This window comes from Agelaius tricolor, unplaced genomic scaffold (assembly GCF_023055355.1).
Source record: "Agelaius tricolor isolate 1412-34295 unplaced genomic scaffold, bAgeTri1.0.p SCAF_42, whole genome shotgun sequence".
Lineage (NCBI taxonomy): Eukaryota > Metazoa > Chordata > Aves > Passeriformes > Icteridae > Agelaius > Agelaius tricolor.
Genome location: NW_027269302.1, coordinates 1,596,360 through 1,854,644, shown reverse-complemented (window position 1 = coordinate 1,854,644; position 258,285 = coordinate 1,596,360). Strand labels below are relative to the sequence as shown.

At 52.7% G+C, this 258,285-nt stretch overlaps 2 protein-coding genes, 1 long non-coding RNA gene and 1 pseudogene across 3 annotated transcripts; 3 read left to right on the top strand and 1 right to left on the bottom strand.

Annotated features, from left to right (window-relative positions):
* Positions 1 to 43,032: 43,032 nt before the first annotated feature.
* LOC139603921 (uncharacterized) lies at positions 43,033 to 50,213 on the top strand. Its single transcript, XR_011683850.1, has 2 exons — positions 43,033 to 43,149; positions 48,072 to 50,213. It is a non-coding gene; the product is annotated as an uncharacterized lncRNA (long non-coding RNA).
* An 11,807-nt stretch (positions 50,214 to 62,020) lies between these two features.
* On the top strand, positions 62,021 to 180,414 carry LOC139603948 (zinc finger protein 850-like; annotated as a pseudogene).
* On the top strand, positions 123,167 to 244,953 carry LOC139603881 (zinc finger protein 436-like). Its single transcript, XM_071454887.1, has 2 exons — positions 123,167 to 123,359; positions 242,689 to 244,953. The coding sequence occupies exon 2, from the start codon at positions 243,329 to 243,331 to the stop codon at positions 244,472 to 244,474; it is 1,146 nt and encodes a 381-aa protein (XP_071310988.1). The 5' UTR covers positions 123,167 to 123,359; positions 242,689 to 243,328; the 3' UTR covers positions 244,475 to 244,953.
* LOC139603902 (zinc finger protein 3-like) lies at positions 168,659 to 169,886 on the bottom strand. The gene has a single exon (XM_071454907.1). The coding sequence runs from the start codon at positions 169,873 to 169,875 to the stop codon at positions 168,967 to 168,969; it is 909 nt and encodes a 302-aa protein (XP_071311008.1). The 5' UTR covers positions 169,876 to 169,886; the 3' UTR covers positions 168,659 to 168,966.
* Positions 244,954 to 258,285: the final 13,332 nt, after the last annotated feature.

The following is a 258,285-nucleotide window of genomic DNA, read 5'->3' as shown; positions in this document are numbered from 1 at the left end:
TAAGAGGTGTTAGATTGCTTGGTAGTTTCTTTAGATATTTTTATCTAAAGTACATTAGTCATCGAGTTAAAATTTTCAAAAGGTATTTCTTGATATATAATTTGTTTATTTATATGCATTGGTAATATTATAGTAATATTTATTGTTGGTTTGAGTTGAATCATTGTTGGAGTTGAATCATTGTAAAGAAGAGTTGAGATTTTTATATTTTATTTTTATTATAATTTATTTAATTTCAATTATTATTTCTTTGCTTATAGTTTTATTGCAATTTGTTGAGGGGATAGGAAGGAAGTTCAAGGGCAGGAACATTTTTTCCTTGCTGGGAACTGGAATTCCAGACCCAGGGAGTGTGTGCAGGACCCCACAGACTGGGATCAAAGATGGGCTGGGATCAAAGATGGGCTTGGATCAAATACGGACTGGGATCACATGGATGGGGATCCTGTGGATCAGAACCCTCCAGACCAGGATAGCCTGAAGTGGGATCAAATATGGACTGGGACTGTATGGACTGGGATCCCAGGGACTGGGACCATATGGATCAGGACCACACAGACTGGGATCGAATATGGGCTGGGACTGTTTTTTAAAGTAACTTTGTTCTATAGTTTTTATTTCTGTTGTTAATTAGGCTCAGTGAAATAGCTGCTTGTGTTAAACTGCCTGCTTGGATGGGATAACATCCAATGCACACGGGATGAGGACACCTGTACAGATCTGCCAACTATCAGCACTCCCTGTCTGAAGGCAGAGTGCACCAAGGCCCAAAACCTGGAGGTGATAAAGAGAATGGACTAAAACCACAGCCAAGGAATCTGCATGCTCTAAAAAGGCAGATCCAGAGCAGAGCCATGCTAAACAGTTCTTGGAAGATGTAAACTGGGTGCATGTTGGCACTCAGCCAGGAGCACCCTGTTACCTTCAGGGATCCCCTGAAATACCTTTCCCCTTACATCAGCCTGGTGCATATTCATAGAGCCTCATGCACAGCAGCTGGGAAGGGTTTAACACTTTACTGGGTATATTAGCGTTCAGAAACACATAATCACCAGAATGATTATATGCAGGTGCTTTTATTGAAGAGCTCTGGGTGTCAGGGGTACCAACCCAAATCTGACTCCAACATGGGTTTTGGATGAACATGTTTTTATATTCTATCCTTATATAACTTTCATGTTAATGACTGAACTTCAATTGTTCTATTGTATACATAGATTTCAGCCAAGCATGGGCTCCTTGTGGCCCCCCTCAAACTTCTAACATAGTTTCTCATGATTCTTCTTATGATTAAACAATAATTATATTTAATTACTAAACAATCATCACATCTAACAAGTATATCATTTATCATGTTCTGCTTACGCAGGTGCGATTTCACATGATCTGGCAAGCACAAAGCCTAACATTTTCAGAGTCTATTTTTGACATTTTTCCAGCGCCCCACTATCATTCTCCCTCCTTTGAAAGCATTTTCACTTCACTATAGGTGTAAATGTTTTCACTTGATACAGTCCCTTATTTCTCAATTTATTCTTGATGTTCTTCAAGTCCATGGTTGATGTAAACGTTGTCGTGGATGCTGTCACGCACTGGAGAACCAGAAGATGGTGGGCGTGGATCTCGTGTCAGTGCCTTTATTATCTTCTGGTTCCAGGATGTTTTCTTCTGTATCTCTCCTTTTAAGATGCTGTGAACTAACCAAATTGCTAAGAATACAGTTAGTAAGATTATCACACTCTCAATGATAGATTTAATCCATGAACTCACATTCCACCCTAACCCTTTAAAGATTTTGCCTAGCCAGGTCGTAGTCAAATCCTTTTGCTCTTCTTGTGCTTCATGCTCTCTTTGTTTCAACTGATTGATGTCATATTCTACATCTGCAGTTACATTTGGGATGTGAATGCAGCAATGACCAACCCGTCCCTTTAAAAATCCACATACTCCATGCTCTTTCAGGAGTAACAAATCTAAGGCTAATCGATTTTGTAAAGTCATTTTTGTGCTGGCTTGTAATTGTACGTTTAATTCTTTAAATCCTTCCCGGGTGACTCTTGCCAGTCTATCTACCTGACCTGTAAGTTTGTACAGCATCTCCCTACTCTGATAGTTTGCTGTAGGACCAAGCAAAGACTCTCGGGCCCACCCAAATTTCACTCCACCAGAGGGTTCTTGCCAAGTGTCATCTGGATTTTCATTGTCTAGAACTTCTCATCTTGCTCTTATCTGCACAAGTTCATGTTTTCCGTTAAATGGGGACTTTTTCCAAATTGGACATGAGGTTGGGAGGCCTAAAGTAATTTCCTTTACTTTCCCATCTACAGGCAGATGTGTTGTCCAGGTGCCATTGCTTGCTGCCCATACAAATTGTCCTGGACCTCGGACTGTACTCCTGGTACATCCTACAACTGCTTTATAATTCACTCTGCCTTGTTTATGTTTGATCCCTCTGCAAGCACAGCCAGTGTTTAGGGCTATTGCCAGGGGTGGCATCTGCTTTATCTCTGCATCATCAGAAGTGCAGTCATAAGTTTTATTACATGCCCACCAACTTACTTTGTCTGCCCTCGTTCTGCTGCTGGTGGCAGTGTTTGTTACTGCTGGATCTGTTTCATTCTCGGGGCCTTCCCACTTAATGCACCAAGGGGTGTTTGCCATACATTGGAATCTTTGTAGGATACTCACAGACCATGCACTGTCCCAAGGCTCTATCTGATCTTTCTGATCCTTGGCCTCACACTTCCATACCAGAGTGGTTTCTGTAACATTTTCTGTAATATTTTATAGTGTGACAAATAGCATTGCCATTGTGTGATGCCTCCTGATTCTCCCATAGGGGTTCCTAGTGTGCCAGCACTTAGAATACAGTCTTTCTGGCCCATGGGTTTCATCCATGTTCCTATTTTCTCCCAAGTTTCCTTGACTACTTGCCTCGACTCAGGTACCTGTTTGCATGCAATTGTTTTGTTGTTTTGTATTTCAGGTAGTTTTGCTGTTATGATTCCCCAATTCACTGGATCTCCTGCTGCCCTTTGGTATTGGTATACAGGCAGTTATTCTACAGGTGTTTTGCATTTTGGCAAAGTCTTTGATTAATCCAATCATTACATTCTCAGCCCAAACTGCATTAGAAACCTTTATCACCTGTGTTTCTGTTTGTACCTCTCTCTTCATTCTAGAATGAAGAGTGTTTAGTTGATCTTTTTGCATTTCACATCCCAAAGACATTAATGACCATAACGTTAGCACAATTACTGATAGCATTCTGAAGCAATTAAACACATCTTATCTGCAGCCTTGTTGGTTCCAGAGTTTACACAGTCCGTGATCCAGGATGGATTTTCTTCACTCGGGTGTAGTGAATCCAGGGGTCCACGCCGGCTACTTTGGCTGCTGTAAAGGTGGTCAGCAGTACCTGGTGGGGCCCACTCCACTTTTCTTTCAGCAGTTCTTCGTTCCAGTTCTTGATGTACACCTCGTCTCCTGGATGTATCTTATGAACTGGGTTCTCGAGAGTCAGCGGTCTATTCCACACGAGGATGCTCCGGAGCCGAGCTAAAGTTTTCCCGAGAGACAGAACATAATTATACACTTCCTGCTTTCCTGTGACGTGCACATTAGGGTTAGGCTCAGGAGATTCATATGGTTTCCCATGCAATATCTCATAAGGGCTGACTGACATCCCACTCCTAGGCTTTATCCGAATCCTCAACAGTGCTATTGGCAAAGCCTGGGGCCACTGCAATTTGGCTTCTTGGCATATTTTACTGATTTGCCTCTCTAGTGTCTGATTCATCCTCTCTACCTGTCCACTTGACTGGGGTCTCCATGCTGTGTGGAGATCCCAAGTTATCCCCAGCAATCTACTTACCTCTCTTACTACTGTAGCTATGAAATGGGGCCCCCTATCTGATGATACCCTAGGGGCACCCCGAACCTGGGAATAATCTCCTGTAGTAACCACTTTACTGTTTCCTTTGCTTGGTTGGTGCGACAGGGAAGGGCTTCTGGCCAGCCAGAGAATGTGTCAACCCCCACTAACAGGTATTTGTATCCTCGAGTTCTTGGCAGTTCTACAAAATCTGCCTGCCAATAGTCTCCAGGCTCTATTCCTATCCAAATTCTTCCTAGCTGTGCCTGTCGCCTAGCCACTGGGTTGTTTTTCAAGCAGATATCACATTTTGACATTACTGATTTTGCCATTGTTAACATCCGTACCGAAATTAAACTCTGCTTTAGCAATTTTACCAATGCCTTTGCTCCCCAGTGACATTCGTTATGTTTAATTTGTAGAACTTCCTCATTATCAAGGGGGTACCACTATCTGTCCTTGTGCAGTCACATACCATCCCCCTGAATTCTTTTGTGCATGTAGCAAACGTGCCAGTCTCTCATCTTCTACTGAATATTTTGGTTCTGGAGGCAAATTGAATTGGGATACATTAAGCTTTAAAGGTATCAATGCCATTGTTGTTTGCACCTCTCGAGCAACCTGTCGGGCTGCCCAGTCTGCCTTTCGATTTCCCTCACAGATTTTGGAGTTTCCTGCTTGCTGTGCTTTACAGTGTATGATTGCCACTTGTTCAGGTTTTTGTACTGCTTTTATCAATTGCAGGACTGCATCCTGATGTTTAATGTGCATACCCAGAGAAGGACAATAGTCCCCTTTCTTTCCATAGTGCTCCATGTACATGCACCACTCCAAAAGCATATTTTGAGTCAGTCCAGATATTTCCCTTTTTCCCTTCACTTAATTCTAGTGCCCTGGTTAAAGCAACCAGTTCTGCCTTCTGGGCAGATGTATTTGGTGGTAATGCCTTTGCCTCCACTGCTGTACTGACTGTTGTTACCGCATACCCAGCGTATCTGGTTCCGTTTTCCACGAAGCTGCTCCCATCTGTAAACAGCTCCCACTCTGGCTGCTCTAGTGGGACGTCTTTCAGGTCTTCTCTTGCTGAGTAGGTGTACTCTATTACCTCCACACAGTCATGCTCTAATGGGCCTTCTTCAGTTGTGGTACCCGGGAACAAAGCTGGATTCAAAAGGTTAGTTGTTTTTAATGTGACATCATCCTGCTCAGTCAGGACTACCTGGAATTTCATCATCCTGCTTGGGGATAGCCAATGGCCCCCTTCTGCTCTAAGACAGTGGTTACCATGTGTGGTACATTGACATCTATGTGCCTTCCCATCGTGAGCTTCCTGGCTTCTTGTATCAGCATCACAGTGGCTGCGACTGCCCGCAGACATGGAGGCCACCCGGCACTTATGCTGTCAAGTTGTTTGGAAAAGTAGCCCAGCGGCCTTTTCCAGCTTCCCAGACCTTGGGTCAGGACTCCGAGTGCTAGGCACAGCCTTTCATGGACAAACAGCTGAAAATCTTTAGACAGATCAGGTAAGCCTAATGCTGGAGCAGTTGTCAGTGCTTCCTTTAATTTTAGGAAGGCTTCTTTCTGTGGCTTGCCCCAGGTGAATGGCTGCATCTTCTGAGCTTCACACAGGGGTTTCACAATCAGTCCATAGTCCATGATCCACAGGCAACACCATCCTGCCATCCCGAGGAAGACTCGCAGCTCATGTAGATTCTGGGGCTCTGGAATAGCACAAATGGCTTGGATACGGTTAGTGCCTAGTTTTCATTGCCCTTGTGAAATTTCACATCCCAGGTAGATCACAGTCTGTTGGGCAATTTGTGCCTTTCCTCTGGATACTTTATAACCTCCCATTCCCAGGGAATTTAAAATCTCAATGGTTACCTTTATACAGGTTGCTTTTCTTCTGTAGCTATTAGTATATCATCAACATACTGCAACAACAGGTATTGGTCTCATGGTACTTGCCCACTCTCGGTCCAAATCTCCAGCTCCTTTGCCAGTTGGTTTCCAAATAGGGTCGGCGAGTTCTTATATCGTGTCCAGGTGAGCTGGGTCTTTCTCCCACTCCCTGGGTTTTCCCACTCACAGGCAAACAGTTTCCTACTTTCTTTGTCAAGGGGGATGCAGAAAAAGGCATCTTTTAAATCAATTACCGTAAACCATTTATATATCTCTTTTATGGATGTTAGCAATGTGTAAGGATTTGTTACCACTGGATAAATGTCCTTTGTTATTTTATTTATTGCTCTCAAATCCTGCACTAATCTATATTCACCATTTGGCTTCTTTACTGGAAATATTGGTGTATTAAATTCTGATTCACATTCTTCTAGAATTTGGTATTTCAAGAACTTATCAATAATCATTACTTATTCCTTGCCATGCTTCTGGTTTTATGGAATAGTGTTTGACTTTTAGAGCCCTCGCCCCTTCTTTTAACTCTACATGCACTGGTTGTGCCAATTTAGATTTCCCTGGTATATCTGTCTCCCATACAGAGGGAATCACTGCATCTTCTACCTCCCTAGGGGTAGAGGGAATAGGTTTTTCTTTGATCATTAAAATCTGTCCCATCTTTGATTCAGATATTTTTATTATAAGCTCCCCATTTTCAAAGGTTATTACCGCATCAAGTTTCGCTAGCAAATCTCTCCCTAAAAGCGGAATTGGACACTCAGGTACGTATAGGAATTTGTGTGTTATAACTTTGTTCCCAAAACACAAATCTAGGGGTTGCAAGAATGGCCGTTTTTCCTCTTTCCCTGTAGCGCCGACTATTGTTGTTTCCTTGTCCCCAATTTGTCCTTGCAAATCATTCAATACCGAGTAAGTAGCTCCTGTATCTATTAGAAATTTGACCTCTTTATGTCCTAATTTTATATTTATAACAGGTTCCTTAACTTGTTCTACTGGCTCTATGTCTAGTCAGCTGGTATACTCCCCCAAAACCATCCCCTTGGTAACCTGCTGGCACTGATTGCCCTGGTGAAACTGGTTGTTCAAGTCTGGACATTGTCTTTTCCTGCTGAACTTCATATAGTTTAGACCAATTTATAGTTTTGGGAACAGCATTCTGAACTCCTATTTGGATCCACTCTTGATATTTCTGTAGTCTTCCCATATCGCAAAATAAATTAGGGTCCCAATTTGGATCCTCAATTGGGAAATTCTCATCTAAATTCCCTGTTACGAGTCTGTTTCTGATGTCCTCTCTTGCCCTTTCTTTGTCTGCCTTAAGTACCATCTGTTTCTCAGTAGAATCCATCAAGGTATCTAATATTAATATATTAGATATATTAATATACTATATATAAATATATATTAAATATATTAATATAATATGATATTATATATATATAATTGTATGTCATCCCAGTCAGGATTTTGAGGTTTTTATAACCATTTTTAATACTCATGCCATTTTATCAGGATTTTCTCTATGAATTCTGGCTGATTGTTTCCAAATAACTAAATCTGCAGGAGAGAAAGGCACTTTTATAAATACTGGCCCTTCCACTCCTACACTTTGTCGCAAGGGGGCAATTACAATCCGTTTTTGTCTGCCTATGTCTTTTCTATCCATAACTGGGGCAAGGTTAGACCAACTCCTGGTTCTGTGGGCTACCCCATCGCTGATTCTCTCTCTCTCCTTTCTAGCCACAGTTAGGTTTTGCTCATCTTCCGAGGAAGAGGGATCAGGTGACGATGGGAGAGGAGAATAAAGAGGGAAGGGTGTACTAGACGAGACCGGTTCAGGACTAGGTGGGGTAGGAGCAGGCAGTGGGATAGGGACAGATGGAACAGGTGGGATAGGGTTAGGTTCTCTTGTTCCTATTGGAGCTACCTGTAAATCAATATCTGTATAATTTTCCCTACTCAGGCTTTCTTTCAACGCCAAGTGTTCCAAACAACGTTCCTCACAAACCCCACACTTATTGCTTGCAGATGTTTTAATCATTAATCCACATTCATCCTGCCATTCTGGCTTTCCCCATAAAGAGAAAAACAAATCAACATACGGAACCTCATCCCATTTTCCTTCTTGTTTACACAATGACAGTAACTGCGAAATAGTGTTATATGGCAGAGTACCGTATTTTGGCCATTTGTCACCATTCTCCAAGGCATATCCTGGCCACCATGTATTACAATAATCAATCAACTTAGCTTTACGTAATTCTTCCCCAAAATTACCCTGTTTCCAATGTGCTAATAAGCACCCCAAAGGAGAACTTTGCGGGATAGAGGTGTTGCCGCCCAAAATCCCTTTCAGTTTCTCCATTCCAAATATACCACAAATTGCCGAACCCACAATGCTTTCGCGATTGTCTTATGGAACGGCGCCTGGGCTTGTACCAGCAGGAATTCCTTTAGCCCAACCAAGCGTAGCTTTCGCTGCGTCTCATTGGCAGGCACCCAAACCAAAGTAAAAAGCACCTTACCTTTCTCCCGGGGACGTGGCGAGCGGCAGAAGCGGTCGCGGCCGATCGAGCTCCCCGAGAATCCCTCGGTGCCGGCTGGAGCGCGGTCGAGTCGCGAAACTCGCTCAGCAGCACCCGCAGGGTCCCATCCGGGGTCGCCAAAATGTTAGCGTTCAGAAACACATAATGACATCAGCGATTATATGCGGTGCTTTTTATTCAAGAGCTCTGGGAATCGGGGAATTTTCCACCCAAATCTGATTCTGACCATACATTCGAGGTGAACCTGTTTTATACTCTACCATTACATAACTTTCATGTAATTATTAAACTTATATTGTTGTATTGTATGCACAGATTTCAGCTAAACATAGCCCCCTTTAAATTTCCAACATAGTTTCTCACGATTCTTCTTATGGTTATATAATAATTCTATTTAATTACGAAACAATCACCACATCTATACAATTATATCTTTTATCATACTGCTTACACATATGCAGTGACCTAAAAAAACACAAAGCCCAATATTTTCAAAGACTATTTTTAACATTTTCCAGGGCTTCACTATCACTTTTATTTCTTGTGGGAAAAAACCCTCCATCTGAACCAGGCACTCATGGCCAAAACTGGGCGACTGCCTCTGGAATTCCTTATATCCAAGGATAGCTCCCAGACAAAAGCTGCCAGCACTGACAAGTCTGGCTGGCCTTGGCTTCCTGAGGGCTGGCCCTCATCTGCCTCTGAAACACTGGGGCTGGGTGCTTTCCTTCCTTATGAAAAGAACTCTTCTTCCTGTCCAGGCACCCACAGCCAAAACTGAGATTGCACCTCCAAAATGCCCAATGTCCAAGGAAAGCCCCTAGACAAAAGATGCCAGGAGAGACAGGGCTGGCTGGCTTGGCCTGAGGGTGGCCACCTCTCATCTTCTTCCTAAACACTTGGACTTTGTGCTTTACTTTCCTATGGGCAAAACCACCCATCTTGACCATGGCCAAAACTGGGATTCCCCCTCCAAAACTCCGTACATCCAAGGATTGCTCCCAGGTGAAAGCTGCCAGGACAGACAGGTCTGGCTGCCCTTGGCCTCCTGGGGGTGCCTCTCCCCTGCTGTCCAAACACTGGGGCTGGGTGCTTTCCTTCCTATGGAAAAGAACCGTCCTTCTTATCCATGCAGAAACGGCTGAAATTGGGGTTCCACCTCCCAAATTCCCGATATCCAAGGGTTGCTTTCAGACAAAAGCTGCCAGGACAGAGAGGTCTGGCTGGCCTTGGCCTCTGATGGCCGCCTTTCATCTTCCCCTGAGACACCACCAGTGTTCTGTGCTTTCCTTCCTATGGAAAAGAACCATCCTTCTTCTCTCAGTGTCCATGTCTGAAATTGGGATTCCACCTCTGAAATTCTCAATATCCAAGGGTTGCTCCCAGGCAAAATCTGCCAGTACTGTCAAGGCTGGCTGGCCTTGGCCTCTGGTGGCTGTGCCTGCAACAGTGGGGCTGGGTTCTTTCCTTCCCATGGAGATCCCTGGGACACTGTGGGGACCTCATGGAACCAAGGGGATCATTGTGGCACCACTGGAGCCCATGGAACCAAGGGGATCATTGTGGCACCACTGGAGCCCATGGAACCAAGGGGATCATTGTGGCCCCACTGGAGCCCAGGGAACCAAGGGGATCATTGTGGCACCACTGGAGCCCAGGGAACCAAGGGGATCATTGTGGCACCACTGGAGCCCAGGGAACCAAGGGGATCATTGTGGCACCACTGGAGCCCAGGGAACCAAGGGGCCATGGTGACACAGAGGGGCTCCATGGACCCAGAGACCATTGTGGCTCTGTGGGGCCTGATGGAACCATGGAGACCATTCCAACCTTCAGGGCCTGGTGTCACCAAGGGGGCATTATGACACCTCAGGGCCCCATGGAAGCAAGGGACCATTGGGACACTGTGGGGCCCCATGGAACCCAGGGAACATGGAACAGCTCTGGCTGGCTTGGTCTCCCAGGGGCCACCTGACAGCTCTGACTGATCTTGGGATGTCAAGGGCTGCCTCTCATCAGCTCCTGGAGCACTGGGGCTCTCTGCTTTCCTTGCTATGGAAAAGAGCTGTCTGACTTTTCAGATGGTCATTGCCAAAATGGGTACTGTCCCTAAAATAATTTCCTCTATGCAAGGGTATCTCACAAAACAAAACCTGCCAGCTCTGGCTGGCCTTGGCCTCTGGTGGTCACCTCTCATCTGCCCCTGAAACACTGGGGCTCTGTTCCTTCATTCCTATGGAAAAGAACCAGCCTTCTTGTCCAGGGACCATGGCCAAAATTAGAATTTGGCCTCCCAAATTCTGTATATCCAAGGATTGCCTCCCAGACAAAAGTAGCCAGGACAGACAGGTTGAGCTGGCCCTGTCCTCTGGTGATTTCTTTACACTCTGAGCTGAATGTTTTCATTTGGAAACACCTTGGAGAGGGCCCAGAGATGTCCCAAGGAGGGGTTTGGAGGACTTGGGCCCATGAGCACTGTATAGGGACAAAGGAGCTCTGTGCTCAGTGGGGTGGAGACTAAGGAGAGTGGAGCAGAGCCATGAGAGTGTTTAAAGAGCGATTTCAGGGATGGTGGATCCTTTTGACATAGTGGAAAACATCCAGAGAGAGAAAGAATTAAGGCCAAGGGCAGCTGGGGAGGCCCAGAGTGGCTCCAGGAGAAAGGAATTTCCCTGTCAGGGCAGGGCTGTGGTGCAGCACGTCCCCAGCAGGAGCCTGGAGCAGCCCCAGGCTCTGTGTGGGCAGGCAGGGGCAGGCAGGAGGCAGAGCTGTCAGCAAAGGAAGGGCCCAGCCAGGTGGGGCAGCCGGGGGATGCCCAGAGCCTGCAGGGACAGAGGCCAGGGCAGGGACACCGTGGGACAGCCTGGGCTGCACAGGGCACAGGGATGGGCAGCAGCTGCAAGACAGCCCTGACAGAGCCAACCTGGGCAGCACTTTGGCCATGGCTGCTGGGCCTGGGCCTGAGCCAGGAGGGGACAAGTGACCCTTGCAGGCCTGGGGCCTCATTGCCTCCTTGTCCCTGCTCAGCAGCCTGGCAGGGGCCGCCCCACGCTCCTGCCCTTGGCATTGCCCATCCCCACATGCCAGTGCCCATCCCGGGAAGAGCCCTGAGCAAGGAGGGAGGGACAGGATCTGCCTGGCCAGGCCCTGGGGCTCAGGCCTTGGCCCTTTACATTCCTGAAACAAATCCAGGTTTGCTCAGCACCAGAGACACCTTTGCCTTGTTTGTCCCCAGCTGCCATCAGTGCCTCCAATGTTCTGCTCTCCCTGGAACCTGGGGACACTTTCTCAGTGCTGTCCCTCACAGGGATCTCTGTAAAGTACAGGAAACTTCAGTCTTTCAATCTCACTTGGAGCTCTTGAGAAGTTCTTTGAGCCCACTCTGAGGGACTGGGTGTGATGCAAAGAGCAGCAAAGGCCCAGAGGGTGATTAAAGTCCTTGTGCTGTGTCTGTGCTGCTGAGCTGGGCCGGGCTCCTGGCCCAGAGGCAGCTCCTGGCAAGGGCAGCAGAGCTGCAGAGAGACAGCTCTGGCCAGGAGCAGCTCCTGTGCACAGCCCAGCAGGGCTGGGGCACTGCCAGGGCCCCTCAGGGACACGAGCAGGGCACAGACAGAGCTCCCAGGGGCTCAGCACTGGCCGGGGCTGTGGGATGTCCCCGCGGGGGCTGTGTCACAGCAGCACCGCTGGGGCTGTGTCCCAGAGCCACAGAGCAGCTGGGATGGCCGCAAGGGGCTGTGGGACAGCACAGAGTGGGCTGTGTGACAGCACTGAGGGGGTTGTGACATCACAGAGCGAGCTGTGACATCACAGAAGGCGGCTCTGTGACATCACAATATGGGTTGTGACACAGAGTCACAGAGCAGCTGTGTGATGTCACAAAGAAGGTTATGACATCACAGGGTGACTGTGACATCACAAATCTGCTGTGTGACATCACATAGCAGCTGAATGATATCATATGGAGGTTGTGTGACATCACAGAGTGATTGTGTGACATCACATGGGGCTGTGTGACATCACAGGGGCTGTGTGACATCACGGGGGCTGTGGGACGTCCCTGGGGAGGTCACTCTGCCCCGGCCCCCTCACACCTCCCCCCAGAGCAGTCCAACCCTGCTCGTGCACAGCAGGGTCCCCTGTCCCCCCAGGTCCCCCCGGGTCCCCCGGCCCGGCAGCCTCCCCCAGAGGATGTTCCACGAGATCGACCCCAGAGCCTGACACAGGGACGGGGGCCGGGGCCCTGGGGGTGGCACAGGGGGACAGGGACCCCCCGGCAGCGTCCCCGTGTGCCCCAGGGCCAGAGCCTGGGCCAGGGCTCCTTCACCCTGTTATAGATAAATATCATAATATTGGCTTTTTGCAAATATGAAAATGGATTTTATATGTGTGGTGTTAAAGTAACTTTGTTCTAAAGACATAGTTTTTATTTCTGTTGTTAATTGAGCTTAGACATAGTAGTGAAATAGCTGATAGAAGTGTGCTTGTGTTAAACTGCCTGCTTGTATGGGATAACATCCAATGCACCCAGGATGAGGACACCTGTACAGATCTGCCAACTATCAGCACTCCCCGTCTGAAGGCAGAGTGCACCAAGGCCCAAAACCTGGAGGTGATAAAGAGAAGGAGCCAAAACCACAGCCAAGAAACACACATGCTCTGAAAAGGCAGACCCAAGGAGGGGCCATGTAAAATCATTCCTGGAATTTGTAAATAAGTTTATGGATATGCATGAGGCTCTATGAATATGCACCAGGCTGATGTAAGGGGAAAGGTATTTCAGGGGGTCCCCGAAGGTAACAGGGTGCTCCTGGCTGAGTGCCAAGAGGCACCCGGCCGTAATAACCTTTGCTCCATGGTCCTGGTCTCCCATTGTCCTTTATTAAACTTTGTACATTTTCACAGGAGAGTGAACGTGTTTTTCACAGATGGAATCTCAAGGAAACAAGGGTCAGTTGTTAAGCCAAGGCTCTGCTTTGACCAAGTGGGGCCTCATGGGACACAGGTGCCACTGGGACATTGCCAGGTCTGCTAGGAACAAGGCTCCATTATTGCACAGTGTTACAGATGAGTAATGTCATAGTTGGGTCTCACAGTGAGGAGATAGATCCTATGTGTGTGTTAAGATGTGTAGTGATGTTATTGTCATCTGTCCCCCATAGTCCTCTTCCCCTGCCCTTGTAATGGCCTTGGTGGTTGGGGCATTTGGGGAGGGCAGGTTTGTCACTGGAAGGCAGGCATGGCAACACCTGCTCTCCAGTCAGGGTGCAAGAAAGCATTCTCCACCAATGGACGGCCACAAAGAGTTACCTGACAGACTTTGGGTGGGGCTAGGATTACCTGATGCAACACCAAAGTCTAAAAGGAGGAGCAGCCAATTTGTGAAGGAGCCATGTGGCTGATAGCCACGGGGTGGGGAAGGGCTCCCAGTGCTGTGATTTCTCCTGTTTCAGTCCTTTGTTGTCATTTTTTTCAAGGTTGAGTCAACCTTAAAATTTTAAAAGTAGCGGTCATTTCTCACACACAGCAAGGCCTCAGGGCGCCCAGGAGAGCGGCGTGACAATGACACCTTGGGGAACCAAGTGTCACCTGCCAACACAACGGGGCCTCATGGAAGCCAGGGGCCACTTGGATATTGCCAGGGCAGGTGGAACTCAGTGTCCATTGTGACACAGCACAGCCTCGTGGAACTCAGCAGAGCATTGGGACAGCCTGGAATCTCATGGAGCCAAGGCTCTGCTTTGGCAAAGTGGGGCCCACAGGACACAGGTGCCACTGGGACATTGCCAGCTCTTGTGGAACCCAGTGTCCACTGTGACACAGCAGAACCTCATGGAAACATGGGGGCCACTGTGACGCAATGGAATCCCATGGAAGCAAGTGTCAGTTGTGAACGCAGCAGGGCCTCACAGAACCCAGGGGCAATGGGGACCGTGCTGTGGCTCGTGGGAGCAAGGGGCCATTGTGACCCAGCGGGGCCTCCTGGAACCCAGGAGAACATTGTGGGCCCATGGATCCTCATAGAAGCACGGCCCCATTGTGACAAAGTGCAGCATCACAATGGTCTCCTGGGTTCCATGAGTCCTCACTGTGTTTAGAATTGACACTTGGTTCCCCAAGATTCCATGGCATCCCTCTGCTCTCCTGTGATTTGAGGCTGTGCTGTGTCACAATGGACACTTGCTTCCTCCAAGGCTGGAGATGTCCCAGTGGCACTGGGCTTCCATGAGGCCGCGCTTTGTCACAATGGGGCCTTGCTTCCATGAGATTCCATTGTCCCACAATGGTCTCCTGGGTGCCACAAGGCCTGCCTTTGTCACAGTGGAACCTTGCTTGCACCAGCCCTGGCAATGTCCCAGTGGCACAGGGGTTCCATGAGACCCTGCCGTGTCACAATGGGCCCTTGGTTCCATCAGGTTCCATTGTGTCCCAGGGCTCTCCTAGGTCCCATGAGGCCTTGGTCTGCCATAGTGGTGTCTTGCTCCTACCAGGCCTGACAATGTCCCAGTGGCACCTGTGTCCCATGAGGCCCCACTTGATCAAAGCAGAGCCTTGCTCCCATGAGATTCCCCTGTGTCACAATGTTCTGCTTGGTTTCATGAGAACCTGATGTGTTGACAATTGATCCTTGGATCCTAGAGATTCCATTGCATCACGGCTGTGTCCTTGGTTCCATGAGGCCCAGCTTTGCCACAACTGGACCTTGGTTCCATGAGATTCTATGGTGTTACCATGGTCTCTTGGGTCCTGCAACAATTCACAGTTGGTTCCATGAGATCCCACCACGGTGTCACCATGGTCTCCTGGGTCCCATGAGGGCCCCTCTCTGTGCCACAGTGTTTGCCTTTGTTTCCTGAGAAGCTGATGTGTTGACAGTTGACCCTTGGTTCTATGAGATTCCATTGCATCCCAGCGGTGTCCTTGGTTTCATAAAGCCCAGGTTTGTAACAAGGGAGCCCTGGTTTCAGGATATTCCATGGTGACACAAGGGTCTCACCACTCTCTGAGGCTGCACCGTGAAACAGTGGACACCTGGTTCCACGAGATTCCGTGGGGTAACAGTCAATTCTTTTGCTTCTTTTCTGCCAAGGTCGGGATGAAATCCCAAGACAGCATTTCTTGTTTGGACTCAGGTGTTCATTAGCTCTTGTCTCTAGAACAGTCTCACAAGCTGTGAGTTCTGCAGCACTTCGCTAACAAGGTAAAAATGGAGCCCCGTCTCTCTCTCTGCAAGGTCTTTTGAGGATAAACTGTCCAATTAAGAAATGACACCTAAATTGTTTTTACTTTTAACCCAATAACCAATCACCCATGCCCAACATAAGGGACGAGGAGGAGGAGGAGGAGGAGGAGGAGAAGGAGAAGGAGGAGAAGGAGAAGAAGGAGAAGGAGAAGGAGAAGGAGAAGAAGAAGAAGAAGAAGAAGAAGAAGAAGAAGAAGAAGAAGAAGAAGAAGAAGAAGAAGAAGAAGGCGGCAAAGAAGAAGGATCAGCCTCCACCCTAAAACCTCCATCTTGCTTTATATATATTACTATATTCTAAAACCTTAAACTCCAAGTTGTCCACCGTGTGATATTGCACCCTTCTATTCAAACGCCACACCCCTAATCCCAGTTCCATCATTCCATTTTGGAAGCCTTCTCCACAGCCTCAGGTCAAATGCAGTGTTCTCTTGGGGGTCAGTGTCTGCCAGCTCAGAAAGTCCAAAATTCTCAGCAGCCCAGGTTCCAACAGGTAACAATGTTCTCCTCTGTTCCAGTAGATTCCATTGGTCCCGGCTCTGTCACCATGGACACCTGGTTCCATGGGATTCCATTGGGTGACAATGTTCTCCAGTGTCACCATGGACACCTGGTTCCATGGATTCCATTGGGTGACAATGTTCTCCAGTGTCACCATGGACACCTGGTTCCATGGATTCCATGGGGTGACAATGTTCTCCAGTGTTCCATCAGGCCCGGCTCTGTCCCCATGGACACTCGGTTCCATGGGCAGTATCCGTGTCCCAGTGGCACCTGTGTTCCATGGCACCCCTGTCTGACCAGGGACAGTTTGTTCCAGGACATTCCATGGAGTCCCAGCGGTCACTTGGGTTCCATGCAGGTGCCTGGGCAGCGGGAGCCCAGCCCAAATATCCTGGGGGTCCCTGGGCTGGGGTTTTTTGGGGGGAACCTTTGGATCTTGCAGGGCTCCAAAGCTGAGCCGCGGATGCCCCTTGGGACAGAGTGGAGCATCATGGAAGCCAGGAGAGCCTGATGGAAGCCAGGAGAGCCTGATGGAGACGAGGAGACCCTGATGGAAGCCAGGAGATCCTGATGGAAGCCAGGAGACCCTGATGGAGACCAGGAGACCCTGATGGGAGCCAGGAGACCCTGATGGAGACCAGGAGACCCTGATGGAGCCAGGAGACCCTGATGGAGCCAAGGCTGTAGCGGGACCCAGAGGGACCTCACGGGAGCCAGGAGAGCGTTGTGAGGCTGTGGAACAATGTGGCACCGAGGTTTCACTGGGGCTTGGCAGAAGCTCCTGGAGACAAGGAAGCGCTGGGAGCCTCCGGAATCAGCGTCTGCAGGAGGATTTTCTGCTCCCTCCTGGGATGCTGGTGGACAATAAAGCCTGAGGCAGCCTCCCAAGGGTCCGGCTGTGCCACCAGCGGGGGCCACATCTGGGGGGACGCCCGGCCAGCCCTGGCCCTGCTGCTCCTCCTGGCCGGGCCTGGAGCTGCTGGGAGCCCGGGCTGGGGGAATCCTCAGGGCTGTGCAAGGAAAGGTTCAGCACAAGCAGCCCTGGAGCGAGATGTGCAGTGTGAAACACGCCAATCACTTGTTTTTAAAATTGTAAAAGTTCATTAGTAATAAAATGGTTATAAAAATAGCAATGCAATTAGAGAAATAATAATTTGGACAATTTGAATTAGGACAATATGAGACAATAGAGAGAAAGGGTTATGGAGGTCCGGGTACCTTTTCTGGGCACCACGAGCCTGAAAAAGGAACCCGTTAACAAAGGATTAACCCTTAAAAACAACAGCCCGTTGCATATTCATACACTTCATCCATGATGCATAAATTGCATTCAAACACAGGATTCTGTCTGGGCAGTGCCACCTTCTTCCTCCAAATCCTAAGAGCGCCTTAGAGGCAGGAAGAAGTTCATTTCTTCTGAGAAGAGGGAAATAAATTCTTTTTTTCTGAAAGATTTAGGTGTCCTGTGGCTGCTATCTCACTGTGAGTCCTTTCTTTAAAAAAAGAATCCTACATTGCATCGTTTCTATTTTAACAATTTTTATAACCTAAAACTATATTTAACACACTGCTTAAGAAAATTAATACACCAGACATATAATAAATATATATATATATATAATAATATATAATATAGTATATATATTATATATATTATATATAATAAATAAATAATATCTGATGATATAATATATATTATATATAATATATATTATATATAATATATATTATATATAAAATAATTATATAATATATTATATATAATATATAATATATATATTATATATTATATATTATATATTTTATATATTATATGTATAATATATAATATATTATATATATTATATATATTATATGATATATTATATATGTAATATTATGTTATATATATTATATATAATATAATATCATATATTATATATGTTATATATATAATATATTATATACAATCATATATAATATATAACCCTTTTATATATATATATAATATATATTATATATATATATATATTTAAAAAAATATATATAATATTCTAACACCAGACAAATAATATTCATTTTAATATTTGTGAAAAGCCAATCATAAAATACATGCATTTTTCACATGCAGGCAAAGCCAGCGAGGCAGCAGAGCAAGAGAGAGAGCAGAGCCAGCGACACAACAAACGCAGCGAGAGCGAGAGAGCAAGTTTGAACAGAGCTTGCAAAGGGCAAAATCAGCTCAGACCAGGTTAGACTGAAGAACAAGGAGCACCAGGCATGGGCTGATGGTCCAGGTAAAAAGTTCCAACGTGAGGAGGACGACAGAAGCCTTCATCAAAAGAGCACCAGAAGACTGAGGGCCGCCACAGGAGGAACGGACGCAGGCGCTGAAGCCACACACGGCTGTAAAACCGGGACACAGCTTTATGCAAATGTGACTATGCTAATGAAGTGTTGTAATTGTGACTTTTAAAATGGAGCTGAAGGCTAAAGGAGACCGAGTGGGTTTTTGCCAGAGAGATCCCCCTCGCTCCCAGCGCTGGATACACAAATCCCTGCTCTGTCTGACTGCAGAGTTTGATTTCCTCGCCCAGTTTTTCCCACTCCCCCTTTCCCTGCCCTCTCCTCCCCTCTCCCAATCCCATTTATGGGATTTGGGGTCATTTATGGGATTTGGGGTCATTTGGGGGATTTGGGGTCATTTGGGGGATTTGGGGTTCTTTGTGTGCCTTTGGGATTATTTGGGGTTTTTTGGGGGATTATTCAGGGTAAATTTGGGATCATTTGGGGTAACTTTTCACATTGTTGGGTTTTTAGGGCTGTGTGGGGTAAATCAGGGCCAATTCTGTGTGGGTTTGGGATCATTTTATGGGATTGGAGGGGATTTTATTGGATTTTTAATAGGAATTTAGTAGGATTTTAATGGGATTTAATGGGATTTAATAGGAATTTAATAGGATTTAATGGGATTTTAATGGGATTTTATGGATTTTTAATGGAATTTGATGGGATTGTAATGGAGTTTTATGGGATTTTAATGAGATGTCATGTGATTTTAATGGGATTTTAATGGAATTTAATAGGATTTTAATACGATCTTAATGGTGTTTAATGGGAATTGAGTGGAATTTAATGGGATTTCTATGGGGTTTTAATGGGATTTGATGGGGGTTTCCCCCAGTCCACAGCTCCCTCCCACCTCAATTTGGGGGTCCCATTCCCCTCTTTCCTCCGCTCTCCCGCCCCTTCCCCATCGTTCCCCCAGTCCCCAATCCCCTCCCCCGTGCTTGGTTTTGGGGGTTCCAGGCCCCTCCTGCTCCCTTTGGGGGTCCCGACCCCCCTTTGGTTGAATTTGGGGCCCCCCCGCCCCCCTTCTCCCCGCGCCCCCCGCTCCCCCCGCGGCCGGGGGGGCTCCCAGCGCCCCCAGTGCCACCAGTGCGGCCCCAGCTGCCCCCGCACGCCCCATCCCCATCGCCGGGGTCACCGCCCCCCGCCCCAAATTCCGCTCCTGGACACTGAGAGCCATCAGCGACAAACGCTCTGATTGGCTGGGAATGGCCCCGCGCAGTCTCTGATTGGCCAGCGCTGTGAGAGGCGCTGGGTTCTGCCCGGCACCCGATGAGTCACAGCCGAGCCGGGCGCTGATTCGCTGGAAATCGCCGGGCGGGGCCAGTGCGCCGAGTTTCTGCCCGGCAACAGGATCGTCATCAGCGCTCCGCGCTCTGATTGGCCAGGGTCTGTTTCGGGCTGGGGACGGGAGGAACTGGGCACCCCCAGGAGCCCCTCGGGTCTGGGCTTTCGATCCCCCCTCGGCCCTCGGGGCGGCCCTGGGGCCACCCCAACACCCCCAAAATGGGGAGGGTCCGCGGGTCCCTTTGGAACCCCCAGAAATGGGCGGGGAGCGGCAGGAGCCGCCCCAAAAAGGGATGGAAGGGTCCGGGCCGGGAATGGGGGAGGCTCTGGGGATGGCTCCGGCCCGGATCGGGGCGGGCTGGGATTGAGGGAGGCTCCGTTCAGCGGCCGGGGAGGGGCTGGGCCTGGGGAGGGCTCCGGGATTGTGGGGATGGGGCCATTCCGGGACTGCGGCGGGGCCTCTCCCTGGGGTTGGGGTCCGGCATTGGCTCAGGGACCCTCCCCGTTCCTGTTCCGCTTCCCGATCCCGTTCCCGATCCCGATCCCGATCCCGCCGCTGGCTCCAGGGAATGTCCCTGATCTCAACCCCGACCCCAAACCCGAGGTGAGGTCAAACATTGGGGTCAAACACCCCAAATCCTGGGGTCAACTCCCCGGACCCCAAATCCTGGGGTTCAAACACTGGGGGGGGCCAAACACCCCCAGACCCAAACTCTGGGATCTCAACCTCCCCCCCTGCCCCTCAGCCCGAACCCCAAATTTTAGGCCTTAAACCCCCCAAATCCCAGATCCTGGGGTGTCAAACACTCTCCAATTTGCAAATGTTGGGGTTAAATCCCCCTGACCCCAAATCCTGGGGTTTGAAACATTTGGGGTGTCCAACACCCCCTGTTCCCAAAGTCTGGGGTCAAACACCCCCAAATCCCAAATCCTGAGGTGTCAAACACCCCCAGCCCCCAAAGTTTGGGGTCTAAACCCCCAATCCCCAACTCTAGGGTTTGAAATATCTGGGGTGTCCAACTGCCCTGATCCCAAAGTTTGGGGCTCAAACCCCCTGATCCCCAAATTCTGAGGAAAAAACTCCCAAACCCCAAATACTGGGAACAAAAACCCCCAAATCCCAAAGCCAGGGGTGTCAAACATGCCCAATTCCCAAATTTTGGGGTCAATAATCCCCAAACCCTGAGGTGTCAAAATCCCCTAAACCCCAAATTTTAGGATCAACCCCACCCAACCCCCAAATTTTAGGATCAAACCCCCCAATTCCCAACGTTTGGGGTCAAACACCCCCACACCCTAAATTTTAGTGTCAGCCACCCGCAGTGCCAAAATTTTGGGTTATTTGGGGTTTATTTGGGGAAGGTCCAGGTGCAATGTCTGCAGAGAGACCCTGGGGACAATGCTGGGAAAAACCCCAAAAACCCCTCAGGAGCCCCAAAATCCCTGGGGGCTGGGAAAGGGGATTTAGGGTGGGGATCTGGGGTGGCAGAAGGGGATTTGGGGTGAGGAGATTTGGGGTGGAAAAAGAAGGATTTAGGATTGGAAAAGGAGATTTTGGGGTGAAAGGAGAAGGATTTGGGGTGGGAAAAGGGGATTTGGGGTGGGAAATTGGGGTGGAAAAGGGAGATTTTGGGATGGGAAAAGGGATTTGGGCACACACAAAGGATTTGGGGTGGAAAAAGGAGAATTTGGGATGGGAAAAGGAAATTTGGGGTGCACAAAGAAGGATTTGGGGTCAAAAAAAAGGAGATTTGGGGTGAAGAGAAATTTTGGGGTTGAAAAAGGGAGGATTTGGGGTAAAATGAGGATTTGGGATAAAAAAAGGAGGATTTGCGCAGAGCTGAGCTTACCTGGGGGAGTGGGGGCACGTGGGGAGTTTGGGGTAGGGTCAGGACTGGTTTTTTGGGCAGTTTTCTGGGATTTTGGGGTGTTTCTATGGGATTTTGGGGTGCTTCTATGGGATTTTGTGGCAGCTTAAAGGCATTTGAGGTGATTTAGGTATTCAGGGGAAGTTTTGAATAATGTTGGGGTCTTTCTGAGGGATTTTGGGGTGTTTCTATGGGATTTTGGGGTGGTTTGGAGGGATTTGGGGTGTTTGGGGGCAGTTTTTGGGTATTTGGGGGCAGGTTTGAGGCGTTTTTTGGGATTTTTGGGGTACTTCAGGCCCGTTGTTTGGGGTTTGGGGGTGTTTTGGTGGAGTTTGGGGTGTTGTGGGTCCCTTTTTGGCGCAGGAGATCTTCCTGGCGCTGCTCTGGGTGATGCTGAAGCCCTGCAGGGCCTCGCGGGCGGCGCCCGCCTGCACCTCGGGCTCCAAGTGCACCCAGGCGATGTCGCGGGGCCCGGGCACCAGGGCAGCTCCTGAACCCCGAGAACCTGGGCTGGGAACGGGGCCAGGAGAGCCCCAGACACCCGGGGGTGTTCCCCAGACACCCGGGAATGTTCCCCAGACACCCGGGAGTGTGCCCCAGACACCCGGGAATGTTCCCCAGAAACCTGGGAATGTTCCCCAGACACCCGGGAGTGTTCCCCAGACACCCGGGAGTGTTCCCCAGACACCCGGGAGTGTTCCCCAGACACCTGGGAATGTTCCACAGAAACCCGGGAGTGTTCCCCAGACACCCGGGAATGTTCCCCAGAAACCCAGGAATGTTCCCCAGACACCCGGGAGTGTTCCCCAGAAACCTGGGAATATTTCCCTCCAAAAATCCAGAAATGTTCCCCCCCAAATGGAGAAATGTTCCCCAAAAAATCCAGAAATGTTCTCAAAAGAACGCCTGAAACTTTTCCCCCAAAAATCCAGAAACATTCCCATAGAAATCCAGAAATGTTCCTCCAAAAATCCTGGAACATTCCCAAAAAAATGAGGAACTTTCCCCAGAAAATCCAGAAACATTCCTCCCCAAACTATACAAAACCAACCCCATTCCCCATGCAGAAACTTTCCCAAAAACTCCAGAAACATTCCCAAAAATCCAGAAACCCCTCCCCAAAAAATCCAGAAGACCTCGGCAGAAAATTCAGAAATTCCTCCCTAAAAAATCGAGAAATTTCCACCAAAATTCAAGAAATTTCCTCCCTAAAATATCCAGAATTTCCTCCCCCCAAACCCTGCTCTTTCCCAAAAATGCAGACATCCCCCCAAAATCCCGATCCTTTCCCCAGACAATCCAGCCCCAAGCCCCCCTCACCCCTCTCGCCCCCCAAGCCCCAGAATCCCCCAGTGCCCAAAGGGCCCGGAATGCCCGGGATGCCCGGGATGCCGGGATTGCCCCAGATCTCCCTGGGTGCAGAGCATGGGGAGCAGCAGCTCCTTGGGCTCCTCAGGGAGCGGGGCAGGAACAGGATGTGCTTCGGGGCTCTGCCCACAGCTGGGGAAACGGGAGAAAAACCCCAACAGCAGCAACAAATCTGCCCCAAACCTGCCCCAAGCAGGCCCCAAATCTGCCCAAAGTCACTCTGGATACACACCAAACCATCTGCCCAAAATCCCACCAAAATCCTCCATGCTTTGACCCAGGGCTGTCTCGTCATTTTTAAGTCTTTTTCACAGTTCCAAGAAATGATATCTCAGCTTGGTGGGAAGCCTCCTCTAAACTGATGGCATTGTGACATCTACTCTCAGCAATCAGATGCAGCCCCAATGATTATTACAGAACCACTCCCACAGTTTGCTGGGTTTAAAGCATCTCTGTGCTGAGGGGATTTTGGAGGAGACAGCTCTTGCATGGTTCATTAGTCTGTCGCCCCCAGACCTTTACTCCTCAGCGCTGTTCTCAAGAGCCTTGTTTTAAATGACGTTCAGGGAATTCTCTCCCACTTAGAGCTTGGGTGGCAGCCAGGCCTTGGCTCTGCCTGGACGGGAATTTGCCAACAGACCCAGATGTTTTCTGCATCAAAACCGGATTTGAGTTGCTTTGACTTGGCCATCTGACCCTCTAGACATGACAGTTGAACTCTTTTTAAAGGCAGCTTGGGAATTATTATCTGGAAATAATGATCCAAGTCCCCCCTGAATCGAGGTTTGTCAGCTGTTTGCAGACTCTGAGATGATGGTACATTATTGCAGAGATTGCTATTTACCTCATTCCACCTACGTTTTTAGCTTTGTCTGCTATTTGAAATGTTCCTGATTGTTGTATCCAAATTCTTCCTAATTGCTCTAAGTTTCTTGTCCACTGCATGTATTATTTTACTTTGATGTTGCTTCATGCTCATAACAAAAGACATGCATCTCATTCTTAAAAAACAAAAAAGAAGAGGAATGAATGCCTTAAGAATGTTCAAATAATGCAATATGAACATGAGACATTTGGACAAGGAATCATTTTGAATAATGCAATATTTACATGAGGAATTTGGAAAAGAGATCATCCCATCTAAATCCCAATGGAGTGTACCACAGTGCAGCCTGATTGATTCATCACCTTCAGGAGAAGATGTGCCTGTGTTTCATCATCAGCAGCTCAAAGCAGTCACCTGTTCATTGCATCAGATACTGATCAGCTCTGAAGAAATGAGGCCCAGTGCAGAGAGAAATAACCTCATCACCTTGCAGCCTTTGTGGCCAGAGCAGGAGCAGGAGGAGGCCTGGCCAGACACGGCTGTGTCTGGGCACTGACAGAGGCAATTTGCCAGCAAAAGCCTCCTGGCATCCTCATGGTACAGAGCTCCTACGAACCTTCTCCAGTTATTCCCTGTTCCAGCTGCCAGGGGACATTCAGTGGTGTCAAAGATCAACATTTCCAGCTCAAAGACTTTCTCACACTTCTCAACTCATTGGAAACAATGGCCATTTCTTTCCATTTCCCTAAGTGACATTGGACATTATTCTTTTGCCTTCTCATGCTGCAATACCCTGTGTCAATGACTTGATGGAATTTGGGAAGTTTTGTGGATTGTAAGTGGTCTTTTATCCATCTTATCCCATATCTAACAGATAACCAGTGATAACCTTGATGAGATAATGCCCTGACAAGAGTGAGCTGTTTCAGCATCAGAACATAGGAGCCTTTTTTAAATGAACGAGAAGGGGGAGATGTCACAGGCAGGTGGGATAATGATAAAAGAAAGGCCTTATGAAATCAGGCCTTGTTCTGCCACATTAACAGCTGGCCTGCCATCTCTTCTGAGTGCAGCTAAGCAGTTACAAGTTCCCATGGGAAGCTCTTGTGAGAATGAGACTTTGTGAACAATCTGTTCTGAGGGTGAAAAACAAATGTACCTGCAACAACAAGGAATTTGTCCATGAGAATCAGTGAAGAGAACAGGTAAACAATACAACAGAGAGATTTGATGCACAAGTAAAATCTATTTTATTAACCAATATTAGAATAACCTGCAAGAAATCTATGAACTAACTAAAGTTGCACATGAGGTCTGTCAAACTGTGTAAAATGAGTTCTGTGAATAAAGAGTAAAGAGTTCTTCTCCAGCTCAGCTGTGTCCTCTGGGATTTGAGTTCCCCCCTTCTTTGGGGCTTTGGGTTCCCCCTTCTTTGAGGCTTTGGTTTTCTTCTTCTCTGGGATTTTGGTTTCCTTCTTCTCTGGGGCCTTGGCTTCCTTCTTCTGTGGTTGTTTGCTTTTCCCCTTCTCTGGTTTTGGGGGTTGCTTCCCCACAGAGACACCCTTCTTTTCCTTCTTCTGCCTCTCTTCCTCCTTCCCCCTCTCTCCCTCCTCTAAGGCTTTTGCCTCCTCCTCAAGCTTTTGAGCCGGCTGCTTCAGCTCCCTTGTGCAGACAAAACAGAAGCCATGGCTGAGAGTCCCCACCAGAAACTTGGGCTCCCCAGTCCTGGCTGGCCCTGCACTTCATTCCTTGACCCTGAGGCCATTCCCGTGAATTCTCCTCAACCCACAGGGGCTGGGAACATCCCAAGGGAGGGCATTGGTGGAAGGGGACCTCCAGGCCCAGCCAAACCTCAGCTTTGCCATCAGAGGCTCTTGACTGTGCCAGCTCCCTCTGAAGGCACAGCCAGACCCCTCCAGGCCCTGCCCAAGGCTGATCCAGCAGCTCTCTGTGCTGCTGCCTGAAAACGCCCTTTGTCTCTTGGCTTCCCAGTTTAGAGCAGAGCACAGATTGCTGACAGCTGCTCATCTCCCCTACAATTCTTACTCAGCTCATTCAGCCCCCTTCCCCCTGGGCATGGCTGAAGCATGATTGTAAAGAGTTCAGATTTCAGCTGAGGCTTAGAAGCAATTCCCACTGATCAGGATGTAAGTTAGACAGGCAGACCATAGGTTAATGATTGTGAGATGCTTAAGCTGGAGCTGATTGTTCTATTGTTTACCATGAGGAGCTTCTTTCCAGAAGGAAGTGGAGTCAGTGAACTGTTAGAAGAACATCTTGAAACCAGGAGAACAATGGTTTAGCACCTGGGCTTGATGTCAATCAGTCACTAAGCAGGGGACCTTGGATGGTGCCAGAGGGTCACAGAGACCTGATGAAGACATTCCTGACTTCATCCCTTAAGACCACGGACCCAATTCGAGACCACGGACCCAATTCAAGGGAGGAATTGCACAGGTGTGAAGGACCAATGAGCTCATTTGAATACAGAGCAGGGATGGGAGGTGCTGGGCTTGTGCAGATGTGTTGTATGCAAGATCTTGGGCAATAAAGAGAGGGCAAAGAACCTTGGGCAGCGCGGTCTCGCCTTTTAGGGACGGCTCTGGTGCCGCCCGCCGGTGTTAATAAACACAGCACTGTCTAACTCTAATTAGTTAGAGAGTCTCTGCCCGTGATCTTGGGCTTTAACGACCCATAGCCTGCTCCTTCATGAGAACAATGCTATCAGTCAGAAAGCAGAGGCTGCAGGAACTCCTCTCCTGCAAGGCAGGCTCCTGTCAGGCAGATTTCCTGCTGGAGCCCAGCTGGGACCAAGCAAACCAGTGCTGGCTGCCACGGAAACCATTGGAAGCAGCCTGGTCCCTCTCCTCCCCATGAAACCAACTCCAGCCTGGCCTGAAGAAGTCCTGATGCACAGGCTGGCTTGGAGCACCTCCACTCCCAGCTCCAGCCTGGGCCTGTGTGTCCTGGGCTGGGCTGCCTTGCTGGAGCTGAGCTTCTCCTGTGCTTGCCCACGGCTGCAGCTGCAGGGGAGCCTAAAGGACAGGAGCTTTTCTGGCTGCTGTCCCAGCATAAGGAGAGCCCTGGCAGATCAGCAGTGCAAGGGCTTCATCTGGGGCAGGAGCAGGGCCCAAAGCAAGGTTTGCTCTGTGCCCCACGCCTGCCCATAGCACAATCCCAGTGCTTTGGTGAAGAAGGGAGATGATGGAGAAGATGCCACTCAACACCATGGACTTCCAGACCCCTCTAGAGGCAGTGCCAAGGCAAGCCCAGAGCCCAGCTCCCTGCAGGCAGCAGCTAAGCCAGGAGGGCTCAGCACTCAGATAGAGAAGAAGATGTTGTGTCTCAACAGGAGAAGGTCCTTCCTCTCTTGGCAGCCAGGGAGCTCAGAGTGGCCATGCCTGTGTTGCTGCTGCCTTTGCTGTGCAGCACCTCTGAGCTCAGAGTCCTTGGAGCAGGGGAGCCCTGCAGGGACAATAACCCATGGCAGAGCAGGAGCCCATGGAAGGCTGACTCACCTGTCCCTGAGAGGGGCCTGGGAGCCACAGTTGATCTCGGGGGGCTCAGGGAGGAGCTGACACGTGAGGCCTCCCCGGGCACCAGCCCCTCGTAGCTGGGGCCTCCCTCCACGTGGCACAGCTCCGGGACACTGCAGGTGCTGCTGAGGTGGCCAGAGAAGGTGGAGGAGACCTGCTGGCTCTCTCCTGGCTGCAGCACACCTGGCAGGGGCAGGATACTGAAAGCCTGGGGGGAAGACAGGAGAGATTGAGGTGCTGAGCATGGGAATGGATGCAGAAGAGCATCTTGGAGAAAAGGGCAGCTGCAGCCAGAGGGGCCTATTCCCCAAACACTGCCAGAATCACCCTCACCTCATCCTGCATCCATGCCACTGACCAGGGCAGGGACCATGGGCAAAATCTTCTCCCACACTCACGGGCCAATGCATTAATTAGTACATGACATGAAAGGGAACTGGGATGTCTCCTGGCAGTAGAAATTCTCTCTGATGCACAACTTGCCTTTAAAAAGTTTAAAAGCTTCCTGCTTTTAGAAAATAGGAGACTCAGAGTGAGAGCTCCTGGAGCTGAGGGAAGGAGTCCAGCCCAGCCCATCTGACTCCTGAGGCTCTTGCCCTCTCTCTCTGATTTAAATGCTGCTTTCTCAAGGCGCTGCAGCAAAAGCTCCTGCCAAAATTTCCTGTGGAGCACCTGAGGAGTTCCAGGGGGAGCAGTGCCCTGCACAGGTGCTGCACAGCGTCCTTGGGCAGCCCTGCAACGTGTCCTGCACGGCCTCTCCAACAAGCAGCTGCTCCAGCAGCCCTTTGTGATGGGCCTGCAGGGATGGGAGGCCCCTCTGTGGCCAGTGCTGAGGGCCCCCAGCGGCACTGGCAGCTCCAGCCCTGCTGGCCACGCTGACAATGGGCAGGGAGACAGATTCCCTCCTGCCTTCTCCGCTCCCAGGGGAGCGTGCGCCACGTCCAGGGAGCACCTGAACCCCTCCGAGCCTCGTGGCAGGTGAGGGTGCTCAGGAGTTGGTGCTGGCACCTGGAAAACAAGCCATTTTCTGTGCTGGGAGGCAGAGACAGCCACTTTGCAAAGTCTCCCTTTGTCAGACAGCTCCAGGGCCAGCAGGGCAGCAGCAGCTCTGGGGGAAAGCAGAGCCCTGCAAACAGGGAGTCTGGCTGCCTTGGGAAGAGGCTCCATGGAGATCAGGATCATCCCAGCTGGCTCTGGGAGGGAAGCTGGAGATCTGACCAGGATGATGCAGGGAAAAGCCTCATCTTACACTGGGAAGGAAACAAGGCACAAAATCCCACACTCAGCACAGGCCTGTAGGATCTGAGTCAGCTTCTCCAAGGAAAACTCTCCTGTTTCTCCCTCCCCCTCAGCCCATGTCCAGCCACTGGCCCTGCTGCCCAGCCCACTGTCAGGGCACAGCCCAGCAGGGCAGCAAAAAGGGAGCTCAGCCTGAGCAGGACTTGGTGCTGGCAGGCTGGGGAGGAACACAAGCACGGCATGGACAAGAAAATCCACCTCTGCTCCTGAAGAGTGGGGAAAATCCTGCACTTCTTTCAGGGCTGTGACTGGCTCCTCCACATTTCTGACCTTGAAATGCCTCCATTGAGATGCCAAGGAACCCAAACTGCTTCTCTTCCCCTTTGGTGGGTGGGGTTTGACTTTAGGAGGGTAAAGCTCATCTCTGGAAAATAAGATAACCATGAACAGGGACCTGCAGTGGGAGGGAGGGACACCTGCACCAGCAGGAGCTGTTTGTGCCTCCCATCCCTCCTGTCCTTCTCCGCAGCAGCCTGTGCCTGTTTTCCCTGGCAGAATCCCTGTCCCTGTGCACCCTGCCAGGAGCAGCTGCACACAAAAAATCCAGGGGGGTCTGAGTGGGATTTTTTGGGATTTTTGGGGGGATCTCACCTGTTTTTTGTTTTATTTTTGGGGGTTTCTCCTGGATTTTTTGGGGTGGGTTTGGGATTTATTTGAGGTTTTTTGGGAGAAGAGTCTCACCTGGATTTTTTGGCATTTTTGGGGGATCTCACCTAGATTTTTGATGGATTTTTTGGAGGGGTCTCACCTGGATTTTTTTGGGGAGGTCTCACTTGTTTTCTGGGATTTTTTGGGGGGGCCTCACTGAGATTTTTGGGGGAGGTCTCACCTGAATTTTTAAAAATTTTTTTGGGGAGGTGTCTCACCTGGACTTTGGGATTTTTTTGGGGATTTTTTGGGGAGGATCTCACTTGGTTTTTAGGAGATTTTTTCTGGAGGATCTCACCTGGATTTTTTTGGCCTTTTTGAGGGAATCTCACCCAGATTGTTTGAGATTTTTCAGGGGGGTCTGACTGGGATTTTTTGGGATTTTGAGGGGTCTCCCCTGGATTTTTTGGGATATTTTTGGGGTGTCTCACCTGTTTTTTGGGGATATTTTGGGGTCTCAGCAGCCGCAGCTCTGCCGGGCAGGGGCCGGAGCCCTCCGGGGCTGCCGGGGCTGCCGGAGCGACGCGTCCCCGTATTGGATCCCCGAGCCACCCGCTCGGGACCCAGCTCATCCCCGAACACGCCGATGACAGCGCTGGGGCCGTGAGTGCCCAGGGCCTGCACTGCCACCACAGCTGGGATCTCTGCTGAGCTCTGGGGCTGCACAATCCCACAGGGCTTGGGGCTGGAGTCAAGCACAGCAGAGTCCTCCTTGCGTTTCTGGCAGGGACAGAATGAAATGCAGCTTCAGAGGCACCTCTGGAGAAACTTTAGACTCCTTAACATGCACCGCAACAGCAACTTACACACACGTTTACAACTGCCCAGGACAAAGGTAAAAGGCACAAACAAGATGCAAGAATTGTAGGCTCAGCACTCCCAGGGGATCCTGCAAGGAGGCTGCCAGCACAGGCACTGGTGTCTGTGGATGCAGCAGCTTTTCACAGCCCTCTCAGATCTCCCACAAGAAAAGCCCCTGAAGACCAGAACATCAACTGTTTCCTCAGGAGCTTCAACTGCCTCCTAAAGTTTACATTCGGGTAGGATCCTGTTCTCAGCAGATCTTTAAGGCTGAATAGAAACCAGAAAGGTCTTATCCAAACCCTTTTTTCCCCTAACAATCTCCTCAGTAATATTTGACAGGAGGAGGTGGATGTGATGCCAAACTTGGGGAATGAGCCCGTAGCAGCCAGGAAGGTGGCTGGGATTCCTCATGAGGATCTTCCTCTCCTAGGGCACCTTCAGGTGGCACTCACCGTACAGCAGCACTTGGGGGGACACTTGGAGCTCAGGAACGAGACATCTGGGCAGAGAGATGACCCCAGGGCAATCAGAGATCCTGAGAGAATGGAGAACGTTTCCCCCCAGAGATTGTGCAATGGAGCAGAACACATTGGTCACTGTCCAATGCACATTGAACAGCCCTACAGGGATAAATTGCCTTCTACCTCTGCCCACTCCAACACGTCTTGTCAAGGAGGCCCAAACCCTGAGAGGCAGCACCCAGAGGCTGCCCAGTGCCCCAGGCAGAGCCCTTTGCCCCACAGCTGCCTCAGCCCCTCCTGTACCCCAGAAGGCTTGCAAGGACTCCTGGAACAGTCCCAGTGAGCCACGAGCTCTGGGGGAGCCTTCCCAACAAGGATCAGGGCTCCCCAAGGCCCAAGGAACACACAGCCCCAGTGTCTCAGTACAAATGACTCCCTTCTCTGCCATGGTGCTGCTGCCCTGCCTGAGAACTCAGCTCTTTGCCCCAGCCCTGGAGGGCACGAGACAGCAGCTGCCCCACAGAGGGGCTGATCAGCCCCTGCCAGGTCCTGCAGCTCCCTGGCTCCTTCACTGCACAGCTCCAGGCCCTGCCTGGCCCCAGCTCCACCTGCTTTACAGAATGGCAGCCCAGGCACTGCCTGCATGGCTCTGCCTGGGACAGGGAACAGCCCCAGGGAGCTGCGTCCCTCTGGGCATCACACTGACACCCACAGCAGCACAGCAGCATGGAATTCTGCTGCAGCAACCACGACTTTTGGGCTCAGCTCTGACAACATTAAAGCTCAAAATGGGAAGCAGAGGGAAGGAGAAAATCTGGAGCTGACCTGCCACACCAAGGGCTGCTTTCCCCTCGTCAGACCTTGCCCTCCCCACTCTTGCTGGGAGCCACTTCCCCCCTGCCATGGGCCCTCATGGACAGAGCCAGACCCTGACTCTCAGCAGCTGCTTGGTGTGGCCCAAACCCGTGCACGGTGCTCACCACCAGCACAACTCCACCTCTTGCAGGAAGAAGGAGAGGAGGCCCTCGGGAAATTTGTTCCCCCTCACGCACCAAAACCCAGGCCAAGAAATGATATCATTGCTGGTGCCTTTAGAAGAGGGCCCAGGCCCGTGCTGGGCTGTGAGCAGGGGTGCTTTTCACCACAGGCTGCTGCCCAAGCACTGCTGTTCTCATGTCCAGCTGGCACAACATGAGGGCATCCAGCAGCACTTCTCCTTGGCAGCTGCAGCCAGCAAAGCCTGGGCAAGGCAGTGCCTGGGGGAGCCAGGCAAGGGCTGGGACCTGGCTGTGATGATCAGGGTTGCCCCTCCCTTGCCAACACCCTCCAGGCCCACCAGCATTCTCTGGTAGAACTCCATCACCGTGTTGGAGCACAGGGTCACCTGGTGGGAGAGAAGAACAGTCAATTCTTCCTTACAAAAGCTCCTTACCCAAATGTGATATCCTCCAGTTCCTGAGGGAGGATTTGGCCTTAATTCTTCTGCTGCTCCATGTGCAGAGCACAGTCTGAGAGTAACAAAAGCCTTCTGGCAATACCAGATTTGTTAAACACCCCTTGCTATCAGGGCACAGGTCAGCTACATTAAAACAGTAGACTAAAGCTCTATGCACCACTGCATTCAAATTAAGGGGCCAGTTTCTCATCTGACTACAATGACATCCGTGCAGAGGAAATCTGATTGAACACAATGAGTTCAGCTGCACAGCAGGAACCAGCTCACCTTGCTGTTCATTCAAATCAGCCTGGCCATTCTCTTCTTGATCATCTTCATGGTCTTCCACATCACCTTCAAGTCTTTTTGCATGTCCTCTTGAAGCGAAGCCTTCTGTGCTCCATTTCCATCCTGCGCCTTCTGGCCTCTTCTTTGGCTCTCCAGGCCGCTGCTCTCTGCTTCATGGCCGCCCTTCTGGGCCTGAGGCAGAGGAAGAAAGGCAGGAAGAGCAGCTCAGCAGCAGCCCAGGAGGGCCCCTGCTGCACGGCTGCCCAGAGCAGGGGTCCCCAGGCAGGCTCGGGTGGCTCTGGGGTAGCCTGCTCCAGGCCCTCTTTGCCCAGCTCTGCATCCTCATCCCAACTGATCACCACGGGCCGTGGGAAGTGGAAGAGGAGCAGCACCAGCAGGGCAGGGACTGATTTGGACACCATGGTCTGCAGGAGGAGAGAGACAATTTGTGTTGCTTTGCACAAGAGTTGCAAACCCGTGTGTTATTAGGGAATGGCCGCTCCTGCTGTGCCAGAGCGCTCGAGCAGGGCTGAGAATCTGGTGTCAAAGTGCATTCATGTGCTCCATGTTGCATGGGGCACCCGTGTGCAGGAATAGAGAACACCTTCCCTCAGATGGGATCTGCTGTGGCAAGGCCCCTCTGGTTTTCTCCTCCACACAGCAGTTTGCATGCAGAATGTGGGCAGATGTAACTTGGAGGTCCTCCTGCTCACCCTTGGGTTCCCCTTGCAGAGCCTCAGCCCCTGCGTTCTGTCAGGGCCCCTGGGCAGGTGGGATATTCCCAGAGGAGAGGGGCCGGCTGTGTCCCCATTGCCCCTGTCCCTTATGTGCCTGTGCTCAGGAGGGCACAGAGAGGATGGGGACTCCTGCCTGCCCCGTGTCCTGTCTGCCTGCCGGGCCTGTCCCAGGGCAGCCGGGCTGTGATTGCTGTGCTGTGTCCCCCTGTCCCTGCTGTCCCTGCTGTCCCTGCTGTCATGGCCCACTGCAGGTTCCACACCTACACAGCCATGGTGGCTCCTGAGCTCTGCGGGGACCCGAGTGACAGTCTGAGTGGTGGCACTCCTGGTTTTCTTGCATTTGGCATCGTGCAGAGCAGAGGCTGGATCACAGCACCAAAGGAGCAGCTGCTGCAGGGGAGGAAAGGAGCCTCTGCATGGCCAAGGGCTGCTGTGGTGCCCCTGTGTCAGGAATTCCCCACAGCTGACACCTGAGTCCAGCATGGACACTCACAGACACAGCATTTGTTCAGGCATTGCCTTTATTGCATCTTGACAGGGACTGCAGCTGCCTGAGGGAAGTCACCCTCCCGAGACAGGAGGGCAGAGAGTGTAATTTAAATTAACCAATTGTGATTATAGGCATTCGTAGCGACAGCCTATATACTGTATATATGAATATTAAACAAGACACAAAATAATTATTGGATCATGAAGATTAAGCAACATTTGCTGGTTTAGATAAAAATAAAGTATACCTCAGTTTTGGTTAGCTGCAATAATTCTTGGTAATTTTGAAGAATTATATAATTAATACAATTAATTATAAATTAATTATAATATATTATTATATGTAATCAAAAGAAAAGTGCCATTATTTAATTCCTACTTACTATTAAAATATTTATGATCTCTTACAAGAGTATTAATCTACATTATAATAATAAAAAGTTTGGAAAATATTTCTAAAGACAATTTTTTTTAAATAAGATATTTTAAATATTTCAAAACTATTTAAGATCTGAATCAATCTCCAATCATTGGGCCCGATGCCTTCAGATGGTGCTTTCCTCTGTGCAGATGCAAAGGCTCTGTATGGGAAAGGGTTAAAATAGATGCAGTTACTACAGATCCCGTGAGGAGAGAGAGGGCAGAGGGGCAGGGTGTGTCAGGAGCCCGGAGCCTGTGCCCCGGCGCAGGGCTGTGCTGGGCAGCAAGCGCAGCTCTGTGCGCCGGCTGCTCACAAAGATGTGCGGCTCGCCTTGGCCGGCCCAGAGAGCATCTCCAGCAGGAAGCTTTTCTTCACACAGCCACTGCCTGTGCTCCTCCAAGAGCCTGCCCTGCCTACCTTCAGCATCCTGTTTGTATCCCTATTCATTCCAATCAGCCTGGCCATTTGCTTATCTATTTCTTTCGTGGCCTGGCGCATTTGCTCCATGTCTTTGAATCTCTTCCTAAGGAGCCGCCTTCTCCGCTCGCTTTCCACCTTCCTCCTTCTGGCCTTTTCCTCAGCTCTCTGGGCCGCTGCTCTCTGCCTCGTGGCTGCCCTTCTGCGCCTGAGCCACCAGCCCAAAAGCAGGAGCAGCGGCTGAGCAATTTGCCAGAGCTGGTGCAGGTAGCGCAAGGCAGCCAGGAGCCAGGGTCCCCAGCCAGGCTCAGCTGGCTCTGGGGGGGCCGCTTTCATCTCCTCTGCACGGGGCTGCCCATCCCCGTGAAATCTGTCCACCACGGAAAGTGGGAACAGGAAGAGGAGCAGCACAAGCCCAGCCAGGACTGCTCTGTGCGCCATGGTCTGCAGGAGGAGAGAGACAAGGCTTTCACTGGGGCTGCCAAGGGAGCTTGTGGGGGCTGAAGTGAGGCCCGGAGGCGCAGGGATGTGAGGGCAGAAGCAGAGGGCCCCGGGCAGCTGGCAGGCAGCAGGGCCTGTGCCAGTGGGCCAGCAGCAGCAGCCCCGTGCCCCGGCCAAGGCGCCGGCCCCAGGGGCTGGCCCTGGGTGCAGGGGGACAATGCAGGCCCGGGTGCGGCGCTTGTGGCCCGGCCCTGGCCCGGCCCAGCCCCGCCACGTGCGCACTCACCGCTTGCCCAGGCTGTGCTGGGCCAGCGTTACCTGCGGGGGCCTTTTCCAGCTGCCCCCATTGTGACACGCTGCCCCTGGTGTCACAGGGGCCAGAGGCATCACAGCCGGGCCAGCCCTGCCCTTGGTGCCCAGCCCAGCTCAGGGGCTCCCAGTGGGCCCAGCAATGAAAGCCCCGGCAGGCAGCAAGTGCAGCCCCTCTGGGAGGGAATGGGCCCCAGGGGCTCCCTTCACAAAGCAGGCAAAAGTTGCCACTGATAAGTTTCCAAAGGGAAAAGATTATAATCACTAATGTTGAGTAGGATACATATTATCAACTATGAAAACAGCTGAGGTGCTTTTCCTAATGGGACTTGTTCTTCTGTGAGTGGGGTTGGGTGATGGTTGCTCAGTTTTTCTTGCTTGACTCTTCCCTGATCCAGTCCATCCAAGACTTCTCTGAAACCTTCCCATTATCAGACAGCAGAAATAAAGAACTGCAGTGAAACCACTTCTAGTCCCCTTCAGATCAAGAAGGTGCAGGGGGGTGGTTCTGGCAGAGAATTTGAGCTGCTCTGGACAGAGTCGCACTGCTGTGTTAGCAGGGACTGGCTGCTTGTGTTTTTCTTTGGATGAACAATCTTCCTTGTGTCCCCAGTGACCACATGGAGGTCACACCAGCAGTGCCTCTTGCCTGTTCCCTGCCCAGCCAGACCTTCTAGCCCAGCTGAAATGCCCAGCGTGGCCTTTGAGCACAAAGGGATTGCAGAGCCAAAAGCATCTGTGTAGCCACCATGGTGTTCAGCGGCTGCTGCTCGGGGAAGGGCACTGAGAGGAGGCCACTGCTGCTCTTGTCAGAGCGCTGCTGTGCAGGGATGTCCCTCGCCCTGCTCAGTCCCACATCTGCCCATCTTTTGGCCTGCTCTGAGCTCAGGTGGATGCCATCTGCTCCCAGCAGACCCAGCTGCTCCACGGTAGATGCACAGGCATGGAATCCAAAACCTTGAGTATCCCCTGAGTAGCCAGGCATTCAGCTGTTCAGTTTGTCACGGCCCACAGCAGGGGTTAGAACAAGATGGTTTTTCAGATTCCTTGTGACCCGAACCATTCCAGGCTTCTAGGACTTCTCCATGACTGACTTTGGTCCCCTCAAAAGACCTCCTCTCTCCTCTCTTCCCTCCACCTGTGGAGAACGCATTCTGATGCTGCTGCTGCTGTTGGGACAGGTTGGTGGATACTCTTCCTGCCATCCCATGGGAGTAAGCATGACTCCTCTCTGAAGTCTTTGTCCCTGAATCAGTGCCTTCAAAGAACAGTTATCTCCCCTCCTTCCTTTTCCATTCAGCGCTTGAGCACACACAGCATTTCTCATCGTTTTCCACAGAACAGTACAGGTGCCAGTTCCCATCTTGTGGAGCCCTCTGCCATAAATCAGCCTGACAGGTTTATTCTCTACGTAATGGGAAATGATGACAAATGCAGCTGCATAATCTAGTTAGTAACTCAGCATAATGACTGCTTCTGGGGTGATTTATGGGTTTTGTCACATGTGAGCTTTCAGAACTTTAGAGGTTACATTTTTCACACTTTTTTGTTGGAATCTCAGTTTATCAGACTTTACTGCAGCATTAATCACTTGCAGTACAACCCTGGACTTCACAAATGTATCACATCAGCATGAAAAAGGCAGAGAAAACAAGAACTGTTGTGAATTAATGAGCCGGGTAACACATGTCTCACAACAGCGATGAAACAACCTGTGTTCTTCTTCAAGCCACAACAGAAAGTCCCAAAGTCTGGTTATTTTTTTTTTTTTTTTTTCACAAAACACAGGCAGCAGCAAAGAACTGAAACAACACAGCCAGGCTTGAAACCTGAAAGATCTGCAAGGCTGAGTCTATCCTAGTTAATGGTGAAATGATGTGTGAATCTGTCCTAGATGTTCAAATGAAGATGATTGATTCCCAGTTATAATATGGCTTCTAAGCAAAACACTGGGATTATATAGGAGAAATGCACGTGTCATGAAACAACCAATAAATCAGAGAGACACTTCCAAGCTCTGCTGTGAAGGTCTGGGAAATGTTCAGATTTACCATCTGTGGAGTTTGGTGCAGGATAAACTGGAACAAAAGGCCATCATTACCCAAATTGATTTCGTTTGGGCTGGTCTGTTGGTTTTTGGTTTGCTTTTTCTTTTTTTTTTTTTTTTTTTTGTTTGTTTGCTTTTTGTCAGATAATGTTTTTTAATACTCCAAGAAATATGTTGAAAAGGTCAGCATGATCCATCAGACACAAGCAGGGGGTCTGGGGTAGATGCAACATGTTCCTTGCACTGGAGGGTAGACAGAGGCAAGATCTGGTTTGGGGTCAATCACACCTGGATCAGGGAGGTGGCTGAAACCTGGGCTGGCCAAAGCCTTAGAATCACAAAATATCCTGGGCTGGAAAGGACCCCCAAGCATCACCAAGTCCAGCTCCTGGCCCTGCAGAGGACACCTCCCCAAGAATCCCACGCTGTGCCTTGGCATGTGCTGGTGGGCAGGAGCACACAGCTGGCTGTGGCTTTGGGTGCATGGGTAAGATGAGATGGTGAGGAGCATCCCTGCTCCCTGAGCTCCTGGAGAGCTGCAGACACTGATCACTGGTAAGGACAGCACCAGGACCATGGCCTGGGGCTGGTGATCTGGTGCCTCCTTCCTGCTGCTGCTTTTTCTGCTACAGATAACAGCCTGGTACCAAGGTCTTGTTGCTGAGGTGATAAACGGCTGGGGAGATTCCCCCCCTGCTCTTGTCTGCACGAGTTCTTATGCTCAGCACCAGGAAGGATTGGGCCAGAATGGAGGCATTTGGGGTCTCAGGGCTGAGGATGAGACAGACAGGCAGGCAGAGCAGTTCCTCCTGGCTGATGCAAACATTAGCCCTGTGCTGGCCAGGCCAGTGATCCATAGCTATGGGTCCACAGTGATGGTGGTGCTGGGTATTCACTGGGAGAAGAGGAGGTGTAAAATGAAGCTTCTGAAGCTGCTTGGGATCCTGGAAGCTGCTCAGCCCCCACTTGACCACAGTGGTTGTTTGGCCAGCTGAAGTGATGGAATTTATTGGGCTGTGCAGGGACAGTTTTCTGTGCAAACATGAAGGACTTTCAGGGGGGATGAAATACGGCCTCACAGTAGAAACAGCTGGGCTGAACACTCTTTATTCCAGCTATGAATCTTTGCTCTTAAGAGCAACAGATTCCACCTTTCATTAAACCAGAACTTGTTGTTGTTGTTGTTGTAGTTGTTGTTATTTTGAGGAACAAAAATGATCTTTCTTGTTTATTTTATTAGCATTTTAAATCATCTGGTCACCCACTGCATGCATGAAACATGAGATGTTCCCAAAGTGTAGCTCACTTCAGACAGGGAGTGCTGATAGTTGGCAGATCTGTACAGGTGTCCTCATCCTGGGTTCATTGGATGTTATCCCATCCAAGCAGGCAGTTTAACACAAGCAGCTATTTCACTGAGCTTAATTAACAACAGAAATAAAAACTATATCTTTAGAACAAAGTTGCTTTGACATCTACCATCACTCAGCGAGAGGTTTATTGTTATGGACACATAATATTGGCTTTTTGCAGAGATTAAAATGGATTTTCTATCTGTGGTGTTAAAGTAACTTTGTTATTGTCTTGGTTTGAAAAGCCAGGTGTCTGCTAAGGAAGGCAGGAGCCTCCCCTGGAATGGGAAATGTAAACCCCCTCCCTCTGAATTGTTATAATTTTGAAATTAAGGAGCTTTCAGGCAAAGATATGGGAATAGGAATAACAGTTCTTTTTTAGGAAAAATTAAAAATATAAATGCAGTAGTACAAACGAAAAAAACCCCACTGACAGAGTCAGAACAGGGCCTGACCCCCTGTGGGTCAGGGTGCTGGCAGCAGTCCCATTCAGTGGTGGCTGCAGCCCTCCTGCAGTGCCAGGTGTGGCTCTGTTGGAGCAGGGATCCTGGAGAAGGGTGGAGTTTTCCTCTGAAGGTCCAGGGCTGCTGTAGATGGGTCTGGGAATCTTCCTTCCTCTGGGAATCCAGTTGGAAAAGGCTGATCCTCTGGGAATCCCGTGGAGAAGAAAGACAGCTGCTCCTCTGGGAATCCAGTTGGAAAAGGCTGATCCTCTGGGAATCCCGTGGAGAAGAAAGACAGCTGCTCCTCTGGGAATCCAGGAGGAAAAGGCTGCCTACAGTGTTCCAAATCTCAGATTCTGTCCAGGTAGGAATGCTTGGCTCCTCCCCCTGGGCGGAGCATCTCCCAATGGGATGATGTCATTTAATCAGCCATGCAGTGACACTCAGTGGCCCATTACCAGAAGATTAATAATTAATAATCAATGGCCTATTAATGGAACACACCTCCCCACAGGGAGGATTGGTTGTGGAAGAGAGAAACTGCCCAATGAACAGAAGATAACTGCCCCACCACTGACAGATGGCAAACAGAACACACACTTATCTTGCAGTCCAGGACCTGTCCCCACTGGCTGTCCCCATTCTCCAGAGTTCATGGTGTCCAGGGAGGCTGCAGCTGCCGGTGCCGGGAACAAACAAGATGGGTCTGGGTTTCAGTAAAGCTCCAGAGTCCATTTCTGACCTCCGAAAGACAGGGCAAAGGCAGGGCCGTGGGGCTTTTATAGGGTATCCCAGGGCTGGAGTTTGGGTTTGTGTTGGATCGGCAGGAGAAATGTGGCATGCAATATGACTGATCAGCAAGTCTCGAACTTTATTGAGAGTCACACATATTTATATTGGTGTTAATAAAGCTCATACATATTGCAAAGAAGAGCTCATTATTGGTTAGTTACTTATCGGCCAACTACGCCTCCTTCTGCATTCTTGTGGTTATTCTGTTGAAACTATTCTTCATATTTTTGGCAAAAGAGCCTCTTCCCTATCCTGTTGTTGCATCAAGGGCGTAATGTCCTTGCCTTATATGGACACTGACTGCTGACTCCTAGACTTGTCTCCTTCTTGCTTAAACAGGGGTATTATGTCGACGTGACCTTTCTCAGCCAGCCAACTGTCTACAAAGCTCAGCGGGACAAGGCTCCTGTCCATGCTCTCCCACATTCCACAGTGCCCAGGCCACACCAGGAGTGCTCAGAGCTGCAGCCAAAAGCTTCCTATCGATCCTCTCTTGCAGAGGACACCAGCACAGAGGCACAGGTGCCACCTCGTCCAGCTAAGCCCAGGAGATCCACCTCCTCACCAGCTGCAAGAGCAGGACGCTTATGTGCCAGCCGCCCCTCCCAACCCCGTTCTTCCCCTCGTGCCTTGAAGGCGCATCCCCACCTTGAGACACCTGGGGCAGGAAGAAGAGCTGGCCCCGGACGATGTCCTAGTTGGTATGGAAAGGAAGGTGCCCACAGAGTAGCTCATAGAGCAGGATGCCCAGGGACCAGATGGTGGCTGGCTGGCCATGGTAGCAGCCAAAGAGGATCCACTCCGGTGGGCTGTACTCTGGCATTCCTATGGGACACGGGCGCAGCTCATCAGGCCCATGCTGCTCCCTCCCTCCCAGCCAGCTCCCGTTCCACAACAGCCAGCCCCTGCCCTGCCAAAAAGCAACTTGGCTGCAGCTGGCTGAAGAAGGATTCCCCCTCCTTCCTTCCCTCCTTCCTTCCCTCCCTCTTCCCCCTCTGCCAGCCAAGGGAGGAACTCCACTGCCCAGCTGGGCACTGGCTTTGGGCTCACCTGACATCTGGGTGTAGAACGTGTCCTGGAGGATTGTGCCGCAGCCGAAGTCGATGAGCTTTGCCTCGCCCGTGGCCAGGTCGACGAGGACGTTCTCGGCCTGGATGTGGGGGTGCAGGACGCCGCGGCTGCTGCAGTGCCCCATGGCCTCCAGCACCTGGCGGAACAGCCCCCGCGCCACGGGCTCCGTCAGGAACCGCCGCTCGTGCAGGAAGTACCAGAGGTGCTGACAGCGCTGCGGACGCTCCATGAGCAGCGCGAAGCCCTCAGGCACCTCGAACCAGTCCAGGAGCCACACGAAGCCAGGCCGCGACACCTTCCACAGCAGCGCCAGCTCCAGGGGCACAAGGGCGCCCTTGCGCTGCGGGGGGACCGCGATGCCGTCAGCGGGGCCGATGCTGCGCCGCGCCTCGGGCAGCCCCTGCCCGGCCCCGCCGCGGCTCGCCATGGCCCGGCCCGGGGCGCTGCGCAGCCCCCGCTCACTCCACGCTCGCTGCCCTCGCAGCGTTCCGGCTGCCGCCCTGCCGGGCCTAGCCTCAGCCCTGCCCGGCACGCCCCGCCGGCTCCTCCCGCTGGCCCCGCTCACTCCCCAGCCGCGCCCACTCCGAGATGCGCTCCCGGGACACTCGCTTGATGGCCGCCTGCGAGCCAAGGCCAGCGGCGGGCTGAGCTCATCGCCCGCCGCCCGCCGCCACCCTCCGAGCCGGCCCCGTCTCTTCCCGGGGCGCCGTCGGCGAGGCGGGGACTGGAGTAAACGCTGCCGCAGCCGCCGCTGCCCAGCAGCGGGCCCTGCCGCTAGAGCTGCTCCAGGGGAGGCCTCTCCTCCCGTGCAGGCGGCACCGCGCTGCCGCTCTTCTGCCCGGGGCACCCGCCCGCCCGGCGCGCTGCTGCTTGCCGAGCCGCCCCGGGCTGCGGCGGCTCGGGGCCGGCGGCCGAGCTGGCGAGCGGCGGAGCTCGGAGCGGGGCAGCTGCCGGCCACGCTGTCGGCCACGGGGCGGGAGCTGGGCGGCAGCGGGGCGGCTGCAGGCGGAACCGCGGCAGGGGCTTCGTTCGGGGCCGGGGCCTCGGCCGGGGCTTGGCCAGAGCCCGCGCCAGGCGCGGCCAAAAGACCGCACTGCTCCGCCAGCACCAGAGCGAGCGGCTCTTCCAGCGGCGCCACAGCCAGGACGGAGAGAGCCCGGCCGAGGCGGAACCACGGCGGGCCGGGCAGGGGCGGGCACGGGGCGGCCCCACGGAGGGGCGCCTTGCGGGACGCGGCATCAGCCGGGCTGGGAGAGGCGGAACACGGACGGGACAGGACGGAACGGGACGGGAGTAGAGTGAGTGTGAGAGGGAGAAGGGGATGCGGAGCGAGTGAAAAGTCAAGCGGAAAACCAATCAAGAGAAGCGCTGCTGCTGCTTTACTATACTATAAATAAATGGGGGGGAATTGAGATGAGGGACTACATTTTGTTCGTCACGAAAAAGAGACCAGTGTGTTACAAGAGTTGTCTGCTGACTATTTCTGTACTACTTCATGAGATAGGAGTTACAAGGATACCAGGGAAGGAGTTGCAGGAGCCCACACATAGTCCCACCCAGCAAATGGTACAAACAGATAACTCACAGAAATAACGACCAGGGAAAGGCTGGGGAAAGGGCAGGGGCAGATTAACACCCAGCAGGGAAACCTTTCCCGCTGACAAATGGTACAAGCAGATAACTCACAGAGATAACGACCAGGGAAAAGCTGGGGAAGGGGCAGGGGCAGATAAACAGTCTGCAAGGCAGGATATTTGCTTGCTTAAGCTTGATAGGACACAGTTTGCAAGGCAGGACATTTGCTTGCTTAAGCTTGATAGGGCACATATTGCGTTAATCATAAGATTTTGGTAATTTTCCACGGAGAAGTCACCAAATAAAGACATAGGGTGAAGAAGACGCAGCTGAGGAAGACTCCGCAGCCTTTATCACCGACCACCAGGAGACAGAAGGATGACCCCCTAGCAACAACCAGCGCAGGCGCAGAGAACTCCAAGATAACATGGACTCCTGAAGGATGGAGAGGATAAAAGGACTGAATCAGAAACTAGTTGGGGCGGCAGTAGGTGGAGCGGAGACTCCCCTGTCGCCCAGCGCTGAGCCTTTGCTTACGTAGTATAACTGCTTCAATAATTAATAAATTCTTTGATTGGAAATTGCTCGTTTTGAGTCAATTTTATAACAATTTGGTGCCGTGACTCGGATGAGAGTTTGGATCGGGTAAGATCTACCCAGAGTGGGGGGCGCCTCATCCAGTGCTTTCCGGGTGGCCCCTCTGGGGAAGACCTCCGCCACTCTCACCGACGACCCTAAAATATATACTAGTAAGCAAACGGGACAAATTATACCGGTGAACCCCTTAATAATCTGTGCACGGAGTCCGGACGAAGACGCAGGACGCGTAAGTATAAAAGGGAATCCGTTCGGGTGGGGTTGGGATCCTGGAGTGTGGCGGTGGACAAGTGTGAATGAGAGGAGGGCCGGCAGCCGGACTCTCCAAGTGAGTGCGGACCCTTGAGTAGTGCGGTTCCCGTAGACCCGCAAGGGCTCGGGCCACGAAAAAGGGGAAGTGAAAGGAATTTGAGAGTGAAAGAAGGCACTCCGGACGAATGGGGCAGGGGAAAAGCAAGACCCCAACCCAAGTCAAACTCCCCCCCATTCCAAGGGACAGTCCCCTAGGATTTATGCTTAGTAATTGGAAGCATTACCCGGGGACCGAGACTAAGGATAGGGCCAGAATGATACATTATTGCATGGAAGTATGGGGTGGGAAAGAGATTTCAAAAAAAGTTTTTTGGCCCGTGTTTGGATCATCTGAAGACTGGGTTCAACAGGACTTGAACCTATGGGTAAATTCTAAAGAGCCCTTCTCGTAAGAGGAGAGTGATTATGCCAAAATATGGGTAGCAAGACCTGAAGTGTATGTTTTCCAATTAAGAGAAGGGAAAGGGGATCCGGACAAAAAGGGGAAGAGGGACAATCATTTGGGCGACTTAATTATAGCACCGCCCCCATATGTCCCACCGCCAGCACCCAATGCCCCACCACCTCCACAACCACCTGCACCGAACAATGATGAAGAGGGTAACCAAGGGGAGGTTAACCAAACCGGTTACCAAGGCCCGATTACAAGGAGCCGCAGTAGGGTTGAGACGGGGCTATTCCCTCTACGGGAGATGCCCATGGGTGGACCACAGGCGGGTATAGGATTTATTACTGTCCCCTTGAGTTCGGCAGATGTACGAGATTTTAAGAAGGACATGGGACATTTATTAGAGGACCCTTTTGGGGTAGCCGAGAGGGTCGACCAGTTCTTAGGACCAAACATCTATACCTGGGAAGAAATGCAGTCCATTTTGGGCATTCTGTTCTCTACTGAAGAACGGAATATGATAAGAAGGGAAGGAATGCGTATTTGGGACACGCAGCATGTCCAAGGCCCGGCTGCGGACACTAAATGGCCCCTACAGAGCCCCCATTGGGACCACCAAAATGCGGCACATAGAACACATATGCAGGATTTAAGGACCATAATTATTCAAGGGATTAGGGACTCAGTCCCGAGGGGGCAAAATATAGATCGGGCATTCAATGATAGGCAAAAGAAGGACGAGTCGCCTACGGAATGGCTCGAGAGATTACGGCGGAACTTACAATTGTACTCCAGAATGGACCCCGATAGCCAAACTTCACAGTCAATGCTGAAAGTTCATTTCGTTTTAAAATCGTGGGACGACATAAAGAAGAAAATCCAGAAGTTAGAGGACTGGCAGGACAGGGGGCTGGATGAACTGCTTAGGGAGGCACAGAAAGTATATGTCCGTAGGGACGACGAAAGGGACCGCAGACAAGTAAGGTTGATGGTCGCAGCAACAGGTGGGGGGAGGTACCAAAGAGAAGGGCGAAAGGGAGGTTCGAATGAACAAAAAGAGAAAAGTATAGGGGAGTCAGAAGGGGTGAAGGTGTGTTTTTATTGCGGAAAAAAAGGGCATTTTAAGCGAGAATGTAGAGTCCGAATCAGAGACGAGAAGCAGTTCCAAATGGACTAGGGGGGTCAGGGGCTCTATTTGGTGGGGACCCGGAAAAATCATAAAGAGCCCTTGATAAAACTTAAAGTGGGTCCCCACAACCAAGAAATGGAATTTTTGGTAGATACGGGGGCAGAAAGATCCACGGTACAGAACCTACCAAAAGGATGTACCATCTCTAAAGAAACTGCCACTGTCATAGGGGCGAAAGGGGAACCTTTTGAAGTACGAATCATAAAAAATGTGACTATAGAATCAGGATCCAAAATAAGGATGGGAAATCTATTATTGGTACCCGAGTCAGATTATAATCTGCTCGGGCGAGACATGATTATAGAATTAGGGATTAGTATAGGTGTAGATAATAAGGAATTAAAAATTAAATTATGCCCTTTAAGGGTAGAAGATGAAAAGCAAATTAACCCCGAAGTCTGGTACACACCTGAGAGCGTGGGACAGCTAAAAATCACTCCATTTTCGGTAACTATCAAAAATCCGGATGTCCCCGTCCGAATTAAGCAATACCCATTATCCCCAGAAGGGAGATGAGGATTAAAACCAGAAATAGAAAGGTTGTTGAATAATGGATTGTTAGAACCCTGCATGTCTCCCTTCAATACTCCCATCCTACCAGTTAAAAAGCCAAACGGCACCTATCGATTGGTACATGATTTAAGGGAAATAAACAAGCGAACTGTAGCCCAGTTCCCGGTGGTGGCAAATCCTTATACCCTCTTGACTAAACTGGGGCCTGAGAATTTATGGTACAGTGTTATAGATCTCAAAGATGCCTTTTGGGCATGCCCTTTGGCTAAAGAAAGCCGGGATTATTTTGCATTTGAATGGGAAGACCCCGATACAGGAAGGAGACAACAATTAAGATGGACGGTACTCCCTCAAGGATTCACTGAGTCCCCTAATCTCTTCGGGCAGGCTTTAGAGCAAATTTTACAGGATTACCAAGTGGGGCCAGGGGTTACATTAATCCAATACGTAGATGATCTACTCCTGGCGGGGCAGCAGGAAGAGAATGTACGGAAAGAAAGTATTAAGTTATTGAACTTTTTAGGCTTAAAGGGATTGAAAGTCTCCAAGGCAAAACTACAATTTGTCGAAGAAGAAGTAAAATACCTAGGCCATTATCTAAAGAAAGGAGAGAAGAGAATAGACCCCGAACGAATACAGGCGATTTTAGCATTACCAATTCCAAGAAATAAGAGACAAATCAGGCAAATACTTGGACTAACTGGTTATTGTCAACAATGGATTGAAAACTACAGTAGTAAGGCGACTTTCTTGTATCAGAAACTTACTCAAGAGGGACTCCTAAAATGGGATCAGGAGGACACCGAAAGGCTGAAAGAGCTTAAAGAGAGCCTAATCCATGCCCCGGTATTAAGTTTACCTAATACTAATAGACCCTTCTTTTTGTTCATAAACGTAGACAAGGGGGTCGCATATGGGGTCCTTACTCAAGAATGGGCAGAGAAAAGGAAACCGGTGGCTTATCTATCAAAGATCTTGGACCCAGTAAGCAGAGGATGGCCTACGTGCTTACAAGCAATTGTAGGATGTGCTCTTTTGGTAGAAGAAGCCCGGAAAATTACATTTAATAGCAGCCTGAAAGTGCTGTCCCCCCATAACATACGGGGAGTCTTACAGCAAAAGGCTGAAAAATGGATCTCAGACGCAAGGCTTCTAAAATATGAAGGAATATTAATTGAGGCTCCAAATTTAACTCTAGAAACTACTAATATCCAAAATCCAGCTTCCTTCTTATATGGAGGACCAGAAGAAGCACTAACACATGATTGTATAGTGACTATAGAAGAACAGACAAAAATCAGACCAGATTTGGAAGAAGAAGAATTGGAAAAAGGAGGAAGACTGTTTGTGGATGGATCCTCCAGAGTAGTTGAGAGAAGGAGAAAATCAGGATATGCTATCATAAGGGGACCCAACCTGGAAGTGATAGAATCGGGACCCCTTAGTGGATCCTGGTCCGCCCAAGCATGTGAACTATATGCTGTACTACGAGCCCTGGAATGGTTAACAGGAAAAGATGGGACTATTTTTACGGACTCGAAATATAGCTATGGGGTAGTCCATACATTTGGCAAAATATGGGAGGAAAGAGGACTAATAAATTCACAAGGGAAAGATTTAGTTCACCATAAATTAATATTAGACGTGCTCAGTGCCCTACAAAAACCCCGAAAAATAGCTATAGTTCACCTGAAAGGTCACCAGAAAGGACTGGATTTGAGAAGTAGGGGAAATAATGCAGCTGACCAGGAGGCTAAACGGGCTGCCCTGAGACTCCTCACCTTGCAGGAAAACATAGAACACTCCCAAACGCCAGAACCTGACCCCGACATCAAGTTTAATAAAGAGGAAGAGAATAAAATACAAAAACTAGGAGCTAAAAGGGATGCACAAGGAGCATGGAAATTAGCAGATGGCAGAGAAATAATACCTAGAGCATTGGCACGTAGATTACTGACTAAGATACATCAAAAAACACATTGGGGATCACAGGGACTGGTAGATTATTTTGCTGCAAAGTATGTGAGTGTGGGAATCTGGGACATTGCCAAACAAGTAACCAGAGGATGCCTAATTTGCTTACAAGTAAATAGAAAAAATTTGAGAAAATTACCGGAGGGAGGCCGACCGCTAGCGAAAAGGCCTTTCTCCCACATTCAGATAGATTTCACCGAGCTCCCCAAAGTAGGGAGAACCAAATATTTATTGGTCTTGGTGGACCACCTAACACATTTTGTGGAAGCCTTCCCAACCGTAAGAGAAACAGCCAAAGTAGTTACGAAAATATTGATGGAAGAGATAATCCCGAGATACGGGGTCCCAGAAGTCATTGACTCAGATAGAGGGCCGCATTTTATTTCCCAAGTTACCCAAAACTTAGCAACAGCTCTGGGCATACGGTGGGAACAACATGCCCCCTGGCATCCCCAGAGCTCTGGACGAGTTGAACGAATGAATGGGGAAATAAAAAAGCAATTGACCAAACTGGTAGCAGAAACCAATTTGACCTGGGTTAAATGTATTCCTCTAGCATTGCTAAATATAAGAACAAGACCTAGAGCTGATTTAGGGGTATCACCCTTTGAAATGATGTATGGGATGCCGTATAACCTAGAAAATCCTAACGAACATCCTGTCATTAATGACACATGTACGCAAAAATATTTGGTGGAATTGACAAAGTACAGAAAGGCATTATGGGAAAAAGGTATGTTAGCACAACGGCCCTTTAGATTTTATCTTACACCAGGTACAGCCAGGAGATTGGGTGCTCGTGAAAAGCTGGAAAGAAAACCCCTTGACTCCAAGGTGGGAAGGACCGTTCCAAGTACTCCTCACCACAGAAGCAGCCATACGAACCGCTGAAAAAGGATGGACTCATGCTAGTCGCATAAAAGGACCGGTAAAACCCCCTCACAGCTGGGAGGTTTGCAGTCTCCCAGGAGAAACCAAATTAAAGCTGAAACGAACTGATAAATGATTTGGATAGTAATCTGGGTTGGAGATAACCATTATCTCCAAACCCACCTAATAGGGAATCGGGAGGCTCTTGGATATTGCAAACTCTTAGAGGACGAGTTGAGAAAGCCCTACTTTAAGTCCCCAAGATTAGAACATAAAGGGCACACATGGGAGGGGGAAAAAGCACAAAACAAAGATATTAGGTTAAAGTGTAACTGGTTAGATTGTGACTGTCACCCCCTTGTATGCTTTTCCTGTAAATTGTGTCACGAACCTTGGTGGTCTCATTGTTGGAGTGGTAGAACACCTAGGGGAATTTGCACGCCATGCTATGAGAAAGAGAGGAGACTAACTTCTATCATTCTTAGTAGCAGAGTTGGTACGGGGGAGGTAAAGCTTGGATCTGACGAGTGGTGGGAAACCTTTTCCAAAGGGGTAAATCCTGATCGGTTCTGCTACCACCCTAACGAACCGATCCCCTTTCTCCTGGACATCCTGGAAGTGGTGTGTCGGAAGAAAGCCCCCAATTTGCGGCGTGACCTCTCATTAATAAAAGCTGATAACTGGGCCGCCAGTGCTAAAAAGTGGAAACGGGAGGTTTATCCGGCTCCTGAAGAATACCTCTGCTGCCGAGAAGATGGCAAACCCCGAGGCTCGCAGCAACCGAGTCGTCGGGCGAGGCAGAGAGGTAATAACCAGTGGAGTCTGTCGGAAGCCCCGACCCCCATATGGGATGTCCAGGAAATGTTGGCCGTCCTGCCCCAGGATTGGTAACCCACCACTGGGGAAACCAAAGGTAAAATTCAACCTGAGCTCCGACAATGACAGCCCCAAATTACAAACCTTAATTCTTTTCTGGTGCATCGTAACAAGTTCAGGGGCAGAAGGGTATTCACATCAACCCTTCAAATGGTCACTGATTAGATGGGAAGACCAGTATGTTATCCAGACCAAAATCACGTCTGGCGCACCCAGCTTTTTATGTACTTTGTGTGATTTAATACCTGTAAATCCATGTTTAAATCAGTTTGGATATTATTTTTGTCCAAGCTCAAACCCGGGAAAAGGGTATTGTAACTATCCAGGACACTTTTACTGTGCTTATTGGGACTGTGTATCAGTAAGCTCCTTTGGGGGGAACGAGGACGGGTTTATCAGAACTGGATGGGGTCCATACGGGTGTACACAGCCCACTTCCACATATACCCAGAAAGAAGGAGGGTTAGATGGAACCTGCAATATGATTTACATTAATGTGACAAAACCACATGACCAAGTCTGGTTATTAGGGAAAATGTGGGGAGCCCGATTATGGGAACCAGGGACAGACAGAGGGGGGCACTTTATAATCCAAAAGACAACTGTGCCACACGACCCCGAACCAATTGGACCAAACCAGGTGATAGCTGGAGAACTAACGCTAGGAGAAAATAATGGAAATGAATCAGAAACAGCCCCAACCACTAGTCTTCCAGAAATGTATAAGCAAAACTTTACTGATTCGACCCGAGGACCTGAAAACCCGGGAGAAGGGGACTTGTGGAAAATATTACAGGCCACTTTCCTAGTCCTGAATGACACCCATCCAAATCTAACTGAGGAATGTTGGCTGTGTTACACCGTAAACCCCCCGTTCTATGAAGCCATAGGGGTAACAGCAAAAAGCAGACGAGTAAATGGGACCAACCCAGCTAGGTGCCTATGGAAAAAAGAAGGAGAAGAATCGAGAGGGATAACCTTGGCAAGGGTAACGGGGAGGGGAAGATGTATAGGACGAGTACCAGTGGAAAAACGACATCTATGTCAGGTTATGGGGAATCTGAGTGACCCTAAGAAACCTGCCAGCTGGATACTGCCAGCAGCAAATACTAAATGGGTCTGTAACACTCTCGGAGTCACCCCATGTATAAATATAGACCGATTTAATGAATCCAGTGACTTTTGTATTCAAGTATTGATAGTACCCAGAGTCCTTTACCACCCCGTAGAGTACGTTTATGAACAATATCAAAATATAGGACCCCACATAGTGAAACGGGAAATATTCACAACCTTCACTATAGCAATGTTACTAGGAATAGGTGCAGCCGGGACAGGAACAGGAATAGCCTCACTCATACAGCAACACCGAGGATTCCAAGAACTAAGAGCCTCTGTAGATGAAGACCTCAGGAGGATCGAAACCTCCATCAAAGACCTCACAGAATCATTAGATTCCCTAGCAGAGGTAGCCTTACAAAATCGAAGGGGGTTAAATCTATTATTCCTGCAACAAGGAGGACTATGTGCTGCTTTAAGAGAAGAATGCTGCACATATGTAAACAAGAGCGGAATTATACGGGACTCAATGGCAAAACTAAGGGAGGGGCTAGAAAGAAGACAAAGAGAAAGGGAAAAACACCAAAGCTGGTATGAATCTTGGTTTAACTATTCTCCTTGGCTTACAACGTTATTATCAACGATAGCGGGTCCACTACTTCTCTTACTATTGGGACTCACGTTTGGCCCTTGTATTTTTAATAAATTGATTAGCATTGTAAAAGGCAGATTAGAAGCTGCTCACCTTATGCTCACACGAGCAAAATACGGAACCTTGAAGATGGATGATCCAGAAGAATCTCTGGAGCTCAGCAAAAGGGAATTAGAGTGTTTTGACGAACAAAATTGAGTATCAAAACAAAGGGGGGATTGAGATGAGGGACTACATTTTGTTCGTCACGAAAAAGAGACCAGTGTGTTACAAGAGTTGTCTGCTGACTATTTCTGTACTACTTCATGAGATATGAGCCACAAGGATACCAGGGAAGGGGTTGCAGGAGCCCACACATAGTCCCACCCAGCAAATGGTACAAACAGATAACTCACAGAAATAACGACCAGGGAAAGGCTGGGGAAAGGGCAGGGGCAGATAAACACCCAGCAGGGAAACCTTTCCCGCTGACAAATGGTACAAGCAGATAACTCACAGAGATAACAACCAGGGAAAAGCTGGGGAAGGGGCAGGGGCAGATAAACAGTCTGCAAGGCAGGATATTTGCTTGCTTAAGCTTGATAGGGCACAGTTTGCAAGGCAGGACATTTGCTTGCTTAAGCTTGATAGGGCACATATTGCGTTAATCATAAGATTTTGGTAATTTTCCACGGAGAAGTCACCAAATAAAGACATAGGGTGAAGAAGACGCGGCTGAGGAAGACTCCGCAGCCTTTATCACCGACCACCAGGAGACAGAAGGATGACCCCCTAGCAACAACCAGCGCAGGCGCAGAGAACTCCGAGATAACATGGACTCCTGAAGGATGGAGAGGATAAAAGGACTGAATCAGAAACTAGTTGGGGCGGCAGTAGTGGAGCGGAGACTCCCCTGTCGCCCAGCGCTGAGCCTTTGCTTACGTAGTATAACTGCTTCAATAATTAATAAATTCTTTGATTGGAAATTACTCGTTTTGAGTCAATTTTATAACAATGGGGTGTCCAGGGGGTCCCTGTGCCCAGGAAAGGGGGTGCATGGGCCCCGGTGTTGAGGAAGGTGGTGGGTGGGGGCTGTGGAAGGCAGGAGTGGGGGCCCAGGGGGTGCTGGGGTCAAGGAAAAGCGGGGGCTGGGGTGTCTGAGAGGGGGAGGGCCGGGAAAGGGGGTGCGGGGGGGCATTGGTGCTGCATGAGGGGGTGCAGGAGGGTCCCCGTGCTGGATAAGGGGGTGCAGGGGGGGGTCCCTGTGCCTGAGAACGGAGGGTTTGGGAGGGTTCCAGTCTCAGATATGGGGGTGCACGGGGGTCCTGGTGCAGTGGAATGGGGGTTCAGGGGGTCCTGGTGCTGTGTAAGGGGATGCAGTGGGGTCCCGGTGCCCAGGAATGGGGGTTCAGGGGTGCCGGTGCCAGATAATGGCCTGGCTGGGATCTGGTGCTGGGAAAAGGGGTGCAGGGGGTCCCAGGGCCAGATAACGGGATGCACTGGGGTCCCGGTGCCCAGGAATGGGGTTCCGGGGGGTTCCGTTCCCGAGTTCCAGGGTTCAAGGGGTCCTGGTGCCTGAAAATTGAGGTTCAGGGGGTCCCGGTGCCGGGTAAGGGGATGTAGTGGATCCCGGTGCCCAGAAATTGGGGTTCAGGGCGGTTTCCCTGCCCGGGAATGGGGGCTCAGGGGGTTCCAGGCTGCAGATAAGGGGGTGCAGGGGTTATCGGGGCTGAGGAAGGGGGTACAGGGGGGGGTCCCAGTGCCCCGAAATGAACGTTCAAGGGGGGTCTCTTGACCCCCTGGAACCCCAGGGGACCCTCCGGGATCCCCTGGAACCCCTTCCAGGAAGCGCCGGGAATGAAGAACTGGGGGGACGCCGAAATTTGGGAGATCTGGGGGTCCAAAAGCCGAGGAAAAGGGCGGGTCTGGGGTCTGGGAAGGACGAGGTGGCCGGGAATGGGCGTGCAGGGCGTCCCAGAGCACTGACGGGGGTGTGGGGGGATCCTAGGCCCGGATTAGGGGCGGCAGGAGGGTCCCAGTGCCCAAAAATTGGGGTTCAGGGGGTTCCCGTGCTGGGGAATGCGGGTTCGGGGGGAGTTTCCTTCCAGGAATTTGGGATTCAAGGGGGTTCCGGTGGCCAGGAATTGCGGTTCCGGGGGCGTCGGTGACCAGAAATGGGGATTCAGGGGGGTCCTGGGGCCACATGAGGGGGTACGGGGCGGTGCCAATGCTGGGCAAGGGGGTACAGGGGGGTCCCTGTGCCCAGAAATGGGCGCTCAAGGGGGTCCGCGTGCTCAGGAATGGGGGTTCAGGGGGGTCCCGGTGCTGAAAAAGGGTGCTGAGGGGGTCACAGGACCGAAAATGGGGGTTCAGGGGAGTCCCGGTACCCGGGAATGGAGGTTTAGGGAGTTCCCGGGGCCCAGGAATTGCGGTTCAGGGGGGTCCCGGTGAACAGAAATGGGGGTTCAGGGGATCTCGGTGCCAGATGAGGGGGTACAGGGGGGTCCCGGTGCTGGGGAAGTTGAGTGAGGGGGGGTGACATGACCCAAAATGGGGGTTCAGGAGGGTTCCCCTGCCCGGGAATGGAAGATCAAGGGGGTCCCGGTGCCCGGGAATTGCGGTTCAGGGGGGTCCCGGTTTCGGGGGGTCCCACTCACCTTTGGTCGCGGCCCCCGGGTCCCCCAGGAGCCCCAGGAGCCCCCGGAGCACCCCCAGCCCCAGCGCTGGGGCCATCGCAGCCGTCCCCGATCGCGGCTGCAGAGACGCGAAAGCGAAAGTGCCCGAGGGAGCGCGGGGGGAGGGGGAAAGGGCGAATTCCAGGGAATTCACCTGGATCCCCTCCTGGCACCCCTCTGGATCCCTCGGGGATCCGTCTGGGACCCTCCAGGGCCGCGCCCTGCGGGACCCCCGGGCCGGGCTCTGCTGAACTCCCGGCCCTGCGCTCAAACTCTGCCCGGACCCCGCTGGGCTCGGCCCAAAGCCGGGCAAGCAGCGGGAGCAGCGGAGCCAATTTTTGCTGCGGGTGCGGGTCCCACCCCCGGCGGAGCAGGGCTGGGCGCTGGGACCCGATCCCTGATTCCCAATCTCCTTCTCTCTCTCGCTCTCTCTCTGCTGTTCTCTCCCTTTCCTTTAGGGGATCATAAATCCCAGAGCGGCCGCAGAGCCCCGTGCCCAGGCCGGGTTTCCCAGCAAAGGGAGGCTGGGGCTGAGGTGCCCCGGGCTGGCCGGGAATGGGGGCCCCGGGCTCCCTGGGCTCACGGAAATGGGGGATCCAGGGGCTGGGAGAGGAGGATACCCGGGAAAGGGGGTGCAGGGGGGTGTTGGTGCAGGATAAGGGGGTGCAGGGGGGGGTCCCAGTGCCCGGGAATGGGGTTGGGAGGGGGGGTGGGCAGCAGCTGCTGGAGAGAGACTGGGACAGACTGGAATGGACTGGGACAGACTGGGAAAAGAACCCACTGGGAGCAGAACTGAGGCAGCAGAGATCATACTGGGATATACTGGGACCACACTGAGGGCTACTGGGAACATGCAGGGGACAATTGAGATTGGACTGGGAGGGACTGGGAATGGTTTGGATCATCCTGGGACTGACTGGAATCATACTGGGAGTGATCAGATCTGTAGTAGGGGTGAAGAAGAGAAACTGGAATAATGCAGGGAGCAACTGGGATCATACTGGGAGCAGCTGCCCCATGCTGGGGTCATACTGGGATCATACTGGGACTGATGGGGTGACACTTGGAGTGACTGGCATAGTACTGGGAGTGTCTGGGAGTAACTGGGATCAAACTGGAGGTGACTGGACTTATACTGGCAGCAACTGGGACCACAGCGGGGGCAAATGGCATCGGGTAAGGTGTGACCGGGCTCATACTGGAAGTGCCTGGGGCCACACTGGGCTCTTACTGAGAGGGACTGAGAGCGAAAGGAACCATACGGGGCATGACTGGGAGCCGCTGGGACCGTGTCGGGGGCAACTGGGATCCTACCGGGAGAGATTTGGACCATACTGGGAGTGACCGGGAGCCACCGGTGAGGCGGCGGCGGAGCTGGGAGGCGGCCGCAGCGCAGGTGGGAGCCGCGCTGGGTTGTGCGGGGGCTCGGGGCTCGCTGCGGGCCTCGGGGGCGGCAGGGGGCTCAGGCGGGTTCCTTGTGCCGTGTCCGGCCCGTGGTGCCGCTGCCGTGAGGGCGCTGCGGGAGCGGCTGCCCGCGGTCTCCTTGCGGCCGCTGCCTCGGCAGGAGCCGCTGCCGGAGCAGCGCTGGCTCGGCCCGGTTCCTGTGGCTGGCACAGGGGCGGCTGCCCCGTGCCCGCGGCTGTGCGGGGAAATTCACGTGGCCGGAGGTTTCCGTGCCCCGAGGAGACAGAGGAGTCCTGTACAAGTGACTTTATTGCTGAGCAGAGGGAGAGGCCGTGGCGCATTTGCCGTGCGCTCGCTGCCATTGTTGTAGTTCGCAGCCTCCTTTTTATCCTCATTTTCCCGGCTCATCTCCCTCTCCCTTTGCCCACTGGCTGAGGTACTTGGAAGGTTCAGACCTCCCGATCTGCCAACTGCACGTCCTCGTTAATGTGCACCCCCACTTTTGTAGAACAGCCGATATTCACGGCTCTGTTAAGTCTTTTTTGTTCTCGACATTCAGGAATTTAGCGGGACTTTCTGCGAGCAGCAGTCCATGTTAATTAATAACATTTATTGAAGCTGGTGGTTTCGCCCGTTACTTCCTTATCTACAAGTCCCTGGCCCCTCGCTCAGCTGCTGAATGAGCTGCACTCTCAAGGTGTGGAGCATGGTAAAAAGGTGAGAGGTGCTGTAGCACATCAGAGCAGAAGCAGCATTCGTTTAACCCATGGTCTGCCAGGGAACCACAAAACCATGTCCCATTCCCATCCTTTCCACGTTTGGACTGGTACATGAGCTGCTTTTTTGTTTCCTTTGTTATCTGTTTCACCACTTTGGCTTTGTCATCTATTTGCCAAGACCAGTTTGAGTCATTTGATTTTCCACAAACTCCTCTTTTCTCTGCTAACAGATGATCTGATCCCATCCCATGGTGAAATGTTGTGTTCCTCATTTCAGTGGATTGCTCAGCAGGAAGGTCAGGAGCTGGAGCTGTCTGGTTGGTTATTCCGAGGCCAGCTTGTAATCTAATGGTGCCATTGAAATGAGGAATGGGTTCTGTGGCTCCTGATATGAATTGGTTTGGGTTCCCAGGGGCTGGTCCATGGTGTTGTAGGATTTGTTCTGCTGGCCATTCATCTTCTCCCCATTTTTGGCCGCTCTCTCCAGCCAGGGCTGCATCAATTGACCATTTGTCTCTAATTAAATCATCAAATACTTGGATTCCCAACTGATTTCCCGGAACTTGTGGGAGCAAGAACATCTCAGTGCTCTAATCCACCCTATATAACATAGACAGTGACAGCACACGTTGGAGTGGGCAGAGGGATGATTCCCCCCATTTATTTATAGTGAAGTTTTCCCAACATTCTCCATTTGCTGTTTCCCTTTGCAGCTTCACCCGTTTCTGTTGCAGGGTCAGATATCCTCACCCCGGGCTCTGCCTTGAGCTGTGCAAATTCCATCAGGGCAAGCAGGCAGAGCTCGGGGTGAGGGGCAGGGGGAATCAGCCCAATTCCTGCCCCAGGCAAGAGACCCAGGTACATTGGCCAGGCTTTGCCCAGCAGGGTTCATTTGCATTCCTAAAGCTCCTCTCCTGGCTGACTAGAACCAAAGCTTCTCTTCCAGGGCAGCCATCTGGTGAGTCACATGTGGCCCCCGGAATCTGCTTTTTTAAAAAAAAGTATTAACTATTTAAGAGTTAAAAGTATCACGGTTAAAGCTCTTCAATTTTGCAAAATGCAACATAAAGGCGAACATGGAAAAACCCAGACCAAAAATTGATTCTCACCCTTCTGTCCCAAACCTACCTGACAATATAAAGTAGGATTATTATAAAAAATGTTTCTCATGTTGTAATCTTATCACTGAAACTGTAGGGAAAACAAAAACTCTCCAAGAATCTCTTTCGTGTGAGAGAGTCAAGGCATTGCTTGGTTCTGGCCAGGATGTGCAACAGAAATACTTTCATCCACACATAGCCCGGCTGTGCAGAAAAAATCATTCCATGACATGTCAGTTTTACCCGATTTTCCTAAACTTTACGTAGTCTGAACCAATCTAAATCCACTGCTTTAATGTTCATTGCTTCCAAGTCGTGTAAGTTTTTAGTGTTTGGTTTCCTATTAGACTCGGATTTCTTCCCCTCTGCTGTGAATTCCGCCCACACTCCTGGATTTCCTTCTCAGCCTTTTCCAGACCAGGTGTCTCCAGCTGTGCCGGGGCAGTGTCTGGGGTAGCTGTTGGTTGCTGTTTGCTGCGGGGCGTTGATGTTTTGTTGCTGGTCCTTATCTCTGTGGGTGTCTTTTGGGCTATTCCCAGTCTGTTCGGATGTTAAACTCGTCTCCATTGAGTGGTGGAGATGAGTTTAACATCCGAACAGACTGGGAACCCCTTAAATAAAACCTTTAAAATTTCTTTCCCAAAGGCAAACCTTTGAGTAGAGAAACCTTTCTGAGCAGAGAAATAAGATTTAAAAGAACCAGGATGGGTACATTTTGCAGCAGTGCAGTCGCAGGCAGCCCAGAGTGTGGGTGTGAGTGAGCCCCAGGGTGGAATTGTGCCGCGGTGCTCCCCAGCAGCTGTGGCAGTGCAGGCCCAGCCAGCGCTGGAGCTGCAGCAGCGGCAGCGAGGCTTGGCCGCAGTGGCTGGAGGTGCCAGGGGAGGGTGGCCAGGATTCCCGAGGGTTTGAGCAGAGGATCTGTGGGCAGGCCCGGGGGCTTGGCCCGCTGTGGAGCCCTGGCTGCTGCTGCGTTGCCTTCAGGGCAGGCTCAGGGGCGGCTCCCATGGTCCTGCTGCAGGCGGGAAGTGCAAATCTCCGGGGCTTCAGAGCCCCTGAGGCCAGGCTGAGGGGTCCCCCCGTGCTCAGCTGTGCTGGCGGCTGTTTCTGGCCTCAGGGACACTTGGCGTGGGCCCCTTGGCCACCAGTGGTGCTGCTTTGCACTCCTTAGGCAGGAGCCGATGGCCTGGCTGGGTGTTGGCAACAGCAAAGTCCCAGGGCAGGCTCTGTGCCAGCCCAGCTTCCTGGGGGAGAGATTCCACAGGAGACAGGATCCTGGCTACAGCCTGCCTTACATTTACATCCCTTATTTCCACCCTGCACTAGGTGGAGAATTGCCCAGGTAAGGAATTCCAGACATGAATTCCAAGGGAGATAATTGAATATCTGCCTTGGGTCTGGCTCTTTTTCTTGCCAAGGCCAATGGCAAAAGCTGTACCCATGGCATCTTGGTTTCTATCTCCGGCTTCCAAAGGTGTTTCTTTATTTCCCCATTCATTCTTTCTACCCAGCCCGAGCTCTGGGCTTGCCAGGGGTTATGGAGGTCCCATTGTATTCCTAAAGCTGCCATAACCCCCTGAAGGGTCTTTCCTGTAAAATGAGTTCCCCATCTGAATCTATTGCTTCCACAATCCATTATCTTTGAATTATTTCTTTTAGAAATAGGTTAATAAGTGATCCAGTGCTTGCTGAAGCAGTCAGAATTGCTTTTGCCCCCCTGTTAGGTGCCATGGTGTCAGCAGAAGATTTTGAAGCCTTCCTGCTCAGGGCATTTCAGTGCCAGGCTCTTACAAGCACCCACAGCTCCGCGGGTTGAGCTGAGCATGGGCCGGTGACCTGCGCTTTGTCTGATTCCCCTTCCTTAATAACAGCCTGTCTTGTAGCTCTTTTCCCTCCTGCTGCCCTTGCAGAGCCATCCACAAACACATTGTCTCCCTCAGGCCAGGGAATGTCCCATCAATCTCTCCCAGCCTGGCTCGGGAGCTCTGTCCCTTGAGTGCAGTCCTGGGTTCCTTGCCAGCCCCTCTCCAGGCTGTTCAAACAGGAGGCTGGGTTAAACCCTTGCCCTGTCCTCAGTTCTGAATCCTCCTGTGCCACTGAACAAGTTTCATACTGTAATCACCGAGCCCTGCTCAGCCATTGAGAGGCTCTTTTGGTTGTCAAAGCTTTAACTTGATGCCAGACTTGAACTCTAGGAGATCCTCCTGTTGTCATCAGTTTTCAGCCTCTGCTCCCACGGAAGCTGTGGCTGCACAATTCTGCAGACAATGAGGCTGCTCTCTGGCCACTGGGTTAAACATTTTAGCACAAGAATTCCTTTGGCAAGACCCTGTTTAACGTCCACCTATAATTCAAATTCCTTTTCCCTGTCTGGAAGGCCCAGGCCACTCGCCTCAGTTAATCTTAATTTTAACACTTGAAAATTCTGTGTTTCCTCCTTGTGTCCATCCATCCAGTTTGTTGACTGGCAGGATAGGAGTGTTGTAGGGAGACACCCTTGGCTCCAAAAGCCCTGCCTTTAACAGGGACTCAATACCAGGCTGTAAGCCCTTCCTTCCCTCTCTTGGAACAGGGTATTGCTTGTCCAGGTTGCTTTAATTTGTAGAGGCTCCATATCTAATTTTCTGTATTTCCCTGGGGCTGCCCACACTTCTGGGTTCACTTCAGCATAGGCCTTGTCAGACTTTTGACACAGAGGTACAACAGAACTAGCCTCTGTATCCCTTTTTACAGTATTAAAATCCAGCTCTCAAACTCCTTCCTAGTTAATTACAATCACAGGAAGAAGAAAAAGAAATTTATTTCAAACCTATCCCCCACAGCTTCTAATAGTGGTTGAACAAATCATACCTGCTCATCTTTCCCACTCATTCCCTTAAAAATTAAAATATTCCTGTACTATTTTCCCCTTTAGGTCTAAGATTCAGAGCAGATTGAGAGGCCCCTGTGTCCATCAGGAAATGCCTCCTCTCAATGCAGACCCACCTGAATGTTCTCAAGGGCTCCAGTGTGGAGGGTCCCTGGTGTGATGGGAGCTGTGACAGCCCTGCCAATCCATGTCCATCACGGGCTGGACTTGCTGGTCCTGAGGGTGCTGCTGTCTCTGCTTGCAGTGTCCTTGTGCCCTGCAGCTGGAGCCCTGATTCCTTGCCAGGGGCTGTTTGGGTGGGCTGTGCCCTGCCGAGGAGGGCAATGCCTCTGCCGGGTGCTTGCGGCCGAGCCGTGCCCTGGGTGCTGGGGCCCCCTTGGGCCCTGGGGCTGATCCCTCAGGGGCTGTAGGAGCTCTGCCCTGGCCTTTGCCTTCAGCTTGGCCTTTTGCTGCTCCCTTCTTGCATTCACCTGCTGGGCCTTTGTGCCCAAGTGCTGCAGGGCCTTCTTCTGCCCCTCCTGCAGCCCCCCTCAGTGCCTGTGGGTGCTTGTCTTGCTTTACAAGACAGGCGTCTGCTTGGGAAGGCAGAAAAAGCCTCTCTTGGAATGGAGAATGCAAACCCCCTCCCTCTTAATTTTTAGGATAGTGAAATCAAGGGGCTCTCAGGCAAAGATATGGGATTAGGAATAACGGTTCTTTACTAGTGTGTATAATATAATGATAGTAGTGTGTATAAACAGCTCCGGCAGTGCCAACAAACAGAGCCCGGAGCCGGTCCCGGCCTTTCGGCCGCGGCGCTTTCCCCTTGGGTGCAGTTCCGGGCACGGCCGGCAGGGGCGCCGGTGGCTCCCGCGGGGCGGGGCAGCGCATCCCTGCCATGGGAACCTCTCTTAACGGCAACAGAGCAATCCCTTCATCTAACTCTTTCACTTTTTTACCTTCTGTAGCCTTTCTCCCGTGTTTTGAGAAAGAATTTGGAGAGGGCTGCCTTTTAACTGAGCTCCTAGTGTTTCGATAAGGTGCTTCCTGTAGAGAGAGGGATTTTCCCTGAGCAGCCGGAGCTGTGGTTACCAAGGGGACGTAACTCAGAGCAGGAGGGGTCAGGGGAGGATATCCCGCCGAGGCTCGGTCGGAGTGTGGGCAGGGTCTGCTGCCGGAATCGCCAGAGGGGGATCTTCCCGTGGAGGCCGAGCCGGAGCGTGGGCAGCCCCCACATGGCTTATGGCGGCTGATCCGGCAGCTCCCGGCAGAGAAAAGGCAGGTGGGAGACCCCGGCAGCAGCAGCGGCGCTGCCCAGCGCAGCTGGCACGGGCAGGGCAGCCGGGGATGGGATGGCTGGGACCCGCCCTCGGTGCGGTCGGCGCGGTGACCTCGGCCCACGCGGCAGGACAGAGCAACCCCATCTTGCCCAGCATGGCCGGCAGAGCGGCCGCGGGCCGGGCAGTGGGGCCAGGGCACACAAATTCACCGCCAGCGCCGGGGCAGGTGGAGCTGCCCTGGGCAGTGAGCCCGCACCTGGGATGGAAACCGGGGCAGGCGGAGCTGAGGCGGGCAGCGAGCCGGGACCCGGGACAGGCGCCTCGGCCGCCAACGGAGGGGGCAAGAGCTGCAGAGGATCCCACTCTCTTTCTGACTTTTCCTCTTGTTCCCCTCCCTTTCATTTCCCCTTTTTATTTTCTTGGTTTTTTCCTCGGGTGTTTCTGATACTTCAAAGATTTTTATTCTCCTAAAATCTCCTGTCTAACATATGGCATATTCTCTTTCTTCTAGATTAAATGGGTTTTTTTTCCAAATAAATCCAGAAGCTAACAAATCTAAACTTCTGCTTGGATATTTTGAAATGGTCGACGAGCTAACTCATGACCTCCTAATGTTGTTTTTCTCATCACCTTTTTATTTATCCTTTGGCAAATTAAGCATCTTTCAGTGACTTGCTTTGCTACACCAAAAATCCCAGTGCACCCAAAATTCCTTAAAAAATGATCACACAAAGCTTGAGTACGCCAGTGGGGTTTCTGATGCACGTCTTCTAATCTTTTCCTAGTAAGCACATTTTATTAAGTAATTGTCTTCCATGTAGAAGTTTCTATTACCCTGATTTATCTTGTTCATTTCCTGTCTTGTTTAATTCTTTTTTCTCGGCTTCCCTAAACTTTGGAATTTTCAGTTTTTCCTCGTTTGGAGTTAATATTAAAGAAACTCTTTCAGCTCCATTTTCTGCTGCATCCTTAGCTTTGTGATCTGCCCCCAGTTTGCCCAGTTTGCCTCTCCTTTGGCCCGGGCCGGGTTCCCCCCGCCCGCAGCGGCTGGGAGCAGCCGAGAGCCCCGCGCTGCCCATGCCGACCTGGCCCGGCTCCATGGCCGCTGCTGCCGCGGGCTGCGAGGGCTGCGGGAACGGGGCACCGAGGGTGTGGCTGCTGCTGGGGGAGGAGGAGGAGGGAGGGAAGGGCAGGGATGGAGGGGGAGGAGGAGGCGGGGTAAGGGGGCAGGAGGGGGAGAAGGAATGGAAGGGGCGGGATGGAAAAGGAGCAGGAGGTGGGGATAACACAGAGGAGGAGGAGGAGGGGGGATGGAAGAGGAGGAGCGGGAGGAGAAAGAGCAGTGAAGGAGGCGGGGTTAGAGGGCAGGAGGAGAAGGAGGCGGAGATGAGACAGAGGAGGAGCGGGAGGAAGAGGAAGAGGAGGGACAAAGGCGGATCAAGGCTGAGCTGCGGGAGCCACGCGGTCTCGATCCCTGCCTGAATTCGCAGCCCCCACCTGTGGGATCATCGCCCCCCCCCCCCATGGCTCCGGTGAGTGGGGAGGGGGAGCCCGGCCCGGATATCCCGGGGGGTCCCTGGGTTGGGTTTCTGGGGGGATGTTTGGAGAATGAAGAAGTCCAAGGCTGAGCGGAAAAGGCCCCTCGGGGGGACATCGGGGGGTGGCGGTGGCGGCTGCCGGCAGAGGCAGCCTGGAGGAGCAGAGCCCTGTGTCCCCCAGGAGGCCAAAGTGGGGAGGCCAGAGAGGGGGGAGCGCCGCCATTGGCGGGAGCCTCAAGAGCCTGGAGAGGGGCAGGGGGGACTCCTTGGAGCCGCTGCAGCCCAGAGCAGAGAATGAGGGGAGAAGGGAGCCCGGGAGCCCAAACAGCCCCGGCATCCCGAAATGGGGAGAGCCAAGAGGGGGCACTGCGTCCCCAGAGACGGCCTGGGGGGATCTCGTTGCCCTTGCCTGTGGCACAGAGGCAAATCCCATGCTGTCCTTGTCCTTCCTTGCCCAGAGCAGGAGCTGAGCATGGAGAGCAGGGAGGACAAATGCCCGCGGCAGAACCTGGTGGCAGAGGCCGTTTTGAGCGGCTCCACGGCGCAGGAAGCCAACGGGGAGGAAAAGCCCCGGAGATGCCGCACGAGGAGGGGCTGCAAACGCAGATGGCGGGGATGTGAGGGGGAAAGAGCCAGCCTGGGCCGGGAAGGCGGCTGGAGATGGAGCCAGAGCTCGGAGCTGGTGCTCCATGAGCAGCTCCATGATGGGGAGAAGCCCCACATGTGCATGGAGTGTGGGAAGAGCTTCAGGTGGAACTGCCGCCTGATCATGCACCAGAGGACCCACACTGGGGAAAAGCCCTACGAGTGTGGGGAGTGTGGGAAGAGCTTCAGGAGGAGCTCCCACCTGATCAGCCACCAGAAGACCCACACTGGGGAGAGGCCCTACGAGTGCTCCAAGTGTGCGAAGAGGTTTCAGACCAGCTCCAGTCTCTTCCGGCACTATCGGATTCACACAGAGGAGAGGCCCTTCCAATGCCCCGACTGTGGGAAGGGATTCAATCGCAACTGCACCCTCGTCACCCATCGGTGCATCCACACAGGGGAGAGGCCCTATGAGTGTGATAAATGCAGGAAGAGGTTTCAGACCAGCTCCAGTCTCCTCCAGCACTATCAGAGTCACACAGAGGAGAGGCCCTTCCAATGCCCCGACTGTGGGAAGGGATTCCAGCGTAACTCCACCCTCGTCACCCATCGGCGCATCCACACTGGGGAGAGGCCCTACGAGTGTGATAAATGCAGGAAGAGGTTTCAGACCAGCTCCAATCTCCTCCAGCACTATCGGATTCACACAGAGGAGAGGCCATTCCAATGCCCCGACTGTGGGAAGGGATTCAGGCAGAACTCCCACCTCGTCACCCACCGGCGCATCCACACAGGGGAGAGGCCCTACGAGTGTCCCCAGTGTGGGAAGAGCTTCTCCAGGAACTCTAACTTGACCCAACACCAACGGAGGCACCGGTAAGGGAAGCCCTGCGAGTGCCCCGAGTGCGGGAAGAGCTTCGTGCGCTGCTGCAGCTCCATCCCCCACTGGAGGAGGCACTTTGGGCACAGCCCTGGTCACTCACATTCCCTGTGATCCATGTTGGGAACACTCCTGGCTGCTTCTCCTTTGGTTTGACCTGAATTTTTTTCTCTTCTCAATCTCTCTGTCCTCCAAAAGTCCATTGGGATGGAACAGTCACCTCAAAACCACTTAAATCCCTCTGAAAATAACTGAATTTTAACCCCAAAGGGCTCAATTCCACCTCAGATTGCTTGTTCCCTCCTCAAAAAACTCAATCCCAGGCCAAACTCACTCCATTCCACAGCTGTCAAGTTGAGATGGAGTTGGAAGGAGACTGGGAGAAGAGGGATCCCAATTTGGAGCAATGGGATGGGGATTGTGTGGGGCTGGGTGTGTGGGATGTATTTGATAGCAAATAAAACTTTCAGAGTTACTGATTTCTGCCTCATTCATTTTCAGTCAGTTCTGTTTGCAGAGTGCCACCTTCTCAGCTGATTCAATTCCTATAAAAATCCCATTTTTTAAATCATCTAACCCAAACAATCCAAAAACCAATATCAAAATAAAGCCACCTGCACACAATTAATGTTTTAAAAATAATTTTAATTTTTCAAGAGTACTTAAGGATGTTATTAAAGTTTAATTGTTTGGTTGAAATGTCTGAGAAATTGTAGTGGTGTTTGGTTTTGTGTTTAGTATATTTGTAATATGAATTGTTTAACTAAGATGTGTTAGATTGCATGGTAGTTTCTTTAGATATTTTTATCTAAAGTACATTAGTCATCGAGTTAAAATTTTCAAAAGGTATTTCTTGATATATAATTTGTTTATTTATACGCATTGGTAATATTATAGTAATAGTTATTGTTGGTTTGAGTTGAATCATTGTTGGAGTTGAATCATTGGAAAGAAGAGTTGAGATTTTTATATTTTATTTTTATTATAATTTATTTAATTTCAATTATTATTTCTTTGTTTATAATTTTATTGCAATTTGTTGAGGGGATAGGAAGGAAGTTCAAGGGCAGGAACATTTTTTCCTGGCTGGGAACTGGAATTCCAGACCCAGGGAGTGTGTGCAGGACCCCCCAGACTGGGATCGAAGATGGGCTGGGATCAAATATGGGCTGGGATCAAAGATGGACTGGGATCACATGGATGGGGATCGTGTGGATCAGAACCCTCCAGACCAGGATAGCCTGGAGTGGGATCAAATATGGACTGGGACTGTATGGACTGGGATCCCAGGGACTGGGACCATATGGATCAGGACCACACAGACTGGGATCAAATATGGGCTGGGACTGTTTTTTAAAGTAACTTTGTTCTATAGTTTTTATTTCTGTTGTTAATTAAGCTCAGTGAAATAGCTGCTTGTGTTAAACTGCCTGCTTGGATGGGATAACATCCAATGCACACTGGGTGAGGACACCTGTACAGATCTGCCAACTATCAGCACTCCCCGTCTGAAGGCAGAGTGCACCAAGGCCCAAAACCTGGAGGTGATAAAGAGAATGGACTAAAACCACAGCCAAGGAATCTGCATGCTCTAAAAAGGCAGATCCAGGGCAGAGCCATGCTAAACAGTTCTTGGAAGATGTAAACTGGGTGCATGTTGGCACTCAGCCAGGAGCACCCTGTTACCTTCAGGGATCCCCTGAAATACCTTTCCCCTTACATCAGCCTGGTGCATATTCATAGAGCCTCATGCACAGCAGCTGGGAAGGGTTTAACACTTTACTGGGTATATTAGCGTTCAGAAACACATAATCACCAGAATGATTATATGCAGGTGCTTTTATTGAAGAGCTCTGGGTGTCAGGGGTACCAACCCAAATCTGACTCCGACATGGGTTCGGGATGAACGTGTTTTTATATTCTATCCTTATATAACATTCATGTTAATGACTAAACTTCAATTGTTCTATTGTATACATAGATTTCAGCCAAGCATGGGCTCCTTGTGGCCCCCCTCAAACTTCTAACATAGTTTCTCATGATTCTTCTTATGATTAAACAATAATTATATTTAATTACTAAACAATCATCACATCTAACAATTATATCATTTATCATGTTCTGCTTACGCAGGTGCGATTTCACATGATCTGGCAAGCACAAAGCCTAACATTTTCAGAGTCTATTTTTGACATTTTTCCAGGGCCCCACTATCATTCTCCCCCCTTTGAAAGCATTTTCACTTGACTATAGGTGTAAATGTTTTCACTTGATACAGGCCTTTATTTCTCAATTTATTCTTGACGTTCTTCAAGTCCATGGTTGATGTAAACGTTGTCGTGGATGCTGTCACGAACTGGAGAACCAGAAGATGGTGGGCGTGGATCTCGTGTCAGAGCCTTTATTATCTTCTGGTTCCATGACGTTTTCTTCTGTATCTCTCCTTTCAAGATGCTGTGAACTAACCAAATTGCTAAGAATACAATTAGTAAGATTATCACACTCTCAATGATAGATTTAATCCATGAACTCACATTCCACCCTAACCCTTTAAAGATTTTGCCTAGCCAGGTCGTAGTCAAATCCTTTTGCTCTTCTTGTGCTTCATGCTCTCTTTGTTTCAACTGATTGATGTCATATTCTACATCTGCAGTTACATTTGGGATGTGAACGCAGCAATGACCAACCCGTCCCTTTAAAAATCCACATACTCCATGCTCTTTCAGGAGTAACAAATCTAAGGCTAATCGATTTTGTAAAGTCATTTTTGTGCTGGCTTAATTCTTTAAATCCTTCCCGGGTGACTCTTGCCAGTCTATCAACCTGACCTGTAAGTTTGTACAGCATCTCCCTACTCTGATAGTTTGCTGTAGGACCAAGCAAAGACTCTCGGGCCCACCCAAATTTCACTCCACCAGAGGGTTCTTGCCAAGTGTCATCTGGATTTTCATTGTCTAGAACTTCTCGTCTTGCTCTTATCTGCACAAGTTCATGTTTTCCGTTAAATGGGGACTTTTTCCAAATTGGACATGAGGTTGGGAGGCCTAAAGTAATTTCCTTTACTTTCCCATCTACAGGCAGATGTGTTGTCCAGGTGCCATCGCTTGCTGCCCATACAAATTGTCCTGGACCTCGGACTGTACTCCTGGTACATCCTACAGCTGCTTTATAATTCACTCTGCCTTGTTTATGTTTGATCCCTCTGCAAGCACAGCCAGTGTTTAGGGCTATTGCCAGAGGTGGCATCTGCTTTATCTCTGCATCATCAGAAGTGCAGTCATAAGTTTTATTACATGCCCACCAACTTACTTTGTCTGCCCTCGTTCTGCTGCTGGTGGCAGTGTTTGTTACTGCTGGATCTGTTTCATTCTCGGGGCCTTCCCACTTAATGCACCAAGGGGTGTTTGCCATACATTGGAATCTTTGAAGGATACTCACAGACCATGCACTGTCCCAAGGCTCTGTCTGACCTTTCTGATCCTTGGCCTCACACTTCCATACCAGAGTGGTTTCTGTAACATTTTCTGTAATCTTTTTATAGTGTGGCAAATAGCATTGCCATTGTGTGATGCCTCCTGATTCTCCCATAGGGGTTCCTAGTGTGCCATCACTTAGAATACAGTCTTTCTGGCCCATGGGTCTCATCCATGTTCCTATTTTCTCCCAAGTTTCCTTGACTACTTGCCTCGACTCAGGTACCTGTTTGCATGCAATTGTTTTGTTCTTTTGTATTTCAGGTAGTTTTGATGTTATGATTCCCCAATTTACTGGATCTCCTGCTGCCCTTTGGTATTGGCAGACAGGCAGTTATTCTACAGGTGTTTTGCATTTGGCAAAGTCTTTGACTAATCCAATCATTACATTCTCAGCCCAAACTGCATTAGAAACCTTTATCACCTGTGTTTCTGCTTGTACCTCTCTCTTCATTCTAGAATGAAGAGTGGTTAGTTGATCTTTTTGTATTTCACATCCCAAAGACATTAATGACCATAACATTGGCACAATTACTGATAGCATTCTCAAAGTGATTAAACACATCTTATCTGCAGCCTTGTTGGTTCCACAGTTTACACAGGCCGTGATCCAGGATGGATTTTCTTCACTCGGGTGTAGTGAATCCAGGGGTCCACGCCGGCTACTTTGGCTGCTGTAAAGGTGGTCAGCAGTACCTGGTGGGGTCCACTCCACTTTTCTTTCAGCAGTTCTTCATTCCAGTTCTTGATGTACACCTCGTCTCCTGGATGTATGTTATGAACTGGGTTCTCGAGAGTCAGCGGTCTATTCCACACGAGGATGCTCCGGAGCCGAGCTAAAGTTTTCCCGAGAGACAGAACATAATTATACACTTCCTGCTTTCCTGTGACGTGCACATTAGGGTTAGGCTCAGGAGATTCATATGGTTTCCCATGCAATATCTCCTAAGGGCTGACTGACATCCCACTCCTAGGCTTTATCCGAATCCTCAACAGTGCTATTGGCAAAGCCTGGGGCCACTGCAATTTGGCTTCTTGGCATATTTTACTGATTTGCCTCTCTAGTGTCTGATTCATCCTCTCTACCTGTCCACTTGACTGGGGTCTCCATGGTGTGTGGAGGTCCCAAGTTATCCCCAGCAATCTACTTACCTCTCTTACTACTGTAGCTATGAAATGGGGCCCCCTATCTGATGATACCCTAGGGGCACCCCGAACCTGGGAATAATCTCCTGTAGTAACCACTTTACTGTTTCCTTTGCTTGGTTGGTGCGACAGGGAAGGGCTTCTGGCCACCCAGAGAATGTGTCAACCCCCACTAACAGGTATTTGTATCCTCGAGTTCTTGGCAGTTCTACAAAATCTACCTGCCAATAGTCTCCTGGCTCTATTCCTATCCGAATTCTTCCTAGGTGTGCCTGTCGCCTAGCCACTGGGTTGTTTTTCAAGCAGATCTCACACTTTGACATTACTGATTTTGCCATTGTTAACATACATACCGAAATTAAACTCTGCTTTAGCAATTTTACCAATGCCTCTGCTCCCCAGTGACATTCATTATGTTTAATTTGTAGAACTTCTCTCATTATCAAGGGGGTACCACTATCTGTCCTTGTGCAGTCACATACCATCCCTCTGAATTCTTTTGTGCATTTAGCAAACGTGCCAGTCTCTCATCTTCTACTGAATATTTTGGTTCTGGAGGCAAATTGAATTGGGATACATTAAGCTATAAAGGTATCAATGCCATTGTTGTTTGCACCTCTCGAGCAACCTGTCGGGCTGCCCAGTCTGCCTTTCTATTTCCCCCACAGATTTTGGAGTTTCCTGATTGCTGTGCTTTACAGTGTATGATTGCCACTTGTTCAGGTTTTTGTACTGCCTTTATCAATTGCAGGACTGCATCCTGATGTTTAATGTGCATACCCTGAGAAGGACAATAGTCCCCTTTCTTTCCATAGTGCTCCGTGTACATGCACCATTCCAAAAGCATATTTTGAGTCAGTCCAGATATTTGCCTTTTTCCCTTCACTTAATTCTAGGGCCCTGGTTAAAGCAACCAGTTCTGCCTTCTGGGCAGATGTATTTGGTGGTAATGCCTTTGCCTCCACTGCTGTACTGACTGTTGTTACCGCATACCCAGCGTATCTGGTTCCGTTTTCCACGAAGCTGCTCCCATCTGTAAACAGCTCCCACTCTGGCTGCTCTAGTGGGACATCTTTCAGGTCTTCTCTTGCTGAGTAGGTGTACTCTATTACCTCCACACAGTCATGCTCTAATGGGCCTTCTTCAGTTGTGGTACCCAGGAACAAAGCTGGATTCAAAAGGTTAGTTGTTTTTAATGTGACATCATCCTGCTCAGTCAGGACTACCTGGAATTTCATCATCCTGCTTGGGGATAGCCAATGGCCCCCTTCTGCTCTAGGACAGTGGTTACCATGTGTGGTACATTGACATCTATGTGCCTTCCCATCGTGAGCTTCCTGGCTTCTTGTATCAGCATCACAGTGGCTGCGACTGCCCGCAGACATGGAGGCCACCCGGCACTTATGCTGTCAAGTTGTTTGGAAAAGTAGCCCACCGGCCTTTTCCAGCTTCCCAGACCTTGGGTCAGGACTCCTAGTGCTAGGCGCAGCCTTTCATGGACAAACAGCTGAAAATCTTTAGACAGATCAGGTAAGCCTAATGCTGGAGCAGTTGTCAGTGCTTCCTTTAATTTTAGGAAGGCTTCTTTCTGTGGTTTGCCCCAGGTGAATGGCTGCATCTTCTGAGCTTCACACAGGGGCTTCGCAATCAGTCCATAGTCCATGATCCACAGGAGACACCATCCTGCCATCCTGAGGAAGACTCGCAGCTCATGTAGGTTCTGGGGCTCTGGAATAGCACAAATAGCTTGGATACGGTTAGTGCCTAGTTTTCGTTGCCCTTGTGAAATTTCACATCCCAGGTAGATCACAGTCTGTTGGGCAATTTGTGCCTTTCCTCTGGATACGTTATAACCTCCCATTCCCAGGGAATATAAAATCTCAATGGTTACCTTTATACAGGTTGCCTTTTCTTCTGTAGCTATTAGTATATCATCAACATACTGCAACAACAGGTATTGGTCTCTTGGTACTTGCCCACTCTCGGTCCAAATCTCCAGCTCCTTTGCCAGTTGGTTTCCAAATAGGGTCAGCGAGTTCTTATATCGTGTCCAGGTGAGCTGGGTCTTTCTCCCATTCCCTGGGTTTTCCCACTCACAGGCAAACAGTTTCCTACTTTCTTTGTCAAGGGGGATGCAGAAAAAGGCATCTTTTAAATAAATTTCAGTAAACTACTTATATATCTCTTTTACGGATGTTAGCAATGTGTAAGGATTTGCTACCACTGGATAAATGTCCTTTGTGATTTTATTTATTGCTCTCAAATCCTGCACTAATCTATATTCACCATTTGGCTTCTTTACTGGAAATATTGGTGTATTCAATTCTGATTCACATTCTTCTAATATTTGGTATTTCAAGAATTTCTCAATAATCTTTACTTATTCCTTGCCATGCTTCTGGTTTTATGGAATAGTGTTTGACTTGTAGAGGCCTCGCCCCTTCTTTTAACTCTACATGCACTGGTTGGGCCAATTTAGATTTCCCTGGTATATCTGTCTCCCATACAGAGGGAATCACTGCATCTCCTACCTCCCTAGGGGTAGAGGGAACAGGTTTTTCTTTGATCATTAATATCTGTCCCGTCTTTGATTCAGATATTTTCATTATAAGCTCCCCATTTTCAAAGGTTATTACCGCATCAAGTTTCTCTAGCAAATCTCTCTCTAAAATCGGAATTGGACACTCAGGTACGTATAGGAATTTGTGTGTTATAACTTTGTTCCCAAAACACAAATCTAGGGGTTGCAAGAATGGCCGTTTTTCCTCTTTCCCTGTAGCGCCGACTATCGTTGTTTCCTTGTCCCCAATTTGTCCTTGCAGATCATTCAATACCGAGTAAGTAGCTCCTGTATCTATTAGAAATTTGACCTCTTTATGTCCTAATTGTTTATTTATAAGAGGTTCCTTAACTTGTTCTACTGGCTCTGTGTCTAGTCAGCTGGTATACTCCCCCAAAACCATCCCCTTGGTAACCTGCTGGCACTGATTGCCCTGGTGAAACTGGTTGTTCAAGTCTGGACATTGTCTTTTCCTGCCAAACTTCATATAGTTTAGACCAATTTATAGTTTTGGGCACAGCATTCTGAACTCCTATTTGGATCCACTCTTGATATTTCCATAGTCTTCCCACATCGCAAAATAAATTAGGGTCCCAATTTGGATCCTCAGTTGGGAAATTCTCATCTAAATTCCCTGTTACGAGTCCGTTTCTGATGTCCTCTCTTACCCTTTCATTGGCTGCCTTAAGTACCATCTCTTTCTCAGTAGAATCCATCAAAGTATATAATATAAATATATTAGATATATTAATATACTATATATAATTATATATATATTTATAATATATTAATATACATATTATTGTATGTCATCCCAGTCAAGATTTTAAGTTTTTTATAACCATTTTTAATACTCATGCCATTTTATCAGGATTTTCTCTATGAATTCTGGCTGATTGTTTCCAAATAACTAAATCTGCAGGAGAGAAAGGCACTTTTATAAATACTGGCCCTTCCACTCCTACACTTTGTCGCAAGGGGGCAATTACAGTCCGTTTTTGTCTGCCTATGTCTTTTCTATCCATAACTGGGGCAAGGTTAGACCGACTCCTGGTTCTGGGGGCTACCCCATCATTGATTCTCTCTCTCTCCTTTCTACCACAGTTAGGTTTTGCTCCTCTTCCGAGGAAGAGGGATCAGGTGACGATGGGAGAGGAGAATAAAGAGGGAAGGGTGTACTAGACGAGACAGGTTCAGGACTAGGTGGGGTAGGAGCAGGCAGTGGGATAGGGACAGATGGAACAGGTGGGATAGGGTTAGGTTCTCTTGTTCCTATTGGAGCTACCTGTAAATCAATATCTGTATAATTTTCCCTACTCAGGCTTTCTTTCAACGCCAAGTGTTCTAAACAACGTTCCTCACAAACCCCACACTTATTGCTTGCAGATGTTTTAACCATCATTAATCCACATTCATCCTGCCATTCTGGCTTTGCCCGTAAATAGAAAAACAAATCAACATACGGAACCTCATCCCATTTTCCTTCTTGTTTACAAAACGACATTAACTGCGAAATAGTGTTATATTGCAGAGTCCCGTATTTTGGCTGTTTGTTGTCATTCTCCAAGGCATATCCTGGCCACCATGTATTACAATAATCAATCAACTTAGCTTTACGTAATTCTTCCCCAAAATTATCCTGTTTCCAATGTGCTAGTAAGCACCCCAAAGGAGAACTTTGCGGGATAGAGGTGTTGCCGCCCAAAATCCCTTTAAGTTTCTCCCTTCCAAATATACCACAAATTGCCGAACCCGCAACGCTCTCGTGATTGTCTTATGGAACGGCGCCTGGGCTTGTACCAGCAGGAATTCCTTTAGCCCAACCAAGCGTAGCTTTCGCTGCGTCTCATTGGCAGGCACCCAAACCAAAGTAAAAAGCACCTTACCTTTCTCCCGGGGACGTGGCGAGCGGCAGAAGCGGTCGCGGCCGATCGAGCTCCCCGAGAATCCCTCGGTGCCGGCTGGAGCGCGGTCGAGTCGCGAAACTCGCTCAGCAGCACCCGCAGGGTCCCATCCGGGGTCGCCAAAATGTTAGCGTTCAGAAACACATAATGACATCAGCGATTATATGCGGTGCTTTTTATTCAAGAGCTCTGGGAATCGGGGAATTTTCCACCCAAATCTGATTCCGACCACACATTCGAGGTGAATGTGTTTTATACTCTATCATTACATAACTTTCATGTAATTATTAAACTTATATTGTTCTATTGTATACACAGATTTCAGCTAAACATAGCCCCCTTTAAATTTCCAACATAGTTTCTCACGATTCTTCTTATGGTTATATAATAATTCTATTTAATTACTAAACAATCACCACATCTAACAATTATATCTTTTATCATACTGCTTACGCATGTGCAGTGACCTGAGAAAACACAAAGCCCAATATTTTCAAAGACTATTTTTAACATTTTCCAGGGCTCCACTATCACTTTTATTTCTTGTGGAAAAAACCCTCCATCTCAACCAGGCACTCATGGCCAAAACTGGGCAACTGCCTCTGGAATTCCTTATATCCAAGGATAGCTCCCAGACAAAAGCTGCCAGGAGTGACAAGTCTGGCTGGCCTTGGCTTCCTGAGGGCTGGCCCTCATCTGCCTCTGAAACACTGGGGCTGGGTGCTTTCCTTCCTTATAAAAAGAGCTCTTCTTCCTGTCCAGGCACCCACAGCCAAAACTGAGATTGCACCTCCAAAATGCCCAATGTCCAAGGAAAGCCCCTAGACAAAAGGTGCCAGGAGAGACAGGGCTGGCTGGCTTGGCCTGAGGGTGGCCACCTCTCATCTTCTTCCTCAACACTTGGACTTTGTGCTTTACTTTCCTATGGGCAAAAAGACCCATCTTGACCATGGCCAAAACTGGGATTCCACCTCCAAAACTCCGTACATCCAAGGATTGCTCCCAGGTGAAAGCTGCCAGGACAGACAGGTCTGGCTGCCCTTGGCCTCCTGGGGGTGCCTCTCCCCTGCTGTCCAAACACTGGGGCTGGGTGCTTTCCTTCCTATGGAAAAGAACCGTCCTTCTTATCCATGCAGAAACGGCCGAAATTGGGGTTCCACCTCCCAAATTCCTGATATCCAAGGGTTGCTTTCAGACAAAAGCTGCCAGGACAGAGAGGTCTGGCTGGCCTTGGCCTCTGATGGCCGCCTTTCATCTGCCCCGGAGACACCACCGGTGTTCTGTGCTTTCCTTCCTATGGAAAAGAACCATCCTTCTCCTCCAGTGTCCATGTCTGAAATTGGGATTCCACCTCTGAAATTCTCAATATCCAAGGGTTGCTCCCAGGCAAAATCTGCCAGTACCGTCAAGGCTGGCTGGCCTGGGCCTCTGGTGGCTGCGCCTGCAACAGTGGGGCTGGGTTCTTTCCCTCCCATGGAGATCCCTGGGACACTGTGGGGACCTCATGGAACCAAGGGGATCATTGGGGCACCACTGGAGCCCATGGAACCAAGGGGATCATTGTGGCACCACTGGAGCCCAGGGAACCAAGGGGATCATTGTGGCACCACTGGAGCCCAGGGAACCAAGGGGATCATTGTGGCACCACTGGAGCCCTTGGAACCAAGGGGCCATGGTGACACAGAGGGGCTCCATGGACCCAGAGACCATTGTGGCTCTGTGGGGCCTGATGGAACCATGGAGACCATTCCAACCTTCAGGGCCTGGTGTCACCAAGGGGGCATTATGACACCTCAGGGCCCCATGGAAGCAAGGGACCATTGGGACACTGTGGGACCCATGGAACCCAGGGAACATGGAACAGCTCTGGCTGGCTTGGCCTCCCAGGGGCCACCTGACAGCTCTGACTGATCTTGGGATGTCAAGGGCTGCCTCTCATCAGCTCCTGGAGCACTGGGGCTCTCTGCTTTCCTTGCTATGGAAAAGAGCTGTCTGACTTTTCAGATGCCCATTGCCAAAACGGGTACTCTCCCTAAAATAATTTCCTCTATGCAAGGGTATCTCACAAAACCAAACCTGCCAGCTCTGGCTGGCCGTGGCCTCTGGTGGTCACCTCTCATCTGTCCCTGAAACAGAGGGGCTCTGTTCCTTCATTCCTATGGAAAAGAACCAGCCTTCTTGTCCAGGGACCATGGCCAAAATTAGAATTTGGCCTCCCAAATTATGGATATCCAAGGATTGCTCCCAGACAAAAGTAGCCAGGACAGACAGGTCGGGCTGGCCCTGTCCTCTGGTGATTTCTTTAGACTCTGAGGTGAATGTTTTCATTTGGAAACACTTTGGAGAGGGCCCAGAGATGTCCCAAGGAGTGGGGGTTTGGAGGCCTTGGGCCCATGAGCACTGTATAGGGACAAAGGAGCTCTGTGCTCAGTGGGGTGGAGCCTGAGGACAGTGGAGCAGAGCCATGAGAGTGTTTAAAGAGCGATTTAAGGGATGGTGGATCCTTTTGACATAGTGGAAAACAGCCAGAGAAAGAATTAATGCCAAGGGCAGCTGGGGAGGCCCAGAGTGGCATGAGGAGAAAGGAATTTCCCTGTCAGGGCAGGGCTGTGGTGCAGCATGTCCCCAGCAGGAGCCTGGAGCAGCCCCAGGCTCTGTGTGGGCAGGCAGGGGCAGGCAGGAGGCAGAGCTGTCAGCAAAGGAAGGGCCCAGCCAGGTGGTGCAGCCGGGGGATGCCCAGAGCCTGCAGGGACAGAGGCCAGGGCAGGGACACCATGGGACAGCCTGGGCTGCACAGGGCACAGGGATGGGCAGCAGCTGCAAGACAGCCCTGACAGAGCCAACCTGGGCAGCGCTTTGGCCATGGCTGCTGGCCCTGGGCCTGAGCCAGGAGGGGACAAGTGACCCTTGCAGGCCTGGGGCCTCATTGCCTCCTTGTCCCTGCTCAGCAGCCTGGCAGGGGCCGCCCCACGCTCCTGCCCTTGGCATTGCCCATCCCCACATACTAGTGCCCATCCCGGGAAGAGCCCTGAGCAAGGAGGGAGGGACAGGATCTGCCTGGCCAGGCCCTGGGGCTCAGGCCTTGGCCCTTTACATTCCTGAAACAAATCCAGGTTTGCTCAGCACCAGAGACACCTTTGCCTTGTTTGTCCCCAGCTGCCATCAGTGCCTCCAGTGTTCTGCTCTCCCTGGAACCTGGGGACACTTTCTCAGTGCTGTCCCTCACAGGGATCTCTTTAAAGTACAAGAAACTTCAGTATTTCAATCTCAATGTGAGCTCTTGAGAAGTCTTTGAGCCCACTCTGAGGGACTGGGTGTGATGCAAAGAGCAGCAAAGGCCCAGAGGGTGATTAAAGTCCTTGTGCTGTGTCTGTGCTGCTGAGCTGGGCCGGGCTCCTGGCCCAGAGACAGCTCCTGGCAAGGGCAGCAGAGCTGCAGAGAGACAGCTCTGGCCAGGAGCAGCTCCTGTGCACAGCCCAGCAGGGCTGGGGCACTGCCAGGGCCCCTCAGGGACACGAGCAGGGCACAGACAGAGCTCCCAGGGGCTCAGCACTGGCCGGGGCTGTGGGATGTCCCCGCGGGGGCTGTGTCACAGCAGCACCTCTGGGGCTGTGTCCCAGAGCCACAGAGCAGCTGGGATGGCAGCAAGGGGCTGTGTGACAGCACAGAGTGGGCTGTGTGACAGCACTGAGGGGGTTGTGACATCACAGAGCAAGCTGTGACATCAGAGAAGGCGGCTCTGTGGCATCACAATGTGGGTTGTGACCGAGAGTCACAGAGCAGCTGTGTGATGCCACAGAGAAGGTTGTGACATCACAGGGTGACTGTGACACCACAAATGTGCTGTGTGACATCACATAGCAGCTGAATGACATCATATGGAGGTTGTGTGACCTAACAGAGTGATTGTGTGACATCACAGGGACAGTGTGACATCACAGGGGCAGTGTGACATCACAGGGACAGTGTGACATCACGGGGGCTGTGTGACATCACAGAGGCTGTGTGACATCACGGGGGCTGTGTGACATCACAGAGATTGTGTGACATCACATGGGGCTGTGTGACATCACAGGGGCTGTGTGAGGTCACTGGGGCGGTCACTCTGCCCCGGCCCCCTCACAGCTCCCCCCAGAGCAGTCCAACCCTGCTCGTGCACAGTGGGGTCCCCTGTCCCCCCGGGTCCCCCCGCCCCCGGCCCCGCAGCCTCTCCCAGAGGATGTTCCACAAGATCGACCCCAGAGCCTGACACGGGGACGGGGGGCCGGGGCCCTGGGGGTGGCACAGGGGGACAGGGACCCCCTGGCAGCGTCCCCGTGTCCCCCAGGGCCAGAGCCTGGGCCAGGGCTCCTTCACCCTGTTATAGATAAATATCATAATATTGGCTTTTTGCAAATATTAAAATGGATTTTATCTGTGTGGTGTTAAAGTAACTTTGTTCTAAAGATATAGTTTTTATTTCTGTTGTTAATTGAGCTTAGACATAGTAGTGAAATAGCTAATAGGAGTGTGCTTGTGTTAAACTGCCTGCTTGGGTGGGATAACATCCAATGCACCCAGGATGAGGACACCTGTACAGATCTGCCAACTATCAGCACTCCCTGTCTGAAGGCAGAGTGCACCAAGGCCCAAAACCTGGAGGTGATAAAGAGAAGGAGCCAAAACCACAGCCAAGAAACACACATGCTCTGAAAAGGCAGACCCAAGGAGGGGCCATGTAAAATCATTCCTGGAATATGTAAAGTAGTTTATGGATATGCATGAGGCTCTATGAATATGCACCAGGCTGATGTAAGGAGAAAGGTATTTCAGGGGGTCCCCGAAGGTAACAGGGTGCTCCTGGCTGAGTGCCAAGATGCACCCGGCCGTAATAACCTTTGCTCCATGGTCCTGGTCTCCCATTGTCCTTTATTAAACTTTGTACATTTTCACAGGAGAGTGAACGCATTTTTCACAAATGGAATCTCAAGGAAACAAGGGTCAGTTGTTAAGCCAAGGCTCTGCTTTTATCAAGTGGGGCCTCATGGGACACAGGTGCCACTGGGACATTGCCAGGTCTGCTAGGAACAAGGCTCCATTATTGCACAGTGTTACAGATGAGTAATGTCATAGTTGGGTCTCACAGTGAGGAGATAGATCCTATGTGTGTGTTAAGATGTGTAGTGATGTTATTGTCATCTGTCCCCCATAGTCCTCTTCCCCTGCCCTTGTAATGGCCTTGGTGGTTGGGGCATTTGGGGAGGGCAGGTTTGTCACTGGAAGGCAGGCATGGCAACACCTGCTCTCCAGTCAGGGTGCAAGAAAGCATTCTCCACCAATGGATGGCCACAAAGAGTTACCTGACAGACTTTGGGTGGGGCTAGGATTACCTGGTGCAACACCAAAAGTCTAAAAGGAGGAGCAGCCAATTTGTGAAGGAGCCATGTGGCTGATAGCCATGGGGTGGGGAAGGGCTCCCAGTGCTGTGATTTCTCCTGTTTCAGTCCTTTGTTGTCATTTTTTTCAAGGTTGAATCACCCTTAAAATTTTAAAAGTTGAGGTCATTTCTCACAGACAGCAAGGCCTCAGGGCGCCCAGGAGAGCGGCGTGACAATGACATCTTGGGGAACCAAGTGTCACCTGCCAACACAACGGGGCCTCATGGAAGCCAGGGGCCACTTGGATATTGCCAGGGCAGGTGGAACTCAGTGTCCATTGTGACACAGCACAGCCTCGTGGAACTCAGCAGAGCATTGGGACAGCCTGGAATCTCATGGAGCCAAGGCTCTGCTTTGGCAAAGTGGGGCCCACAGGACACAGGTGCCACTGGGACATTGCCAGCTCTTGCGGAACCCAGTGTCCACTGTGACACAGCAGAACCTCATGGAAACACGGGGGCCACTGTGACGCAATGGAATCCCATGGAAGCAAGTGTCAGTTGTGAACGCAGCAGGGCCTCACAGAACCCAGGGGCAACGGGGACCGTGCTGTGGCTCGTGGGAGCAAGGGGCCATTGTGACCCAGCGGGGCCTCCTGGAACCCAGGAGAACATTGTGGGCCCATGGATCCTCATAGAAGCACGGCCCCATTGTGACAAAGTGCAGCATCACAATGGTCTCCTGGGTTCCATGAGTCCTCGCTGTGTTTAGAATTGACACTTGGTTCCCCAAGATTCCATGGCTCCATCCCTCTGCTCTCCTGTGATTTGAGGCTGTGCTGTGTCACAATGGACACTTGCTTCCTCCAAGGCTGGAGATGTCCCAGTGGCACTGGGCTTCCATGAGGCCGCGCTTTGTCACAATGGGGCCTTGCTTCCATGAGATTCCATTGTCCCACAATGGTCTCCTGGGTGCCACAAGGCCTGCCTTTGTCACAGTGGAACCTTGCTTGCACCAGCCCTGGCAATGTCCCAGTGGCACAGGGGTTCCAGGAGACCCTGCCGTGTCACAATGGGCCCTTGGTTCCATCAGGTTCCATTGTGTCACAGGGCTCTCCTAGGTCCCATGAGGCCTTGGTCTGCCACAGTGGTGTCTTGTTCCTACCAGGCCTGACAATGTCCCAGTGGCACCTGTGTCCCATGAGGCCCCACTTGATCAAAGCAGAGCCTTGCTCCCATGAGATTCCACTGTGTCACAATGTTCTGCTTGGTTTCATGGGAACCTGATGTGTTGACAATTGATCCTTGGATCCTAGAGATTCCATTGCATCACGGCTGTGTCCTTGGTTCCATGAGGCCCAGCTTTGTCACAACTGGACCTTGGTTCCATGAGATTCCATTGTATCACAGCAGTGTCCTTGGTTCCATGAGGCCCTGCTGGGTCACAGTGGAGCCTTTGTGCCATTCGTTTCCATGGTGCCACAATGATCTCCAGCATTCCATGAGGCCACGCAGCAAAAGAGTGGACCCTTGAATCCATGAGTTCCCATTCCATCAGGATGATCTCTTGCATTCCATGAGGCCCTGCTGTGTCACTAAGGAGCCTTTGTTCCATGTGTTCCCATTGGGACACCATGGTCTCCAGCGCTCCTTGAGGCTGAGCTGTGAAACTCTGGGCTCTTGGTTCCCTGAGATCCCACCATGGTGTCACCATGGACTCCTGGGTGCTGTAACAATTCACACTTGGTTCCATGAGATCCCACCACGGTGTCACCATGGTCTCCTGGGTCCTGTAACAATTCACACTTGGTTCCATGAGATCCCACCACGGTGTCACCATGGTCTCCTGGCTCCTGTAACAATTCACACTTGGTTCCATGAGATCCCACCACGGTGTCACCATGGTCTCCTGGGTCCCATGAGGCCCCTCTCTGTGTCACAGTGTTTACCTTGGTTTCCTGAGAAACTGATGTGTTGACAGCTGACCCTTGGCTCCTTGAGATTCCATTGCATCCCAGCGGTGTCCTTGGTTTCATAAAGCCCAGGTTTGTCACAAGGGAGCTGTGGTTTCAGGATATTCCATGGTGCCACAAGGGTCTCATCGCTCTCTGAGGCTGCACCGTGAAACAGTGGGCACCTGGTTCCATGAGATTCCATGGGGTAACAGTCAATTCTTTTGCTTCTTTTCTGCCAAGGTCGGGATGAAATCCCAAGACAGCATTTCTTGTTTGGACTCAGGTGTTCATTAGCTCTTGTCTCTAGAACAGTCTCACAAGCTGTGAGTTCTGTGGCACTTCGCTAACAAGGTAAAAATGGAGCCCTGTCTCTCTCTCTGCAAGGTCTTTTGAGGATAAACTGTCCAATTAAGAAATGGCAGCTAAATTATTTTTACTTTTAACCCAATAACCAATCACCCATGCCCAACATAAGGGACGAGGAGGAGGAGGAGGAAGAGGAGGAGGAGGAGGAGGAGAAGGAGAAGAAGAAGAAGGAGAAGAAGAAGAAGAAGAAGAAGAAGAAGAAGAAGAAGAAGAAGAAGAAGAAGAAGAAGAAGAAGAAGAAGAAGAAGAAAAAGAAGAAGAAGAAGAAGGATCAGCCTCCACCCTAAAACCTCCATCTTGCTTTATATATATTACTATATTCTAAAACCTTAAACTCCAAGTTGTCCACCATGTGATATTACACCCTTCTATTCAAACTCCACACCCATAATCCCAGCTCCATCATTCCGTTTTGGAAGCCTTCTCCACAGCCTCAAGCCAAATGCAGTGTTCTCTTGGGGGTCAGTGTCTGTCAGCTCAGAAAGTCCGAAATTCTCAGCAGCCCGGGTTCCAACAGGTAACAATGTTCTCCTGTGTTCCAGTAGGTTCCATTGGGCCCGGCTCTGTCACCATGGACACCTGGTTCTATGGGATTCCTTTGGGTGACAATGTTCTCCAGTGTCACCATGGACACCTGGTTCCATGGGATTCCATGGGGTGACAATGTTCTCCAGTGTCACCATGGACACCTGGTTCCATGGATTCCATGGGGTGACAATGTTCTGCAGTGTCACCATGGACACCTGGTTCCATGGATTCCATGGGGTGACAATGTTCTCCAGTGTTCCATCAGGCCCGGCTCTGTCCCCATGGACACTCGGTTCCATGGGCAGTGTCCGTGTCCCAGTGGCACCTGTGTTCCATGGCACCCCTGTCTGACCAGGGACAGTTTGTCCCAGGACATTCCATGGAGTCCCAGCGGTCACTTGGGTTCCATGCAGGTGCCTGGGCAGCGGGAGCTCAGCCCAAATATCCTGGGGGTCCCTGGGCTGGTGTTTGTTGGGGGGAACCTTTGGATCTTGCAGGGCTCCAAAGCTGAGCCGCGGATGCCCCTGGGACAGAGTGGAGCATCATGGAAGCCAGGAGAGCCTGATGGAGCCAGGAGACCCTGATGGAGACCAGGAGAGCCTGATGGAAGCCAGGAGAGCCTGATGGAGCCAGGAGAGCCTGATGGAAGCCAGGAGACCCTGATGGAAGCCAGGAGACCCTGATGGAGCCAGGAGAGCCTGATGGAGCTAAGGCTGCAGCGGGACCCAGAGGGACCTCACGGGAGCCAGGAGAGCGTTGTGAGGCTGTGGAACAATGTGGCACCGAGGTTTCACTGGGGCTTGGCAGAAGCTCCTGGGGACAAGGAAGCGCTGGGAGCCTCCGGAATCAGCATCTGCAGGAGGATTTTCTGCTCCCTCCTGGGATGCTGGTGGACAATAAAGCCTGAGGCAGCCTCCCAAGGGTCCGGCTGTGCCACCAGCGGGGGCCACATCTGGGGGGACGCCCGGCCAGCCCTGGCCCTGCTGCTCCTCCTGGCCGGGCCTGGAGCTGCTGGGAGCCCGGGCTGGGGGAATCCTCAGGGCTGTGCAAGGAAAGGTTCAGCACAAGCAGCCCTGGAGCGAGATGTGCAGTGTGAAACACGCCAATCACTTGTTTTTAAAATTGTAAAAGTTCCATAGTAATAAAATGGTAATAAAAATAGCAATACAATTAGAGTAATAATAATTTGGACAATTTGAATTAGGACAATATGAGACAATAGAGAAAAAGGGTTATGGAGGTCCGGGTACCTTTTTCTGGGCACCACGAGCCCGAAAAGGGACACCCGTTAACAAAGGATTAACCCTTAAAAACAACAGCCTGTTGCATATTCATACACTTCATCCATGATGCATAAATTCCATTCAAACACAGGATTCTGTCTGGACAGTGCCACCTTCTTCCTCTGAATCCTAACAGCGCCTTCAAGGCGGGAAGAAATTCATTTCTTCTGATAAGAGGGCAATAAATTCTTTTTCTCAGAAAGATTTAGGTGTCCTGTGGCTGCTATCTCACTGCAAGTCCTTTAATTAAAACAAGAATCCTACATAGCATCGTTTCTATTTTAACAATTTTTATAACCTAAAACTATATTTAACACAGTACTTAAGAGAATTAATACAGCATTACTTTCTAACAGCAGACATATAATATTCATTTTAATATTTGCGAAAAGCCAATCATAAAATACATGCATTTTTCACATGCAGGCAAAGCCAGCGAGGCAGCAGAGCAAGAGAGAGAGCAGAGCCAGTGACACAACAAACGCACCGAGAGCGAGAGAGCAAGTTTGAACAGAGCTTGCAAAGGGCAAAATCAGCTCGGACCAGGTTAGACTGAAGAACAAGGAGCACCAGGCATGGGCTGATGGTCCAGGTAAAAAGTTCCAACGTGAGGAGGACGACAGAAGCCTTCATCAAAAGAGCACCAGAAGACTGAGGGCCGCCACAGGAGGAACGGACGCAGGCGCTGAAGCCACACACGGCTGTAAAACCGGGACACGGCTTTATGCAAATGTGACTATGCTAATGAAGTGTTGTAATTGTGACTTTTAAAATGGAGCTGAAGGCCAAAGGAGACCGAGTGGGTTTTTGCCAGAGAGATCCCCCTCGCTCCCAGCGCTGGATACACAAATCCCTGCTCTGTCTGACTGCAGAGTTTGATTTCCTCGCCCAGTTTGTCCCACTCCCCCTTTCCCTGCCCTCTCCTCCCCTCTCCCAATCCCATTTATGGGATTTGGGGTCATTTATGGGATTTGTGGTAATTTATGGGATTGGGGTCATCTGGAGAATTTGGGGTCATTTATGGGATTTGGGTTCATTTGGGGGATTTGGGTTCTTTGTGTGCCTTTGAGGTTATTTGGGGTTTTTTGGGGTTATTCGGGGTAAATTTGGGATCATTTGAGGTAATTTTTCACATTTTTTGGTTTTTAGGGCTGTGTGTGTGGGGGGTAATTCAGGGCCAGTTCTGTGTGGGTTTGGGATCATTTTATGGGATTGGAAGGGATTTTAATGGATTTTAATAGGAATTTAGTAGGATTTTAATAGAATTTAATGGGATTTAAAAGGAATTTTAATAGGATTTAATGGGATTTTAGTGGGATTTTATGGACTTTTAATGGGATTTGATGGGATTGTAATAGAATTTTATGGGATTTTAATGAGATGTCATGGGATTTTAATGGAATATAATAGGATTTTAATGGGATTTTAATGGTGTTTAATGGGAATTGAGTGGAATTTAATGTGATTTTAATGGGATTTTAATGGGATTTGATGGGGGTTTCCCCCAGTCCACAGCTCCCTCCCACCTCAATTTGAGGGTCCCATCCCCCTCTTTCCCCCCGCTCTCCCGCCCCTTCCCCATCGTTCCCCCAGTCCCCAATCCCCTCCCCCGTGCTTGGTTTTGGGGGTTCCAGGCCCCTCCTGCTCCCTTTGGGGGTCCCGACCCCCCTTGGGTTGAATTTGGGGCCCCCCCGCCCCCCTTCTCCCCGCGCTCCCCGCTCCCCCCGCGGCCGGGGGGGCTCCCAGCGCCCCCAGTGCCACCAGTGCGGCCCCAGCTGCCCCCGCACGCCCCATCCCCATCGCCGGGGTCACCGCCCCCGCCCCAAATTCCGCTCCTGGGCACTGAGAGCCATCAGCGACAAACGCTCTGATTGGCTGGGAATGGCCCCGCGCAGTCTCTGATTGGCCAGCGCTGGGAGAGGCGCTGGGTTCTGCCCGGCACCCGATGAGTCACAGCCGAGCCGGGCGCTGATTCGCTGGAAATCGCCGGGCGGGGCCAGTGCGCCGAGTTTCTGCCCGGCAACGGGATCGTCATCAGAGCCCCGCGCTCTGATTGGCCAGGATCTGTTTCGGGCTGGGGACGGGAGGAACTGGGCACCCCCAGGAGCCCCTCGGGTCTGGGGCTTTCGATCCCCCCTCGGCCCTCGGGGCGGCCCTGGGGCCCCCCCAACACCCCCAAAATGGGGAGGGTCCGCGGGGCCCTTTGGAACCCCCAGAAATGGGCGGGGAGCGGCAGGAGCCGCCCCAAAAAGGGATGGAAGGGTCCGGGCCGGGAATGGGGGAGGCTCTGGGGATGGCTCCGGCCCGGATCGGGGCGGGCTGGGATTGAGGGAGGCTCCGTTCAGCGGCCGGGGAGGGGCTGGGCCTGGGGAGGGCTCCGGGATTGTGGGGATGGGGCCATTCCGGGACTGCGGCGGGGCCTCTCCCTGGGGTTGGGGTCCGGCTTTGGCTCAGGGACCCTCCCCGTTCCTGTTCCGCTTCCCGATCCCGTTCCCGATCCCGATCCCGCCGCTGGCTCCAGGGAATGTCCCTGATCTCAACCCCGACCCCAAACCCGAGGTGAGGCCAAACATTGGGGTCAAACACCCCAAATCCTGGGGTTCAAACACTGGGGGGGGCCAAACACCCCGAGACCCAAACTCTGGGATCTCAACCTCCCCCCCGGCCCCCAGCCCGAACCCCAAATTTTAGGCCTTAAACCCCCCAAATCCCAGATCCTGGGGTGTCAAACACTCTGCAATTTGCAAATGTTGGGGTTAAATCCCCCTGACCCCAAATACTGGGGTTTGAAACATTTGGGCTGTCCAACACCTCCCGTTCCCAAAGTCTGGGGCCAAACACCCCCAAATCCCAAATCCTGAGGTGTCAAACACCCCCAACCCCCAAAGTTTGGGGTCTAAAGCCCCAATCCCCAACTCTGGGGTCTGAAATATCTGGGGTGTCCAACCCTCCTCATTACCCAAAGTTTGGGGTCAAAGTCCCCAATCCCAAACTTTGGGGTCAAAACCCCCTGACCCCAAATCCTGGGGCTTGAAACATCTGGGGTGTCCAACCGCCCTGATCCCAAAGTTTGGGGCTCAAACCCCCTGATCCCCAAATCCTGGGGAAAAAAACTCCCAAACCCCAAATCCTGGGAACAAAAACCCCCAAATCCCAAACCCAGGGGTGTCAAACATCCCCAATTCCCAAAGTTTGGGGTCAAAAATCCCCAAACCCTGAGGTGTCAAAATCCCCTAAACCCCAAATTTTAGGATCAACCCCACCCAACGCCCAAAGTTCAGGATCAAACCCCCCAGTTCCCAAAGATTGGGGTCAAACACCTTAAAACCCCGAATTTTAGTATCACCCCCCCCCCCCAACCCCCAGTCCCAAAATTTGGGGTCATTTGGGGTTTATTTGGGGCAGCTCCAGGTGCAATGTCGGCAGAGAGACCCTGGGTACAATGCTGGGAAAAACCCCAATAACCCCTCTGGAGCCCCAAAATCCCTGGGGGCTGGGAAAGGGGATTTGGGGTGAAAGAAGAAGGATTTGGAATGCACAAAGAAGGATTTGGGATGGAGAGAGGGGATTTAGGTGGGAAACTGGGTCCCTTTTTGGCGCAGGAGATCTTCCTGGCGCTGCTCTGGGTGATGCTGAAGCCCTGCAGGGCCTCGCGGGCGGTGCCCGCCTGCACCTCGGGCTCCAAGTGCACCCAGGCGATGTCGCGGGGCCCGGGCACCAGGGCAGCTCCTGAACCCCGGGAACCTGGGCTGGGAACGGGGCCAGGAGAGCCCCAGACACCCGGGGGTGTTCCCCAGACACCCGGGAGTGTTCCCAAGAAACCCGGGAATGTTCCCCAGACACCCGAAGCCTTCTCTGCTCCATTTCCATCCTGCGCCTTCTGGCCTCTTCTTCAGCTCTCCGGGCCACTGCTCTCTGCTTCATGGCCGCCCTTCTGCGCCTGAGGCAGAGGAAGAAAGGCAGGAAGAGCAGCTCAGCAGCAGCCCAGGAGGGCCCCTGCTGCACGGCTGCCCAGAGCAGGGGTCCCCAGGCAGGCTCGGGTGCCTCTGGGGTAGCCTGCTCCAGGCCCTCTTTGCCCAGCTCTGCATCCTCATCCCAACTGATCACCACGGGCCGTGGGAAGTGGAAGAGGAGCAGCACCAGCAGGGCAGGGACTGATTTGGACACCATGGTCTGCAGGAGGAGAGAGACAATTTGTGTTGCTTTGCACAAGAGTTGCAAACCCGTGTGTTATTAGGGAATGGCCGCTCCTGCTGTGCCAGAGCGCTCGAGCAGGGCTGAGAATCTGGTGTCAAAGTGCATTCATGTGCTCCATGTTGCATGGGGCACCCGTGTGCAGGAATAGAGAACACCTTCCCTCAGATGGGATCTGCTGTGGCAAGGCCCCTCTGGTTTTCTCCTCCACACAGCAGTTTGCATGCAGAATGTGGGCAGATGTAACTTGGAGGTCCTCCTGCTCACCCTTGGGTTCCCCTTGCAGAGCCTCAGCCCCTGCGTTCTGTCAGGGCCCCTGGGCAGGTGGGATATTCCCAGAGGAGAGGGGCCGGCTGTGTCCCCATTGCCCCTGTCCCTTATGTGCCTGTGCTCAGGAGGGCACAGAGAGGATGGGGACTCCTGCCTGCCCCGTGTCCTGTCTGCCTGCCGGGCCTGTCCCAGGGCAGCCGGGCTGTGATTGCTGTGCTGTGTCCCCCTGTCCCTGCTGTCCCTGCTGTCCCTGCTGTCCCTGCTGTCATGGCCCACTGCAGGTTCCACACCTACACAGCCGTGGTGGCTCCTGAGCTCTGCAGGGACCCGAGTGACAGTCTGAGTGGTGGCACTCCTGGTTTTCTTGCATTTGGCATCGCGCAGAGCAGAGGCTGGATCACAGCACCAAAGGAGCAGCTGCTGCAGGGGAGGAAAGGAGCCTCTGCATGGCCAAGGGCTGCTGTGGTGCCCCTGTGTCAGGAATTCCCCACAGCTGACACCTGAGTCCAGCATGGACACTCACAGACACAGCGTTTGTTCAGGCATTGCCTTTATTGCATCTTGACAGGGACTGCAGCTGCCTGAGGGAAGTCACCCTCCCGAGACAGGAGGGCAGAGAGTGTAATTTTAATTAACCAATTGTGATTATAGGCATTCGTAGCAACAGTCTATGTACTGTATATATGAATATTAAACAAGACACAAAATAATTATTGGATCATGATGATCAAGCAACATTTGCTGGTTTAAACAGAAATAAAGTATACTTCAGTTTTTGTTAACTGTAATAATTCTTGGTAATTTTGATGAATTATAAGTTCTATGTAATATAAGGAAAAGTTCCATTATTTATTACTACTTAATATTAAAATATTTATGTTATCTTACAAGACTAGTAATCTACATTATAGTAATAAAAAGTTTTGAAAATGTTTCTAAAGACAACTATTTTTAAAGAAAACATTTTAAATATTTCAAAACTATTTAAGAATTTGAATCAATCTCCAATCATTGCGCCCGATGCCTTCAAATGGTGCTTTCCTCCGAGCAGATGCAAAGCCTCTATATGGGAAAGGGTTAAAATCGATGCAGTTACTACAGATCCCGTGAGGAGAGAGAGGGCAGAGGGGCAGGGTGTGTCAGGAGCCCGGAGCCTGTGCCCCGGCGCAGGGCTGTGCTGGGCAGCAAGCGCAGCTCTGTGCGCCGGCTGCTCACAAAGATGTGCGGCTCGCCTTGGCCGGCCCAGAGAGCATCTCCAGCAGGAAGCTTTTCTTCACACAGCCACTGCCTGTGCTCCTCCAAAAGCCTGCCCTGCCTACCTTCAGCATCCTGTTTGTATCCCTATTCATTCCAATCAGCCTGGCCATTTGCTTTTCTATTTCTTTCGTGGCCCGGCGCATTTGCTCCATGTCTTTGAATCTCTTCCTAAGGAGCCGCCTTCTCCGCTTGCTTTCCACCTTCCTCCTTCTGGCCTTTTCCTCAGCTCTCTGGGCCGCTGCTCTCTGCCTCGTGGCTGCCCTTCTGCGCCTGAGCCACCAGCCCAAAAGCAGGAGCAGCGGCTGAGCAATTTGCCAGAGCTGGTGCAGGTAGCGCAAGGCAGCCAGGAGCCAGGGTCCCCAGCCAGGCTCAGCTGGCTCTGGGGGGGCCGCTTTCATCTCCTCTGCACGGGGCTGCCCATCCCCGTGAAATCTGTCCACCACGGAAAGTGGGAACAGGAAGAGGAGCAGCACAAGCCCAGCCAGGACTGCTCTGTGCGCCATGGTCTGCAGGAGGAGAGAGACAAGGCTTTCACAGGGGCTCCCAAGGGAGCTTGTGGGGGCTGAAGTGAGGCCCGGAGGCGCAGGGCTGTGAGGGCAGAAGCAGAGGGCCCCGGGCAGCTGGCAGGCAGCAGGGCCTGTGCCAGTGGGCCAGCAGCAGCAGCCCCGTGCCCCGGCCAAGGCGCCGGCCCCAGGGGCTGGCCCTGGGTGCAGGGGGACAATGCAGGCCCGGGTGCGGCGCTTGTGGCCCGGCCCTGGCCCGGCCCAGCCCCGCCACGTGCGCACTCACCGCTTGCCCAGGCTGTGCTGGGCCAGCGTTACCTGCGGGGGCCTTTTCCAGCTGCCCCCATTGTGACACGCTGCCCCTGGTGTCACAGGGGCCAGAGGCATCACAGCCGGGCCAGCCCTGCCCTTGGTCCCCAGCCCAGCTCAGGGGCTCCCAGTGGGCCCAGCAATGAAAGCCCCGGCAGGCAGCAAGTGCAGCCCCTCTGGGAGGGGATGGGCCCCAGGGGCTCCCTCCACAAAGCAGGCAGAAGTTGCCAGACATGTTGTGGAAGAGAAAAGAATATAACTGATAATCTCGAATAGGATACATAATATCAACTATGAGAGCACCAGAGTTGCTTCTGTGATGGCGCTGGTTTTTCTCTCTTTCTCTGTGGAGTAGGTGAGGGTGGCTCAGTTTTCCTGCCTGAGTCTTCCCAGATGCAGCCCATCCAAGAGCTCTGTGAAACCTTCCCATTGTCGGACATCACTGAGATGGAACAGTAGCCAGGCCACCTCCAGGCTCCTCTAGATCAAGAAGCAGCACACGGCTGGTTCTGGCAGAGAATTTCAGCTGTTTTGTACGAGAGTGGCACAAATTGGCCACTCGTGCTGTAGCGGAACAGCTGAGCAAGGGGCAGGAATCTCAGGTCCGAGCGCATTCATGCGCTCCAGCTGGCAGGGCCCCAGCGCCCGCCCTGTGCCCTCGCACACGGACGGACAGGCCGGGCCCTGCTCGCTGCCCTCACGGGGGCACTGCTGGCCCCAGCGCTCTCCAAGGCCTTCTCCAGGGGCGCCTTCCTGCGGCCTTTCCGTGCCTGCACCAGGCCCAGCAGAGCCCTGCAGAGGGGCTGTGGGCCAGGGCCTGCAGGGCCAGCGCCAGGGCCAATGGCTTCTTCCCCCTGCCACAGGGCAGGCCGAGCTGGGCTCTGGGGAAGGAAGCCTTGGCTGTGTGGGCTGTGAGGCCCTGGCACAGGGCGCTCAGAGCAGCTGCGGCTGCCCCGTCCCTGCAAGTGTTCCAGTCCAGGCTGGATGGGCCTTGGAGCAGCCTGGCCCAGCCAGAGGTGTCCCAGCCCATGGCACAGGGGTAGAACTGGATGGCCTTGGAGGCCACTGTGGACACTCACAGACACAGTGTTTGTTCAAGCCCTGCCTTTGTTGGAACTCTGCACTGACTGCAGCTCCAGAGGGAACAGAATGCCACAAGAAATGAGGGCGGGCAGTGTCCTTTTGAAAATCTATCATATACTTTAAACATCCTCAGGAACAAATCACAGTAATAGTCATCCTTACCTTAAGAATTTTTTTCTAGAGCGTTCTAAAAGATATATGAACTAATAGAATGACAATGGTGTTTGGACATTGTAGAGTGTGAAAAGTTACTTAGTGTGACAAAGATTCAACACATATCAATTCTGGTTCATTGCCATAATTCGCAGTAATTGTTACAATTAATGATAATTACTATGTAGTAAGTAGAATGTAGAATCATTCTAAGAGAATTAGTAGTTGTCTCTTATATAATTCCTACCAAAATGTACAATTTTTATACTATACAATGAAATTCTTTATAGATAAAAAAATAAGCTATCTAAATTATTTCTAAACTAAGTATGAAGTTAAATCAATATCCATCTAATGCGTGCCTCGGCCACGTTTCGGGGTATCCCCGTCCGGCTGTGGCTGCTCCGGATAGCACAGTCCTGTCCAGCACAGCCTGCCTGGACTCCCAGGCAGCTTCCAGCTGCAGACTACCTTAGCAAGCTCAGCTCATGGGGGATATCAGCTCTTTGTGATTATCAGCAAATCATTTGGGATTTCAGCTCTTTGGCTTGCTAAGTGCCTTGGGCAGATGCAGGGAGAGAGAGGAGAAGGCTGTGTGAGGTTCCACAGAGATGTCTTTATTGGGCTCTTCTGCAAAGGTTTTCAGGGACAGCCTCTTCTGCCAATCTGGGTGAAAGTAAAGGTTTTTATAGCATTCAGGGGTTTCAGAAATTGTTCAATAATAAGGGTTGAGGCGAAAGTGACCTATAGTCGTAGAGAGAGATAAGCAGGGGCCCAAAGGCGGAAGAGGGGCATCTTAGGCCCAGCCATCATGACTCGGCATTTCCTGCCTTAGGCTGCTGAACGCCATGGAGGCCTTGCAGGCCCTGTGCCTGCCCCATCCATCCATCCATCCATCCGGCCCAATCCTGATTCAAATGCCTCCATCCTCGAGCAAATGCAAAGCTTCTGTATGGAAAAGGGTTCAAATAGATACAGTTAACACGGATAAAGTAAGAGAGAGGGCAGAGGGGCAGGGTGTGTCAGGAGCCCTGAGCCTGTGCCCTGGCGCAGGGCTGTGCTGGGCAGCAAGCGCAGCTCTGTGCGCTGGCTGCTGACAAAGATGTGCGGCTCGCCTTGGCCGGCCCAGAGAGCATCCCGCTCACCTTGCTGTTCATTCAAATCAGCCTGGCCATTTTCTTCTTGATCATCTTCATGGTCCTCCACATCTCCTTCAAGTCTTTGCATGCCCTCTTTAAGCGAAGCCTTCTCTGCTCCATTTCCATCCTGCGCCTTCTGGCCTCTTCTTCAGCTCTCCGGGCCGCTGCTCTCTGCTTCATGGCCGCCCTTCTGGGCCTGAGGCAGAGGAAGAAAGGCAGGAAGAGCAGCTCAGCAGCAGCCCAGTAGGGCCCCTGCTGCACGGCTGCCCAGAGCAGGGGTCCCCAGGCAGGCTCGGGTGCCTCTGGGGTAGCCTGCTCCAGGCCCTCTTTGCCCAGCTCTGCATCCTCATCCCAACTGATCACCACGGGCCGTGGGAAGTGGAAGAGGAGCAGCACCAGCAGGGCAGGGACTGATTTGGACACCATGGTCTGCAGGAGGAGAGAGACAATTTGTGTTGCTTTGCACAAGAGTTGCAAACCCATGTGTTATTAGGGAATGGCCGCTCCTGCTGTGCCAGAGCGCTCGAGCAGGGCTGAGAATCTGGTGTCAAAGTGCATTCATGTGCTCCATGTTGCATGGGGCACCCATGTGCAGGAATAGAGAACAACATCCCTCAGATGGGATCTGCTGTGGCAAGGCCCCTCTGGTTTTCTCCTCCACACAGCAGTTTGCATGCAGAATGTGGGCAGATGTGACTTGGAGGTCCTCCTGCTCACCCTTGGGTTCCCCTTGCAGAGCCTCAGCCCCTGCGTTCTGTCAGGGCCCCTGGGCAGGTGGGATATTCCCAGAGGAGAGGGGCCGGCTGTGTCCCCATTGCCCCTGTCCCTTATGTGCCTGTGCTCAGGAGGGCACAGAGAGGATGGGGACTCCTGCCTGCCCCGTGTCCTGTCCGCCTGCCGGGCCTGTCCCAGGGCAGCCGGGCTGTGATTGCTGTGCTGTGTCCCCCTGTCCCTGCTGTCCCTGCTGTCCCTGCTGTCATGGCCCACTGCAGGTTCCACACCTACACAGCCATGGTGGCTCCTGAGTTCTGCAGGGACCCGAGTGACAGTCTGAGTGGTGGCACTCCTGGTTTTCTTGCATTTGGCATCGCGCAGAGCAGAGGCTGGATCACAGCACCAAAGGAGCAGCTGCTGCAGGGGAGGAAAGGAGCCTCTGCATGGCCAAGGGCTGCTGTGGTGCCCCTGTGTCAGGAATTCCCCACAGCTGACACCTGAGTCCAGCATGGACACTCACAGACACAGCGTTTGTTCAGGCATTGCCTTTATTGCATCTTGACAGGGACTGCAGCTGCCTGAGGGAAGTCACCCTCCCGAGACAGGAGGGCAGAGAGTGTAATTTAAATTAACCAATTGTGATTATAGGCATTCGTAGCAACAGTCTATATACTGTATATATGAATATTAAACAAGACACAAAATAATTATTGGATCATGAAGATTAAGCAACATTTGCTGGTTTAGATAAAAATAAAGTATACTTCAGTTTTGCTTAACTGCAATAATTCTTGGTAATTTTGATAAATATAAGTTCTATGTAATATAAAAAAAGCGCCATTATTTAATTCCTACTTATTATTAAAATATTTACGATCTCTTACAAGACTAGTAATCTACATTATAGTAATAAAAAGTTTGGAAAATGTTTCTAAAGACAATTATTTTTAAAGAAAACATTTTAAATATTTCAAAACTATTTAAGAATTTGAATCATTCTCCAATCATTGCGCCTGATGCCTTCAAATGGTGCTTTCCTCCGAGCAGATGCAAAGCCTCTGCATGGAAAAGGGTTAAAATCGATGCAGTTACTACAGATCCCGTGAGGAGAGAGAGGGCAGAGGGGCAGGGTGTGTCAGGAGCCCGGAGCCTGTGCCCCGGCGCAGGGCTGTGCTGGGCAGCAAGCGCAGCTCTGTGCACCGGCTGCTCACAAAGATGTGCGGCTCGCCTTGGCCGGCCCAGAGAGCATCTCCAGCAGGAAGCTTTTCTTCACACAGCCACTGCCTGTGCTCCTCCAAGAGCCTGCCCTGCCTACCTTCAGCATCCTGTTTGTATCCCTATTCATTCCAATCAGCCTGGCCATTTGCTTTTCTATTTCTTTCGTGGCCCGGCGCATTTGCTCCATGTCTTTGAATCTCTTCCTAAGGAGCTGCCTTCTCCGCTCGCTTTCCACCTTCCTCCTTCTGGCCTTTTCCTCAGCTCTCTGGGCCGCTGCTCTCTGCCTCGTGGCTGCCCTTCTGCGCCTGAGCCACCAGCCCAAAAGCAGGAGCAGCGGCTGAGCAATTTGCCAGAGCTGGTGCAGGTAGCGCAAGGCAGCCAGGAGCCAGGGTCCCCAGCCAGGCTCAGCTGGCTCTGGGGGGGCCGCTTTCATCTCCTCTGCACGGGGCTGCCCATCCCCGTGAAATCTGTCCACCACGGAAAGTGGGAACAGGAAGAGGAGCAGCACAAGCCCAGCCAGGACTGCTCTGTGCGCCATGGTCTGCAGGAGGAGAGAGACAAGGCTTTCACTGGGGCTGCCAAGGGAGCTTGTGGGGGCTGAAGTGAGGCCCGGAGGCGCAGGGATGTGAGGGCAGAAGCAGAGGGCCCCGGGCAGCTGGCAGGCAGCAGGGCCTGAGCCAGTGGGCCAGCAGCAGCAGCCCCGTGCCCCGGCCAAGGCGCCGGCCCCAGGGGCTGGCCCTGGGTGCAGGGGGACAATGCAGGCCCGGGTGCGGCGCTTGTGGCCCGGCCCTGGCCCGGCCCAGCCCCGCCACGTGCGCACTCACCGCTTGCCCAGGCTGTGCTGGGCCAGCGTTACCTGCGGGGGCCTTTTCCAGCTGCCCCCATTGTGACACGCTGCCCCTGGTGTCACAGGGGCCAGAGGCATCACAGCCGGGCCAGCCCTGCCCTTGGTCCCCAGCCCAGCTCAGGGGCTCCCAGTGGGCCCAGCAATGAAAGCCCCGGCAGGCAGCAAGTGCAGCCCCTCTGGGAGGGGATGGGCCCCAGGGGCTCCCTTCACAAAGCAGGCAGAAGTCCCCACTGATAAGTTTCCAAAGGGAAAAGATTATAATCAATAATGTTGAGTAGGATACATATTTTCAACTATGAAAACACCTGAGGTGCTTTTCCTAATGGGACTTGTTCTTCTGTCAGTGGGGTTGGGTGATGGTTGCTCAGTTTTTCTTGCTTGACTCTTCCCTGATCCAGTCCATCCAAGACTTCTGTGAAACCTTCCCATTATCAGACAGCAGAAATAAAGAACTGCAGTGAAACCACTTCTAGTCCCCTTCAGATCAAGAAGGTGCAGGGGAATGGTTCTGGCAGAGAATTTGAGCTGCTCTGGACAGAGTCGCACTGCTGTGTTAGCAGGGACTGGCTGCTTGTGTTTTTCTTTGGATGAACAGAATCTTCCTTGTGTCCCCAGTGAGCACATGGAGCTCACACCAGCAGTGCCTCTTGCCTGTTCCCTGCCCAGCCAGACCTTCCAGCCCAGCTGAAATGCCCAGCGTGGCCTTTGAGCACAAAGGGATTGCAGAGCCAAAAGCATCTGTGTAGCCACCATGGTGTTCAGCGGCTGCTGCTCGGGGAAGGGCACTGAGAGGAGGCCACTGCTGCTCTTGTCAGAGCGCTGCTGTGCAGGGATGTCCCTCGCCCTGCTCAGTGCCACATCTGCCCATCTTTTGGCCTGCTCTGAGCTCAGGTGGATGCCATCTGCTCCCAGCAGACCCAGCTGCTCCACGGTAGATGCACAGGCATGGAATCCAAAACCTTGAGTATGCCCTGAGTAGCCAGGCATTCAGCTGTTCAGTTTGTCACTGCCCACATCAGGGGTTAGAACAAGATGGTTTTTCAGATTCCTTGTGACCCGAACCATTCCAGGCTTCTAGGATTTCTCCATGACTGACTTTGGTCCCCTCAAAAGACCTCCTCTCTCCTCTCTTCCCTCCACCTGTGGAGAACGCATTCTGATGCTGCTGCTGCTGTTGGGACAGGTTGATGGATACTCTTCCTGCCATCCCATGGGTGTAAGCATGACTCCTCTCTGAAGTCTTTGTCCCTGAATCAGTGCCTTCAAAGAACAGTTATCTCCCCTCCTTCCTTTTCCATTCAGCACTTGAGCAGACACAGCATTTCTCATCGTTTTCCACAGAACAGTACAGGTGCCAGTTCCCATCTTGTGGAGCCCTCTGCCATAAATCAGCCTGACAGGTTTATTCTCTACGTAATGGGAAATGATGACAAATGCAGCTGCATAATCTAGTTAGTAACTCACCATAATGACTGCTTCTGGGCTGATTTATGGGTTTTGTCACATGTGAGCTTTCAGAACTTTAGAGGTTACATTTTTCACACTTTTTTGTCGGAATCTCAGTTTATCAGACTTTACTGCAGCATTAATCACTTCCAGTACAACCCTGGACTTCACAAATGTCTCACATCAGCATGAAAAAGGCAGAGAAAACAAGAACTGTTGTGAATTAATGAGCCGGGTAACACATGTCTCACAACAGTGATGAAACAACCTGTGTTCTTCTTCAAGCCGCAACAGAAAGTCCAAATGTCTGGTTTTTTGGTGGTTTTTTTTGGTTTTTTTTTTTTGTTTTTTTTTTGTTTGTTTGTTTGTTTGTTTGTTTGTTTTGTTTGTTTTTTGGTTTTTTTTTTCCACAAAACACAGGCAGCAGCAAAGAACTGAAACAACACAGCCAGGCTTAAAACCTGAAAGATCTGCAAGGCTGAGTCTATCCTAGTTAATGGTGAAATGATGTGTGAATCTGTCCTAGATGTTCAAATGAAGATGATTGATTCCCAGTTACAATATGGCTTCTAAGCAAAACACTGGGATTATATAGGAGAAATGCATGTGTCATGAAACAACCAAGAAATCAGAGAGACAGTTCCAAGCTCTGCTGTGAAGGTCTGGGAAATGTTCAGAGTTACCATCTGTGGAGTTTGGTGCAGGATAAGCTGGAACAAAAGACCATCATTACCCAAATTGATTTTGTTTTGGTTGGTTTGTTGGTTTTTTTGGTTTGTTTTTTCTTTTTCTTTTTCTTTTTTTTTTTTTTTCTTTTTTTTTTTCTTTTTGTCAGATAATGTTTTCTAATACTCCAAGAAATATGTTGAAAAGGTCAGCATGATCCATCAGACACAAGCAGCGGGGCTGGGGTAGATGCAACATGTTCCTTGCACTGGAGGGTAGACAGAGGCAAGATCTGGTTTGGGGTCAATCACACCTGGATCAGGGAGGTGGCTGAAACCTGGGCTGGCCAAAGCCTTAGAATCACAAAATATCCTGGGCTGGAAAGGACCCCCAAGGATCACCAAGTCCAACTCCTGGCCCTGCAGAGGACACCTCCCCAAGAATCCCACGCTGTGCCTTGGCATGTGCTGGTGGGCAGGAGCACACAGCTGGCCGTGGCTTTGGGTGCATGGGTAAGATGAGATGGTGAGGAGCATCCCTGCTCCCTGAGCTCCTGGAGAGCTGCAGACACTGATCACTGGTAAGGACAGCACCAGGGCCATGGCCTGGGGCTGGTGATCTGGTGTCTCCTTCCTGCTGCTGCTTTCTGCTACAGATAACAGCCTGGTACCAAGGTCTTGTTGCTGAGGTGATAAACGGCTGGGGAGATTCCCTCCCTGCTCTTGTCTGCACGAGTTCTTATGCTCAGCACCAGGAAGGATTGGGCCAGAATGGAGGCATTTGGGGTCTCAGGGCTGAGGCTGAGACAGACAGGCAGGCAGAGCAGCTCCTCCTGGCTGATGCAAACATTAGCCCTGTGCTGGCCAGGCCAGTGATCCATAGCTATGGGTCCACAGTGATGGTGGTGCTGGGTATTCACTGGGAGAAGAGGAGGTGTAAAATGAAGCTTCTGAAGCTGCTTGGGATCCTGGAAGCTGCTCAGACCCCACTTGACCACAGTGGTTGTTTGGCCAGCTGAAGTGATGGAATTCATTGGGCTGTGCAGGGACAGTTTTCTGTGCAAACATGAAGGACTTTCAGGGGGGATGAAATACGGCCTCATAGTAGAAACAGCTGGGCTGAACACTCTTTATTCCAGCTATGAAGCTTTGCTCTTAAGAGCAACAGATTCCACCTTTCATTAAACCAGAAATTGTTGTTGTTGTTATTTTGAGGAACAAAAATGACCTTTCTAGTTTATTTCATTAGCATTTTAAATCATCTTGTCACCCACTGCACACATGAAACATGAGATGTTCCCAAAGTGTAGCTCACTTCAGACAGGGAGCGCTGATAGTTGGCAGATTTGTACAGGTGTCCTCATCCTGGGTGCATTGGATGTTATCCCATCCAAGCAGGCAGTTTAACACAAGCAGCCTTTTCACTGAGCTTAATTAACAACAGAAATAAAAACTGTATCTTTATAACAAAGTTACTTTGACATCTACCATCACTCAGCGAGACATTTATTGTTATGGACACATAATATTGGCTTTTTGCAGAGATTAAAATGGATTTTCTATCTGTGGTGTTAAAGTAACTTTGTTATTGTCTTGGTTTGAAAAGCCAGGTGTCTGCTAAGGAAGGCAGGAGCCTCCCCTGGAATGGAAAATGTAAACTCCCTTCCTCTGAATTGTTATAATTTTGAAATTAAGGAGCTTTCAGGCAAAGATATGGGAATAGGAATAACAGTTCTTTTTTAGGAAAAATTAAAAATATAAATGCAGTAGTACAGACGAAAAAAAACCCCACTGACAGAGTCAGAACAGGGCCTGACACCCTGTGGGTCAGGGTGCTGGCAGCAGTCCCATTCAGTGGTGGCTGCAGCCCTCCTGCAGTGCCAGGTGTGGCTCTGTTGGAGCAGGGATCCTGGAGAAGGGTGGAGTTTTCCTCTGAAGGTCCAGGGCTGCTGTAGATGGGCCTGGGAATCTTCCTTCCTCTGGGAATCCAGTTGGAAAAGGCTGATCCTCTGGGAATGCAGTGGAGAAGAAAGACAGCTGCTCCTCTGGGAATCCAGGAGGAAAAGGCTGATCCTCTGGGAATCCTGTGGAGAAGAAAGACAGCTGCTCCTCTGGGAATCCAGTAGGAAAGGGCTGCCTACAGTGTTCCAAATCTCAGATTCTATCCAGGTAGGAATGCTTGGCTCCTCCCCCTGGGCGGAGCATCTCCCAATGCGATGATGTCATTTAATCAGCCATGCAGTGACACTCAGTGGCCCATTACCAGAAGATAATTAATAATTAATGGCCTACTAATGGAACACACCTCCCCAGAGGGAGGATTGGTTGTGGAAGAGAGAAACTGCCCCATGAACAGAAGATAACTGCCCCACCACTGACAGATGGCAAACAGAGCACACACTTATCTTGCAGTCCAGGACCCGTCCCCACTGGCTGCCCCCATTCTCCAGAGTTCATGGTGTCCAGGGAGGCTGCAGCTGCCGGTGCCGGGAACAAACGAGACGGGTCTGGGTTTCAGAAAGCTCCAGAGTCCATTTCTGACCCCCGAAAGACAGGGCAAAGGCAGGGCCGTGGGGTTTTTATAGGGTATCCCAGGGCTGGAGTTTGGGTTTGTGTTGGATCGGCAGGAGAAATGTGGCATGCAATATGACTGATCAGCAAGTCTCGAACTTTATTGAGAGTCACACATGTTTATATTGGTGTTAATAAAGCTCATACATATTGCAAAGAAGAGCTCATTATTGGTTAGTTACTTATCGGCCAACTACGCCTACTTCTGCATTCTTGTGGTTATTCTGTTGAAACTATTCTTCATATTTTTGGCAAAAGGGCCTCTTCCCTATCCTGTTATTGCATCAAGGGCACAATGTCCTTGCCTTATATGGACACTGACTGCTGACTCCTAGACTTGTCTCCTTCTTGCTTAACCAGCGGTATTATGCCGACGTGACCTTTCTCAGCCAGCCAACTGTCCACAAAGCTCAACACAGGTTTGGGTCAGGGGAGGAGTTCTTAGCAACACAAGAAGGGTGAGATCAAATTCCTGCCTCTTAGCAACAGGGGCACTCCACACAGAATGTGTCCCCAAATCCTAAATTCCCCCTCAAACACCTCTGAAATGGTGGGACTTTAGACATCTTTGGTCAATTTCATTCTCTAATAACACTGATGCTGTTAGTTCCAGAGTGCCCAGGATCCGCCTGGCAAGTCAGCTCTGGCAGGAAGAAGGCGGCTGCCAGGGGGCTGCTTGTGGCCTCTGACAGCCCCATTGCTCAGGGCTTGCCAGCGCCCCAGCCCCTCAGGCCCTGCCCTAGCGCGGCCAAGCTGCCCGGCAGCAGCGCCGCAGCCCCACAGCAGCTCCAGAGCAGCCCCAGGCAGAGGCACCTGGGAGCCCTCAGCAAGGCAGCCAGCAGCAGACGGGCAGGAGGGCACGGATGGCGCTTCCTGCCTGGCACAGGGCTTGTGGCCATCTCCAGGCAGCGCTCTGGCAGGGATCCCCGCAGCTCCGGCCCTGCCCAGCCGCTCTGTGGGCAGCACAAAGGCTTCAGCAGAACCACCAAAGGCCAAGGGCCTTCTGGCCATTTCCCCTTGCCCACTGCACGCCTGGGCAGCTGGCTGAGCACAAGCACCCTTTATCCCCTCTTCCCCTAGGCCCTGCGGAGCCTGGGCAGAAAAAGAAAGATCCTGGCAGTCTGTGTATTAGAACACAGTCTATATTTACATAGTAAAGGGAAAAAAAAAAAAAACAAAGAAAAGAACATTCTTGAAGTAAAAGAAAAATCCTCCTGACTCAGGTGGCCCAGCAAAAACAGCTTCTGGGATCAGCTCTCCACAGAGCTGCAGCAGGGCAGGCAGCCGAGCCGTGACACACGAGGCCGTGTCTTCCATGCCCTGCGCAGGTGATTTTGGAGCCACTGGAACCTGGAGATGGGAGCCCGCTCTCCTGACTTGAGGATGCAGAGCGTTTGAATTGCCAGGCTTCCGACGGCGAGGCTGATGTCATTTGTTTTTTCTTCAAGGGCTGCAAGAGAGAGCAACAGAGCCAGGGTCAGAGCCGGATGTGCGGGGAGCCGAGGAGAGCCCCCAGCAAGGGCCATGCCAGCCGGCTCTTGCCATGGCCAGGAGGGAGCAGGGAGCAAGGCGATCAGGCCGAAGCTGCGGGCCACCAATGGCCCCCGTGGCCCTGAAAGCTCAGTGTGCTCTGGCCACGGGAGCAGAGCCCTCCGCAGGCGGGCCAGGGCTTGCAGCTCCCCCCCGGCAGCCCCCGCTGCCAGCCCGCTGCCCTCACTCACCAGTACAGATCAGCTGCAGCTCTCGCTGCTGCCCCCTCAGGCGCCGCCCGGCCATGCCTGTGAACACAGAGCCTGTCACGGCGGCAGCGGCACAGCTCCCTGCCAGCGGCGCTGGCGGCGCTGTGGCCACACGGGCTGCTGGCCCGGCAGGGCTCAGCCCGGCCCTTGGCGCACGCTGCCGCCCCAGGGCACGGCTGCCAGAGGGCGGCAGCAGCAATGCCCAGCCCAGGCGGGGCTCCACGGCGCCGGGCCCGGCTGGCGCTGCCGGGGCAGCAGGCGGGGCCGGGGCCGAGCTGCGGCGGGCCGGGCCGGGGAGGGAGCGCGGGCTCGTGGCTCACCCATGAAGCTGATGGCCGCCTCTCGCAGGGGCTCCTGTGGGCTCTGCAGGTAACGCAGGGCCCGGCGCAGGTGCTCAGCCGCTCGGCTCCTGTCCTCTGCCAGCTGCAGAGAGCGGCAGGAGGGAAGGCTTGGCGCGGGCTCAGCCCCTGGGCCGGGCGCTGCCTGCGCCCAGCCCCGGCCTCCCCTGCCCGTACAGCCCTGAGGCGCGGCCAGCAGCCGCCGGCCAAGGGCTCCCGAGGGGAGGGGGCAGCGGGCCGGCTGCTGCCCGGGGAGCCGCGGTGCCGCCCCGCAGCCCCGCCGGGCCGGGGCTCCACGGGCACCCAGCTCGGGCCCACGGGAGCCTGGGGAGGAGCCCGCGCGGCCTCTGGCTGCCGCAGCGGGCAGGGGCACAGCTGCCCGGCCCGCACACTGAGCGCCGCCCTCAGGGGCCTTCTCCAGCCTGAGGCTGGGCCTTGCAGGCCCTCCTTACCAGGCACTCGCTGAACTTCCACAGTTTCTGCTCCTTCACCAGCTTCTTGAGATCCCTCCTGTTCATCAACTTGACCGCACAAAGCAGCACTTCCCGAGAAGCCTGGAGAGCAGCAGGGACGCGGAGATGGCCCCACAGCCCAGGGCACGGCACCCGCGTCCCCGTGCCATGGCCTGCAGGAGGCTGCGATCCAGCAGGCGCAGGGCAGGAGGCAGCCGAGCCCCCTGCCAGGGGAACAGCAGCAGCCCACGAGTCCTCACCTCTGCCACACGCTGATTCTCATCATGGCAGTGGAAGAGGAGTGCAAGCAAGCTCTGTTGTACAGGGCTTTCCAAAGGGTTTTCTCTCTCTTCCAAATACTCCGTCATGTCTCGGAAGAGTTTGATGGAGAGCAGCTGGACCTGGCTATTATCCTGTAGGAAAATAAAAAGAAAAACTAGCTCAGCGTTGGCTCCTCCAGGACCCCCTGGGCACAGGGCTGGAAATGCTCAGGGCACACAGTTTCCAGGCAGCAGCCGGCGGCTGTGGCTGGGGGCACAGAGCCTTACGTGGTCAAAGAGTGGCAGGAGCGCCTCAGCCAGCTGCAGGGCAATGGGGGTTGACATCAGAATATGTGATTTGTGCAGGAATAGAAAGCTGAGTGTGATGAGGGTCATCCCAGCGATCTCTGCATCATTGTCGCACAGTAGGTCCATGAGGCTTTGGGTCAGGCTCCACATTCTTTCGGCCTGTGCGGAACACAAGTCTGTGAAAGGCCATCCTGCTGCCGCAGGGCCCAGAGGCCAAAGGCCTGTCCCGAAGCACGTGGGCAGCTGAAGCGGGAGGCAGGAGAGCTGGGAGCAGCTGCCCCAGCGGCCCAAGCCCAGGCAAGGCCAAGTGACTGCGTTCCCAGCGCAGCTTCAGCCACCGCCCCCTTCTCACCATTGAGGGATCATCAATGAGCTCCAGCAGGGCCCTGAGCGCCAGGCGACGCCTCTCCCTGCACTCGCTCTGCAGGTACCTTGAAGAGACCTTCACAACACTGGCACCACATTCACTGGCATCCAGGCACTGGAGGAGCTGAAAGGCACAGGCCAGTGATGGGGGAGCCGGCCGGCAGGAGCCCGGAGCCGCACAGGGCTGGGCCCAGGCAGCAGCAGCAGCAGCAGCAGCAGCAGCAGCAGCAGCAGCACAGGGCGCGGGCAGCGTCCCAGGTGGCTGCGGCTCCCAGAGGGCAGAGAGCTGGGAGGCAGCTCAGCCAGGCAGCGCTGCACACCTGGCTCACCTCCACAAGGAACGCCAGGGCGGGCAGATCCCAGTGTGGCTCCTGTGTGCTGAGCAGCCAGAGGAGGTGGAGTGCAATACTGGAAGCCAACCCAAGACAAGCATGGCGCATCTCCCTAGGAGGGCGAAAAAGGGACCAGGAACCTGAGCAAATCTCTCCAAGGACAGGCTGGCAGAGCCTGCTGGTCTTTCACCACCGTCCTGCAAGGGGACCTGGGCCCTTTAGGAGGTGTCTCCTCCTGTGCTCTCTCCCCTCCCAGCCTTTTCCAGTCTGCTTGGCCGACCCTCGGTGACAAGGCCCTGTGACCCAGGGCCACAGGGACTGTGTGGGACAGCCCGGGCACAGGGCACAAATGCCGGGAGCAATGGGGAGAAGGGGAGTCTCACCTGGCCAGCAGACCCACGGCATAGTGGCGGGTGTCAGCACAGAGCAGCGTGTCCCAGCCACGCTTGCGTTCCACTGACAGCACCACCTCCTTGTACTGCTTTCGGCAGAGCAGGGACTTCAGGCTCTGCACTGCCAACCTGTGTGCACAGCAAAGGCCAGGTCACCCTGGCAGCACTGGCTCCTTGGCAGGCCACGTGGCAGGGACAGGAGGACTGGCATGGAGCACCTGTTGGGGCTGGTGGCAAGGCCGTGCTCTTGCAGGCATTCCTTCCAGAAGGCATCGACCTCCTCTGGCATCTCTTCTGTGCTGAAGAACACTTGGAAGAGCAGATGCACAAATAGCTGGGGGAAATACGACCTCACTACACGTGGCACATGGGGCTCCTGGAGCATCTTCCACATCACCATGGTTGCCTGCAAGGGACAAAGGCCCCCGAGACAGCGCTCAGTGCCCAGGTGTCCCTGGGGCAGGGCCCGAGCAGGGCAGGGAGAGGCGCGCAGAGACCTTGGCAGGGGGAGCACAGGGCCTGGTGGGCCTGAGGCTGCCCCTGGGCCAGGTTTCAGGCCAGCGCCTGAGGCAGGGAGATGCAGTGGGGGAAGGAGGATGGAGAGCTGCTGGAGAGCCGGCCATGGGGTCAGCAAAGGCCACTTGCAGAAACTCACAGCCAGGCCAAAGACACCCGTTTTGTCCCCATCGGAGGTGCACGTGCTGTGCTTGGGCCAGCTGCCCAGCACATCCAGGAGGATCAGCAGCACTGGCTCTGCAGTCCTGGACGAGCACATGGTGGTCTTCCACATGGAGATGGCAGCTCTGAGGGGTTAGAGCTCTGTCTCAGGGGGGTCTCAGACACAGCACCGTGGCCTGGGCATCCCTAGGGGCCCGGGCTGACCGCCGGCTCTTCCTCTGCCCACTGGGCCTGGCCAGCAGCAGCCAGGCAGCCCAGCCCTGTGGGGACAGGCCCCTGAGGGACGGCAAGGGAGCAGGCAGCAGGCTCAGGGGCTGACGTTCCAGGGCTGGGAAAGGCAGCAGCCAGAGGGCCCTGGAACTCTCTGTTGCTCAGACACCTGGGCCAGGCGGTACAGGGTGATGGGCTGGGGAGGCCTGAGCCCTCTGGGCAGGTGGGCCCCATACCTGTCACAGGACGGGGCCACACGCAGGAGCGTCATCACTGCCTCACCCGGGTGTGCTCTGGTGAGATTCAGCAGGGCCTTGTCCAGCCTGTGCTGGGCAGAATCATTGGCCAGGAGCCATCGGTGAATGGACCTCACCATGGCGGGCACCTAGAGAAGGCACGGGGAGACTTGGAAAGCTGCCAGAGGGAGCGATGTCCCCAGGGTCCCCAGAGAAGTGCTTCCCTTGCCAGCGCACTGCCATGGCCTCAAAGGCTCCCAGGGACCAGCAGGCGTGGCTGGGGAAGCCACGGGACTCATGGGGGAATTGAAGCCTGGCCCCAGGCTGCTCACTTGTTCTGGCCTGGCAACAGCCTTCTCCAGGAGCAAATCCAGCAGGGCGGCACTGGTCTCATGACTGAGGAGCTCTGAGTGAGCTCTGAGCCCAGCGCCCATGGTGCTGGTCTCTTCCTGCCCAATGCTCCGGATAAAGTCGCAGACGAGCTGTAGGAGAAGGGCAAGAGGCCGGGGATGTTGCATGGAGTGCTGCACACACGGTGCTGGGCTGAGCAGGGACAGCAGGCCCAGCCCAGGTGGGGGTGGCTGCAGGTACCTGCGCTGTTCTGCGGAAGCGGCCACGGCTGGATTCCTGCTCTTGTGTGCGCTCCAGGGCTGCATCTGGCAAAGAGCGATGGCACCCAGAGCTGAGGGGCTGCGGGAGAGGCCGGAGAACAGAGCCCAGCCCTGCGCTGCCCAGGCAGGGAGAGCCCCGGGATGCCCCAGGGGATGGAGCACGGCCACTGCGGGGTGTCTGCCCAGGCCCCTCTTCCTTCCTGTCCATGGGCATTTCCCCAGGGGATGGCATGGCATGGCATGGCATGGCATGGCATGGCATGGCATGGCATGGCATGGCATGGCATGGCATGGCATGGCATGGCATGGCGCCAATTGGCTGCAGGCTCCAGCCCTGCAGCCCAGCTCTGCCACTCACCCTCCTGCGGTGGATGGAACGGCACCACCTCTTCTGTCTCCTCTGCTGGGGCAGCTCCAGGGCCTTCTTCTTTCTCCTCCTCCTCCTCCACCCAGGCCAGCTTGGGCACTCTCGGGGGTCTCTGCTCCATGGCTGTGCCTGGAGCTACTTGCAGGAGAGATGCCTTGGGAAAGCTCCAGGGCACCAAGTCCCACGCTCTGCCCTTGAGGGCAGCTGCAGAATAGAAGCCTCAGGAAGGCCACGGGTCAGCGAGTCCTGTGCTCTGGCCTCGAGCTCAGCTGCAGGAACAGCGCCGCAGAGAAGCTCCGGGTCAGACGGGAGCGAGTGCGCTGTGCGGGGGCTCCTCACGGCACCGCTCTGTCCCCTTGTGCCCCGTTGCGTGTTGCCAGCAGCCGGGCAAGCTTCTATTTCCCACGTGTCACAAAGGGGCCTTGGACACCGGCTTCCGTTCCATGGCACGGTGACCGTGCTGCAGCGTGCCACCCAGGGCCCTTGCACACACTGCCTTCTGCCCCGGGGCCGCCCCCGGCCCAGCCAAAGTGGCCCAGCTTGGAAGGAATCCCTGGCCCCAGGTGTCTGAGACAGCCCGCACAGGATCTTTAGGAAGGGCTCAGAGCATCAGCAAACGCTGCCCGCCTCTGCGGGCTCAGTCCTATCCCCATATCTTTCCCTGAGAGCATTTGAATTTCTAAATGAGAATCATTTGAAGGGAGGGGATTGACATTTTCCATTTCAGAGAAGGCTTCTGCCTTCCTTAGCAGACACCTCTCTTTTCAAAGCAAGACAATTGTTTATCATCTTGCAGATCCGCACTTGCTGGGCAGCCCTGTTTTACACCCAGGGCCTGGAGAACCATTCCCAGCAACTGGGAAAATCCTAGCTGCTCCATCCTCCCAGAGATGAGGTCTCCAAATTTCCCCCGAAAGTGGGTCCAGCTTTTAGAGGCCAAAAAGAGCAAGTCCCAGTGACTTGATGATAGTTTTAGCCCAGAAAGCCCTGCAGCTGATGGCACACTTGACAATCAGCAGGGGACACAGCTAGGCCAAAGCCCAGAGCTCTGCCGGGAGCCTTTCTCCTCAAATACCCTTCAAACAAATCTCCATGCAAGTCAGTTGGGAAAGTTTCTTCAAATGATCTATTTCTGGCACTACAGAACTACACAGGGTTCTGTGAAACATTCTAAAGCAGCTGCTCTGGTGTCCAAGAGCCAGCACAAAGAGTCTTTGACACCTATTTGTAGCTAAATTGCACTTTGGGTGATTTGAAGGAGTTTGGAAGGAGCTAGAGAGCGGACCTCTGAGTTTTTCAGATGATGCCATTGCTTTTTCTTCTCTTCTCCATAGACAGGAAGGGTGAGTTGGGCTCCCATCTGCACCGCATGGCTCACAGGGCCTCAAGACTTGTAGTTACAAGAGCTTTGAAGGATTTCTTGGTCAAGAAGACACGGCCAACAAGGATATTTATGTTTTGGAGCCAATCCTTCAAGATTTCGTCTTACGGACTCATGCTCTCGGGGTCTCTGGCTGGTCAGAGTGAGCCCGAGATAAGTTCCAAAGTCTCTTTTCCCAGCCTGGTGCTCAAAGAAGGAGTCAGAGCTCTTAATTTCTGGCTCTCAAGGTTGTTTCTTGTATCTTATCTATAAAATTCTTTCTCCTGTCCTGCCAAGGTCTGCTCAGCAAGACATTCTATGGCATTCTGCCTGCCCCAGGGTGGTGTTATCTTTTTATCCTAAAAACTACCTGTACAATATTTACAATGACTTTCCAATACCTATCACCTATGTTAGACAGTGTGCTTCTACTCTAAACCAAACTGAAAGTGCCACCATCACAGCGGAAGATGGAGGCCAAGAAGAAGGAGAAAGGCTGGACATGCCCAGATTCCTCCATCTTGCCCCCTGAAGCCCCATTCTAGAAACCCCAACAATCTATATTTCACCCTGTGATAAATTCACTATCATTCTACTTAAACTTTCATGGCTCGCAATTCTTCATGTAAGGTTGTTTTTTCCAAGGGCTAAATCAAAGGCACAGGGGTCTTGGGCTCTGTGCCAGGGTCTCTGAGCCCCCTGGGCAGGGGCTCGAGTCCTCCAGGGCAGCCAGGGGAATTTCCTGGGTTCTGACAAGTAGCCCTGTTGTAGTCCCTGCGTACAAGAGTTTCCTTGATCCCTTTGATGCCAGAGAGCACCAAGAACTTGAACCTTGCTGGAGTCCAACCCTGCCTGCCTATCATGGAGAAGAGGGAAAAGATGAAGAACCTGGGAGGTGGTTGAGCCAAATTGGCATTTTCCCATTTCTGATTTCCTCCCAGCTTTTGCAGCAGGGCAACAACCCCATCACTGCAAAGCACTTCCTTTTGCAAGGCACACACTGACCTTGGTGGAAGCTCAGGGCTCTTGAAGGGGCTGCTGCAGTTGGCAACAGGAGCTGTTGTTGAATTTTTCACGTTGCTTAACCCCCCCTGCCAAATGCCGTCAAGCGGTTGAGGAAGGAGAAAAAAGATTACCCTGGAGGAAGGGAGGCCAAGAGCTTGGAAAAGGAGGAAAGAAACGCTCCAATGATGACAATGACAAAAAACCCCAATTTATTTTTGACAGCAAATGAACACCGGCCGCCCTCCAGCCCTCCCAGCCTGGCAGGCCAAGCGGTGCCGTTCCCATGGCATGAGGTGCTGGCAGCCTGCGGAGAGAAACCAGAGAGCCACGGTCAGTGGCAGCAGGCTCCTGTCCCCCTGTCCCGCCAGGGCCTGTGCCCAGGCCAGGCTGCTGGCTCTGCTCAGAGCCCAAACCTCCCGACCCATTCTCTGTTTTTAGAGAAGGGCAGCGGGGCAGGCCAGGTTCCACCTCCTCTGCTTAATCCCGGCACAGCAACCTCCTCAGCAGCTGCAAGAGCGGGATGCCCGTGTGCCCGCTGCCGCCTGCCCGGAGCCCTTCTGCCAGCCGAGCTGTGGAGCCGGGTGCCCACCTCTGCAGAGCTGCTGCCAGGAGAGGAGCCGATCCCAAACCAGGTCCTCGTCCTTCTGGAAGGGGCTGTCCCTGCAGACCGTGGCCCCTGGGGCAGCGCTGGCACTGGACGCGCTCCACGGACGCTGCAGGCGCTTCCCCGTCCGGTCCGGGCACCAGGTGTAATCCTCCTGGAAAAAACAAAGAACAATTGCACAAAAGTCAATTCAAAACAAGACCTGGAAACAAGAAAAAGCACAAAGCCTGTCACCGTTTCATGGGCCTGAGGAGGGTCTGACCACTCCATGTGAGAATTAAACCTGTCCACGGGCAGGGAAAATCTGCACCTCTCCCGCCCATAAACGCACCCCTTCCTCAAGGGCCTGCAGAGCAGACCAGCTGGGGCACGGCTTGGGAACCCGTCCCCCTCTGCCGCCCCCATCCACATGGATGGATGCTTTTGTCAGGCTGGCTGCCCCCGCCTCAGCCCGTGCCAGGCTGGCTGGCAGAAGCTGTCAGCAAGGCCAGGAGCCGGCTCCCCTTCCACAACATCCATCCTCTATCCTGCCAAAAAGCAGCTCGGCGGCCGGAGGGAAAATTAATATTCCCCAGCGCCGCCGAGCGGGGAACCTCCGGCGCGTGGCCAGGCCGAGCCCTGCCGTGCCTGGGAGCACCAGCATCCCCCCGCCCCTGCGCCGGCTGGGGACTCATCTTGATTCCATCGGGGCGCAGAGCGTGTCCTCCAGGCAGGGGCCGCGGCCAAAGCCAATCGGCTCTGCCCCGCCAGCGGCCAGCTCCAGGATGGTGTTCCCAGCTCCACGTCGTGCTCCAGAAGAACGCGCCAGCTGTGCCCGGGCTTGCGGGGACATCACGATGCCATTGAGCTGCAGGAGGATGTTTCCCCTGTCCCAGTCCGTGGCACCTTCACCACACTGCCACCACTTCTCCAATGGGACGGGCAGCACGGAGCCGCTCCCTCCACAGCTCGCGGGGACCAGCGGAAGCAGCATCTCCTCGGCTGTGCTCTCTCCTCTGCGCCGCGGCCGCAGGGAAACACTCCGGGGTTTTCTTCCAGCGCCACGAGACGCGTGCCGCTGCTGCTTGCTGGGCTCCTGGATCCTCCTGTGCACAGGGAGGCATCTCTGCTGTCTCCTGGGCCAGGCAGGGCTCCTGCAGCCAAGAATGCTCAAAAAGGTCCTCCAGTGCTGGCCTGTCTGTGGGATCCATGCATAAACACCACCTGATGAGGTGCTGGCACTCTGTGGAGAGAAACCAGAAACCGCCGCTCAGCGGGACAAGGCTCCTGTCCATGCTCTCCCACATTCCACAGCGCCCAGGCCACACCCGGAGTGCTCAGAGCTGCAGCCAAAAGCTTCCTATCAATCCTCTTTTGCGGAGGACACCAGCACAGAGGCACAGGTGCCACCTCCTCCAGCTAAGCCCAGGAGATGCACCTCCTCACCAGCTGCAAGAGCAGGACGCTTATGTGCCAGCCGCCCCTCCCAACCCCGTTCTTCCCCTCGTGCCTTGAAGGCACATCCCCACCTTGAGACACCCGGGGCAGGAAGAAGAGCTGGCCCCGGACGATGTCCTCTCGTTGGTGTGGAAAGGAAGGTGCCCTCAGAGCAGCTCATAGAGCAGGATGCCCAGGGACCAGATGGTGGCTGACTGGCCATGGTAGCAGCCAAAGAGGATCCACTCCGGTGGGCTGTACTCCGGCGTTCCTATGGGACACGGGCGCAGCTCATCAGGCCCATGCTGCTCCCTCCCTCCCAGCCAGCTCCCGTTCCACAACAGCCAGCCCCTGCCCTGCCAAAAAGCAACTTGGCTGCAGCTGGCTGAAGAAGGATTCCCCCTCCTTCCTTGCCTCCTTCCTTCCCTCCCTCTTCCCCCTATGCCAGCCAAGGGAGGAACTTCTGCTGCCCAGCTGGGCCCCGGCTTTGGGCTCACCTGACATCCGGGTGTAGAACGTGTCCTGGAGGATCGTGCCGCAGCCGAAGTCGATGAACTTCGCCTCACCCATGGCCAGGTCGACGAGGACGTTCTCGGCCTTGATGTGGGGGTGCAGGACGCCGCGGCTGCTGCAGTGCCCCATGGCCTCCAGCACCTGGCGGAACAGCCCCCGCGCCACGGGCTCCGTCAGGAACCGCCGCTCGTGCAGGAAGTACCAGAGGTGCTGACAGCGCTGCGGACGCTCCATGAGCAGCGCAAAGCCCTCGGGCACCTCGAACCAGTCCAGGAGCCGCACGACGCCGCGGAAGCCAGGCCGCGACACCATCCACAGCAGCGCCAGCTCCAGGGCCACAAGGGCGCCCTTGCACTGCGGGGGGACCGCGATGCCGTCAGCGGGGCCGATGCTGCGCTGTGCCTCGGGCAGCCCCTGCCCGGCCCCGCCGCGGCTCGCCATGGCCCGGCCCGGGGCGCTGCGCGGCCCCCGCTCACTCCACGCTCGCTGCCCTCGCAGCGTTCCGGCTGCCGCCCTGCCGGGCCTCGCCACAGCCCCGTCCTGCACGCCCCGCCGGCTCCTCCCGCTGGCCCCGCTCACTCCCCAGCCGCGCCCACTCCGAGATGCGCTCCCGGGACACTCGCTTGATGGCCGCCTGCGAGCCAAGGCCAGAGGCGGGCTGAGCTTGTCGCTCGCCGCCCGCCGCCACCCTCCGAGCCGGCCCCGTCTCTTCCCGGGGCGCCATCGGCGAGGCGGGGACCGGAGTAAACGCTGCCGCAGCCGCCGCTGCCCAGCAGCGGGCCCTGCCGCTAGAGCTGCTCTAGGGGAGGCCTCTCCGCCCGTGCGGGCGGCACCGCGCTGCCGCTCTTCTGCCCGGGGCACCCGCCCGCCCGGCGTGCTGCTGCTTGCCGAACCGCCCCGGGCTGCAGCGGCTCGGGGCCGGCGGCCGAGCTGGCGAGCGGCGGAGCTCGGAGCGGGGCAGCTGCCGGCCACGCTGTCGGCCACGGGGCGGAAGCCGGGCAGCAGCGGGGCGGCCGCGGGCGGAACCGCGGCAGGGGCTTCGTTCGGGGCCGGGGCCTCGGCCGGGGCTGGGCCAGAGCCCGCGCCAGGCGCGGCCAAAAGCCCGCGCTGCTCCGCCAGCACCAGAGCGAGCGGCTCTTCCAGCGGCGCCACAGCCAGGACAGAGAGAGCCCGGCCGAGGCGGAACCACGGCGGGCCGGGCAGGGGCGGGCACGGGGCGGCCCCGCCGAGGGGCGCCTTGCGGGACGCAGCATCAGCCAGGCTGGGAGAGGCGGAACACGGACGGCACGGGACAGAACGGGAGTAGCGTGAGTGTGAGAGGGAGAAGGGGATGTCGAGCGAGTGGGAAGTCGAGCAGAAAACCGATCGAGAGAAGCGCTGCTGCTGCTGCTGCTGTGGAGCCGCCGGAGCTCGCGGCCGTTCCTCCGTTGCCCCCGCGAACCCAACGGAGGAGCCGCCGCGCGCCCCAAGGAACGAAAGAGAGAAACAAACAGATCACACCCCAAAGTCATTCCTATTAGAGAAGTAACCAAAGAAAACAACGTAGCAATAACGAAGACTGTTGGCTTCTGGCTTCTTTCTTCTTTGCATGAGACCAAGCATTTCATGGGGAACAATTGCCTCTTCTGACAATTTTGCCAGAGTGGACTGGAGCAGAGCATTTACTTTTCAAATAGAAAAGGAAAATCGTGTCAGTAATGTCATCTCTTTTCATCCTCTGTTGACACAGTTGCAGGCTGCCAAAAGACATGGTCTGCAGTGTGGAACTTGGGGCCAAGTTTCTTTTTCTGCCAGAGGATGAGGAGGGGAAGTATCCCAGAATCATGGAGTCGTGGCATGGTTTGGCTTGGAAGGGATCTGGAAAATCCCATGGCTGCAACCCCCCTGCTGTGGCTGGGGACCCCTTGCACTGGACCGGCTTGTCTAGAGCTCCATGCAGCCTGGCCTTGAACACTGTCAGGGACGGGACATGCCCACCTTCTCTGGGCAACCTGTTCCAGGAGAGCCTTTTTTCTGAATCCCTTACCTAAACCTAATCTCTCTCCATTTGGATCCATTCTCCCTTGTCCTGTCCTTGCCTGCCCTCGTACAAAGTCCCTGTCCAGCTTTCTTGTGTGTTGCCCTCAGGTACTGGAAGGCCACAGCTGGATCAAGGCTGGGTCTCTTTCCCAGGCTGAAGAAGCCGAGCTGTGTCAGCCTTTCCTTGCAGGAGAGGAGCTGCAGCCCCGGCACCATCTGGGTGTCCCTGCTGGGCCCCTGCTGCAGCGTGTCCACGTCCTTGCCGTCCGTGCCGGGGAGCCCGGCAGAGGCGGAGGCAGCGCTGCAGGTGCAGGGTCAGCGGCGGGGAGGAGACCCGGCCCTGGCAGCGGCTCCGGGAGCAGCGATCGGCGCTGGGCCGCCCGCACTGCAGAGAGCCGGGGCCCTTGTGCCTGCCCTTGTGCCCAGGGCGCCTTTCCCCGCCGCCCGCCCGCCCGCCCGCTCGGGGGAAATGCCCCCTGTGCCGCCCCTCAGGGCCGCCCCTCGCCGCTGCCCCGGGCGCTCCCGGCGCCGCCTGGAGGGGCCCAGGCCTCGGCCTCACCCTGCTCAGCCCGAGGCCTGGAAAAGCAGATTCAAACACCCACCCAGAAAGTGCCCCAGGATGCCAAGGTCAATCTTTTGTCACCAGCACGGCTTTGCTATCAGAGTCTGGACGAGAGTAGAAAATCACCAGGGGAAAAGAGCATGAACAAGTTCTGCCTTGGCACTACCTCAAGCTGTGGGGTACCAGTTGTTGGTTTCACTGGCTCTGGATTGAAGGCACTTGAGACAGTAATTCATGTTCAGACTCAAGTGTTTATTATTTCTTATTGGTAAAACAGCCTCATTACTGGGAGTTCAGCAGCTTTTCATTAGAAGGCACAAAATGGCCAACAATCTCTTGTTCCAAGGTCTTTTAAGACTAAACTATCCAATTAGGAACTGACACCTAGATTATTTTCCCTTTTAACCCAATAACTGATCCCAAAGAGCCTGCAATGTGGAATTTCTGCCCAATTACAAAAAGCCACCCAAACTCATGAAGAAGAAGGAAGAAGCATGAAGAAGAAACCCAGGACGAAACACTGTGCCCTCCATTTTGCTTCCATCCACAACATACTAAAAATCCCAAAACCTCAATTTCTCAGAGTCAGAATAGACCAAAGCCCAAACACTGGAGGTGATAAAAATGGACTAAAACCACAACCAAGGAATTTGCATCGCCCTGAAATACCTTTCCCCTTACATCAGCCTGGTGCATATTCGTAGACCCTCATGCATATCCATCAACTACTTTACATATTCCAGGAATGATTTTACATGGCCCCTCCCTGGGTCTGCCTTTTCAGAGCATGTGTGTTTCTTGGCTGTGGTTTTGGCTCCTTCTCTTTATCACCTCCAGGTTTTGGGCCTTGGTGCACTCTGCCTTCAGACGGGGAGTGCTGATAGTTGGCAGATCTGTACAGGTGTCCTCATCCTGGGTGCATTGGATGTTATCCCATCCAAGCAGGCAGTTTAACACAAGCAGCTATTTCACTGATTAATAACAGAAATAAAAACTACATAACAAAGTTACTTTCAGAAACAGTCCCAGCCCATATTTGATCCCAGTCTGTGTGGTCCTGATCCATATGGTCCCAGAAACCTGGGATCCCAGTCCATACAGTCCCAGTCCATATTTGATCCCACTCCAGGCTATCCTGGTCTGGAGGGTTCTGATCCACAGGATCCCCATCCAGGTGATCCCAGCCCAGGTGATCCCAGCCCATATTTGATCCCAGTCTGTGGGGTCCTGCACACACTCCCAGGGTCTGGAATTCCAGTTCCCAGCCAGGAAAAAATGTTCCTGCCCTTGAACTTCCTTCCTATCCCCTCAACAAATTGCAATAAAATTATAAACAAAGAAATAATAATTGAAATTAAATAAATTATAATAAAAAAAATCTCAACTCTTCTTTACAATACTCCAACAATGATTTAACTCAAACCAACAATAACTATTACTATAATATTACCAATGCATATAAATAAACAAATTATATATCAAGAAATACCTTTTGAAAATTTTAACTCGATGACTAATATACTTTAGATAAAAATACCTAAAGAAACAACCAAGCAATCTAACACCTCTTAGTTAAACAATTCATATTACAAATATACTAAACACAAAACCAAACACCACTATAATTTCTCAGACATTTCAACCAAACAATTAAACTTTAATAACATCCTTAAGTACTCTTGAAAAACTAAAATTACTTTTAAAAAATTAATTGTGTGTGGGTGGTTTTATTTCAATATTGGTTTTTGGATTGTTTGGGATAGATGATTTAAAAAATGGGATTTTTATAGGAATTGAATCAGCTGAGAAGGTGGCACTCTGCAAACAGAACTGACTGAAAATGAACGGGACAGAAATCAGTAACTCTGAAAGTTTTATTTGCTATAAAATACAACCCACACACCCAGCCCCACACAATCCCCATCCCACTGCTCCAAATTGGGATCCCACTTCTCCCAATCCCCTTCCAACCCCATCTCACCCTGGTGGCTGTGGAATGGAGAGTTTGGCATGGGATTGAGGTTTTTTGAGGAGGGAACAAGGAATTTGAGGTAGGATTGAGCCTTTTTGGGTTAAAATTCAGTTATTTTCAGTGGGATTTGAGTGGTTTTGAAGTGACAGATTCATCCCTCTTTGCTTTTGGAGTAGAGAGAGATGGAAAAGAGAAAAAAATTCAGGCCAAACCAAAGGACAAGCAGGCAGGAGTGTTCCCAACATGGATCACAGGGAATGTGAGTGACCAGGGCTGTGCCCAAAGTGCCTCCTCCAGTGGGGGATGGAGCTGCAGCAGCGCACGAAGCTCTTCCCGCACTCGGGGCACTCGCAGGGCTTCCCTTACCGGTGCCTCCGTTGGTGTCGGGTCAAGTGAGAGCTGCTGGAGAAGCTCTTCCCACACTGGGGACACTCGTAGGGCCTCTCCCCAGTGTGGATGCGCCGGTGCTTGACGAGGTCAGAGTTGTACTTGAATCCCTTCCCACAGTCTGGGCAGCGGAATGGCCTCTCCTCTGTGTGAATCCGATAGTGCAGGAGGAGATTGGAGCTGGTCTGAAACCTCTTCCTGCATTTATCACACTCGTAGGGCCTCTCCCCTGTGTGGATGCGCCGGTGGGTGACGAGGGTGCAGTTGCGCTTGAATCCCTTCCCACAGTCGGGGCATTGGAAGGGCCTCTCCTCTGTGTGACTCTGATAGTGCTGGAGGAGACTGGAGCTGCTCTGAAACCTCTTCGCACACTTGGAACACTCATAGGGCCTCTCCCCAGTGTGGGTCCTCTGGTGCACGATCAGGCTGGAGCTCTGGCTGAAGCTCTTCCCACACTCCCCACACTCGTAGGGCCGTTCCCCAGTGTGGGTCCTCTGGTGCACGATCAGGTGGCAGTTCCTCCTGAAGCTCTTCCCACACTCCACGCACGTGTGGGGCTTCTCCCCATCATGGAGCTGCTCATAGAGCACCAGCTCTGAGCTCTGGCTCCATCTCCAGCCGCCTTCACGGCCCAGGCTGGCTCTTTCCCCCTCACATCCCCGCCATCTGCGTTTGCAGCCCCTCCTCGTGCGGCATCTCCGGGCCTTTTCCTCCCCGTTGGCTTCCTGCGCCGTGGAGCCGCTCAAAACAGCCTCTGCCACCAGGTTCTGCCGCGGGCATTTGTCCTCCCTGCTCTCCATGCTCAGCTCCTGCTCTGGGCGAGGAAGGACAAGGACAGCATGGGATTTGCCTCCCTGCCACACGCAAGGGCAACGAGATCCCCCCAGGGCACACCCGGGGACGCAGTGCCCCCTCTTGGCTCTCCCCATTTCGGGATGCTGGGGCTGTTTGGGCTCCCGGGCTCCCTTCTCCCCTCATTCTCTGCTCTGGGCTGCAGCGGCTCCAAGGAGTCCCCCCTGCCCCTCTCCAGGCTCTTGAGGCTCCCGCCAATGGCGGCGCTCCCCCCTCTCTGGCCTCCCCACTTTGGCCTCCTGGGGCACACAGGGCTCTGCTCCTCCAGGCTGCCTCTGCCCGCAGCCGCCACCGCCACCCCCCGATGTCCCCCCGAGGGGCCTTTTCCGCTCACCCTTGGACTTCTTCATTCTCCAAACATCCCCCCAAAAACCCAACCCAGGGACCCCCCGGGATATCCGGGCCGGGCTCCCCCTCCCCGCTCACCGGAGCCATGGGGGGGGTGATGATCCCACAGGTGGGGGCTGCGAATTCAGGCAGGGCTCGAGACCGCGTGGCTCCCGCAGCTCAGCCTTGATCCGCCTTTGTCCCTCCTCTTCCTCTTCCTCCCGCTCCTCTCTGTTTTCCCCACCTCCTTCTCATCTTCTATCACTCCCCTTCCATTTCTTCTCCTCCTCCTCCCCCCTAACCCCGCCTCCTCCTCCCCCTCCATCCCTGCCCTTCCCTCCCTCCTCCTCCTCCCCCAGCAGCAGCCACACCCTCGGTGCCCCGTTCCCGCAGCCCTCGCAGCCCGCGGCAGCAGCGGCCATGGAGCCGGGCCAGGTCGGCATGGGCAGCGCGGGGCTCTCGGCTGCTCCCAGCCGCTGCGGGCGGGGGGAACCCGGCCCAGGCCAAAGGAGAGGCAAACTGGGCAAACTGGGGGCACATCACAAAGCTAAGGATGCAGCAGAAAATGGAGCTGAAAGAGTTAGTTTAATATTAACTCCAAACGAGGAAAAGCTGGAAATTCCAAAGTTTAGGGAAGCCGAGAAAAAAGAATTAAACAAGATAGGAAATGAACAAGATAAATCAGGGTAATAGAAACTTCTACATGACTTAATAAAATGTGCTTACTAGGAAAAGATTAGAAGACGTGCATCAGAAACCCCACTGGCGTACTCAAGCTTTGTGTGATCATTTTTTAAGGAATTTTGGGTGCACTGGGATTTTTGGTGTAGCAAAGCAAGTCACTGAAAGATGCTTAATTTGCCAAAGGATAAATAAAAAGGTGATGAGAAAAACAACATTAGGAGGTCATGAGTTAGCTCGTCGACCATTTCAAAATATCCAAGCAGAAGTTTGGATTTGTTAGGTTCTGGATTTATTTGGAAAAAAACCCATTTAATCTAGAAGAAAGAGAATATGCCATATGTTAGACAGGAGATTTTAGGAGAATAAAAATCTTTGAAGTATCAGAAACACCCGAGGAAAAAACCAAGAAAATAAAAAGGGGAAATGAAAGGGAGGGGAACAAGAGGAAAAGTCAGAAAGAGAATGGGATCCTCTGCAGGTCTTGCCCCCTCCGTTGGCGGCCGAGGCGCCTGTCCCGGGTCCCGGCTCGCTGCCCGCCTCAGCTCCGCCTGCCCCGGTTTCCATCCCAGGTGCGGGCTCACTGCCCAGGGCAGCTCCACCTGCCCCGGCGCTGGCGGTGAATTTGTGTGCCCTGGCCCCACTGCCCGGCCCGCGGCCGCTCTGCCGGCCATGCTGGGCAAGATGGGGTTGCTCTGTCCTGCCGCGTGGGCCGAGGTCACCGCGCCGACCGCACCGAGGGCGGGTCCCAGCCATCCCATCCCCGGCTGCCCTGCCCGTGCCAGCTGCGCTGGGCAGCGCCGCTGCTGCTGCCGGGGTCTCCCACCTGCCTTTTCTCTGCCGGGAGCTGCCGGATCAGCCGCCATAAGCCATGTGGGGGCTGCCCACGCTCCGGCTCGGCCTCCACGGGAAGATCCCCCTCTGGCGATTCCGGCAGCACACCCTGCCCACACTCCGACCGAGCCTCGGCGGGATATCCTCCCCTGACCCCTCCTGCTCTGAGTTACGTCCCCTTGGTAACCACAGCTCCGGCTGTTCAGGGAAAATCCCTCTCTCTACAGGAAGCACCTTATCAAAACACTAGGAGCTCAGTTAAAAGGCAGCCCTCTCCAAATTCTTTCTCAAAACAAAAACTCTCCAAGAATCTCTTTAGTGTGAGAGAGTCAAGGCATTGCTTGGTTCTGGCCAGGATGGGCAACAGAAATACTTTCATCCACAAATAGCCTGGCTGTGCAGAAAACATCATTCCATGACATGTCAGTTTTACTCGATTTTTCCTAAACTTTACGTAGTCTGAACCAATCTAAATCCACTGCTTTAATGTTCATTGCTTCCAAGTCGTGTAAGTTTTTAGTATTTGGTTTCCTATTAGACTCGGATTTCTTCCCCTCTGCTGTGAATTCCGCCCACACTCCTGGATTTCCTTCTCAGCCTTTTCCAGACCAGGTGTCTCCAGCTGTGCGGGGGCAGTGTCTGGGGTAGCTGTTGGTTGCTGTTTGCTGCGGGGCGTTGATGTTTTGTTGCTGGTCCTTATCTCTGTGGGTGTCTTTTGGGCTATTCCCAGTCTGTTCGGATGTTAAACTCGTCTCCATTGAGTGGTGGAGATGAGTTTAACATCCGAACAGACTGGGAACCCCTTAAATAAAACCTTTAAAATTTCTTTCCCAAAGGCAAACCTTTGAGTAGAGAAACCTTTCTGAGCAGAGAAATAAGATTTAAAAGAAGCAGGATGGGTACATTTTGCAGCAGTGCAGTCGCAGGCAGCCCAGAGTGTGGGTGTGAGTGAGCCCCAGGGTGGAATTGTGCCGCGGTGCTCCCCAGCAGCTGTGGCAGTGCAGGCCCAGCCAGCGCTGGAGCTGCAGCAGCGGCAGCGAGGCTTGGCCGCAGTGGCTGGAGGTGCCAGGGGAGGGTGGCCAGGATTCCCGAGGGTTTGAGCAGAGGATCTGTGGGCAGGCCCAGGGGCTTGGCCCGCTGTGGAGCCCTGGCTGCTGCTGCGTTGCCTTCAGGGCAGGCTCAGGGGCGGCTCCCATGGTCCTGCTGCGGGCGGGAAGTGCAAATCTCCGGGGCTTCAGAGCCCCTGAGGCCAGGCTGAGGGGTCCCCCCGTGCTCAGCTGTGCTGGCGGCTGTTTCTGGCCTCAGGGACACTTGGCGTGGGCCCCTTGGCCACCAGTGGTGCTGCTTTGCACTCCTTAGGCAGGAGCCGATGGCCTGGCTGGGTGTTGGCAACAGCAAAGTCCCAGGGCAGGCTCTGTGCCAGCCCAGCTTCCTGGGGGAGAGATTCCACAGGAGACAGGATCCTGGCTACAGCCTGCCTTACATTTACATCCCTTATTTCCACCCTGCACTAGGTGGAGAACTGCCCAGGTAAGGAATTCCAGACATGAATTCCAAGGGAGATAATTGAATATCTGCCTTGGGTCTGGCTCTTTTTCTTGCCAAGGCCAATGGCAAAAGCTGTACCCATGGCATCTTGGTTTCTATCTCCGGCTTCCAAAGGTGTTTCTTTATTTCCCCATTCATTCTTTCTACCCAACCCGAGCTCTGGGCTTGCCAGGGGTTATGGAGGTCCCATTGTATTCCTAAAGCTGCCATAACCCCCTGAAGGGTCTTTCCTGTAAAATGAGTTCCCCATCTGAATCTATTGCTTCCACAATCCATTATCTTTGAATTATTTCTTTTAGAAATAGGTTAATAAGTGATCCAGTGCTTGCTGAAGCAGTCAGAATTGCTTTTGCCCCCCTGTTAGGTGCCATGGTGTCAGCAGAAGATTTTGAAGCCTTCCTGCTCAGGGCATTTCAGTGCCAGGCTCTTACAAGCACCCACAGCTCCGCGGGTTGAGCTGAGCATGGGGCGGTGACCTGCGCTTTGTCTGATTCCCCTTCCTTAATAACAGCCTGTCTTGTAGCTCTTTTCCCTCCTGCTGCCCTTGCAGAGCCATGCACAAACACATTGTCTCCCTCAGGCCAGGGAATGTCCCATCAATCTCTCCCAGCCTGGCTCGGGAGCTCTGTCCCTTGAGTGCAGTCCTGGGTTCCTTGCCAGCCCCTCTCCAGGCTGTTCAAACAGGAGGCTGGGTTAAACCCTTGCCCTGTCCTCAGTTCTGAATCCTCCTGTGCCATTGAACAAGTTTCATACTGTAATAACCGAGCCCTGCTCATCCATTTAGAGGCTCTTTTGGTTGTCAAAGCTTTAACTTGATGCCAGACTTGAACTCTAGGAGATCCTCCTGTTGTCATCAGTTTTCAGCCTCTGCTCCCACGGAAGCTGTGGCTGCACAATTCTGCAGACAATGAGGCTGCTCTCTGGCCACTGGGTTAAACATTTTAGCACAAGAATTCCTTTGGCAAGACCCTGTTTAACGTCCACCTATAATTCAAATTCCTTTTCCCTGTCTGGAAGGCCCAGGCCACTCGCCTCAGTTAATCTTAATTTTAACACTTGAAAATTCTGTGTTTCCTCCTTGTGTCCATCCATCCAGTTTGTTGACTGGCAAGATAGGAGTGTTGTAGGGAGACATCCTTGGCTCCCAAAGCCCTGCCTTCTACAGGGACTCAATACCAGGCTGTAAGCCCTTCCTTCCCTCTCTTGGAACAGGGTATTGCTTGTCCTGGTTGCTTTAATTTGTAGAGGCTCCATATCTAATTTTCTGTACTTCCCTGGGGCTGCCCACACTTCTGGGTTCACTTCAGCATAGGCCTTGTCAGACTTTTGACACAGAGGTACAACAGAACTAGCCTCTGTATCCCTTTTTACAGTATTAAAATCCAGCTCTCAAACTCCTTCCTAGTTAATTACAATCACAGGAGGAAGAAAAAGAAATTTATTTCAAACCTATCCCCCACAGCTTCTAATAGTGGTTGAACAAATCATACCTGCTCATCTTTCCCTCTCATTCCCTTAAAAATTAAAATATTCCTGTACTATTTTCCCCTTTAGGTCTAAGATTCAGAGCAGATTGAGAGGCCCCTGTGTCCATCAGGAAATGCCTCCTCTCAATGCAGACCCACCTGAATGTTCTCAAGGGCTCCAGTGTGGAGGGTCCCTGGTGTGATGGGAGCTGTGACAGCCCTGCCAATCCATGTCCATCACGGGCTGGACTTGCTGGTCCTGAGGGTGCTGCTGTCTCTGCTTGCAGTGTCCTTGTGCCCTGCAGCTGGAGCCCTGATTCCTTGCCAGGGGCTGTTTGGGTGGGCTGTGCCCTGCCGAGGAGGGCAATGCCTCTGCCGGGTGCTTGTGGCCGAGCCGTGCCCTGGGTGCTGGGGCCCCCTTGGGCCCTGGGGCTGATCCCTCAGGGGCTGTAGGAGCTCTGCCCTGGCCTTTGCCTTCAGCTTGGCCTTTTGCTGCTCCCTTCTTGCATTCACCTGCTGGGCCTTTGTGCCCAAGTGCTGCAGGGCCTTCTTCTGCCCCTCCTGCAGCCCCCCTCAGTGCCTGTGGGTGCTTGTCTTGCTTTACAAGACAGGCGTCTGCTTGGGAAGGCAGAAAAAGCCTCTCTTGGAATGGAGAATGCAAACCCCCTCCCTCTTAATTTTTAGGATAGTGAAATCAAGGGGCTCTCAGGCAAAGATATGGGATTAGGAATAACGGTTCTTTCCTAGTGTGTATAATATAATAATAGTAGTGTGTATAAACAGGTCCGGCAGTGACAACAAACAGAGCCCGGAGCCGGTCCCGGCCTTTCGGCCGCGGCGCTTTCCCCTTGGGTGCAGTTCCGGGCACGGCCGGCAGGGGCGCCGGTGGCTCCCGCGGGGCGGGGCAGCGCATCCCTGCCATGGGAACCTCTCTTAACGGCAACAGAGCAATCCCTTCATCTAACTCTTTCACTTTTTTACCTTCCGTAGCCTTTCTCCCGTGTTTTGAGAAAGAATTTGGAGAGGGCTGCCTTTTAACTGAGCTCCTAGTGTTTTGATAAGGTGCTTCCTGTAGAGAGAGGGATTTTCCCTGAACAGCCGGAGCTGTGGTTACCAAGGGGACGTAACTCAGAGCAGGAGGGGTCAGGGGAGGATATCCCGCCGAGGCTCGGTCGGAGTGTGGGCAGGGTGTGCTGCCGGAATCGCCAGAGGGGGATCTTCCCGTGGAGGCCGAGCCGGAGCGTGGGCAGCCCCCACATGGCTTATGGCGGCTGATCCGGCAGCTCCCGGCAGAGAAAAGGCAGGTGGGAGACCCCGGCAGCAGCAGCGGCGCTGCCCAGCGCAGCTGGCACGGGCAGGGCAGCCGGGGATGGGATGGCTGGGACCCGCCCTCGGTGCGGTCGGCGCGGTGACCTCGGCCCACGCGGCAGGACAGAGCAACCCCATCTTGCCCAGCATGGCCGGCAGAGCGGCCGCGGGCCGGGCAGTGGGGCCAGGGCACACAAATTCACCGCCAGCGCCGGGGCAGGTGGAGCTGCCCTGGGCAGTGAGCCCGCACCTGGGATGGAAACCGGGGCAGGCGGAGCTGAGGCGGGCAGCGAGCCGGGACCCGGGACAGGCGCCTCGGCCGCCAACGGAGGGGGCAAGACCTGCAGAGGATCCCACTCTCTTTCTGACTTTTCCTCTTGTTCCCCTCCCTTTCATTTCCCCTTTTTATTTTCTTGTTTTTTTTCCTCGGGTGTTTCTGATACTTCAAAGATTTTTATTCTCCTAAAATCTCCTGTCTAACATATGGCATATTCTCTTTTTTCTAGATTAAATGGGTTTTTTTCCAAATAAATCCAGAACCTAACAAATCCAATGCTTGGATATTTTGAAATGGTCGACGAGCTAACTCATGACCTCCTAATGTTGTTTTTCTCATCACCTTTTTATTTATCCTTTGGCAAATTAAGCATCTTTCAGTGACTTGCTTTGCTACACCAAAAATCCCAGTGCACCCAAAATTCCTTAAAAAATGATCACACAAAGCTTGAGTACGCCAGTGGGGTTTCTGATGCACGTCTTCTAATCTTTTCCTAGTAAGCACATTTTATTAAGTAATTGTCTTCCATGTAGAAGTTTCTATTTCCCTGATTTATCTTGTTCATTTCCTATCTTGTTTAATTCTTTTTTCTCGGCTTCCCTAAACTTTGGAATTTCCAGTTTTTCCTCGTTTGGAGTTAATATTAACATAACTCTTTCAGCTCCATTTTCTGCTGCATCCTTAGCTTTGTGATCTGCCCCCAGTTTGCCCAGTTTGCCTCTCCTTTGGCCGGGCCGGGTTCCCCCCGCCCGCAGCGGCTGGGAGCAGCCGAGAGCCCTGCGCTGCCCATGCAGACCTGGCCCGGCTCCATGGCCGCTGCTGCCGCGGGCTGCGAGGGCTGCGGGAACGGGGCACCGAGGGTGTGGCTGCTGCTGGGGGAGGAGGAGGAGGGAGGGAAGGGCAGGGATGGAGGGGGAGGAGGAGGCGGGGTAAGGGGGCAGGAGGGGGAGAAGGAATGGAAGGGGCGGGATGGAAGAGGAGCAGGAGGTGGGGATAAGACAGGGGAGGAGGAGGAGGGGGGATGGAAGAGGAGGAGCGGGAGGAGAAAGAGCAGTGAAGGAGGCGGGGTTAGGGGGGAGGAGGAGAGGGAGGTGGAGATAGGACAGAGGAGGAGCGGGAGGAAGAGGAAGAGGAGGGACAAAGGCGGATCAAGGCTGAGCTGCGGGAGCCACGCGGTCTCGATCCCTGCCTGAATTCGCAGCCCCCACCTGTGGGATCATCGCCCCCCCCCATGGCTCCGGTGAGCGGGGAGGGGGAGCCCGGCCCGGATATCCCGGGGGGTCCCTGGGTTGGGTTTTTGGGGGGATGTTTGGAGAATGAAGAAGTCCAAGGCTGAGCGGAAAAGGCCCCTCGGGGGGACATCGGGGGGTGGCGGTGGCGGCTGCGGGCAGAGGCAGCCTGGAGGAGCAGAGCCCTGTGTGCCCCAGGAGGCCAAAGTGGGGAGGCCAGAGAGGGGGGAGCGCCGCCATTGGCGGGAGCCTCAAGAGCCTGGAGAGGGGCAGGGGGGACTCCTTGGAGCCGCTGCAGCCCAGAGCAGAGAATGAGGGGAGAAGGGAGCCCGGGAGCCCAAAGAGCCCCGGCATCCCGAAATGGGGAGAGCCAAGAGGGGGCACTGCGTCCCCAGAGACGGCCTGGGGGGATCTCGTTGCCCTTGCCTGTGGCACGGAGGCAAATCCCATGCTGTCCTTGTCCTTCCTCGCCCAGAGCAGGAGCTGAGCATGGAGAGCAGGGAGGACAAATGCCCGTGGCAGAACCTGGTGGCAGAGGCCGTTTTGAGCGGCTCCACGGCGCAGGAAGCCAACGGGGAGGAAAAGGCCCGGAGCTGCCGCACGAGGAGGGGCTGCAAACGCAGATGGCGGGGACCTGAGGGGGAAAGAGCCAGCCTGGGCCGGGAAGGCGGCTGGAGATGGAGCCAGAGCTCGGAGCTGGTGCTCCATGAGCAGCTCCATGATGGGGAGAAGCCCCACATGTGCGTGGAGTGTGGGAAGAGCTTCAGGTGGAACTCCGAGGTGATCAAGCACCAGAGGACCCACACTGGGGAATGGCCCTACGAGTGTGGGGAGTGTGGGAAGAGCTTCAGCTGGAGCTCCAGCCTGATCAGGCACCAGAGGACCCACACGGGGGAGAGGCCCTATGAGTGCTCCAAGTGTGGGAAGAGGTTTCAGACCAGCTCCAGTCTCCTCCAGCACTATCAGAGTCACACAGAGGAGAGGCCCTTCCAATGCCCCGACTGTGGGAAGGGATTCAAGCGCAACTCTGACCTCATCAAGCACCAGCGCATCCACACAGGGGAGAGGCCCTACGAGTGTGATAAATGCAGGAAGAGGTTTCAGACCCGCTCCCATCTCCTCCGGCACTATCGGATTCACACAGAGGAGAGGCCATTCCGCTGCCCCGACTGTGGGAAGGGATTCCAGCAGAACTCCACCCTCGTCAGGCACCGGCGCATCCACACAGGGGAGAGGCCCTATGAGTGTCCCCAGTGTGGGAAGAGCTTCTCCTGCAGCTCTCACTTGACCCAACACCAACGGAGGCACCGGTAAGGGAAGCCCTGCGAGTGCCCCGAGTGCGGGAAGAGCTTCGTGCGCTGCTGCAGCTCCATCCCCCACTGGAGGAGGCACTTTGGGCACAGCCCTGGTCACTCACATTCCCTGTGATCCATGTTGGGAACACTCCTGGCTGCTTGTCCTTTGGTTTGGCCTGAATTTTTTTCTCTTTTCCATCTCTCTCTACTCCAAAAGCAAAGAGGGATGAATCTGTCACTTCAAAACCACTCAAATCCCACTGAAAATAACTGAATTTTAACCCAAAAAGGCTCAATCCTACCTCAAATTCCTTGTTCCCTCCTCAAAAAACCTCAATCCCATGCCAAACTCTCCATTCCACAGCCACCAGGGTGAGATGGGGTTAGAAGGGGACTGGGAGAAGTGGGATCCCAATTTGGAGCAATGGGATGGGGATTGTGTGGGCCTGGGTGTGTGGGTTGTATTTGATAGCAAATAAAACTTTCAGAGTTACTGATTTCTGTCCCGTTCATTTTCAGTCAGTTCTGTTTGCAGAGTGCCACCTTCTCAGCTGATTCAATTCCTATAAAAATCCCATTTTTTAAATCATCTAGCCTCTAACAATTAAAAAACCAATATCCAAATAAAACCACGCACCCCCAATAAACCTTTTAAAAATAATTTTAATTGTTTTGGAGTACTTAAGGATGTTATTAAAGTTTAATTGTTTGGTTGAAATGTCTGAGAAATTGTACTGGTGTTTGCTTTTGTGTTTAGTATATTTGTAATATGAATTGTTTTACTAAGGTGTGTTAGATTGCTTGGTAGTTTCTTTAGATATTTTTTATCTAAAGTACATTAGTCATCGAGTTAAAATTTTCAAAAGGTATTTCTTGATATATAATTTGTTTATTTATATGTATTGGTAATATTATAGTAATAGTTGTATCTTTGGTTTGAATCATTGTTGGAGTATTGTAAAGAAGAGTTGAGATTTTTATATTTTATTTTTATTATAATTATTAAAATTTCAATTATTATTTCTTTGTTTATAATTGTATTGCAATTTGTTGCGGGGATAGGAAGGAAGTTCAAGGGCAGGAACATTTTTTCCTTGCTGGGAACTGGAATTCCAGACCCTGGGAGTGTGTGCAGGACCCCACAGACTGGGATCAAATATGGGCTGGGATCAAATATGGGCTTGGATCCTTTGGATTGGGGCTGCACAGGCTGGGACCATATGGATCAGGACCACACAGACTGGGATCAATTGGACTGGGATCAAATATGGGCTGGGACTGTTTCTGAAAGTAACTTTGTTATAAGTTTTTATTTCTGTTGTTAATTAAGCTCAGTGAAAAGGCTGCTTGTGTTAAACTGCCTGCTTGGATGGGATAACATCCAATGCACACAGGATGAGGACACCTGTACAGATCTGCCAACTATCAGCACTCCCCGTCTGAAGGCAGAGTGCACCAAGGCCCAAAACCTGGAGGTGATAAAGAGAAGGAGCCAAAACCACAGCCAAGAAACACACATGCTCTGAAAAGGCAGACCCAAGGAGGGGCCATGTAAAATCATTCCTGGAATATGTAAAGTACTTTATGGGTATGTGTGAGGCTCTATGAATATGCACCAGGCTGATGTAAGGGGAAAGGTATTTCAGGGCGATGCAGATTCCTTGGTTGTGGTTTTAGTCCATTTTTATCACCTCCAGTTTTTGGGCTTTGGTCCATTCTGACTCTGAGAAGTTTAGGTTTTGGGATTTTTAGTATGTTGTGGATGGAAGCAAAATAGAGGGCCCAGTGTTTTGTCCTGGGTTTCTTCTTCATGCTTCTTCCTTCTTCTTCATGAGTTTGGGTGGCTTTTTGTAATTGGGCAGAAATTCCACATTGCAGGCTCTTTGGGATCAGTAATTAGGTTAAAAGGGAAAATAATCTAGGTGTCAGTTCCTAATTGGATAGTTTAGTCTTAAAAGACCTTGGAACAAGAGATTGTTGGCCATTTTGTGCCTTCTAATGAAAAGCTGCTGAACTCCCAGTAATGAGGCTGTTTTACCAATAAGAAATAATAAACACTTGAGTCTGAACATGAATTACTGTCTCAAGTGCCTTCAATCCAGAGCCAGTGAAACCAACAACTGGTACCCCACAGCTTGAGGTAGTGCCAAGGCAGAACTTGTTCATGCTCTTTTCCCCTGGTGATTTTCTACTCTCGTCCAGACTCTGATAGCAAAGCCGTGCTGGTGACAAAAGATTGACCATGGCATCCTGGGGCACTTTCTGGGTGGGTGTTTGAATCTGCTTTTCCAGGCCTCGGGCTGAGCAGGGTGAGGCCGAGGCCTGGGCCCCTCCAGGCGGCGCCGGGAGTGCCCGGGGCAGCGGCGAGGGGCGGCCCTGAGGGGCGGCACAGGGGGCATTTCCCCCGAGCGGGCGGGCGGGCGGGCGGCGGGGAAAGGCGCCCTGGGCACAAGGGCAGGCACAAGGGCCCCGGCTCTCTGCAGTGCGGGCGGCCCAGCGCCGATCGCTGCTCCCGGAGCCGCTGCCAGGGCCGGGTCTCCTCCCCGCCGCTGACCCTGCACCTGCAGCGCTGCCTCCGCCTCTGCCGGGCTCCCCGGCACGGACGGCAAGGACGTGGACACGCTGCAGCAGGGGCCCAGCAGGGACACCCAGATGGTGCCAGGGCTGCAGCTCCTCTCCTGCAAGGAAAGGCTGACACAGCTCGGCTTCTTCAGCCTGGGAAAGAGACCCAGCCTTGATCCAGCTGTGGCCTTCCAGTACCTGAGGGCAACACACAAGAAAGCTGGACAGGGACTTTGTACGAGGGCAGGCAAGGACAGGACAAGGGAGAATGGATCCAAATGGAGAGAGATTAGGTTTAGGTAAGGGATTCAGAAAAAAGGCTCTCCTGGAACAGGTTGCCCAGAGAAGGTGGGCATGTCCCGTCCCTGACAGTGTTCAAGGCCAGGCTGCATGGAGCTCTAGACAAGCCGGTCCAGTGCAAGGGGTCCCCAGCCACAGCAGGGGGGTTGCAGCCATGGGATTTTCCAGATCCCTTCCAAGCCAAACCATGCCACGACTCCATGATTCTGGGATACTTCCCCTCCTCATCCTCTGGCAGAAAAAGAAACTTGGCCCCAAGTTCCACACTGCAGACCATGTCTTTTGACAGCCTGCAACTGTGTCAACAGAGACAGAGATGACATTACTGACATGATTTCCCTTTTCTACTTGAAAAGTAAATGCTCTGCTCCAGTCCACTCTGGCAAAATTGTCAGAAGAGGCAATTGTTCCCCATGAAATGCTTGGTCTCATGCAAAGAAGAAAGAAGCCAGAAGCCAACACTCTTCGTTATTGCTACATTGTTTTCTTTGGTTACTTCTCTAATAGGAATGACTTTGGGGTGTGATTTGTTTGTTTCTCTCTTTCGTTCCTTGGGGCGCGTGGCGGCTCCTCCGTTGGGTTTGCGGGGGGAACGCAGGAACGGCCGCGAGCTCCGCCAGTTCCGCAGCAGCAGCAGCAGCAGCAGCAGCAGCAGCGCTTCTCTTGATTGGTTTTCCGCTTGACTTTTCACTCGCTCCCCATCCCCTTCTCCCTCTCACACTCACTCTACTCCCGTCCCTTGCTGTGCTGTCCGTGTTCCGCCTCTCCCAGCCCGGCTGATGCCGCGTTCCGCAAGGCGCCCCTCGGCGGGGCCGCCCCGTGCCCGCCCCTGCCCGGCCCGCTGTGGTTCCGCCTCGGCCGGGCTCTCTACGTCCTGGCTGTGGCGCCGCTGGAAGAGCCGCTCGCTCTGGTGCTGGCGGAGCAGTGCGGGCTTTTGGCTGCGCCTGGTGCGGGCTCTGGCCCGGCCCGGCCGAGGCCCCGGCCCCGAACGAAGCCCCTGCCGCGGTTCCGCCCGCGGCCGCCCCGCTGCCGCCCGGCTCCCGCCCCGTGGCCGACAGCGTGGCCGGCAGCTGCCCCGCTCCGAGCTCCGCCGCTCGCCAGCTCGGCCTCCGGCCCCGAGCCGCCGCAGCCCGGGGCGGCTCGGCAAGCAGCAGCGCGCCGGGCGGGCGGGTGCCCCGGGCAGAAGAGCGGCAGCGCGGTGCCGCCCGCACGGGCGGAGAGGCCTCCCCTAGAGCAGCTCTAGCGGCAGGGCCCGCTGCTGGGCAGCGGCGGCTGCGGCAGCGTTTACTCCGGTCCCTGCCACGCCGATGGCGCCCCGGGAAGAGACGGGGCTGGCTCGGAGGGCGGCGGCGGGCGCCGGGCGATGAGCTCAGCCCGCCGCTGGCCTTGGCTCGCAGGCGGCCATCAAGCGAGTGTCCCGGGAGCGCATCTCGGAGTGGGCGCGGCTGGGGAGTGAGCGGGGCCAGCGGGAGGAGCCGGCGGGGCGTGCAGGACGGGGCTGTGGCGAGGCCCGGCAGGGCGGCAGCCGGAACGCTGCGAGGGCAGCGAGCGTGGAGTGAGCGGGGGCCGCGCAGCACCCCGGGCCGGGCCATGGCGAGCCGCGGCGGGGCCGGGCAGGGGCTGCCCGAGGCACAGCGCAGCATCGGCCCCGCTGACGGCATCGCGGTCCCCCCGCAGCGCAAGGGCGCCCTTGTGCCCCTGGAGCTGGCGCTGCTGTGGATGGTGTCGTGGCCTGGCTTCCGAGGCGTCGTGAGGCTCCTGGACTGGTTCGAGGTGCCCGAGGGCTTCGCGCTGCTCATGGAGCGTCCGCAGCGCTGTCAGCACCTCTGGTACTTCCTGCACGAGTGGCGGTTCCTGACGGAGCCCGTGGGGCGGGGGCTGTTCCGCCAGGTGCTGGAGGCCATGGGGCACTGCAGCAGCCGCGGCGTCCTGCACCGCCACATCAAGGCCGAGAACGTCCTCGTCAACCTGGCCACGGGCGAGGCAAAGCTCATCGACTTCGGCTGCGGCACGATCCTCCAGGACACGTTCTACACCCGGATGTCAGGTGAGCCCAAAGCCGGGGCCCAGCTGGGCAGCCTTGGCTGGCATAGGGGGAAGAGGGAGGGAAGGAAGGAGGGAAGGAAGGAGGGGGAATCCTTCTTCAGCCAGCTGCAAGCAAGTTGCTTTTTGGCAGGGCAGGGCCTGGCTGTTGTGGAACGGGAGCTGGCTGGGAGGGAGGGAGCAGCATGGGTCTGATGAGCTGCGCCCATGTCCCATAGGAACGCCGGAGTACAGCCCACCGGAGTGGATCCTCTTTGGCTGCTACCATGGCCAGTCAGCCACCATCTGGTCCCTGGACATCCTGCTCTATGAGCTGCTCTGAGGGCACCTTCCTTTCCACACCAACGAGGACATCGTCCGGGGCCAGCTCTTCTTCCTGCCCCGGGTGTCTCAAGGTGGGGATGTGCCTTCAAGGCACGAGGGGAAGAATGGGATTGGGAGGGGCGGCTGGCACATAAGCGTCCTGCTCTTGCAGCTGGTGAGGAGGTGGATCTCCTGGGCTTAGCTGGAGGAGGTGGCACCTGTGCCTCTGTGCTGGTGTCCTCTGCAAGAGAGGATCGATAGGAAGCTTTTGGCTGCAGCTCTGAGCACTCCTGGTGTGGCCTGGGCACTGTGGAATGTGGGAGAGGACGGACAGGAGCCTTGTCCCGCTGAGCGGCGGTTTCTGGTTTCTCTCCACAGAGTGCCAGCACCTCATCAGGTGGTGTTTATGCATGGAGCCCACAGACAGGCCAGCACTGGAGGACCTTTTTGAGCATTCTTGGCTGCAGGAGCCCTGCCTGGCCCAGGAGACAGCAGAGATGCCTTCCTGTGCACAGGAGGATCCAGGAGGCCAGCAAGCAGCAGCGGCACGCGTCTCGTGGCGCTGGAAGAAAACCCCGGAGCGTTTCCCTGCGGCCGCGGCGCGGAGGAGAGAGCGCAGCCGAGGAGATGCTGCTTCCGCTGGTCCCCGCGAGCTGTGGAGGGAGCGGCTCCGTGCTGCCTGTCCCATTGGAGAAGTGGTGGCAGTGCGGTGAAGGTGCCACGGACTGGGACAGGGGAAACATCCCCCTGCAGCTCAATGGCATCGTGATGTCCCCGCAAGCCGGGGCACAGCTGGCGCGTTCTTCTGGAGCACGACGTGGAGCTGGGAACACCATCCTGGAGCTGGCCGCTGGCGGGGCAGAGCCGATTGGCTTTGGCTGCGGCCCCTGCCTGGAGGACACGCTCTGCGCCCCGATGGAATCAAGATGAGTCCCCAGCCGGCGCAGGGGCGGGGGGATGCTGGTGCTCCCAGGCACGGCAGGGCTCGGCCTGGCCACGCGCCGGAGGTTCCCCGCTCGGCGGCGCTGGGGAATATTAATTTCTCCGCCGGCCGCCGAGCTGCTTTTTGGCAGGACAGGGGATGGATGTTGTGGAAGGGGAGCTGGCTCCTGGCCTTGCTGACAGCTTCTGCCAGCCAGCCTGGCACGGGCTGAGGCGGGGGCAGCCAGCCTGACAAAAGCATCCATCCATGTGGATGGGGGCGGCAGAGGGGGACGGGTTCCGAAGCCGTGCCCCAGCTGGTCTGCTCTGCAGGCCCTTGAGGAAGGGGTGCGTTTATGGGCAGGAAAGGTGGGGATTTTCCCCACCCGTGGACAGGTTTAATTCTCACATGGAGTGGTCAGACCCTCCTCAGGCCCATGAAACGGTGACAGGCTTTGTGCTTTTTCTTGTTTCCAGGTCTTGTTTTGAATTGACTTTCGTGCAATTGTTCTTTGTTTTTTCCAGGAGGATTACACCTGGTGCCCGGACCGGACGGGGAAGCGCCTGCAGCGTCCGTGGAGTGCGTCCAGTGCCAGCGCTGCCCCAGGGGCCACGGTCTGCAGGGACAGCCCCTTCCAGAAGGACGAGGACCTGGTTTGGGATCGGCTCCTCTCCTGGCAGCAGCTCTGCAGAGGTGGGCACCCGGCTCCACAGCTCGGCTGGCAGAAGGGCTCCGGGCAGGCGGCAGCGGGCACACGGGCATCCCGCTCTTGCAGCTGCTGAGGAGGTTGCTGTGCCGGGATTAAGCAGAGGAGGTGGAACCTGGCCTGCCCCGCTGCCCTTCTCTAAAAACAGAGAATGGGTCGGGAGGTTTGGGCTCTGAGCACAGCCAGCAGCCTGGCCCGGGCACAGGCCCTGGCGGGACAGAGGGACAGGAGCCTGCTGCCACTGACCGTGGCTCTCTGGTTTCTCTCCGCAGGCTGCCAGCACCTCATGCCATGGGAACGGCACCGCTCGGCCTGCCAGGCTGGGAGGGCTGGAGGGCGGCCGGTGTTCATTTGCTGTCAAAAATAAATTGGGTTTTTTGTCATTGTCATCATCAGAGCGTTTCTTTCCTCCTTTTCCAAGCTCTTGGCCTCCCTTCCTCCAGGGTAATCTTTTTTCTCCTTCCTCAACCGCTTGATGGCATTTGGCAGGGGGGGTTAAGCAACGTGAAAAATTCAACAACAGCTCCTGTTGCCAACTGCAGCAGCCCCTTCAAGAGCCCTGAGCTTCCACCAAGGTGAGCATGTGCCTTGCAAAAGGAAGTGCTTTGCAGTGATGGGGTTGTTGCCCTGCTGCAAAAGCTGGGAGGAAATCAGAAATGGAAAAATGCCAATTGGGCTCAACCATCACCCAGGTTCTTCAACTTTTCCCTCTTCTCCATGACAGGCAGGCAGTGCTGGACTCCAGTAAGGTTCAAGTTCTTGGTGCTCTCTGGCATCAAAGGGATCAAGTAAACTCTTGTACGCAGGGACTACAACAGGGCTACTTGTCAGAACCCAGGAAATTCCTCTGGCTGCCCTGGAGGACTCGAGCCCCTGCCCAGGGGGCTCAGAGACCCTGGCACAGAGCCCAAGACCCCTGTGCCTTTGATTTAGCCCTTGGAAAAAACAACCTTACATGAAGAATTGCGAGCCATGACAGTTTCAGTAGAATGATAGTGAATTTATCCCAGGGTGGAAAATAGATTTTTGGGGGTTTCTAGAATGGGGCTTCAAGGGCCAAGATGGAGGAATCTGGGCTTGTCCAGCCTTTCTCCTTCTTCTTGGCCTTCATCTTCTGCTGTGATGTTGGCACTTTTAGATTGGTTTAGAGTAGAAGCTCACAGTCTAACATAGGTGATAGGTATTGGAAAGTAATTGTCAATATTGTACAGGTAGTTTTTAGGATAAAAAGATAACGCTGCCCTGGGGCAGGCAGAGTGCCTTAGACTGTCTTGCTGAGAGGATCTTGGCAGGACAGGAGAAAGAATTTTATAGATAAGATACAAGAAACAACCTTGAGAGCCAGAAATGAAGAGCTCTGATTCCTTCTTCGAGCGCCGGGCTGGGAAAAGAGACTTTGGAACTTATCTCGGGCTCACTCTGACCAGCCAGAGACCCCGAGAGCATGAGTCCGTAAGACGAAATCTTGAAGGATTGGCACCAAAACATAAATATCCTTGTTGGTTGTGTCTTCTTGACCAAGAAATCCTTCAAAGCTCTTGTAACTACAAGTCTTGCGGCCCTGTGAGCCATGCGGTGCAGATGTGAGCCCAACTCACCCTTCCTGTCTACGGAGAAGAGAAGAAAAAGCAATGGCATCATCTGAGAAACTCAGAGGTCCACTCTCTAGCTCCTTCCAAACTCCTTCAAATCGGCCAAAGTGTGATTTAGCTTACAAATAGGTGTCAAGGACTCTTAGTGCTGGCTCTTGGACTCCAGAGCAGCTGCTTTAGAATCTTTCACAGAACCCTGTGCAGTTCTGTAGTGCCAGAAATGGATCATTTGAAGAAACTTTCCCAACTGACTTGCATGGAGATTTGTTTGAAGGGTATTTGAGGAGAAAGGCTCCCGGCAGAGCTCTGGGCTTTGGCCTAGCTGTGTCCCCTGCTGATTGTCAAGTGTGCCATTAGCTGCAGGGCTTTCTGGGCTAAAACTATCATCAAGTCACTGGGACTTGCTCTTTTTGGCCTCTAAAAGCTGGACCCACTTTCGGGGCAAATTTGGAGACCTCATCTCTGGGTGGATGGAGCAGCCAGGATTTTCCCAGTTGCTGGGAATGGTTCTCCAGGCCCTGGGTGTAAAACGGGGCTGCCCAGCAAGTGCGGATCTGCAAGATGATAGACAATTGTCTTGCTTTGAAAAGAGAGGTGTCTGCTAAGGAAGGCAGAAGCCTTCTCTGAAATGGAAAATGTCAATCCCCTCCCTTCAAATGATTCTCATTTAGAAATTCAAATGCTCTCGGGGAAAGATATGGGGATAGGACTGAGCCCGCAGAGCCGGGCAGCGTTTGCTGATGCTCTGAGCCCTTCCTAAAGATCCTGTGCGGGCTGTCTCAGACACCTGGGGCCAGGGATTCCTTCCAAGCTGGGCCACTTTGGCTGGGCCGGGGGCGGCCCCGGGGCAGAAGGCAGTGTGTGCAAGGGCCCTGGGTGGCACGCTGCAGCACGGTCACCGTGCCATGGAACGGAAGCCGGTGTCCAAGGCCCCTTTGTGACACGTGGGAAATAGAAGCTTGCCCGGCTGCTGGCAACACGCAACGGGGCACAAGGGGACAGAGCGGTGCCGTGAGGAGCCCCCGCACAGCGCACTCGCTCCCGTCTGACCCGGAGCTTCTCCGTGGCGCTGTTCCTGCAGCTGAGCTCGAGGCCAGAGCACAGGACTCGCTGACCCGTGGCCTTCCTGAGGCTTCTATTCTGCAGCTGCCCTCAAGGGCAGAGCGTGGGACTTGGTGCCCCAGAGCTTTCCCAAGGCATCTCGCCTGCAAGTAGCTCCAGGCACAGCCATGGAGCAGAGACCCCGAGAGTGCCCAAGCTGGCCTGGGTGGAGGAAGAGGAGGAGGAGGAAGAAGGCCCTGGAGCTGCCCCAGCAGAGGAGACAGAAGAGGTGGTGCCGTTCCATCCACCGCAGGAGGGTGAGTGGCAGAGCTGGGCTGCCACAGGGCTGGAGCCTGTGCCAATTGGCGCCATGCCATGCCATGCCATGCCATGCCATGCCATGCCATGCCATGCCATGCCATGCCATCCCCTGGGGAAATGCCCGTGGACAGGAGGGAAGAGGGGCCGGGCAGACACCCCGCAGTGGCCGTGCTCCAACCCCTGGGGCATCCCGGAGCTCTCCCTGCCTGGGCAGCGCAGGGCTGGGCTCTGTTCTCCGGCCTCTCCCGCAGCCCCTCAGCTCTGGGTGCCATCGCTCTTTGCCAGATGCAGCCCTGGAGCGCACACAAGAGCAGGAATCCAGCCGTGGCCGCTTCCGCAGAACAGCACAGGTACCTGCAGCCACCCCCACCTGGGCTGGGCCTGCTGTCCCTGCTCAGCCCAGCACCGTGTGTGCAGCACTCCATGCAACATCCCCGGCCTCTTGCCCTTCTCCTACAGCTCGTCTGTGACTTTATCCGGAGCATTGGGCAGGAAGAGACCAGCACCATGGGCACTGGGCTCAGAGCTCACTCAGAGCTCCTCAGTCATGAGACCAGTGCCGCCCTGCTGGATTTGCTCCTGGAGAAGGCTGTTGCCAGGCCAGAACAAGTGAGCAGCCTGGGGCCAGGCTTCAATTCCCCCATGAGTCCCGTGGCTTCCCCAGCCACGCCTGCTGGTCCCTGGGAGCCTTTGAGGCCATGGCAGTGCGCTGGCAAGGGAAGCACTTCTCTGGGGACCCTGGGGACATCGCTCCCTCTGGCAGCTTTCCAAGTCTCCCTGTGCCTTCTCCAGGTGCCCGCCATGGTGAGGTCCATTCACCGATGGCTCCTGGCCAATGATTCTGCCCAGCACAGGCTGGACAAGGCCCTGCTGAATCTCACCAGAGCACACCCGGGTGAGGCAGTGGTGACGCTCCTGCGTGTGGCCCCGTCCTGTGACAGGTATGGGGCCCACCTGCCCAGAGGGCTCAGGCCTCCCTAGCCCATCACCCTGTACCGCCTGGCCCAGGTGTCTGAGCAACAGAGAGTTCCAGGGCCCTCTGGCTGCTGCCTTTCCCAGCCCTGGCACATCAGCCCCCGAGCCTGCTGCCTGCTCCCTTGCCGTCCTTCAGGGGCCTGTCCCCACAGGGCTGGGCTGCCTGGCTGCTGCTGGCCAGGCCCAGTGGGCAGAGGAAGAGCCGGCGGTCAGCCCGGGCCCCTAGGGATGCCCAGGCCACGGTGCTGTGTCTGACACCCCCCTGAGACAGAGCTCTAACCCTGCAGAGCTGCCATCTCCATGTGGAAGACCATCATGTGCTCGTCCAGGACTGCGGAGCCAGTGCTGCTGATCCTCCTGGATGTGCTGGGGAGCTGGCCAGAGCGCAGCACGTGCACCTCCGATGGGGACAAAACGGGTGTCTTTGGCCTGGCTGTGAGTTTCTGCAAGTGGCCTTTGCTGGCCCCAAGGCCGCCTCTCCAGCAGCTCTCCATCCTCCTTCCCCCACTGCATCTCCCTGCCTCAGGCGCTGGCCTGAAACCTGGCCCAGGGGCAGCCTCAGGCCCACCAGGCCCTGTGCTCCCCCTGCCAAGGTCTCTGCGGGCCTCTCCCTGCCCTGCTCGGGCCCTGCCCCAGGGACACCTGGGCACTGAGCACTGTCTCGGGGGCCTTTGTCCCTTGCAGGCAACCGTGGTCATGTGGAAGATGCTCCAGGAGCCCCATGTGCCACGTGTAGTGACGTCGTATTTCCCCCAGCTATTTGTGCATCTGCTCTTCCAAGTGTTCTTCAGCACAGAAGAGATGCCAGAGGAGGTCGATGCCTTCTGGAAGGAATGCCTGCAAGAGCACGGCCTTGCCACCAGCCCCAACAGGTGCTCCATGCCAGTCCTCCTGTCCCTGCCACGTGGCCTGCCAAGGAGCCAGTGCTGCCAGGGTGACCTGGCCTTTGCTGTGCACACAGGTTGGCAGTGCAGAGCCTGAAGTCCCTGCTCTGCCGAAAGCAGTACAAGGAGGTGGTGCTGTCAGTGGAACGCAAGCGTGGCTGGGACACGCTGCTCTGTGCTGACACCCGCCACTATGCCGTGGGTCTGCTGGCCAGGTGAAACTCCCCTTCTCCCCATTGCTCCCGGCATTTGTGCCTTGTGCCCGGGCTGTCCCACACAGTCCCCGTGGCCCTGGGTCACAGGGCCTTGTCACTGAGGGACGGCCAAGCAGACTGGAAAAGGCTGGGAGGGGAGAGAGCACAGGAGGAGACACCTCCTAAAGGGCCCAGGTCCCCTTGCAGGACGGTGGTGAAAGACCAGCAGGCTCTGCCAGCCTGTCCTTGGAGAGATTTGCTCAGGTTCCTGGTCCCTTTTTCGCCCTCCTAGGGAGATGCGCCATGCTTGTCTTGGGTTGGCTTCCAGTATTGCACTCCACCTCCTCTGGCTGCTCAGCACACAGGAGCCACACTGGGATCTGCCCGCCCTGGCGTTCCTTGTGGAGGTGAGCCGGGTGTGCAGCGCTGCCTGGCTGAGCTGCCTCCCAGCTCTCTGCCCTCTGGGAGCCGCAGCCACCTGGGACGCTGCCCGCGCCCTGTGCTGCTGCTGCTGCTGCTGCTGCTGCTGCTGCTGCCTGGGCCCAGCCCTGTGCGGCTCCGGGCTCCTGCCGGCCGGCTCCCCCATCACTGGCCTGTGCCTTTCAGCTCCTCCAGTGCCTGGATGCCAGTGAATGTGGTGCCAGTGTTGTGAAGGTCTCTTCAAGGTACCTGCAGAGCGAGTGCAGGGAGAGGCGTCGCCTGGCGCTCAGGGCCCTGCTGGAGCTCATTGATGATCCCTCAATGGTGAGAAGGGGGCGGTGGCTGAAGCTGCGCTGGGAACGCAGTCACTTGGCCTGGCCTGGCCTTGGGGCGCTGGGGCAGCTGCTCCCAGCTCTCCTGCCTCCCGCTTCAGCTGCCCGCGTGCTTCGGGACAGGCCTTTGGCCTCTGGGCCCTGCGGCAGCAGGATGGCCTTTCACAGACTTTCACAGACTGTGTTCCGCACAGGCCGAAAGAATGTGGAGCCTGACCCAATGCCTCATGGACCTACTGTGTGACAATGATGCAGAGATCGCTGGCATTACCCTCATCACACTCAGCTTTCTATTCCTGCACAAATCACATATTCTGATGTCAACCCCCATTGCCCTGCAGCTGGCTGAGGCGCTCCTGCCACTCTTTGACCACGTAAGGCTCTGTGCCCCCAGCCACAGCCGCTGGCTGCTGCCTGGAAACTATGTGCCCTGAGCATTTCCAGCCCTGTGCCCAGGGGGCCTGGAGGAGCCAACGCTGAGCTAGTTTTTCTTTTTTTTTTTCCTACAGGATAATAGCCAGGTCCAGCTGCTCTCCATCAAACTCTTCCGAGACATGATGGAGTATTTGGAAGAGAGAGAAAACCCTTTGGAAAGCCCTGTGCAACAGAGCCTGCTTGCACTGTTCTTCCACTGCCATGATGAGAATCAGCGTGTGGCAGAGGTGAGGACTCGTGGGCTGCTGCTGTTCCCCTGGCAGGGGGCTCGGCTGCCTCCTGCCCTGCGCCTGCTGGATCGCAGCCTCCTGCAGGCCATGGCACGGGGACGCGGGTGCCGTGCCCTGGGCTGTGGGGCCATCTCCGCGTCCCTGCTGCTCTCCAGGCTTCTCGGGAAGCGCTGCTTTGTGCGCTCAAGTTGATGAAGAGGAGGGATCTCAAGAAGCTGGTGAAGGAGCAGAAACTGTGCAAGTTCAGCTAGTGCCTGGTAAGGAGGGCCTGCAAGGCCCAGCCTCAGGCTGGAGAAGGCCCCTGAGGGCGGCGCTCAGTGTGCGGGCCGGGCAGCTGTGCCCCTGCCCGCTGCGGCAGCCAGAGGCCGCGCGGGCTCCTCTCCAGGCTCCCGAGGGCCCGAGCCGGGTGCCCGTGGGGCCCCGGCCCGGCGGGGCCGCGGGGCGGCACCGCGGCTCCCCGGGCAGCAGCCGGCCCGCTGCCCCCTGCCCTCGGGAGCCCTTGGCCGGCGGCTGCTGGCCGCGCCTCAGGGCTGTGCGGGCAGGGGAGGCCGGGGCTGGGCGCAGGCAGCGCCTGGCCCAGGGGCTGAGCCCGCGCCAAGCCTTCCCTCCTGCCGCTCTCTGCAGCTGGCAGAGGACAGGAGCCGAGTGGCCGAGCACCTGCGCCGGGCCCTGCGCTACCTGCAGAGCCCACAGGAGCCCCTGCGAGAGGCGGCCATCAGCTTCATGGGTGAGCCACGAGCCCGCGCTCCCTCCCCGGCCCGGCCCGCCGCAGCTCGGCCCCGGCCCCGCCTGCTGCCCCGGCAGCGCCAGCCGGGCCCGGCGCCGTGGAGCCCCGCCTGGCCTGGGCATTGCTGCTGCCGCCCTCTGGCAGCCGTGCCCTGGGGCGGCAGCGTGCGCCAAGGGCCGGGCTGAGCCCTGCCGGGCCAGCAGCCCGTGTGGCCACAGCGCCGGCAGCGCCGCTGGCAGGGAGCTGTGCCGCTGCCGCCGTGACAGGCTCTGTGTTCACAGGCATGGCCGGGCGGCGCCTGAGGGGGCAGCAGCGAGAGCTGCAGCTGATCTGTACTGGTGAGTGAGGGCAGCGGGCTGGCAGCGGGGGCTGCCGGGGGGAGCTGCAAGCCCTGGCCCGCCTGCGGAGGGCTCTGCTCCCGTGGCCAGAGCACACTGAGCTTTCAGGGCCACGGGGGCCATTGGTGGCCCGCAGCTTCGGCCTGATCGCCTTGCTCCCTGCTCCCTCCTGGCCATGGCAAGAGCCGCCTGGCATGGCCCTTGCAGGGGGCTCTCCTCGGCTCCCCGCACATCCGGCTCTGACCCTGGCTCTGTTGCTCTCTCTTGCAGCCCTTGAAGACAAAACAAATGACATCAGCCTCGCTGTCGGAAGCCTGGCAATTCAAACGCTCTGCATCCTCAAGTCAGGAGAGCGGGCTCCCATCTCCAGCTTCCAGTGGCTCCTAAATCACCTGCGCAGGGCATGGAAGAGACGGCCTCGTGTGTCACGGCTCGGCTGCCTGCCCTGCTGCAGCTCTGTGGAGAGCTGATCCCAGAAGCTCTTTTTGCTGGGGCCACCTGAGTCAGGAGGAATTTTCTTTTACTTCAAGAATGTTCTTTTCTTTTTTTTTTTTTTTTTTCCCTTTACCATGTAAATATAGACTGTGTTCTAATACACAGACTGCCAGGATCTTTCTTTTGCTGCCCAGGGTGCGCAGGGCCCAGGGGCAGAGGGGATAAAGGGTGCTTGTGCTCAGCCAGCTGCCCAGGCGTGCAGTGGGCAAGGGGAAATGGCCAGAAGGCCCTTGGCCTTTGGTGGTTCTGCTGAAGCCTTTGTGCTGCCCACAGAGCGGCTGGGCAGGGGCCGGAGCTGCGGGGATCCCTGCCAGAGCGCTGCCTGGAGATGGCCACAAGCCCTGTGCCAGGCAGGAAGCGCCATCCGTGCCCTCCTGCCCGTCTGCTGCTGCCTGCCTTGCTGAGGGCTCCCAGGTGCCTCTGCCTGGGGCTGCTCTGGAGCTGCTGTGGGGCTGCGGCGCTGCTGCCGGGCAGCTTGGCCACGCTGGGGCAGGGCCTGAGGGGCTGGGGCGCTGGCAAGCCCTGAGCAATGGGGCTGTCAGAGGCCACAAGCAGCCCCCTGGCAGCCGCCTTCTTCCTGCCAGAGCTGACTTGCCAGGCGGATCCTGGGCACTCTGGAACTAACAGTTTAATGAAAGGTGGAATCTGTTGCTCTTAAGAGCAAAGCTTCATAGCTGGAATAAAGAGTGTTCAGCCCAGCTGTTTCTACTATGAGGCCGTATTTCATCCCCCCTGAAAGTCCTTCATGTTTGCACAGAAAACTGTCCCTGCACAGCCCAATGAATTCCATCACTTCAGCTGGCCAAACAACCACTGTGGTCAAGTGGGGTCTGAGCAGCTTCCAGGATCCCAAGCAGCTTCAGAAGCTTCATTTTACACCTCCTCTTCTCCCAGTGAATACCCAGCACCACCATCACTGTGGACCCATAGCTATGGATCACTGGCCTGGCCAGCACAGGGCTAATGTTTGCATCAGCCAGGAGGAGCTGCTCTGCCTGCCTGTCTGTCTCAGCCTCAGCCCTGAGACCCCAAATGCCTCCATTCTGGCCCAATCCTTCCTGGTGCTGAGCATAAGAACTCGTGCAGACAAGAGCAGGGAGGGAATCTCCCCAGCCGTTTATCACCTCAGCAACAAGACCTTGGTACCAGGCTGTTATCTGTAGCAGAAAGCAGCAGCAGGAAGGAGACACCAGATCACCAGCCCCAGGCCATGGCCCTGGTGCTGTCCTTACCAGTGATCAGTGTCTGCAGCTCTCCAGGAGCTCAGGGAGCAGGGATGCTCCTCACCATCTCATCTTACCCATGCACCCAAAGCCACGGCCAGCTGTGTGCTCCTGCCCACCAGCACATGCCAAGGCACAGCGTGGGATTCTTGGGGAGGTGTCCTCTGCAGGGCCAGGAGTTGGACTTGGTGATCCTTGGGGGTCCTTTCCAGCCCAGGATATTTTGTGATTCTAAGGCTTTGGCCAGCCCAGGTTTCAGCCACCTCCCTGATCCAGGTGTGATTGACCCCAAACCAGATCTTGCCTCTGTCTACCCTCCAGTGCAAGGAACATGTTGCATCTACCCCAGACCCCTGCTTGTGTCTGATGGATCATGCTGACCTTTTCAACATATTTCTTGGAGTATTAGAAAACATTACCTGACAAAAACCAACCAAACAAACAAAACAAAACAAAACAAACCCAAAAAACAAACCAAAAAGCCAAGAAACCAGCCCAAACGGAATCAATTTGGGTGATGATGGCCTTTTGTTCCAGTTTATCCTGCACCAAACTCCACAGATGGTAACTCTGAACATTTCCCAGACCTTCACAGTAGAGCTTGGAACTGTCTCTCTGATTTCTTGGTTGTTTCATGACACATGCATTTCTCCTATATAATCCCAGTGTTTTGCTTAGAAGCCATATTATAACTGGGAATCAATCTTCTTCATTTGAACATCTAGGACAGATTCACACATCATTTCACCATTAACAAGGATAGACTCAGCCTTGCAGATCTTTCAGGTTTCAAACCTGGCTGTGTTGTTTCAGTTCTTTGCTGCTGCCTGTGTTTTGTGAAAAAAAAAAAATTAAATAACCAGACTTTGGGACTTTCTGTTGCAGCTTGAAGAAGAACACAGGTTGTTTCATCACTGTTGTGAGACGTGTTACCCGGCTCATTAATTCACAACAGTTCTTGTTTTCTCTGCCTTTTTCACGCTGATGTGATACATTTGTGAAGTCCAGGGTTGTACTGCAAGTGATAATGCTGCAGTAAAGTCTGATAAACTGAGATTCCAACAAAAAACTGTGAAAAATGTAACCTCTAAAGTTCTGAAAGCTCACATGTGACAAAACCCATAAATCACCCCAGAAGCAGTCATTATGGTGAGTTACTAACTAGATTATGCAGCTGCATTTGTCATCATTTCCCATTACGTAGAGAATAAACCTGTCAGGCTGATTTATGGCAGAGGGCTCCACAAGATGGGAACTGGCACCTGTACTGTTCTGTGGAAAACGATGAGAAATGCTGTGTCTGCTCAAGTGCTGAATGGAAAAGGAAGGAGGGGAGATAACTGTTCTTTGAAGGCACTGATTCAGGGACAAAGACTTCAGAGAGGAGTCATGCTTACACCCATGGGATGACAGGAAGAGTATCCACCAACCTGTCCCAACAGCAGCAGCAGCATCAGAATGCGTTCTCCACAGGTGGAGGGAAGAGAGGAGAGAGGAGGTCTTTTGAGGGGACCAAAGTCAGTCATGGAGAAATCCTAGAAGCCTGGAATGGTTCGGGTCACAAGGAATCTGAAAAACCATCTTGTTCTAACCCCTGATGTGGGCCGTGACAAACTGAACAGCTGAATGCCTGGCTACTCAGGGCATACTCAAGGTTTTGGATTCCATGCCTGTGCATCTACCGTGGAGCAGCTGGGTCTGCTGGGAGCAGATGGCATCCACCTGACCCCAGACCAGGCCAAAAGATGGGCAGATGTGGGACTGAGCAGGGCGAGGGACATCCCTGCACAGCAGCGCTCTGACAAGAGCAGCAGTGGCCTCCTCTCAGTGCCCTTCCCCGAGCAGCAGCCGCTGAACACCATGGTGGCTACACAGATGCTTTTGGCTCTGCAATCCCTTTGTGCTCAAAGGCCACGCTGGGCATTTCAGCTGGGCTGGAAGGTCTGGCTGGGCAGGGAACAGGCAAGAGGCACTGCTGGTGTGAGCTCCATGTGTTCACTGGGGACACAAGGAAGATTCTGTTCATCCAAAGAAAAACACAAGCAGCCAGTCCCTGCTAACACAGCAGTGCGACTCTGTCCAGAGCAGCTCAAATTCTCTGCCAGAACCACCCCCCTGCACCTTCTTGATCTGAAGGGGACTAGAAGTGGTTTCACTGCAGTTCTTCATTTCTGCTGTCTGAGAATGGGAAGGTTTCAGAGAAGTCTTGGATGGACTGGATCAGGGAAGAGTCAAGCAAGAAAAACTGAGCAACCATCACCCAACGCCACTCACAGAAGAACAAGTCCCATTAGGAAAAGCACCTCAGGTGTTTTCATAGTTGATAATATGTATCCTACTCAACATTATTGATTATAATCTTTTCTCTTTGGAACCTTATCAGTGGGGACTTCTGCCTGCTTTGTGAAGGGAGCCCCTGGGGCCCATTCCCTCCCAGAGGGGCTGCACTTGCTGCCTGCCGGGGCTTTCATTGCTGGGCCCACTGGGAGCCCCTGAGCTGGGCTGGGCACCAAGGGCAGGGCTGGCCCGGCTGTGATGCCTCTGGCCCCTGTGACACCAGGGGCAGCGTGTCACAATGGGGGCAGCTGGAAAAGGCCCCCGCAGGTAACGCTGGCCCAGCACAGCCTGGGCAAGCGGTGAGTGCGCACGTGGCGGGGCTGGGCCGGGCCAGGGCCGGGCCACAAGCGCCGCACCCGGGCCTGCATTGTCCCCCTGCACCCAGGGCCAGCCCCTGGGGCCGGCGCCTTGGCCGGGGCACGGGGCTGCTGCTGCTGGCCCACTGGCACAGGCCCTGCTGCCTGCCAGCTGCCCGGGGCCCTCTGCTTCTGCCCTCACATCCCTGCGCCTCCGGGCCTCACTTCAGCCCCCACAAGCTCCCTTGGCAGCCCCAGTGAAAGCCTTGTCTCTCTCCTCCTGCAGACCATGGCGCACAGAGCAGTCCTGGCTGGGCTTGTGCTGCTCCTCTTCCTGTTCCCACTTTCTGTGGTGGACAGATTTCACGGGGATGGGCAGCCCCGTGCAGAGGAGATGAAAGCGGCCCCCCCAGAGCCAGCTGAGCCTGGCTGGGGACCCTGGCTCCTGGCTGCCTTGCGCTACCTGCACCAGCTCTGGCAAATTGCTCAGCCGCTGCTCCTCCTTTTGGGCTGGTGGCTCAGGCGCAGAAGGGCAGCCACGAGGCAGAGAGCAGCGGCCCAGAGAGCTGAGGAAAAGGCCAGAAGGAGGAAGGTGGAAAGCGAGCGGAGAAGGCGGCTCCTTAGGAAGAGATTCAAAGACATGGAGCAAATGCGCCGGGCCACGAAAGAAATAGAAAAGCAAATGGCCAGGCTGATTGGAATGAATAGGGATACAAACAGGATGCTGAAGGTAGGCAGGGCAGGCTTTTGGAGGAGCACAGGCAGTGGCTGTGTGAAGAAAAGCTTCCTGCTGGAGATGCTCTCTGGGCCGGCCAAGGCGAGCCGCACATCTTTGTGAGCAGCCGGCGCACAGAGCTGCGCTTGCTGCCCAGCACAGCCCTGCGCCGGGGCACAGGCTCCGGGCTCCTGACACACCCTGCCCCTCTGCCCTCTCTCTCCTCACGGGATCTGTAGTAACTGCATCTATTTTAACCCTTTCCCATACAGAGGCTTTGCATCTGCTCGGAGGAAAGCACCATTTGAAGGCATCAGGCGCAATGATTGGAGAATGATTCAAATTCTTAAATAGTTTTGAAATATGTAAAATGTTTTCTTTAAAAATAGTTGTCTTTAGAAACATTTTCAAAACTTTTTATTACTATAATGTAGACTACTAGTCTTGTAAGATAACATAAATATTTTAATATTAAGTAGTAATAAATAATGGCACTTTTCCTTATATTACATAGAACTTATAATTCATCAAAATTACCAAGAATTATTACAGTTAACAAAAACTGAAGTATACTTTATTTCTGTTTAAACCAGCAAATGTTGCTTGATCATCATGATCCAATAATTATTTTGTGTCTTGTTTAATATTCATATATATAGTATATAGACTGTCGCTACGAATGCCTATAATCACAATTGGTTAATTAAAATTACACTCTCTGCCCTCCTGTCTCGGGAGGGTGACTTCCCTCAGGCAGCTGCAGTCCCTGTCAAGATGCAATAAAGGCAATGCCTGAACAAACGCTGTGTCTGTGAGTGTCCATGCTGGACTCAGGTGTCAGCTGTGGGGAATTCCTGACACAGGGGCACCACAGCAGCCCTTGGCCATGCAGAGGCTCCTTTCCTCCCCTGCAGCAGCTGCTCCTTTGGTGCTGTGATCCAGCCTCTGCTCTGCGCAATGCCAAATGCAAGAAAACCAGGAGTGCCACCACTCAGACTGTCACTTAGGTCCCTGCAGAGCTCAGGAGCCACCATGGCTGTGTAGGTGTGGAACCTGCAGTGGGCCATGACAGCAGGGACAGCAGGGACAGCAGGGACAGCAGGGACAGGGGCACACAGCACAGCAATCACAGCCCGGCTGCCCTGGGACAGGCCCGGCAGGCGGACAGGACACGGGGCAGGCAGGAGTCCCCATCCTCTCTGTGCCCTCCTGAGCACAGGCACATAAGGGACAGGGGCAATGGGGACACAGCCGGCCCCTCTCCTCTGGGAATATCCCACCTGCCCAGGGGCCCTGACAGAACGCAGGGGCTGAGGCTCTGCAAGGGGAACCCAAGGGTGAGCAGGAGGACCTCCAAGTTACATCTGCCCACATTCTGCATGCAAACTGCTGCATGGAGGAGAAAACCAGAGGGGCCTTGCCAGAGCAGATCCCATCTGAGGGATGTTGTTCTCTATTCCTGCACATGGGTGCCCCATGCAACATGGAGCACATGAATGCACTTTGACACCAGATTCTCAGCCCTGCTCGAGCGCTCTGGCACAGCAGGAGCAGCCATTCCCTAATAACACACGGGTTTGCAACTCTTGTGCAAAGCAACACAAATTGTCTCTCTCCTCCTGCAGACCATGGTGTCCAAATCAGTCCCTGCCCTGCTGGTGCTGCTCCTCTTCCACTTCCCACGGCCCGTGGTGATCAGTTGGGATGAGGATGCAGAGCTGGGCAAAGAGGGCCTGGAGCAGGCTACCCCAGAGGCACCCGAGCCTGCCTGGGGACCCCTGCTCTGGGCAGCCGTGCAGCAGGGGCCCTCCTGGGCTGCTGCTGAGCTGCTCTTACTGCCTTTCTTCCTCTGCCTCAGGTGCAGAAGGGCAGCCATGAAGCAGAGAGCAGCGGCCCGGAGAGCTGAAGAAGAGGCCAGAAGGCGCAGGATGGAAATGGAGCAGAGAAGGCTTTGGGTGTCTGGGGAACATTCCCGGGTGTCTGGGGAACACTCCCAAGTGTCTGGGGAACACTCCCGGGTGTCTTGGGAACATTCCCGGGTTTCTGGGGAACATTCCCGGGTGTCTGGGGAACACTCCCGGGTGTCTGGGGCTCTCCTGGCCCCGTTCCCAGCCCAGGTTCCCGGGGTTCAGGAGCTGCCCTGGTGCCCGGGCCCCGCGACATCGCCTGGGTGCAGTTGGAGCCCGAGGTGCAGGCGGGCGCCGCCCGCGAGGCCCTGCAGGGCTTCAGCATCACCCAGAGCAGCGCCAGGAAGATCTCCTGTGCCAAAAAGGGATCCAGTTTCCCACCCAAATCCCCTCTCTCCATCCCAAATCCTTCTTTGTGCATTCCAAATCCTTCTTCTTTCACCCCAAATCCCCTTTCCCAGCCCCCAGGGATTTTGGGGCTCCAGAGGGGTTATTGGGGTTTTTCCCAGCATTGTACCCAGGGTCTCTCTGCAGACATTGCACCTGGAGCTGCCCCAAATAATCCCCAAATAACCCCAAATTTTGAGATTGGGGGTGGGGGGGGGCTGATACTAAAATTCGTGGTTTGGGGATGTTTGACCCCAAAGTTTGGGAATTGGGGGGTTTGATCCTAAAATTTGGGGGTTGGGTGGGGTTGATGCTAAAATTTGGGGTTTAGGGGATTTTGACACCTCAGGGTTTGGGGATGTTTGACCCCAAACTTTGGGAACTGGGGATGTTTGACACCCCTGGGTTTGGGATTTGGGGGTTTTTGTTCCCAGGATTTGGGGTTTGGGAGTTTTTTTCCCCAGGATTTGGGGATCAGGGGGTTTGAGCCCCAAACTTTGGGATCAGGGTGGTTGGACACCCTAGATGTTTCAAACCCCAGGATTTTGGGTCAGGGGGTTTTGACCCCAAAGTTCGGGAATTGGGAGGATCGACCCCAGGGTTTGGGGGAATTTAACCCCAAAGTTGGGGGGATCAGGGGGATTTGACACCCCAGAGTTTGGGGTCGGGGGGCCATTGACCCCAAAGTTTGGGGATTGGGGGCTTTGACCCCAAACTTTGGGGATGAGGAAGGTTGGACACCCCCAGATGTTTCAAACCCCAGGAGTTGGGGATTGGGGCTTTAGACCCCAAACTTTGGGGGTTGGGGGTGTTTGACACCTCAGGATTTGGGATTTGGGGGTGTTTGACCCCAGACTTTGGGAACGGGGGTATTGGACACCCCAAATGTTTCAAACCCCAGGATTTGGGGTCAGGGGGATTTAACCCCAACATTTGCAAATTGCAGAGTGTTTGACACCCCAGGATCTGGGATTTGGGGGGTTTAAGGCCTAAAATTTGGGGTTCGGGCTGGGGGCACGGGGGGAGGTTGAGATCGCAGAGTTTGGGTCTGGGGGTGTTTGGCCCCCCCCCGTGTTTGAACCCCCAGGATTTGGGGTCCGGGGGACTTGAACCCAGGATTTGGGGTGTTTGACCCCAATGTTTGACCTCACCTCGGGTTTGGGGCCGGGGTTGAGATCAGGGACATTCCCTGGAGCCAGCGGCGGGATCGGGATCGGGAACGGGATCGGGAAGCGGAACAGGAACGGGGAGGGTCCCTGAGCCAAAGCCGGACCCCAACCCCAGGGAGAGGCCCCGCCGCAGTCCCGGAATGGCCCCATCCCCACAATCCCGGAGCCCTCCCCAGGCCCAGCCCCTCCCCGGCCGCTGAACGGAGCCTCCCTCAATCCCAGCCCGCCTCGATCCGGGCCGGAGCCATCCCCAGAGCCTCCCCCATTCCCGGCCCGGACCCTTCCATCCCTTTTTGGGGCGGCTCCTGCCGCTCCCCGCCCATTTCTGGGGGTTCCAAAGGGCCCCGCGGACCCTCCCCATTTTGGGGGTGTTGGGGTGGCCCCAGGGCCGCCCCGAGGGCCGAGGGGGGATCGAAAGCCCCAAACCCGAGGGGCTCCTGGGGGTGCCCAGTTCCTCCCGTCCCCAGCCCGAAACAGATCCTGGCCAATCAGAGCGCGGGGCGCTGATGACGATCCCGTTGCCGGGCGGAAACTCGGAGCACTGGCCCCGCCCGGCGATTTCCAGCGAATCAGCGCCCGGCTCGGCTGTGACTCATCGGGTGCCGGCCAGAACCCAGCGCCTCTCCCAGCGCTGGCCAATCAGAGACTGCGCGGGGCCATTCCCAGCCAATCAGAGCGTTCGTCGCTGATGGCTCTCAGTGTCCAGGAGCGGAATTTGGGGCGGGGGGCGGTGACCCCGGCGATGGGGATGGGGCGTGCGGGGGCAGCTGGGGCCGCACTGGTGGCACTGGGGGCGCTGGGAGCCCCCCCGGCCGCGGGGGGAGCGGGGAGCGCGGGGAGAAGGGGGGCGGGGGGGCCCCAAATTGAACCAAAGGGGGGTCGGGACCCCCAAAGGGAGCAGGAGGGGCCTGGAACCCCCAAAACCAAACACAGGGGAGGGGATTGGGGACTGGGGGAACGATGGGGAAGGGCCGGGAGAGCGGCGGGAAAGAGGGGAATGGGACGCCCAAATTGAGGTGGGAGGGAGCTGTGGACTGGGGGAAACACCCATCAAATCCCATAAAAATCCCATAAAAATCCCATTAAATTCCACTCAATTCCCATTAAACACCATTAAAATCCTATTAAAATCCCATGACATCTCATTAAAATCCCATAAAATTCCATTACAATCCCATCAAATTCCATTAAAATTCCATAAAAACAATTCTATTAAAATCTTACTAAATTCCCATTAAAATCCATTAAAATCCCATCCAATCCCATAAAATGATCCCAAACCCACACAGAATTGGCCCTGAATTACCCTCACACACACGGCCCTAAAAACCCAACAATGTGAAAAATTACCCCAAATTATCCCAAATTTACCTTGAATAATGCCAAAAAACCCCCAAATAACCCCAAAGGCACACAAAGAACCCAAATCCCCCAAATGACCCCAATCCCATAAATGACCCCAAATCCCATAAATGACCCCAAATCCCATAAATGGGACTGGGAGAGGGGAGGAGAGGGCAGGGAAAGGGGGAGTGGGACAAACTGGGCGAGGAAATCAAACTCTGCAGTCAGACAGAGCAGGGATTTGTGTATCCAGCGCTGGGAGCGAGGGGGATCTCTCTGGCAAAAACCCACTCGGTCTCCTTTAGCCTTCAGCTCCATTTTAAAAGTCACAATTACAACACTTCATTAGCATACTCACATTTGCATAAAGCTGTGTCCCGGTTTTACAGCCGTGTGTGGCTTCAGCGCCTGCGTCCGTTCCTCCTGTGGCGGCCCTCAGTCTTCTGGTGCTCTTTTGATGAAGGCTTCTGTCGTCCTCCTCACGCTGGAACTTTTTACCTGGACCATCAGCCCATGCCTGGTGCTCCTTGTTCTTCAGTCTAACCTGGTCTGAGCTGATTTTGCCCTTTGCAAGCTCTGTTCAAACTTGCTCTCTCGCTCTCGGTGCGTTTGTTGTGTCGCTGGCTCTGCTCTCTCTCTTGCTCTGCTGCCTCGCTGGCTTTGCCTGCATGTGAAAAATGCATGTATTTTATGATTGGCTTTTCGCAAATATTAAAATGAATATTATATGTCTGCTGTTAGAATATTATATATATATATATATATATATATATATGTATGTATTTATTTTATATATATATATAATATATATAATATATATTATATATAATAGGGTTACATATTATATATTATTATATATTATATATTATATATAATAAAATATATATTATATTTTATAATAATATAATATATAAAATATATAATGTATAATAATATATAATATATATACTATATATTATATATTATATATAATATATATTATTTATAATAAATATTATACATTATATATTATATATTACATATATTAAAAATCATATATTATATAATTTTATAATATATAATATATATTATATATATTATATATTTTATATATATATAAATATTATATGTCTGGTGTATTAATTCTCTTAAGTAGTGTGTTAAATATAGTTTTAGGTTATAAAAATTGTTAAAATAGAAACGATGCTATGTAGGATTCTTGTTTTAAAGAAAGGACTTGCAGTGAGATAGCAGCCACAGGACACCTAAATCTTTCCAAGAAAAAGAATTTATTGCCCTCTTATCAGAAGGAATGAACTTCTTCCCGCCTCGAAGGCGCTGTTAGGATTCGGAGGAAGAAGGTGGCACTGCCCAGACAGAATCCTGTGTTTGAATGGAATTTATGCATCCTGGATGAAGTGTATGAATATGCAACAGGCTGTTGTTTTTAAGGGTTAATCCTTTGTTAACGGGTGTCCTTTTTCGGGCTCGTGGTGCCCAGAAAAAGGTACCCGCACCTCCATAACCCTTTTTCTCTATTGTCTCATATTGTCCTAATTCAAATTGTCCAAATTATTATTACTCTTATTGTATTGCTATTTTTATAACCATTTTATTACTAATGGACTTTAAAAATTTCAAAATCAAGTGATTGGCGTATTTCACACTGCACATCTCGCTCCAGGGCTGCTTGTGCTGAACCTTTCCTTGCACAGCCCTGAGGATTCCCCCAGCCCGGGCTCCCAGCAGCTCCAGGCCCGGCCAGGAGGAGTAGCAGGGCCAGGGCTGGCCGGGCGTCCCCCCAGATGTGGCCCCCGCTGGTGGCACAGCCGGACCCTTGGGAGGCTGCCTCAGGCTTTATTGTCCACCAGCATCCCAGGAGGGAGCAGAAAATCCTCCTGCAGACGCTGATTCCGGAGGCTCCCAGCACTTCCTGGTCTCCAGGAGCTTCTGCCAAGCCCCAGTGAAACCTCGGTGCCACATTGTTCCACAGCCTCACAACGCTCTCCTGGCTCCCATGAGGTCCCTCTGTGTCCCGCTGCAGCCTTGGCTCCATCAGGCTCTCCTGGCTTCCATCAGGGTCTCCTGGCTCCATCAGGGTCTCCTGGCTTCCATCAGGGTCTCCTGGCTTCCATCAGGGTCTCCTGGCTTCCATCAGGGTCTCCTGGCTCCATCAGGGTCTCCTGGTCTCCATCAGGGTCTCCTGGCTCCATCAGGGTCTCCTGGTCTCCATCAGGGTCTCCTGGCTCCATCAGGCTCTCCTGGCTTCCATGATGCTCCACTCAGTCCCAAGGGGCATCCGCGGCTCAGCTTTGGAGCCCTGCAAGATCCAAAGGTTCCTCCCAAAAAACACCAGCCCAGGGACCCCCAGGATATTTGGGCTGAGCTCCCGCTGCCCAGGCACCTGCATGGAACCCAAGTGACCACTGGGACTCCATGGAATGTCCTGGAACAAACTGTCCCTGGTCAGACAGGGGTGCCATGGAACACAGGTGCCACTGGGACACGGACACTGCCCATGGAACCGAGTGTCCATGGGGACAGAGCCGGGCCTGATGGAACACTGGAGAACATTGTCACCCCATGGAATCCATGGAACCAGGTGTCCATGGTGACACTGGAGAACATTGTCACCCAATGGAATCCATGGAACCAGGTGTCCATGGTGACACTGGAGAACATTGTCACCCCATGGAATCCATGGAACCAGGTGTCCATGGTGACACTGGAGAACATTGTCACCCCATGGAATCCATGGAACCAGGTGTCCGTGGTGACAGAGCCGGGCCCAATGGAACCTACTGGAACACAGGAGGACACTGTTACCTGTTGGAACCCGGGCTGCTGAGAATTTTGAACTTTCTGAGCTGACAGACACTGACCCCCAAGAGAACACTGCATTTGACCTGAGGCTGTGGAGAAGGCTTCCAAAATGGAATGATGGAACTGGGATTATGGGTGTGGAGTTTGAATAGAAGGGTGTAATATCAAATGGTGGACAACTTGGAGTTTAAGGTTTTAGAATATAGTAATATATATAAAGCAAGATGGAGGTTTTAGGGTGGAGGCTGATCCTTCTTCTCCTTCTCCTTCTCCTTCTCCTTCTCCTTCTCCTTCTCCTTCTCCTTCTCCTTCTCCTTCTCCTTCTCCTCCTCCTCCTCCTCCTCCTCCTCCTCCTCATCCCTTATGTTGGGCACGGGTGCTTGGTTATTGGGTTAAACGTAAAAATAATTTAGGTGTCATTTCTTAATTGGACAGTTTATCCTCAGAAGACCTTGCAGAGAGAGAGACGGGGCTCCATTTTCACCTTGTTAGTGAAGTGCTGCAGAACTCACAGCTTGTGAGACTGTTCTAGAGACAAGAGCTAATGAACACCTGAGTCCAAACAAGAAATGCTGTCTTGGGATTTCATCCCGACCTTGGCAGAAAAGAAGCAAAAGAATTGACTGTTACACCACGGAATCTCGTGGAACCAGGTGTCCAGTGTTTGACGGTGCAGCCTCAGAGAGTGGTGAGACCCTTGTGTCACCATGGAATATCCTGAAACCACGGCTCCCTTGTGACAAACCTGGGCTTTATGAAACCAAGGACACCGCTGGGATGCAATGGAATCTCAGGGGACCAAGGGTCAGCTGTCAACACATCAGCTTCTCAGGAAACCAAGGCAAACACTGTGACACAGAGAGGGGCCTCATGGGACCCAGGAGACCATGGTGACACCGTGGTGGGATCTCATGGAACAAAGTGTAAATTGTTACAGCACCCAGGAGACCATGGTGACAACGTGGTGGGATCTCATGGAACCAAGTGTGAATTGTTACAGCACCCAGGAGACCATGGTGACACCATGGTGGGATCTCATGGAACCAAGAGCCCAGAGTTTCACGGCTCAGCCTCATGGAGCGCTGGAGACCATGGTGTCCCAAAGGGAACACATGGAACAAAGGCTCCTTAGTGACACAGCAGGGCCTCATGGAATGCAAGAGATCATCCTGATGGAATGGAAACTCATGGATTCAAGGGTCCACTCTTTTGCTGTGTGGCCTCATGGAATGCTGGAGACCATTGTGGCACCATGGAAACGAATGGCACAAAGGCTCCACTGTGACCCAGCAGGGCCTCATAGAACCAAGGACAGTGCTGTGATACAATGGAATCTCATGGAACCAAGGTCCAGTTGTGACAAAGCTGGGCCTCATGGAACCAAGGACACAGCGTGATGCAATGGAATCTCTAGGATCCAAGGATCAATTGTCAACACATCAGGTTCTCATGAAACCAAGCAGAACATTGTGACACAGTGGAATCTCATGGGAGCAAGGCTCTGCTTTGATCAAGTGGGGCCTCATGGGACACAGGTGCCACTGGGACATTGTCAGGCCTGGTAGGAACAAGACACCACTGTGTCAGACCAAGGCCTCATGGGACCCTGGAGAGCCCTGTGACACGATGGAACCTGATGGAACCAAGGGCCCATTGTGACACGGCAGGGTCTCCTGGAACCCCTGTGCCACTGGGACATTGCCAGGGCTGGTGCAAGCAAGGTTCCACTGTGACAAAGGCAGGCCTTGTGGCACCCAGGAGACCATTGTGGGACAATGGAATCTCATGGAAGCAAGGCCCCATTGTGACAAAGCGCGGCCTCATGGAAGCCCAGTGCCACTGGGACATCTCCAGCCTTGGAGGAAGCAAGTGTCCATTGTGACACAGCACAGCCTCAAATCACAGGAGAGCAGAGGGATGGAGCCATGGAATCTTGGGGAACCAAGTGTCAATTCTAAACACAGCGAGGACTCCTGGAACCCAGGAGACCATTGTGATGCTGCACTTTGTCACAACGGGGCCGTGCTTCTATGAGGATCCATGGGCCCACAATGTTCTCCTGGGTTCCAGGAGGCCCCGCTGGGTCACAATGGCCCCTTGCTCCCACGAGCCACAGCACGGTCCCCGTTGCCCCTGGGTTCTGTGAGGCCCTGCTGCGTTCACAACTGACACTTGCTTCCATGGGATTCCATTGCGTCACAGTGGCCCCCATGTTTCCATGAGGTTCTGCTGTGTCACAGTGGACACTGGGTTCCACAAGAGCTGGCAATGTCCCAGTGGCACCTGTGTCCTGTGGGCCCCACTTTGCCAAAGCAGAGCCTTGGCTCCATGAGATTCCAGGCTGTCCCAATGCTCTGCTGAGTTCCACGAGGCTGTGCTGTGTCACAATGGACACTGAGTTCCACCTGCCCTGGCAATATCCAAGTGGCCCCTGGCTTCCATGAGGCCCCGTTGTGTTTGCAGGTGACACTTGGTTCCCCAAGATGTCATTGTCGCGCCGCTCTCCTGGGCGCCCTGAAGCCTTGCTCTGTGTGAGAAATGACCGCTACTTTTAAAATTTTAAGGTTGATTCAACCTTGAAAAAAATGACAACAAAGGACTGAAACAGGAGAAATCACAGCACTGGGAGCCCTTCCCCACCCTGTGGCTATCAGCCACGTGGCTCCTTCACAAATTGGCTGCTCCTCCTTTTAGACTTTGGTGTTGCATCAGGTAATCCTAGCCCCCCCAAAGTCTGTCAGGTAACTCTTTGTGGCCGTCCATTGGTGGAGAATGCTTTCTTGCACCCTGACTGGAGAGCAGGTGTTGCCATGCCTGCCTTCCAGTGACAAACCTGCCCTCCCCAAATGCCCCAACCACCAAGGCCATTACAAGGGGAGGGGAAGAGGACTATGGGGGACAGATGACAATAACATCACTACACATCTTAACACACACATAGGATCTATCTCCTCACTGTGAGACCCAACTATGACATTACTCATCTGTAACACTGTGCAATAATGGAGCCTTGTTCCTAGCAGACCTGGCAATGTCCCAGTGGCACCTGTGTCCCATGAGGCCCCACTTGGTCAAAGCAGAGCCTTGGCTTAACAACTGACCCTTGTTTCCTTGAGATTCCATTTGTGAAAAACACGTTCACTCTCCTGTGAAAATGTACAAAGTTTAATAAAGGACAATGGGAGAGCAGGACCATGGAGCAAAGGTTATTACAGCCGGGTGCATCTTGGCACTCAGCCAGGAGCACCCTGTTACCTTCGGGGATCCCCTGAAATACCTTTCCCCTTATATCAGCCTGGTGCATATTCATAGAGCCTCATGCATATCCATAAACTACTTTACATATTCCAGGAATGATTTTACATGGCCCCTCCTTGGGTCTGCCTTTTCAGAGCGTGTGTGTTTCTTGGCTGTGGTTTTGGCTCCTTGTCTTTATCACCTCCAGGTTTTGGGCCTTGGTGCACTCTGCCTTCAGACGGGGAGTGCTGATAGTTGGCAGATCTGTACAGGTGTCCTCATCCCATGTGCATTGGATGTTATCCCATCCAAGCAGGCAGTTTAACACAAGCACACTTCTATCAGCTATTTCACTACTATGTCTAAGCTCAATTAACAACAGAAATAAAAACTATGTCTTTAGAACAAGGTTACTTTAACACCACACAGATAAAATCCATTTTAATATTTGCAAAAAGCCAATATTACGATGTTTATCTATAACAGGGTGAAGGAGCCCTGGCCCAGGCTCTGGCCCTGGGGCACACGGGGACGCTGCCGGGGGGTCCCTGTCCCCCTGTGCCACCCCCAGGGCCCCGGCCCCCCGTCCCCGTGTCAGGCTCTGGGGTCGATCTCGTGGAACATCCTCTGGGGGAGGCTGCGGGGCCGGGGGACCCGGGGGGACCCGGGGGGACAGGGGACCCCGCTGCGCACGAGCAGGCTTGGACTGCTCTGGGGGGAGCTGTGAGGGGGCCGGGGCAGAGTGACCTCCCCAGGGACCTCACATAGCCCCCGTGATGTCACACTGCCCTCGTGATGTCACACTGCCCCTGTGATGTCACACTGACCCCGTGATGTCACTCAGCCTCTGTGATGTAACGGAGCCCCTGTGATGTCACAACATTCCCATGATGTCACACAGCCCCTGGGATGTCACACAGTTTAGTAAACCCCATGGAATAACTTCCATTGCTTGATATAAGGCCAGATAAGTGGCTTTATTAACACAGCCCCTGTGATGTGACACAACCTCCATATGATGTCATTCAGCTGCTATGTGATGTCACACAGCAGATTTGTGATGTCACAGTCACCCTGTGATGTCACAGCCTTCTCTGTGACATCACACAGCTGCTCTGTGACTCTGTGTCACAACCCACATTGTGATGTCCCAGAGCCACCTTCTGTGATGTCACAGCACGCTCTGTGATGTCACATCCCCCTCAGTGCTGTCACACAGCCCACTCTGTGCTGTCACACAGCCCCTTGCTGCCATCCCAGCTGCTCTGTGGCTCTGGGACACAGCCCCAGAGGTGCTGCTGTGACACAGCCCCCGCGGGGACATCCCACAGCCCCGGCCAGTGCTGAGCCCCTGGGAGCTCTGTCTGTGCCCTGCTCGTGTCCCTGAGGGGCCCTGGCAGTGCCCCAGCCCTGCTGGGCTGTGCACAGGAGCTGCTCCTGGCCAGAGCTGTCTCTCTGCAGCTCTGCTGCCCTTGCCAGGAGCTGCCTCTGGGCCAGGAGCCCGGCCCAGCTCAGCAGCACAGACACAGCACAAGGACTTTAATCACCCTCTGGGCCTTTGCTGCTCTTTGCATCACACCCAGTCCCTCAGAGTGGGCTCAAAGACTTTTCAAGAGCTCACAGTGAGATTGAAATACTGAAGTTTCTTGTACTTTAAAGAGATCCCTGTGAGGGACAGGGCTGACAAAGTGTCCCCAGGTTCCAGGGAGAGCAGAACACTGGAGGCACTGATGGCAGCTGGGGACAAACAAGGCAAAGGTGTCTCTGGTGCTGAGCAAACCTGGATTTGTTTCAGGAATGTAAAGGGCCAAGGCCTGAGCCCCAGGGCCTGGCCAGGCAGATCCTGTCCCTCCCTCCTTGCTCAGGGCTCTTCCCGGGATGGGCACTAGCATGTGGGGATGGGCAATGCCAAGGGCAGGAGCGTGGGGCGGCCCCTGCCAGGCTGCTGAGCAGGGACAAGGAGGCAATGAGGCCCCAGGCCTGCAAGGGTCACTTGTCCCCTCCTGGCTCAGGCCCAGGGCCAGCAGCCATGGCCAAAGTGCTGCCCAGGTTGGCTCTGTCAGGGCTGTCTTGCAGCTGCTGCCCATCCCTGTGCCCTGTGCAGCCCAGGCTGTCCCACGGTGTCCCTGCCCTTGCCTCTGTCCCTGCAGGCTCTGGGCATCCCCCGGCTGCCCCACCTGGCTGGGCCCTTCCTTTGCTGACAGCTCTGCCTCCTGCCTGCCCACACAGAGCCTGGGGCTGCTCCAGGCTCCTGCTGGGGACGTGCTGCACCACAGCCCTGCCCTGACAGGGAAATTCCTTTCTCCTGCAGCCACTCTGGGCCTCCCCAGCTGCCCTTGGCGTTAATTCTTTCTCTCTCTGGCTGTTTTCCACTATGTCAAAAGGATCCACCAGCCCTGAAATCGCTCTTTAAACACTCTCATGGCTCTACTCCACTGTCCTCAGGCTCCACCCCACTGACCACAGAGCTCCTTTGTCCCTATACAGTGCTCATGGGCCCAAGGCCTCCAAACCCCTCCTTGGGACATCTCTGGGCCCTCTCCAAGGTGTTTCCAAATGAAAACATTCAGCTCAGAGTCTAAGAAAGTCACCAGAGGACAGGGCCAGCCTGACCTGTCTGTCCTGGCTACTTTTGTCTGGGAGCAATCCTTGGATATACAGAATTTGGGAGGCCAAATTTAAATTTTGGCCATGGTCCCTGGACAAGAAGGCTGGTTCTTTTCCATAGGAATGAAGGAACAGAGCCCCAGTGTTTCAGGGGCAGATGAGAGGTGACCACCAGAGGCCAAGGCCAGCCAGAGCTGGCAGGTTTTTTTTTGTGAGATACCCCTGTATAGAGGGAATTATTTTGGGCAGAGTACCCGTTTTGGCAATGACCATCTGAAAAGTCAGACAGCTCTTTTCCATAGCAAGGAAAGCACAGAGCCCCAGTGCTCCAGAAGCTGATGAGAGGCAGCCCTTGACATCCCAAGATCAGCCAGAGCTGTCAGGTGGGCCCTGGGAGGTCAAGCCAGCCAGAGCTGTTCCATGTTCCCTGGGTTCCATAGGGCCCCACAGTGTCCCAATGGTCCCTTGCTTCCATGGGGCCCTGAGGTGTCATAATGCCCCCTTGGTGACACGAGGCCCTGAAGGTTGGAATGGTCTCCATGGTTCTACCAGGCCCCACAGAGTCACAATGGTCTCTGGGTCCATGGAGCCCCTCTGTGTCACCATGATCCCCTTGGTTCCCTGGGCTCCAGTGGTGCCACAATGATCCCCTTGGTTCCATGGGCTCCAGTGGGGCCACAATGATCCCCATTGGTTCCATGGGCTCCAGTGGTGCCACAATGATCCCCTTGGTTCCATGAGGTCCAGTGGTGCCACAATGATCCCCTTGGTTCCATGAGGTCCCCACAGTGTCCCAGGGATCTCCATGGGAAGGAAAGGACCCAGCCCCACTGTTGCAGGCGCAGCCTCCAGAGGCCAAGGCCAGCCAGCCTTGACGGTACTGGCAGATTTTGCCTGGGAGTAACCCTTGGATATTGAGAATTTCAGAGGTGGAATCCCAATTTCAGACATGGACACTGGAGGAGAAGGATGGTTCTTTTCCATAGGAAGGAAAGCACAGAACACCATTGGTGTCTCAGGGGCAAATGAAAGGCGGCCATCAGAGGCCAAGGCCAGCCAGACCTCTCTGTCCTGGCAGCTTTTGTCTGAAAGCAACCCTTGGATTTCGGGAATTTGGGAGGTGGAACCCCAATTTTGGCCGTTTCTGCATGGATAAGAAGGACAGTTCTTTTCCATAGGAAGGAAAGCACCCAGCCCCAGTGTTTGGACAGCAGGGGAGAGGCAGCCCCAGGAGGCCAAGGGCAGCCAGACCTGTCTGTCCTGGCAGCTTTCACCTGGGAGCAATCCTTGGATGTACGGAGTTTTGGAGGTGGAATCCCAGTTTTGGCTATGGTCAAGATGGGTGGTTTTGCCCATAGGAAAGTAAAGCACAAAGTCCAAGTGTTTAGGAAGAAGATGAGAGGTGGCCACCCTCAGGCCAAGCCAGCCAGTCCTGTCTCTCCTGGCACCTTTTGTCTAGGGGCTTTCCTTGGACATTGGGCATTTTGGAGGTGCAATCTCAGTTTTGGCTGTGGGTGCCTGGACAGGAAGAAAAGTTCTTTTTATAAGGAAGGAAAGCACCCAGCCCCAGTGTTTCAGAGGCAGATGAGGGCCAGCCCTCAGGAAGCCTAGGCCAGCCAGACTTGTCAGTGCTGGCAGCTTTTGTCTGGGAGCTATCCTTGGATATAAGGAATTCCAGAGGCAGTCACCCAGTTTTGGCCATGAGTGCCTGGTTGAGATGGAGGGTTTTTTCCCACAAGAAATAAAAGTGATAATGGAGCCCTGGAAAATGTTAAAAATAGTCTTTGAAAATATTGGGATTAGTGTTTTCTCAGTTCACTGCACCTGCGTAAGCAGTATGATAAAAGATATAATTGTTAGATGTGGTGATTGTTTAGTAATTAAATAGAATTATTCTATAACCATAAGAAGAATCGTGAGAAACTATGTTGGAAATTTAAAGGGGGCTACGTTTAGCTGAAATCTGTGCATACAATAGAAGAATATAAGTTTAATAATTAACATGAAAGTTATGTAATGATAGAGGATAAAACATGTTCACCTCGAATGTATGGTCGGAATCAGATTTGGGTGGAAACTACCCCGATTCCCAGAGCTCTTGAATAAAAAGCACCGCATATAATCGCTGATGTGATTATGTGTTTCTGAACGCTAACATTTTGGCGACCCCGGATGGGACCCTGCGGGTGCTGCTGAGCGAGTTTCGCGACTCGACCGCGCTCCAGCCGGCACCGAGGGATTCTCGGGGAGCTCGATCGGCCGCGACCGCTTCTGCCGCTCGCCACGTCCCCGGGAGAAAGGTAAGGTGCTTTTTACTTTGGTTTGGGTGCCTGCCAATGAGACGCAGCGAAAGCTACGCTTGGTTGGGCTAAAGGAATTCCTGCTGGTACAAGCCCAGGCGCCGTTCCATAAGACAATCGCGAAAGCGTTGCGGGTTTGGCAATTTGTGGTATATTTGGAATGGAGAAACTTAAAGGGATTTTGGGCGGCAACGCCTCTATCCCACAAAATTCTCCTTTGGGGTGCTTACTAGCACATTGGAAACAGGGTAATTTTGGGGAAGAATTACGTAAAGCTAAGTTGATTGATTATTGTAATACATGGTGGCCAGGATATGCCTTGGAGAATGGTGACAAATGGCCAAAATACGGGACTCTGCAATATAACACTATTTCGCAGTTAATGTCGTTTTGTAAACAAGAAGGAAAATGGGATGAGGTTCCGTATGTTGATTTGTTTTTCTATTTACGGGCAAAGCCAGAATGGCAGGATGAATGTGGATTAATGATGGTTAAAACAACTGCAAGCAATAAGTGTGGGGTTTGTGAGGAACGTTGTTTAGAACACTTGGCGTTGAAAGAAAGCCTGAGTAGGGAAAATTATACAGATATTGATTTACAGGTAGCTCCAATAGGATCAAGAGAACCTAACCCTATCCCACCTGTTCCATCTGTCCCTATCCCACAGCCTGCTCCTACCCCACCTGAACCGGTCTCGTCTAGTACACCCTTCCCTCTTTATTCTCCTCTCCCATCGTCACCTGATCCCTCTTCCTCGGAAGATGAGCAAAACCTAACTGTGGCAGGAAGGAGAGAGAGAGAATCAACAATGGGGTAGCCCACAGAACCAGGAGTCGGTCTAACCTTGCCCCAGTTATGGATAGAAAAGACATAGGCAGACAAAAACAGAATGTAATTGCCCCCTTGCAACAAAGTGTAGGAGTGGAAGGGCCAGTATTTGTAAAAGTGCCTTTCTCTCCTGCAGATTTAGTTATTTGGAAACAATCAGCCAGAATTTATAGAGAAAATCCTGATAAAATGGCATGAGTATTAAAAATGGTTATAAAAACCTCAAAATCCTGACTTGGATGACATAAAATAATATGTATATTAATACATATATATATATATATATATTATATTAATATATCTAATATATATCTATATATAATATATTAATATATCTAATATATTAATATTAGATACTTTGATGGATACTACTGAGAAAGAGATGGTACTTAAGGCAGCCAAAGAAAGGGTAAGAGAGGACATCAGAAATGGACTCGTAACAGGGAATTGAGATGAGAATTTCCCAATTGAGGATCCAAATTGGGACCCTAATTTATTTTGCGATATGGGGAAACTACGGAAATATCAAGAGTGGATCCAAATAGGAGTTCAGAATGCTGTGCCCAAAACTATAAATTGGTCTAAACTATATGAAGTTTGGCAGGAAAAGAAGGAATCTCCCACTGCATTTTTGGGGAGGCTTAAGGAGTAGCAAGAAAATATACAGATCTCCAAATGGACACAGAACAAGCAAAGGTTCAGCTCGCTCTCATATTCTTGGGCCAGTCACAGGACGATATTCGTAGAAAATTGCAAAATTAGAAGGGGAAGAACTAAGGAATTTGGATAAGCTACTTGAGGTAGCCTGGAAGGTATATAACAATCGCGAAAGAGAAGCTAGTAAAAGGCAGCAGCAGAATCTGTTGGCAGTAATACAAGGAAAAGGGAACCCAAATTTCAGGGGATGTAACAGGAATAGTCAAAATAGGAGACCAGTCACGCAGGGGTTAAACCTAAATCAATGTGCCTATTGCAAGCGGGAGGGGCACTGGAAGAGACAATGTCCAGACTTGAACAACCAGTTTCACCAGGGCAATCAGTGCCAGCAGGTTACCAAGGGGATGGTTTTGGGGGAGTATACCAGCTGACTAGACATAGAGCCAGTAGAACAAGTTAAGGAACCTGTTATAAATAAACAATTAGGACATAAAGAAGTCAAATTTCTAATAGATACAGGAGCTACTTACTCGGTATTGAATGATCTGCAAGGACAAATTGGGGACAAGGAAACAACAATAGTCGGCGCTACAGGGAAAGAGGAAAAACGGCCATTCTTGCAACCCCTAGATTTGTGTTTTGGGAGCAAAGCTATAACACATGAATTCCTATACGTACCTGAGGGTCCAATTCCGCTTTTAGGGAGAGATTTGCTAGAGAAACTTGATGCGGTAATAACCTTTGAAAATGGGGAGCTTATAATGAAAATACCTGAATCAAAGACGGGACAGATATTAATGATCAAAGAAACACCTGTTCCCTCTATCCCTAGGGAGATAGAAGATTCAGTGATTCCCTCTGTATGGGAGACAGATATACCAGGGAAATCTAAATTGGCACAAGCAGTGCATGTAGAGTTAAAAGAAGGGGCGAGGGCTCTACAAGTCAAACACTATTCCATAAAACCAGAAGCACAGAAAGGAATATGTAAAGATTATTGAGAAATTCTTGAAATACCGAATTTTAGAAGAATGTGAATCAGAATTGAATACACAATATTTCCAGTAAAGAAGCCAAATGGAGGATATAGATTAGTGCAGGATTTGAGAGCAATAAATAAAATCACAAAGGACATTTCTCCAGTGGTAACAAATCCTTACACATTGCTAACATCCATAAAAGAGATATATAAGTGGTTTACTGAAATTGATTTAAAAGATGCCTTTCTCTGCATCCCCCCTTGACAAAGAAAGTAGGAAACTGTTTGCCTGTGAGTGGGAAAACCCAGGGAATGGGAGAAAGACCCAGCTCACCTGGACACGATATAAGAACTCGCCGACCCTATTCGGAAACCAACTGCCAAGGAGCTGGAGATTTGGACCGAGAGTGGGCAAGTACCAAGAGACCAATACCTGTTGTTGCAGTATGTTGATGATATACTAATAGCTACAGAAGAAAAGCAACCTCTATAAAGGTAACCATTGAGATTTTAAATTCCCTGGGAATGGGAGGTTATAAAGTACCCAGAGGAAAGGCACAAATTGCCCAACAGACTGTGATCTACCTGGGATGTGAAATTTCACAAGGGCAAATGAAAACTAGGCACTAACCGTATCCAAGCTATTTGTGCTATTCCAGAGCCCCAGAATCTACATGAGCTGCGAGTCTTCCTCGGGATGGCAGGATGGTGTCGCCTGTGGATCATGGACTGTGGACTGATTGCGAAGCCCCTGTGTGAAGCTCAGAAGATGCAGCCATTCACCTGGGGCAAGCCACAGAAAGAAGCCTTCCTAAAATTAAAGGAAGCACTGACAACTGCTCCAGCATTAGGGTTACCTGATCTGTCTAAAGATTTTCAGCTGTTTGTCCATGAAAGGCTGCGCCTAGCACTAGGAGTCCTGACCCAAGGTCTGGGAAGCTGGAAAAGGCCGGTGGGCTACTTTTCCAAACAACTTGACAGCATAAGTGCCGGGTGGCCTCCATGTCTGCGGGCAGTCGCAGCCACTGTGATGCTGATACAAGAAGCCAGGAAGCTCACGATGGGAAGGCACATAGATGTCAATGTACCACACATGGTAACCACTGTCTTAGAGCAGAAGGGGGCCATTGGCTATCCCCAAGCAGGATGATGAAATTCCAGGTAGTCCTGACTGAGCAGGATGATGTCACATTAAAAACAACTAACCTTTTGAATCCAGCTTTGTTCCTAGGTACCACAACTGAAGAAGGCCCATTAGAGCATGACTGTGTGGAGGTAATAGAGTACACCTACTCGGCAAGAGAAGACCTGAAAGACGTCCCACTAGAGCAGCCAGAGTGGGAGCTGTTTACAGATGGGAGCAGCTTCGTGGAAAACGGAACCAGATACGCTGGGTATGCGGTAACAACAGTCAGTACAGCAGTGGAGGCAAAGGCATTACCACCAAATACATCTGCCCAGAAGGCAGAACTGGTTGCTTTAACCAGGGCCCTAGAATTAAGTGAAGGGAAAAAGGTAAATATCTGGACTGACTCAAAATATGCTTTTGGAATGGTGCATGTACACGGAGCACTATGGAAAGAAAGGGGACTATTGTCCTTCTCTGGGTATGCACATTAAACATCAGGATGCAGTCCTGCAATTGATAAAAGCAGTACAAAAACCTGAACAAGTGGCAATCATACACTGCAAAGCACAGCAATCAGGAAACTCCAAAATCTGTGAGGGAAATCAAAAGGCAGACTGGAGAGCCCGACAGGTTGCTCGAGAGGTGCAAACAACAATGGCATTGATACCTTTAGAGCTTAATGTATCCCAATTCAATTTGCCTCCAGAACCAAAATATTCAGTAGAAGATGAGAGACTGGCACGTTTGCTAAATGCACAAAAGAATTCAGAGGGATGGTATGTGACTGCACAAGGACAGATAGTGGTACCCCCTTGATAATGAGAGAAGTTCTACAAATTAAAAATAACGAATGTCATTGGGGTGCAGAGGCATTGGTAAAATTGCTAAAGCAGAGTTTAATTTTGGTACGGATGTTAACAATGGCAAAATCAGTAATGTCAAAATGTGATATCTGCTTGAAAAACAACCCAGTGGCTAGACGACAGGCACAGCTAGGAAGAATTCGGATAGGAATAGAGCCAGGAGACTATTGGCAGGTAGATTTTGTAGACTTGCCAAGAACTCGAGGATACAAATACCTGTTAGTGGGGGTTGACACATTCTCTGGGGGCCAGAAGCCCTTCCCTGTCGCACCAACCAAGCAAAGGAAACAGTAAAGTGGTTACTACAGGAGATTATTCCCAGGTTCGGGGTGCCCCTAGGGTATCATCAGATAGGGGGCCCCATTTCATAGCTACAGTAGTAAGAGAGGTAAGTAGATTGCTGGGGATAACTTGGGACCTCCACACACCGTGGAGACCCCAGTCAAGTGGACAGGTAGAGAGGATGAATCAGACACTAAGGAGGCAAATCAGTAAAATATGCCAAGAAGCCAAATTGCAGTGGCCCCAGGCTTTGCCAATAGCACTGTTGAGGATTCGGATAAAGCCTAGGAGTGGGATGTCAGTCAGCCCTTAGGAGATATTGCATGGGAAACCATATGAATCTCCTGAGCCTAACCCTAATGTGCACGTCACAGGAAAGCAGGAAGTGTATAATTATGTTCTGTCTCTCGGGAAAACTTTAGCTCGGCTCCGGAGCATCCTCGTGTGGAATAGACCGCTGACTCTCGAGAACCCAGTTCATAAGATACATCCAGGAGACGAGGTGTACATCAAGAACTGGAACGAAGAACCGCTGAAAGAAAAGTGGAGTGGAGCCCACCAGGTACTGCTGACCACCTTTACAGCAGCCAAAGTAGCCGGCGTGGACCCCTGGATTCACTACACCCGAGTGAAGAAAATCCATCCTGGATCACAGACTGTGTAAACCGTGGAACCAACAAGGCTGCAGATAAGATGTGTTTAATCACTTTGAGAATGCTATCAGTAATTGTGCCAATGTTATGGTCATTAATGTCTTTGGGATGTGGAATGCAAAAAGATCAACTAACCACTCTTCATTCTAGAATGAAGAGAGAGGTACAAGCAGAAACACAGGTGATAAAGGTTTCTAATGCAGTTTGGGCTGAGAATGTAATGATTGGATTAGTCAAAACCTTTGCCAAAATGCAAAACACCTGTAGAATAACTGCCTGTATACCAATACAAAAGGGCAGCAGGAGATCCAGTAAATTGGGGAATCACAACATCAAAACTACCTGAAATACAAAAGAACAAAACAATTGCATGCAAACAGGTACCCGAATCGAGGCAAGTAGTCAAGGAAACTTGGGAGAAAATAGGAACATGGATGAAACCCATGGGCCAGAAAGACTGTATTCTAAGTGCTGGCACACTAGGAACCCCTATGGGAGAATCAGCAGGCATCACACAATGGCAATGCTATTTGCCACACTATAAACAGATTACAGAAAATGTTACAGAAACCACTCTGGTATGGAAGTGTGAGTGCATTAAGTGGGAAGGCCCCGAGAATGAAACAGATCCAGCAGTAACAAACACTGCCACCAGTAGCAGAACGAGGGCAGACAAAGTAAGTTGGTGGGCATGTAATAAAACTTATGACTGCACTTCTGATGATGCAGAGATAAAGCAGATGCCACCCCTGGCAATAGCCCTACAAACTGGCTGTGCTTGCAGAGGGATCAAACATAAACAAGGCAGAGGGAATTATAAAGCAGTTGTAGGATGTACCAGGAGTACAGTCCGAGGTCCAGGACAATTTGTATGGGCAGCAAGCGATGGCACCTGGACAACACATCTGCCTGTAGATGGGAAAGTAAAGGAAATTACTTTAGGCCTCCCAACCTCATGTCCAATTTGGAAAAAGTCCCCATTTAACGGAAAACATGAACTTGTGCAGATAAGAGCAAGAAGAGAAGTTCTAGACAATGAAAATCCAGATGACACTTGGCAAGAACCCTCTGGTGGAGTGAAATTTGGGTGGACCCTAGAGTCTTTGCTTGGTCCTACAGCAAACTGTCAGAGTAGGGAGATGCTGTACAAACTTACAGGTCAGGTAGATAGACTGGCAAGAGTCACCCGGGAAGGATTTAAAGAATTAAACGTACAATTACAAGCCACCACAAAAATGACTTTACAAAATTGATTAGCCTTAGATTTGTTACTCCTGAAAGAGCATGGAGTATGTGGATTTTTAAAGGGACGGGTTGGTCATTGCTGCGTTCACATCCCAAATGTAACTGCAGATGTAGAATATGACATCAATCAGTTGAAACAAAGAGAGCATGAAGCACAAGAAGAGCAAAAGGATTTGACTACGACCTGGCTAGGCAAAATCTTTAAAGGGTTAGGGTGGAATGTGCGTTCATGGATTAAATCTATCATTGAGAGTGTGATAATCTTACTAATTGTATTCTTAGCAATTTGGTTAGTTCACAGCATCTTGAAAGGAGAGATACAGAAGAAAACATCCTGGAACCAGAAGATAATAAAGGCTCTGACACGAGATCCACGCCCACCATCTTCTGGTTCTCCAGTTCGTGACAGCATCCACGACAACGTTTACATCAACCATGGACTTGAAGAACGTCAAGAATAAATTGAGAAATAAAGGACTGTATCAAGTGAAAACATTTACACCTATAGTGAAGTGAAAATGCTTTCAAAGGGGGGAGAATGATAGTGGGGCCCTGGAAAAATGTCAAAAATAGACTCTGAAAATGTTAGGCTTTGTGCTTGCCAGATCATGTGAAATTGCACCTGCGTAAGCAGAACATGATAAATGATATAATTGTTAGATGTGATGATTGTTTAGTAATTAAATATAATTATTGTTTAATCATAAGAAGAATCACGAGGAACTATGTTAGAAGTTTGAGGGGGGCCACGAGGAGCCCATGCTTGGCTGAAATCTATGTATACAATAGAACAATTGAAGTTCAATCATTAACATGAAAGTTATATAAGGATAGAATATAAAAACATGTCCATCCCGAACCCATGTCGGAGTCAGATTTGGGCTGGTACCCCTGACACCCAGAGCTCTTCAATAAAAGCACCTGCATATAATCATTCTGGTGATTATGTGTTTCTGAACGCTAATATACCCAGTAAAGTGTTAAACCCTTCCCAGTTGCTGTGCATGAGGCTCTATGAATATGCACCAGGCTGATGTAAGGGGAAAGGTATTTCAGGGGATCCCCGAAGGTAACAGGGTGCTCCTGGCTGAGTGCCAAGATGCACCCGGCCGTAATAACCTTTGCTCCATGGTCCTGGTCTCCCATTGTTCTTTATTAAACTTTTTAGATTTTCACAGGAGAGTGAACGCATTTTTCACATTTTTGAATGGTTGAAGTTCTTTAATTTTTCACGGGAGGGAGTTTTGAAGAGCTGCAAGTGGCCAATCTGCCTGCAACAAGGACCATTCCACGGGCTCTTGTCACCTTTCCCGACACGTCTGCTGCAGCTCATGGAGGGTAAAGCCCTGGAGGCTCCTTATGGGCGGTTATGGACGATTGCAGGCAGCGCCTCCATGCCCTGGATCAGCGGTGCCCACTCCTGGGAACTCCCACGTGTTCCAGTTTCTGTGAAGCTGCCTGTGAAAAACACGTTCACTCTCCTGTGAAAATGTAAACAGGTTAATAAAGGACTTTAATAAAAGTTTAATGGGGGACCAGGACCATGGAGCAAAGGTTATTACGGCCGGGTGCATCTTGGCACTCAGCCAGGAGCACCCTGTTACCTTCGGGGATCCCCTGAAATACCTTTCCCCTTACATCAGCCTGGTGCATATTCACAGACCCTCATGCACAGCAAACTTTTCCCCCAAACTAGTTTACGTTCCAAGAACTCGATGACTAAAGTACTTCAGATGAAAAATATCTAAAGAAACTAACATGCAATCTAACACATCTTAGTTAAACAATGCATATTACAAATATACTAAACACAAAACCAAACACCAGTACAATTTTTCAGACATTTCAACCAAAAAATTAAACTTTAATAACATCCTTAAGTACTCTTGAAAAATTAAAATTATTTTCAAAAGATTAATTGTGTGCAGGTGGTTTTATTTTGATATTGGTTTTTGGATTGTTTGGGTTAGATGATTTAAAAAATGGGATTTTTATAGGAATTGAATCAGCTGAGAAGGTGGCACTCTGCAAACAGAACTGACTGAAAATGAACGGGACAGAAATCAGTAACTCTGAAAGTTTTATTTGCTATCAAATACATCCCACACACCCAGCCCCACACAATCCCCATCCCACTGCTCCAAATTGAGATCCCACTTCTCCCAATCTCCTTCCAACTCCATCTCAACTTGACAGCTGTGGAATGGAGTGAGTTTGGCATGGGATCGAGTTTTTTGAGGAAGGAACAAGCAATCTGAGGTGGAATTGAGCCCTTTGGGGTTAAAATTCAGTTATTTTCAGTGGAATTAGAGTGGTTTTGAGGTGACTGTTCCATCCCAATGGACTTTTGGAGTAGAGAGAGAGGGAGAAGAGAAAAAAATTCAGGCCAAACCAAAAGGACAAGCAGGCAGGTGTGTTCCCAACATGGATCACAGGGAATGTGAGTGACCAGGGCTGTGCCCAAAGTGCCTCCTCCAGTGGGGGATGGAGCTGCAGCAGCGCACGAAGCTCTTCCCGCACTCGGGGCACTCGCAGGGCTTCCCTTACCGGTGCCTCCGTTGGTGTCGGGTCAAGTGAGAGCTCCTGGAGAAGCTCTTCCCACACTGGGAACACTCGTAGGGCCTCTCCCCAGTGTGGATGCGCCGGTGCCTGACGAGGTGGGAGTTGCGCTGGAATCCCTTCCCGCAGTCAGGGCATTGGAATGGCCTCTCATCTGTGTGAATCCGATAGTGCCGGAGGAGCTTGGAGCTGGTCAGAAACCTCTTCCTGCATTTATCACACTCGTAGGGCCTCTCCCCAGTGTGGATGCGCCGATGGGTGACGAGGGTGGAGTTACGCTGGAATCCCTTCCCACAGTCAGGGCATTGGAAGGGCCTCTCCTCTGTGTGAATCCAATAGTGCTGGAGGAGACTGGAGCTGGTCTGAAACCTCTTCCCACACTTGGAGCACTCATAGGGCCTCTCCCCAGTGTGGCTCCTCTGGTGGCTGATCAGGCTGGAGCTGCAGCTGAAGCTCTTCCCACACTCGGAGCACTCATAGGGCCTCTCCCCTGTGTGGGTCCTCTGGTGCAGGATCAGGCTGCAGCTCCGGCTGAAGCCCTTCCCACACTCCCCACACTCGTAGGGCCGTTCCCCAGTGTGGATCCTCTGGTGCCTGATCAGGTCGGAGTTCCACCTGAAGCTCTTCCCACACTCCACGCACGTGTGGGGCTTCTCCCCATCATGGAGCTGCTCATGGAGCACCAGCTCCGAGCTCTGGCTCCATCTCCGGCCTCCTTCCCGGCCCAGGCTGCCTCTTTCCCCCTCACATCCCCGCCATCTGCGTTTGCAGCCCCTCCTCGTGTGGCATCTCCGGGCCTTTTCCTCCCCGTTGGCTTCCTGCGCCGTGGAGCTGCTCAAAACGGCCTCTGCCACCAGGTTCTGCCGCGGGCATTTGTCCTCCCTGCTCTCCATGCTCAGCTCCTGCTCTGGGCGAGGAAGGACAAGGACAGCATGGGATTTGCCTCCGTGTCACAGGCAAGGGCAACCAGATCCCCCCAGGCCGTCTCTGGGGACGCACTGCCCCCTCTTGGCTCTCCCCATTTCAGGATGCTGGGGCTGTTTGGGCTCCCGGGCTCCCTTCTCCCCTCATTCTCTGCTCTGGGCTGCAGCGGCTCCAAGGAGTCCCCCCTGCCCCTCTCCAGGCTCTTGAGGCTCCCGCCAATGGCGGCGCTCCCCCCTCTCTGGCCTCCCCACTTTGGCCTCCTGGGGCACACAGGGCTCTGCTCCTCCAGGCTGCCTCTGCCGGCAGCCGCCACCCCGCCACCCCCCGATGTCCCCCCGAGGGGCCTTTTCCGCTCAGCCTTGGACTTCTTCATTCTCCAAACATCCCCCCAGAAACCCAACCCAGGGACCCCCCGGGATATCTGGGCTGGGCTCCCCCTCCTCGCTCACCGGAGCCATGGGGGGGGGGTGATGATCCCACAGGTGGGGGCTGCGAATTCAGGCAGGGCTCGAGACCGCGTGGCTCCCTCAGCTCAGCCTTGATCCGCCTTTGTCCCTCCTCTTCCTCTTCCTCCCACTCCTCTCTGTTTTCCCCACCTCCTTCTCCTTTTCCATCCCTCCCCTTCCATTCCTTCTCCCCCTCCTCCCCCCTTACCCCGCCTCCTCCTCCCCCTCCATCCCTGCCCTTCCCTCCCTCCTCCTCCTCCCCCAGCAGCAGCCACACCCTCGGTGCCCCGTTCCCGCAGCCCTCGCAGCCCGCGGCAGGAGCGGCGATGGAGCCGGGACAGGTCGGCATGGGCAGCGCGGGGCTCTCGGCTGCTCCCAGCCGCTGCGGGCGGGGGGAACCCGGCCCGGGCCAAAGGAGAGGCAAACTGGGCAAACTGGGGGCTGCACATCCAAACTGGGCCTTGCTGGGGACCCTGCCTGGCCACTGCCAGCCCTTGGGGCTCCTCTCGGCACATCCGCCAGGGGGGAACGCACACAGGCCTGGGGGATCCCAGCAGTGGCAGCACTGCCAGGGACTGGGCTGCACTGGGATCGTACAGAGGGTGACTGGGATTATGCAGAGGGTGACTGGGAACAGCTGTGAACAACTGGGATCATGCCAGGAGCAACTGGGAGTGACTGGCTGCACGCTGGGGGTGACTGGAAACTGCTGGGCTTATACTGGGATGAACTGGGATCATGCTGGAGCTGACTGGGATCATTCTGGCAGTGAGTGCCACTACACTGAGGCTGACTGGGAGTGCTTGGGAGCAAATGGGATCATACTGGAAGGAACTGCAAAGATGCTGGAGGGAACTGGGCTACACTGGGGGATACTGGGAGTGACTGGAACAAAAGTGAAGGTGAAAGAGAGCAACTGGAACCATGTGGAGCACAACTGGTTCATACTGGCAGGGACTGGGAGCACACTGGGCTCATCTCTGGATCATACTGGGAGGGACTGGACTAATACTGGGAGGATCTGAGAGGGACTGGGAGCACACCCTGCACATCATCCCCCAGACTGGGCCTGACTGGGAGCAACTGGGAGCACGCTGGCAGCAAATGGCATCATACTGGGACTGACTGGGCTGATCTAGGGAGCAACTGGAACCACACTGGAGGCAGCTGGGACCATACTGGGAGAGACTGGAAGCAACTGGGATTATACTGGGACCCCACTGGGAGGGCTGGCATGTGACTGGGATCAAACTGGAGCTTACTGGGATCATATTGGGGTTGAAAGGGAGCGACTGGGATCACACTTTGGGCTACTGGGAGCAGCTGAGGGAAACTGGGATGATGCTGCAAGCAAACTGGAGCAACTGGGAAGGACTGGATGCATGCTGGGGGCAACTGGGATCTACTGGGAGTGTCTGGAACCATCCTGGGGGGACTGGAACCACACTGGGAACAACTGGGACCATGCTAGGGAGAACTGGGACCACGCTGGGGGCAACTGGGAGTGAGTGGGACCATGCTGGGAGGGACTGGGATCATATGTGGAGGGATTGGGACTAGAGCAGGGGCAACTGGGTTCAACTGGGACCATCCTGGGAGTGTCTGTAACCATAGGGGAGTGATGGAAGCACACTGGGAACAGCTGGGCCCATGCTGGGAGCAACTGGGATCACACTGGGGGCACTGGCAGCAGACTGGGAGTGACTGGGAGCAACTGGGATTAGACTGCAAGGGACTGGGATCATACTGGGAGTGGCTACACTCATACTGGGATTATACTGGGTGTGAATGGAACCTGACTGGGGCTTACTGGGAGCTCCTGGGCCCATGTTGGGAGGAAAATGTGACCCACTGGGAGCAACTGGGATCGGCTGGAAGGTTCTGGAACCATGCTGAGAGGACTGAGACTACAACTGGGGCAACTGGGATCATCCTGGGAGCAACTGGGGCCACCCTTTGAGCAACAGATGGAAACTGGGATGATGCCAGAGGAAACTGGGAGGAACTGGGAAAGACTGGGATCATTCTGAGGTAACTGAAACATACTGGGTGTGTCTGTAACCATACTGGGGGCACTGGAACCACACTGGGAATAGCTGGGATCATGCTGGGAGCAACTGGGACGATGCTGGGGGAAACTGAATCTACCCTGGAGGCAACTGGGCACGACTGGGACCCTGCTGGGAGGGACTGGGACTATTCTTGGGGCAACTGGGATCATCATGGGAGGAACTGGGAACAGCTGGAATTATGCTGGGAGCAACTGGGATCACACTGGGATCCCAGTGAGAGCAGCTGAGTCCATGCTGGGTTACACTGGGATCTCATTGAGAGCGACTGGAATCACACTGGGATTGACTGGGAGTGGCTGGTTTTGTGGATTTTGGGGGTTTGGATTTTGGGGGATTTTCTTGGCATTTTGAGGGGGAGTTTTCTGGGGGTGGTTGGGAGTTTATTGAAATTTCTTGTGGCTCTTTTTGAATTTTGGGGATTTTACTGGGATTTTGTTGGGATTTTTTGGGATTCTCAGAAATTCCTGGGGTTTTATTGAGATTTTGGGGCATTTTATTGGAATTGTGGTGGCATTCAGAGGGATTCATTGGGGATTTGGATTTTTTGGGGATTTCTGGTGGGATTTGTGGGGTTTTGTGGGGTTTTTTGGGTGTTGCCAGGATTTCCTTGGATCCTGGGGGAGATTTTCTGGGGCTTTTAATGGTTTTGGGGACATTTTGGGGGGATTTGCGGAGTTTAATCTGGATTTTTGGGGTTTTTGGGATTTCAAAGGATTTTGTGGGTTTATATGGGGATTCTGGGGTGTTCTAATGGGATTTTGAGAGATTTAATTGGGATTTTGTGGGTTTTATTGGGACTTTCGGGGCTTTTAAGGAGATTTTGGTGCCTCTCAGCCCTTCCCCACACCCAGGGAATGCCCCAAAACCCCCCTAAAATTCCACTAAAACCCCACAAATCCCCAAACATTACAAGAAAACCCTCAAAAACCCCAGAGAATCACCAAACATCCCAGTGGAACTCACCAAAATTTTAAAAAACTCACTAAATTTTCAATAAATCTCCCCCCAAAAGCCCCCACAACCCCAACAAAACACCAAAAATCCAAAACACCCCAAATCAACAAAACCCCCCAAAATCACATAACCATCCCAAAACCCAATAATTCTTCCCAAAAACCCCAATAATCCCTCCTAAACTCCCAACAAAATCCCAAAAAAGCCACCCCCAAATCCCCAAAACCCCTCTCAGAACCCCAAAGTCCCCACAAACCCCCTCAGACTCAGTGGGGCCGTCCTGGATCAGGGGGCACCGGCCGGTGGAACAGGAGCCACTTCAGGGGGCCCTGGGACCTTTTTGGGGAGGGGGCACCATGGGAGACCCCCCAAAAACCGGGGGGGGGGGGAACCCCTGCAGTGCCCCCTCCCCCCGAAACCCCCAGACCCCGGTTCAGGGTGGGCCTGGGACCCCCCGGGACCCCCAAATCTCCCCCGGGACCCCTCCAGGAACGCCCAACCCCGCAGAGCTCCCCCAGTGTTGGCCCAGAACCTCTCTGGACCCCCAAACCCTCCCCAGGACCCCAAAAACCTCCCCAGGACCCTCAACCCCCCCCAGTTCTCCCCAAAATTCACACCAGACCCACCTGAGACGCCCCCAAATCCATCAGACTGCCCCAAATCCCCCTCGGACCCCTCAATCCCCCCAAACCTCATGAAATCGCCTCAGACTCCTCGAAGTTCCCCAGACCCACCTCAGAACCGCCCAGATCCACTCACAACCGCCCAGTTCCTCTCGCAATCCCCCAAAATCCCCCCAGACTCTCCCAATTCCTCAGTTCCCCCTAAACCCACCTGAGAACGCTCCAGACGCTCTCAAGCTCCCCCCAAAGCTCCCTAAAGCCCCCTCAGACCCACCAAAGCCCCCTCAGACCCCCTCATTTCCCCCAAACCCACCGCACACCCTCGTGTTTCCCGTCGATGCCCCCAAAAATCCCCAATTTCCCCTCAGACCCGCCCCAAACCCCCCCAGTTTGCCCCCGGCCCCACCTCAGCTCCGCTCTCCCTCAGAATCGCGCGCCTCCACCGCGTGTGCGGGCTCCCAGCAATGGCGGCGCGCCCCGCCCCGAACCAACCAATCAGCGCGCTGCACATCCCTGAACTAACCAATCACGGCGCGGACCCCCCAGCAAGGCCCGCCTCCCCTCGCGTCCCAGCCAATCAGAGGCGACCGGAAGCGGCGCCCCCTTCCCCGCTGCCGCCGGGACCTCCCGGGCTCGGGACAGGAGCGGGAGGGGCCTGAGAGGGGATCGGGGGGGGGCGGGGGAGGGTCTGGGGGGTCTGGGGGGGCTTTGGGGAGGGGTCCGGGGGTTTGGGGGGGTCTGGGGAGGGGTCCTGGGGCATTGTGGGGGGACCTGGGGGGTGCGGATGGGTCCTAAGAGGGGTCTCGGGAGGGGGAGGGGTCGTGGGAGGGTCTGGGGGGGTTTTGAGGAGGGGTCGTAGGAAGGTCTTGGGAGGGTCTGGGGTTGTTGGGATGGTCCTGGGGGAATTTGGGGAGGGCTCTGGGGGGTCCTGAGGGTGTCCTGGAGGGTTTTGGAGGTTTGGGGAGGGGCTTTGGGGGGTCTGGAAGGGTTTTGGGAGAGGCTCTGGTGGGGGGGGGGGATTTGGGGAGTTTTGGGGAGAGGTCCCGGCGCGATCTGGGGAGGGGCTGGGGGAGCCTGAGTTGGGTTTGGGGAGGGGTCTGGAGGGTCCTGGGTGGGGTCTTGGGAAGGGTCTGGGGGGGGGGTCTCAGGGGACATCCTGGGCTGGGCCCCATTGGGGTCTGGGGGCTCTCAGGGGGGTCCTGGGCCAACCTTGGGGGGCTCTGGGGGGCCTGGGGGAGATTTGGGGGTCCCGGGGGGTCCCAGGCCCACCCTGAACCGGGGTCTGGGGGTTTCGGGGGGAGGGGGCACTGCAGGGGTTCCCCCCCCCGGTTTTTGGGGGGTCTCCCATGGTGCCCCCTCCCCAAAAAGCTCCCAGGGCCCCCTGCAGTGGCTCCTTTCCACCGGCCGGTGCCCCCTGATCCAGGACGGCCCCACTGAGTCTGGGGGGGTTTGTGAGGACTTTGGGGTTCTGAGAGGGTTTTTGGGGATTTCGGGGTGGCTTTTTTTGGGCTTTGGGGGATTTTGTTTGGAGTTTGGGGGGAAGTATTGGGGTTTTTGGGGAAAATTATTTGGTTTTGGGATGGTTATGTGATTTTGGGGGGTTTTGTTGATCTGGGGGATTTTGGATTTTTGGTGTTTTGTTGGAGTTGTGGGGGCTTTTGGGGGGAGATTTATTGAAAATTTAGTGAGTTTTTTAAAATTTTGGTGAGTTCCACTGGGATGTTTGGAGATTCCCTGGGGTTTTTGAGGGTTTTCTTGTAATTTTTGAGGATTTGTGGGGTTTTAGTGGAATTTTAGGGGGGCTTTGGGGCATTCCCTGGGTGTGGGGAAGGGCTGAGAGGCACCAAAATCTCCTTAAAAGCCCCGAAAGTCCCAATAAAACCCACAAAATCCTTTGAAATCTCTCAAACTCCCATTAGAACACTCTAGAATCCCAATAAAAGCCCATAAAATCCTTTGGAATGCCAAAAACCCCAAAACTCCTGATTAAACTTGGCAAATCCCCCAAAGATGTCCCCAAATCTACAAAAAGTCCCACAAAATCTCCCCCAAGAACCAAGGAAATCCTTGCAACACCCAAACCCCCCCAAATCCCACCAAAAATCCCAAAAACCCCAAATCCCCAATTAATCCCTCTGAATGCCACCACAATTCCAAAAAAATGCCCCAAAATCTCCTAAAAATCCCAATAAAACCCCAGGAATTTCTGAGAATCCCAAAAAATCCCAACAAAATCCCCGTAAAACCCCCAAAATTCAAAAAGAGACACAAGAAATTGCAATAAACCCCCAAACTCCCCCAGAAAAACTCCCCCTCAAAATGCCAAGAAAATCCCCCAAAATCCAAACCCCCAAAATCCACAAAACCAGCCACTCCCAGTCAATCCCAGTGTGATTCCAGTCGCTCTCAATGAGATCCCAGTGTAACCCAGCATGGACTCAGCTGCTCTCACTGGGATCCCAGTGTGATCCCAGTTGCTCCCAGCATAATTCCAGCTGTTCCCAGTTCCTCCCATGATGATCCCAGTAGCCCCAAGAATAGTCCCAGTCCCTCCCAGCAGGGTCCCAGTCGTGCCCAGTTGCCTCCAGGGTAGATTCAGTTTCCCCCAGCATCGTCCCAGTTGCTCCCAGCATGGTCCCAGCTGTTCCCAGTGTGGTTCCAGTGCCCCCAGGATGGTTAGAGACACTCCCAGTATGTTTCAGTTACCTCAGAATGATCCCAGTCTTTCCCAGTTCCTCCCAGTTTCCTCTAGCATCATCCCAGTTTCTATCTGTTGCTCAAAGGGTGGCCCCAGTTGCTCCCAGGATGATCCCAGTTGCCCCAGTTGTAGTCTCAGTCCTCTCAGCATGGTTCCAGAACCTTCCAGCCGATCCCAGTTGCTCCCAGTGGGTCACATTTTCCTCCCAACATGGGCCCAGGAGCTCCCAGTAAGCCCCAGTCAGGTTCCATTCACACCCAGTATAATCCCAGTATGAGTGTAGCCACTCCCAGTATGATCCCAGTCCCTTGCAGTCTAATCCCAGTTGCTCCCAGTCACTCCCAGTCTGCTGCCAGTGCCCCCAGTGTGATCCCAGTTGCTCCCAGCATGGGCCCAGCTGTTCCCAGTGTGCTTCCATCACTCCCCTATGGTTACAGACACTCCCAGGATGGTCCCAGTTGAACCCAGTTGCCCCTGCTCTAGTCCCAATCCCTCCCCATATGATCCCAGTCCCTCCCAGCATGGTCCCACTCACTCCCAGTTGCCCCCAGTGTGGTCCCAGTTGTCCCCAGCATGGTCCCAGTTGTTCCCAGTGTGGTTCCAGTCCCCCCAGTATGGTTCCAGACACTCCCAGTATATCCCAGTTGCCCCCAGCATGTCTGCAGTCATTTCCAGGCACTGCCAGTGGCCCCAGTAAGGTGTCAGTTCTCCCAGTATGATCCCCTAGTCATGCCCAGTATATCCCAGTTGCCTCCAGCATGCATCCAGTCCTTCCCAGTTCCTCCAGTTTGCTTGCAGCATCATCCCAGTTTCCCTCAGCTGCTCCCAGTAGCCCAAAGTGTGATCCCAGTTGCTCCTTTTCACCCCCAATATGATCCCAGTAAGCTCCAGTTTGATCCCAGTCACATGCCAGCCCTCCCAGTGTGGTCCCAGTATAATCCCAGTTGCTTCCAGTCTCTCCCAGTATGGTTGCAGTGTGGTTCCAGTTGCTCCCTAGATCAGCCCAGTCAGTCCCAGTATGATGCCATTTGCTGCCAGCGTGCTCCCAGTTGCTCCCAGTCAGGCCCAGTCTGGGGGATGATGTGCAGGGTGTGCTCCCAGTCCCTCTCAGATCCTCCCAGTATTAGTCCAGTCCCTCCCAGTATGATCCAAATATGCCCCCAGTGTGCTCCCAGTCCCTGCCAGTATGAACCAGTTGTGCTCCACATGGTTCCAGTTGCTCTCTTTCACCTTCACTTTTGTTCCAGTCACTCCCAGTATGTCCCAGTGTAGCCCAGTTCCCTCCAGCATCTTTCCAGTTCCTTCCAGTATGATCCCATTTGCTCCCAAGCACTCCCAGTCAGCCTCAGTGTAGTGGCACTCACTGCCAGAATGATCCCAGTCAGCTCCAGCATGATCCCAGTTCATCCCAGTATAAGCCCAGCAGTTTCCAATCACCCCCAGCAGGCTCCCAGTCACTCCCAGTTCCTCCCAGTTCCTCCTAGCATGATCCCTGTTGCTCAGAGCTGCTCCATCCCAGTCACTCCCAGTATATCCCATTTGCCCCTAACGTGGTCTCAATTGCCTACTGCAGGCTCCTACTCTCTCCCAGTATGATCCCAGTATGATCCCAGTGTCCATCAGTGCAATCACAGTCTGCCCTGGCATGGCAGTATGATCCCAGTATGATGTCAGTACAAACCCAGTCCCGTCCCAGCATGATACCAGTATAATATCAATAGAAACCTATAATTGTCCCAGTCACTCCAGTATGATGCCAGTATATTCCCAGTCACTCCCAGTACGATCCAAGTACACAGCCAGTACATCCCCAATACACTCCCAGTACGATCCCAGTCTGATGTCAGTACAAAGCCAGTACAGCCCCAGTCGCTCCCAGTACGATCCCAGTGCAGCCCAGTCCCTGGCAGTGCTGCCACTGCTGGGATCCCCCAGGCCTGTGTGCGTTCCCCCCTGGCGGATGTGCCGAGAGGAGCCCCAAGGGCTGGCAGGGGCCAGGCAGGGTCCCCAGCAAGGCCCAGTTTGGATGTGCAGCCCCCAGTTTGCCCAGTTTGCCTCTCCTTTGGCCCGGGCCGGGTTCCCCCCGCCCGCAGCGGCTGGGAGCAGCCGAGAGCCCCGCGCTGCCCATGCCGACCTGGCCCGGCTCCATGGCCGCTGCTGCCGCGGGCTGCGAGGGCTGCGGGAACGGGGCACCGAGGGTGTGGCTGCTGCTGGGGGAGGAGGAGGAGGGAGGGAAGGGCAGGGATGGAGGGGGAGGAGGAGGCGGGGTTAGGGGGGAGGAGGAAATGGAGGAGGGATGGAAGAAGATGGATGAAGGCGAATGAAGAAGTCCAAGGCTGAGCGGAAAAGGCCCCTCGGGGGGACATCGGGGGGTGGCGGTGGCGGCTGCCGGCAGAGGCAGCCTGGAGGAGCAGAGCCCTTTGTGCCCCAGGAGGCCAAAGTGGGGAGGCCAGAGAGGGGGGAGCGCCGCCATTGGTGGGAGCCTCAAGAGCCTGGAGAGGGGCAGGGGGGACTCCTTGGAGCCGCTGCAGCCCAGGGCAGAGAATGAGGGGAGAAGGGAGCCCGGGAGCCCAAAGAGCCCCGGCATCCCGAAATGGGGAGAGCCAAGAGGGGGCAGTGCGTCCCCAGGTGTGCCCTGGGGGGATCTCGTTGCCCTTGCCTGTGGCACGGAGGCAAATCCCATGCTGTCCTTGTCCTTCCTCACCCAGAGCAGGAGCTGAGCATGGAGAGCAGGGAGGACAAATGCCCGCGGCAGAACCTGGTGGCAGAGGCCGTTTTGAGCGGCTCCACGGCGCAGGAAGCCAACGGGGAGGAAAAGGCCCGGAGATGCCGCACGAGGAGGGGCTGCAAACGCAGATGGCGGGGATGTGAGGGGGAAAGAGGCAGCCTGGGCCGGGAAGGCAGCCGGAGATGGAGGCAGAGCTCGGAGCTGGTGCTCCATGAGCAGCTCCATGATGGGGAGAAGCCCCACACGTGCGTGGAGTGTGGGAAGAGCTTCAGGTGGAAGTACAACCTGACTGTGCACCAGAGGACCCACACTGGGGAAAAGCCCTACAAGTGTGGGGAGTGTGAGAAGAGCTTCAGCCAGAGCTCCAGCCTGATCAAGCACCAGAGGAGCCACACAGGGGAGAGGCCCTATGAGTGTGGGGAATGTAGGAAGAGCTTCAGCGAGAGCTCCACCCTGATCAAGCACCTGAGGAGCCACACAGGGGAGAGGCCCTATGAGTGTGGGGAATGTAGGAAGAGCTTCAGCCGGAGCTCCAGCCTGATCAAGCACCAGAGGACCCACACTGGGGAGAGGCCCTATGAGTGTTCCAAGTGCGGGAAGAGGTTTCAGACCAGCTCCCATCTCATCCAGCACTATCAGAGTCACACAGAGGAGAGGCCCTTCCAATGCCCCGACTGTGGGAAGGGATTCAAGAACAACTCCGACGTTGTCAAGCACCGGCGCATCCACACTGGGGAGAGGCCCTACGAGTGTGATAAATGCAGGAAGAGGTTTCAGACCAGCTTCAGTCTCCTCCGGCACTATCGGATTCACACAGAGGAGAGGCCCTTCCAATGCCCCGACTGCAGGAAGGGATTCAAGTACAACTCCACCCTCATCACCCACCGGCGCATCCACACCGGGGAGAGGCCCTACGAGTGTCCCCAGTGTGGGAAGAGCTTCTCCAGGAGCTCTACCTTGACCCGACACCAATGGAGGCACCACTAAGGGAAGCCCTGCGAGTGCCCCGAGTGCGGGAAGAGCTTCGTGCGCTGCTGCAGCTCCATCCCCCACTGGAGGAGGCACTTTGGGCACAACCCTGGTCACTCACATTCCCTGTGATCCATGTTGGGAACACACCTGCCTGCTTGTCCTTTTGTTTGGCATTTTTTTCTGATTCATCTTCATCCCTTAAAAACAGCCAAAACAGTGTTTAAAGAAAAAAATTGATCACAGATGTCTAAAGTCCCACAATTTCAGAGTTTTTTAATGGGAAATTGATGGTTTGGAGAGAATATTCTGGAGGATTTGTGTAGTCTGGGGGGGGATTTTGTGCAGTGTTCTCCATCTCTTTGCACTCCAAAAGCCAAGAGGGTCACCTCAAAACAACTGAATCCCACTGAAAACAACTGAATTTTAATTCATACAGGCTCAATCCCACATCAAAATGCCTTGTTCCCACCCTAAAAAACTCAGTCCCACACCAGACTCACTCCATTCCACAGCTGCCAGAGTGAGATGGGGTGTGAAGGAGATTGGGAGAAGTGCAATCCCAATTTGGAGTGATGGGATTGGGATTGTGTGGGGCTGGGTGGGTGGGATGTATTTGATAGCAAATAAAACTTTCAGAGTTAGTGCCACCTTCTCAGCTGATTGTGTTTGTGTCCTCCTTTCTCTCCTGCCTCTCTTTGCCTGCTCTGTTTCTCTCTCAGTGTCTCCCTTGAGCCAGGGCAGCTGCCACCAAAGACCCTGCCCTGATTTAATTCCCAGTGCAGGAGCTACAATGGCCATGGGTGAAGTTCTGAAGGCTGGCAGTGAAATGTCACTGTAGGATCCACTTGGCTTTCGGCCCCTTCTTAGGAGCTTTGCCTTCAAGGGCAGGAACATCTTTTCCTGGCTGGGAACTGGAATTCCAGGTCCTTGGAGTGTGTGCCATGCAGGACCATACAGACTGGCATCATGTAGACTGGGATTGTATGGCTTGGGATTGTACAGACTGGGATCATGTGGACTGGGATTTCACAGGCTGGGACTGTGGGGATTAGGAGCCGAGACTGGGATCATACAAACTGGACCATATGGACCGGGATGGCTGCACCGGATCAATGTGAACCAAGGGGGTCCCGCCCTGCCCAGGGGTCCCTCCCCATCCTGCCCGGGGGCGCAGCCAAAGCTCCCCGGAACGAATGCAGAGATCCAGGAGGGATCCCAGTGCCAATCCCATTTCCAATCCCATTTCCAGTCCAGTTCCTGCTCCTTGTGCTGGTCCCAGAGTGATCCTGGTGCTGATCCTGGTTTCGGTGCCTGCCTCAGTCTCCATCTCAGTCCCGGAGCACTCCTGGGGCTGATTCTGGTTCTCGTGTTGATCTCGATACTGGAGCGGTGCCGGTCCCAGTCCCAGTCTTGGTACCAGAGCGGTGCCAGTCCCAGTCTCAGTCCCAGTCTCGGTCCTGGAGCGGTGCCATTCTCGGTGCCGGTGCTGGTGCTGGTTTCAGTGCTGGTCTCAGTCTTGGTCCCAGAGTGGTTCTGGACCCAGTGCTGCTACTGGTGCTGGTCTTGGTCCTGGAGTGCTCCCAGTGCCAATCTCAGTCTCAGTCCCAGTCCCAGAGCGCTGCCACTCTCGGTGCTGGTTCTGGTGACGGTCTCGGTCTCAGTCCTGGAGGGCTCCCGGTCTCGGTCCTGGTCCCGGTCCCAGAGCAGTCCCGGTGCGGGTGCCGGGTTCCAGTCTCGGTCCTGATCCCAGTCCTGGAGCGCTGCCGGTGCCAGTCCCAGTTCCAAAGCGCTCCTGGTGCCGGTCCCAGTGTCAGGCTTGGTCCCAGTCTTGGTCCCAGTGCCAGTTCTGGTGCAGGTTCTGGTCTGGGTCTTGGTCCTAGCCCCGGTGCCGGTCCTGTGGCGCTGCCAATCTCAGTTCCAGTGTCAGTCTTGTGGCTGGTGCCACTTCTGCTGCTGGGTTTGGTCTTGGTCCCGGAGAATTTAGGTCCATTTGGGTGATTTTAGGCCAAACTGGACAGGTTTAGGGTGGGTTTCAGATCCCTTGCAGTGATTTCAAGCCTTTTAGGGTGGATCTTAGGCCTCTTTGCAGATTTTAGGCCAAATCTGTTGGGTTTGAGGGTGGATTTTAGATCCCTTTGAATGATTTAAGCCCATTTGGGTGGGGTTTGGGCCTGTTTGGGCGATTTTAGGATAAACTGGGCAGTTTTAGAGTGGATTTTAGATGCCTTTGGCTGATTTTAGGCCCATATGGGTGGATTTTAGTCTTTGGGTAATTTTACCTTGTAACGGTGATTTTAGGTCCCTTTGTGTTGTAGATGGCTAATGAGATGATTGGCTCCTGCAATTAAGGGATGGATACTGTGTGAATATTAAGAGAAGCTTTATTGATGTGTCATTATGTTATTGCAGTCTGTTGTTTAGATGTCCTCTGTTCTCCCCACAGTCCCTTTCCCCCCGTTGTTACCATCAGACAGCCTGAGCCATCCAGGACAGGTAGAAAGAAGGCGAGAACAAAGACTTGTTCCTAGGGGAGGGGGCGTGGCATGACAGCACCTGACCCTCCAATCAAGCTGCAGGAAAGCAGACTCCACCAATAAACATCAAAGAAGAGTTGACTGACAGACTGTGGGAGGGGCCAGGTTTGGCTGAAGCAATCCCGGGGTATCAAAGGTGAAGCGTCCATCTTGAGGACGAGCCAGGCACGTGGTAGGCGGCCATGAGGGGAGCTCCCAGGCCTGTTCTTCCTTATTTAGTCCTTTTCTTGTCATTTTTGTTAAGGTTGAATAAACCTTTTAAAATTTTCAAAGTCTGCAGTCGTTTCTCACAGTAACCAAGGGTTCCTTTCCTGGAGTTTGGTGCACAGGAGAAACACCAACCATATATTCTCAAGAGGACAAAATGGCACAAAATTTTCCTGGCAAAGATCAGAAAATCAAGAAACTTTGGAAAAAGATTTACTAAAACATCCAATTCAACATAAAACACCATAGCAGTAACTTCATTAACTCAGCCTGTTGCACCCAGAAACGTTTAATCACTTCAGTTGTTGAGGTATCAAAAAATGTTCCATATCAAGAGCATTAGAAGGAGAAGACAGAGAGACAGGAAGACAGAAGCTCTATAGAAAGAAATGCACATGGCTACCAACTGCTGGGGTTTCAGCGTGGGTGAGACACAAACCCCAGCCACGGAGCCCTTGTGACACATCAAGGCCCCTCTGGAGCAAAGAAACCATTGCTGACAGTCCAGAAACTCATGGAACCAAGGGGCCCTTGTGACAACGCAGATCCAAGGACACCATGGTGGCACTATGGAACCTCATGGGAGCAAAGAGACCATTGTGACACTCTGGTGCCTCACGGAATCAGAGGGACCATTGTGAAACTCAGGCCCCCTCTGGAACCAAGGGCCAAGGATGAAGCTGTGGGGCCCGTGGAACCAAGGAGCCGTTGTGACACAGCGGGGCCACAGGGAGCCAAGGGGCCACGGGGACATTGCAAGGGCTCAGGGAAGCCAAGGGGCCGTTGTGACACTGCAGAAGAAAGGAGAACATTGTGACACTGCAGGGACTCCTGGAATAAAGGAGACCATGGGGACACTGTGGGGCCTCATGGAACCAAGGGCACAGGGAGCAGGTGTGGCTGGTTTGGCCTCCCGGGGGCTGCTGGACAGGTCTGGCTGACCTTGGCATGTCGAGGGCTGCTCCTCAACTGCCCCTGAAGCACTGGGCCTCTGGGCTCTCCTTCCTATGGGACAGAACTGTCCTGATCCTCTTCCAGGGCCCTATGGCCAAAACTGGGATTCCTTCTCCAAATTCCCTTACATGCAAAGATTGTTCCCAGATGAAATCTGCCAGGAGGAACAGATCTGGCTCCCTTGCCTACCTGGGGCCACCTCTCATCTGCCTTTGAAACGCTGGGACCATGTGCTTTTATTTCTTGTGGGAAAAAACCCTCCATCTCAACCAGGCACTCATGGCCAAAACTGGGCAACTACCTCTGGAATTCCTTATATCCAAGGATAGCTCCCAGACAAAAGCTGCCAGCACTGACAAGTCTGGCTGGCCTAGGCTTCCTGAGGGCTGGCCCTCATCTGCCTCTGAAACACTGGGGCTGGGTGCTTTCCTTCCTTATGAAAAGAGCTCTTCTTCCTGTCCAGGCACCCACAGCCAAAACTGAGATTGCACCTCCAAAATGCCCAATGTCCAAGGAAAGCCCCTAGACAAAAGGTGCCAGGAGAGACAGGGCTGGCTGGCTTGGCCTGAGGGTGGCCACCTCTCATCTTCTTCCTAAACACTTGGACTTTGTGCTTTACTTTCCTATGGGCAAAAATACCCATCTTGACCATGGCCAAAACTGGGATTCCACCTCCAAAACTCCGTACATCCAAGGATTGCTCCCAGGTGAAAGCTGCCAGGACAGACAGGTCTGGCTGCCCTTGGCCTCCTGGGGGTGCCTCTCCCCTGCTGTCCAAACACTGGGGCTGGGTGCTTTCCTTCCTATGGAAAAGAACCGTCCTTCTTATCCATGCAAAAATGGCTGAAATTGGGGTTCCACCTCCCAAATTCCTGATATCCAAGGGTTGCTTTCAGACAAAAGCTGCCAGGACAGAGAGGTCTGGCTGGCCTTGGCCTCTGATAGCCGCCTTTCATCTGCCCCGGAGACACCACCGGTGTTCTGTGCTTTCCTTCCTATGGAAAAGAACCATCCTTCTCCTCCAGTGTCCATGTCTGAAATTGGGATTCCACCTCTGAAATTCTCAATATCCAAGGGTTGCTCCCAGGCAAAATCTGCCAGTACCATCAAGGCTGGCTGGCCTTGGCCTCTGGTGGCTGCGCCTGCAACAGTGGGGCTGGGTCCTTTCCTTCCCATGGAGATCCCTGGGACACTATGGGGACCTCATGGAACCAAGGGGATCATTGTGGCACCACTGGAGCCCAGGGAACCAAGGGGATCATTGTGGCCCCACTGGAGCCCATGGAACCAAGGGAATCATTGTGGCCCCACAAGAGCCCATGGAACCAAGGGGATCATTGTGGCACCACTGCAGCCCAGGGAACCAAGGGGATCATTGTGGCACCACTGGAGCCCAGGGAACCAAGGGGATCATTGTGGCACCACTGGAGCCCTTGGAACCAAGGGGCCATGGTGACACAGAGGGGCTCCATGGACCCAGAGACCATTGTGGCTCTGTGGGGCCTGATGGAACCATGGAGACCATTCCAACCTTCAGGGCCTGGTGTCACCAAGGGGGCATTATGACACCTCAGGGCCCCATGGAAGCAAGGGACCATTGGGACACTGTGGGACCCATGGAACCCAGGGAACATGGAACAGCTCTGGCTGGCTTGGCCTCCCAGGGGCCACCTGACAGCTCTGGCTGATCTTGGCATGTCAAGGGCTGCCTCTCATCAGCTCCTGGAGCACTGGGGCTCTGTGCTTTCCTTGCTATGGAAAAGAGCTGTCTGACTTTTCAGATGCCCATTGCCAAAACGGGTACTCTCCCTAAAATAATTTCCTCTATGCAAGGGTATCTCACAAAACCAAACCTGCCAGGTCTGGCTGGCCGTGGCCTCTGGTGGTCACCTCTCATCTGTCCCTGAAACACTGGGGCTCTGTTCCTTCATTCCTATGGAAAAGAACCGGCCTTCTTGTCCAGGGACCATGGCCAAAATTAGAATTTGGCCTCCCAAATTCTGTATATCCAAGGATTGCTCCCAGACAAAAGTAGCCAGGACAGACAGGTCGGGCTGGCCCTGTCCTCTGGTGATTTCTTTAGACTCTGAGGTGAATGTTTTCATTTGGAAACACTTTGGAGAGGGCCCAGAGATGTCCCAAGGAGGGGGGGTTTGGAGGCCTTGGGCCCATGAGCACTGTATAGGGACAAAGGAGCTCTGTGGTCAGTGGGGTGGAGCCTGAGGACAGTGGAGCAGAGCCATGAGAGTGTTTAAAGAGCGATTTAAGGGATGGTGGATCCTTTTGACATAGTGGAAAACAGCCAGAGAAAGAATTAACGCCAAGGGCAGCTGGGGAGGCCCAGAGTGGCTGCAGGAGAAAGGAATTTCCCTGTCAGGGCAGGGCTGTGGTGCAGCACGTCCCCAGCAGGAGCCTGGAGCAGCCCCAGGCTTTGTGTGGGCAGGCAGGGGCAGGCAGGAGGCAGAGCTGTCAGCAAAGGAAGGGCCCAGCCAGGTGGGGCAGCCGGGGGATGCCCAGAGCCTGCAGGGACAGAGGCCAGGGCAGGGACACCGTGGGACAGCCTGGGCTGCACAGGGCACAGGGATGGGCAGCAGCTGCAAGACAGCCCTGACAGAGCCAACGTGGGCAGCGCTTTGGCCATGGCTGCTGGCCCTGGGCCTGAGCCAGGAGGGGACAAGTGACCCTTGCAGGCCTGGGGCCTCATGGCCTCCTTGTCCCTGCTCAGCAGCCTGGCAGGGGCCGCCCCACGCTCCTGCCCTTGGCATTGCCCATTCCCACATGCCAGTGCCCATCCCGGGAAGAGCCCTGAGCAAGGAGGGAGGGACAGGATCTGCCTGGCCAGGCCCTGGGGCTCAGGCCTTGGCCCTTTACATTCCTGAAACAAATCCAGGTTTGCTCAGCACCAGAGACACCTTTGCCTTGTTTGTCCCCAGCTGCCATCAGTGCCTCCAGTGTTCTGCCCTCCCTGGAACCTGGGGACACTTTCTCAGTGCTGTCCCTCACAGGGATCTCTTTAAAGTACAAGAAACTTCAGTCTTTCAATCTCACTGTGAGCTCTTGAGAAGTCTTTGAGCCCACTCTGAGGGACTGGGTGTGATGCAAAGAGCAGCAAAGGCCCAGAGGGTGATTAAAGTCCTTGTGCTGTGTCTGTGCTGCTGAGCTGGGCCGGGCTCCTGGCCCAGAGGCAGCTCCTGGCAAGGGCAGCAGAGCTGCAGAGAGACAGCTCTGGCCAGGAGCAGCTCCTGTGCACAGCCCAGCAGGGCTGGGGCACTGCCAGGGCCCCTCAGGGACACGAGCAGGGCACAGACAGAGCTCACAGGGGCTCAGCACTGGCCGGGGCTGTGGGATGTCCCCGCGGGGGCTGTGTCACAGCAGCACCTCTGGGGCTGTGTCCCAGAGCCACAGAGCAGCTGGGATGGCAGCAAGGGGCTGTGTGACAGCACAGAGTGGGCTGTGTGACAGCACTGAGGGGGTTGTGACAGCACAGAGCTAGCTGTGACATCAGAGAAGGCGGCTCTGTGACATCACAATGTGGGTTGTGACACAGAGTCACAGAGCAGCTGTGTGATGCCACAGAGAAGGCTGTGACATCACAGGGTGACTGTGACACCACAAATGTGCTGTGTGACATCACATAGCAGCTGAATGACATCATATGGAGGTTGTGTGACCTAACAGAGTGGTTGTGTGACATCACAGGGGCTGTGTGACATCACAGGGGCAGTGTGACATCACAGGGACAGTGTGACATCCCGGGGGCTGTGTGAGGTCCCTGGGGAGGTCACTCTGCCCCGGCCCCCTCACAGCTCCCCCCAGAGCAGTCCAACCCTGCTCGTGCACAGCGGGGTCCCCTGTCCCCCCGGGTCCCCCCGCCCCCGGCCCAGCAGCCTCCCCCAGAGGATGTTCCACGAGATCGACCCCAGAGCCTGACACGGGGACGCGGGGCCGGGGCCCTGGAGGTGGCACAGGGGGACAGGGACCCCACGGCAGCGTCCCCGTGTCCCCAGGGCCAGAGCCTGGGCCAGGGCTCCTTCACCCTCTTATAGATAAATATCATAATATTGGCTTTTTGCAAATATTAAAATGGATTTTATCTGTGTGGTGTTAAAGTAACTTTGTTCTAAAGATATAGTTTTTATTTCTGTTGTTAATTGAGCTTAGACATAGTAGTGAAATAGCTGATAGAAGTGTGCTTGTGTTAAACTGCCTGCTTGGATGGGATAACATCCAATGCACATGGGATGAGGACACCTGTACAGATCTGCCAACTATCAGCACTCCCTGTCTGAAGGCAGAGTGCACCAAGGCCCAAAACCTGGAGGTGATAAAGAGAAGGAGCCAAAACCACAGCCAAACACACATGCTCTGAAAAGGCAGACCCAAGGAGGGGCCATGTAAAATCATTCCTGGAATATGTAAAGTAGTTTATGGACATGCATGAGGCTCTATGAATATGCACCAGGCTGATGTAAGGAGAAAGGTATTTCAGGGGATCCCCGAAGGTAACAGGGTGCTCCTGGCTTAGTGCCAAGATGCACCCGGCCATAATAACCTTTGCTCCATGGTCCTGCTCTCCCATTGTCCTTTATTAAACTTTGTACATTTTCACAGGAGAGTGAACGCATTTTTCACAAATGGAATCTCAAGGAAACAAGGGTCAGTTGTTAAGCCAAGGCTCTGCTTTGACCAAGTGGGGCCTCATGGGACACAGGTGCCACTGGGACATTGCCAGGTCTGCTAGGAACAAGGCTCCATTATTGCACAGTGTTACAGATGAGTAATGTCATAGTTGGGTCTCACAGTGAGGAGATAGATCCTATGTGTGTGTTAAGATGTGTAGTGATGTTATTGTCATCTGTCCCCCATAGTCCTCTTCCCCTGCCCTTGTAATGGCCTTGGTGGTTGGGGCATTTGGGGAGGGCAGGTTTGTCACTGGAAGGCAGGCATGGCAACACCTGCTCTCCAGTCAGGGTGCAAGAAAGCATTCTCCACCAATGGACGGCCACAAAGAGTTACCTGACAGACTTTGGGTGGGGCTAGGATTACCTGATGCAACACCAAAAGCCTAAAAGGAGGAGCAGCCAATTTGTGAAGGAGCCATGTGGCTGATAGCCACGGGGTGGGGAAGGGCTCCCAGTACTGTGATTTCTCCTGTTTCAGTCCTTTGTTGTCATTTTTTTCAAGGTTGAATCACCCTTAAAACTTTAAAAGTAGCGGTCATGTCTCACACACAGCAAGGCCTCAGGGCGCCCAGGAGAGCGGCGTGACAATGACATCTTGGGGAACCAAGTGTCACCTGCAAACACAACGGGGCCTCATGGAAGCCAGGGGCCACTTGGATATTGCCAGGGCAGGTGGAACTCAGTGTCCATTGTGACACAGCACAGCCTCGTGGAACTCAGCAGAGCATTGGGACAGCCTGGAATCTCATGGAGCCAAGGCTCTGCTTTGGCAAAGTGGGGCCCACAGGACACAGGTGCCCCTGGGACATTGCCAGCTCTTGTGGAACCCAGTGTCCACTGTGACCCAGCAGAACCTCATGGAAACATGGGGGCCACTGTGACGCAATGGAATCTCATGGAAGCAAGTGTCAGTTGTGAACGCAGCAGGGCCTCACAGAACCCAGGGGCAACGGGGACCGTGCTGTGGCTCGTGGGAGCAAGGGGCCATTGTGACCCAGCGGGGCCTCCTGGAACCCAGGAGAACATTGTGGGCCCATGGATCCTCATAGAAGCACGGCCCCATTGTGACAAAGTGCAGCATCACAATGGTCTCCTGGGTTCCATGAGTCCTCGCTGTGTTTAGAATTGACACTTGGTTCCCCAAGATTCCATGGCATCCCTCTGCTCTCCTGTGATTTGAGGCTGTGCTGTGTCACAATGGACACTTGCTTCCTCCAAGGCTGGAGATGTCCCAGTGGCACTGGGCTTCCATGAGGCCGCGCTTTGTCACAATGGGGCCTTGCTTCCATGAGATTCCATTGTCCCACAATGGTCTCCTGGGTGCCACAAGGCCTGCCTTTGTCACAGTGGAACCTTGCTTGCACCAGCCCTGGCAATGTCCCAGTGGCACAGGGGTTCCATGAGACCCTGCCGTGTCACAATGGGCCCTTGGTTCCATCAGGTTCCATTGTGTCCCAGGGCTCTCCTAGGTCTCATGAGGCCTTGGTCTGACACAGTGGTGTCTTGTTCCTACCAGGCCTGACAATGTCCCAGTGGCACCTGTGTCCCATGAGGCCCCACTTGATCAAAGCAGAGCCTTGCTCCCATGAGATTCCACTGTGTCACAATGTTCTGCTTGGTTTCATGGGAACCTGATGTGTTGACAATTGATCCTTGGATCCTAGAGGTTCCATTGCATCACGGCTGTGTCCTTGGTTCCAGGAGGCCCAGCTTTGTCACAACTGGACCTTGGTTCCATGAGATTCCATTGTATCACAGCAGTGTCCTTGGTTCCATGAGGCCCTGCTGGGTCACAGTGGAGCCTTTGTGCCATTCGTTTCCATGGTGCCACAATGGTCTCCAGCATTCCATGAGGCCACGCAGCAAAAGAGTGGACCCTTGAATCCATGAGTTCCCATTCCATCAGGATGATCTCTTGCATTCCATGAGGCCCTGCTGTGTCACTAAGGAGCCTTTGTTCCATGTGTTCCCTTTGGGACACCATGGTCTCCAGCGCTCCATGAGGCTGAGCTGTGAAACTCTGGGCTCTTGGTTCCATGAGATCCCACCACGGTGTCACCATGGTCTCCTGGGTCCTGTAACAATTCACACTTGGTTCCATGAGATCCCACCACGGTGTCACCATGGTCTCCTGGGTCCTGTAACAATTCACACTTGGTTCCATGAGATCCCAGCACGGTGTCACCATGGTCTCCTGGGTCCTGTAACAATTCACACTTGGTTCCATGAGATCCCACCACGGTGTCACCATGGTCTCCTGGGTCCCATGAGGCCCCTCTCTGTGTCACAGTGTTTGCCTTGGTTTCCTGAGAAGCTGATGTGTTGACAGCTGACCCTTGGCTCCTTGAGATTCCATTGCATCCCAGCGGTGTCCTTGGTTTCATAAAGCCCAGGTTTGTCACAAGGGAGCTGTGGTTTCAGGATATTCCATGGTGCCACAAGGGTCTCATCGCTCTCTGAGGCTGCACTGTGAAACAGTGGGCACCTGGTTCCATGAGATTCCATGGGGTAACAGTCAATTCTTTTGCTTCTTTTCTGCCAAGGTCGGGATGAAATCCCAAGACAGCATTTCTTGTTTGGACTCAGGTGTTCATTAGCTCTTGTCTCTAGAACAGTCTCACAAGCTGTGAGTTCTGCGGCACTTCGCCAACAAGGTAAAAATGGAGCCCTGTCTCTCTCTCTGCAAGGTCTTTTGAGGATAAACTGTCCAATTAAGAAATGGCAGCTAAATTATTTTTACTTTTAACCCAATAACCAATCACCCATGCCCAACATAAGGGACGAGGAGGAGGAGGAGGAGGAAGAGGAGGAGGAGGAGGAGGAGAAGGAGAAGGAGAAGAAGAAGAAGGAGAAGAAGAAGAAGAAGAAGAAGAAGAAGAAGAAGAAGAAGAAGAAGAAGAAGAAGAAGAAGAAAAAGAAGAAGAAGAAGAAGAAGGATCAGCCTCCACCCTAAAACCTCCATCTTGCTTTATATATATTACTATATTCTAAAACCTTAAACTCCAAGTTGTCCACCATGTGATATTACACCCTTCTATTCAAACTCCACACCCATAATCCCAGCTCCATCATTCCATTTTGGAAGCCTTCTCCACAGCCTCAAGCCAAATGCAGTGTTCTCTTGGGGGTCAGTGTCTGTCAGCTCAGAAAGTCCAAAATTCTCAGCAGCCCGGGTTCCAACAGGTAACAATGTTCTCCTGTGTTCCAGTAGGTTCCATTGGGCCCGGCTCTGTCACCATGGACACCTGGTTCCATGGATTCCATGGGGTGACAATGTTCTCCAGTGCCACCATGGACACCTGGTTCCATGGATTCCATTGGGTGACAATGTTCTCCAGTGTCACCATGGACACCTGGTTCCATGGATTCCATGGGGTGACAATGTTCTCCAGTGTCACCATGGACACCTGGTTCCATGGATTCCATGGGGTGACAATGTTCTCCAGTGTCACCATGGACACCTGGTTCCATGGGATTCCATTGGGTGACAATGTTCTCCAGTGTCACCATGGACACCTGGTTCCATGGATTCCATGGGGTGACAATGTTCTCCAGTGCCACCATGGACACCTGGTTCCATGGGATTCCATTGGGTGACAATGTTCTCCAGTGTCACCATGGACACCTGGTTCCATGGGATTCCATGGGGTGACAATATTCTCCATTGTCACCATGGACACCTGGTTCCATGGATTCCATGGGGTGACAATGTTCTGCAGTGTCACCATGGACACCTGGTTCCATGGATTCCATGGGGTGACATTGTTCTCCAGTGTTCCATCAGGCCCGGCTCTGTCCCCATGGACACTCGGTTCCATGGGCAGTGTCCGTGTCCCAGTGGCACCTGTGTTCCATGGCACCCCTGTCTGACCAGGGACAGTTTGTCCCAGGACATTCCATGGAGTCCCAGCGGTCACTTGGGTTCCATGCAGGTGCCTGGGCAGCGGGAGCTCAGCCCAAATATCCTGGGGGTCCCTGGGCTGGTGTTTGTTGGGGGGAACCTTTGGATCTTGCAGGGCTCCAAAGCTGAGCCGCGGATGCCCCTTGGGACAGAGTGGAGCATCATGGAAGCCAGGAGACCCTGATGGAAGCCAGGAGACCCTGATGGAAACCAGGAGACCCTGATGGAGCCAGGAGACCCTGATGGAGCCAAGGCTGCAGCGGGACCCAGAGGGACCTCACGGGAGCCAGGAGAGCGTTGTGAGGCTGTGGAACAATGTGGCACCGAGGTTTCACTGGGGCTTGGCAGAAGCTCCTGGAGACAAGGAAGCGCTGGCAGCCTCCGGAATCAGCGTCTGCAGGAGGATTTTCTGCTCCCTCCTGGGATGCTGGTGGACAATAAAGCCTGAGGCAGCCTCCCAAGGGTCCGGCTGTGCCACCAGCGGGGGCCACATCTGGGGGGACGCCCGGCCAGCCCTGGCCCTGCTGCTCCTCCTGGCCGGGCCTGGAGCTGCTGGGAGCCCGGGCTGGGGGAATCCTCAGGGCTGTGCAAGGAAAGGTTCAGCACAAGCAGCCCTGGAGCGAGATGTGCAGTGTGAAACACGCCAATCACTTGTTTTTGAAATTGTAAAAGTTCCATAGTAATAAAATGGTTATAAAAATAGCAATACAATTAGAGTAATAATAATTTGGACAATTTGAATTAGGACAATATGAGACAATAGAGAGAAAGGGTTATGGAGGTCCGGGTACCTTTTTCTGGGCACCACGAGCCCGAAAAGGGACACCCGTTAACAAAGGATTAACCCTTAAAAACAACAGCCTGTTGCATATTCATACACTTCATCCATGATGCATAAATTCCATTCAAACACAGGATTCTGTCTGGACAGTGCCACCTTCTTCCTCTGAATCCTAACAGCGCCTTCAAGGCGGGAAGAAATTCATTTCTTCTGATAAGAGGGCAATAAATTCTTTTTCTCTGAAAGATTTAGGTGTCCTGTGGCTGCTATCTCACTGCAAGTCCTTTAATTAAAACAAGAATCCTACATAGCATCGTTTCTATTTTAACAATTTTTATAACCTAAAACTATATTTAACACAGTACTTAAGAGAATTAATACAGCATTACTTTCTAACACCAGACATATAATATTCATTTTAATATTTGCGAAAAGCCAATCATAAAATACATGCATTTTTCACATGCAGGCAAAGCCAGCGAGGCAGCAGAGCAAGAGAGAGAGCAGAGCCAGCGACACAACAAACGCACCGAGAGCGAGAGAGCAAGTTTGAACAGAGCTTGCAAAGGGCAAAATCAGCTCAGACCAGGTTAGACTGAAGAACAAGGAGCACCAGGCATGGGCTGATGATCCAGGTAAAAAGTTCCAACGTGAGGAGGACGACAGAAGCCTTCATCAAAAGAGCACCAGAAGACTGAGGGCCGCCACAGGAGGAACGGACGCAGGCGCTGAAGCCACACACGGCTGTAAAACCGGGACACAGCTTTATGCAAATGTGAGTATGCTAATGAAGTGTTGTAATTGTGACTTTTAAAATGGAGCTGAAGGCCAAAGGAGACCGAGTGGGTTTTTGCCAGAGAGATCCCCCTCGCTCCCAGCGCTGGATACACAAATCCCTGCTCTGTCTGACTGCAGAGTTTGATTTCCTCGCCCAGTTTGTCCCACTCCCCCTTTCCCTGCCCTCTCCTCCCCTCTCCCAATCCCATTTATGGGATTTGGGGTCATTTATGGGATTTGTGGTAATTTATGGGATTGGGGTCATCTGGAGAATTTGGGGTCATTTATGGGATTTGGGTTCATTTGGGGGATTTGGGTTCTTTGTGTGCCTTTGAGGTTATTTGGGGTTTTTTGGGGTTATTCGGGGTAAATTTGGGATCATTTGAGGTAATTTTTCACATTTTTTGGTTTTTAGGGCTGTGTGTGTGGGGGGTAATTCAGGGCCAGTTCTGTGTGGGTTTGGGATCATTTTATGGGATTGGAAGGGATTTTAATGGATTTTAATAGGAATTTAGTAGGATTTTAATAGAATTTAATGGGATTTAAAAGGAATTTTAATAGGATTTAATGGGATTTTAGTGGGATTTTATGGACTTTTAATGGGATTTGATGGGATTGTAATAGAATTTTATGGGATTTTAATGAGATGTCATGGGATTTTAATGGAATATAATAGGATTTTAATGGGATTTTAATGGTGTTTAATGGGAATTGAGTGGAATTTAATGTGATTTTTATGGGATTTTAATGGGATTTGATGGGGGTTTCCCCCAGTCCACAGCTCCCTCCCACCTCAATTTGAGGGTCCCATCCCCCTCTTTCCCCCCGCTCTCCCGCCCCTTCCCCATCGTTCCCCCAGTCCCCAATCCCCTCCCCCGTGCTTGGTTTTGGGGGTTCCAGGCCCCTCCTGCTCCCTTTGGGGGTCCCGACCCCCCTTGGGTTGAATTTGGGGCCCCCCCGCCCCCCCTTCTCCCCACGCCCCCCGCTCCCCCCGCGGCCGGGGGGGCTCCCAGCGCCCCCAGTGCCACCAGTGCGGCCCCAGCTGCCCCCGCACGCCCCATCCCCATCGCCGGGGTCACCGCCCCCCGCCCCAAATTCCGCTCCTGGACACTGAGAGCCATCAGCGACAAACGCTCTGATTGGCTGGGAATGGCCCCGCGCAGTCTCTGATTGGCCAGCGCTGTGAGAGGCGCTGGGTTCTGGCCGGCACCCGATGAGTCACAGCCGAGCCGGGCGCTGATTCGCTGGAAATCGCCGGGCGGGACCAGTGCGCCGAGTGTCTGCCCGGCAACGGGATCGTCATCAGCGCCCCGCGCTCTGATTGGCCAGGATCTGTTTCGGGCTGGGGACGGGAGGAACTGGGCACCCCCAGGAGCCCCTCGGGTTTGGGGCTTTCGATCCCCCTTCGGCCCTCGGGGCGGCCCTGGGGCCCCCCCAACACCCCCAAAATGGGGAGGGTCCGCGGGGCCCTTTGGAACCCCCAGAAATGGGCGGGGAGCGGCAGGAGCCGCCCCAAAAAGGGATGGAAGGGTCCGGGCCGGGAATGGGGGAGGCTCTGGGGATGGCTCCGGCCCGGATCGGGGCGGGCTGGGATTGAGGGAGGCTCCGTTCAGCGGCCGGGGAGGGGCTGGGCCTGGGGAGGGCGCCGGGATTGTGGGGATGGGGCCATTCCGGGACTGCGGCGGGGCCTCTCCCTGGGGTTGGGGTCCGGCATTGGCTCAGGGACCCTCCCCGTTCCTGTTCCGCTTCCCGATCCCGTTCCCGATCCCGATCCCGCCGCTGGCTCCAGGGAATGTCCCTGATCTCAACCCCGACCCCAAACCCGAGGTGAGGTCAAACATTGGGGTCAAACACCCCAAATCCTGGGGTTCAAACACTGGGGGGGGCCAAACACCCCCAGACTCAAACTCTGGGATCTCAACCTCCCCCCCGGCCCCCAGCCCGAACCCCAAATTTTAGGCCTTAAACCCCCCAAATCCCAGATCCTGGGGTGTCAAACACTCTGCAATTTGCAAATGTTGGGGTTAAATCCCCCTGACCCCAAATCCTGGGGTTTGAAACATTTGGGGTGTCCAACACCTCCCGTTCCCAAAGTCTGGGACCAAACACCCCCAAATCCCAAATCCTGAGGTGTCAAACACCCCCAACCCCCAAAGTTTGGGGTCTAAAGCCCCAATCCCCAACTCTGGGGTCTGAAATATCTGGGGTGTCCAACCCTCCTCATTACCCAAAGTTTGGGGTCAAAGTCCCCAATCCCAAACTTTGGGGTCAAAACCCCCTGACCCCAAATCCTGGGGCTTGAAACATCTGGGGTGTCCAACCGCCCTGATCCCAAAGTTTGGGGCTCAAACCCCCTGATCCCCAAATCCTGGGGAAAAAAACTCCCAAACCCCAAATCCTGGGAACAAAAACCCCCAAATCCGAAACCCAGGGGTGTCAAACATCCCCAATTCCCAAAGTTTGGGGTCAAAAATCCCCAAACCCTGAGGTGTCAAAATCCCCTAAACCCCAAATTTTAGGATCAACCCCACCCAACGCCCAAAGTTCAGGATCAAACCCCCCAGTTCCCAAAGATTGGGGTCAAACACCTTAAAACCCCGAATTTTAGTATCACCCCCCCCCCCCCAACCCCCAGTCCCAAAATTTGGGGTCATTTGGGGTTTATTTGGGGCAGCTCCAGGTGCAATGTCTGCAGAGAGACCCTGGGTACAATGCTGTGAAAAACCCCAATAACCCCTCTGGAGCCCCAAAATCCCTGGGGGCTGGGAAAGGGGATTTGGGGTGAAAGAAGAAGGATTTGGAATGCACAAAGAAGGATTTGGGATGGAGAGAGGGGATTTGGGTGGGAAACTGGGTCCCTTTTTGGCGCAGGAGATCTTCCTGGCGCTGCTCTGGGTGATGCTGAAGCCCTGCAGGGCCTCGCGGGCGGCGCCCGCCTGCACCTCGGGCTCCAACTGCACCCAGGCGATGTCGCGGGGCCCGGGCACCAGGGCAGCTCCTGAACCCCGGGAACCTGGGCTGGGAACGGGGCCAGGAGAGCCCCAGACACGCGGGAGTGTTCCCCAGGCACTTGGGAGTGTTCCCCAGACACCCGGGGGTGTTCCCCAGACACCCGGGAGTCTTCCCAAGAAACCCGGGAATGTTCCCCAGACACCCGAAGCCTTCTCTGCTCCATTTCCATCCTGCGCCTTCTGGCCTCTTCTTCAGCTCTCCGGGCCGCTGCTCTCTACTTCATGGCTGCCCTTCTGGGCCTGAGGCAGAGGAAGAAAGGCAGGAAGAGCAGCTCAGCAGCAGCCCAGGAGGGCCCCTGCTGCACGGCTGCCCAGAGCAGGGGTCCCCAGGCAGGCTCGGGTGGCTCTGGGGTAGCCTGCTCCAGGCCCTCTTTGCCCAGCTCTGCATCCTCATCCCAACTGATCACCACGGGCCGTGGGAAGTGGAAGAGGAGCAGCACCAGCAGGGCAGGGACTGATTTGGACACCATGGTCTGCAGGAGGAGAGAGACAATTTGTGTTGCTTTGCACAAGAGTTGCAAACCCGTGTGTTATTAGGGAATGGCTGCTCCTGCTGTGCCAGAGCGCTCGAGCAGGGCTGAGAATCTGGTGTCAAAGTGCATTCATGTGCTCCATGTTGCATGGGGCACCCGTGTGCAGGAATAGAGAACAACTTCCCTCAGATGGGATCTGCTGTGGCAAGGCCCCTCTGGTTTTCTCCTCCACACAGCAGTTTGCATGCAGAATGTGGGCAGATGTGACTTGGAGGTCCTCCTGCTCACCCTTGGGTTCCCCTTGCAGAGCCTCAGCCCCTGCGTTCTGTCAGGGCCCCTGGGCAGGTGGGATATTCCCAGAGGAGAGGGGCCGGCTGTGTCCCCATTGCCCCTGTCCCTTATGTGCCTGTGCTCAGGAGGGCACAGAGAGGATGGGGACTCCTGCCTGCCCCGTGTCCTGTCCGCCTGCCGGGCCTGTCCCAGGGCAGCTGGGCTGTGATTGCTGTGCTGTGTCCCCCTGTCCCTGCTGTCCCTGCTGTCCCTGCTGTCCCTGCTGTCCCTGCTGTCATGGCCCACTGCAGGTTCCACACCTACACAGCCATGGTGGTTCCTGAGCTCTGCAGGGACCCGAGTGACAGTCTGAGTGGTGGCACTCCTGGTTTTCTTGCATTTGGCATCGCGCAGAGCAGAGGCTGGATCACAGCACCAAAGGAGCAGCTGCTGCAGGGGAGGAAAGGAGCCTCTGCATGGCCAAGGGCTGCTGTGGTGCCCCTGTGTCAGGAATTCCCCACAGCTGACACCTGAGTCCAGCATGGACACTCACAGACACAGCGTTTGTTCAGGCATTGCCTTTATTGCATCTTGACAGGGACTGCAGCTGCCTGAGGGAAGTCACCCTCCCGAGACAGGAGGGCAGAGAGTGTAATTTTAATTAACCAATTGTGATTATAGGCATTCGTAGCGACAGTCTATATACTGTATATATGAATATTAAACAAGACACAAAATAATTATTGGATCATGATGATCAAGCAACATTTGCTGGTTTAAACAGAAATAAAGTATACTTCAGTTTTTGTTAACTGTAATAATTCTTGGTAATTCTGATGAATTATAAGTTCTATGTAATATAAGGAAAAGTGCCATTATTTATTACTACTTAATATTAAAATATTTATGTTATCTTACAAGACTAGTAATCTACATTATAGTAATAAAAAGTTTTGAAAATGTTTCTAAAGACAACTATTTTTAAAGAAAACATTTTACATATTTCAAAACTATTTAAGAATTTGAATCATTCTCCAATCATTGCGCCTGATGCCTTCAAATGGTGCTTTCCTCCGAGCAGATGCAAAGCCTCTGTATGGGAAAGGGTTAAAATAGATGCAGTTACTACAGATCCCGTGAGGAGAGAGAGGGCAGAGGGGCAGGGTGTGTCAGGAGCCCGGAGCCTGTGCCCCGGCGCAGGGCTGTGCTGGGCAGCAAGCGCAGCTCTGTGCGCCGGCTGCTCACAAAGATGTGCGGCTCGCCTTGGCCGGCCCAGAGAGCATCTCCAGCAGGAAGCTTTTCTTCACACAGGGCCACTGCCTGTGCTCCTCCAAAAGCCTGCCCTGCCTACCTTCAGCATCCTGTTTGTATCCCTATTCATTCCAATCAGCCTGGCCATTTGCTTTTCTATTTCTTTCGTGGCCCGGCGCATTTGCTCCATGTCTTTGAATCTCTTCCTAAGGAGCCGCCTTCTCCGCTCGCTTTCCACCTTCCTCCTTCTGGCCTTTTCCTCAGCTCTCTGGGCCGCTGCTCTCTGCCTCGTGGCTGCCCTTCTGCGCCTGAGCCACCAGCCCAAAAGCAGGAGCAGCGGCTGAGCAATTTGCCAGAGCTGGTGCAGGTAGCGCAAGGCAGCCAGGAGCCAGGGTCCCCAGCCAGGCTCAGCTGGCTCTGGGGGGGCCGCTTTCATCTCCTCTGCACCGGGCTGCTCATCCCCGTGAAATCTGTGCACCACGGAAAGTGGGAACAGGAAGAGGAGCAGCACAAGCCCAGCCAGGACTGCTCTGTGCGCCATGGTCTGCAGGAGGAGAGAGACAAGGCTTTCACTGGGGCTGCCAAGGGAGCTTGTGGGGGCTGAAGTGAGGCCCAGAGGCGCAGGGCTGTGAGGGCAGAAGCAGAGGGCCCCGGGCAGCTGGCAGGCAGCAGGGCCTGTGCCAGTGGGCCAGCAGCAGCAGCAGCCCCGTGCCCCGGCCAAGGCGCCGGCCCCAGGGGCTGGCCCTGGGTGCAGGGGGACAATGCAGGCCCGGGTGCGGCGCTTGTGGCCCGGCCCTGGCCCGGCCCAGCCCCGCCACGTGCGCACTCACCGCTTGCTCAGGCTGTGCTGGGCCAGCGTTACCTGCGGGGGCCTTTTCCAGCTGCCCCCATTGTGACACGCTGCCCCTGGTGTCACAGGGGCCAGAGGCATCACAGCCGGGCCAGCCCTGCCCTTGGTGCCCAGCCCAGCTCAGGGGCTCCCAGTGGGCCCAGCAATGAAAGCCCCGGCAGGCAGCAAGTGCAGCCCCTCTGGGAGGGGATGGGCCCCAGGGGCTCCCTTCACAAAGCAGGCAGAAGTTGCCAGACATGTTGTGGAAGAGAAAAGAATATAACTGATAATCTCGAATAGGATACATAATATCAACTATGAGTGCACCAGAGTTGCTTCTGTGATGGCGCTGGTTTTTCTCTCTTTCTCTGTGGAGTAGGTGAGGGTGGCTCAGTTTTCCTGCCTGAGTCTTCCCAGATGCAGCCCATCCAAGAGCTCTGTGAAACCTTCCCATTGTCGGACATCACTGAGATGGAACAGTAGCCAGGCCACCTCCAGGCTCCTCTAGATCAAGAAGCAGCACACGGCTGGTTCTGGCAGAGAATTTCAGCTGTTTTGTACGAGAGTGGCACAAATTGGCCACTCGTGCTGTAGCGGAACAGCTGAGCAAGGGGCAGGAATCTCAGGTCCGAGCGCATTCATGCGCTCCAGCTGGCAGGGCCCCAGCGCCCGCCCTGTGCCCTCACGCACGGACGGACAGGCCGGGCCCTGCTCGCTGCCCTCACGGGGGCACTGCTGGCCCCAGCGCTCTCCAAGGCCTTCTCCAGGGGCGCCTTCCTGCGGCCTTTCCGTGCCTGCACCAGGCCCAGCAGAGCCCTGCAGAGGGGCTGTGGGCCAGGGCCTGCAGGGCCAGCGCCAGGGCCAATGGCTTCTTCCCCCTGCCACAGGGCAGGCCGAGCTGGGCTCTGGGGAAGGAAGCCTTGGCTGTGAGGGCTGTGAGGCCCTGGCACAGGGCGCTCAGAGCAGCTGCGGCTGCCCCGTCCCTGCAAGTGTTCCAGTCCAGGCTGGATGGGCCTTGGAGCAGCCTGGCCCAGCCAGAGGTGTCCCAGCCCATGGCACAGGGGTAGAACTGGATGGCCTTGGAGGCCACTGTGGACACTCACAGACACAGTGTTTGTTCAAGCACTGCCTTTGTTGGAACTCTGTACTGACTGCAGCTCCAGAGGGAACAGAATGCCACAAGAAATGAGGGCAGGCAGTGTCCTTTTGAAAATCTATCATATACTTTAAACATCCTCAGGAACAAATCACAGTAATAGTCATCCTTACCTTAAGAATTTTTTTCTAGAGCGTTCTAAAAGATATATGAACTAATAGAATGACAATGGTGTTTGGACATTGTAGAGTGTGAAAAGTTACTTAGTATGACAAAGATTCAACACATATCAATTCTGGTTCATTGCCATAATTCGCAGTAATTGTTACAATTAATGATAATTACTATGTAGTAAGTAGAATGTAGAATCATTCTAATAGAATTAGTAGTTGTCTTTTATATAATTCCTACCAAAATGTACAATTTTTATACTATACAATGAAATTCTTTATAGATAAAAAAATAAATTATCTAAATTATTTCTAAACTAAGTATGAAGTTAAATCAATATCCACCTAATGCGTGCCTCGGCCACGTTTCGGGGTATCCCCGTCCGGCTGTGGCTGCTCCGGATAGCACAGTCCTGTCCAGCACAGCCTGCCTGGACTCCCAGGCAGCTTCCAGCTGCAGGCTACCTTAGCAAGCTCAGCTCATGGGGGATATCAGCTCTTTGTGATTATCAGCAAATCATTTGGGATTTCAGCTCTTTGGCTTGCTAAGTGCCTTGGGCAGATGCAGGGAGAGAGAGGAGAAGGCTGTGTGAGGTTCCACAGAGATGTCTTTATTGGGCTCTTCTGCAAAGGTTTTCAGGGACAGCCTCTTCTGCCAATCTGGGTGAAAGTAAAGGTTTTTATAGCATTCAGGGGTTTCAGAAATTGTTCAATAGTAAGGGTTGAGGCGAAAGTGACCTATAGTCGTAGAGAGAGATAAGCAGGGGCCCAAAGGCGGAAGAGGGGCATCTTAGGCCCAGCCATCATGACTCGGCATTTCCTGCCTTAGGCTGCTGAACGCCAGGGAGGCCTTGCAGGCCCTGTGCCTGCCCCATCCATCCATCCATCCGGCCCAATCCTGATTCAAATGCCTCCATCCTCGAGCAAATGCAAAGCTTCTGTATGGAAAAGGGTTACAATAGATACAGTTAACACGGATAAAGTAAGAGAGAGGGCAGAGGGGCAGGGTGTGTCAGGAGCCCGGAGCCTGTGCCCCGGCGCAGGGCTGTGCTGGGCAGCAAGCGCAGCTCTGTGCGCTGGCTGCTGACAAAGATGTGTGGCTCGCCTTGGCCGGCCCAGAGAGCATCCCGCTCACCTTGCTGTTCATTCAAATCAGCCTGGCCATTTTCTTCTTGATCATCTTCATGGTCCTCCACATCTCCTTCAAGTCTTTGCATGCCCTCTTTAAGCGAAGCCTTCTCTGCTCCATTTCCATCCTGCGCCTTCTGGCCTCTTCTTCAGCTCTCCGGGCCGCTGCTCTCTGCTTCATGGCCGCCCTTCTGGGCCTGAGGCAGAGGAAGAAAGGCAGGAAGAGCAGCTCAGCAGCAGCCCAGTAGGGCCCCTGCTGCACGGCTGCCCAGAGCAGGGGTCCCCAGGCAGGCTCGGGTGCCTCTGGGGTAGCCTGCTCCAGGCCCTCTTTGCCCAGCTCTGCATCCTCATCCCAACTGATCACCACGGGCCGTGGGAAGTGGAAGAGGAGCAGCACCAGCAGGGCAGGGACTGATTTGGACACCATGGTCTGCAGGAGGAGAGAGACAATTTGTGTTGCTTTGCACAAGAGTTGCAAACCCGTGTGTTATTAGGGAATGGCCGCTCCTGCTGTACCAGAGCGCTCGAGCAGGGCTGAGAATCTGGTGTCAAAGTGCATTCATGTGCTCCATGTTGCATGGGGCACCCGTGTGCAGGAATAGAGAACACCTTCCCTCAGATGGGATCTGCTGTGGCAAGGCCCCTCTGGTTTTCTCCTCCACACAGCAGTTTGCATGCAGAATGTGGGCAGATGTGACTTGGAGGTCCTCCTGCTCACCCTTGGGTTCCCCTTGCAGAGCCTCAGCCCCTGCGTTCTGTCAGGGCCCCTGGGCAGGTGGGATATTCCCAGAGGAGAGGGGCCGGCTGTGTCCCCATTGCCCCTGTCCCTTATGTGCCTGTGCTCAGGAGGGCACAGAGAGGATGGGGACTCCTGCCTGCCCCGTGTCCTGTCCGCCTGCCGGGCCTGTCCCAGGGCAGCCGGGCTGTGATTGCTGTGCTGTGTCCCCCTGTCCCTGCTGTCCCTGCTGTCCCTGCTGTCATGGCCCACTGCAGGTTCCACACCTACACAGCCATGGTGGCTCCTGAGCTCTGCAGGGACCCCAGTGACAGTCTGAGTGGTGGCACTCCTGGTTTTCTTGCATTTGGCATCGCGCAGAGCAGAGGCTGGATCACAGCACCAAAGGAGCAGCTGCTGCAGGGGAGGAAAGGAGCCTCTGCATGGCCAAGGGCTGCTGTGGTGCCCCTGTGTCAGGAATTCCCCACAGCTGACACCTGAGTCCAGCATGGACACTCACAGACACAGCGTTTGTTCAGGCATTGCCTTTATTGCATCTTGACAGGGACTGCAGCTGCCTGAGGGAAGTCACCCTCCCGAGACAGGAGGGCAGAGAGTGTAATTTTAATTAACCAATTGTGATTATAGGCATTCGTAGCAACAGTCTATGTACTGTATATATGAATATTAAACAAGACACAAAATAATTATTGGATCATGATGATCAAGCAACATTTGCTGGTTTAGATAAAAATAAAGTATACTTCAGTTTTGGTTAACTGCAATAATTCTTGGTAATTTTGAAGAACTATATAATTAATACAATTAATTATAAATTAATTATAATATATTATTATATGTAATCTAAAGAAAAGTGCCATTATTTATTTACTACTTACTATTAAACTATTTATGATCTCTTACAAGAGTATTAATCTACATTATAGAAATAAAAAATTTGGAAAATGTTTCTAAAGACAATTATTTTTAAATAAGATATTTTAAATATTTCAAAACCATTTAAGAACTTGAATCAATCTCCAAACATTGGCCCGATGCCTTCAAATGGTGCTTTCCTTCGAGCAGATGCAAAGCCTCTGTAGGGAAAAGGGTTAAAAGAGATGCAGTTACTACAGATCCCGTGAGGAGAGAGAGGGCAGAGGGGCAGGGTGTGTCAGGAGCCCGGAGCCTGTGCCCCGGCGCAGGGCTGTGCTGGGCAGCAAGCGCAGCTCTGTGCACCGGCTGCTCACAAAGATGTGCGGCTCGCCTTGGCCGGCCCAGAGAGCATCTCCAGCAGGAAGCTTTTCTTCACACAGCCACTGCCTGTGCTCCTCCAAAAGCCTGCCCTGCCTACCTTCAGCATCCTGTTTGTATCCCTATTCATTCCAATCAGCCTGGCCATTTGCTTTTCTATTTCTTTCGTGGCCCGGCGCATTTGCTCCATGTCTTTGAATCTCTTCCTAAGGAGCTGCCTTCTCCGCTCGCTTTCCACCTTCCTCCTTCTGGCCTTTTCCTCAGCTCTCTGGGCCGCTGCTCTCTGCCTCGTGGCTGCCCTTCTGCGCCTGAGCCACCAGCCCAAAGGCAGGAGCAGCGGCTGAGCAATTTGCCAGAGCTGGTGCAGGTAGCGCAAGGCAGCCAGGAGCCAGGGTCCCCAGCCAGGCTCAGCTGGCTCTGGGGGGGCCGCTTTCATCTCCTCTGCACGGGGCTGCCCATCCCCGTGAAATCTGTCCACCACGGAAAGTGGGAACAGGAAGAGGAGCAGCACAAGCCCAGCCAGGACTGCTCTGTGCGCCATGGTCTGCAGGAGGAGAGAGACAAGGCTTTCACTGGGGCTGCCAAGGGAGCTTGTGGGGGCTGAAGTGAGGCCCGGAGGCGCAGGGATGTGAGGGCAGAAGCAGAGGGCCCCGGGCAGCTGGCAGGCAGCAGGGCCTGTGCCAGTGGGCCAGCAGCAGCAGCCCCGTGCCCCGGCCAAGGCGCCGGCCCCAGGGGCTGGCCCTGGGTGCAGGGGGACAATGCAGGCCCGGGTGCGGCGCTTGTGGCCCGGCCCTGGCCCGGCCCAGCCCCGCCACGTGCGCACTCACCGCTTGCCCAGGCTGTGCTGGGCCAGCGTTACCTGCGGGGGCCTTTTCCAGCTGCCCCCATTGTGACACGCTGCCCCTGGTGTCACAGGGGCCAGAGGCATCACAGCCGGGCCAGCCCCGCCCTTGGTGCCCAGCCCAGCTCAGGGGCTCCCAGTGGGCCCAGCAATGAAAGCCCCGGCAGGCAGCAAGTGCAGCCCCTCTGGGAGGGGATGGGCCCCAGGGGCTCCCTTCACAAAGCAGGCAGAAATCCCCTCTGATAAGTTTCCAAAGAGAAAATATTATAATCAATAATGTTGAGTAGGATACATATTATCAACTATGAAAACACCTGAGGTGCTTTTCCTAATGGGACATGGTTCTTCTGTGAGTGGGGTTGTGTGATGGTCGCTCAGTTTTTCTTGCTTGACTATTCCCTGATCCAGTCCATCCAAGTCTTCTGTGAAACCTTCCCATTATCAGACAGCAGAAATAAAGAACTGCAGTGAAATCACTTCTAGTCCCCTTCAGATCAAGAAGGTGCAGGGGGATGGTTCTGGCAGAGAATTTGAGCTGCTCTGGACAGAGTCGCACTGCTGTGTTAGCAGGGACTGGCTGCTTGTGTTTTTCTTTGGATGAACAGAATCTTCCTTGTGTCCCCAGTGAACACATGGAGCTCACACCAGCAGTGCCTCTTGCCTGTTCCCTGCCCAGCCAGACCTTCCAGCCCAGCTGAAATGCCCAGCGTGGCCTTTGAGCACAAAGGGATTGCAGAGCCAAAAGCATCTGTGTAGCCACCATGGTGTTCAGCGGCTGCTGCTCGGGGAGGGCACTGAGAGGAGGCCACTGCTGCTCTTGTCAGAGCACTGCTGTGCAGGGATGTCCCTCGCCCTGCTCAGTCCCACATCTGCCCATCTTTTGGCCTGCTCTGAGCTCAGGTGGATGCCATCTGCTCCCAGCAGACCCAGCTGCTCCACGGTAGATGCACAGGCATGGAATCCAAAACCTTGAGTATCCCCTGAGTAGCCAGGCATTCAGCTGTTCAGTTTGTCACGGCCCACAGCAGGGGTTAGAACAAGATGGTTTTTCAGATTCCTTGTGACCCAAACCATTCCAGGCTTCTAGGATTTCTCCATGACTGACTTTGGTCCCCTCAAAAGACCTCCTCTCTCCTCTCTTCCCTCCACCTGTGGAGAACGCATTCTGATGCTGCTGCTGCTGTTGGGACAGGTTGGTGGATACTCTTCCTGCCATCCCATGGGAGTAAGCATGACTCCTCTCTGAAGTCTTTGTCCCTGAATCAGTGCCTTCAAAGAACAGTTATCTCCCCTCCTTCCTTTTCCATTCAGCACTTGAGCAGACACAGCATTTCTCATCGTTTTCCACAGAACAGTACAGGTGCCAGTTCCCATCTTGTGGAGCCCTCTGCCATAAATCAGCCTGACAGGTTTATTCTCTACGTAATGGGAAATGATGACAAATGCAGCTGCATAATCTAGTTAGTAACTCAGCATAATGACTGCTTCTGGGGTGATTTATGGGTTTTGTCACATGTGAGCTTTCAGAACTTTAGAGATTACATTTTTCATACTTTTTTGTTGGAATCTCAGTTTATCAGACTTTACTGCAGCATTTATCACTTGCAGTACAACCCTGGACTTCACAAATGTATCACATCAGCGTGAAAAAGGCAGAGAAAACAAGAACTGTTGTGAATTAATGAGCCGGGTAACACGTCTCACAACAGCGATGAAACAACCTGTGTTCTTCTTCAAGCCACAACAGAAAGTCCCAAAGTCTGGTTAATTTTTTTTTTTTTTTCCACAAAACACAAGCAGCAGCAAAGAACTGAAACAACACAGCCAGGCTTGAAACCTGAAAGATCTGCAAGGCTGAGTCTATCCTAGTTAATGGTGAAATGATGTGTGACTCTGTCCTAGATGTTCAAATGAAGAAGATTGATTCCCAGTTACAATATGGCTTCTAAGCAAAACACTGGGATTATATAGGAGAAATGCATGTGTCATGAAACAACCAAGAAATCAGAGAGACAGTTCCAAGCTCTGCTGTGAAGGTCTGGGAAATGTTCAGAGTTACCATCTATGGAGTTTGGTGCAGGATAAACTGGAACAAAAGGCCATCATCACCCAAATTGATTTCCTTTGGGTTGGTTTGTTGGTTTTTTTTGGTTTTGGGGTTTTTTTGTTTTGGTTTGGTTTTGTTTTTTTTTTTTTTCTTTTGTTTTTTGTCAGATAATGTTTTATAATACTCCAAGAAATTTGTTGAAAAGGTCAGCATGATCCATCAGACACAAGCAGGGGGCTGGGGTAGATGCAACATGTTCCTTGCACTGGAGGGTAGACAGAGGCAAGATCTGGTTTGGGGTCAATCACACCTGGATCAGGGAGGTGGCTGAAACCTGGGCTGGCCAAAGCCTTAGAATCACAAAATACCCTGGGCTGGAAAGGACCCCCAAGGATCACCAAGTCCAGCTCCTGGCCCTGCAGAGGACACCTCCCCAAGAATCCCACGCTGTGCCTTGGCATGTGCTGGTGGGCAGGAGCACACAGCTGGCCGTGGCTTTGGGTGCATGGGTAAGATGAGATGGTGAGGAGCATCCCTGCTCCCTGAGCTCCTGGAGAGCTGCAGACACTGATCACTGGTAAGGACAGCACCAGGGCCATGGCCTGGGGCTGGTGATCTGGTGTCTCCTTCCTGCTGCTGCTTTCTGCTACAGATAACAGCCTGGTGCCAAGGTCTTGTTGCTGAGGTGATAAACGGCTGGGGAGATTCCCTCCCTGCTCTTGTCTGCACGAGTTCTTATGCTCAGCACCAGGAAGGATTGGGCCAGAATGGAGGCATTTGGGGTCTCAGAGCTGAGGCTGAGACAGACAGCCAGGCAGAGCAGCTCCTCCTGGCTGATGCAAACATTAGCCCTGTGCTGGCCAGGCCAGTGATCCATAGCTATGGGTCCACAGTGATGGTGGTGCTGGGTATTCACTGGGAGAAGAGGAGGTGTAAAATGAAGCTTCTGAAGCTGCTTGGGATCCTGGAAGCTGCTCAGACCCCACTTGACCACAGTGGTTGTTTGGCCAGCTGAAGTGATGGAATTTATTGGGCTGTGCAGGGACAGTTTTCTGTGCAAACATGAAGGACTTTCAGGGGGGATGAAATACGGCCTCATAGTAGAAACAGCTGGGCTGAACACTCTTTATTCCAGCTATGAATCTTTGCTCTTAAGAGCAACAGATTCCACCTTTCATTAAACCAGAACTTGTTGTTGTTGTTGTTGTTGTTGTTATTTTGAGGAATAAAAATGACCTTTCTTGTTTATTTTATTAGCATTTTAAAATCTTTCTTGTTTATTTTATTAACATTTTAAATCATCTTGTCACCCACTGCATGCATGAAACATGAGATGTTCCCAAAGTGTAGCTCACTTCAGACAGGGAGTGCTGATAGTTGGCAGATCTGTACAGGTGTCCTCATCCTGGGTGCATTGGATGTTATCCCATCCAAGCAGGCAGTTTAACACAAGCAGCTATTTCACTGAGCTTAATTAACAACAGAAATAAAAACTATATCTTTATAGCAAAGTTACTTTGACATCTACCATCACTCAGCAAGAGGTTTATTGTTATGGACACATAATATTGGCTTTTTGCAGAGATTAAAATGGATTTTCTATCTGTGGTGTTAAAGTAACTTTGTTATTGTCTTGGTTTGAAAAGCCAGGTGTCTGCTAAGGAAGGCAGGAGCCTCCCCTGGAGTGGAAAATGTAAACTCCCTCCCTCTGAATTGTTATAATTTTGAAATTAAGGAGCTTTCAGGCTAAGATATGGGAATAGGAATAACAGTTCTTTTTTAGGAAAAATTAAAAATATAAATGCAGTAGTACAAATGAAAAAAACCCCACTGACAGAGTCAGAACAGGGCCTGACACCCTGTGGGTCAGGGTGCTGGCAGCAGTCCCATTCAGTGGTGGCTGCAGCCCTCCTGCAGTGCCAGGTGTGGCTCTGTTGGAGCAGGGATCCTGGAGAAGGGTGGAGTTTTCCTCTGAAGGTCCAGGGCTGCTGTAGATGGGCCTGGGAATCTTCCTTCCTCTGGGAATCCAGTAGGAAAAGGCTGATCCTCTGGGAATCCCGTGGAGAAGAAAGACAGCTGCTCCTCTGGGAATCCAGGAGGAAAAGGCTGATCCTCTGGGAATCCCGTGGAGAAGAAAGACAGCTGCTCCTCTGGGAATCCAGGAGGAAAAGGCTGATCCTCTGGGAATCCCGTGGAGAAGAAAGACAGCTGCTCCTCTGGGAATCCAGCAGGAAAAGGCTGCCTACAGTGTTCCAAATCTCAGATTCTATCCAGGTAGGAATGCTTGGCTCCTCCCCCTGGGCGGAGCATCTCCCAATGGGATGATGTCATTTAATCAGCCATGCAGTGACACTCAGTGGCCCATTACCAGAAGATTAATAATTAATAATTAATGGCCTATTAATGGAACACACCTCCCCAGAGGGAGGATTGCTTGTGGAAGAGAGAAACTGCCCAATGAACAGAAGATAACTGCCCCACCACTGACAGATGGCAAACAGAACACATACTTATCTTGCACTCCAGGACCTGTCCCCACTGGCTGCCCCCATTCTCCAGAGTTCATGGTGTCCAGGGAGGCTGCAGCTGCCGGTGCCGGGAACAAACGAGACGGGTCTGGGTTTCAGAAAGCTCCAGAATCCATTTCTGACCCCCGAAAGACAGGGCAAAGGGAGGGCCATGGGGTTTTTATAGGGTATCCCAGGGCTGGAGTTTGGGTTTGTGTCGGATCGGCAGGAGAAATGTGGCATGCAATATGACTGATCAGCAAGTCTCGAACTTTATTGAGAGTCACACATGTTTATATTGGATTTAATAAAGCTCATACATATTGCAAAGGAGTGCTCATTATTGGTTAGTTACTTATCGGCCAACTACGCCTTCTTCTGCATTCTTGTGGTTATTCTGTTGAAACTATTCTTCATATTTTTGGCAAAAGAGCCGCTTCCCTATCCTGTTGTTGCATCAAGGGCATAATGTCCTTGCCTTATATGGACACTGACTGCTGACTTCTAGACTTCTCTCCTTCTTGCTTAACCAGGGGTATTATGTCGACGTGACCTTTCTCAGCCAGCCAACTGTCCACAAAGCTCAGCGGGACAAGGCTCCTGTCCATGCTCTCCCACATTCCACAGTGCCCAGGCCACACCAGGAGTGCTCAGAGCTGCAGCCAAAAGCTTCCTATCGATCCTCTCTTGCGGAGGACACCAGCACAGAGGCACAGGTGCCACCTCCTCCAGCTAAGCCCAGGAGATCCACCTCCTCACCAGCTGCAAGAGCAGGATGCTTATGTGCCAACCACCCCTCCCAACCCCGTTCTTCCCCTCGTGCCTTGAAGGCGCATCCCCACCTTGAGACACCCGGGGCAGGAAGAAGAGCTGGCCCCGGACGATGTCCTCGTTGGTGTGGAAAGGAAGGTGCCCACAGAGCAGCTCATAGAGCAGGATGCCCAGGGACCAGATGGTTTCTGGCTGGCCATGGTAGCAGCCAAAGAGGATCCACTCCGGTGGGCTGTACTCCGGCGTTCCTATGGGACACGGGCAAAGCTCATCAGGCCCATGCTGCTCCCTCCCTCCCAGCCAGCTCCTGTTCCACAACAGCCAGGCCCTGCCCTGCCACAAAGCAACTTGGCTGCAGCTGGCTGAAGAAGGATTCCCCCTCCTTCCTTGCCTCCTTCCTTCCCTCCCTCTTCCCCCTCTGCCAGCCAAGGGGGGAACTCCACTGCCCGGCTGGGCCCCGGCTTGGGCTCACCTGACATCCGGGTGTAGAACGTGTCCTGGAGGATCGTGCCGCAGCCGAAGTCGATGAGCTTCGCCTCACCCGTGGCCAGGTCGACGAGGACGTTCTCGGCCTTGATGTGGCGGTGCAGGACGCCGCGGCTGCTGCAGTGCCCCATGGCCTCCAGCACCTGGCGGAACAGCCCCCGCCCCACGGGCTCCGTCAGGAACCGCCGCTCGTGCAGGAAGTACCAGAGGTGCTGACAGTGCTGCGGACGCTCCATGAGCAGCACGAAGCCCTCGGGCACCTCGAACACGTCCAGGAGCCGCACGACGCCGCGGAAGCCAGGCCGCGACACCTTCCACAGCAGCGCCAGCTCCAGGGCCACAAGGGCGCCCTTGCGCTGCGGGGGGACCGCGATGCCGTCAGGAACGAAAGAGAGAAACAAACAAATCACATCCCAAAGTCATTCCTATTAGAGAAGTAACCAAAGAAAACAATGTAGCAATAACGAAGACTGTTGGCTTCTGGCTTCTTTCTTCTTTGCATGAGACCAAGCTTTTCATGGGGAACAATTGCCTCTTGTGACAATTTTGCCAGAGTGGACAGGAGCAGAGCATTTACTTTTCAAATAGAAAAGGAAAATCGTGTCAGTAATGTCATCTCTTTTCATCCTCTGTTGACACAGTTGCAGGCTGCCAAAAGACATGGTCTGCAGTGTGGAACATGGGGCCAAGTTTCTTTTTCTGCCAGAGGATGAGGAGGGGAAGTATCCCAGAATCATGGAGTCGTGGCATGGTTTGGCTTGGAAGGGATCTGGAAAATCCCATGGCTGCAACCCCCCTGCTGTGGCTGGGGACCCCTTGCACTGGACCGGCTTGTCTAGAGCTCCATGCAGCCTGGCCTTGAACACTGTCAGGGACGGGACATGCCCACCTTCTCTGGGCAACCTGTTCCAGGAGAGCCTTTTTTCTGAATCCCTTACCTAAACCTAATCTCTCTCCATTTGGATCCATTCTCCCTTGTCCTGTCCTTGCCTGCCCTCGTACAAAGTCCCTGTCCAGCTTTCTTGTGTGTTGCCCTCAGGTACTGGAAGGCCACAGCTGGAATCAAGGCTGGGTCTCTTTCCCAGGCTGAAGAAGCCGAGCTGTGTCAGCCTTTCCTTGCAGGAGAGGAGCTGCAGCCCCGGCACCATCTGGGTGTCCCTGCTGGGCCCCTGCTGCAGCGTGTCCACGTCCTTGCCGTCCGTGCCGGGGAGCCCGGCAGAGGCGGAGGCAGCGCTGCAGGTGCAGGGTCAGCGGCGGGGAGGAGACCCGGCCCTGGCAGCGGCTCCGGGAGCAGCGATCGGCGCTGGGCCGCCCGCACTGCAGAGAGCCGGGGCCCTTGTGCCTGCCCTTGTGCCCAGGGCGCCTTTCCCCGCCGCCCGCCCGCCCGCCCGCTCGGGGGAAATGCCCCCTGTGCCGCCCCTCAGGGCCGCCCCTCGCCGCTGCCCCGGGCGCTCCCGGCGCCGCCTGGAGGGGCCCAGGCCTCGGCCTCACCCTGCTCAGCCCGAGGCCTGGAAAAGCAGATTCAAACACCCACCCAGAAAGTGCCCCAGGATGCCAAGGTCAATCTTTTGTCACCAGCACGGCTTTGCTATCAGAGTCTGGACGGGAGTAGAAAATCACCAGGGGAAAAGAGCATGAACAAGTTCTGCCTTGGCACTACCTCAAGCTGTGGGGTACCAGTTGTTGGTTTCACTGGCTCTGGATTGAAGGCACTTGAGACAGTAATTCATGTTCAGACTCAAGTGTTTATTATTTCTTATCAGTAAAACAGCCTCATTACTGGGAGTTCAGCAGCTTTTCATTAGAAGGCACAAAATGGCCAACAATCTCTTGTTCCAAGGTCTTTTCAGACTAAACTATCCAATTAAGAACTGACACCTAGATTATTTTCCCTTTTAACCCAATAACTGATCCCAAAGAGCCTGCAATGTGGAATTTCTGCCCAAATACAAAAAGCCACCCAAACTCATGAAGAAGAAACCCAGGACGAAACACTGTGCCCTCCATTTTGCTTCCATCCACAACATACTAAAAATCCCAAAACCTCAATTTCTCAGAGTCAGAGTAGAGCAAAGCCCAAAAACTGGAGGTGATAAGAATGGACTAAAACCACAACCAAGGAATCTGCATCGCCCTGAAATACCTTTCCCCTTACATCAGCCTGGTGCATATTCATAGAGCCTCATGCATATCCATAAACTACTTTACATATTCCAGGAATGATTTTACATGGCCCCTCCCTGGGTCTGCCTTTTCAGAGCATGTGTGTTTCTTGGCTGTGGTTTTGGCTCCTTCTCTTTATCACCTACAGGTTTTGGGCCTTGGTGCACTCTGCCTTCAGACAGGGAGTGCTGATAGTTGGCAGATCTGTACAGGTGTCCTCATCCTGGGTGCATTGGATGTTATCCCATCCAAGCAGGCAGTTTAACACAAGCAGCTATTTCACTGAGCTTAATTAACAACAGAAATAAAAACTTATAACAAAGTTACTTTCAGAAACAGTCCCAGCCCATATTTGATCCCAGTCCAATTGATCCCAGTCTGTGTGGTCCTGATCCATATGGTCCCAGTCTGTGCCGCCCCAATCCAAAAGATCCCAGCCCATATTTGATCCCAGCCCATCTTTGATCCCAGTCCGTATTTGATCCCAGTCCATATTTGATCCCAGTCCGTATTTGATCCCAGTCCATATTTGATCCCAGTCCATATTTGATCCCAGTCTGTGGGGTCCTGCACACACTCCCAGGGTCTGGAATTCCAGTTCCCAGCCAGGAAAAAATGTTCCTGCCCTTGAACTTCCTTCCTATCCCCTCAACAAACTGCAATAAAATTATAAACAAAGAAAAAATAATTGAAATTAAATAAATTATAATAAAAAAAAAATCAACACTTCTTTACAATACTCCAACTATGATTTAACTCAAACCAAAAATAAGTATTACTATAATATTACCAATGTATATAAATAAACAAATTATATATCAAGAAATACCTCTTGAAAATTTTAACTCGATGACTAATTTTTTTAGATTAAAAAATCTAAAGAAAATAACAATCAATCTAACACATCTTAGTTAAACAATTCATATTACAAATATACTAAACACAAAACCAAACACCACTATAATTTCTCAGACATTTCAACCAAACAATTAAACTTTAATAACATCCTTAAGTACTCTTGAAAAATTAAAATTATTTTTAAAACATTAATTATGTGTGGGTGGTTTTATTTCAATATTGGTTTTTGGATTGTTTGGGTTAGATGATTTAAAAATGGGATTTTTATAGGAATTGAATCAGCTGAGAAGGTGGCACTCTGCAAACAGAACTGACTGAAAATAAATGGGACAGAAATCAGTAACTCTGAAAGTTTTATTTGCTATCAAATACATCCCACACAATCCCCATCCCATTGCTTCAAATTGGGATCCCACTTCTCCCAATCTCCTTCCAACCCCATCTCACCCTGGTGGCTGTGGAATGGAGAGTTTGGCATGGGACTGAGTTTTTTTTAGGAGGGAACAAGGAATTTAAGGTAGGATTGAGCCTTTTTGGGTTAAAATTCAGTTATTTTCAGTGGAATTTGAGTGGTTTTGAGGTGACAGATCCATCCCTCTTGGCTTTTGGAGTAGAGAGAGAGGGAGAAGAGAAAAAAATTCAGGCCAAACCAAAGGACAAGCAGCCAGGTGTGTTCCCAACATGGATCACAGGGAATGTGAGTGACCAGGGCTGTGCCCAAAGTGCCTCCTCCAGTGGGGGATGGAGCTGCAGCAGCGCACGAAGCTCTTCCCGCACTCGGGGCACTCGCAGGGCTTCCCTTACTGGTGCCTCCGTTGGTGTCGGGTCAAGTGAGAGCTGATGGAGAAGCTCTTCCCACACTGGGGACACTCGTAGGGCCTCTCCCCAGTGTGGATGCACCGGTGGGTGATGAGGGTGGAGTTCTTCTTGAATCCCTTCCCGCAGTCAGGGCAGAAGAAGGGCCTCTCCTCTGTGTGAATCCGATAGTGCCGGAGGAGACTGGAGCTGGTCTGAAACCTCTTCCTGCATTTATCACACTCGTAGGGCCTCTCCCCTGTGTGGATGCGCCAGTGCTTGACGAGGGTGGAGTTGCGCTTGAATCCCTTCCCGCAGTCGGGGCATTGGAAGGGCCTCTCCTCTGTGTGACTCTGATAGTGCAGGAGAAGATGGGAGCTGGTCTGAAACCTCTTCGCACACTTGGAACACTCATAGGGCCTCTCCCCAGTGTGGGTCCTCTGGTGGCTGATCAGGCTGGAGCTCCGGCTGAAGCCCTTCCCACACTCCCCACACTCGTAGGGCCGTTCCCCAGTGTGGGTCCTCTGGTGCCTGATCAGGTCGGAGTTCCACCTGAAGCTCTTGCCACACTCCACGCACGTGTGGGGCTTCTCCCCATCATGGAGCTGCTCATGGAGCACCAGCTCCGAGCTCTGGCTCCATCTCCGGCCGCCTTCCCGGCCCAGGCTGGCTCTTTCCCCCTCACATCCCCGCCATCTGCGTTTGCAGCCCCTCCTCGTGCGGCATCTCCGGGCCTTTTCCTCCCCGTTGGCTTCCTGCGCCGTGGAGCCGCTCAAAACGGCCTCTGCCACCAGGTTCTGCCGCGGGCATTTGTCCTCCCTGCTCTCCATGCTCAGCTCCTGCTCTGGGCGAGGAAGGACAAGGACAGCAAGGGATTTGCCTCCGTGCCACAGGCAAGGGCAATGAGATCCCCCCAGGCCGTCTCTGGGGACGCACTGCTCCCTCTTGGCTCTCCCCATTTCGGGATGCTGGGGCTCTTTGGGCTCCCGGGCTCCCTTCTCCCCTCATTCTCTGCTCTGCGCTGCAGCACCTCCAAGGAGTCCCCCCTGCCCCTCTCCAGGCTCTTGAGGCTCCCGCCAATGGCGGCGCTCCCCCCTCTCTGGCCTCCCCACTTTGGCTTCCTGGGGGACACAGGGCTCTGCTCCTCCAGGCTGCCTCTGCCGGCAGCCGCCACCGCCACCCCCCGATGTCCCCCCGAGGGGCCTTTTCCGCTCAGCCTTGGACTTCTTCATTCTCCAAACATCCCCCCAAAAATCCAACCCAGGGACCCCCCGGGACATCCAGGCCGGGCTCCCCCTCCCTGCTCACCTGCGCCATGGGGGGGGTGGGGGGGGGGGCGATGATCCCACAGGTGGGGGCTGCGAATTCAGGCAGGGATCGAGACCGCGTGGCTCCCGCAGCTCAGCCTTGATCCGCCTTTGTCCCTCCTCTTCCTCTTCCTCCCGCTCCTCCTCTGTCCTATCTCCACCTCCCTCTCCTACTCCCCCTAACCCCGCCTCCTTCACTGCTCTTTCTCCTCCCGCTCCTCCTCTTCCATCCCCCCTCCTCCTCCTCCCCTGTCTTATCCCCACCTCCTGCTCCTCTTCCATCCCGCCCCTTCCATTCCTTCTCCCCCTCCTCCCCCCTTACCCCGCCTCCTCCTCCCCCTCCATCCCTGCCCTTCCCTCCCTCCTCCTCCTCCCCCAGCAGCAGCCACACCCTCGGTGCCCCGTTCCCGCAGCCCTCGCAGCCCGCGGCAGCAGCGGCCATGGAGCCGGGCCAGGTCGGCATGGGCAGCGCGGGGCTCTCAGCTGCTCCCAGCCGCTGCGGGCGGGGGGAACCCGGCCCGGGCCAAAGGAGAGGCAAACTGGGCAAACTGGGGGCAGATCACAAAGCTAAGGATGCAGCAGAAAATGGAGCTGAAAGAGTTATGTTAATATTCACTCCAAACGAGGAAAAACTGGAAATTCCAAAGTTTAGGGAAGCCGAGAAAAAAGAATTAAACAAGATAGGAAATGAACAAGATAAATCTGGGAAATAGAAACTTCTACATGGAAGACAATTACTTAATAAAATGTGCTTACTAGGAAAAGATTAGAAGACGTGCATCAGAAACCCCACTGGCGTACTCAAGCTTTGTGTGATCATTTTTTAAGGAATTTTGGGTGCACTGGGATTTTTGGTGTAGCAAAGCAAGTCACTGAAAGATGCTTAATTTGCCAAAGGATAAATAAAAAGGTGATGAGAAAAACAACATTAGGAGGTCATGAGTTAGCTCGTCGACCATTTCAAAATATCCAAGCAGAAGTTTAGATTTGTTAGGTTCTGGATTTATTTGGAAAAAAACCCATTTAATCTAGAAGAAAGAGAATATGCCATATGTTAGACAGGAGATTTTAGGAGAATAAAAATCTTTGAAGTATCAGAAACAGCCGAGGAAAAAACCAAGAAAATAAAAAGGGGAAATGAAAGGGAGGGGAACAAGAGGAAAAGTCAGAAAGAGAGTGGGATCCTCTGCAGCTCTTGCCCCCTCCGTTGGTGGCCGAGGCGCCTGTCCCGGGTCCCGGCTCGCTGCCCGCCTCAGCTCCGCCTGCCCCGGTTTCCATCCCAGGTGCGGGCTCACTGCCCAGGGCAGCTCCACCTGCCCCGGCGCTGGCGGTGAATTTGTGTGCCCTGGCCCCACTGCCCGGCCCGCGGCCGCTCTGCCGGCCATGCTGGGCAAGATGGGGTTGCTCTGTCCTGCCGCGTGGGCCGAGGTCACCGCGCCGACCGCACCGAGGGCGGGTCCCAGCCATCCCATCCCCGGCTGCCCTGCCCGTGCCAGCTGCGCTGGGCAGCGCCGCTGCTGCTGCCGGGGTCTCCCACCTGCCTTTTCTCTGCCGGGAGCTGCCGGATCAGCCGCCAGAAGCCATGTGGGGGCTGCCCACGCTCCGGCTCGGCCTCCACGGGAAGATCCCCCTCTGGCGATTCCGGCAGCAGACCCTGCCCACACTCCGACCGAGCCTCGGCGGGATATCCTCCCCTGACCCCTCCTGGTCTGAGTTACGTCCCCTTGGTAACCACAGCTCCGGCTGTTCAGGGAAAACCCCTCTCTCTACAGGAAGCACCTTATCGAAACACTAGGAGCTCAGTTAAAAGGCAGCCCTCTCCAAATTCTTTCTCAAAACACGGGAGAAAGGCTACAGAAGGTAAAAAAGTGAAAGAGTTAGATGAAGGGATTGCTCTATTGCCGTTAAGAGAGGTTCCCATGGCAGGGATGCGCTGCCCCGCCCCGCGGGAGCCACCGGCGCCCCTGCCGGCCGTGCCCGGAACTGCACCCAAGGGGAAAGCGCCGCGGCCGAAAGGCCGGGACCGGCTCCGGGCTCTGTTTGTTGTCACTGCCGGAGCTGTTGATACACACTACTATTATTATATTATACACACTAGTAAAGAACCGTTATTCCTAATCCCATATCTTTGCCTGAGAGCCCCTTGATTTCACTATCCTAAAAATTAAGAGGGAGGGGGTTTGCATTCTCCATTCCAAGAGAGGCTTTTTCTGCCTTCCCAAGCAGACGCCTGTCTTGTAAAGCAAGACAAGCACCCACAGGCACTGAGGGGGGCTGCAGGAGGGGCAGAAGAAGGCCCTGCAGCACTTGGGCACAAAGGCCCAGCAGGTGAATGCAAGAAGGGAGCAGCAAAAGGCCAAGCTGAAGGCAAAGGCCAGGGCAGAGCTCCTACAGCCCCTGAGGGATCAGCCCCAGGGCCCAAGGGGGCCCCAGCACCCAGGGCACGGCTCGGCCACAAGCACCCGGCAGAGGCATTGCCCTCCTCGGCAGGGCACAGCCCACCCAAACAGCCCCTGGCAAGGAATCAGGGCTCCAGCTGCAGGGCACAAGGACACTGCAAGCAGAGACAGCAGCACCCTCAGGACCAGCAAGTCCAGCCCGTGATGGACATGGATTGGCAGGGCTGTCACAGCTCCCATCACACCAGGGACCCTCCACACTGGAGCCCTTGAGAACATTCAGGTGGGTCTGCATTGAGAGGAGGCATTTCCTGATGGACACAGGGGCCTCTCAATCTGCTCTGAATCTTAGACCTAAAGGGGAAAATAGTAAAGGAATATTTTAATTTTTAAGGGAATGAGTGGGAAAGATGAGCAGGTATGATTTGTTCAACCACTATTAGAAGCTGTGGGGGATAGGTTTGAAATAAATGAATTTCTTTTTCTTCCTCCTGTGATTGTAATTAACTAGGAAGGAGTTTGAGAGCTGGATTTTAATACTGTAAAAAGGGATACAGAGGCTAGTTCTGTTGTACCTCTGTGTCAAAAGTCTGACAAGGCCTATGCTGAAGTGAACCCAGAAGTGTGGGCAGCCCCAGGGAAATACAGAAAATTAGATATGGAGCCTCTACAAATTAAAGCAACCAGGACAAGCAATACCCTGTTCCAAGAGAGGGAAGGAAGGGCTCACAGCCTGGTATTGAGTCCCTGTAGAAGCCAGGGCTTTTGGAGCCAAGAATGTCTCCCTACAACACTCCTATCTTGCCAGTCAACAAACTGGATGCATGGACACAAGGAGGAAACACAGAATTTTCAAGTGTTAAAATTAAGATTAACTGAGGCGAGTGGCCTGGGCCTTCCAGACAGGGAAAAAGAATTTGAATTATAGGTGGACGTTAAACAGGGTCTTGCCAAAGGAATTCTTGTGCTAAAATGTTTAACCCAGTGGCCAGAGAGCAGCCTCATTGTCTGCAGAATTGTGCAGCCACAGCTTCCGTGGGAGCAGAGGCCTGAAAACTGATGACAACAGGAGGATCTCCTAGAGTTCAAGTCTGGCATCAAGTTAAAGCTTTGACAACCAAAAGAGCCTCTAAATGGATGAGCAGGGCTCGGTTATTACAGTATGAAACTTGTTCAATGGCACAGGAGGATTCAGAACTGAGGACAGGGCAAGGGTTTAACCCAGCCTCCTGTTTGAACAGCCTGGAGAGGGGCTGGCAAGGAACCCAGGACTGCACTCAAGGGACAGAGCTCCCGAGCCAGGCTGGGAGAGATTGATGGGACATTCCCTGGCCTGAGGGAGACAATGTGTTTGTGGATGGCTCTGCAAGGGCAGCAGGAGGGAAAAGAGCTACAAGACAGGCTGTTATTAAGGAAGGGGAATCAGACAAAGCGCAGGTCACCGCCCCATGCTCAGCTCAACCCGCGGAGCTGTGGGTGCTTGTAAGAGCCTGGCACTGAAATGCCCTGAGCAGGAAGGCTTCAAAATCTTCTGGTGACACCATGGCACCTAACAGGGGGGCAAAAGCAATTCTGACTGCTTCAGCAAGCACTGGATCACTTATTAACCTATTTCTAAAAGAAATAATTCAAAGATAATGGATTGTGGAAGCAATAGATTCAGATGGGGAACTCATTTTAGAGGAAAGACCCTTCAGGGGGTTATGGCAGCTTTAGGAATACAATGGGACCTCCATAACCCCTGGCAAGCCCAGAGCTCGGGTTGGGTAGAAAGAATGAATGGGGAAATAAAGAAACACCTTTGGAAGCCGGAGATGGAAACCAAGATGCCATGGGTACAGCTTTTGCCATTGGCTTTGGCAAGAAAAAGAGCCAGAGCCAAGGCAGATATTCAATTATCTCCCTTGGAATTCATGTCTGGAATTCCTTACCTGGGCAATTCTCCACCTAGTGCAGGGTGGAAATAAGGGATGTAAATGTAAGGCAGGCTGTAGCCAGGATCCTGTCTCCTGTGGAATCTCTGCCGCAGGAAGCTGGGCTGGCACAGAGCCTGCCCTGGGACTTTGCTGTTGCCAACACCCAGCCAGGACCTCGGCTCCTGCCTAAGGAGTGCAAAGCAGCACCACTGGTGGCCAAGGGGCCCACGCCAAGTGTCCCTGAGGCCAGAAACAGCCGCCAGCACAGCTGAGCACGGGGGGACCCCTCAGCCTGGCCTCAGGGGCTCTGAAGCCCCGGAGATTTGCACTTCCCGCCCGCAGCAGGACCATGGGAGCCGCCCCTGAGCCTGCCCTGAAGGCAACGCAGCAGCAGCCAGGGCTCCACAGCGGGCCAAGCCCCTGGGCCTGCCCACAGATCCTCTGCTCAAACCCTCGGGAATCCTGGCCACCCTCCCCTGGCACCTCCAGCCACTGCGGCCAAGCCTCGCTGCCGCTGCTGCAGCTCCAGCGCTGGCTGGGCCTGCACTGCCACAGCTGCTGGGGAGCACCGCGGCACAATTCCACCCTGGGGCTCACTCACACCCACACTCTGGGCTGCCTGCGACTGCACTGCTGCAAAATGTACCCATCCTGCTTCTTTTAAATCTTATTTCTCTGCTCAGAAAGGTTTCTCTACTCAAAGGTTTGCCTTTGGGAAAGAAATTTTAAAGGTTTTATTTAAAGGGTTCCCAGTCTGTTCCCAGTCTGTCTGGGAATAGCCCAAAAGACACCCACAGAGATAAGGACCAGCAACAAAACATCAACGCCCCGCAGCAAACAGCAACCAACAGCTACCCCAGACACTGCCCCCGCACAGCTGGAGACACCTGGTCTGGAAAAGGCTGAGAAGGAAATCCAGGAGTGTGGGCGGAATTCACAGCAGAGGGGAAGAAATCCGAGTCTAATAGGAAACCAAACACTGAAAACTTACACGACTTGGAAGCAATGAACATTAAAGCAGTGGATTTAGATTGGTTCAGACTAGGTAAAGTTTAGGAAAAATCGAGTAAAACTGACATGTCATGGAATGATGTTTTCTGCACAGCCGGGCTATGTGTGGATGAAAGTATTTCTGTTGCACATCCTGGCCAGAACCAAGTAATGCCTTGACTCTCTCACACGAAAGAGATTCTTGGAGAGTTTTTGTTTTCCCTACAGTTTCAGTGATAAGATTACAACATGAGAAACATTTTTTATAATAATCCTACTTTATATTGTCAGGTAGGTTTGGGACAGAAGGGTGAGAATCAATTTTTGGTCTGGGTTTTTCCATGTTCGCCTTTATGTTGCATTTTGCAAAATTGAAGAGCTTTAACCGTGATACTTTTAACTCTTAAATAGTTAATACTTTTTTTAAAAAAAGCAGTGTGAAGCTGCAAAGGGAAACAGCAAATGGAGAATGTTGGGAAAACTATAAATAAATGGGGGGGAATTGAGATGAGGGACTACATTTTGTTCGTCATGAAAAAGAGACCAGTGTGTTACAAGAGTTGTCTGCTGACTATTTCTGTACTACTTCATGAGATATGAGCCACAAGGATACCAGGGAAGGGGTTGCAGGAGCCCACACATAGTCCCACCCAGCAAATGGTACAAACAGATAACTCACAGAAATAACGACCAGGGAAAGGCTGGGGAAAGGGCAGGGGCAGATTAACACCCAGCAGGGAAACCTTTCCCGCTGACAAATGGTACAAGCAGATAACTCACAGAGATAATGACCAGGGAAAAGCTGGGGAAGGGGCAGGGGCAGATAAACAGTCTGCAAGGCAGGATATTTGCTTGCTTAAGCTTGATAGGGCACAGTTTGCAAGGCAGGACATTTGCTTGCTTAAGCTTGATAGGGCACATATTGCGTTAATCATAAGATTTTGGTAATTTTCCACAGAGAAGTCACCAAATAAGGACATAGGGTGAAGAAGACGCGGCTGAGGAAGACTCCGCAGCCTTTTATCACCGACCACCAGGAGACAGAAGGATGACCCCCTAGCAACAACCAGCGCAGGCGCAGAGAACTCTGAGATAACATGGACTCCTGAAGGATGGAGAGGATAAAAGGACTGAACCAGAAACTAGTTGGGGCGGCAGTAGTGGAGCGGAGACTCCCCTGTCGCCCAGCGCTGAGCCTTTGCTTACGTAGTATAACTGCTTCAATAATTAATAAATTCTTTGATTGGAAATTACTCGTTTTGAGTCAATTTTATAACAGTTTGGTGCCGTGACTCGGATGAGAGTTTGGATTGGGTAAGATCTACCCAGAGTGGGGGGCGCCTCATCCAGTGCTTTCCGGGTGGCCCCTCTGGGAGAACCTCCGCCACTCTCACCGACGACCCTAAAATATATACTAGTAAGCAAACGGGACAAATTATACCGGTGAACCACTTAATAATCTGTGCATGGAGTCCGGACGAAGACGCAGGACGCGTAAGTATAAAAGGGAATCCGTTCGGGCGGGGTTGGGATCCCGGAGTGTGGCGGTGGACAAGTGTGAATGAGAGGAGGGCCGGCAGCCGGACTCTCCAAGTGAGTGCGGACCCTTGAGTAGTGTGGTTCCCGTAGACCCGCAAGGGCTCGGGCCACGAAAAAGGGGAAGTGAAAGGAATTTGAGAGTGAAAGAAGGCACTCCGGATGAATGGGGCAGGGGAAAAGCAAGACCCCAACCCAAGTCAAACTCCCCCCCATTCCAAGGGACAGCCCCCTAGGATTCATGCTTAGTAATTGGAAGCATTACCCGGGGACCGAGACTAAGGATAGGGCCAGAATGATACATTATTGCATGGAAGTATGGGGTGGGAAAGAGATTTCCAAAAAAGTTTTTTGGCCCGTGTTTGGATCATCTGAAGACTGGGTTTGACAGGACTTGAACCTATGGGTAAATTCTAAAGAGCCCTTCTCGTAAGAGGAGAGTGATTATGCCAAAATATGGGTAGCAAGACCCGAAGTGTATGTTTTCCAATTAAGAGAAGGGAAAGGGGATCCGGACAAAAAGGGGAAGAGGGACAATCATTTGGGCGACTTAATTATAGCACCGCCCCCATATGTCCCACCGCTAGCACCCAATGCCCCACCACCTCCACAACCACCTGCACCAAACAATGATGAAGAGGGTAACCAAGGGGAGGTTAACCAAACCGGTTACCAAGGCCCGATTACAAGGAGCCGCAGTAGGGTTGAGACGGGGTTATTCCCTCTACGGGAGATGCCCATGGGTGGACCACAGGCGGGTATAGGATTTATTACTGTCCCCTTGAGTTCGGCAGATGTACGAGACTTTAAGAAGGACATGGGACATTTATTAGAGGACCCTTTTGGGGTAGCCGAGAGGGTCGACCAGTTCTTAGGACCAAACATCTATACCTGGGAAGAAATGCAGTCCGTTTTGGGCATTCTGTTCTCTACTGAAGAACGGAATATGATAAGAAGGGAAGGAATGCGTATTTGGGACACGCAGCATGTCCAAGGCCCGGCTGCGGACGCTAAATGGCCCCTACAGAGCCCCCATTGGGACCACCAAAATGCGGCACATAGAACACATATGCAGGATTTAAGGACCATAATTATTCAGGGGATTAGGGACTCAGTCCCAAGGGGGCAAAATATAGATCGGGCATTCAACGATAGGCAAAAGAAGGACGAGTCGCCTACGGAATGGCTCGAGAGATTACGGAGGAACTTACGATTGTACTCCGGAATGGACCCCGATAGCCAAACTTCACAGTCAATGCTGAAAGTCCATTTCGTTTTAAAATCGTGGGACGACATAAAGAAGAAAATCCAGAAGTTAGAGGACTGGCAGGACAGGGGGCTGGATGAACTGCTTAGGGAGGCACAGAAAGTATATGTCCGTAGGGACGACGAAAGAGACCGCAGACAAGTAAGGTTGATGGTCGCAGCAACAGGTGGGGGGAGGTACCAAAGAGAAGGGCAAAAGGGAGGTTCGAGTGAACAAAAAGAGAAAAGTATAGGGGAGTCAGAAGGGGTGAAGGTGTGTTTTTATTGCGGAAAAAAAGGGCATTTTAAGCGAGAATGTAGAGTCCGAATCAGAGACGAGAAGCAGTTCCAAATGGACTAGGGGGGTCAGGGGCTCTATTTGGTGGGGACCCGGAAAAATCATAAAGAGCCCTTGATAAAACTTAAAGTGGGTCCCCACAACCAAGAAATGGAATTCTTGGTAGATACGGGGGCAGAAAGATCCACGGTACAGAACCTATCAAAAGGATGTACCATCTCTAAAGAAACTGCCACTGTCATAGGGGCGAAAGGGGAACCTTTTGAAGTACAAATCATAAAAAATGTGACTATAGAATCAGGATCCAAAATAGGGATGGGAAATCTATTATTGGTACCCGAGTCAGATTATAATCTGCTCGGGCGAGACATGATTATAGAATTAGGGATTAGTATAGGTGTAGATAATAAGGAATTAAAAATTAAATTATGCCCTTTAAGGGTCGAAGATGAAAAGCAAATTAACCCCGAAGTCTGGTACACGTCTGAGAGCGTGGGACAGCTAAAAATCACTCCATTTTCGGTAACTATCAAAAATCCGGATGTCCCTGTCCAAATTAAGCAATACCCATTATCCCCAGAAGGGAGACGAGGATTAAAACCAGAAATAGAAAGGTTGTTGAATAATGGATTGTTAGAACCCTGTATGTCTCCGTTCAATACTCCCATCCTACCAGTTAAAAAGCCAAACGGCACCTATCGATTGGTGCATGATTTAAGGGAAATAAACAAGCGAACTGTAGCCCGGTTCCTGGTGGTGGCAAATCCTTATACCCTCTTGACTAAACTGGGGCCTGAGAATTTATGGTACAGTGTTATAGATCTCAAAGATGCCTTTTGGGCATGCCCTTTGGCTAAAGAAAGCCGGGATTATTTTGCATTTGAATGGGAAGACCCCGATACGGGAAGGAGACAACAATTAAGATGGACGGTACTCCCTCAAGGATTCACTGAGTCCCCTAATCTCTTCGGGCAGGCTTTAGAGCAAATTTTACAGGATTACCAAGTGGGGCCAGGGGTTACATTAATCCAATACGTAGATGATCTACTCCTGGCGGGGCAGCAGGAAGAGAATGTACGGAAAGAAAGTATTAAGTTATTGAACTTTTTAGGCTTAAAGGGATTGAAAGTCTCCAAGGCAAAACTACAATTTGTCGAAGAAGAAGTAAAATACCTAGGCCATTATCTAAAGAAAGGAGAGAAGAGAATAGACCCCGAACGAATACAGGCGATTTTAGCATTACCAATTCCAAGAAATAAGAGACAAATCAGGCAAATACTTGGACTAACTGGTTATTGTCGACAATGGATTGAAAACTACAGTAGTAAGGCGACTTTCTTGTATCAGAAACTTACTCAAGAGGGACTCCTAAAATGGGATCAGGAGGACACCGAAAGGCTGCAAGAGCTTAAAGAGAGCCTAATCCATGCCCCAGTATTAAGTTTACCTAATACTAATAGACCCTTCTTTTTGTTCATAAACGTAGACAAGGGGGTCGCATATGGGGTCCTTACTCAAGAATGGGCAGAGAAAAGGAAACCGGTGGCTTATCTATCAAAGATCTTGGACCCAGTAAGCAGAGGATGGCCTACGTGCTTACAAGCAATTGTAGGATGTGCTCTTTTGGTAGAAGAAGCCCGGAAAATTACATTTAATAGCAGCCTGAAAGTGCTGTCCCCCCATAACATACGGGGAGTCTTACAGCAAAAGGCTGAAAAATGGATCTCAGACGCAAGGCTTCTAAAATATGAAGGAATATTAATTGAGGCTCCAAATTTAACTCTAGAAACTACTAATATCCAAAATCCAGCTTCCTTCTTATATGGAGGACCAGAAGAAGCACTAACACATGATTGTATAGTGACTATAGAAGAACAGACAAAAATCAGACCAGATTTGGAAGAAGAAGAATTGGAAAAAGGAGGAAGACTGTGGATGGATCCTCCAGAGTAGTTGAGGGAAGGAGAAAATCAGGATATGCTATCATAAGGGGACCCAACCTGGAAGTGATAGAATCGGGACCCCTTAGTGGATCCTGGTCCGCCCAAGCATGTGAACTATATGCTGTACTACGAGCCCTGGAATGGTTAACAGGAAAAGATGGGACTATTTTTACGGACTCGAAATATAGCTATGGGGTAGTCCATACATTTGGCAAAATATGGGAGGAAAGAGGACTAATAAATTCACAAGGGAAAGATTTAGTTCACCGTAAATTAATATTAGACGTGCTCAGTGCCCTACGAAAACCCCGAAAAATAGCTATAGTTCACCTGAAAGGTCACCAAAAAGGACTGGATTTGAGAAGTAGGGGAAATAATGCAGCTGACCAGGAGGCTAAACGGGCTGCCCTGAGACTCCTCACCTTGCAGGAAAACATAGAACACTCCCAAACGCCAGAACCTGACCCCGACATCAAGTTTAATAAAGAAGAAGAGAATAAAATACAAAAACTAGGAGCTAAAAGGGATGCACAAGGAGCATGGAAATTAGCAGATGGCAGAGAAATAATACCTAGAGCATTGGCACATAGATTACTGACTAAGATACATCAAAAAACACATTGGGGATCACAGGGACTGGTAGATTATTTTGCTGCAAAGTATGTGAGTGTGGGAATCTGGGACATTGCCAAACAAGTAACCAGAGGATGCCTAATTTGCTTACAAGTAAATAGAAAAAATTTGAGAAAATTACCGGAGGGAGGCCGACTGCTAGCGAAAAGGCCTTTCTCCCACATTCAGATAGATTTCACCGAGCTCCCCAAAGTAGGGAGAACCAAATATTTCTTGGTCTTGGTGGACCACCTAACACATTTTGTGGAAGCCTTCCCAACCGTAAGAGAAACAGCCAAAGTAGTTACGAAAATATTGATGGAAGAGATAATCCCGAGATACGGGGTCCCAGAAGTCATCGACTCAGATAGAGGGCCGCATTTTATTTCCCAAGTTACCCAAAACTTAGCAACAGCTCTGGGCATACGGTGGGAACAACATGCCCCCTGGCATCCCCAGAGCTCTGGACGAGTTGAACGAATGAATGGGGAAATAAAAAAGCAATTGACCAAACTGGTAGCAGAAACCAATTTGACCTGGGTTAAATGTATTCCTCTAGCCTTGCTAAATATAAGAACAAGACCTAGAGCTGATTTAGGGGTATCACCCTTTGAAATGATGTATGGGATGCCGTATAACCTAGAAAATCCTAACGAACATCCTGTCATTAATGACACATGTACGCAAAAATATTTGGTGGAATTGACAAAGTACAGAAAAGCATTATGGGAAAAAGGTATGTTAGCACAATGGCCTCCTTTAGATTTTATCTTACACCAGGTACAGCCAGGAGATTGGGTGCTCGTGAAAAGCTGGAAAGAAAACCCCTTGACTCCAAGGCGGGAAGGACCGTTCCAAGTACTCCTCACCACAGAAGCAGCCATACGAACCGCTGAAAAAGGATGGACTCATGCTAGTCGCATAAAAGGACCGGTAAAACCCCCTCACAGCTGGGAGGTTTGCAGTCTCCCGGGAGAAACCAAATTAAAGCTGAAACGAACTGATAAATGATTTGGATAATAATCTGGGTTGGAGATAACCATTATCTCCAAACCCACCTAATAGGGAATCGGGAGGCTCTTGGATATTGCAAACTCTTAGAGGACGAGTTGAGAAAGCCCTACTTTAAGTCCCCGAGATTAGAACATAAAGGGCACACATGGAAGGGGGAAAAAGCACAAAACAAAGATATTAGGTTAAAGTGTAACTGGTTAGATTGTGACTGTCACCCCCTTGTATGCTTTTCCTGTAAATTGTGTCACGAACCTTGGTGGTCTCATTGTCGGAGTGGTAGAACACCTAGGGGAATTTGTACGCCGTGCTATGAGAAAGAGAGGAGACTAACTTCTATCATTCTTAGTAGCAGAGTTGCTACGGGGGAGGTAAAGCTTGGATCTGACGAGTGGTGGGAAACCTTTTCCAAAGGGGTAAATCCTGATCGGTTCTGCTACCACCCTAACGAACCGATCCCCTTTCTCCTGGACATCCTGGAAGTGGTGTGTCGGAAGAAAGCCCCCAATTTGCGGCGTGACCTCTCATTAATAAAAGCTGATAACAGGGCCGCCAGTGCTAAAAAGTGGAAACGGGAGGTTTATCCGGCTCCTGAAGAATACCCCTGCTGCCGAGAAGATGGCAAACCCCGAGGCTCGCAGCAACCGAGTCGTCGGGCGAGGCAGAGAGGTAATAACCAGTGGAGTCCGTCGGAAGCCCCGACCCCCATATGGGATGTCCAGGAAATGTTGGCCGTCCTGCCCCAGGATTGGTAACCCACCACTGGGGAAACCAAAGGTAAAATTCAACCTGAGCTCCGACAATGACAGCCCCAAATTACAAGCCTTAATTCTTTTCTGGTGCATCGTAACAAGCTCAGGGGCAGAAGGGTATTCACATCAACCCTTCAAATGGTCACTGATTAGATGGGAAGACCAGTATGTTATCCAGACCAAAATCACGTCTGGCGCACCCAGCTTTTTATGTACTTTGTGTGATTTAATACCTGTAAATCCATGTTTAAATCAGTTTGGATATTATTTTTGTCCAAGCTCAAACCCGGGAAAAGGGTATTGTAACTATCCAGGACACTTTTACTGTGCTTATTGGGACTGTGTATCAGTAAGCTCCTTTGGGGGGAACGAGGACGGGTTTATCAGAACTGGATGGGGTCCATACGGGTGTACACAGCCCACTTCCACATATACCCAGAAAGAAGGAGGGTTAGATGGAACCTGCAATATGATTTACATTAATGTGACAAAACCACATGACCAAGTCTGGTTATTAGGGAAAATGTGGGGAGCCCGATTATGGGAACCAGGGACAGACAGAGGGGGGCACTTTATAATCCAAAAGACAACCGTGCCACACGACCCCGAACCAATTGGACCAAACCAGGCGATAGCTGGAGAACTAACGCTAGGAGAAAATAATGGAAATGAATCAGAAACAGCCCCAACCACTAGTTTTCCAGAAATGTATAAGCAAAACTTTACTGATTCGACCCGAGGACCTGAAAACCCAGGAGAAGGGGACTTGTGGAAAATATTACAGGCCACTTTCCTAGTCCTGAATGAGACCCATCCAAATCTAACTGAGGAATGTTGGCTGTGTTACACCGTAAACCCCCCGTTCTATGAAGCCATAGGGGTAACAGCAAAAAGCAGACAAGTAAATGGGACCAACCCAGCTAGGTGCCTATGGAAAAAAGAAGGAGAAGAATCGAGAGGGATAACCTTGGCAAGGGTAACGGGGAGAGGAAGATGTATAGGACGAGTACCAGTGGAAAAACGACATCTATGTCAGGTTATGGGGAATTTGAGTGACCCTAAGAAACCTGCCAGCTGGATACTGCCAGCAGCAAATACTAAATGGGTCTGTAACACTCTCGGAGTCACCCCATGTATAAATATAGACCGATTTAATGAATCCAGTGACTTTTGTATTCAAGTATTGATAGTACCCAGAGTCCTTTACCACCCCGTAGAGTACGTTTATGAACAATATCAAAATATAGGACCCCACATAGTGAAACGGGAAATATTCACAACCTTCACTGTAGCAATGTTACTAGGAATAGCTGCAGCCGGGACAGGAACAGGAATAGCCTCACTCATACAGCAACACCGAGGATTCCAAGAACTAAGAGCCTCTGTAGATGAAGACCTCAGGAGGATCAAAACCTCCATCAAAGACCTCACAGAATCATTAGATTCCCTAGCAGAGGTAGCCTTACAAAATCAAAGGGGGTTAAATCTATTATTCCTGCAACAAGGAGGACTATGTGCTGCTTTAAGAGAAGAATGCTGCACATATGTAAACAAGAGCGGAATTATATGGGACTCAATGGCAAAACTAAGGGAGGGGCTAGAAAGAAGACAAAGAGAAAGGGAAAAACACCAAAGCTGGTATGAATCTTGGTTTAACTATTCTCCTTGGCTTACAACTTTATTATCAACGATAGCGGGTCCACTACTTCTCTTACTATTGGGACTCACGTTTGGCCCTTGTATTTTTAATAAATTGATTAGCATTGTAAAAGGCAGATTAGAAGCTGCTCACCTTATGCTCACACGAGCAAAATACGGAACCTTGAAGAGGGATGATCCAGAAGAATCTCTGGAGCTCAGCAAAAGGGAATTAGAGCGTTTTGACGAACAAAATTGAGTATCAAAACAAAGGGGGGATTGAGATGAGGGACTACATTTTGTTCGTCACGAAAAAGAGACCAGTGTGTTACAAGAGTTGTCTGCTGACTATTTCTGTACTACTTCATGAGATATGAGCCACAAGGATACCAGGGAAGGGGTTGCAGGAGCCCACACATAGTCCCACCCAGCAAATGGTACAAACAGATAACTCACAGAAATAACGACCAGGGAAAGGCTGGGGAAAGGGCAGGGGCAGATAAACAGTCTGCAAGGCAGGATATTTGCTTGCTTAAGCTTGATAGGGCACAGTTTGCAAGGCAGGACATTTGCTTGCTTAAGCTTGATAGGGCACATATTGCGTTAATCATAAGATTTTGGTAATTTTCCACAGAGAAGTCACCAAATAAGGACATAGGGTGAAGAAGACGCGGCTGAGGAAGACTCTGCAGCCTTTATCACCGACCACCAGGAGACAGAAGGATGACCCCCTAGCAACAACCAGCGCAGGCGCAGAGAACTCCGAGATAACATGGACTCCTGAAGGATGGAGAGGATAAAAGGACTGAATCAGAAACTAGTTGGTGCGGCAGTAGGTGGAGCGGAGACTCCCCTGTCGCCCAGCGCTGAGCCTTTGCTTACGTAGTATAACTGCTTCAATAATTAATAAATTCTTTGATTGGAAATTACTCGTTTTGAGTCAATTTTATAACAATGGGGTGTCCAGGGGGTCCCTGTGCCCAGGAAAGGGGGTGCACGGGCCCCGGTGTTGAGGAAGGTGGTGGGTGGGGGCTGTGGAAGGCAGGAGTGGGGGTCCGGGGGGTGCTGGGGTCAAGGAAAAGCGGGGGCTGGGGTGTCTGAGAGGGGGAGGGCCGGGAAAGGGGGTGCGGGGGGGCATTGGTGCTGCATGAGGGGGTGCAGGAGGGTCCCTGTGCTGGATAAGGGGGTGCAGGGGGGGTCCCTGTGCCTGAGAACGGAGGGTTTGGGAGGGTTCCAGTCTCAGATATGGGGGTGCACGGCGGTCCTGGTGCAGTGGAATGGGGGTTCAGGGGGTCCTGGTGCTGTATAAGGGGATGCAGTGGGGTCCCGGTGCCCAGGAATGGGGGGTTCAGGGGTGCCGGTGCCAGATAATGGCCTGGCTGGGATCTGGTGCTGGGAAAAGGGGTGCAGGGGGTCCCAGGGCCAGATAACGGGATGCACTGGGGTCCCGGTGCCCAGGAATGGGGTTCCGGGGGGTTCCATTCCCGAGTTCCGGGGTTCAAGGGGTCCTGGTGCCTGAAAATTGAGGTTCAGGGGGTCCCGGTGCCGGGTAAGGGGATGTAGTGGATCCCGGTGCCCAGAAATTGGGGTTCAGGGCGGTTTCCCTGCCCGGGAATGGGGGCTCAGGGGGTTCCAGGCTGCAGATAAGGGGGTGCAGGGGTTATCGGGGCTGAGGAAGGGGGGACAGGGGGGGTCCCAGTGCCCCGAAATGAACGTTCAAGGGGGGTCTCTTGACCCCCTGGAACCCCAGGGGACCCTCCGGGATCCCCTGGAACCCCTTCCAGGAAGCGCCGGCAATGAAGAACTGGGGGGACGCCGAAATTTGGGAGATCTGGGGGTCCAAAAGCTGAGGAAAAGGGCGGGTCTGGGGTCTGGGAAGGACGAGGTGGCCGGGAATGGGCGTGCAGGGCGTCCCAGAGCACTGACGGGGGTGTGGGGGGATCCTAGGCCCGGATTAGGGGGGGCAGGGGGGTCCCAGTGCCCAAAAATTGGGGTTCAGGGGGTTCCCGTGCCGGGGAATGCGGGTTCGGGGGGAGTTTCCTTCCAGGAATTTGGGATTCAAGGGGGTCCCGGTGGCCGGGAATTGCGGTTCCGGGGGCGTCGGTGACCAGAAATGGGGATTCAGGGGGGTCCTGGGGCCACATGAGGGGGTACAGGGCGGTGCCAATGCTGGGCAAGGGGGTACAGGGGGGTCCCTGTGCCCAGAAATGGGCGCTCAAGGGGGTCCGCGTGCTCAGGAATGGGGGTTCAGGGGGGTCCCGGAGCTGAAAAAGGGTGCTGAGGGGGTCACAGGACCGAAAATGGGGGTTCAGGGGAGTCCCGGTACCCGGGAATGGAGGTTTAGGGAGTTCCCGGGGCCCAGGAATTGCGGTTCAGGGGGGTCCCGGTGAACAGAAATGGGGGTTCAGGGGATCTCGGTGCCAGATGAGGGGGTACAGGGGGGTCCCGGTGCTGGGGAAGTGGAGTGAGGGGGGGTGACATGACCCAAAATGGGGGTTCAGGAGGGTTCCCCTGCCCGGGAATGGAAGATCAAGGGGGTCCCGGTGCCCGGGAATTGCGGTTCAGGGGGGTCCCGGTTTCGGGGGGTCCCACTCACCTTTGGTCGCGGCCCCCGGGTCCCCCAGGAGCCCCCGGAGCACCCCCAGCCCCAGCGCTGGGGCCATCGCAGCCGTCCCCGATCGCGGCTGCAGAGACGCGAAAGCGAAAGTGCCCGAGGGAGCGCGGGGGGACGGGGAAAGGGCGAATTCCAGGGAATTCACCTGGATCCCCTCCTGGCACCCCTCTGGATCCCTCGGGGATCCGTCTGGGACCCTCCAGGGCCGCGCCCTGCGGGACCCCCGGGCCGGGCTCTGCTGAACTCCCGGCCCTGCGCTCAAACTCTGCCCGGACCCCGCTGGGCTCGGCCCAAAGCCGGGCAAGCAGCGGGAGCAGCGGAGCCAATTTTTCCTGCGGGTGCGGGTCCCACCCCCGGCGGAGCAGGGCTGGGCGCTGGGACCCAATCCCTGATTCCCAATCTCCTTCTCTCTCGCTCTCTCTCTGCTGTTCTCTCCCTTTCCTTTGGGGGATCATAAATCCCAGAGCGGCCGCAGAGCCCCGTGCCCAGGCCGGGTTTCCCAGCAAAGGGAGGCTGGGGCTGAGGTGCCCCGGGCTGGCCGGGAATGGGGGCCCGGGGCTCCCTGGGCTCACGGAAATGGGGGATCCAGAGGCTGGGAGAGGAGGATACCCGGGAAAGGGGGTGCAGGGGGGTGTTGGTGCAGGATAAGGGGGTGCAGGGGGGGGTCCCAGTGCTCGGGAATGGGGTTGGGAGGGGGGGGTGGGCAGCAGCTGCTGGAGAGAGACTGGGACAGACTGGAATGGACTGGGACAGACTGGGAAAAGAACCCACTGGGAGCAGAACTGAGGCAGCAGAGATCATACTGGGATATACTGGGACCACACTGAGGGCTACTGGGAACATGCAGGGGACAATTGAGATCGGACTGGGAGGGACTGGGAATGGTTTGGATCATCCTGGGACTGACTGGAATCATACTGGGAGTGATCAGATCTGTAGTAGGGGTGAAGAAGAGAAACTGGAATAATGCAGGGAGCAACTGGGATCATACTGGGAGCAGCTGCCCCATGCTGGGGTCATACTGGGATCATACTGGGACTGATGGGGTGACACTTGGAGTGACTGGCATAGTACTGGGAGTGTCTGGGAGTAACTGGGATCAAACTGGAGGTGACTGGACTTATACTGGCAGCAACTGGGACCACAGCGGGGGCAAATGGCATCGGGTAAGGTGTGACCGGGCTCATCCTGGAAGTGCCTGGGGCCACACTGGGCTCTTACTGAGAGGGACTGAGAGTGAAAGGAACCATACAGGGCATGACTGGGAGCCGCTGGGACCGTGTCGGGGGCAACTGGGATCCCACCGGGAGTGATTTGGACCATACTGGGAGTGACCGGGAGCCACCGGTGAGGCGGCGGCGGAGCTGGGAGGCGGCCGCAGCGCAGGTGGGAGCCGCGCTGGGTTGTGCGGGGGCTCGGGGCTCGCTGCGGGCCTCGGGGGCGGCAGGGGGCTCGGGCGGGTTCCTTGTGCCGTGTCCGGCCCGTGGTGCCGCTGCCGTGAGGGCGCTGCGGGAGCGGCTGCCCGCGGTCTCCTTGCGGCCGCTGCCTCGGCAGGAGCCGCTGCCGGAGCAGCGCTGGCTCGGCCCGGTTCCTGTGGCTGGCACAGGGGCGGCTGCCCCGTGCCCGCGGCTGTGCGGGGAAATTCACGTGGCCGGAGGTTTCCGTGCCCCGAGGAGACAGAGGAGTCCTGTACAAGTGACTTTATTGCTGAGCAGAGGGAGAGGCCGTGGCGCATTTGCCGTGCGCTCGCTGCCATTGTTGTAGTTCGCAGCCTCCTTTTTATCCTCATTTTCCCGGCTCATCTCCCTCTCCCTTTGCCCACTGGCTGAGGTACTTGGAAGGTTCAGACCTCCCCATCTGCCAACTGCACGTCCTCGTTAATGTGCACCCCCACTTTTGTAGAACAGCCGATATTCACGGCTCTGTTAAGTCTTTTTTGTTCTCGACGTTCAGGAATTTAGCGGGACATTCTGCGAGCCGCAGTCCATGTTAATTAATAACATTTATTGAAGCTGGTGGTTTCGCCCGTTACTTCCTTATCTACAAGTCCCTGGCCCCTCGCTCAGCTGCTGAATGAGCTGCACTCTCAAGGTGTGGAGCATGGTAAAAAGGTGAGAGGTGCTGTAGCACATCAGAGCAGAAGCAGCATTCGTTTAACCCATGGTCTGCCAGGGAACCACAAAACCATGTCCCATTCCCATCCTTTCCACGTTTGGACTGGTACATGAGCTGCTTTTTTGTTTCCTTTGTTATCTGTTTCACCACTTTGGCTTTGTCTCTATTTGCCAAGACCAGTTTGAGTCATTTGATTTTCCACAAACTCCTCTTTTCTCTGCTAACAGATGATCTGATCCCATCCCATGGTGAAATGTTGTGTTCCTCATTTCAGTGGATTGCTCAGCAGGAAGGTCAGGAGCTGGAGCTGTCTGGGTGGTTATTCCGAGGCCAGCTTGTAATCTAATGGTGCCATTGAAATGAGAAATGGGTTCTGTGGCTCCTGATATGAATTGGTTCGGGTTCCCAGGGGCTGGTCCATGGTGTTGTAGGATTTGTTCTGCTGGCCGTTCATCTTCTCCCCATTTTTGGCCGCTCTCTCCAGCCAGGGCTGCATCAATTGACCATTTTTCTCTAATTAAATCATCAAATACTTGGATTCCCAACTGATTTCCCAGAACTTGTGGTAGCAAGAACATCTCAGTGCTCTAATCCACCCTATATAACATAGACAGTGACAGCACACGTTGGAGTGGGCAGAGGGATGATTCCCCCCCATTTATTTATAGTGAAGTTTTCCCAACATTCTCCATTTGCTGTTTCCCTTTGCAGCTTCACCCGTTTCTGTTGCAGGGTCAGATATCCTCACCCCGGGCTCTGCCTTGAGCTGTGCAAATTCCATCAGGGCAAGCAGGCAGAGCTCGGGGTGAGGGGCAGGGGGAACCAGCCCAATTCCTGCCCCAGGCAAGAGACCCAGGTACATTGGCCAGGCTTTGCCCAGCAGGGTTCATTTGCATTCCTAAAGCTCCTCTCCTGGCTGACTAGAACCAAAGCTTCTCTTCCAGGGCTGCCATCTGGTGAGTCACAGGTGGCCCCCGGAATCTGCTTTTTTTAAAAAAAGTATTAACTATTTAAGAGTTAAAAGTATCATGGTTAAAGCTCTTCAATTTTGCAAAATGCAACATAAAGGCGAACATGGAAAAACCCTGACCAAAAATTGATTCTCACCCTTCTGTCCCAAACCTACCTGACAATATAAAGTAGGATTATTATTAAAAATGTTTCTCATGTTGTAATCTTATCACTGAAACTGTAGGGAAAACAAAAACTCTCCAAGAATCTCTTTCGTGTGAGAGAGTCAAGGCATTGCTTGGTTCTGGCCAGGATGTGCAACAGAAATACTTTCATCCACACATAGCCCGGCTGTGCAGAAAAAATCATTCCATGACATGTCAGTTTTACCCGATTTTTCCTAAACTTTACGTAGTCTGAACCAATCTAAATCCACTGCTTTAATGTTCATTGCTTCCAAGTCGTGTAAGTTTTTAGTATTTGGTTTCCTATTAGACTCGGATTTCTTCCCCTCTGCTGTGAATTCCGCCCACACTCCTGGATTTCCTTCTCAGCCTTTTCCAGACCAGGTGTCTCCAGCTGTGCCGGGGCAGTGTCTGGGGTAGCTGTTGGTTGCTGTTTGCTGCGGGGCGTTGATGTTTTGTTGCTGGTCCTTATCTCTGTGGGTGTCTTTTGGGCTATTCCCAGTCTGTTCGGATGTTAAACTCATCTCCATTGAGAGGTGGAGATGAGTTTAACATCCGAACAGACTGGGAACCCCTTAAATAAAACCTTTAAAATTTCTTTCCCAAAGGCAAACCTTTGAGTAGAGAAACCTTTCTGAGCAGAGAAAGAAGATTTAAAAGAAGCAGGATGGGTACATTTTGCAGCAGTGCAGTCGCAGGCAGCCCAGAGTGTGGGTGTGAGTGAGCCCCAGGGTGGAATTGTGCCGCGGTGCTCCCCAGCAGCTGTGGCAGTGCAGGCCCAGCCAGCGCTGGAGCTGCAGCAGCGGCAGCGAGGCTTGGCCGCAGTGGCTGGAGGTGCCAGGGGAGGGTGGCCAGGATTCCCGAGGGTTTGAGCAGAGGATCTGTGGGCAGGCCCAGGGGCTTGGCCCGCTGTGGAGCCCTGGCTGCTGCTGCGTTGCCTTCAGGGCAGGCTCAGGGGCGGCTCCCATGGTCCTGCTGCAGGCGGGAAGTGCAAATCTCCGGGGCTTCAGAGCCCCTGAGGCCAGGCTGAGGGGTCCCCCCGTGCTCAGCTGTGCTGGCGGCTGTTTCTGGCCTCAGGGACACTTGGCGTGGGCCCCTTGGCCACCAGTGGTGCTGCTTTGCACTCCTTAGGCAGGAGCCGATGGCCTGGCTGGGTGTTGGCAACAGCAAAGTCCCAGGGCAGGCTCTGTGCCAGCCCAGCTTCCTGCGGCAGAGATTCCACAGGAGACAGGATCCTGGCTACAGCCTGCCTTAAATTTACATCCCTTATTTCCACCCTGCACTAGGTGGAGAATTGCCCAGGTAAGGAATTCCAGACATGAATTCCAAGGGAGATAATTGAATATCTGCCTTCGGTCTGGCTCTTTTTCTTGCCAAGGCCAATGGCAAAAGCTGTACCCATGGCATCTTGGTTTCCATCTCCGGCTTCCAAAGGTGTTTCTTTATTTCCCCATTCATTCTTTCTACCCAACCCGAGCTCTGGGCTTGCCAGGGGTTATGGAGGTCCCATTGTATTCCTAAAGCTGCCATAACCCCCTGAAGGGTCTTTCCTGTAAAATGAGTTCCCCATCTGAATCTATTGCTTCCACAATCCATTATCTTTGAATTATTTCTTTTAGAAATAGGTTAATAAGTGATCCAGTGCTTGCTGAAGCAGTCAGAATTGCTTTTGCCCCCCTGTTAGGTGCCATGGTGTCACCAGAAGATTTTGAAGCCTTCCTGCTCAGGGCATTTCAGTGCCAGGCTCTTACAAGCACCCACAGCTCCGCGGGTTGAGCTGAGCATGGGCCGGTGACCTGCGCTTTGTCTGATTCCCCTTCCTTAATAACAGCCTGTCTTGTAGCTCTTTTCCCTTCTGCTGCCCTTGCAGAGCCATCCACAAACACATTGTCTCCCTCAGGCCAGGGAATGTCCCATCAATCTCTCCCAGCCTGGCTCGGGAGCTCTGTCCCTTGAGTGCAGTCCTGGGTTCCTTGCCAGCCCCTCTCCAGGCTGTTCAAACAGGAGGCTGGGTTAAACCCTTGCCCTGTCCTCAGTTCTGAATCCTCCTGTGCCACTGAACAAGTTTCATACTGTAATAACCGAGCCCTGCTCATCCATTTAGAGGCTCTTTTGGTTGTCAAAGCTTTAACTTGATGCCAGACTTGAACTCTAGGAGATCCTCCTGTTGTCATCAGTTTTCAGGCCTCTGCTCCCACGGAAGCTGTGGCTGCACAATTCTGCAGACAATGAGGCTGCTCTCTGGCCACTGGGTTAAACATTTTAGCACAAGAATTCCTTTGGCAAGACCCTGTTTAACGTCCACCTATAATTCAAATTCTTTTTCCCTGTCTGGAAGGCCCAGGCCACTCGCCTCAGTTAATCTTAATTTTAACACTTGAAAATTCTGTGTTTCCTCCTTGGGTCCATCCCTCCAGTTTGTTGACTGGCAAGATAGGAGTGTTGCAGGGAGACATCCTTGGCTCCAAAAGCCCTGCCTTTAACAGGGACTCAATACCAGGCTGTGAGCCCTTCCTTCCCTCTCTTGGAACAGGGTATTGCTTGTCCTGGTTGCTTTAATTTGTAGAGGCTCCATATCTAATTTTCTGTATTTCCCTGGGGCTGCCCACACTTCTGGGTTCACTTCAGCATAGGCCTTGTCAGACTTTTGACACAGAGGTACAACAGAACTAGCCTCTGTATCCCTTTTTACAGTATTAAAATCCAGCTCTCAACCTCCTTCCTAGTTAATTACAATCACAGGAAGAAGAAAAAGAAATTCATTTATTTCAAACCTATCCCCCACAGCTTCTAATAGTGGTTGAACAAATCATACCTGCTCATCTTTCCCACTCATTCCCTTAAAAATTAAAATATTCCTGTACTATTTTCCCCTTTAGGTCTAAGATTCAGAGCAGATTGAGAGGCCCCTGTGTCCATCAGGAAATGCCTCCTCTCAATGCAGACCGAGCTGAATGTTCTCAAGGGCTCCAGTGTGGAGGGTCCCTGGTGTGATGGGAGCTGTGACAGCCCTGCCAATCCATGTCCATCACGGGCTGGACTTGCTGGTCCTGAGGGTGCTGCTGTCTCTGCTTGCAGTGTCCTTGTGCCCTGCAGCTGGAGCCCTGATTCCTTGCCAGGGGCTGTTTGGGTGGGCTGTGCCCTGCCGAGGAGGGCAATGCCTCTGCCGGGTGCTTGTGGCCGAGCCGTGCCCTGGGTGCTGGGGCCCCCTTGGGCCCTGGGGCTGATCCCTCAGGGGCTGTAGGAGCTCTGCCCTGGCCTTTGCCTTCAGCTTGGCCTTTTGCTGCTCCCTTCTTGCATTCACCTGCTGGGCCTTTGTGCCCAAGTGCTGCAGGGCCTTCTTCTGCCCCTCCTGCAGCCCCCCTCAGTGCCTGTGGGTGCTTGTCTTGCTTTACAAGACAGTGTCTGCTTGGGAAGGCAGAAAAAGCCTCTCTTGGAATGGAGAATGCAAACCCCCTCCCTCTTAATTTTTAGGATAGTGAAATCAAGGGGCTCTCAGGCAAAGATATGGGATTAGGAATAACGGTTCTTTACTAGTGTGTATAATATAATAATAGTAGTGTGTATCAACAGCTCCGGCAGTGACAACAAACAGAGCCCGGAGCCGGTCCCGGCCTTTCGGCCGCGGCGCTTTCCCCTTGGGTGCAGTTCCGGGCACGGCCGGCAGGGGCGCCGGTGGCTCCCGCGGGGCGGGGCAGCGCATCCCTGCCATGGGAACCTCTCTTAACGGCAATAGAGCAATCCCTTCATCTAACTCTTTCACTTTTTTACCTTCTGTAGCCTTTCTCCCGTGTTTTGAGAAAGAATTTGGAGAGGGCTGCCTTTTAACTGAGCTCCTAGTGTTTCGATAAGGTGCTTCCTGTAGAGAGAGGGATTTTCCCTGAACAGCCGGAGCTGTGGTTACCAAGGGGACGTAACTCAGAGCAGGAGGGGTCAGGGGAGGATATCCCGCCGAGGCTCGGTCGGAGTGTGGGCAGGGTCTGCTGCCGGAATCGCCAGAGGGGGATCTTCCCGTGGAGGCCGAGCCGGAGCGTGGGCAGCCCCCACATGGCTTCTGGCGGCTGATCCGGCAGCTCCCGGCAGAGAAAAGGCAGGTGGGAGACCCCGGCAGAAGCAGCGGCGCTGCCCAGCGCAGCTGGCACGGGCAGGGCAGCCGGGGATGGGATGGCTGGGACCCGCCCTCGGTGCGGTCGGCGCGGTGACCTCGGCCCACGCGGCAGGACAGAGCAACCCCATCTTGCCCAGCATGGCCGGCAGAGCGGCCGCGGGCCGGGCAGTGGGGCCAGGGCACACAAATTCACCGCCAGCGCCGGGGCAGGTGGAGCTGCCCTGGGCAGTGAGCCCGCACCTGGGATGGAAACCGGGGCAGGCGGAGCTGAGGCGGGCAGCGAGCCGGGACCCGGGACAGGCGCCTCGGCCGCCAACGGAGGGGACAAGAGCTGCAGAGGATCCCACTCTCTTTCTGACTTTTCCTCTTGTTCCCCTCCCTTTCATTTCCCCTTTTTATTTTCTTGGTTTTTTCCTCGGCTGTTTCTGATACTTCAAAGATTTTTATTCTCCTAAAATCTCCTGTCTAACATATGGCATCTTCTCTTTCTTCTAGATTAAATGGGTTTTTTTCCAAATAAATCCAGAACCTAACAAATCTAAACTTCTGCTTGGATATTTTGAAATGGTCGACGAGCTAACTCATGACCTCCTAATGTTGTTTTTGTCATCACCTTTTTATTTATCCTTTGGCAAATTAAGCATCTTTCAGTGACTTGCTTTGCTACACCAAAAATCCCAGTGCACCCAAAATTCCTTAAAAAATGATCACACAAAGCTTGAGTATGCCAGTGGGGTTTCTGATGCACGTCTTCTGATATTTTCCTAGTAAGCACATTTTATTAAGTAATTGTCTTCCATGTAGAAGTTTCTATTTCCCTGATTTATCTTGTTCATTTCCTATCTTGTTTAATTCTTTTTTCTTGGCTTCCCTAAACTTTGGAATTTCCAGTTTTTCCTCGTTTGGAGTTAATATTAAAGAAACTCTTTCAGCTCCATTTTCTGCTGCATTCTTAGCTTTGTGATCTGCCCCCAGTTTTCCCAGTTTGCCTCTCCTTTGGCCCGGGCCGGGTTCCCCCCGCCCGCAGCGGCTGGGAGCAGCCGAGAGCCCCGCGCTGCCCATGCCGACCTGGCCCGGCTCCATGGCCGCTGCTGCCGCGGGCTGCGAGGGCTGCGGGAACGGGGCACCGAGGGTGTGGCTGCTGCTGGGGGAGGAGGAGGAGGGAGGGAAGGGCAGGGATGGAGGGGGAGGAGGAGGCGGGGTTAGGGGGGAGGAGGAGGGGGAGGAATGGAAGGGGCGGGATGGAAGAGGAGCAGGAGGTGGGGATAAGACAGGGGAGGAGGAGGAGGGGGGATGGAAGAGGAGGAGCGGGAGGAGAAAGAGCAGTGAAGGAGGCGGGGTTAGGGGGAGGAGGAGAGGGAGGTGGAGATAGGACAGAGGAGGAGCGGGAGGAAGAGGAAGAGGAGGGACCAGGGCGGATCAAGGCTGAGCTGCGGGAGCCACGCGGTCTCGATCCCTGCCTGAATTCGCAGCCCCCACTTGTGGGATCATCGCCCCCCCCATGGCTCCGGTGAGCGGGGAGGGGGAGCCCAGCCCGGATATCCCGGGGGGTCCCTGGGTTGGGTTTTTGGGGGGATGTTTGGAGAATGAAGAAGTCCAAGGGTGAGCGGAAAAGGCCCCTCGGGGGGACATCGGGGGGTGGCGGTGGCGGCTGCCGGCAGAGGCAGCCTGGAGGAGCAGAGCCCTGTGTGCCCCAGGAGGCCAAAGTGGGGAGGCCAGAGAGGGGGGAGCGCCGCCATTGGCGGGAGCCTCAAGAGCCTGGAGAGGGGCAGGGGGGACTCCTTGGAGCCGCTGCAGCCCAGAGCAGAGAATGAGGGGAGAAGGGAGCCCGGGAGCCCAAACAGCCCCGGCATCCCGAAATGGGGAGAGCCAAGAGGGGGGAGCTTTTTGGCATTGCTGGCACTGCCAGCAGCCTGGGCAGGGCGGGCACCCAGGAGAAGGGGGACCCCCAATCCAAGCGTGACCCCAGCAGCTGGGACAGGGTAGAACCCCTGAACACCAAAGGGGAGGGACCAGGGACGGGGAACTCCTGGGAGGCTTTTTCAGGGCTGCATCTTGGTGTTTGGGAGGGTTTACTGGAGCCCAGATGGCCGGTGACTTGTAGAGATGGACTTGGGCAGAGGGACGTTGAAACTCAATGTGCTCATCCCTTGTTTTCTCCAAACCAGGATTTCCCATTGCCAACCCCTGGGAGGCTGTGAGGAAGAGGAAGATGCTCCAGGGCACTGAAGCAGGTGAGGAGGAAGTCAGTGTCTCTGGAATGCTTAAATTTAGAGGGTTTTGGGAAAGCTTCAAAAGACAAGCCTCAGAGACAGGAGAACTGTGATTATAGCTTTGCAGCAGCCATAAGATTGGTCAGCAAAAAAATTATAAAAGAAGTAGAAAGTAAGGAGCATTAGAACAACGGTCTGTGCATTAACACTTATCTATACTAACTCCCTAACCTGCAGAAAAGTATATATAGCAAGATATCAGGAAGTTCCAAGCTTAATAATGGAGCTCTGTTCATCGTGTTTTAAGGCTTACAAATAGGTATTGTGTTTGAAGTAATGGAGCATGGTTTTAACCAATAGTGCTTGGATGGAACCACTGTCAATATGCTTTTGCTTTGTGTGATTGGTGAAAAACCTTTTAAAGTAAGTTTTAACATTAAGGTTTTTTTCTGCTACCTGGGATGTGAGCTGCTGGCATCTTCCCATTGGCATAACCAAGAAATGAGACTGATGCTGAAAAATAAAACAGCTCAAGACGCGTTCCTAGCAGTCCAGTCCTGTTTGTGATGTGTGCACAGCCGCGAGCTGGCGATGAATGCCCCTTTCCCCTCTGTGCTGCTCCATCTCCCAGCCCAGCAGGGCCCCCGGCTGCAGCACAGCCCTGGGGGGATCTCGTTGCCCTTGCCTGTGGCACGGAGGCAAATCCCATGCTGTCCTTGTCCTTCCTCGCCCAGAGCAGGAGCTGAGCATGGAGAGCAGGGAGGACAAATGCCCGCGGCAGAACCTGGTGGCAGAGGCCGTTTTGAGCGGCTCCACGGCGCAGGAAGCCAACGGGGAGGAAAAGGCCCGGAGATGCCGCACGAGGAGGGGCTGCAAACGCAGATGGCGGGGACGTGAGGGGGAAAGAGCCAGCCTGGGCCGGGAAGGCGGCCGGAGATGGAGCCAGAGCTCGGAGCTGGTGCTCCATGAGCAGCTCCATGATGGGGAGAAGCCCCACACGTGCGTGGAGTGTGGGAAGAGCTTCAGGTGGAACTGCCACCTGATCAGCCACCAGAGGATCCACACTGGGGAACGGCCCTACGAGTGTGGGGAGTGTGGGAAGAGCTTCAGCCAGAGCTCCAACCTGATCAGCCACCAGAGGATCCACACTGGGGAACGGCCCTACGAGTGTGGGGAGTGTGGGAAGAGCTTCAGCCAGAGCTCCAACCTGATCAGGCACCAGAGGACCCACACTGGGGAACGGCCCTACGAGTGTGGGGAGTGTGGGAAGAGCTTCAGCCAGAGCTCCAGCCTGATCAGCCACCAGAGGACCCACACTGGGGAGAGGCCCTATGAGTGCTCCAAGTGTGGGAAGAGGTTTCAGACCAGGTCCCATCTTCTCCTACACTATCAGAGTCACACAGAGGAGAGGCCCTTCCAATGCCCTGACTGTGGGAAGGGATTCAAGCGTAACTCCGCCCTCGTCACCCACCGGCGCATCCACACTGGGGAGAGGCCCTACGAGTGTGATAAATGCAGGAAGAGGTTTCAGACCAGCTCCACTCTCCTCCTGCACTATCAGAGTCACACAGATGAGAGGCCATTCCAATGCCCCGACTGTGGGAAGGGATTCAAGTACAACTCCCACCTCGTCAGGCACCGGCGCATCCACACAGGGGAGAGGCCCTACGAGTGTCCCCAGTGTGGGAAGAGCTTCTCCAGGAGCTCTCACTTGACCCAACACCAACGGAGGCACCGGTAAGGGAAGCCCTGCGAGTGCCCCGAGTGCGGGAAGAGCTTCGTGCGCTGCTGCAGCTCCATCCCCCACTGGAGGAGGCACTTTGGGCACAGCCCTGGTCACTCACATTCCCTGTGATCCATGTTGGGAACACGCCTGGCTGCTTCTCCTTTGGTTTGGCCTGAATTTTTTTCTCTTCGCCATCTCTCTGTCCTCCAAAAGTCCATTGGGATGGAACAGTCACCTCAAAACTACTCAAATTCCACTGAAAATAACTGAATTTTAACCCGAAAGGGCTCAATTCCACCTCAGATTGCTTGTTCCTTCCTCCAAAAACTCAATCCCAGGCCAAACTCACTCCATTGCGCAGCTGTCAAGTTGAGATGGAGTTGGAAGGAGATTGGTAGAAGTGGGATCCCAATTTGGAGCAATGGGATGGGGATTGTGTGGGGCTGGGTGTGTGGGATGTATTTGATAGCAAATAAAACTTTCAGAGTTACTGATTTCTGTCCCGTTCATTTTCAGTCAGTTCTGTTTGCCGAGTGCCACCTTCTCAGCTGATTCAATTCCTATAAAAATCCCATTTTTAAATCATCTAACCCAAACAATCCAAAAACCAATATCAAAATAAAACCACCTGCACACAATTAATGTTTTAAAAATAATTTTAATTTTTCAAGAGTACTTAAGGATGTTATTAAAGTTTAATTGTTTGGTTGAAATGTCTGAGAAATTGTAGTGGTGTTTGGTCTTGTGTTTAGTATATTTGTAATATGAATTGTTTAACTAAGATGTGTTAGATTGCATGGTAGTTTCTTTACATATTTTTTATCTAAAGTACATTAGTCATCGAGTTAAAATTTTCAAAAGGTATTTCCTGATATATAATTTGTTTATTTATATGCATTGGTAATATTATAGTAATAGTTATTGTTGGTTGGAGTTAAATCATTGTTGGAGTTGAATCATTGTAAAGAAGAGTTGAGATTTTTATATTTTATTTTTATTATAATTTATTTAATTTCAATTATTATTTCTTTGTTTATAGTTTTATTGCAATTTGTTGAGGGGATAGGAAGGAAGTTCAAGGGCAGGAACATTTTTTCCTGGCTGGGAACTGGAATTCCAGACCCAGGGAGTGTGTGCGGGACCCCACAGACTGGGATCTAAGATGGGCTGGGATCAAATATGGGCTGGGATCAAATATGGACTGGGATCACATGGACGGGGATCACATGGATGGGGATCCTGTGGATCAGAACCCTCCAGACCAGGATAGCCTGAAGTGGGATCAAATATGGACTGGGACTGTATGGACTGGGATCCCAGGGACTGGGACCATATGGATCAGGACCACACAGACTGGGAGCAAATATGGGCTGGGACTGTTTTTTAAAGTAGCTTTGTTCTATAGTTTTTATTTCTGTTGTTAATTAAGCTCAGTGAAATAGCTGCTTGTGTTAAACTGCCTGCTTGGGTGGGATAACATCCAATGCACCCAGGATGAGGACACCTGTACAGATCTGCCAACTATCAGCACTCCCCGTCTGAAGGCAGAGTGCACCAAGGCCCAAAACCTGGAGGTGATAAAGAGAATGGACTAAAACCACAGCCAAGGAATCTGCATGCTCTAAAAAGGCAGATCCAGGGCAGAGCCATGCTAAACAGTTCTTGGAAGATGTAAACTGGGTGCATCTTGGCACTCAGCCAGGAGCACCCTGTTACCTTCAGGGATCCCCTGAAATACCTTTCCCCTTACATCAGCCTGGTGCATATTCATAGAGCCTCATGCACAGCAGCTGGGAAGGGTTTAACACTTTACTGGGTATATTAGCGTTCAGAAACACATAATCACCAGAATGATTATATGCAGGTGCTTTTATTGAAGAGCTCTGGGTGTCAGGGGTACCAACCCAAATCTGACTCCGACATGGGTTCGGGATGAACATGTTTTTATATTCTATCATTATATAACTTTCATGTTAATGATTAAACTTCAATTGTTCTATTGTATACATAGATTTCAGCCAAGCATGGGCTCCTTGTGGCCCCCCTCAAACTTCTAACATAGTTTCTCATGGTTCTTCCTATGATTATACAGTAATTATATTTAATTACTAAACAATCATCACATCTAACAATTATATCATTTATCATGTTCTGCTTACGCAGGTGCAATTTCACATGATCTGGCAAGCACAAAGCCTAACATTTTCAGAGTCTATTTTTGACATTTTTCCAGGGCCCCACTATCATTCTCCCCCCTTTGAAAGCATTTTCACTTCACTATAGGTGTAAATGTTTTCACTTGATATAGGCCTTTATTTCTCAATTTATTCTTGATGCTCTTCAAGTCCATGGTTGATGTAAACGTTGTCGTGGATGCTGTCACGAACTGGAGAACCAGAAGATGGTGGGGGTGGATCTCGTGTCAGAGCCTTTATTATCTTCTGGTTCCAGGACGTTTTCTTCTGTATCTCTCCTTTTAAGATGCTGTGAACTAACCAAATTGCTAAGAATACAATTAGTAAGATTATCACACTCTCAATGATAGATTTAATCCATGAACTCACATTCCACCCTAACCCTTTAAAGATTTTGCCTAGCCAGGTCGTAGTCAAATCCTTTTGCTCTTCTTGTGCTTCATGCTCTCTTTGTTTCAACTGATTGATGTCATATTCTACATCTGCAGTTACATTTGGGATGTGAACGCAGCAGTGACCAACCCGTCCCTTTAAAAATCCACATACTCCATGCTCTTTCAGGAGTAACAAATCTAAGGCTAATCGATTTTGTAAAGTCATTTTTGTGCTGGCTTAATTCTTTAAATCCTTCCCGGGTGACTCTTGCCAGTCTATCTACCTGACCTGTAAGTTTGTACAGCATCTCCCTACTCTGATAGTTTGCTGTAGGACCAAGCAAAGACTCTCGGGCCCACCCAAATTTCACTCCACTAGAGGGTTCTTGCCAAGTGTCATCTGGATTTTCATTGTCTAGAACTTCTCGTCTTGCTCTTATCTGCACAAGTTCATGTTTTCCGTTAAATGGGGACTTTTTCCAAATTGGACATGAGGTTGGGAGGCCTAAAGTAATTTCCTTTACTTTCCCATCTACAGGCAGATGTGTTGTCCAGGTGCCATCGCTTGCTGCCCATACAAATTGTCCTGGACCTCGGACTGTAATTCTGGTACATCCTACAACTGCTTTATAATTCACTCTGCCTTGTTTATGTTTGATCCCTCTGCAAGCACAGCCAGTTTGTAGGGCTATTGCCAGGGGTGGCATCGGCTTTATCTCTGCATCATCAGAAGTGCAGTCTTAAGTTTTATTACATGCCCACCAACTTACTTGGTCTGCCCTCGTTCTGCTACTGGTGGCAGTGTTTGTTACTGCTGGATCTGTTTCATTCTCGGAGCCTTCCCACTTAATGCACCAAGGGGTGTTTGCCATACATTGGAATCTTTGAAGGATACTCACAGACCATGCACTGTCCCAAGGCTCTGTCTGATCTTCCTGATCCTTGGCCTCACACTTCCATACCAGAGTGGTTTCTGTAACATTTTCTATAATCTTTTTATAGTGTGGCAAATAGCATTGCCATTGTGTGATGCCTCCTGATTCTCCCATAGGGGTTCCTAGTGTGCCATCACTTAGAATACAGTCTTTCTGGCCCATGGGTCTCATCCATGTTCCTATTTTCTCCCAAGTTTCCTTGATTACTTGCCTCGATTCGGGTACCTGTTTGCATGCAATTGTTTTGTTCTTTTGTATTTCAGGTAGTTTTGATGTTATGATTCCCCAATTTACTGAGTCTCCTGCTGCCTTTGGTATTGGCAGACAGGCAGTTATTCTACTGGTGTTTTGCATTTTGGCAAAGGCTTTGACTAATCCAATCATTACATTCTCAGCCCAAACTGCATTAGAAACCTTTATCCCCTGTGTTTCTCCTTGTACTTCTCTCTTCATTCTAGAATGAAGAGTGGTTAGTTGATCTTTTTGCATTCCACATCCCAAAGACATTAATGACCATAACATTGGCACAATTACTGATAGCATTCTCAAAGTGATTAAACACATCTTATCTGCAGCCTTGTTGGTTCCACAGTTTACACAGTCCATGATCCAGGATGGATTTTCTTCACTCGGGTGTAGTGAATCCAGGGGTCCACGCCGGCTACTTTGGCTGCTGTAAAGGTGGTCAGCAGTACCTGGTGGGCTCCACTCCACTTTTCTTTCAGCGGTTCTTCGTTCCAGTTCTTGATGTACACCTCGTCTCCTGGATGTATGTTATGAACTGGGTTCTCGAGAGTCAGCGGTCTATTCCGCACGAGGATGCTCCGGAGCCGAGCTAAAGTTTTCCCAAGAGACAGAACATAATTATACACTTCCTGCTTTCCTGTGACGTGCACATTAGGGTTAGGCTCAGGAGATTCATATGGTTTCCCATGCAATATCTCCTAAGGACTGACTGACATCCCACTCCTAGGCTTTATCCAAATCCTCAACAGTGCTATTGGCAAAGCCTGGGGCCACTGCAATTTGGCTTCTTGGCATATTTTACTGATTTGCCTCTCTAGTGTCTGATTCATCCTCTCTACCTGTCCACTCGACTGGGGTCTCCATGGTGTGTGGAGGTCCCAAGTTATCCCCAGCAATCTACTTACCTCTCTTACTACTGTAGCTATGAAATGGGGCCCCCTATCTGATGATGCCCTAGGGGCACCCTGAATCTGGGAATAATCTCCTGTAGTAACCACTTTACTGTTTCCTTTGCTTGGTTGGTGCGACAGGGAAGGGCTTCTGGCCACCCAGAGAATGTGTCAACCCCCACTAACAGGTATTTGTATCCTCGAGTTCTTGGCAGTTCTACAAAATCTACCTGCCAATAGTCTCCTGGCTCTATTCCTATCCGAATTCTTCCTAGCTGTGCCTGTTGCCAGCCACTGGGTTGTTTTTCAAGCAGATATCGCACTTTGACATTACTGATTTTGCCATTGTTAACATCCGTACCGAAATTAAACTCTGCTTTAGCAATTTTACCAATGCCTCTGCTCCCCAGTGACATTCATTATGTTTAATTTGTAGAACTTCTCTCATTATCAAGGGGGTACCACTATCTGTCCTTGTGCAGTCACATACCATTCCTCTGAATTCTTTTGTGCATTTAGCAAACGTGCCAGTCTCTCATCTTCTACTGAATATTTTGGTTCTGGAGGCAAATTGAATTGGGATACATTAAGCTATAAAGGTATCAATGCCATTGTTGTTTGCACCTCTCGAGCAACCTGTTGGGCTGCCCAGTCTGCCTTTCGATTTCCCTCACAGATTTTGGAGTTTCCTGATTGCTGTGCTTTGCAGTGTATGATTGCCACTTGTTCAGGTTTTTGTACTGCTTTTATCAATTGCAGGACTGCATCCTGATGTTTAATGTGCATACCCAGAGAAGGACAATAGTCCCCTTTCTTTCCACAGTGCTCCGTGTACATGCACCACTCCAAAAGCATATTTTGAGTCAGTCCAGATATTTATCCTTTTCCCTTCACTTAATTCTAGTGCCCTGGTTAAAGCAACCAGTTCTGCCTTCTGGGCAGATGTATTTGGTGGTAATGCCTTTGCCTCCACTGCTGTACTGACTGTTGTTACCGCATACCCAGCGTATCTGGTTCCGTTTTCCACGAAGCTGCTCCCATCTGTAAACAGCTCCCACTCTGGCTGCTCTAGTGGGACGTCTTTCAGGTCTTCTCTTGCCGAGTAGGTGTACTCTATTACCTCCACACAGTCATGCTCTAATGGGCCTTCTTCAGTTGTGGTACCTGGGAACAAAGCTGGATTCAAAAGGTTAGTTGTTTTTAATGTGACATCACCCTGCTCAGTCAGGACTGCCTGGAATTTCATCATCCTGCTTGGCGATAGCCAATGGCCCCCTTCTGCTCTAAGACAGTGGTTACCAAGTGTGGTATATTGACATCTATGTGCCTTCCCATCGTGAGCTTCCTGGCTTCTTGTATCAGCATCACAGTGGCTGCGACTGCCTGCAGACATGGAGGCCACCCGGCACTTATGCTGTCAAGTTGTTTGGAAAAGTAGCCCAGCGGCCTTTTCCAGCTTCCCAGACCTTGGGTCAGGACTCCTAGTGCTAGGCGCAGCCTTTCATGGACAAACAGCTGAAAATCTTTAGACAGATCAGGTAAGCCTAATGCTGGAGCAGTTGTCAGTGCTTCCTTTAATTTTAGGAAGGCTTCTTTCTGTGGCTTGCCCCAGGTGAATGGCTGCATCTTCTGAGCTTCACACAGGGGTTTCGCAATCAGTCCATAGTCCATGATCCACAGGCGACACCATCCTGCCATCCCGAGGAAGACTCGCAGCTCATGTAGATTCTGGGGCTCTGGAATAGCACAAATAGCTTGGATACGGTTAGTGCCTAGTTTTCATTGCCCTTGTGAAATTTCATATCCCAGGTAGATCACAGTCTGTTGGGCAATTTGTGCCTTTCCTCTGGATACTTTATAACCTCCCATTCCCAGGGAATTTAAAATCTCAATGGTTACCTTTATACAGGTTGCTTTTCTTCTGTAGCTATTAGTACATCATCAACATACTGCAACAACAGGTATTGGTCTCTTGGTACTTGCCCATTCTCGGTCCAAATCTCCAGCTCCTTTGCCAGTTGGTTTCCGAATAGGGTCGGCGAGTTCTTATATCGTGTCCAGGTGAGCTGGGTCTTTCTCCCATTCCCTGGGTTTTCCCACTCACAGGCAAACAGTTTCCTACTTTCTTTGTCAAGGGGGGATGCAGAAAAAGGCATCTTTTAAATCAATTTCAGTAAACCACTTATATATCTCCTTTACGGATGTTAGCAATGTGTAAGGATTTGTTACCACTGGATAAATGTCCTTTGTGATTTTATTTATTGCTCTCAAATCCTGCACTAATCTATATTCACCATTTGGCTTCTTTACTGGAAATATTGGTGTATTAAATTCTGATTCACATTCTTCTAAAATTCGGTATTTCAAGAATTTCTCAATAATCTTTACTATTCCTTGCTGTGCTTCTGGTTTTATGGGATAGTGTTTGACTTGTACAGCCCTCGCCCCTTCTTTTAACTCTACATGCACTGGTTGTGCCAATTTAGATTTCCCTGGTATATCTGTCTCCCATACAGAGGGAATCACTGCATCTCCTACCTCCCTAGGGATAGACGGAACAGGTTTTTCTTTGATCATTAATATCTGTCCCGTCTTTGATTCAGGTATTTTCATTATAAGCTCCCCATTTTCAAAGGTTATTACCGTATCAAGTTTCTCTAGCAAATCTCTCCCTACAAGCGGAATTGGACCCTCAGATACGTATAGGAATTCGTGTGTTATAACTTTGTTCCCAAAACACAAATCTAGGGGTTGCAAGAATGGCCGTTTTTCCTCTTTCCCTGTAGCGCCGACTATTGTTGTTTGCTTGTCCCCAATTTGTCCTTGCAGATCATTCAATACCGAGTAAGTAGCTCCTGTATCTATTAGAAATTTGACCTCTTTATGTCCTAATTGTTTATTTATAACAGGTTCCTTAACTTGTTCTACTGGCTCTGTGTCTAGTCAGCTGGTATACTCCCCCAAAACCATCCCCTTGGTAACCTGCTGGCACTGATTGCCCTGGTGAAACTGGTTGTTCAAGTCTGGACATTGTCTCTTCCAGTGCCCCTCCCGCTTGCAATAGGCACATTGATTTAGGTTTAACCCCTGCGTGACTGGTCTCCTATTTTGACTATTCCTGTTACATCCCCTGAAATTTGGGTTCCCTTTTCCTTGTATTACTGCCAACAGATTCTGCTGCTGCCTTTTACTAGCTTCTCTTTCGCGATTGTTATATACCTTCCAGGCTACCTCAAGTAGCTTATCCAAATTCCTTCGTTCTTCCCCTTCTAATTTTGCAATTTTCTACGAATATCGTCCTGTGACTGGCCCAAGAATATGAGAGCGAGCTGAACCTTTGCTTGTTCTGTGTCCATTTGGAGATCTGTATATTTTCTTGCTACTCCTTAAGCCTCTCCAAAAATGCAGTGGGAGATTCCTTCTTTTCCTGCCAAACTTCATATAGTTTAGACCAATTTATAGTTTTGGGCACAGCATTCTGAACTCCTATTTGGATCCACTCTTGATATTTCCGTAGTCTCCCCATATCGCAAAATAAATTAGGGTCCCAATTTGGATGCTCAATTGGGAAATTCTCATCTCAATTCCCTGTTACGAGTCCATTTCTGATGTCCTCTCTTGCCCTTTCTTTGTCTGCCTTAAGTACCATCTCTTTCTCAGTAGAATCCATCAAAGTGTCTAATATTAATATATTAGATATATTAATATACTAAATATAAATATATATTAGATATATTAATATACTATATATAAATATATATTAGATATATTAATATACTATATATATATGTATTGATATACATATTAATTTATGTCATCTGAGTCAGGATTTTGAGGTTTTTATAACCATTTTTAATACTCATGCCATTTTATCAGGATTTTCTCTATGAATTCTGGCTGATTGTTTCCAAATAACTAAATCTGCAGGAGAGAAAGGCACTTTTACAAATACTGGCCCTTCCACTCCTACACTTTGTTGCAAGGGGGCAATTACAGTCCGTTTTTGTCTGCCTATGTCTTTTCTATCCATAACTGGGGCAAGGTTAGACCGACTCCTGGTTCTGGGGGCTACCCCATCATTGATTCTCTCTCTCTCCTTCCTGCCACAGTTAGGTTTTGCTCATCTTCCGAGGAAGAGAGATCAGGTGACGATGGGAGAGGAGGATAAAGAGGGAAGGGTGTACTAGACGAGACAGGTTCAGGACTAGGTGGGGTAGGAGCAGGCAGTGGGATAGGGACAGATGGAACAGGTGGGGTAGGGTTAGGTTCTCTTGTTCCTATTGGAGCTACCTGTAAATCAATATCTGTATAATTTTCCCTACTCAGGCTTTCTTTCAACCCCAAGTGTTCTAAACAACGTTCCTCACAAACCCCACACTTATTGCTTGCAGTTGTTTTAACCATCATTAATCCACATTCATCCTGCCATTCTGGCTTTGCCCGTAAATAGAAAAACAAATCAACATACGGAACCTCATCCCATTTTCCTTCTTGTTTACAAAACGACATTAACTGCGAAATAGTGTTATATTGCAGAGTCCCGTATTTTGGCCATTTTTCACCATTCTCCCAGGCATATTCTGGCCACCATGTATTACAATAATCAATCAACTTAGCTTTACGTAATTCTTCCCCAAAATTACCCTGTTTCCAATGTGCTAGTAAGCACCCCAAAGGAGAACTTTGCGGGATAGAGGTGTTGGCGCCCAAAATCCCTTTCAGTTTCTCCATTCCAAATATACCACAAATTGCCGAACCCGCAACGCTCTCGCGATTGTCTTATGGAATGGCGCCTGGGCTTGTACCAGCAGGAATTCCTTTAGCCCAACCAAGCGTAGCTTTCGCTGCGTCTCATTGGCAGGCACCCAAACCAAAGTAAAAAGCACCTTACCTTTCTCCCGGGGACGTGGCGAGCGGCAGAAGCGGTCGCGGCCGATCGAGCTCCCCGAGAATCCCTCGGTGCCGGCTGGAGCGCGGTCGAGTCGTGAAACTCGCTCAGCAGCACCCGCAGGGTCTCATCCGGGGTCGCCAAAATGTTAGCGTTCAGAAACACATAATCACAGAAGCGATTATATGCGGTGCTTTTTATTCAAGAGCTCTGGGAATCGGGGTAGTTTCCACCCAAATCTGATTCCGACCATACATTCGAGGTGAACCTGTTTTATACTCTATCATTACATAACTTTCATGTAATTATTAAACTTATATTGTTGTATTGTATGCACAGATTTCAGCTAAACATAGCCCCCTTTAAATTTCCAACAGAGTTTCTCACGATTCTTCTTATGGTTATGTAATAATTATATTTAATTACTAAACAATCACCACATCTAACAATTATATCTTTTATCATACTGCTTACGCAGGTGCAGTGACCTGAGAAAACACAAAGCCCAATATTTTCAAAGACTATTTTTAACATTTTCCAGGGCTCCACTATCACTTTTATTTCTTGTGGAAAAAACCCTCCATCTCAAGCAGGCACTCATGGCCAAAACTGGGCAACTGCCTCTGGAATTCCTTATATCCAAGGATAGCTCCCAGACAAAAGCTGCCAGGAGTGACAAGTCTGGCTGGCCTTGGCTTCCTGAGGGCTGGCCCTCATCTGCCTCTGAAACACTGGGGCTGGGTGCTTTCCTTCCTTATGAAAAGAGCTCTTCTTCCTGTCCAGGCACCCACAGCCAAAACTGAGATTGCACCTCCAAAATGCCCAATGTCCAAGGAAAGCCCCTAGACAAAAGGTGCCAGGAGAGACAGGGCTGGCTGGCTTGGCCTGAGGGTGGCCACCTCTCATCTTCTTCCTAAACACTTGGACTTTGTGCTTTACTTTCCTATGGGCAAAAACACCCATCTTGACCATGGCCAAAACTGGGATTCCACCTCCAAAACTCCGTACATCCAAGGATTGCTCCCAGGTGAAAGCTGCCAGGACAGACAGGTCTGGCTGCCCTCGGGCTCCTGGGGGTGCCTCTCCCCTGCTGTCCAAACACTGGGGCTGGGTGCTTTCCTTCCTATGGAAAAGAACCGTCCTTCTTATCCATGCAGAAACGGCCGAAATTGGGGTTCCACCTCCCAAATTCCTGATATCCAAGGGTTGCTTTCAGACAAAAGCTGCCAGGACAGAGAGGTCTGGCTGGCCTTGGCCTCTGATGGCCACCTTTCATCTGCCCCGGAGACACCACCGGTGTTCTGTGCTTTCCTTCCTATGGAAAAGAACCATCCTTCTCCTCCAGTGTCCATGTCTGAAATTGGGATTCCACCTCTGAAATTCTCAATATCCAAGGGTTGCTCCCAGGCAAAACCTGCCAGTACCGTTAAGGCTGGCTGGCCTTGGCCTCTGGTGGCTGCGCCTGCAACAGCGGGGCTGGGTTCTTTCCTTCCCATGGAGATCCCTGGGACACTGTGGGGACCTCATGGAACCAAGGGGATCATTGTGGCACCACTGGAGCCCAGGGAACCAAGGGGATCATTGTGGCACCACTGGAGCCCAGGGAACCAAGGGGATCATTGTGGCCCCACTGGAGCCCATGGAACCAAGGGGATCATTGTGGCACCACTGGAGCCAGGGAACCAAGAGGCCATGGTGACACAGAGGGGCTCCATGGACCCAGAGACCATTGTGGCTCTGTGGGGCCTGATGGAACCATGGAGACCATTCCAACCTTCAGGGCCTGGTGTCACCAAGGGGGCATTATGACACCTCAGGGCCCCATGGAAGCAAGGGACCATTGGGACACTGTGGGGCCCCATGGAACCCAGGGAACATGGAACAGCTCTGGCTGGCTTGGCCTCCCAGGGGCCACCTGACAGCTCTGGCTGATCTTGGCATGTCAAGGACTGCCTCTCATCAGCTCCTGGAACACTGGGGCTCTCTGCTTTCCTTGCTATGGAAAAGGGCTGTCTGACTTTTCAGATGCCCATTGCCAAAAGGGGTACTCTCCCTAAAATAATTTCCTCTATGCAAGGGTATCTCACAAAACAAAACCTGCCAGCTCTGGCTGGCCTTGGCCTCTGGTGGTCACCTCTCATCTGCCCCTGAAACACTGGGGCTCTGTTCCTTCATTCCTATGGAAAAGAACCAGCCTTCTTGTCCAGGGACCATGGCCAAAATTAGAATTTGGCCTCCCAAATTCTGTATATCCAAGGATTGCTCCCAGACAAAAGTAGCCAGGGCAGACAGGTCGAGCTGGCCCTGTCCTCTGGTGATTTCTTTAGACTCTGAGCTGAATGTTTTCATTTGGAAACACCTTGGAGAGGGCCCAGTAATGTCCAAAGGGGTTTGGAGGCCTTGGGAACATGAGCACTGTATAGGGACAAAGGAGCTCTGTGCTCAGTGGGGTGGAGACCGAGGACAGTGGAGCAGAGCCATGAGAGTGTTTAAAGAGCGATTTCAGGGATGGTGGATCCTTTTGACTTAGTGGAAAACAGCCAGAGAGAGAAAGAATCAACGCCAAGGGCAGCTGGGGAGGCCCAGAGTGGCAGCAGGAGAAAGGAATTTCCCTGTCAGGGCAGGGCTGTGGTGCAGCACGTCCCCAGCAGGAGCCTGGAGCAGCCCCAGGCTCTGTGTGGGCAGGCAGGGGCAGGCAGGAGGCAGAGCTGTCAGCAAAGGAAGGGCCCAGCCAGGTGGGGCAGCCGGGGGATGCCCAGAGCCTGCAGGGACAGAGGCAAGGGCAGGGACACCGTGGGACAGCCTGGGCTGCACAGGGCACAGGGATGGGCAGCAGCTGCAAGACAGCCCTGACAGAGCCAACCTGGGCAGCGCTTTGGCCATGACTGCTGGCCCTGGGCCTGAGCCAGGAGGGGACAAGTGACCCTTGCAGGCCTGGGGCCTCATTGCCTCCTTGTCCCTGCTCAGCAGCCTGGCAGGGGCCGCCCCACGCTCCTGCCCTTGGCATTGCCCATCCCCACATGCCAGGGCCCATCCCGGGAAGAGCCCTGAGCAAGGAGGGAGGGACAGGATCTGCCTGGCCAGGCCCTGGGGCTCAGGCCTTGGCCCTTTACATTCCTGAAACAAATCCAGGTTTGCTCAGCACCAGAGACACCTTTGCCTTGTTTGTCCCCAGCTGCCATCAGTGCCTCCAGTGTTCTGCTCTCCCTGGAACCTGGGTATTTTTTCTCAGTCCTGTCCCTCACAGGGATCTCTTTAAAGTACAGGAAACTTCAGTATTTCAATCTCACTGTGAGCTCTTGAAAAGTCTTTGAGCCCACTCTGAGGTACTGGGTGTGATGCAAAGAGCAGCAAAGGCCCAGAGGGTGATTAAAGTCCTTGTGCTGTGTCTGTGCTGCTGAGCTGGGCCGGGCTCCTGGCCCAGAGGCAGCTCCTGGCAAGGGCAGCAGAGCTGCAGAGAGACAGCTCTGGCCAGGAGCAGCTCCTGTGCACAGCCCAGCAGGGCTGGGGCACTGCCAGGGCCCCTCAGGGACACGAGCAGGGCACAGACAGAGCTCCCAGGGGCTCAGCACTGGCCGGGGCTCTGGGATGTCCCCGCGGGGGCTGTGTCACAGCAGCACCTCTGGGGCTGTGTCCCAGAGCCACAGAGCAGCTGGGATGGCAGCAAGGGGCTGTGTGACAGCACAGAGTGGGCTGTGTGACAGCACTGAGGGGGTTGTGACAGCACAGAGCTAGCTGTGACATCAGAGAAGGCGGCTCTGTGACATCACAATGTGGGTTGTGACACAGAGTCACAGAGCAGCTGTGTGATGCCACAGAGAAGGCTGTGACATCACAGGGTGACTGTGACACCACAAATGTGCTGTGTGACATCACATAGCAGCTGAATGACATCATATGGAGGTTGTGTGACCTAACAGAGTGGTTGTGTGACATCACAGGGGCTGTGTGACATCACAGGGGCAGTGTGACATCACAGGGACAGTGTGACATCACGGGGGCTGTGTGACATCACAGAGATTGTGTGACATCACATGGGGCTGTGTGACATCACAGGGGCTGTGTGACATCACGGGGGCTGTGTGACATCACAGGGGCTGTGTGACATCACGGGGGCTGTGTGAGGTCCCTGGGGAGGTCACTCTGCCCCGGCCCCCTCACAGCTCCCCCCAGAGCAGTCCAACCCTGCTCGTGCACAGCGGGGTCCCCTGTCCCCCCGGGTCCCCCCGTCCCCGGCCCCGCAGCCTCCCCCAGAGGATGTTCCACGAGATCGACCCCAGAGCCTGACACGGGGATGG

Coding starts and splice junctions, on each gene's coding strand:
- LOC139603902 (XM_071454907.1), bottom strand. CDS start 169,875: ATGGAGAGCAGGGAGGACAAATGCCCGCGGCAGAACCTGGTGGCAGAG.
- LOC139603881 (XM_071454887.1), top strand. CDS start 243,329: ATGCCCCTTTCCCCTCTGTGCTGCTCCATCTCCCAGCCCAGCAGGGCC.